The sequence below is a fragment of the Anomaloglossus baeobatrachus genome, chromosome 6 (genome assembly GCF_048569485.1).
Source record: "Anomaloglossus baeobatrachus isolate aAnoBae1 chromosome 6, aAnoBae1.hap1, whole genome shotgun sequence".
Classification (NCBI taxonomy): domain Eukaryota; kingdom Metazoa; phylum Chordata; class Amphibia; order Anura; family Aromobatidae; genus Anomaloglossus; species Anomaloglossus baeobatrachus.
This window is the reverse complement of record NC_134358.1, coordinates 200089319-200342459: the sequence shown is the minus strand read 5'-3', so window position 1 is coordinate 200342459 and position 253141 is coordinate 200089319. Positions and strand designations below refer to the sequence as shown.

The following is a 253141-nucleotide window of genomic DNA, read 5'->3' as shown; positions in this document are numbered from 1 at the left end:
ACACACATACTGTACATACTGAACACATTGTACACACATACACACACACATTGTACACACACACTGTACATACTGAACACAAAGGACACACATACATACACACATTGTACACACATACTGTACATACTGAACACATTGTACACACATACACACACACATTGTACACACACACTGTACATACTGAACACAAAGGACACACATACATACACACATTGTACACACATACTGCACGCACACCAAAATATGGAAGCATAGGATACTGAATAGCAAAATCAGTTTATTACAACACAACCTGGAACAGAAATGTTTAAATGCTAACATAGCATGGGTCCAACTTCTGCTGGTGGTGCACAGCACTACAAGTCCCAGCAAGTGGAACACAATATGGCAATGCAACACTAGTTACATACCAACTTTTTTAACAGTTAAGTGACAATAAATGTCATTGAGGTAGTATTGCACATAAAACAAATGTATAGAGGTTGTCCTGACTAAGGCTACTTTCACACATCAGTTTTCTGTATTCAGGCACAGTCCTTTTTTTTGCCGTATCCAACGTTTCCGTTTTTGTTGTGCAAACCGGAGCAAACCGGACCTACCGGATCCGTTTTTAAGCGGATCCGTTTAGGACGGATCCGTTAAAAAACGGATCCGGTAGGTCCGGTTTGCATCCGTTTTGCATCCGTTATGTCCGTTTTTTGACGGATCCGTTTTTTAAACACTAAACAAACAATTAACGAGTTCCGTATTCTGATTGGCTATTGGGAACATATAGTATATATACAGTATTTTGAAGCATATATGACAGAATGAAGACAGAGGCAAGCAGAAACCATGGATGCTATTCTTGCAAATTACACAAAGATCGCTGCAGATTTTATATTTGAGGCAAATCGCTTGGCTATCATCGTCAGAGAAAAGGAGCGACAGCGACTGAGGCGTCAGCGACATCGACGCTTTTGGATCCATCCCCTGACTGCACAGAGACTGACACGTGGGGTGTTTTCAACCCTATACCTGGAGCTCCGTGGAAACCATGAAAAATTCACAAGCTATGTCCGGATGTCAGTGATTCATTTTGACGTCCTCCTTGGCCTTGTTGCGGACAACATCCGTAAAACGGACACCTACAGCCGGTTCTCTATAACACCCGAGGAGCGTTTGCTGGTTACGCTTAGGTAAGTTTTTTTTTTTTAAATTGTATCCTCCTGTAAATTGACTTTTAACTGTAATGTGTTTGCTATTATTTTTTTATAATTATTGTCTTTCCTTTACAGATTCCTTGCAACTGGAGAGTCGCTTTCATCCCTCCACTACCAGTTTCGACTAGGAATTTCCACCATCTCGGGAATCATTAGAGACACTTGCCAAGCCTTGTGGGATTGCCTCCATGAGGATTTCATCCCCCAGCCCACCAGGGACAGATGGCTTGCAATTGCTGAACAATACTATAACATTTGTCAGTTTCCAAATTGCCTTGGCTCAGTGGACGGCAAACATATAAGAATTGTGAAACCAGCTGCTTCGGGGTCAGAATACTACAATTATAAAAAGTATTTCTCAATTGTCCTAATGGCAATAACGGATGCGGACTACAAATTCATCTCAGTGGACATTGGCGCATATGGGAGATCCAATGACTCTCAGGTCTTTAAAATGTCCCCAATGGGGCGGCGAATCTATGGGAATACTTTTGATTTCCCTCCTGCAAGACCTCTTCCTGGCACATGTGAGCCCCCAATGCCCTTTGTTTTTGTGGCCGACGAAGCCTTTCAACTCTCCCAACATCTATTGAAGCCATATGCAAGCCGTGGATTGACGCAAACCCAAAAAATATACAATTACAGATTATCCAGAGCCAGAAGAATGGTGGAATGCTCCTTTGGGATACTAACCAGCAAATGGCGAGTGTTGTTAACAGCCATTAATTTAAACATTGAAACTGTGGATGAAATTGTGAAAGCATGTGTGGTACTGCACAATTTTGTTTTAACAAAGGAACCTTTGTCCTTGGATGACCAGAGTTTGGAATCCACCGCTTTGTCTGACTACACCAGTCCTGGATTTAGGAGTAGTGTTGCCTGTTCCACAATCCGTGACAAATATGCTGACTATTTTGTGTCCCCAGAAGGTAGAGTAGATTGGCAAGATCAAATGGTGTAAGATCTTTGTTTAGTTTTATAACAAATAAAAATAGTTAAAAATAAATTAAAAAATATCTTGTTAACTTTGTTAATTTTAATCTTTCACTCGCTTTAAAAATTTGTAATTTTTTCACCGTCAAATTACAACATGTTATGTTTTTGTATTACCTTATTATTAACTTAACTTGCAAAATAATATTCACCCCCAAAAAAAACAAGAACAAATAAATACTTTTCAACAAAAAACTTTTATTTTTATTACAAACATAAATTATAAATTGGTATATCTTGGGCTTGGGGTGGAGATAGTACTGGAGGGGCTGACAGGTGGGAACACACGCACAGTTGGAGTATTGAGGGTGGAAAGTGGTGTTGGTGGTGGTGGTGGGGAAGTAACAGAAGGTGAAGGTGTGGTTGAGAAACCAAGAGGGAAACCAGGAGATGGGATGGGATTTGGTAAGGATTGAGGGGTGGAGTGGAGGGATTGGGAGACAGAAGAGGTGGCGGGTGAATTAGTGGCTTGAGTTGGGGTCATGACGGGTGTGGAAGGCGAGATGTGGTAGTGGGTAGGAAGTGTAGGGGCAGATGTGGTTGGGAGCTGGTACTGGGCCGCAGGCTGGTACTGGGCAGCAGGCTGGTACTGGGCAGCAGGCTGGTACTGGGCAGCAGGCTGGTACTGGGCAGCAGAGGGAGTAGGGACAATGGCTGGAGGGGGGGCAGGTGCTGGAGGAGGGGTGGGTGGAGGTGGTTGGGAGTCAACCTGCGCCAGAGCCTGCCGTGTGGCTTGCATTACATGCATCTGCTGGTCAAGAGATAGCTTTTCCATGCGCTCTAGTACGGCTTGAAAAAAACAATGATTGGGTGATTTACTTGCATCTAAATGCAGCCTGTCCAGACGCGTGCACAATTCGTGTGTATTTTTTTCCATATTGGCATTTATGAAGCTAAAAGATGCACGATTTTGTTCTGATAATAATTGAATGGCGTTCTGGAAGGCTGCATTTAGATGCAAGAACTCGGGCGCATAGCTCTTTTCCTGACCCCTATGACGCTGACGCCCAGAACCCAAAGGTGTTCTACTGAGGGCAGCAGTGTCAGAGGGGTGGGGTAGGGGAAAAGCTATCTCATCACCAGCAGCTTCAGGTAATGAAGTCTCACGGGAAGCTCCAGCGCAGGTGGATGGGACAGATGTAGATGGAAGGGAAGGTTCAGATGGGTGGGGTCTGTGCGTGTGTTCACCAGTGGCGGACTGTTCAGGGATCGCTCCTGTCGGGTTCGATGCAGGCTCCTGAGTGCTGCAGACGGTGCTGGTAAAAAGAGGAAAAACAAAATAATAATTAATTTAATTGCTATACAGTGCCACAGAAAAAAAAAAAAAAGTCAAAAAAAATCAGACATAAAATATTATACTTTGTACATATTTTGGGGAATATTTACCTTCTGCACACCATAGTTGTCCGGAGGAACGACAACGCTCTAAAGTAACGGTACTTCGATCTGCGTCCTCCGGATCCACTCGGGGCCTGCATCTCTTGATTTAACTCCTTTTTGAAGCGATCCCTGATAGACCGCCACCGCTTTTGTAGTTTGTCACCTGAAAGTGGAAAACACAAAGTGGTTAGTATACAACACATTACATCCTGCAGCATAACCTACTGAACTGTGAATACTTACGCTGTTTCTTCTGGCCACGAGAATTGAGCTCCCCCCAACCTTCTACCGCTGCGTGGCATACCTCGTCCCAGAGTCGACGGGTTACGATAGTATCAGCGTGGCGGCGGTCAGCCATGTTCCACAGCGGCTCCCTCTCTCTAACTTCATCGATGAGGAGGTCGATGTTGATAAATCCGGCCTCCTCACCGTCAGAATCGGGAGCACGCTGTGATGCCTGTTCAAAGAAAGAAAAAAGAAATTAAAAAAAAAAATAGACAAAAAATCACACTGACATGAAAAAAAAAACAAAAAAAAAAAACTTACAGTATGACCACCGCCACCTCGACGACGACCATGGGACGGTCTTGGGGGAGCTCTATCGTGAGCCCTAGAAGTTGAAGCCTTTAGTGAATAAAAAAAAAAAACATTATTTACTTATGTGTTTGGTGTGCTGTGGTAAACAATTCCTGTATGAAACTTACACTCTGACCGCCCGCTCCGTGTATTTCTCCACCCCTTCCGTCCTCTTCTGGCAGCATCTCCTGTGATGTTTCGGCCACCTGTGTAAATGTCGTTTATTTAAAAAATTTTTTTGTTTTTTTTTAAAAAAAAAAAAAAAAAAAAAAAAAAAAAAATACCTCAGTTTGTGAACCGAAGGGCGGGCTACCAGAAGACGACATATTTTATTACAGGCCACGCACACCAACTTGATGGGCCAAACTTTTCCGTCAACACTGCACCTGCAAAAAAAGAAAAAAAAATGTCTAAGTACATGTACGCAGCTCACAGCAGTGATCTGTGGACAGTACTGTGGACATTACCTCTGGAACACTGTCCTCCAAATTCGCACTGACTGCAAACGGACACAGGAACTGGCTGTCCTCAAATTTTCCGTCAACACTGCACCTGCAAAAAAAGAAAAAAAAATGTCTAAGTACATGTACGCAGCTCACAGCAGTGATCTGTGGACAGTACTGTGGACATTACCTCTGGAACACTGTCCTCCAAATTCGCACTGACTGCAAACGGACACAGGAACTGGCTGTCCTCAAATTTTCCGTCAACACTGCACCTGCAAAAAAAGAAAAAAAAATGTCTAAGTACATGTACGCAGCTCACAGCAGTGATCTGTGGACAGTACTGTGGACATTACCTCTGGAACACTGTCCTCCAAATTCGCACTGACTGCAAACGGACACAGGAACTGGCTGTCCTCAAATTTTCCGTCAACACTGCACCTGCAAAAAAAGAAAAAAAAATGTCTAAGTACATGTACGCAGCTCACAGCAGTGATCTGTGGACAGTACTGTGGACATTACCTCTGGAACACTGTCCTCCAAATTCGCACTGACTGCAAACGGACACAGGAACTGGCTGTCCTCAAATTTTCCGTCAACACTGCACCTGCAAAAAAAGAAAAAAAAATGTCTAAGTACATGTACGCAGCTCACAGCAGTGATCTGTGGACAGTACTGTGGACATTACCTCTGGAACACTGTCCTCCAAATTCGCACTGACTGCAAACGGACACAGGAACTGGCTGTCCTCAAATTTTCCGTCAACACTGCACCTGCAAAAAAAGAAAAAAAAATGTCTAAGTACATGTACGCAGCTCACAGCAGTGATCTGTGGACAGTACTGTGGACATTACCTCTGGAACACTGTCCTCCAAATTCGCACTGACTGCAAACGGACACAGGAACTGGCTGTCCTCAAATTTTCCGTCAACACTGCACCTGCAAAAAAAGAAAAAAAAATGTCTAAGTACATGTACGCAGCTCACAGCAGTGATCTGTGGACAGTACTGTGGACATTACCTCTGGAACACTGTCCTCCAAATTCGCACTGACTGCAAACGGACACAGGAACTGGCTGTCCTCAAATTTTCCGTCAACACTGCACCTGCAAAAAAAGAAAAAAAAATGTCTAAGTACATGTACGCAGCTCACAGCAGTGATCTGTGGACAGTACTGTGGACATACCTCTTCCCTGGAGCACTGGACTGGAGGACAGCAGAAGTTGAAGTCAGGAACCAACGGCAGGAGGTGTGTAGAATGTGCTGGATCCTTTTATAAGTTTTGTGATGATGAAAAAAAATTTGCGCATGCTCTGTTTACCAAACCGGATGCGGTCACCGCATCCGGTTTAAACCGCATTGCGCCGGATCCGGCATGCATAGACACCCATTGTATACAATGCCGTATTGCGCCGGATCCGGCAGAATGCGGTTATTTTAAGGGGACAAAAAACGTTACATGATACGTTCTATCCGGCCGCCGCATTCAATTATTTTGCCGCATCCGGAAAAAAACGGATGCAACGCAAAGCCATCCGGTACAATCCGGCAACAATGCAAGTCTATGGGGAAAAAACGGATGCGGTACCGGATCCGTTTTACCCGTTTTTTTCCGGATTGAACCTGATGGCAAAAAACTGATGTGTGAAAGTAGCCTAACATTGATGGCCTGGCCTTACTATAGGTAATCGATGTGTGATGGCTGGAGGGCGGATGTGCGGTATCTAGCCACTGTCACTACATACAAGATGGAGCACCTTCATAACAGCATATCTGGCCAACATTAAGAAGAGCTGATCATCCGAGGTGTCGGGTGCGGCCCTACAGCAATCACACATTGATCAACTAAAGCAGAGGTGAGGAACTCCAGGTCTGGAGGGTTGCAGGTCATGTGTTCAGGATTTCCTTATGGTACTGTCACACTGGTGGAGGATCGCCTCTGAACATGCCTGTAGTCCAGGCGAGGCAGGGAGCTATACTTTGTATGGCTCCCGTCATGTGTCAGAACACTATTGCTGCGTCACACGCGGCAATGTGTTCAGATCGCCTGCTCCTCATCGCCAGGTTTCCCAGCAGTGCTAGGCAACCTCCGAATTCAGGAGATGAGCGGTGGCAGCGGGAAATTTCCCTGTCACACGAGGCGACACACTGGCGATGTCATTGTAACTTGACCATGCCTACTAAGTTGCAGCAACATCGCCAGTGATACCTCCCTGTCTGACGGGGTCTTTAGTATTGCACAGTTGATAATTGAATCATCTACACTGTGTGTGGCACTCAAGACCTGAAGTTTCCCATCTCTGAATTAAAGTAAGGGCCCTGTCACACATGTCAATGTGGTGGGCAACGTCGCTGATGACCGTGTGACCCCGCCCACCGCATCAACGTCACAGGTGAGATGTCATATGTGACGATCTCACCTGCGACTTCTCCTGCAATGTCGCTGTGTGATGCCATAGCATCACACCAGTGTCTCCAGTAGCTATAGTGCAGCTCCTGAAGTCGCTGGTGTGAAGGTGTCACATGCAGCGATGTCGCTAGATTGCAGTTGCGTGGTTTTCGGTCCGGACCGAAAACTTCGCGACTGCGACCAGCGATAAATTGTGGGGCGATTTTGCCGGGTCACACGTGGCGATGCACTCACGATATCGCCGCAGTGACATCGCTGTGGCGATATCGTGAGTCACATTAGGCTGCGGGGAAACCAGGAGAGGTAAGTACAGATTTATTTTTTAATGAGTACACGCTCGCCAGAGGATTATGGGGGAGGAGGGGGGTGCATTATAGTCTATGGCGAGTTGTGAGGCTGCATTATGCTATGTGGAAGGCTGTGAGGCTGCATTATACTATATGGAGGGCTGTGAGGCAGTATTATACTATATGGAGGATAATGGGGGTGCATTATTATAATTGGATGACTATGGGGGACTATGGGATGCATTATAATATATAAATGACTATGAGGGTACATTGTGATATATGGAGGAATATGGGGATGCGTTATAATAATTGGATGACTATGGTGGTGGGAGGGGAACACCATATATACCAGGATAAGGGACATATATACACGGGGCCCATACATATGATCTGACCAACATGTGTGCGCACGGAGTGTGACAGGTGGGGGAGTGCCCAGGTCTACATTTCACACTGTGGCTCACCAGACTCTAGTTACGCCACTGATAATTAGGAAGCGATACAAAAAAAAGTGTTTTATAGATGTGTGCAGATGTCAGATCTATTTACATCTAAAAATACCAGGATTTGTAACAGAAATAGAAAAAAAGTCTTAACTGCGAGAATTGTGACACCACAACGCCACAGACACATGCATATAGAGGCTAATGAATATGTTGTATGTAGTCACCAAACTAGGAAAAAAATATCAATTGTGGTCACAAAAAAAAATACACACACATGCACAGACACTCACACACACACACACACACACACACACACACACACATATACACACATGCACAGACACTCACACACACACACAGACACTCTCACACACACACACACACACACTCACACACACACACACACACACATACACACACATGCACAGACACTCACACACACACACACACACAGACACTCTCACACACACACACACACACACACACACACACACACCAGCTTCCACTAAACATTGAAGGAATGGAGACATGGCTATTATCAATGATTTTCTCTTTTTTATGCCAGAAAGAAAACCTTACAGGGTTAAATGAACATGTCAGGGGTCCATTGTTATCAGCAAACAAGCTGAGCCCCTCTCCTCCTACACATTACCATATGTGCCAGTCGAGGTCAGAAAACTTAACCCTAGCACATCATTCCCTGGTACTCAATTGTGCCCACTGAACTAAGGAAGAACCACTATGTGTGTATAGCTTTAAGTGTCAGCTCCTGCCCAGAGCTTGTGTTTACTTTACTCTTCTCCTTATCTCCTGCTTCCCCCTGAAGCAGAGGAAAAAAAAAAAAAGCGGCTCTTTATGGCTCGTTCACTTTGATGATTCGGCTCATATCGTTCACTTCAAAGAGCCGGCTCAAAGAATCGGCTCGTTCGCGAACGACACATCACTACTGCGCAGTGTGTAATCACACAAGTGCATGTATGTGGCGGATACAGGACGGTACCGTCCGTGCAGAAGTATCCGGAAAATGGGGCCTGGTTCTTCCGTTTTTCCTGTTTAGGGCTGGGGTTGGGTTGTTAGGGGTTAAACATAAGCCTTCAAGATTTAAAGGGGGTGTCTCAAGTTTTTAAATAAGGAAAAGTTATTATAAATTGCTTGTAAAAACAGCCATGTTTATAATATTCCTCCTGTTGAAAATCCTCTGCTCAAGAGTGGAGGGCTTTTAATGTTCTAGTGTACAGCTTGTTGCCTAGGTTACCAGCTCCCTGCAGTCACAGAGTGGCCCTAATTGGCTGCTTCTACTATGACGCCTGGGACGTGCACAGTTTGGACCAGCGGCCAAGTGACCAGTGACCATGCTGCTGGCCTAAACTGTCAGAAGTGCGCCCCCAGCTACCGGGGAGATACCGGAGTACTGTTACTGGACATATTGTGCTGGTTAAGAGGACTGACCCACCATAATAACTTATAGTATGTCCACATACGCTCCCAAACTCCAAGAACATCTGTAAGGTCCCTAAAAAAAAGGAGCGAGACCTCATGAAGTCCGGTGGAGGTGGAAGTACAGAGAAAACAACCTATAGAAAAGAAAGCACAGGCTGGGCTAATACATGAGCCAATGAGGAGAGTAGCACCCTGGATACCCACAGAGCTCACATCCAGCCTGTATTACTGGGAGGGACACTCACAAGACAAAAAAGGCTGAAACGTGGATCAGGCTGCAAACTGCATATCAGAAATAGGGGTTGAGGAGGAATGAAAATTGTAGCCTGAAACGTAATGATCACCTTTAGGGGTGTAACTAGAGTACTATGGATACAGGGCAAATTTTAAACCTGCCCCCCTCCTCTCCATTCTCTACCAGCAGGATGCATGGCGCACCATGGATGAGTCTAAGGTGCCGCTAGGGTCTTTTGACATATACAGTATATGTATACCAGACTCTTCACCAAGGAAAAGAGACACCCTCAAAAGTGTCGTACTCATTTGTCTCAAAACAATAGGGTTTGTGTGTAAGAGCTCCGCACTTGCCAATGATTATTGCTTTGAGTCCGGTGGGGTCTTTTCAGTGCTATTCTTTTTGGGGGTTCAGCTTTCCTTTAGGCCTCTTTCACACGTTCATGAAAATCATGGATGTGTCAAAGGTGCGTATTGCCCTGCGTGAGCCGTGTTTATGGCACACGTGTGTTCTCCGTGTGTTATCCGTGATAATACACGGAGAACAGGAACTTTCTACTCACCTGTCCCTGGCTTTGCTGTCCGTGGTGCTGATCTTCGGTCTCCGGTCCTGCCGACTCCCTGCTGCTGCTGCTTCCGGCCGCAGTGAAGTGAATATTCAATGAGCATAATGAGTGGCGGTCGGAAGCAAGTGACAGCAGCAGCAGAGACAGAAGGACTGGAGAAGGTGAGGAAAGTTGTTTTTTTTTTTCTCAAACACGTGTGTTTTCTCCGGCGAGTGTCACACGGAACACCTCCGTGTGGTCAGTTTGCGTTCCGTGTGACACCCGTGATGCCGGAGAAAAACGGACATGTTGACGTGTGGAGCACAGGGACACGCGTATGCTCCACACGTACACACGGTCCATGGCAGAACACGCACTTGAGCGCAGACCCATTGATTTTAATGGGTCTACATGTGCCCATGTCTTCGGTACGTGAGGAAAAGGACCAAACATGTACCGGAGACACGGACGTGTGAAAGAGGCCTAAGGGTCTGTTGTAACGGGTGTGTCACGGTTGACGGACAACCCTGTGCAGAAGGTAGTGTTTGTTTGCACAAACTGCTCTTTGGTATTCCATTCTTTCTTCCTTGGTGTGGATGGCGCTCTATGTATTTTCCCTGTTAGGGTTAACTCCTTCCCTTTTGGACCCTACAGATATCTTGGCAATTCAGCTGCAAATCCTTATCCACACGCTCTGTGTCTATATATACCTTCATTTCCCCTTGGTTTGTTGCCGGTGATAGAGTTTATTCCTATGCTGCCAGATTGCAAGCAGTCATCTTGAAATCTGTTGAAATACATTGCTGTATGTTGCTCTCATTCTCCCAAAGTCATCTTTCTGATAAGTGGTCCATTTGCATTCGCTTGTTTGTTTTCCCTGTGTGTTCTTTAGGTCTCATTCCGTCCGGTTACTACCTAGGGCCTATTTCAGAGTCAGCCAGGGCCTAGGTATCCTGATCAGCACATAGGTGCAGAACCTATCTAGGGACGTCAGGGGAGCCAGGGACCAGCAGTAGGTTTTACCAGGGGTCACTATCTTTCCTCCTCCTTAGAGACAGGGTTTCTGACGACCCCCCATCCCCCACCCTCCACCCTGTCGCCATTCGCCTGGTATTCTCCCATACCAAGCATGACATCTGTTTCCTGCTGCATTCTATTGCCAATTGATTTCACTTTTGTACATGTATAGCTGCCTGGATACTATTTCAGCTAACTTTTTTATGAACTGTAACTAGGGCTTATTATTGAAGTAGGGCTTATATTTTGTACTAATACTATGGACATGACTGCCTGCATGTACAGCTGCATGTGATGTGTGCAGGGGCTGCCTCTTACCAGCATGCACTAGTCTGGACAATAGCAGGCAGATCCTGCAATTTTTTTCACACCAAAAAGCCATACGAGGGGCTGCTGATAAGTTTTTGGCTTTGTGATCTTTTTTTGTTTCTATGGTAACGAATGTTATATCACATGAAAGCCTTATGTGTCTGTGGCGCCCTGGGCAAGCCAGGGGTCACAGGTAATGACATCACAACACCCTACACCCTGGTTAGGTACACCTAAGCTAAACCAGAAATCCTTGTTGCCTTCCCCAGGGGCTGATGTCCACACCAGGGGGTGGAGCCAGGCGGTTGGTCTCCACCCACCAAGGAGTTCACAGTCCTGGAGGAGGGAAAACGGCAGATAAGGTTTGGAGTTTGAAGTGAAAGGAGGTAGAGTGAAGCTAGGAAAGTGGTAAAAGAGCAGCCTGAAGTGAGTCCGGGTGTGTGCCACGGACAGAGACAGCAAGGTTAGCAGATGGCAGTGACCGTCTGCAGGAGTGGCCTATCGGAGTTGCCGTGAGGACCGTGGACAGGTGGTGGCCCGGCGGTACCGGACCGGTATACAAGGAGAAGCCAGCACCATTGGCAGGGGCCTTTCGGATCCCGGCAAGGCTTGCAGTCGCCGTAAAATTGCCAAATCCGTCAGTGAAGGGGACCTCCGGGTCTCCAAACAACCAAGTCCCGATTGAAGGCAACAGTCCAACCGTATGAGAGAGACACCGCCACCGCCAAGGCACCAGTTTCTCAGGGCCAGCGCCTGCGGGCAAAGAGGGGCTCAGGCCCATATCCAAGTCGGGGAGCGGGTTACCGGTGGGAATCCATCGCTACCAACATTGAACATAGGTGCAGGGAAAGAGACAGTCACCGTTAACTACCAGGGAAAAGCAACAGCAGCCGTCCGTGGGAACCGTCTTTCCAGCCGTGTGTTTTACCGAGAACTGTGTCAACGTCTCAGGCTGAGTGAGTACCACCGTGCCGTACGGCACAGCGCTGCCCCCGCGACCCTGCACCTCACCAGGCCCCGCACTGGGCCTGCCATCCATCCCTACCCCATCCCCGGGCCCCGGGACAACCAACCCCCTACCCACGGAGGGGAGAAATAACAACAAAGCTGCTCCCTGTCACCGCTCCCGGGATCCCCATACAGAACAGCGGTGGTGTCCACACAATCACCACAACCGTGGGTGGCGTCACGGACAATAAATCCCCAAAACCAATCCCCCCCTTTTCACTCACGGGCGAGGAGCGCCGCTCGAGTCCCCGGGATCCGGCACATCGCTCGAGCCACCGAGCAGCAGAGGCCGCAGCAGCAGCGGCAGCCGGACCCGAGCAGTGGGAGAGCGCAGCGCCCCCTCCTCCGCCCGCGACATGTCTAATATATGTTTTAAAAATTTCGTATTTGTTGCTTATGGCAACAGTGTTCTACGCATGCGGGAAAACAAAATGGCGGAGTCTAATGTGACATTCACAGCAACTGAGAGCAGAGGAGTGATAAAATTCTTGTCTCTGGATGGAAAGCCCGAGAAGGATATTAATGGTGATATGTCGCAGACATTGGGGTATCAATGCCCTTCATATTCCACAGTTAAGAACTGGATTACCAAATTTAAAACGGACCACCTCAGCACCAATGATGAGGAACGTTCTGGACGACTGAGAGTGGTTATTATTCCGGAGATCATCGATGCTGTGAGCAACCTCATACTGGAAAATCGACAATTTTCAGCTAAAGTAATAGCAGACATCATGGGGATTTCCCGTGAATGTGTTTGTGTTGTGATGACATGGACTCTGAGTGCCTTGCATGGGTTAACTTTCTTAACATTCAGCCAGACATGAAGACAGTTTGTTTATAGATGGGGGATAATCCCTCATTGTTCTACAAGACTCTTGGGAGTTTAGTATTGAAGTTTTTGTTGACTCAACTAATTGTTTTGGCCAATGAAGGCCAGACACCCAGATAACTCAATTATGCGAACTTCCCATTGTATTACTAAGTGAATTGCTAGATGTGATGTAACTTACCTGTCTCACCCTTGTCTCTGGATATTTGAATATAGCTTGAAATTCATCCGATAAGAGAAGCAACCTTGTACAACCAATCCGATAAGGGCACAGTATATCCTAAGGGAAGGCTATGGCTATAAAAGGAGACTTCTTGGAGTCACCAGGGTGGATGGATGTTGCATGATGCAGTCTAAGCTCTTAGGAGCTGGCTAGGGGATCAGAACCAGGATGCCTTGTGGACTCGGTCTAGGGACTTTGGCTCCAACTAGAGACTCTTGCTACATGCTACCAATCTAGGACCTGCGGATCCGATTGGCAAGCCATAACCAAACCTGGATTATAATACTATATGGACTTCAGCATCGAATGCAAGGATTCGGCTTTGATATCAAGGACTACATAAGGAAGGAATCCAGCTTGGGACAGTCATCTGACTACAGACTTTGCAGACCTCAGTCATCTTCCTAAATCTGGCGTTATTCCATTCTCGGTGGGTGCCCGCCGAAAGCAGGGTGCTGCTGGATTGGAGTAAGTAGCCCTAGAAACTCTGAGGCATGAACATTCTAAATCCCTGGTGAGCCAGCAGAAGGGTGAGACTCTGTTGCCTGTTACATTCGTATGTTTTGCTGGTTATGTGCTATGTACCGTTAATTTTTTGGGGATGCAATAAAGTCTTACTATTGTGATTCCCTCACCCTCTGTTGTCTGAGTAGTGTTCCGCCCATGGTTAAGGAGGTTGGGCATTCAGTTGGGATGAGCCCTAGGCTATGCTGTCTTTCTAAAGGTGGCTGGGCCAGCGGACGAGAGCACCCACTGACCCCCGTGTCTCCACATGTGTCATTATCCATGAACATTTGGACATGAGAAAGCTATCTGCAAAGTGGGTCCCCAAATGTTTGACAACAGATCAGTAAAGCATGCGAGTGAAAACTTCCCGGTCCATATGTCATCATTTCCAGACTGATAAGAACTTCCTTGATCGACTGGGCAGCATGGATGAGACCTGGATTTATTTGTATGACCCTGAATACAAGGGGCAGTCAAAAGAGTGGAGGCACAGTGGTTCTCCTCGTCCAAAGAAGTGCAGGGTGCAAAAATCAGCCTCTAAGGTATTGTCTTTGTTCTGGGATAAGGGGGGGCGTGCTGCTAGTGGACTATCTTCAGAAGGGTTCCATCATCAATGCAAGGTCTTAAATTTAAATTTTGGACCATTTGAGGACAGCCGTGAAGGCCAAGAAGCACAGCAAGCTGTCCAAAGGAATCTTGTTCCTTCAAGACAACACCTCCGGTCACACTGTACAAGCGACCACTACAAAACTGGCAGAGCTGGGTTTCCAGTTGGTTGACACACATGTTTTTCACTGACGTGTTAAAGATGCATATGGCCCGTCGTGTGCCGTGATTTTGGCACACGTGTGTTCCCCGAATGCTGTCCGTGATAGCACACAGAGATCAGTTACTTCTATACTCACCTGACCAAGCCTCTGCTGTCCATGGTGCTGACGACTGACAAGTTGCTATCTCCAGCAGCTGCTGTCTCACCTCTGCTGTCACTTCCAGGTCGCTGTGCAGTGAATAGTCATAAGCATAATTAGCCGGCATGGAAACCGGAGACAGCATCGCTGGAGACAGGCGACTATTAAAATCATTTTATTTCACAGACACGTTTTTCATGGTATGTGTTACACGGATCACACCACAGGTGGTCTGTGTGACATCAGTGATGCCAGAGAAAACTGGACATTTCTCCATGCGGAGCACACGGACACGTGTGTGCGCAGTACGGAAACACGGGCAGTGAGAAATCACTGATGTGTGCACACAAATCCATTGATTTAATCGGTCTGCGTACGTCCGTGGTTCTGGTACTTATAAAAACAGTAACATACGTACCAGAATCACTGACATGTGAAGGGGTCCTAAGATAGCAGTTTGCTACAAACGTCTACAGAATGTACTCAAGCAATTGGCTTTCATTGTATAGATGCGTTTTTGGCATAAGATTGGCAGGTTTACGTCTGGATCTAATGGATGGGAGTAATGGATTGTTTTGGTAATTGATTTGTGCATGAACAATCTAAAGTTAGAACTAAACTGAAAAATACAAAGATTGTTCTCCGTAAGACTCTGGGCACCACTGAGACGTGTGCCACCCACATGAGCCAACTCCCCGCCCCTGGTGGCCCATCTGAGATGTACAGTATAATGGAGTCTTCAGTTTTGCTGATATAATTTTGTTAAGATTTTGTCATATTTAACTATTGAGACATTAAAGGTATAAATGATTACTAAAGATTGTCTATCCGTCAATTTTATGATGAAAAGGACTATGAATAATATCTTGGTTGATACATTTAAATGACAAATGCTCTAGTTTCTTGAAAGGGAAGAATGATGAGCTCAGCTATTTATGGGTGAATTATGCTGAGTTTTCTGTATGAGTGAAGCAAGTTCTTTTAACCTTTGGACTTCTTTACCACATATCATATGCAACAGTGATTATTTCAACTTTGGCTGAGTACTCCTTTGTGTGATACATATTGACTCAGTTATTATTTTAGTTTAGCTGTTTTATTTGTCCTTTCTTATTTTTTGTTTGTGTCTGCAAATGGAATTTTATGATAAATGACCGACATCATGGAGAGGCTTTTTAGGTTGCGTTGTGGACTAGTACTTGGTGGCCATGTTGCATTTCTTGCTGCAATTGATAGTATATAAAAGCGAAACTTTGATATACAGACACACCATCTCAAACAATGGAGCCCAAGCAACTTTAACTAATTATTCTATAGGAAGTCAGCAGTATGTGAGTTAATAAAACTTAACTTTTAATCACAAGTTTAAATCTGAAGTATTACAATATTAAGCATTGCTCTGATCTGCAGAAAAGCAGCTCTCCTCTCACACACGGCCCTCTGGCGGCTGGAAGAGGAACTGACTCATGATAGCTACAGGAGTCATCACATGGCTCTGTGCTACCATGACAACCATCGGCTCCACATGATCACGTCACTTGACTTCCGATAGCGCCGGGTAAGTGAATGTTTACCTCTCGTTCAGCTGTGATCAGCAGAAATACTCAACTCTTGTTACAGGCAGCACTCGGCCTGGTGAAACAGGAAGTGAGTCATGTGAGCTATAGGAGTCATCACATGACCCTGTGCTACCATGGTAATCATCGGCTCACAGTGATCACGTCACAGCACCGCTGATGGAGGCGGGTGAGTGAAGATTTACCGTGGCGGGTATTTAAATCGCTCTGTCACATTTTGACAGTGCGATTAAGGGGTTAACAGGCGCGAGTGGATTGCGGATCTACCTGTGTCTGTGAGGCACACATGTCAGCTGTTCAAATCAACTGACATGTGCAGGAATTGCTGCCAGCTGCTTGCAGCAGCCGCTGCTGATTACAACTATATGGGTTAAGATGTACTGTTATGGCCCCCAGTTGTTAAGGGTTTAAATGTGATCTATGCTGGCTGAATGAATCTATGGAAATATATATAGTGCTTTGAAAAATTATTCATAACCGAGAATGTTTCCACATTTTTGCATGTTACACCCAAAAACTTAAATGTATTTTATTGGGATTTTATGTGATATACCAACAATAAAGTAGCAAGTATTTGTGAAGTGTGAAAGAAAAGAAGCAAGTCATAAAAAGAACTGCTTAACAATTTTAAAAAGGCATATAGGGGACACAGCATGTGGAAGAAGGTGCTCTGTTCAGGTGAGATCAAAGTAGACCTTTTTGGGCTAAATGCAAAAAGACATACGTAGTGGAAAACTTAAACTGCACATCACCCTGAAAACACCATACCTACCATCAAACACGGTGGTGACATCATCATGCTTTTACAAAAATATGTACAGCAGCACTCTAAAAAGCTAAAACATGCAAACATTGAATACAGGAATTTGGCATTGTATTACTGTTATTGGAAAAAATGAGATACTTTGACTCAAATTGGCCAATTTGTGTAAGCCCGACAGCTAACGACAAGGCATACCTCTGTTTATCGGGACCCTATCCCATGTAATATACCTCTATCAGAGTTAAAAAAAAAAAAGGAAACTTCAAGTAGTGGGCAGGTAAGATCCAGTTAAATGAAAACGCCCCAGCTGAAGGGCAGAGTGCTTAGTAAAGGTTAAACTCGCTCTCTGTACAAAGGTGGGTGCTCAGAAACAATAGAGTACGTCAATATCAGAAAAATTCTGGCACACTAAAAGAAGAAAAACTTTCTTGCAAACTAGTCTGTTTATTGATATCTTTTCATGACTGTACTTTCGACTCCTTTCGATAATTGTCGGCTCAGTTCGGCCGATCACATGATTATACCATTGAGATCACATGACCGCTTGGTCAGGTGACGGCGTGTCACTACCTCACATGACCGCACCAGCCGGAACTTAAGCAGTGTATCTGTGATACCCGGAAGCACATTATGGTGCGGCACGTTCCTTTACTCACCAGACACACAGGGCACAGGTAATAGTACGTTGGTACAGTTTTTTCTGTATGTACTTGTGGTATACTGCGGGGCACTACTTATACACTGTTTTTCTATGTCAGGCATTCTAATATTTGCTACAATGGCATCTTTACTCCAGCCAGCATAGTCCATTTCAGGTATTGGTCTTCCAGCTTGCTTTTGCATAAGGTGTATGTTGTGACTTGTAGCTCTACATATACTTCTATTTATTCATAATGGTGCTTACCCTAGTCTATATAAAAATACAAAATACAACATACTATAAATGTATAAAATACATATAATAACCTTTTGGTATAAAGTATAGGTTTTCTGGGGGTACTATTTTATATTTATTGACCTTTGGTTTTCTTCACATTTCAGTATAATTTGGGATTTTTTTTCCTCATATAGTGCTCACGCCCACATGACTCGGCTTCCCTAGGTATAATACTCGGACTTGAAGCTATTGTTTACTTTTTACATTTGTAATTTTCTTGATATGATTATGTATTATGTATACACGTGATAATGAATTTATGTCATATGTATTTTGGATGACTCTATATTATTGTGAAATTTTATATATTTTTTTTATTTTACATTAATTGATGTTCATCCTTTGTTTAGACATACCTTGAAAAAGGCACAAAAGTGGCGAAAAATTGGTGTAACTCACTATATAAAAAGACTTTAATTTGCAAAAACGTTTTTCTTCTTTTGTTGTGCCAGAATTTATGTACACCAGTGACTATGTAAGGGGAATATATGAAAAGCAGAAACTGCTGTGTGAATACTGACATGAAAAATCCAATAGCTATATGTAAGAGTAAAAATGTGAAAAATTTGGCGTAGTGTTGGGGCTCTGTTGCATTGATCAATTCAATAGCTACATTTCTCTTTATTCATATGTTCATGGCAGTAATGCAGATTCCATTTTTCATATTTTCCTTCTTACATATAGCTATTGGATTTTTCATGTCAGTATTCACACAGCAGTTTCTGCTTTTCATATATTCCCCTTACGTAGTCACTGGTGTGCATACCTTCTCTCCATATATTACTACAAGAAGAGCAGCTGCAAGGGCAAATTGCTGCAGGATGGGCACAAGGATGGACATATTAGCACAGGATGGGCACAAGGATGGACATATTACCACAGGATGGGCACAAGGATGGACATATTACCTCAGGATGAGCACAAGGATGGACGTATTACCACAGGATGGGCACAAGGATGGACATATTACCTCAGGATAAGCACAAGGATCGACATATAACCATCCTGTGCACATTACTACAGAATGGGAACAAAGATGGGCCACATTACTACAGGATGGGGTCAAGGATGGGCACATTATTACAGGATGAGCATCAGGATGGGTTCATTGCTACAGGATTGGGACAAGGATAGGGACAATGGTGGGCACATTACTACAGAATTACAGGATGGGGACAAGGATGGGCACATTGCTACAGGATGATGATGAGGATGGGCTCCTTAATACAGGATGGGGAAAAGGATGGGCACATTACTAAAAGATGGGCACAAGGATGGGCACATTACTATAGGATGGAAATAAAGATGAGCACATTACTACAACGGGACAAGAATGGGCACATTACTACAGAATGGGGAGCAGGATGGTGCGCATTGCTACAAGAAGGGTAACAGGATTGGAGACATTACTACAGGATGAGGTTGGGGCACCTTACTACAGGATTGGGACAAGGATGGGGCACCTTACTACAGGATGGGGACAAGGATGGGGCATATTACTACAGGACAAGGATGGGCATATTACTATAGGATGGAAATAAAGAATAGCACATTATTACAAGGGGACAAGGATGCACACATTACTACAGAATAGGGAGCAGGATGGTGCACATTGCTATAAGAAGGAGAACAGGATGGGGGACATTAATAAAAGAGGTTGGCCAAAATTATGGCGCTAATTATAAAACTGTATCACTTACAAAAAGGGGATAGCATGTAAAAAAAAATCAAAATAAAGCATGTTTTTTTTTTTACCAGCAAAAATGTGTGTGTGACTTCTTTCATTTTCAATAAAATATAACTGGTAATATGGCTACTTTAAGCGTTAGCCACAATAAACATTGTCAGAAAGCAGTAACACATATAGCGATTAGTAACAACGTATTTCAGTGCACAATGCGCCTTCATCATAAATGTTTAACAACAGTGATCCAAAGATGTGTAGAAAAAAATATGGTACAAATAAAAATGTCTGTTTGTCCTGAAAAGAATGCTGCCCCCAAATTATTTTTTCTCTATGCGCAGCCCTCATATCCAGCCGAATTTGAGACCCCTGCTATAGTGTGACTCAAGCCTAATAACAACTACTCCGATGGTCCTGACGAACGCATGTCTTGATGAATATTGTGCTGCTCATCTACAAAATACATTTACTTCATATACGAATTATTCGTGTCATGGACTTCTCAGGTTTCGAAATATTTCCTTTTTTGTTTTTAGAAAGAATTGGCTTTCTAAGTGTGGTTGGTACCTTTTAGGTATGGTATCTCTTAAAGGGACCTTTCATGGACCAGTTTGGCAATAAACAAGCACAAGCACTTCTCCACTGGAACATTGTTGTAACATACAGTTAGGTCCAGAAATATTTGGACAGTGACACAATTTTCGCGAGTTGGGCTCTGCATGCCACCACATTGGATTTGAAATTAAACCTCTACAACAGAATTCAAGTGCAGATTGTAACGTTTAATTTGAAGGTTTGAACAAAAATATCTGATAGAAATTGTAGGAATTGTACACATTTCTTTACAAACACTCCACATTTAAGGAGGTCAAAAGTAATTGGACAAATAAACCAAACCCAAACAAAATATTTTTATTTTCAATATTTTGTTGCGATTCCTTTGGAGGCAATCACTGCCTTAAGTCTGGAACCCATGGACATCACCAAACGCTGGGTTTCCTCCTTCTTAATGCTTTGCCAGGCCTTTACAGCCACAGCCTTCAGGTCTTGCTTGTTTGTGGGTCTTTCCGTCTTAAGTCTGCATTTGAGCAAGTGAAATGCATGCTCAATTGGGTTAAGATCTGGTGATTGACTTGGCCATTGCAGAATGTTCCACTTTTTTGCACTCATGAACTCCTGGGTATGCTTGGGGTCATTGTCCATCTGTACTATGAAGCGCCGTCCGATCAACTTTGCGGCATTTGGCTGAATCTGGGCTGAAAATATATCCCGGTACACTTCAGAATTCATCCGGCTACTCTTGTCTGCTGTTATGTCATCAATAAACACAAGTGACCCAGTGCCATTGAAAGCCATGCATGCCCATGCCATCACGTTGCCTCCACCATGTTTTACAGAGGATGTGGTGTGCCTTGGATCATGTGCCATTCCCTTTCTTCTCCAAACTTTTTTCTTCCCATCATTCTGGTACAGGTTGATCTTTGTCTCATCTGTCCATAGAATACTTTTCCAGAACTGAGCTGGCTTCATGAGGTGTTTTTCAGCAAATTTAACTCTGGCCTGTCTATTTTTGGAATTGATGAATGGTTTGCATCTAGATGTGAACCCTTTGTATTTACTTTCATGGAGTCTTCTCTTTACTGTTGACTTAGAGACAGATACACCTACTTCACTGAGAGTGTTCTGGACTTCAGTTGATGTTGTGAATGGGTTCTTCTTCACCAAAGAAAGTATGCGGCGATCATCCACCACTGTTGTCATCCGTGGACGCCCAGGCCTTTTTGAGTTCCCAAGCTCACCAGTCAATTCCTTTTTTCTCAGAATGTACCCGACTGTTGATTTTGCTACTCCAAGCATGTCTGCTATCTCTCTGATGGATTTTTTCTTTTTTTTTCAGCCTCAGGATGTTCTGCTTCACCTCAATTGAGAGTTCCTTAGACCGCATGTTGTCTGGTCACAGCAACAGCTTCCAAATGCAAAACCACACACCTGTAATCAACCCCAGACCTTTTAACTACTTCATTGATTACAGGTTAACGAGGGAGACGCCTTCAGAGTTAATTGCAGCCCTTAGAGTCCCTTGTCCAATTACTTTTGGTCCCTTGAAAAAGAGGAGGCTATGCATTACAGCGCTATGATTCCTAAACCCTTTCTCCGATTTGGATGTGAAAACTCTCATATTGCAGCTGGGAGTGTGCACTTTCAGCCCATATTATATATATAATTGTATTTCTGAACATGTTTTTGTAAACAGCTAAAATAACAAAACTTGTGTCACTGTCCAAATATTTCTGGCCCTGACTGTATGTCTTTTACCTAAATGGCTTGAATCTCGTCAAACTTGTCATGTAACCTGCCAAGACTATTTTTCATAACTTCTTGTGCTGTTTCGTTCTTTCACTGAGCCCTGCTTTTCTGGCCAGTCATAGGTCATGTGCCATTACTGTGGGAAAATGGGGGGTTGAACTGCTAAAGAGCACCTAGTGAACCTGAGCACATGTGCCAAATACCTGAAGCAATGATGTATTTCCAAAGGGGCTGGCCTGATAGGTAGGCAGATTAGGAGATGTGTGTTTGGCAACATGTGCGCTTGTTTAGTTGCCTCTGCAATGAATTTTGGGCATTGTAGTCTGACGTGTTATACATTTCCATGGTTGAAAGCGGTACATGTAAACAAACCAGACGTGTGACAGTGGATTAGGGAGATACATGGAGTTCCAAAATAGAAAAGGATTATTAACACTGACCCAGATAATGGTTTGACAGTCTACTATATCTATATATTCACAAAGAAGATAAAAGATTGCAATACTAAAAATTGTAAAGATAATAGGTATACTAAAAATAAAGTTCTGTGTTAATCATTTATGTTCCTTTGTCATCCATGGTTTACCGTATATAGTCATGGCCATAAGTGTTGGCACCATTGGCATTGTTTGCACAAAAAAACAAAATAAGTTTGACAAAATTGTTTCCACTCTGAACTTAAGGGTGCATTACACGCTACGACATCGCTAACAATCTCATTAGCGATGTAACACGCCAGATCGCACATGCGATCTTCTGAGATCGCACATGAGACCGAGGCTTTAAAATTGACCTATGTGCGATCTAGGCAAATCGCATGTGCGATCTGGTGTGTTACATCGCTAACGAGATCGCTAGCAATGTCGAAGCGTGTAAAGCACCCTTTAATATTTAGTTGCACACACTTTTGAGTAAATAACTGCAATCAATCACTTCTTAGTACCATCAATAAGCTTCTTACACCTGGAATTTTGGACCATTCTTCTATTGCAAACTGCTCCAGGTCTTTCATATATGAAGAGTGCCTTCTCCCAACAGCCACTGATGATACATCGGGCTGGGGGGAAAGCCCACACCTTCTAAACTGCCCAGGGCACTGGCTACTCGTAATCCACCCCTTAGGCGGGCTTTGCACGTTGCAACATCGGTAACAATGTGTTACCGATGCTGCAGCGATAGTCCCGCCCCCGTCGCACGTTCGATATATAGTGAAAGCTGCCGTAGCGATTATTATCGCTACGGCAGCTTTACACGCACATACCTGCCGTGCGACGTCCCTCTGGCCGGCGACCCGCCTCCTTCCTTAGGGGGCGGGTCGTGCGGCGTCACAGTGACGTCACACGGCAGGCGGCCAATTGAAGTGGAGGGGCGGAGATGAGCAGGATGTAAACATCCCGCCCACCTCCGTCCTTCTCATTGCAGCCGGGAGGCAGGTAAGGTGAAGTTCCTCGCTCCTGCGGCTTCACACACAGCGATGTGTGCTGCCGCAGGAGCGAGGAACTACATCGTACCTGTCGCTCCCCCGGCATTATGGAAATGTCGGAGGCTGCAGCGATGATACGATGACGACGATTTTGCGCTCGTTCATCGTATCATCTAGGATTTACACACTACGACATCGCAAGTGACGCCGGATGTGCGTCACTTTCGATTTGACCCCACCGACATCGCACCTGCGATGTCGTAGTGTGCAAAGCCCGCCTTACTGTAGATACTGTGTTTTTTTCTTCATAGGCCTCATTCCTTTTTCGGTAAACAGTAGAGTGATGTGTTTTACCAAAAAGCTCTTTCTCAGTCGCATCTGTTCACAATGTGGGTTCACAAATGTGTTGCTGGGGTGTCCTGTTTGCCCTTACTACATTCCATGTACTTGGGAAATGCCATATGTATGATTACACCTGTCCCATGGACCAATCTACAGTTGTGAATTGTAAAGATTGTTCTGCCCTTGCATATTGTCTGTAAAGAACTGCAAAAATCCTATTCAATAGTAGATACTTTCATTTTATTCATTGATAATAGTGTATTTTTTTTTTTTTCTGCTCTCTGTAAAATATACACATTTTTTCTAAATGCTGATTGCTCTCCAAGTCTATAGGGTCATTTTAAACTTAAGCGCTAGCATATATTCACTCTTGATTTCGGCACCGTTAGCTGTATGGGCGCCTGCGCTTTATTATATCGCCTGTTTACATGGTATTTCTTCGCTCATGCGCATTTGTGGATTTTCGGCGCAATAGGGGAAGAAATTTCCTCTTACACGCCGATGTATTTCCGGTCCATTGGCCACTTCCGCCCGGCGTGTCAGCTGAACACACAGTTTGATTTGAGCACGGGAACACCGGTATTTGATTGTCTCATTAACTTTCCTGTATTTATATGTGTGCTTTCTCTTGTTTGTCCATTACCTTCCCCTGATGAAGCCCTTGTATTAGGGCGACACGCGTAGGGTCGGTGCTTATCTGTCTGGCACCTTACCATGGCTGAATTTTTGCCTCTACTTTTGTAAGTGTTCCCCTCTGGACCTCTTGTTTGGTGGCTTATTATGGTCCTTTGCATGTTTTAGGGCAATGCTCCTTTAGGAGATCTATATTAGGTTATTCCAGGTCTTGTTACCTTCATTTGCCCTTTAGATTTCTGTAACATCTTGTATTATCATGTATGGATGTACATTTTGTATGTATTAGTGCCGTATTGTTGGGTCCATGGGACAGGTGTCCATGTGTTTTTAAGTGGTTTTAACGGTGTTTTGCACTTTCATGTTCCTAATAAATATTTGTATATATATTTTGACTATATTTGATGAGTTGAGTGCTTTTTTGCCTACTCTTTTCTCTCTCTTACATTACCCTTGTAGGCTTTGCACCCTCATTGTTGTGTTAATCTGTTGTTACCATTAGCAGTGCAGCCTTGTCTTTCCATTTATTGCATCTGTTCACAAGACATTTTCCCATAAGGATTTTGGTTTACATTTTGGGAAACGGCAGTCTAGCTTTTTATATCTCTGTGTCAGCAGTGAAGTCCTCTTAGGTCTCCTGCCATAGAGTTTCATTTCATTCAAATGTTGATGGATATTTCCAGCTGACACTGATGCACCCTGAGCCTGCAGGGCAGGTTGAATTTTTATAAAAAATGATCGGGGCTGCTTATTCTCCATCCAGACTATCCAACATTGCAATCTTTAATCAATTTTTCTCTGATGTCCACTACTTGGGATATTAGCTACAGTGCCATGGGTTGTAACTTCTTGACTATGTAGTACATGGTGGAGAAAGGAACATCAGATCTCTTGAGATGTACTTGTAAGCTTGAGATTTTTGAGATTGTTCATTTTTTGAACAATTTTGATTCTCATGTTCTCAGACAGATCTCTTTTTGTTCTCCATTCTTGGTGTGGCATATGTAGACTCACAATGCAAAGATTAAGTCACCTCCCTATTTAATCTGGTTTCAGGTGTGATTTTCATATTGCCCACCTGGAACAATTACAAGGGTGCAAACACTTTCGGTCATGACTATATGAGAAACAAAAGAGTCATGGAGATCATAGGCGACAATTGAAAAGACATTTCATTCTTAAAATGTAATTTTGTAAAAACTACAGTGTGCTGCAATATCTTTGTCAAGTGTAAAAAGTTTAACAGAGGCAACTCATGTGGCATTTGTTTTCTGCATCTTACAGATATGGTCCATTTCAGGTTGGTGTTAAACCCCAACACACCTCCGTTAAAAACACGCACGTGCCGCGAGACACGTATTTACCCTGTGTGTTGCGTGTGGTAAGTACGTGTCTCGGGTACGTGCGGTCCACGTGTGTTCTACGTGTGCTCTCCGCGATAGCACACGTAGAACCGGTAATTTGCATACTCACGTGGTCCGCGCTGCTGATCTTCGGTCTCCAGCCCTGCCGTCTCCCCGCTGCTGCCGGCCGCAGAGAAGTGAATATTAAATGAGCATAATGAGCGGTAATCGGCAGCAGCGGCAGAGACAGGAGGGCTGGAGAAGGTGAGTAAATGTTTTGGGGTTTTTTTCACTGACATGTGTGTTTTCTCTGGCGCGTGTCACACGAGACCGCATCCACACTACATCCGTGTGGTACGGATGCGGGCCGTGTGACACCCGTGCTGCCGGAGAAAATGTGGACATGTCAGCGTGTAGAAAAACGCACACACGTACAAACGCACACGGACACACGTTCCGTGTGGTTTTACGTGTGTGTGCCTGCTACAATAGGGTAGCATTGCTGAACGTGTCTCCGTGCCGCCGCTACGTGCAAAAAATGGCAAACACGTACCGGCGGCACGGATGTGTGTCGGAGGCCATAAAGAAATGTCTGACCCTTTAATAAACCTGGCAACATGGAAAGGGATAAATGCAAAGTCAGCCAGCTGCTTTTCTGGTGATCACCTTCAACAAATCAGACTGCTCTACACAGGTGAGGGGAAAGCCATAAAAATCCCATAAGCAAAGGGTTGAAAAAGAAATTCCTGCTAAATCTGCAGCAACATTCCATTGTGTGAATACAGTCTTACTGAAAAGTTCAAGGAATGGTGTTTCATAAAGGAGCATCTGCTCCATGTTTCACCCTTGATATCATAGTTAAACATGGATTTTCATAGAAAGTACACCAATTTTATCAGGTGCCATGAATGTGTGGCGCCCCTGACCTGGTCAGGCGCCACTGAGTACTGCACCCATGCTGTGACAGTGCTTCCAGGTAATTCCAAAGGCCAGAATGAGGTGTGTATGCACAGACACATAGCAACCAGGTATTCCACACCATTAGATGGGACCCTTGGGTAGCCTCTGGAAGAGACTAGCCTTCAATTCTTGTCAAGGGGTGTAGTGGAGGGGCTGGAAGCTAAGCTGCAGCGGCTGTCAAGAAAGTAGGAGGAGAGCCAGTCTGATAGCAGAGAGCGCGGTTGCTAGGAGACGCAGACACGCGGACACGCTAGTCAGACCCTGCACGTGAAGTAGCCGTTAGCGGGGGAGAACGGTTACCAATGAGTCAGTCAGAAAGACACCTGAAGAGAGGCAGTCGAATACGGGAACTGCTGGTGACTAGGCACGCACGGGGATCAGGGGATCCCTAAAGTAGACGTCCATTTATTGATCTGCTAAACCTGCCGGTGAGGAGACTAGAGGTACCTCACCAACCATACAGAGTCCGAGCCTCAGCAGCAACACGGGGACCCATAAGGAGACAGAGCCAGAAGCCATCTCACCTGGTCCACGCTGCCGGCAAACGGGCCAAAAAGGGGAGAAAAGGCGGTAACGACTTCCCTGGATAGACCCCAAGGTACTTTCAGTCAGGGGTTATCCGAAACAAGAAATGCTAGGAAGGCGAGTTAATGGTTACCCTCAGATCGGCCTGAGGGAGTTCCTAGTTCCACCTGGTTTGTCTCAGCATCGCCCGAGTTACCTCACGAAAACATCTAAAAGTGAGTAAAGATCAGTTGCAAAACATTTTGGACTGAGACTAAGTTATTCTGGGACCTGTTGTTCTACACATCCGAGCCCTTGGGGCCAGCCTCGCTTACGGGAGGCCACACCATCCGACTGCAGACTCCATCAGCCCCAGATGCTCGTTAAATCTGCAGTGGCGGTCACCCATATCCCTGACCGCAAACCGTGAGTGGCGTCACGACTCATATATATACAAAACCGACATACCTGTTGCCAGAAATAACCAACTGAAGACCCTGTGGCGTCCCTGAAGGTGGAGTGATGTCCCTGAGGCGACCGCTGCAGGTGGGCTTCACATCTGGTGTCACGAACAGGATTAAGGACTAGACCTGTTTAGACAGGCGACAGTGTGCCTCAGCGGTCCGATTGAAAAATTTGAACCGCCGCCATTTTGTCACCGTTAAAAGCGCGTAATTTTAAAAGTTGCAGGCTGCGCAGAAGAAAAGGTAACCGCCCACGAAGAGGGGTGACTGTCCCAGAATCCCGGGAGCGCTCTGACCCCGCGAGAGGGAGAGGTGACCTGTAAAGGAACATTGAGGGAATATGTACGCCGTGAGTACTACTGCCCTCGGCCAGGGCGACGCAGCCCAAGCAATGCCTGGCCCCAGCGCAGTGAGCGCAGCAGCGCCTAGCTCCGGTGCGGCGGCCGCAGCCGCGCCGGCCGAAATCTCCCCAATCATGCTGATCTCCTTACCGTACGTCCCAGGGGCGACCTGGCTGCCCCAATATGCTGGTAAGGCAGACACCCTGACCGGATTTAAAAAGAAAATCAGCACCTTGCTGGACATGTGCGCAATGACCGGCAAGCAGAGGGCTGCAGTGGTGCTGGGGCAACTGACTGGAGCAGCAGAACTAGAGGCTGAGGCCTGGACCAGTGATGACCGGGGCCTTTGTGGACACCATTTTTGCAAAATTGAAAGCTGCCTTTGAAAACCACACAGAGGCAGAGCTGAGAATGGGCTTCTATAACTGCCGCCAGAAGCCCCAAGATAGCATAAGAGACTATGCCCTCAGGCTGCAAGCCGCACTGCGGGCTCTCAAGCTCGTGGACCCTGTCAGTGATCAGGAGGGAAACAGGATGATGCAGGGCCTGCACTCCTCTGAGGATAGAAAACAGATGAGGCTGTGGTCCCTGGAACACAGTGATGTGGACTCTGCCATTCTGATAGACAGGGCCGTGAAAGCACTTCAACCCCCATTGACACGGACCCCATCCAACCAGCATGGTCTACCAGCACCCCGACTGTCAGAGCAGAATCCTCTTGGCAGGCCCTAGTAGCTGCAAAAGGACTCATCACCTCAGCCGAAATCACAGATACCTTGTACTCCCAAGTACAACTCAGCAAAGACGTCGCCCGGATCTTGAAAGCGATGCAACTTCCACCAGAATCCAAAACCCCTCATAGGATCCTGCTAGCTGACAGCCCAGAGGACGTCCCCTGGATGCGAGGGAGAAGGGGTCCCTCATCCCGAGGCAGGAGCAGCGATCGGTATGACTCGTCCGGACAACCCATCTGCCGCCGTTGCCAGGAAGCAGGCCATTATGCAAGGGTCTGTCCTTTAAACGGGCCAAACCTGGGGCGGAGGGCCAGTCCCCAGGATTACGAAAACCTGGCCCAGCTGACTGCCGTGATCAGTATGTGGGTGGACGACCGATCCTGTCCATCACCCTGGACGGGATCCCAACCTTGGCATTATTGGACACCGACTCTCAGGTAACGACAATCCCGTATGTCCTTTATCGTAGGTTTTGGTCGGATGAAGATCTCCGGTGACCGGACCCTGACCTTACCATCTACACAGCTAATGGACAACCTATAGACCAGATTGGGGTCAAAGAGGTAACCATAAAGGTGGGAAGGTAGGAAATGACGGGACAAGGACTGATTGTTGTAGATAATGATGCAAGGGAAAGGAATCCACAAATTATTTTAGGCACTAATGTCATTGAGAATTGGCCTAGGAGAAGTGTTGTTGCTTCACCAGATTGCTGAAGTTGTTGAGGGCGGACAACGGAGATCCCTTCAAAAAGAGATCCGTGTCATCTTGAGGAAGCAATAAGTAAACATATTAGCGGTGAAATTGGTAATGTACGGGTGATAGATGCTAACCCCATTGTGATACCGCCAGGGAGCGAGATGATGATGTGGTGCAGAGCAGTGGTAGGTCTCAGAGGACAGGATTACCAGGCTGTAGTAGAACCCACTCAATCAGAACACTGGCCCACAATCCTGACAGCCAGAGGGGTAGTTGACATACACAAGGGAAGGGTACCTGTATGAGTGCTGAACTGTTGGGAGTAGGAAGCTAGACTACCAAGATACGCTACCATTGTCAAACTGTTTACTTGCCCAAATAACGCTATACAAACTGTAGGTCCCCTGACGCAAGCTGACTCAAAAGAGGACGAGACCTCCCAAAAACAGTTAGAGGACTGGTGCTAAAAACTCCATGTGGGAACTGACTCTTCCCCCACCTACCAGAAACAAGGGGTTCACCGGGTCGTGCAGGAATATGAGCAGGTTTTTAGTAAGAACCCACTAGACTATGGAAGGATCAAAGGGGTGTAACATCACACACCCACAGGCAGTCATCCTCCCATTAAGGAAAGACATAGGCCTATTCCACCAGCCCATTACCAGCACGCTAAAAACATGCTGAAGGACATGAAAGAGGCAGGAGTAATTAGGGACAGTTGCAGCCCTTGGGCAGCTCCCCTTTCACCATTTTATTAAAATCCCCAAATACCACTCCAGGTCCGACGTAATCCACAGAGGTCCCGCGACGATTTCAGCTCTGCTACATGAAGCTGACAGGAGCGACAGTAAAACACCGCTGCTCCTCGGAGCTCCACGCAGAAACTGAAGGGAGTCGCGCTGTCAGCGGTGACGTCACTGAGGTAATGCCGGGGTGTGTGCGGAGATGATGAGTGCGGGAGTGTTGGGGTGTGTGTGGTGATGATGATGAGTGCGGGAGTGCCGGGGTGTGTGCAGTGATGATGATGAGTGATGAGTGATGATGATGAGTGCGGGAGTGCCGGGGTGTGTGCGGTGATGATGCGTGCGGGAGTGCCGGGGTGTGTGCGGCGATGATGCGTGCGGGAGTGCCTGCATGTGCGATGATGATGGGATCTCTCCCTCTCTCTCAGCTTTTTTTTAAAAAAAAAGAGCCGTTTTTTTCCGGATCCGTCCCATCAGTTTTTACACACTCTGAGACGGATCCGTTGCATCAGGCACAAACCGGATTGTGCCTGATTGCAAAAATCTGATGTGTGAAAGCAGCCTAAGGCAGCCGGCCACTGGCAACTTGGATTACTAATGGACTTGTGTGAAATTACTGAACTGTGAGTACACCATTGTCCCCCGGTCCAGCCCGGTGCGCCGCCTCCAGCAGCCATCACTCCCGTGTTCAATCCGCGGACCCCGGGACTACACCTCCCCTACCCGTGGAGGGGATCCCATCCTGCTGCCCCGCTCCCTCAGCCCCGGGCGCCCCATCAACAGGCAGCGGCGGTCCGAACATCCCTCACCGCAACCCACGGGTGGCATCACAGACACAACAACCTCCCTTGTAAATATCCCCTTTCCGATGGTTGTGAGGACGGGCGGTCGTGAGAGCCCAGGTCCGGTCACCACTCGAGCCGTAGCAGTAACCCAGATCCGAGCAGGCCCCCAAAAGAGAAGCGGCAGCGGCCCCAGCCCGCAACAGTGCTGTCCTCATCAGTGCTGTACCCGGCGCTATCCCCAGCGCTGCTCCAGCTTCCAGATCCTGAGTGCGGTGAATAATCGATGAATATAATGAGCGGCAGTCAGGAGCGTTAGGCAGCAGAGCCAGAGACAGCAGGTAAATATGGAAAATCTTTTTATTTCACAGACACGTGTTTTCTCCGGTACCTCTCACATGTACGCAAACACGGATGTCACACGTGTGCCACACGTATGACACACGTGTGACCATAACCATGCGTCTGACTGGTACCTGATTAACACTAGAAGTCCCAGAGAGGGGTCATTTAACATTTCTATCATTGGAACCCTATGGAGCTCAAAATTTCTGGGACTTCTAGTGTTAAACACGGACGTCTGAAACCGTCCTAACCAATAGACTCCCAAAGGTTAAAAACAACAAGCAGAGGTTAACTCACCGGCCCCTGCTCCAGCAATGGATGCTCCTGGTGACTGTTTATGGGCTGCAGCTTTGATATCATGACTAGAGTTGCTCGGTACATTCACAAAAAACTCCTTTAGGTTCTGTGCGCACTAGAAAATGGAATTTTCTTAAGAAACTTCCAGACCCTCTAAAAGAATTCTGCACCCGCGGCAAAAAAACGCAAGAAACCACACCCGAAATCTGCATGCGGTTTTGCCGCGGTTTGTTGCGGTTTGTGTGCGGAATTGCCACGATTTTGCCGCGGTTTTTCTGCAGGTTCGTCCCTGCGGTTTTTTACCATTATCTATGGAAAAACTGCAGGTACCTGCGGAAATTAAGTGACATGCACCTAATTCCGCAGCAAAACCCGCAGGGACAAAAAAACGCAGTGTACGCACAGCTTTTTTTAATCCCCATAGGTTAACATTTTCTGCAGCATTCCTTCAGCGAAATCCGCGGCAATTCCACGGTAAAATCCGCAGCGTGCGCACAGGGTCTTAATGTGCTGACAGATTCACATTAAGTCTTGAGATATTTCAAGTTTTGCTCTTCATCTTCTCTTGTTTTTAAAGATCCATAGAATAGCTATCATGTACATAAACGGGCATATTTTGAAGCTAAATGCTCCAGAATTATGACATAATTTGCTCTCAGAAAGTTACTTGCATTATACTTTTCATGTGTTCTTGACACTTTCTATGCCTCGTCCTACAAGGTTGTGGGTCGTACTCTGGAAAGGAGTGTGTCATGAGGTATAAGGGAATAACCGGGGACTGGTGCTCCTAGACTGACCCTCAGTGTAGGTGTCCTAGCTGGCCCTTATCCTAGAGGTACTTCTTATGGTGAAGAGGTCTGGACCACCAACCTATCCCTGCTCCTGGTCAGCCCTGCTCTAATATCCCCTCCCCCTGACCCTAGGGGGGGCAAGGACAGGAGTGGTTAAACCCACAAAATAGACAAACGGGGAAACGAAAACACAAGCTCACAGGAATCACACAAGGAGGTATTAGACAATATGTGATCAGGAGCATATGAAGAACAGGGAGGTAATAAACAGATGACAAGAGAAGTCCCACAAGACATCAAACAGCACTCAGTAGTTCACCAGCAACTGGATCACAACAGAACAAGGCCCGTTATCACTTAAAGTTATAATCAGCAAAGGAAATCAGTTCCCACCATCTTAAAAGGTGGTGAGAAGCTGTGATAGGTTTCTCATAATGTGATTGTCGCGCCCCAGGGCAGCCGAGCTGCTCGGATCCGGGCGGTCCATGGCTCAAGTAGTCCTGGACCCGGGAGCACCGTCGAACAGTTTTTAAATGAAAAATAAAAAAAAAAGAAAAATAAAATAAAAGTCTGACTATGCCACTCGCAGTTTGCGACCAGGGATGATAGGGCCGCCGCTGCAGGTTCCCACTGGGGATTTTGGATGGGGCAGCGTGGATGGTGGAGCCCTCCGTGAGCAGGGTTTTTCCCCAGGGGTAGGTGAAGGGTTAGAGGCGCGCGGCAATAAAGCAGTCCAGGCAAGCAGAGCCGTTTGATGGTGTTTACTCACTGGTTCAACGCCCTGAGACATACTGGATTTCAGGTGCGCCCGTGTCCTGATGACTGTGCCTGCCAACCTGGTGCCACTCTCCACCTTTGCACTCCTGTGTAAGTGGGTCCTCCCTGTCGTGGAGCACTTGGAGGTCCTCCTGGTGTCTGGGTTCTGCCGCAGGCAGCTTGGACTATTTAAGGGAATATGTCCCGGTCCCCACTTTGCTGCTGATGCCTCGGACATTAAAAGGAGGCAGATGAGTCCTGGATATCCACCCGCCTCGCAGAGTTAACAGAGGGATTGAAGTCCGTGTCTGTTCTGGGATCTGCAACCTGTGCGTGGAAAGTACTGTGAGCCCTGGATGTCCACCCCACAGGGTCCCTCTGTCCTTGGAGCTTGCTCTCTTACTCTGCAGCTACTTTCCTCCTCTGAGTGGCTGTTGTTACTACTCATGTCTTTGCAGTCTCTTTTACTACCACTCCACCAACTTTCTTGCTCCTCACTTTCCTTTCTGTGTGCCAAGAGTCTCTGGTCTGTCTTGACACCCTTCCTCTTTCACTGTCTATGTACCGCCCCGTGCTTGGCTGCAGCCGAGCTGCTCGGATCCGGGCTTGGTGGTGGGTGGCTCGAGCGTCTCCGGACCCGGGGGCCCTGTGGTCACTCCGATCTGAAAGGGGCTGGCGGTTTAGGGGACGTAGATGTACGGCCGGAGCCGTGTTACGTTCGTGACGCCACCCACAGGATGTGGTGAAGGTGGGCACCACCGCTGCGGTTTACGGGGCACCCGGGGGAGATGTTGCGCAGTAAGCTGTTAACCCCTCCGTGAGTAGGGATGGTGGCCCCGGGAACCGTTGAGAGACTAGTTGGGCGGTGCAGGGAGATGGGCGGCTGGAGGGCACTGATGTACTCATGATTAGTAACACACTCAAGTCTCTGATAAACCAAGTTGATGGTGGTCGGTGCCCGCAGCCGGCTGCGTCTGGTCCCCCACCCGGTTGGTGGTCTCTGCCTTTCTCCTGCACCGTGTTGTGTATTTGTGAGCTACATGCGCTTCAGCGTTGGAAGTCCGCTCCCCGGATTTGTGGCTGTCGAGAGAGCCCTTTTGCCCGCAGACGTTGGCCCATGGGATCTCTATGCCTGCGCAGTTACTTTCTATTCCCCTCGTTAAGCTGTTGTCTTCAGTCGGGACTTTGGGTGGGAAAGGACCTATAGTCCAGACCGCAATCAGTTAATTAACTCAGTCCAGTGGCTTCTGGACCTCGTTTCAGGGTCTGAGTACCCCCCCTTTGTGCTCCGGTTTCCGAGTTGGTTCCCCGGGTCGGTATCGGCGGGCCACTACTCTGTCCCAGTCCACCACGGTTCCACCGAGCCGTCTTCTCGGCTCCTGCAGGCTGAGGCCACCTTATGCCTCCTAGCCAAAGGTGCCCGGGCTCCAACCCTGGCACCTGTCAGACTGCTGCAGACCTGGGCACAGGCCTGCTTCCACTCTCCTTCACTCCTGTCAACTAATCTGTACTGTTTTCCTGCCTCAGGCTCTCTGAACCCCTCGGTGGGCGTGTCCAACTGCCTGGCTCCGCCCGCTGGTGTGTCCATCAAGCTCTGAGGGAGGTGACTAGGTTTTAATGGTTGGCTGCTGATACCTTCTTAGGGGACAGGTGTTGTGTGGGGCTCTAACTGTGACTACCTGGCTAGTCCAGGGCATCACATCTACTTCAGACTGACTGCTCACTAACACTTCCCAGGTCACTGTCTCCTCCCCCAGGTCTGGTCTCTTCCTCCCAGTTGGCTGCTGTTATCTCACAGTGCCCAGCCCTGTCATCTGGCTAGGTGAGGCTCCCAGCCGGGTACAGCGAGTGTAAATGTCCTGGTGTGCTAGTGTGTGTGTAGTGGCTGGCACAGTTATGTTGGACTTGGGCTGTTACCTTAATTGTTACCTTATTTTTGTGATACCTGGTTACCGCGGGGGCATCACATGATCCTACAATGTGTGCAGAATTATTAGGCAAATTAGTAGTTTGATCACATGATACTTTTTATACATGTTGTCCTACTCCAAGCTGTATAGGCTTGAGAGCCAACTACCAATTAAGTAAATCAGGTGATGTGCATCTCTGTAATGAGGAAGGGTGTGGTGTAATGACATCAACACCCTATATAAGATGTGTTTAATTAGTAAGCAACTCCCTTTCCTTTGGCAAAATGTGTCAGAAGAGAGGTTTGATGGGCTCTGAAAAGTCCAAAATTGTGAGATGTCTTGCAGAGGGATGCAGAAGTCTTAAAATTGCCAAACTTTTGAAGCGTAATCACCGAACAATCAAGCGTTTCATGGCAAATAGTCAACAGAGTCGCAAGAAGCATGTTGGACAAAAAAGGCGCAAAATAACTACCCACGAATTAAGGAAAGTCAAGCGTGAAGCTGCCCAAGATGCCATTTGCCACCGGTTTGACCATATTTCAGAGCTGCAATGTTACTGGAGTATCAAAAATCACAAGGTGTGCAATACTCAGGGACATGGCCGAGGTAAGGAAGGCTGAAAAACGACCACTTTTGAACAAGAAACATAAGATAAAATGTCAAGACTGGGCCAAGAAATATCTTAAGACTGATTTTTCAAAGGTTTTATGGAATGATGAAATGAGAGTGACTCTTGATGTGCCAGATGGATGGGCCAGAGGCTGGATCAGTAAAGGGCAGAGAGCTCTACTCCGACTCAGACACCAACAAGGTGGAGGTGGGGTATTGTTATGGGCTGGTATCATCAAAGATGAACTTGTGGGACCTTTTCGGGTTGAGGATGGAGTGAAGCTCAACTCCCAAACCTACTGCCAGTTTCTGGAAGACAGCCTCTTCAAGCAGTGGTGCAGGAAGAAGTCAGTAAAGTTCAAGAAAAACATGATTTTTATGCAGGACAATGCTCCATCACATGCATCCAACTACTCCACAGCGTGACTGGCCAGTAAAAGTCTAAAAGATGAAAAAATAATGACATGGCCCCCTTGTTCTCCTGATCTGAACCCCATAGAGAACCTGTAGTCCCTCATAAAATGTGAGATCTACATGGAGGGAAAATAGTACACCTCTCGGAACAGTGTCTGGGAGGCTGTGGTGGCTGCTGCACGCAATGTTGATTGGAAACAGATCAGCAACTTACATAATCTATGGATGGTAGGCTGTTGAGTGTCATCATAAAGAAAGGTGGCTATATTGGTCACTAATTTTTTGGGGTTTGTTTTTGCATGTCAGAAATGTTTATTTCTAAATTTTGTGCAGTTATATTGGTTTACCTGGTGAAAATAAATAAGTGAGATGGGAATATATTTGGTTTTTATTAAGTTGCCTAATAATTCTGCACAGTAATAGTTACCTGCACAAACAGATATCCTCCTAAGATAGCCAAATCTAAAAAAAAACCCCACTCCAACTTCCAAAAATATTAAGCTTTGATATTTATGAGTCTTTTGGGTTGATTGAGAAGATAGTTGTTGATTAATAATGAAAAAATCCTCTAAAATACAACTTACCTAATAATTCTGCACACAGTGTAGAAGTAGCCAGCAGGCAAGGAGAGATAAGACCTTGCCAGCCCGATGACTAATGAACACACAGCTGCTTGAAGCCCGAGCCTGCCTGTGCAACTCAGAAGCCTCAGAGAAACCACAGTGTGGAGTGTCAGAGTCTGTGGTGTGAACAGCACCAGATACTGCCATGACACTCGACGTGTTTTGAGCTGTGTGAGAGAGTGGTTTAGCTGAATGGGAGCATGGCCTAATGTTTTTGTGTTACTTTCTGTCACAAAGTTAATAAATAAATCAAGATTGGAAATTGTTTCTCACATTAGTAAAGGTTGTTGGAGGCAAACAATATATTTTGGAAAACAGGCATGAGTCAGTGCTGGTAGCGATGAAATAGTACACCCAGAGCAATCTGACCTTCAGAAACAGCACAGGAATAAAACATCACCGGATCAGAGCCGGAGTCAAGGTAAGAGGCTGATGACCTGTTAAGGGTGTATATAGTCAAACATAGCTGCATTTCCTATACTACGCAAATTATTATACATGTTGTTCCAGAAGTATCCTCTAGGTGGAGCAGTGCATCTGATTTTCTAATTACTGCAGTACGTGACTGCAGTTTAATCTCTTTCAACTGGAATTTTTGGTCCTAATGACCAAACTGAGTTTATTGATTTTTAATGGCTATACATTTTTATTAATTCCCAATCCCTAGACTATTTTGTGAATTTTTTTACTTACATTTTTTTATCTCGGTATGACTGCTCTTTTTTTTGCAAAGTTCTCTATTTGAAGTCTTAGCATTTTTAATGATAGTTCTCTTTCTAAATATAGACTTCCCTAGATTTTAGCTGTTGTAATCTTGAGACAATCATTTGTTCTCTGCCCGGCGCTAGTATTATGAATGAGAACCTTAAATGGTTATTCCCAAAAAGAAAACTTATTGCCTATCCACAGATCAGCGCACTGGAACCATATTGGAGGTGGGTAAGTGTCGCGGGCGGGGAGGAGGGTGTCGGCACACCGCGCTCACCCCTTCTGCTCGGGTCCGGCAGCTGCTCAGTGGTGGCTCGAGCTGTGGGCCGGATCCCGGGGTTTCTCGAGCGACACTCCTCGCCCGTGAGTGAAAGGGGGGTTGTTTGTGGTTGGGTGTGGGGGAATTGTTATAGTTCGTGACGCCACCCACGGTTGTGGTGATTTCACCACCGCTGCTCGATTCGGGGATCCCGGGGATGGTGATGCGGAGCAGCCAGGTGTTGTGTTGCCCCTCCGTGGGTAGGGGTTGGTGATCCCGGGGCCCGGTGGTGGATTGGGAGGTGCGGGGCCTGTGGGCGCAGGGACGCGGGGGCAGCGCTGTGCCTTGCGGCACTGTGGTACTCACTCAGCCTGAGACGTGGACACAGTTTGTACGGTAGACCAAACGGCTGGTAGGACGGTCCCACAGACGGCTGCACCTGCACTCCCGGTAGGTGACGGTGATGTCCCTCTTCCTTGCACCTATGTTGACTGATGGTAGCGGTGGATTCCCTCCGGTTACCCGCTCCCCGACTGCAATCTGGGCCGGAGGAGCTCTACACTTTGCCCGCAGGCGCTGGCCCTGGGGAAACTGGTGCCCTGGCGGTGGCGGTGTCTCCCCCGTACTGGTTGGGCTGTTGCCGTCAATCGGGACTTGGTTGTTGGGGGATCTACGTCCCCTTCACTGACGGATTCGGCAAATTTGGCGACTCCTAGCCTTGCCGGGGTCCGAGAGGCCCCTGCCCTGGTGCTGACTGTCCTTCGGAACACTGCTCCAGACCACCGGGCACACAGCCAACGGGGTCCTTCCAGGAACTTCCAAACGGTCCCCCTCCAGACAGTCACCGCCGTCGCTGACCTTGCTGTTCTGGCCCTACACAGAGCTGGACCCTTCAGGCTTTCTTTCCTTCTGTCACTTTCTTACTTTCACTCCTTTCACTTAGTTGTTTACTCTTGCCCTGTCTAGGCTTCTCCTCCACTCCTTCTACTTCCTCCTCCCTGACTGAACTACTTGGTTTTCCCGCCTCCAGAGTTGTGAGCTCCTCGGTGGGCGGAGACAACAGCCTGGCCCACCCCCTGGTGTGCATCAACAGACTCCTGGAGGAAGGCAACAAGGATTTCTGGTTAGCATGGATGTGCCTACCTAGAGTGTGGGGTGTGGTGGTGTTGTGACCTGTGTCCCCTGGCTTGCCCAGGGCGACACATTCCCCCTTAGCAAAATGCAGACCGTCCGCGGGCTGCCGTCCTACACCGGTTTTATTTTTCTGTAAAAAGGGGATAACAGGGTTAAGCAAAACATAAATCCATTTTTAATCAAAACTCTTCCCAAGACGGGAGGCACATTTTCTTAAACGTTGCAACGGTTTACGGCTACGGTTTCCGCTCTCTCCCACCCAAGCAACCTGGCCCTGATGCTGCCCCTAAAGCCCAGGCAGCACCCCTTGACCCACAGTCCAGCACAAGTCACCCGAGCGGGATCTGTCCTTCCCCTCCAGAGGGTAGCCACCGGTTCCTTTGGTGGCTGGGCCCCAGCCTGCTCTGCTCAGGGCCCTCCCTCCAACCTGCCTCTCCGGAGGCGGCATTGCGGAAACAGTAACGGTAACCAACATATTTACAAGCCACTTAACGTTTGTGGTGCCCTGCAAGTTCACGGGCTTGTCCATGGATAGTTCCCATGCATTTTAAACGGTCCCCACAGGGACAACGGTGCCGGCTCCAGCCGGTTGCAAATCAACAAACAAATCAGGTGACTTCTTCGGTAATTTCACTTATCATTTCAAACTTTTCAAACTTTTAAACAGACACACAAACTTTTGGTGGTCCCTACGGGGACGGTGCAACGGGCATCCGCTGCCCTACTCCGGTCCTTTTGCTGCTTCATCTGAGGGAGGGGATGCAGAGCTCACCTTGCTCTCCGGGCTGCCCTTCAGCTTTACATCCAGGGCAAACCACCCCCTCTCTCCGCAGTGCCGGGTGTAACGCACCATGTCTCCCGGTATGAGATTGCGGCCAGGATGCTCCTCGGGCAGATGGGCATTCACGTCCCGCCGGGCCACAAACACCTCGGCCTCCAGGCCCGGTTCGTATATGAATCCGTAGCCCCGGCGGACATCAAACCGCCTCACCTGCCCCTCGTAGAACGGGCCCCGGACACGGAAGGTCGCTTGCCGCAGGTTTTCCTTTTCCCGAATGGCTCGGGCCACCAGCTCGGCTTTCCTTCTCTCCCTCTCCGCGATCTCCAGGCCCAGCTTTGTCGGCTCCCTGTCCCAGTATGGCGCTGCTGCCAGCTCCGGCGCACGGGTTGAGCCCCGCGGGACATCCAGCACGTTACCCACTGTCAGGAAGGTGGGCAGCGTATCCCGCGGTGTCATGGCCTTGGGCGCTGCCTTGCAGCAACAACCCGGCGCCACCTCAGCCGAGGTGTGGGGGATGGGCACAGGGGCTTTCCGCAGTTGGGCCTTCGGCTCGGAGCGGGTCATTGGCTCCGGCTCGGGAAACTGCTCGGGGACTGTCTCTGGCACACTCTTCGGGGCCTTCCAAGGCAATGCCTCCGGTTTGTTACGGGCTCCGGCTACAGGTCGGTCCGCTGGGGCGGACGGGCTGGGTATCGCTACCAGTTGCGGTGGTAGCGGGCCTAGTGGCGGGGTCACGGCCCCCGAGACGGGTGGCGAGGGAGGCAACGGGGGGAGAGGGCTTGGACCGGGTCCCTCAGCCGCAGCGACCGGTCCCTCCCGGACATAGGGGCGTGGGTCACTCACCCTCCCTTCCTCCGCTTCCTCCTCGCGTCTCCGCACGGTGGCTATAACGTCCGCCATGTCGGTCTCCCACTCCTCCAAGAGGAGCTGCATCTTGACCTGCAGCCTTAGGTGGAGCTGCGCGGTCCGGATCTCCACCCACGCTGCGGTTCCTGGTGCGGGGGCCACGGTGTTTCGGGACGGCATCCACATGGTGTCTTTTCTGTTTGCTTCCAGGAACGGTTTTCTGGCAAGGTCCTGGCGTCCCTGCTTTTATAGCGGCGACTACATGCCGCCAGCCGCCATCGCGTCCCCCTTAGCTCTTTCCGGCCCCTCCTCTCTCGGGGCGGGGTTTTGTCCTTCGCGCCTCTACTGCTCGAGAAGACGCTCGAGCGGGAACTTTTCGCGCCAAAGATGGCGGCTTCTGAAATTTTTCTGCCGGATACCTCCGGCGGTAACAAGGCGCACCTCTACCAGACGGCAGAGCGGTAAGATCCTGTTCGTGACGCCAAGTTGTCGCGGGCGGGGAGGAGGGTGTCGGCACACCGCGCTCACCCCTTCTGCTCGGGTCCGGCAGCTGCTCAGTGGTGGCTCGAGCTGTGGGCCGGATCCCGGGGTTTCTCGAGCGACACTCCTCGCCCGTGAGTGAAAGGGGGGTTGTTTGTGGTTGGGTGTGGGGGAATTGTTATAGTTCGTGACGCCACCCACGGTTGTGGTGATTTCACCACCGCTGCTCGATTCGGGGATCCCGGGGATGGTGATGCGGAGCAGCCAGGTGTTGTGTTGCCCCTCCGTGGGTAGGGGTTGGTGATCCCGGGGCCCGGTGGTGGATTGGGAGGTGCGGGGCCTGTGGGCGCAGGGACGCGGGGGCAGCGTTGTGCCTTGCGGCACTGTGGTACTCACTCAGCCTGAGACGTGGACACAGTTTGTACGGTAGACCAAACGGCTGGTAGGACGGTCCCACAGACGGCTGCACCTGCACTCCCGGTAGGTGACGGTGATGTCCCTCTTCCTTGCACCTATGTTGACTGATGGTAGCGGTGGATTCCCTCCGGTTACCCGCTCCCCGACTGCAATCTGGGCCGGAGGAGCTCTACACTTTGCCCGCAGGCGCTGGCACTGGGGAAACTGGTGCCCTGGTGGTGGCGGTGTCTCCCCCGTACTGGTTGGGCTGTTGCCGTCAATCGGGACTTGGTTGTTGGGGGATCTACGTCCCCTTCACTGACGGATTCGGCAAATTTGGCGACTCCTAGCCTTGCCGGGGTCCGAGAGGCCCCTGCCCTGGTGCTGACTGTCCTTCGGAATACTGCTCCAGACCACCGGGCACACAGCCAACGGGGTCCTTCCAGGAACTTCCAAACGGTCCCCCTCCAGACAGTCACCGCCGTCGCTGACCTTGCTGATCTGGCCCTACACAGAGCTGGACCCTTCAGGCTTTCTTTCCTTCTGTCACTTTCTTACTTTCACTCCTTTCACTTAGTTGTTTACTCTTGCCCTGTCTAGGCTTCTCCTCCACTCCTTCTACTTCCTCCTCCCTGACTGAACTACTTGGTTTTCCCGCCTCCAGAGTTGTGAGCTCCTCGGTGGGCGGAGCCAACCGCCTGGCCCACCCCCTGGTGTGCATCAACAGACTCCTGGAGGAAGGCAACAAGGATTTCTGGTTAGCATGGATGTGGCTACCTAGAGTGTGGGGTGTGGTGGTGTTGTGACCTGTGTCCCCTGGCTTGCCCAGGGCGACACATAAGCTTGAGCACCGCTTCAATTACTGTACTCAGCTTTCTCTCATTGACAATGAATGGAGCAGAGACCAAGCTTGCACAGCTGTCTATTCAGGACGGGACTGAGCCCACATCTTCAGATTACTGGGGGTCTAAGCCATTTGACCCCCATTCGGCAGCATGGCATGGGTTGGATGTTTTGCCTGTGCTGGCTTAGCTCATATTGCCAGGTACTGCAAATTGTCAAGTACCAAAGAAGAGAGGAGATTATGTATGCTCTGTTAAATGTTTTACATATGGTCACTTTGGACAAAATATTGTCATTACACAAGTAATGGTAGGAGTCTAGTAGTATTGTGATGGAGAATAGACATTTACACTGACAGAATAGCCATAAAATCTTTTTCTCTTAGTCTCATGTGCCTCACGATGTGCAGAAAAGTCAAAATGACCAATTACAATCAGGGATGATGTAACAATGGTGTTTCTACACTAACTGGCAGGGATGCTGATGTACGAACTGCCCCTGCCACCCAGGTTTTCCTCTGGCTTTTGTGCCTGCCTCCTGGCTCCCAGGGCCTGTGCATGCTGCGTGGGTCTCCTGGCTGCACGCTTAGGGCGCGCTTCTTAAAAAGGTAGCACATCTACACCTGAATTGTCTCCAGCATATCTCTGGGAGGCACCAGGTTTTTAAGGCACCCTATCCCATTGAGAGGTGCTTGTGGAACATTTGTCTCCTTTAATGAGTGTTCCTTGTGGCTATGAGCTCATTATCTGGATCCTGGAGCCTGTTCCAGAATCAGTACTTGCCCATATCGCTGAACCAGTCCTGATCCTGAACTAGAACCTGCCCAAGTGCCTGAATCTGTTCCTGTGTCCTGGTACCTGCCTGTGTTCCTGTGTCCTTTCCTGTATCCAGCTACCAGTCTAAGTTCCTGAATCCATTCCTGTGTCCCGGAACCAGCCTGAGCTCCTGAATTCGTTTCAGTATCCCGGTGCCATCCTGAGTTCTTGTGTCCGTTTCTGTGTCCCGGTACCAGCCTGCATTCCTGAATCTGTTTCGCCCGGGGACCAGGGGTTACTCAGATCCGGGCCACAGAGTCACTTCTGTGGGTATCACGGTGGCGTGACCCGGTCTGTGATCCCAGGCTCCACAGTAAAAGGGGATTTGGGTAAGGGAAATTGTCCGTGACACCACCCACGGTTGTGGTGAGGTTGGAACACCACCGCTGCTTTGGATGGGGATCCCGGGAGCGATGGTACGGAGCAGCTAGATGTTATTTCTCCCCTCCGTGGGTAGGGGGTTGGTTGTCCCGGGGCCCGGTGATGGGGTAAGCAGGGAGCAGGGCGCAGTGCTGCAGTGCGATGCCCGAGGGCACGGGTGTACTCACAAGAAAGTCACACGGAGTCACTGGTGAACTAAGAATTGCCGGTGTCCACGGCCTCCGGTACGGGGGTGTAAGTGTCCCACACACGGTGCAGCAGCCCTTGTTGTTCCTTTCCCTGCAGCAAAGTGCCTTTTTCTCCTCTCTCTTCCTCTTTCTCCTCAGCCGGGAACGGGGAATCCTCTCCCCTGTAGTGATCCGGGTACCCAGGTACCGAGGGGCCACCGCCCGGCTCCGGCTACCTGTTCTGGCCCCTTCCTCACTACGGCCTGCCCCGGCCCTTTTGGAGAACGCTTCATTCCCAGCCGGGAGCTCAACTCCAGACCTCTGTGCTGTCTGCCCTCCACACACTCTCTGCTCCAGCCCCTCCCCTCTCCTCTGCTTTTCTCTTACACTGGGGCTGTGGCTTGTCTGGCTGCACCGGTGTGAGATCATATTACCAAGGAGGATTAACTCTTTCTGTGACAACCTGGCTGTGCCAGGGCGTCACACACCCCCTTGGTAAAACACGGCCCGTCCTCGGGCCGGCTAGGCACCGACATTTTATTAAACTGGAAAAAAGAATAAAACATTTTAAACATTTTCACACATGCATTTTCAATAATGGCAACGTAACGGGTCCTTTAGTCACCCACCCAAACAACCTAGCCTTGGTGCTGCCCCTAAAACCCAGGCAGCACCCCTTGACCCCAGTCCAGGAACAGCCCCAAATTGGTCAACGGGACCGGTACTTCGCTGCCGTTGCGGCCGGGCGGACTGCCGGAGCCGTCGTCATCTCCGTCGCGGCCGGGCGGACTGCCGGGGCCGGTAGCAGGGTGGTGACAAAGGTGAGGCCTGGGGACCCCAGGTCTGGGTCCTCCCCAACAGGCGCTGCGGGCTCCGCTACCGGTAACAGGGGTAACGGGTCGGTGCATCGCTGCGGCGGCCTCTCCAGGAACCAAATGTTGGCAGAGTCCTGGCGTCCCTGCCTTTACAGTCCTTGTTACATAAGCTGCGGTTCCTTCTTTCTGCTCCCCCTTGGTACTCAGGAGCAGTCCTTCCAGCAGCTTTTAAAGTTTCTCTTTCGTTTCCGGTCCTCCGGAGCTTCACTTCCGCCCGCGTTCTCAGGGGGCGGAGCCTTTTTTTTTTTTCGCGCCCACCGCTTGGGGAAGAAGGCGTTGGGCGGGAGATTTTCGCGCCCAAAATGGCGGCAAAGATGGCGACTTTAAGATTTTTGCAGCGGATCACCGCTGACAGTCCAGAATAAGGCGCACTTCCTCCAGGTAACTGGATGGGTTCGATCCTGTTCGTGACGCCAAATGTTTCGCCCGGGGACCAGGGGTTACTCAGATCCGGGCCACAGAGTCACTTCTGTGGGTATCACGGTGGCGTGACCCGGTCTGTGATCCCAGGCTCCACAGTAAAAGGGGATTTGGGTAAGGGAAATTGTCCGTGACGCCACCCACGGTTGTGGTGAGGTTGGAACACCACCGCTGCTTTGGATGGGGATCCCGGGAGCGATGGTACGGAGCAGCTAGATGTTATTTCTCCCCTCCGTGGGTAGGGGGTTGGTTGTCCCGGGGCCCGGTGATGGGGTAAGCAGGGAGCAGGGCGCAGTGCTGCAGTGCGATGCCCGAGGGCACGGGTGTACTCACAAGAAAGTCACACGGAGTCACTGGTGAACTAAGAATTGCCGGTGTCCACGGCCTCCGGTACGGGGGTGTTAGTGTCCCACACACGGTGCAGCAGCCCTTGTTGTTCCTTTCCCTGCAGCAAAGTGCCTTTTTCTCCTCTCTCTTCCTCTTTCTCCTCAGCCGGGAACGGGGAATCCTCTCCCCTGTAGTGATCCGGGTACCCAGGTACCGAGGGGCCACCGCCCGGCTCCGGCTACCTGTTCTGGCCCCTTCCTCACTACGGCCTGCCCCGGCCCTTTTGGAGAACGCTTCACTCCCAGCCGGGAGCTCAACTCCAGACCTCTGTGCTGTCTGCCCTCCACACACTCTCTGCTCCAGCCCCTCCCCTCTCCTCTGCTTTTCTCTTACACTGGGGCTGTGGCTTGTCTGGCTGCACCAGTGTGAGATCATATTACCAAGGAGGATTAACTCTTTCTGTGACAACCTGGCTGTGCCAGGGCGTCACAAATCCGTTCTTGTGTCTTGGTACCAGTCTGATTTCAGAGTCTGTTCCTGTGTGCTGGTACCAGCCTGAGTTCAAGAATTTGTTCCTGTGTCCCAGTACCAACCTGAATTCCTGAATCCGTTTCTGTGTCCCAGTAACAAACTGAGTTCCTGAATCTGTTTCTGTGTCCTGGTACCAGCCAGAGTTCCTGAATCTGTTCCTGTGTCCTAGTACTAGCCTGAGTTCCTGAATCCGTTCATTTGTACCTGTAGCAGCCTGAGTTGCTAAATCTGTTCCTGTGCTCAGTACCAGCCTGAATTCATGAATCTGTTCCTGTGTCCCGGGACCAGCCTGGATTCCTGAATCCGTTTCTGTGTCCCAGTAACAGCTTGAGCTCCTGATTCCGTTCCTGGGTCCGAGGTACCAGCCTGAGTTCCTGAATCTGTTCCTGTGTTCCAGTACCAGCCTAAGTTCCTAAATCCATTTCTGTGTCCCGATACCATCCTGAGTTCCTCAATCTGTTCCTGAATCCATTCCTGTGTCTGAGTACCTGCCTGTGTTCCTAAATCTGTATTCTTCTCTGAATTAGAATCTGTCCTTTCTGTATCTGTTGTCCTGTCTGTGTCAGCTGTCCTGTTTATACATGTCCCATCATCCACCCTACCAGTAATCCTATTCCTTTCCGGCTGTGCCTCAGAATCCATCTCACCTGTTGCTGTTTGGTTCAGCTACTGTGGATCCGGGGACTGCCTTGGAGTGATACTTGGCAGCTACCTGCAGCACAAACCTATATTCACCGCCAGAGACTCTAGAGAAGAAAAGGTGACCACTTAGTCACGCCCCTCAGCATAAGCTCGGATCCAGTAAATTCACACACCTGTCTTGGCCATAATGGTCACTGCCGCTCTTTAACAGAAGAAAGAGTAGGTTTGAACCTTTTGTAATTCCTTGAATTAAACTCTGTATATCTAGGTACTACAGAATTTCCCGAAGGCATGTATGGCATGTACGGTTGTTTTGTCTTATTAGTTTATTTTACTTTTATTTTGATTACTAGGTGACACACACAGACTTGGGGAAGGTCCGGCACATGGCGAGGCACACAACAAACAAGGGGTCACTGGGGACACTTAAACCAAGGTGGTCCCTGGTGCTAGTGAAGGGGAAGATAAGGAACCTCCTGCACTCAACTGAAGCTGCACCCTTCACTGCAAGCAAGTCCCTATGCAGGTTCCGCACCTGTTGCCGAACATGATACCTGAATCCCTGAGAGACCCTGTAGTAACCCTGATTAGTGAGCTGGCAGCTAAGGATCAATAGTCCCATCGCTGCACTAATACAACATGAAGGGAAGGTACAACAGACGGGAAACAACAAAAGATAAAGCTTAGCTTTATGGCTACAATCAGACACTAGGACTGCAGCCTACACCGCTTCATACAACAAGGGCTCCAGCGCCTCCTTCCACCTCAAGGCCTAGCTTGGGAATGAATGAGAATAACCAATGCCCTCTACTGGAAGATGTGACCAGATAGAGTGGAAGGGAGTGGTCACCAACCAAAAATACCTGAGGCCAAGAGTCAGAAGCTGCTGGAAAGCAAAACTGACATTAACCCTTTCAGCACCAAAAGAAAGGGACTTGCGTTTAATGTTGGGAGTCTCAGCTGGTAAAGAGAGACTCTGGCCCAGATCCTGTCACAAGTCTCTAATAGCAGAGAGATGACCGTGACACTAGGTTTGTTTGCTCTATTGCAACGTAATATATTGTTAGACCTGGGAGGCTCAGACAGGTGTCAGAAAATTTTAATCCGAGGTTTAATATGAGTGTAATTTAAAACAGGAGTTAAGTTCTTAGTATGCTGGTTATTATCTGTGTTTTCTATCAGACCTCTGTGACAAGTTAGTAGGCTGTACAGGAAACTGAAGCAATGGGCTAGGAATGGACTAAAAGAACATTGCATTTATTTTGTGGGGTCCAGGAGAGTTAAGGCATTAGTTATGTAATAGGAATGTACTGGGCATCTCAGGAGAGGTTACCAGGGGAGGTCACCCTGAAGTAACAGCTACAGGTGCAACAGAGAAGTATAAAATAAGAAGGATGTTATCCAGTGCCAGGATAGTAAGTATTTGGTACTCAGACATCAGTGTTGGTTTTATAATTTAACTATTGAGACAGATAAACTCAACAGATGGGTTGTGTTATAGACTGCCTACTGGGTTTCATGAGTTTATAGAGTGTAAAGCTGCTTGTCCCGGACCTATACACTAGGTAAACGTGTTAGCACTGATACAAGTATTCAGGGTGTAAAGAGCCTAGAGCCAGAGCCAAATCTGGGAGCTTGGGGAGCAAGCATTGGAAACTTGCTAAACAGTACAGTCATGGCCAAAAGTTTTGAGAATGACACCAAAATTATATTTTCACATGATCTGTTGCCCTCTGGTTTTTATTTGTGTTTGTCTGATGTTTACATCACATACAGAAATATAATTGCAATCATATTATGAGTACCAAAAGGTTATATTGACAGTTAGAATGAGTTAATGCAGCAAGTCAATATTTGCAGTGTTTACCCTTCTTCTTCAGGACCTCTGCAATTCTCCCTGGCATGCTCTCAATCAACTTCTGGACCAAATCCTGACTGATAGCTGTCCATTCTTGCATAAGCAATGCTTGCATTTTGCCAGAATTTGTTGGTTTTTGTTTGTCCACCCGTCTTTTGATGATTGCCCACAAGTTCTCAATGGGATTTAGATCTGGGGAGTTTCCAGGCCATGGACCCAAAATCTCAATGTTTTGTTCCATGAGCCATTTAGTGATCACCTTTGCTTTATGGCAAGGTGCTCCATCATGCTGGAAAAGGCATTGTTGGGCGCCAAACTGCTCTTGGACAGTTGGGAGAAGTTGCTCTTGGAGGACATTCTGGTACTATTCTTTATTCATGGCTGTGTTTTTAGGCAAGACTGTGAGTGAGCCGATTCCCTTGTCTGAGAAGCAACCCCACACATGAATCGTTTCAGGATTCTTAACAGTTGGCATGAGACAAGACTGGTGGTAGCGCTCACCTCTTCTTCTCCTAATAAGCTGTTTTCCAGATGTCCCAAACAATCGAAAAGGGGATTCATCTGAGAAAATGACTTTACCCCAGTCCTCAACAGTCCACTCCCTGTACCTTTTGCAGAATATCAGTTGGTCCCTGATGTTTTTTCTGGAGAGAAGTGGCTTCTTTGCTGCCCTCCTTGAAAACAGGCCTTGCTCAAAGAGTCTCCGCCTCACAGTGCGTGCAGAAGCACTCACACCAGCCTGCTGCCATTGCTGAGCTAGCTCGGCACTGCTGGTAGTCCGATCCCGCAGCTGAAAAAGTTTTAAGATACGGTCCTGGCGTTTGCTGGTCCTTCTTGGGCGCCCTGGAGCCTTTTTGGCAATAATTGAAGCTTTCTCCTTGAAGTTCTTGATGATGCGATAGATTGTTGACTGAGGTGCAATCTTTGTAGCTGCGATACTCTTCCCTGTTAGGCCATTTTTGTGCAGAGCAATGATGGCTGCACGTGTTTCTTTAGGGATAACCATGGTTAACTGAAGAGAAACAATGATACCAAGCACCAGCCTCCTTTTAAAGTGTCCAGTGGCGTCATTCTTACTTAATCATGACTGATTGATCGCCAGCCCTGTCCTCATCAACACCCACACCTGTGTTAATAGAACAATCACTAAAATAATGTTAGCTGCTCCTTTTAAGGCAGGAATGCAATGATGTTGAAATGTGTTTTGGGGGTTAAAGTTCATTTTCTTAGCCAATATTGACTTTGCAAGTAATTGCTGTTAAGCTGATCACTCTTTATGACATTCTGGAGTATATGCAAATTGCCATTAGAAAAACTGAAGCAGTAGACTTTGTAAAAATTAATATTTGTAGCATTCTCAAAACGTTTGGCCATGACTGTAGATGGAGAAAAAATACATCTCAAGGAAAGAGAGCAAAAAGACCAAGGGGCCTGTGAGTTGAAGATCAGCCTAATGTTGTTATAAAACATAGTATGTATTATGCTCCAACTGCACAGGGAGAACTTCCAGGAGTGTATTGTACCCTTAATCCAATTTTAGGTCACCCAGGCACTCCTGTGAGATTCCAGAAGATCTCTCTTGGGCTTGGCACAAAACTGAAATATCTCCTGTCAGATTTTAGCCATGAGGAGGAGACTGTGAGAAAACTTATAGTTCCACCATCCAGCTGAAGCATGATACGAAGGTTATGAGAATTATTTATACTCTAAAGAAAGACTTCACAGTGTCATGGTGGGAGAGTATGGACACAGCCCCAAAGCTACCTCTTTCTTTAACTCACTTATTCATCCTGTTAATGTCCTCCTTGTAATCATATGACCAATAATGTGCCAAGCAAGGGGTAATAAAGGTACACTCTTAATATTAAAGTTTAGTACTACACGCCGGCATGGTGATCAAAAAGAGTTTAAAATATACCTCAGGCTAGATAATTATTACTAATTGAACACCCAATGAAGATCAAAAATTATATAGTAAAATATGTAATTTTTATTTGAAAAATATTAAAAAACAACAAGGCACTGTGCCGCCCCTGCAGCGGTCGAACCGCTCAGATCCGGAGGGGAGGGGTGATTACTTGTGGCTCGAGGGCATCCGGACCCGGGGGCTAGGGGCCACAGTCGAATGAAGAAGGGGACTATTTACAGGGGAGATATAGTTCATGATGCCACCCGTGGTGTACGGTAATTGGGAGTACCGCCGCTGCCGTTGGGAGTACCCAGGGTGATCGAGCGGGGCAGCCAGGTGACGTTGCCCTCCACGGGTAGGGACAGGCCCCGGGACTCGTGGGAAGCCGTGGGATGCAGGGGTCACTCAGGTACTCACTCAGTCAATAAGCAGATGCTGACAACTGGGTAAACCAAATCTCGGGGTATAGCTGCCGCTTGAAGGGAGCTCGTCCGGGTCCCGTCCCCTATGGTGTTGCCTGGTGATCCATGACCTACCTCCTGGCACTTAGTTTAACTTCAACATGGTAGCACAGTAGTCTGAAACTTGCCGGGCCCCGCTCCCCACTGTGGCTAAGTGTCGGAGCTTGCTCTCAGGACTCACGCTTGGGATTTTCTGGACCGTTTGTTTGGAAGGCCCTATCCCCCTCGTGGCGCTAATGCCCCGATTCTGGAGGGGGTGGGAACAGATCATAAAGGCTCCGTTCTCCTCAAGTTACTTGCCGGGTTGCCTGAAACTTCTCCCCGACCCAGGGTCCGTGTACCCCGCCGTGCCTTTGGTCCTGGACCGGTGATAGTGCCAGGCTGCTGACCGTCCTCCTTGACAGGTCCAGGCACCTAGCTGCAATCCCCTGCATCCGGGGGTCCGATCCCTCTAGGTCCAGACTACCATCTACAACCTAGATAGCTTCTCCTGGGAGCCACCACTCCCAACCTCCTCTCACTCTCACTCTTCACTACAGACTGCCCACTACACTACTCACCTCCCCTTATTGGTCCCCCAGGTGGGCGACTCTATTCCACTCAAGCCGTCCACTGGTGTACCTGGTGGGTGTGGCGCAGTGTGTATCTAGGATTTGATTTTCTGTTGTAGGCAACACCAATAAGATAGGAACCCAGAACCATGAGGGACTTGGAATACTGCACGGAAGGGCAGTTTGTGCAGTACCCTGTGACGACCTGATAGTCCAGGGGCATCACAGTACAAACAGGATTTAGAAGAAAGCGCAGCATGGCAGGGGGAGATGAAACAACAGAGAGATAATGAACATATATTATCTCACGGTAAAGTGACCCAGTGACTAAGTGCTTGAATATAGAATACATATGAAAGAAAGGGGTTTTGAATAGTACACTATATCAAGTAGTAAGGCACTTAGTATGTAAAAAGATAATCAACATATGGTAATTACTATAGCCTCTTGTAACATTATATACAGCATAGTGTCAATACATATAAAGTGCAAATAGTGCATATGGTCACAAGAACATGGCTGAATGGTAGCGAATAATAGATGACATCTCCTCCTGCTGCTGGCGCCAGGTCCCGACGTGCGTTTTGGCATGTTGCCTTCATCAGCTGATTCTTTCTGTGATGTAAAACAAGTTTTTAAACAGGCAATGAAATGTTTTTCATTACAGAAAGAATCAGCTGCCATCCCTGGATGTAATGTCTGTATACTATCTTTTATTTCCTCGCCTGCCCAGGAGACGTGGTAAATCCAACCTGTTCTTGCACATACACTACACGGGCAAATTGATCTGCTGGCGTACCGTCCACAGGCTGTACACTACAGGTGTGCTTATTTTTAATTGTGTTATTATGACAAAGCCATCAAATATAGAGATTTTCTTATTGTAAATTGCTGTTTTGTGCTTTTCATTAAGTTACAGGAGACCTCTTCACCCAGTATCTCCATGTTTCGCTGCAGTTACCTGTGCTGAATTAATTAGCTAATGTTTTAAATACATCATTGTAATCCATTAATGGATGCAGCGCGGGCACCTGCCAGAATAAATTAAGTGGGAAGGTTGCAGACAACATTTTGCACTGGGAGGAAGGGGTCATTTTGCTGGGTCCTATTTCATTAACTTGATATCAATGAATCTTTATGTAATCATCTTGATAAAGTCTTTATAGTTTCCCTTGTGTACAGTAAGCAATTACAAATGTCTCAGTAGTCAAATACCCAGCAATGCATGTGTGAGGATTAAAGCTTTTACTTCTAATAATTGGGAATGGATTTATATATAGAATTATACATCTTTCCTCTATTTCTCCCATCAATTTATGACATACATATGGCATTATCTAAAAAAAATAGGCAAATCAATGGGAGCTTCCAGATAATATATTAGTGGGTGTTAAAACCACCACTTCATCCCCTTTCACCCATTCCTTCTAATATAGTTGTGTGGCGCCCTGGACAAGCCAGGTCGTCACAGAACAACACCAACACACCCCACACCCCGGTTAGGCACACCAAAGCCAAACACAAAATCCTTGTTGCCTTCCTCCAGAGGCTGATGTCCACACCAGGGGGTGGGCCAGGCGGTTGGTCCCGCCCACCGAGGAGTACACAGTCCTGGAGGCGGGAAAAGGAGTCAGTTCAGTTTTGAGAGGAGAGGAGTGAAGTGGCAAGAGAGCAACTGTCTGACGGCGTCCGGGTGTGTGGCCCGGACGGTACATCAAGGTTGGAAGACGGTGGTGACCGTCTGCAGGAGAGGCCGATTAGAGTGAGCCGTAAGGACCATGGACGAGCGGTGGCCCGGCGGTACCGGACCGGTGAACAAAGAGAAGCCAGCACCATCCGGCAGGGCTTACGGACCCCGACAAGGCTAGGAGTCGCCGTTGAATTTGTCAAATCCGTTAGTGAAGGGAACTTCCTGGGTTTCCCAGCAGTCAAGTCCCGATAGAAGGCGAAAGCTCAAACCGTGAAGGGAAACACAGTCACCACCAAGGCTAAAGTTCCCAGGGCCAGAGCCTGCGGGCAAAAGGGGCTCCTCCAGTACCCATCCAAGCTGGGGAGCGGGTTATCGGTGGGAACCCATTGGAACCGTACACACTACACAGGTGCAGGGAAAGGCAGTCACCATCAACCTACCGGGAACAGAAACCACCGCAGCCGTCAGTGGGCCCCGTCCATCCAGCCGTGTGTTTTACCAAGGACTGTGTCTTCGTGATTGGCTGAGTGAGAACTACCGTGCCGTGCGGCACAGCGCTGCCCCCGCGACCCTGCACCTCTCCAGGCCCCGTAACCCGCCTGCCATCCATCCTACCCCTCACCGGGCCCCGGGACAACCAACCCCCTACCCACGGAGGAGAGAACCAACATCCAAGCTGCTCCCTGTCATCGCTCCCGGGATCCCCGTCCAGAGCAGCGGTGGTGTCACCAATCTCCCCACAACCGTGGGTGGCATCACGGACAATATCCCTAAACCCAAACCACCCCCCCTTTCACTCACGGGCGAGGAACGCCGCTCGAGTCCCCGGGATCCGGCCCACCGCTCGAGCCACCACCGAGCAGCAGTAGCAGCAGCAGCTGGACCCGAGCAGTGGGTGAGTGCAGCGTCCCCTCCTCCGTCCGAAACAGTTGGATATGTGGTAGTGTATAAGAATGCGTGCAAATTATTATAAGGCTAGTGGAACATCCATGTTGGTAACTGTCCTCTTTGTTTCCACATCTCTTGCTGGGTAATGTCGCACCTTCATTACAGATGACACAGGATGGTCCTTTATAACTCTCTGGGATTTGTGGTGCTGTCCAGTTTGGGAGCTCGATGCTTGATGATTAATTCCTGGCTTTGGTTTAGTATTAAAGGGGTTTTCCCATGAACACAGTTAATTTTAGTCAATAGATCTTGGATTAATAATAAGTTCCACAATTGGATATATTTTAAAAAAATGTTCCTGTGCTGAGATAATCTTATATGTGTCCCTGCTATGTACTGTGTAATGGCCGTGTCTGACCGTACAGGGACATGGTCTGATCATACCACAGCTCCTGGGAAGGGGAGGTCGCAAAAGAGTATACAGACATTACAGTACGGGATCACACCTGATTTTTTTGTGAGATAAAAATTTTCCATGCCTGATTTTAAAAAATGATTCCCCTCAAAGAAAGAATCATTTGCGCTCCTGTGCTGTAATGTCTGTATACTTTTTTACTTCCTCGCCATCCCAGGAGATGTGGTATGATCAGACCATGTCCCTGTACAGTCAGACACGGCCATTACACAGTGCGCAGCAGGGGCACATATATAACATTATCTCAGCACAGGAACATTTTTTTAGTCACTGCAATTGTGGAAATTATTATTGTTTAAATCAAATTTGCTTGTAGGACAAACCCTTTAACACCTTGCTGTGAGCCCTGGGCAGGGTTGTAGACTATTTAAACTCCCAAATCACTGTCTTCTATTGCCTTTTACAAGTTCTCCTTAGGCTAGGGTCAGATGACTATAGTTTTTCTCATGCAGGAAAATCTGTCCAATTATGGTAATCCCTGTCTGATCAGACTTTGATCAGAGTTTTATCAGTGTGGGATTGGAGTATGATCCAATTTTCTCAGATGTGAAGAAGATAGAAAAAACAATTCTACATTTTCTCTATTTTGTCAGTCTGTGAAAATCATACTGCACTTGGATGCCATCTGCGTGAGCTCCAATTTTTTCCACAGACCCACTGACTTGTACGGCCAAGTGCTATCCGATTTATGGAGGCAACTCAGACATCCTGTGATTTTTTTTTTTCCCTGTGCACAGCCCCTTAGAATAACATTGGTCCGAGTGTGATCTGCAGGGTTGGATTTCCTATAAAGCAAACCTAGGCCATGGCCTAGGTTGCAGCAGTCAGTGGACCATGTATACAGAAGAAATAGAAACCAAATATTTACAAATTTTTCTATATTTTAAACAGGCCCAAATAATTCTGTTTTTTAAATTTATATCCATATACATTAAATAAGTGACACAACTTCTTAATAGAGGATATTAGCATCCGCCTCATAGATTATCAACCCCAGAGTGCATCAAAACAATACAAAAATGCAGCGACTTACAGGGAAAATAAAAATTCACTGTGTGAAAACTTGGCACCCAAAGCAACCAATCAGATCACAGCCTCCCGGCCCCTCACATGCAGTAGGTTGTAACCTGACTGGTCTCTAATTTCCGGCGACCCGCCTCCTTCCTAAGGGGGCGGGTCGTGCGGCGTCACAGCGACGTCACACGGCAGGCGGCCAATTGAAGTGGAGGGGCGGAGATGAGCAGGATGTAAACATCCCGCCCACCTCCGTCCTTCTCATTGCAGCCGGGAGGCAGGTAAGGTGAGGTTCCTCGCTCCTGCGGCTTTACACACAGCGATGTGTGCTGCCGCAGGAGCGAGGAACAACATCGCACCTGTCGCTGCATCGGCATTATGGAAATGTCGGAGGCTGCAGCGATGATACGATAACGACGCTTTTGCGCTCGTTCATCGTATCAAAAAGGATTTACACGTTGCGATATCGACTGCGACGCCGGATGTGCGTCACTTTCGATTTGACCCCATCGACATCGCACGTGCAATGTCGCAACGTGCAAAGCCGCCCTTAGTCGGAAGTCTCTTTTGCAATGAAAGGCTATGGAGCCTTGTAAAAGCCACTTCGGAGTCATGCAGAGAACAGTGTAACCCAGAGAGTCTGCAAAGGAGCAGTGGTAAGTGAGTATATAATACACCACTCACACTAGATTACATGTACTGTATATATACACAGATTTAATAAAAAAAATTAATGGGAATGTTCTTTAAGGGGGATGTCCACTACTCGGAAAACCCCTACGTATTCCCCTTGTTCGCCCTTGTAAAATTAAATAGGACTGTACTTGTGGAGCCCCATTACCTTCAGGTCGCCTCAGGGTCTTCAGGGACTTCACGTGCTGGGATTCTTCTGACAACAGACAGGTCAGGTTAACTTCAATGGGAATCGTGATGCCACTCTCGGTAATTGCAGTCAGGGGCGACCGCCACTGCAGTTTAGGGAGCTTCTGGGGCTGATGGTAAATGCAGTCTAGTGTTATGGCCTCCTGAGAGTGAAGCTGGCTTCAGGAGGCTCAGTGGAAGTGTGTAGTACCACAGTGCGCAGAAGAACTCACACACAGGCAGCAGTGTCTTTCAGGGTTTTTACTCACTTTTCCGATGGTAACGTGAGACAACCCGGGCGATGCTATGATAAACCCACACCAGGTATCCCTCCGGCTGATATAGGGGTGACTGCTAACTCGCCTTCCTAGCCTTTCTTGTTTGGGGTGACTCCTTAGTTGTAGTAGTGCGGGGATCACCCAGGAAAGTCACAACTGCCGTTCTCCCCTTTCTGGCCTGTTTGCTGACAGCGTGGACCAAGGATAAGATGGCTCCAGGCTCGATCCTCCTTATGGGCCCCCCTCATTGCCGTTGATGCTGTGGACTCTGTGTGGTTCGGTGAGGTGCATCCAGCACCTTGACCAGCAGGTTTAGCAGGCCAAGTAAATGGGTTCCTGCTTTAGGGACCTGTTTCCCCGTGCGGGCTTGGTCTACCGGCAGTCCCCTTACTCAGCCACTTCTTCACTAGGTGGTTTTCAGGCGGCACCACTGGGTAGCCTCTCTCCCCCACCAGCAGCCACTACAGGTGCTGGGTCTGACTGTGTCCTTCTCCTCTGCTCTACACTCCAGATGCGGCTGCTCCACTCCTTCTCCTCTGACTGCCACTGCACAACACAACTGTAGCTTACAGTCCCACTACCCACCACTAGCTGGGATGTGAGGGCTACGCCCCCTTACTGGGTCTGCCCAGGGGTCCCCTCTAAGCTGTGTGTGTGTCCTGGTTACTAAGTGTCTGTGTGTCCACACCCTAATCAGCCATCAGGATTACCTGTTTTGTACCGACCCAGGCGTGGGTGCAGTACTCAGTGGTGCCTGACCAGGTCAGGGGCGCGACATTCCCCCTTAGTTACCAACAGCACGTCCTTGGGCTGTAAAGATAAGAACATTCATTTAAACTGCAAACTTTTAAAACATTTAAAACAGTATAAAACATCATAAAACTTCAAACCAGGTACCATACATCACCACCCTCCACCCACAAGTCCTTAACCCACCCAAAACCCTCTGATCTTCTTCTTGGGATGGTGGTTAAAGGTAAATTCTTCAACCACTCCACAGTGGATAGGACCTCGGGTCTGGAACCCGGTCTGCCGCAGGGACTTCTTTCCTTCTAGGTCCCGGGCTGTCATCAGCTCCTTTTCAGGGGGGGGTGGTGCTGGCGGTTGCCTTGCCCTGATGCGGCGCTGTCCTCTGCGGGCCGGTCTTCTCATCACCGCCACCTCGCTGTCTGCGGGCTCCCAGGTGACACTCATACTGGGCATGAAGATATCCCATGTTTCCTCTTCAGCAGGAGGTGTCGTAACCTCTTCCCAGCGGGGGTGGGGCAACAGCGCGACCTACGGGACTCCCTTACTTCCTAAGGGTGCTGCGTCCTCCTCCGGCTGCTCGGGGATTGTTACTTCAGCCTCCATGCTTCCCCTCCTCCCCCTTAGTGATGTTGAGCACTCCTCCAGTTGCTCCGGCAGTAGCGCTGGGGACTGGTGTTCATCAGAAGGCCAGGGTGGTGGGTTCTTCTTAGCCACAGAAGGTGTCGGGACCATTTCGAGTCCAGATGACCGCCTGGGGACCAGGTACTGGTCCACCAGGTCCTTAGGGAAGCATGCTCTCAACTCCTCCTTGAGCCGCAGAAATACTGGGTCTTCTCCCGGCGGGGACGCAGGACCCAGTTCTTCAGTCGGCGGGTGGGGTGCGGTGGCTGCTTCTGCCCTGCAGGCTGGGGTAGAGGGCGTTGTGGCCTGGTCTGGTCTGGCCGGACGGGACGCTGCTGCGGCCTGGTCTGGTCTGGCTGGACGGGGCGTTGCTGTGGCCCGGTCTGGTCTGGCCGGACGGGACGCTGTTGCGGCCTGGTCTGGTCTGGCTGGGCGCGGCGTTTCTGCACCGGACGTCGCAGCAGGGACTTCAGTCGGGATCGCCTCCGGTATCAGCGCCGGCGGGGTCAGCGTACCCGAGAGGGCGGGGGCAGCGTGGGACTCACCTAAAGGCATCAGCATAGGAGTCTGGGTGGTCACCTCCCGGTGCGGCACTTGTTGCACGGTCCACTTCTTGTAGGCCCAAACCGCTACAGCCAGCTCCCGTAGCTCTGAGCGCCCTTCCATCACCTGTTGGAGGATACTCGCTTGCAGCCGGTCACAGAACTGGGCGAGCTCCCAGTCCCACCAGTCAGCGGAGCCTGGTTCTGGATCACTGCGTGCGGACGCCTTTCTCTCTGCGTCGCCGCTCACCAGGTTCTCTCTGCACTCTCCTAGTTTTGCTTCCTGCAGCAGACTCGTGACTTTTCCTTCTTTTTCCATCAGCCTGGAACATCTCCGCCGGGTAAGGTCAGATCCGCCCTCATCACTCGCGAGGTCAGAGCGCACCCGGGGTTCTCTGGGTAGCCACACCTCTTCATGGGCGGTTACTTCTTCTTGCGCGGGCTGCTGCTGTTTCTTGGTGCGCTTTCTGTGGTGGCAATATGGCGGCGCTTCAAATTTTTCAAACGGACCGCCAAGGCACATGGTCACCTGTCTTAACAGGTCTAGTCCTGATCCTGTTTGTGACGCCAGATGTGGAGCCCCATTACCTTCAGGTCGCCTCAGGGTCTTTAGGGACTTCACATGCTGGGATTCTTCTGACAACAGACAGGTCAGGTTAACTTCAATGGGAATCGTGACGCCACTCTCGGTAATTGCGGTCAGGGGCCACCGCCACTGCAGTTTAGGGAGCTTCTGGGGCTGATGGTAAATGCAGTCTGCTGTTATGGCCTCCCGAGAGTGAGGCTGGCCCCAGGGGCTCAGTGGAAGTGTGTAGTACCACAGGGTGCAGAAGAACTCACACACAGGTAGCAGTGTCTTTCAGGGTTTTTACTCACTTTTCCGATGGTAACGTGAGACAACCCCCCACATCTCATTGTAGATTGTAAGCTCTCATGAGCAGGGTTGCCTTTTTTCCCTTTAAATATTGTATCTTCTATAACTGTTACTTCTTTGTACATGATCCTCCTGAATTGTAAAGCGTTGCGGAATATGTTGGCGCTATAGAAATAAAGATTATTATTATTATTACAACCCGGGCGATGCTATGATAAACCAGGTGGAACCAGGTATCCCTCCGGCTGATATAGGGGTGACTGCTGACTCGCCTTCCTAGCCCTTTTTGTTTGGGGTGACTCCTTACTTTTAGTAGTATGGGGATCACCCAGGGAAGTCGCAACTGCCGTTTTCCCCTTTCTGGCCCGTTTGCTGACAGCGTGGACCAAGGATAAGATGGCTCCAGGCTCGATCCTCCTTATGGGCCCCCCTCGTTGCTGTTGATGCTGCGGACTCTGTGTAGTTCGGTGAGGTGCATCCAACACCTTCACCAGCAGGTTTAGCAGGCCAAGTAAATGGGTTCCTGCTCTAGGGACCTGTTTCCCCATGTGGGCTTGGTCTACCTGCAGTCCCCTTACTCAGCCAACTCTCCGCTAGGTGGTTTTCAGGCGGCACCACTGGGTAGCCTCTCTCCTCTGCCAGCAGCCACTACAGGTGCTGGGTCTGACTGTGTCCTGCTCTTCTGCTCTACAATCCAGACGCAGCTGCTCCACTCCTTCTCCTCTGACTGCCACTGCACAACTCTGTAGCTTCCAGCTCCACTATCCACCACTAGCTGGGATGCGAGGGCTATGCCCCCTTCCTGGGTCTGCCCAGGGGTCCCCTCTAAGCTGTGTGTGTGTCCTGGTTACTAAGTGTCTGTGTGTCCACACCCTAATCAGCCATCAGGATTACCTGTATTGTACCGACCCAGGCGTGGGTGCAGTACTCAGTGGAACCTGACCAGGTCAGGAGCGCCACATACTCACCTCCGGTCCAGCCTCTGTTCCAGCGACGTCTGAAGTTGCTTTCTCGGGGCCTATGTGACATATGACACTTTGGATCTGTGACCAATCAGCGCCCGGCTGTCTGCCCACCTTTGGACATTTGAATAAGAAGTTGTCGCAGTGCTCACATCCCATTTAAGTATGTTGCTAGCTTAAAGAGGTTGTCCACTACTGTACAACCCATAATTAATTGGCCCAGGGAGGTGATAAAAATAAAACTGATATCCACCTCTCTGATCAGTGTCGCTGAGGCGTTATCAGCATTGCATCTTCTGCAGGTCTGGAAGCAAAATCAAGCGATGGATACATATGAGCGCTGCAATCAATCAATGGCGCTGATTAGCTGCAGTGTTCATATTTAATTATAGATTTTTTAGGTTTTTTTCCCACACGTCACCATTAAGGCCACATGCATGCTTTGGGTGTTTGGTGAGTTTATTACCTCAGTATATATAATCTAAAACCAGGAGTGGGTGAATAATACCGAAGTAGTGCACATGTTTCTAATATACTTTTCCTCCCATTCTTCTGCTCCTGGCTTTGGCTTACAAATACTCAACATGTGCACGTGGCCTAAAGGTACCGTCACACTAAGCAACTTACCAGCGATCCCAACAACGATAGGGATCGCTGGTAAGTTGCTAGGAGGTTGCTGGTGAGATGTCACACTGCGACGCTCCAGCGATCCCACCAGCAACCTGACCTGGCAGGGATCGCTGGAGCGTCGCTACACGAGTTGCTGGTGAGCTCACCAGCAACCAGTGACAAGCCCCCAGCGCCGCGTGGAAGATGCTGCGCTTGGTAACTAAGGTAAATATCGGGTAACCAACCCGATATTTACCTTGTTTACCACCGCACGGAGCTACACGTGCAGAGAGCAGGGAGCAGCGCACACTGAGCGCTGGCTCCCTGCTCTCCTAGTTACAGCACACATCGGGTTAATTAACCCGATGTGTGCTGCAGCTAAATGTGCACAGAGCAGGGAGCAGCGCACAATGCTTAGCGCTGGCTCCTTGCTCTCCTAGCTACAGCACACATCGGGTTAATTAACCCGATGTGTGCTGCAGCTACATGTGCACAGAGCAGGAGCCGGCACTGACAGTGAGAGCGGCGGAGGCTGGTAACAAAGGTAAATATCGGGTAACCAAGGACAGGGCTTCTTGGTTACCCGATGTTTACATTGGTTACCAGCCTCCGCAGAAGCCGGCTCCTGCTGCCTGCACATTTAGTTGTTGCTGTCTCGCTGTCACACACAGCGATCTGTGCTTCACAGCAGGACAGCAACAACTAAAAAATGGCCCAGGACATTCAGCAACAACCAACGACCTCACAGCAGGGGCCAGGTTGTTGCTGGATGTCACACACAGCAACATCGCTAGCAACGTCACAAAAGTTGTTCGTTAGCAGCGATGTTGCTAGCGATGTTGCTTAGTGTGACGGGGCCTTAACAAGGACTTGTCCAGTAGAGAGCAACATCTTTGGGCCACATATCCACATAAACAACATAATCACATTTTTTGCAAAAAAAACAAAACAAAACAAAAAAACAATTGCTGGAAAATGTATGAGTGAAAGAATAATTATATTTTTACATTACAGCACCAATATTTAACCTTATATCACCAGTATAATCCTATTTCACTAAAGACTGTCAAAGTCCTTTGGTATTCTAATTATAAAGGGAATATGGAAAACTCAACTCCTACGTAAAGTATAACATATGCACGTTAGTCAGATAAGTATGAACTGGTAAGTAAAGAACATCCAAAAAGATTGTTTTGGCCTCAAAAACTTTCTTCAGGGAATAGAAAGGAAACAGGTTTCTTCCACTAACTTAAATTCTTCCAACATTCACAAAGACATTGGAACCAATCAAATCCTCCAGTAACATCATCCCTCCGGATATGTCAGAGTTTCCCAAATTATAGAAATCCATCTGTTCTATAGATGATCATTGCATATATTTATTCTCATGGTCTTCGCTCCTTCTTCACCTATATATCTATCTGTCTAGCTCCTATCTATTTGAAGGATCTGTCATTTACATTAATGCAGACTCGATTGCTAATTCCTAGAATGCATTTTCTTTGAGAATCAATGGATATATCATTATCAAATAACTAAGAGAACATATTTCAAGATAATTGTGAAAAACATCTGCTTCCTAAAGATGTCCTGCTGAGGCCAAGGAATATGTGTATGTGCAGTATTTTTAATGTGTATAGAATTGGCTGTACCATCATTTTTCATAATTAATACCGCTATTAGTGATTTTTTTAATGTTATATTCAGTAAACCACATCATTAAGTTTTCATAGATCTTCCTGACGGTGCATGAGTGGTGGACACCATCTTTCCTCTAGGATCTAGAGTAGGATTATGTTCATAGCATAGAGTTTGTGACAGTAAAGCATCAATAATGTTCGCTACTTTTCCCATATGCAATCTAATCTTCACATGACGTTTGGCATACACCGGGGTGGGCAATTAATTTTCCTGAGGGGCCACGTGAGAAACCGTGAGGAAGGCCGGACAAACATAATGAACTTAATTCTGATCAATATTAATATTGACATATTATAATTAGTATTTTATATAAATATTTATTGAATAACAATATTGAGCAGAATTAAATATACTGACATACCCCTACATACAGCATGAGCCCCAACATTGCTCCCCTTTATACAGTAGGAACCACCACATAGCCTCCCTATATACATTATAAGTCTACATATCATCTACATACAACATGAGACCCCCACATAGCCACTCTATATACAGTATGAACCATCACATAGCCTCCCTATATACATTATAAGCCCACATATCCTCTACATATTGCATGAGTCCCCCACATAGCCACTCTATATACAGTATGAACCATCATATAGCCTCTCTATATACATTATAAGCCCACATATCCTCTACATATTGCATGAGCCCCCCACATAGCCTCTCTATATACAGTATGAGTTCCCATATAGTCTCCCTGTATACAGTATAAGCCTCCTCCACAGCCCCCTACATAATGTATGAGCCAAGACATATCCTCTACATACAGCATGAGCCCCCCACATAGTCTATATACAGTATGAGCCCCAACATAGCCTCCCTATATACAGTATAAGACTCCCCCACAGCCTCCTATATACAGCATGAGCCACTACATGGGGCCTATGTATAGTATAAGCCCACACACAGCCCACTACATACAGTATGTGCTTCCACATATCCTCTGTATACTGTATAAGACCCCACATAACCTTCATATATACAGTATAAGCCCCAAGATAGCTTCTCAATAAGCAGTATGAGCCCCCACAATCTCCTAAATACAGCATGATCCCCTACATAGCCTCCCTGTATACAGTATAAGCCACCCCCACAGCCCCCTAAATACAGTAAGAGCCAACACATGGCCCTTATATACAGTATGATCCTGCCACACATTTTACAACATACATTATGTGCTGCCACATATCCAATATATAAAGTATGAGCCCTCACATCGCCTCTCTTTGTGGAATATTAGTGCCCACATAGCTTCCATATATACAGTATAAGCCCCAAGATAGCCTCACTATATACAGTATGAGACCTCATAGTCTCCTAAATACAGTGTGAGCTCTTACATAATTCCTAATTATGAGCCCACTATATACAAAAAAAAAATGTGGCCCATGTGCAACGGAGTGGAAGGACTTGGCCGCAGATCGGGGACTGGTCCCTAGGCTAGAGGAGAAGAATCAACGTGCTCTGCTAGTAAAACCAGAGGCTAAGGTGACTGCAAGCACCGAGGCCACATTTGCATATGAATTAGCTGGAAGGTGACCCCAAAGGGCCAAGGGATAGAGCTTCATGCCACACAAAAGGGTCCACGGGCACCTGCTCAGGGCTCTGTGTGCGAGGGCGCAAAGCAGGAGGGCGAAACAAGCGCAGGAAGATGACCAGGAAAGGTAAACATAAGAAAGGTGCACTGGACTCGACCTTCAAACTACCCGGGATCAGCTGGTGCCCTTCACAGTGGAACCCAGCACTCAAAAGGCGGTCACTGACATTGTGTTACCTTGGAACCTGCTACAGTGAGTAAAACCCTTGAGACTGCATCTCTGTGTTGCTCCGTTATTCACCTGCGCCACCGGCCCTGCAACCCACAACATCGCCTGCAACTACTCCCCCCCCATCCGCCCTGGGGCTCAGCTCTGCCTGTGGAGAGCTGCACCATCCAAGCTGGGTCACTATCTCCCCCAGAGGTCCCCATCCCGCAGCGGCGGTACCTAACTTGCCACATACCACAGGTGGCATCACGAATAAACTGTCATCATCCCCTTCCTATTTACTAAACAACACTGCCAGGGTCACTGAACTGGGCCTCGCCACCGCGGCGTCCCAGGAGCAGAACCGCGGCCCGGTAACGAGTCACCCCAGGCCGCTTTGTGGGCGTGTCCCATTCACTAACCACCATGTTCCGAGTAGCACTTGAGGCTGTCAAGAATTATTATTATTTTAATTCATTCAGCTCAATCTCGAGCCATATAGATTTAATGGATGATCGATCTTGTGCAACCCTAGTCCACCAGGGTCTTCTATGGCGTTTTCTTGATATTATCAAGCCATTGGGTTGCTGATCTTCCTCTTCGCCTTGTTCCTTCTATTCTTCCAACCATGATGTCCTTCTCCAGTGATTGCTCTCTTTCTATGATGTGTCCAAAGTAGTAAAAGTCATAACTTGGTAATCCTCCTTCGAGTGACGCCTGGCTTGATTTGTTCCAAAATTGATTTGCTTGCCATCCATGGTATTGATAACATCCTTCTCTAGCACCACATTTTAAAGGAGTTGATTCTTCTGTCTTGTTCCTTTATTGTCCAGGTTTCATATCCATATGTTACCACAGAAAACACCAGACTACGTAGAAACTGTGTCTTCGTCACCAGTGAAATGTTCCTTAATTTGAAGACCTTGTCCAGTGACTTCATTGTTAATTTTCCCATACCTATATTTCCACTTGACTTCTGGTGTTGTGCCTGCATCTTGAGTGAATATTGATCCGAGTAGCATGAAGTCTTTTACAACTTCAAGTTTGTCCCCATGCATCCATCTCAAATGTGTTCTGGTCATACGTGGCAGTAGTGAATATGTTTGTCTTCTTTGTATTGAGTAGGAGTCATGTATACCACAACTCAATTAGCTCAGGTAGATATCAGCTGCCAAAACCAAAGATTACAACTACCTACTAAAAAAATAATTAAATTTTATTAACAATTATGCCACAATACATTACATACATCCGTAAATATGTTAAAAAATGGGAAAAATAGGGGGGAAAAAATAGATACTATCCCTCACCTTTCCCTTCCTCACAAACGGAGGTCGGCTCCCTAATTCATAATGACGCCCCTGTTCCACGATGGCTAGTGCCTGTCTGCTCCCTGCCTCTTCTCTAGATTCCAGTGCTCCTAGCATACAGTGTGTAAAAGTGCTACACCAAAGAGACCCCACAAGTATATACATGCACAGTCCAAAGGAGATATGTCTCTGTAAGTCTATCTCATATGCTAATCTAGGGAGTAGGGGCAAACTCCTTAATATATGTTGGTTCGTTTGTCCGTGTGATAGAAATTTTCAAGATAAGCAATTAAAATAAACTTTCAAGAATCGCTCTTATCCAACAATATCAGGGCTCATCAGGGGCATCTCAACTGGATTCTTGAAGACTACTTAATAATCCCTATATAGGGGTTAGCTCCAGGTTAGCTTCTCCTGGGGAGTCTGGTGTACGGCCCAGTGGGTTCACTCCCGGACGCTCGCTGCAATTGAAGAAGCAAAAATAGAGCTCCTTGTTATATTCTTTGACCTTTTCCATTATCCATCTAATGTTTAGTGTCTAGTGTCCTTTTCTGAATCTTGCTTGTTCCTCTGGCAAGTTTGTCAAAGTAAGGCTATAGAAGTCTTTGTAGGATCTTGTGAAGTATTATGCTGTCATGAGGTATGAATGCAATAGTCCGATAGTATCCACAGTCGGTAGCATCTCCATTCTTCAGAATAGGAATAAAAAGTTGATCTTGTCCAGTCCTTGAGCCATTTACCAGTTGTTCATATCTGTTGACACAGGCATGTAGTGACATCAACTGCTGCTTCAGAAGTCTTCGTTAGCTCTATTGGAATATTGTCACATCCAGGTACTTTGTTTTTTGACAGAAACTTTATCGCAGCAACGACTTCATCTTTCAAGCTGTTTGGTTTTCTATCATTTCCAGTTTCCATTTTATTCCATATCACTGAATCGTTCTTGTAGTGGTGCTCTGTGTATTCTTTCCATCTCTCCTTGATCTCTTGTGGCTCAGTTAGTTTGTTCCCATTGCTGTCTTTCAACATTCCCACTCTAGGTTGAAACTTTCGTTGTATCTTTTTGATCTTTTGGTATGCCTTCCTGGTCTTGCCCTTCAGGTGTTCATTTTCTATCTCTTTTGGTAATAAGGTTCTTTGCCTGCTGTTTTGTCTTTTACTGATGTTGTCTGTGTCCTGCTTGTTACCTTTTTCCATTTGTCTTTCTTTAATTATCTATATATTAATTAACTATTTAAGTGATTCAGTTGATCCTTGGAGGACGTAATTGGCAGTGGCAATTTTGAATAATTCAAAAATTGTTTCAGAAAGCAACAGGACTGGAGGAAGGCAAAGAAAATTATCAAAGATTTTTACCATTGGTAGGCAGAATATTTTCTGATTCAGATTTGGATATCCAGATTTTCACACTCCTTTAGGCTTTATTCACACATCATCATTTTTTGTCAGTATTTCATCAGTATTTGCCATAACCAGAAGTGTCTCTAAAACATAGAACAGGTGTCAATCTTTTAATTATAGTTTTTCTTTATAAGTTCTACTCCTGGTTTTGAAATACAAACACTGATGCAAAAATACTAACGTGTGAATGAGGCTTTACACTGATTTTAGCCAGTATGCAACATCAGTATTTACTGATATAAATGAAAATCAGGAGTGGTTCAAACCAAATAAAATTAGCAAATCTCTTTTAATCTACTTTTTCTCTATTTAATTTCCATTCCCAATTGGGACTTAAAATATTAATGCATAGTACTGCCCGAAATATGGCTGAAATACTAATGAAAGTGGTATTAAAGGTTTTAAGTTTTTTGTTTTTTTTTAAACTAGCAAAATCTGTTGTATTTTGCAAGAAAGCACCATTTCAGGAATGGTGTGGTATTTTCTATATGGATTTTAATTCTGACACTTTTTTTTATAGTTTTGAAGTGTTTTGTTTTTGACACATTTTTGCAGCCTTTTTACTGCAATGTATAAATTTGTGTGATATGACACTTTGTCTGCAGCATGGTTTTTAAAACATGTATGAACAGTAATGTGATGTTCCCTTTGAAATTAATTGGAAGCTTGTTCGAAGAATATTTGTTTTTGAGGGTGATTTTGAAGCAGAATCCATTCTAAACAACAACAAAAAACTATATTAACATAACCTAAGAGAGTAAGAACTAGAGATGAGAGAACCCAAACAATAAAGTTCGGGGTTTGGACCAAAACATACGATTTACAAAAAGTCAGCAATCGAGTTCGGAGTTCAGGTGCTTTACGTATGATTGGTAACCACTAGCGTGAGCATCACTGTGCTAGGGTGCACTCGGTGCTCAGCCTACTGCAAGCCACTTGCAGGGTTTGAACGTTGCACACTGGGGGTAACAACAGCGTAATAGGATGTAGTGTGCCTAAACAAAAAGAATGGAAAAGTCCTGCCCTACCTTCCCTTGGAAGTACTTTGTTTATAGCGGGCTGCATGAGGGTGAAGAGCCAAACTGCCCAATCAGTGACTACCAATAGGGTTCAGGTCAAGTCCGGGTCCAGAACAGAACTGTATATAACGGCCAGCTGAACTCGCCGAACCGAACTTCTACTGGTCCGCTCATCTCTAGTTAGGACATTTGAGATGTTTTTGTGCAGAAGCTAAATAAATGAGCCCATACACAGTGAGATGTATCTCCATCAAGTCATTACTGAAAATCAGAAGCAATAAAGGCTCTTCTTGACAATGTCTTTTATGGCCAGTAGGCTAAACAATTTTCATGCATGGAGAATGATTTTTATTCAGTTTATTATCCTCCCATAGTAGAGAAGGAAGAATCCATTAATAAATGTCAGAGGTGTATTAATGACACTCACTTTGATGGTTGAAAGTCATATGACAGATGGATTTCGAGCATTTGTGTCTTTGGCTTTTGGGTTATACTGCAAGTTATCATTTCACAACAGCTGGAGAGCCACAGGTTACAGACTATGTTCCTGAATAAAATAAAAATACAGTAGTTAGAAAAAGAAGTTCTATTTGTGTCAAGACTCGTAATATTCCATTCCGCTGTGCCCACGGTGGTGGCATCATGCTTCTCCGGGAGCCCAAATGGTGCAGATTTTTGCATTAGAATGCACATAGTTCTCAGTGTAGTGCTAGCAGAAAACGTAACGCTCCTTCACATTAGCCGATAAATGGTGAAGGAGCATTTGTACAAATCTTCATTCCTGATCACTGGCCCCTGTAAACCTGTTGGCAATCAGGAAAATGCTCATTTTTCTGCTGACTGGATCCCTTATAGAGAATCTGTGACTAGATTTTTAGATTTTGCTGCCCATTAAAAGTAGCATAAATTAGGCAAATACCCTGATACTTACATTGGATTTTGGCTTCTTAGTGTGGTTTTATCTGCTGCAGCTCTGCTAGTCTTCTCAATGATGAGCTTCTACTATGCAGTCTTTAATATTGATCTGATCTATCTATGCACACCCCCTACCATTCCGAAGTAACTTTTTGCTTTTGCGCTCTGTAGTTAAAAACTGTCAATAAATGGTGCAGGCGAAGGTACACACAGCCCTTCACTGAGAGCAGGACAGAGATGCAGCAAATAACACAGTGCTTTATCCAAACTACAGCAAGAAGCCCAGTAAGTGAAACATAGCTGAAATCAGGGTCTCAGTCCTTCTTTCATGCTTCTCTAAGATTAGGAGGCAACAACCAGGTCCCAGATTTCCCTAGAAGGGTTGTCCGATAATAAAAAATAATTTTTTCATGCATGGATTGATTAAAAATAATAAGAAAGCACCTAGCACAGGCTGCTCTGCAGGTCTCTGCTGGCTTTGAAAGCAGCAGTATTTGGCCCATTTGGAAGTCGCTGCAGAGGTGTACCAATTACATGAGACAGCGGAACTGTGCCCTCCAAAAGGGCAGACCGCCTCTGGAGCCACTGGAGACCTTCAGAGTTGCCAGCGCTAAATCCACAGGGACGCTTGAATGTGATTATGCGTTCGTATAATATATTTATTCAGTCTATACCTAAAAAGATATTTTATAGTCAGAGAACCCTTTGAAGTGGGCCAGTTTATCATCTTTGTCGGCTGCAAATTCCTAATTGTAAACAGTGTACATGCTATCAATAATATATATGCAGTATGGAGTCACAAAAATCTGCTCATGTTAATCTGCCTTTAGCGTGTTAATCGTAATTGTTTGGTACTAATTATTACCAAAGTTCTGCCCAATGCAAACAGATCCTTAAAAGATTATTCCCATCTCCAACATCCTATCCCAATATGTAGCAAATGTAGTAATAATAATAATAATAATAATAATAATAATGTGGCGCCCTGGACAAGCCAGGGGCCACAGAGAACAACACCACCACACCCCACACTCCCGGTCAGGCACACCGAAGTCAGACACAAAACCCTTGTTGCCTTCCTCCAGGGACTGATGTCCACACCAGGGGGTGGGCCAGGCGGTTGGCCCCGCCCACCGAGGAGTTCACAGTCCTGGAGGCGGGAAAAGTAAACAGTTTAATTTTGGAGGTGAAAGTGGAAGGGAGGAAAGTAGTAGTGGAGCAACTAACTGACAGCGTCCGGGTGTGTGGCCCGGGCGGTACAGCAAGGTTGGCAGACAGTGGTGACCGTCTGCAGGAGTGGCCTATCGGAGTCTACCGTAAGGACCGTGGACGGGCGGTGGCCCGGCCGTACCGGACCGGTACACAAAGAGAAGTCAGCACCATCTGGCAGGGGCTTACGGACCCCGGCAAGGCTAGGAGTCGCCGTGAATTTGCCGAATTCGTTAGTGAAGGGAACCTCCTGGGTTTCCCAGCAGCCAAGTCCCGACAGAAGGCAACAGTCCAACCAAGAGAGGGAGACACCGCCACCGCCAAGGCAACCGTTTCCCAGGGCCAGAGCCTGCGGGCAAAAGGGGCTCCTCCAGCCCATATCCAAGCTGGGGAGTGGGTTACCGGTGGGAACCCATTGGAACCATCTACCGTACATAGGTGCAGGGAAAGGCAGTCACCATCAACCTGCCGGGAGAAACAACACCGCAGCCGTCTGTGGGACCCGTCCATCCAGCCGTGTGTTTTACCGAGAACTGTGTCTTCATCATTGGCTGAGTGAGTACCACCGTGCCGTGCGGCACAGCGCTGCCCCCGTGACCCTGCACCTCACCAGGCCCTGTAACCTGCCTGCCATCCACCCCTACCCCCATCACCGGGCCCCGGGACAACTAACCCCCTACCCACAGAGGGGAGAACTAACAACAAGGCTGCTCCCTGTCACTGCTCCCGGGATCCCCGTCTAGAGCAGCGGTGGTGTCACCAATATCACCACAACCGTGGGTGGCATCACGGACAATCACCAAATCCCCACCACCCAATCAAACCCCCTTTCACTCACGGGCGAGGAACGCCGCTCGAGTCCCCGGGATCCGGCCCACCGCTCGAGCCACCACAGAGCAGCCGCAGCAGTGGCCGGACCCGAGCAGTGGGAGAGCGCAGCGTCCCCTCCTCCGCCCCCGACAATAATATATTAGCTAATCCTGTACCTCCAATTGTAAATGCAGTATAATTCTTCTGATTCACTATGTCACTTACCTCATGTTCAGGGCATTGCAGGACCTTAGGTATCCATGGACATGACTACGAGTAACTAATTAAATGAGACTATATGCGTGCTTATAAACATGGATACCTAAAGGTGGTGTCACACATAGTGACGCAGCAGCGATCACGACCAGCAATCTGACCTTATCAGGATCGCTGCTGCGTCGTTACATGGTCACTGGTGAGCTGTCAAACAGGCAGATCTCACCAGCGACCAGTGACCAGCCCCCAGCCAGCAGCAACGCGTGGAAGCGTAACTAAGGTAAATATCGCAAAAAGGAGGGGAGCCAGCACTGCTTATGAGTGGCATGCAACAATGAGAAGGTAAAAAGTGTAATATTCACAAATTCATTCCTACTATGACAATTCAATGAGATTTTTGGCAAATAATAGATCAATGATTTGAGCCCCCCTGCCCCGTCACGGCAAATCTCCATAAGGGGGGTCCCTACACTATATTTATAATTTATATACGTACCATAAGGTCTCGTGTAATGCGCAGGACCGTATAAGAACATCACCTACCTGAGAAGTGTCAGAACCGCTCCCATGCTGCAAGGGCTGACAACTGCGAGTAAAAGGGCAGTCCAGGTGCCAGTGTGTGTGGCAGAACCACACACACCAGCACAATGTCAGAACTGGCCCCCACAGTGTCAGACCAGCAAACATGGATGAAGGGCGGAACAGCCCCAGGCAGGTGGTGCTTAAGTAATAATGCCTATGGAACAGGAGGCGGTGGCTGTGTGTGAACAGGCTCCAACATAAATTTTGATGGCAACAGAAGGAATTTGCAAACCACACTGGGCGTGCACGGCAAGGTGGCGATCAACCACCGACCAGCTAAATGGAAAAAGGAGGGGAGCCAGCACTGCTTATGAATGGCATGCAACAATGAGAAGGTAAAAAGTGTAATATTCACAAATTCATTCCTACTGTAACAATTCAATGAGATTTTTGGCAAATAATTGATCAATGATTTGAGCCCCCCTGCCCCGTCACGGCAAATCTCTATAAGGGGGGTCCCTACACTATATTTATAATTTATATACGTACCATAAGGTCTCGTGTAATGCGCAGGACCGTATAAGAACATCACCTACCTGAGAAGTGTCAGAACCGCTCCCATGCTGCAAGGGCTGACAACTGCGAGTAAAAGTCATTGATCAATTATTTGCCAAAAATCTCATTGAATTGTTACAGTAGGAATGAATTTGTGAATATTACACTTTTCACCTTCTCATTGTTGCATGCCACTCATAAGCAGTGCTGGCTCCCCTCCTTTTTGTGTTTAGCTGGTCGGTGGTTGACCGCCACCTTGCCGTGCATGCCCAGTGTGGTTTGCAAATTCCTTCTGTTGCCATCAAAATTTATATTGGTGCCTGTTCACACACAGCCACCGCCTCCTGTTCCATAGGCATTATTACTTAAGCACCACCTGCCTGGGGCTGTTCCGCCCTTCATCCATGTCTGCTGGTCTGGCACTGTGGGGGCCAGTTCTGACATTGTGCTGGTGTGTGTGGTTCTGCCGCACGCACCGGCACCTGGACTGCCCTTTTACTCGCAGTTGTCAGCCCTTGCAGTATGGGAGCGGTTCTGACACTTCTCAGGTAGGTGATGTTCTTATACGGTCCTGTGCATTACACGAGACCTTATGGTACGTATATAAATTATAAATATAGTGTAGGGACCCCCCTTATAGAGATTTGCCGTGACGGGGCAGGGGGGCTCAAATCATTGATCAATTATTTGCCAAAAATCTCATTGAATTGTCACAGTAGGAATGAATTTGTGAATATTACACTTTTTACCTTCTCATTGTTGCATGCCACTCATAAGCAGTGCTGGCTCCCCTCCTTTTTGCGTAAGGTAAATATCGGGTAACCAAGGAAAGCGCTTCTCTTGGTTACCCGATATTTACCTTAGTTACTAGCGTGCGCCGCTCTCACGCTGCAAGTGTCGGCTCCCTGCTCCCTGCACTCCTACCCAGAGTACACATCGGGTTAATTACCCGATGTGTACTCCAGCTACGTATGCAGGGAGCAGGGAGCCAGCACTGGCAGCGTGAGAGCGGCGCACGCTAGTAACTAAGGTAAATATCGGGTAACCAAGGAAAGGGCTTCTTGGTTACCCGATGTTTACCGTGGTTACAGCTTACCACAGGCTGCCAGACGCCAGCTGCCTGCTCCCTGCTCGCTTCATTTCGTCGCTCTCTCGCTGTCACACACAGCGATGTGTGCTTCACAGCGGGAGAGCAACGTCCAAAAAATGAAGCTGGACATTCAGCAACAACCGGCGACCTCACAGCAGGGACCAGGCCGTTGCTGGATATCACACACAGCGACCGCGACAAGACGTCGCTGCTACGTCACAGAAAATGGTGACTTAGCAGCGACGTTGTTGTCGTCGTCGCTGTGTGTGACATCCACCTTTAGGTACAGACATAGTGAATTAGTGAATCACAATAACTATACTACATCTCTAATTGGAATTATTTGCTAATATTATTATTATTATTATTATTACACCTATTACATATGATCTTGGAGATGGGAATACTGCTTTAAGTGTGAACAGTGCAGCAGATTCCTTCCAGATAGAAGAGGTCAGATATTAACAACAAATCTGCAATTAATTTGCAGATGGAATCGATATATTACTTGTGGATTTCATTGCAGATTTGGATGTGGATCTCATCCCACTCCATTACAAAGCACGGACGGTGAAATTTGCAATCAGAATGAGCACGCTGTAGATTTGAATCCGCACCATGCTTTCATTTTATGTCTCAAGATGTGAATGGGAATATGAAATTATTTACTTGTATTTTTCTGTAAATTGCTGCACCACCAAATCCTGAACATGTGAACTTATCCCAAGGCAACATGTCGTCATCACATGTGAGACAGTTCTCTTACCTATAACACACTATGGCCTATACCTATAACACAACAGCAGCTGCAGGTTTACTAATAAAGAGGATAAAAAGTAAATCACATAATGATTACCTGCGTAAAAAGTAACTTCCTATTCTGAAACTACATGTGAATATACATAAAGGAAAACAGAGCAACACTTTATAGGAGTAGTAAAGAAAAAAGCAAAGAATGAAACAACAGGCGCTCAAGTCAGGAAACAATAAAATGAAAATTGCCTATAAACAGAAAATGGAGGCAGTACATTAACTGATCGGCGGACTTTAAAGAACATAACTGAAAATAAAATCTAAAATGTTACTCACCATAATGACACAATAACACAACAGGGGTCTCCATACCAGACCCCCTAACGTGTCAGCGCGCACAGCCTGGAGCGTGTCTGGATAATGGGGGCCAATAAGAGCCTGGAGCTGCTGATGAGTCTGGAGACTGCCGGCGCTTACTAACACGCACACTTATGGGAGTATCACACATAAATGACTTGTATTTTATATTCTCCTCATTTTGCAGGTGGCCACAAACAACTTCATCCAAATATGCAGTAATAAAGTCTTGTATAGTAATTATATAGTAATGTAAATGTAAATTATTCAGCTACTATGTGTTTGTTACCAGCAGGGCGCTGCGTATATATTTGATTGTTTTTTTTCATTAGAGTCCTAGAGTTTTCTATCAGGCAAATTGAATGAGGCAAATATTATGTGGCTGAAGCTTGGGGTCACAGTGGTTGACTCTTGTGGACACTGTGGCTGATACTGCAAGGAACGAGGAAGACTCTGCTCTGATGGGCATTATGGCTGCTTTAAATTGTCAGCTCCAATGGGGGCAGTGATGATAATGTATATAGCGTTCTGTGGGATATGATGGTGCTGTATAAGTAAATATGGGAATAAATATACACTGATAGTACTATAGGTAACTCAGGCACTGTGGCTGATACTGATTGTACTTTGGCTAACAATTATGGGCACTGTGACTGATACTGGTTGTACTATAGCTGAGACTTATGGGCACTGCAGGTAATATTGGTTGTATTATGGTTCACTCTGATGGTTGATACTGGTTCTACTATGGCTGACAATTATGGGCACTGTGTCTGATATTGCTTGTACTATGGCTGACAATTATGGGCACTGTGGCTGCTACTGATTGTACTATGGATGATACTGATAGGCACTGTGGTTGATGCTGGTTGCACTGTGGCTGATAATGAGGGACCCTGTGGTTGTTACTGGTTGTATAGTGGCTGATGAGGGGCACTGTGGTTGATACTGACTGTAGAGTGGCTGATGAGGGGCACTGTGGTTGATACTGGCTGTACTGTGGCTGATAATGAAGGGCACTGTGGTTGATACTGGTTGTACTGTGGCTGATAATGAAGGCACTGAGGTTGCTACTGATTGTACTGTAGCTTCCTCTAATTTATGGTTGATAGTAGCTGTACTATGGCTGACTCTGATAGGCACTATGGCTGATACTGGTTGTGTGGCGCCCTGGACAAGCAAGGACGTCACAGGTACTACAACAACACACCCCACACCCCGGCTAGGCACACCGAAGTCAAACAAAAATCCTTGTTGCCTCCCTCCAGGGGCTGATGTCAACACCAGGGGGTGGGCCAGGCGGTTGGCTCCGCCCACCGAGGAGTTCACAGTCCTGGAGGCGGGAAAAGGAAGGGAGAACAGTTGAGTTTTGGAGAGTGAAGTGGTAGTAGAGGAGACTGACTGTGTCCGGGTGCGTGGCCCGAGCACATACAGCAAGGTTGGCAGACGGTGGTGACCGTCTGCAGGAGAGGCTGATTGAAATGAACCGTAAGGACCGGGGACGGGCGGTGGCCCGCCGGTACCGGATCGGGGAGCGAAGAAAAGCCAACACCATTCGGCAGGGCTTACGGACCCCGACCAGGCTAGGAGTCGCCGTAAAACCGGTCAAATCCGTTAGCGAATGGAACCTCCGGGGTTTCCCAGCAGTCAAGACCCGATTGAAGGCAACCGCTCAAACCGTGAAGGGAAATACAGTCACCGCCAAGGCTACAGTTCCCAGGGCCAGAGCCTGCGGGCAAAAGGGGCTCCCTCAGCATCCATCCAAGCTGGGGAGCGGGTTACCGGTTGGAAGCCATTAGAACCGTGAACACAACACAGGTGCAGGGAAAGGCAGTCACCACCAACCTACCGACCGAGCAGCAGCCGGACCCGAGCAGTGGGTGAGCGCAGCGTCCCCTCCCCGCCCGCGACAACTTGGCGTCACGAACAGGATCTTACCGCTCTGCCGTCTGGTAGAGGTGCGCCTTGTGACCGCCGGAGGTGTCCGGCCGAAAATCTTGAGAAGCCGCCATTTTGGGCGCGAAAAGTCCCCGCTCGAGCGTCTCCTCGAGCAGTGGAGGCGCGAAAACCGAAACCCCGCCCCTGTAGAGGAGGAGCCGGAAAAAAGACTAAGGGGGACGGATGGCGTCTGGCCGCATGTAGCTCGCGGCTATAAAAGCAGGGACGCCAGGACTCTGCGGCCATCTTGTGGTTCCTGGAAGAGGCTGCCGCAGCGATGTACCAACCGTCCCGCAGTACCGTAGCCCTCGCGCCTGGAACCGCGGCGCGGGTGGAGGTCCGGACCGCTCAGCTACAACAACGGCTGCAGATCAGAGTGCAACTCCTCTTGAAGGAGTGGGAGGCCGACATGGCGGAGGTGGTGGCGGCCATACGGAGACGCGAGGTGGATGGAGTCTTGGAAGAGAGGGTAAGTGACCCACGCCCCTGTACCCCTAATGGGTCGGTCATCGTGGCCGAGGGGCCCGGTCTACACCCGCTCGCCCTGCTACCTCCCCCGCTACCCATGTTGGCTGCTGCTGCCCCGTCACTAGGCCCACTACCACCACAACCGGTAGCGGTACCCCGCCAATCCGCCCAGGCAGACCGACCTGCAGCCGGGGCCTGTGACCGCCCGGAGCCGCTCCCTTGGAAGATGCCGAAATCCGAGACCGTCAGCGGAGAGATACCGGAGGCACCAGTAGTGATCGTGCCTGAGCCCGAATCGGTTCCGACAGGCCGCTCCATGCAGGAAGTTAAGCGGGAGACTGTCCCTGTGCCCATTCCCCACGCCTCGGCTGATGCCGCGCCGGGTTGCCGCTGTAAGGCAGCATCCCAGGCCATGACACCGCGGGACCTTCCCCCCAGAATGCCAGTACTGGGCAGTGTGAAGGAGGTCTCGCGGGCCCCGACCCGTGCGCTGGGGCCCGCAGTAGCCCCTTACTGGGACAGGGAACAGACCCCGCTGGGCCAGGAAATCGCGGAGAGGAAAAGGAGGAAGGCGGAGCTGGTAGCCTGCACGATTAAGGAGAAAGAAAGCCTCCGCCAAGCCACCTTCCGTGTACGAGGCCCGTTCTATGAAGGACAAATGAGGAGGTTTGACATCCGTCGGGGGTACGGGTTTATATATGAGCCAGGCCTGGAGGCCGAAATCTTTGTGGCCCGACGGGACGTCAATGCCCACCTGCCGGAGGACCACCCGGGCCGCAACCTGATGCCGGGGGACTTGGTCCAATACACTCGGCATTGCGGGGAGAGGGGTTGGTTTGCTCTGGACGCTAAACTGAGGGGCAGTCAGGAGGCCCGAGTACCAGTCCGACCCCCTCCCCCGGCCGACACCGTGGATTTGGAGTGAGTCAGCGGTCCACCGTTGTCAGCAGTTGTCCCCGTTGGGACCACCAGTTTAAAAGTTGTGAATGAAAAGTAATCAACAGAAGAAGTAACCTGATTAGCACTTTGATTAAACCGGCCGTTGCCGGCAACCAGTCCCCGTAGGGACTTTCTGCAACCGTTGCGTAAGGGACTTCTTATGGACAAGCCCGAGAACTGGCAGGGCAACCACAAACTTAGTGGGATGTAAATAAAAATGTTTTGGCTTGATGCCATTACCGCCTCCGGAGAGGCTGATTTGGGAGGATGGGCCTGGAGGAAAGGGATGGCTCAGGCCCGCCACTACCGTAACCGGTGGCGATCCTCCAGGGGTTCAGGGGTCCCCATGGACACGGGTCCCCTGAAAGAGACCGTACCCGCTCGGGCAGCCTGGTGATGGACTGGGGCCAGGGGTGCTGCCCACTTCTTAGGGGCAGCATCAGGGCCAGGTTGTTTGGGTGGGAGAAGAGCGGAAGCCGTTACCATTTGCAACGTTTAAGTACTGTACCTCCCGTTAAGGGAAGTTATACAAAAATGCTTGTTTTTACTGTTTTATATGTTTTACCCCTTTTCTACAGTTAAACAAAAATAAAACCGATGATGGACGGGCAGCCCGCGGACGGTCTGCATTTTACTAAGGGGGAATGTGGCGCCCTGGACAAGCCAGGACGTCACAGGTACTACAACAACACACCCCACACCCCAGCTAGGCACACTGAAGTCAAACAAAAATCCTTGTTGCCTCCCTCCAGGGGCTGATGTTCACACCAGGGGGTGGGCCAGGCGGTTGGCTCCGCCCACAACACAGGTGCAGGGAAAGGCAGTCACCACCAACCTACCGGGAGAGCTACCGCAGCTGTCTGTGGGACCCGTCCATCCAGCCGTTTGTTTTACCGGAGACTTTGCATTCATCATTGGCTGAGTGAGTATCACCGTGCCGTGCGGCACAGTGCTGCCCCCGCGACGCTGCACCTCACCAGGCCCCGTAGCCCACCTGCCATCCCTCCCTCACCGGGCCCCGGGACAACCAACCCCCCTACCCACGGAGGGGAGAAACAACATCCAAGCTGCTCCCTGTCATCGCTCCCGTCCAGAGCAGCGGTGGTGTCACAACCTCACCACAACCGTGGGTGGCGTCACGGACAATACCCCTAAACCAAACCACCCCCTTTCACTCACGGGCGAGGAGCGCCGCTTGAGTCCCCGGGATCCGGCCCACCGCTCGAGCCACCGACCGAGCAGCAGCCGGACCCGAGCAGTGGGTGAGCGCAGCGTCCCCTCCCCGCCCGCGACAGTTGTACTTTGGCTGACAATTATGGGCACTGTGTCTGATATTGCTTGTACTGTGGCTGATAAAGAGGGCACTGTGGTTGATTCTGATTGTACTGTAGCATTCTGTAATGGGCACTGTGGTTGATACTGGTTGTACTGTGTCTGATAATGAGGGGCACTGTGGTCTATACTGATTGAATGTAGTTTCTGCTAATTGGCACTGTGGTTGATACTGATTGTACTATGGCTTACTCTGATGGGCACTGTGTCTTATATTCTTAGCACTGAAATGAGAACACATCTGCATTTAAGGGGATGTGCACATGATGAATATTTGGTTGCTGAAATTTCTGCACCATATCTACGTCTCTTGGCAGGAAAACCGTAGTGATAAAATGTGCATTTTTGCAGCATTTTTATGCTTTTCTTATATGCTTATTTGTCATTGCTTTTATGGTGAAAAATGCAAGTATAAACTCTGAAAGAAGTCACATGCAGAAGATTGTTTTCTGTACCAAATCGGCAAGAAAAAAATACCTGAACATGTGCACTACACTTCAGGATTCTCATTGATTTTCTGGCATAAGGATTTGCTTGAGTACCGCCCTGGTGTTAGTCGGGCTGCTCGGATCCGGGATCGTGGCTCGAGGGGGTCGTCCGGACCCGGCTTGGCGGACACTATGATCCGTATAAAGCGGATATTTACAGGGAGATAAGTTCGTGACGCCACCTGTGGGATGCAATAATGGGAGTAACGCCGCTGCTGTAAGGTGTACCGGGGCAGATGGAGTTAAGCAGCCTGATGTTAGTCCCTCCACAGGTAGGGATGGCCCTGGGCTCAGGGGTGTTGCTGGTTATTTGGGAGAGCAGGGTGCAGGGGACCAAGCTACTCACTGTGGATAGTCGTGGTGCTGAATGAGGATTATAAAGGAGACACACGCTGCAAGTAAACCAAATTCTTTGTGTGCCGCTGCCGCTACGTGAAGCCCGTCCAAGTACCCGGTCCCACCGGTGTCACATAGTAATTCGGAGCCTGCCTCCGTGCACAGTTTCATGTCCGTGTGGGTCCCTCTAGCTTGATACAATCAGGTCCCGTTCTTCAGTTTTTAAGTGAAGACTTGCTCCCAAGGGCCGGCACTTGGGACTTTAATGGGTTGCTTTTTGTGGAAAACCCTGTCCCCCGCGGTGTGCTGATGCCCTCAGTCTCTGAGCTCTCTGGGAAGGTCCCTGAAGGTCCCCTTCCTCTGCAGGTCAGTTGTCAGGACGTTAAATCAGCTCCTGACCTAGGGTCCTGTACCCCGTTATGCTCGTTACCGGTCAGTTCTTCTGGGCTTTCTGGTGCCGACAGTCCTCCAAGACTATATCTGTCGCAACCTTATCCAATGGCACTGCTACCTGTCCCTGACTCCTCTGGTCCCAGACCACTGTCTGCGACCCAACCTCGGTCCTCCTAGCTCCCCGGGAGCTTACACTCCCCAGCTCCTCTCACTTTGAGGGCACTCACATGACTCTCCTACTTCCCTCCCACCAGTCTGCCTGACCGCTAGGTGGGTGGCCCTCTTCCAGCTGGACCAACCCACTGGTGTGTCTGACAGGTCATGATGTGAGGTGTTGATTGGGATTTGTGGTGCTGATGGAGGTGACACCGGTTTCTGGGAACTTGGAACCATGGAGGTAGGTCCTGCATCCTGAGGGAACAGGATGCAGTTCCCTGTAGCACCCTGATGTATTCAGGGGCGCTACACTTGCAGCTTTGTAACAAAACTGCACTAAAAAAGTGCATCAAAAAACCCAATAAAAGCACACTGTGTGCACACTGCCTTAGACACATAGGCCATAATATTTGCTATGCACCACTCAGTAATGGAGCTACAGAAATTATATATTTATGAATTACTCCCATCTCCCGAAGCCTTTTTGGCATTATTACTTCTAGGAAGAAATATGTCTGTAATTTCATCTCTGTACAAATATCATTTTACACATTTTGGGTTGTCCACAATTTAGTATAATTACTCTGCAGTTAGCACTGATGAAGCTAAATACTGGAGGAAAGCATCTTATTAGCTAATATAGGGGCAGAGATCAGGCTGCTCAGAGCCTATAAACTGGGATCTGTGGCACTGGCTCCGAGGAATCCCTGCCAGATCCATCATCCCCCTGACATCTCTATACAGCTCCTGCCTTTCTTCTCCTCTGTGAACCCTACAGCTGCCTGTTAACTTGGATTTCTCCTTGACAGCATACAAAGGAAGGCGGAACTCTGTGGCTTCAGTTCAATAGCACATCTCAGTTTTCCTGCAAAAATGCACCAGCACAGAGAGGTAGTCAGAGGAGTCCAGTAGTCCATGCAGGCAGCACAGTGGGGGCTCGGGGAGCTGAGGGGGCTTCACTTTCTACTTCTATTCCCTCATCCCCCTTATTGATCTCCAGTATACAGCAGCTTACCCTCTGAAGATGGCACACTCTCACTGATCTTACCATGAGAATATTCCCTGGCAAATGGCTGAGAATAAAGATCTGCAAGAAGAATACTTTCCTTCTCCTCTTCTTCTGGGCTTCTTGCTGGATTTTCGTCAGCACTTTTCTATTTGTTCACAGGAGCATGTTTTCAGATCGGTGCACTGATGAGGAGAGTAAGAAGATCCTGGCAGCACTGGTATGTGACACCCCATGCCCATCACTGGTGGGCATCACCTCTACTCTGTCTATCTATCTATCTATCTATCCATTATCTATCTATCCATTATCCATTATCTATCTATCTATCTATCTATCTATCCATTATCTATTTATTTATCTATCTATCTATCCCTCTATCTATCCATTATCTATCTATCCATTATCTATCTATCTATCCATTATCTATCTATCCATCCATCCATCTATCTGTCTATCCATCCATCCATCTATCTATCTATAAAATGTACACTCAGATGGCAGCTTCTGTCTGACATAGGGTCCGTTCTCATAAGTAACTTGCTTGGAGTTTCTAGGATTAGTCCAGGATCCCACCAAATCCCTAATCCTATCCTGTAGGTATGTGAATGATCACTCCATAGTCTTATCAATACTCATAGTGGCTTGTTTGATTGACTAATTAATTGAGTAATAGATTGATGTCCCCCAGGAGGAGTGAGTGATATTACTATGGGGGTATGTGGTCTAATGCTGAACCAAAAAATTAAAGGATAAATGCAAAATTGTATAATAATAAACACTTTCCTATACTAAGTAATTCTAATATTTACTAATAGATGCATAGAGAGAGACATACATAGCTAGATCTATTAGTAAATATTAGAATTACTAAGTATAAACTTATTAATTCTAATATTTACTAATAGATGCATAGAGAGAGATACAAAGCTAGATCTATTAGAAAATATTAGAATTATTAAGTATAAACTTAATTTTAATATTTACTAATAGATGCATAGAGAGAGATACAAAGCTACATCTATTAGTAAATATTAGAATACTTAGTAAATCCAATATTTACTAATAGATCATTCTCTCTATGCATTCTTTCTATTCATCTATCTATTAGTAAATATTACCATTACTAAGTATAGGAAAGTGTTTATTATTATATAATGTTGCAGCACTGGATATCCCTTCACTGTGTTCATATCAGATGTGAGATTTATTAAATATTTAGATTAGACATTAGATTTCTTTATTTTTATTTCTTTCCTATGAAAAGTGTTGGGAAGTTTTATCAGTGGAAGTAGAAGAGTAGCACCTACTAGACACTAGGTGGCGCTGCATAGCCCCTACAGCGCAGCGCTGATCCTTGTAGAAATTGGGAAAGAAAGAAAATCGTTGATGTAAATGAAAGGCATAGAGCCCCCCAAGCATTTGGCTGATATAACATTTTATAGGCTATTATTGGGTTTCAAACATAACTTTATGTAGTTCTTGTTTCTTTGTGATTTTGTTTGAATATATTCACCAGAAAACAATTCTTCTGTTGGCCGTTTCCACTTCATTATGCCCTGGATTCATAGGTTAGGGGATATTCACACTGCTGTGTACGTTTAAGCCTTCATTAAAAAGGACGTATTAAAAATGGATGTCTTCTGTCTGCCATCTGTTTTCAGGAGAGATGAGCGAATACATTTGCAGGACTCAGATTTCCACAGGCACAAGACGGCAGTCCTGCGATCCACCATTTACCTGCTGGAATCGCTGCTGCTTTGTGGTGTTGTGACGCTCCGATTCGATGCACTGTTCTCGGTGTTAGTGGAGACTCATAGGGGTACTTTGCACACTACGACATCGCAGGCCGATGCTTGCAATGCCGAGCACGATAGTCCCCGCCCCCGTCGCAGCTGCGATATCATGGTGATAGCTGCTGTAGCGAACATTATCGCTACGGCAGCTTCACATGCACTCACCTGCCCTGCGACGTCGCTCTGGCCGGCGAACCGCCTCCTTATTAAGGGGGTGGGTCGTGCAGCGTCATAGCGACATCACACGGCAGGCGGCCAATAGAAGCGGAGGGGCGGAGATGAGTGGGACGTAAACATCCCGCCCACCTCCTTCCTTCCGCATAGCTGGAGTGAGCCACAGGACGCAGGTAGGAGATGTTCTTCGCTCCTGCAGCTTCACACACAGCGATGTGTGCTGCCGCAGGAACGAGGAACAACATCATAACATCGGTCATTTCCAAATTATGAAAATGACCGACCCTACACCGATGATACGATTACGACGATTTTGCGCTCGTTAATTGTATCAAAAAGGCTTTACTCACTACGATATCGCCTGCGACGCCGGATGTGCATCACTTTCAATTTGACCCCACCGACATCGCACCTGCAATGTCATAGTGTGCAAAGTACCCCATAGACTTACATGACCGAGTTTGTGATCCGATCATAATAAACATAAACTGAATTTATTGCAACAGATAAAAGGAATTAGGAAAAGTTATTACCAGGAATGGATAGGTATACAGCAATTGGTAATAAAGTTTAAAATTTAACTTTTAATTCTATTTATTAAAATTGACTCAAGGTCTAAAAATTTCACCCGTGATTAGTGACCACACAAATAGACGGACACAAGCAAATTGAGTATTCAGATCCAATAGGCATACAGAACCATATTAGAAAGAGAAAAATCAGATATCAAATACCCTCACAAAACCAAAGGGTAGTGTAATTACACAAAAACATCCGTTTTGTGACGTCACAAGAAGCGTGGTCCCCGGACCCGGTGTGTTATGGAAGCACACACCTAGGATGATATAGATCCCATGCTCCTTTGATAAGCCTCCAAATGGTAATTTCCCCTGATGAATCGATAAGAGGAAACGCGTTGGGAAGAAAACAAGGAGGGCTTTGAGCATATCCTAGATATTATCATTGGGCTGAATAGATAATGTGTATCATGCCCTACTAAGGTAATATCTGTTTCTTTTTCCTGTCAGAGAGGATGGGTGAAATATGAGTCCCTGCTTCTGTCAGATGTTAAAAAGCAATTTGAGGTAAAAAAACTGATGTTTTTGTGTAATTACACTACCCTTTGGTTTTGTGAGGGTATTTGATATCTGATTTTTCTCTTTCTAATATGGTTCTGTATGCCTATTGGATCTGAATACTCAATTTGCTTGTGTCCGTCTATTTGTGTGGTCACTAATCACGGGTGAAATTTTTAGACCTTGAGTCAATTTTAATAAATAGAATTAAAAGTTAAATTTTAAACTTTATTACCAATTGCTGTATACCTAACAGATAAAAGGAGAATAAATTCAGTAATGGGAAGCCTGTGCAAAACTTGTTTCAGTTGTGTTTTAATTTTTCAGAAACACACTTTTGCAGTTGAGCTTTATTAAAAATTTTGCCCAGTTTGACTTTTACAGGCTCCTTGTTTCTATGTGTATTGCTGGCTGCAGAATGAGTTAACTGTACATCTGTCAGTAAGCGCCTTCTAATAGTCTTTTTTTTTTAAATATATCTCTTCATCTGAACTCCTCTATAGTGATTTATGATCACAGATGAGCTGAGCATAAATTTCTGCAGCCTTCCAGCTTCCAGCTCTGCTGCATGAAGGTGACCGGAGCTGCAGAAGACACCGCCGCTCCTGTCAGCTCCATGCAGCAACTGAGGTGAGTAGTGCGATCAGCTGAGCTGTCACTGAGGTTCACTGGATCCAGCGGTGGCCGCGATTAACCTCAGTGACAGCTCAGCTGATCGCGCTACTCACCTCAGTTGCTGCATGGAGCTGACAGGAGCGACGGTGTCTTCTGCAGCTCCGGTCACCTTCATGCAGCAGAGCTGGAAGCGACGCTGGACCATCCTGGATTACGCCGGACATGGAGGGCTTTTTGGGGCTTATTAAATTGGTGAACCAGGGAATTTGTTAGTGTTTTTTATTTCTAATAAATGATTTTTTCAGGTGTGTGTGTGTTTATTTACTGTAACTTACAGATTAATCATGGAAGGTATCTCATCGAGACGCCTGACATGATTAATCTAGGATTTAGTGGCAGCTATGGGCTGCCATTAACTCCTTATTACCCCGATTTGCCAACGCACCAGGGCAAATCGGGAAGAGCCGGGTACAGTCCCAGAACTGTCGTATCTAATGTATGCGGCAATTCTGGGCGGCTGCTGACTGATATTGTTAGGCTGGGGGGCTCCCCATAACGTGGAGCTCCCCATCCTTAGAATACCAGCCTTCAGCCGTATGGCTTAATCTGGCTGGTATTAAAATTGGGGGGACCGCACTCCGTTTTTTTAAATTATTTAATTATTTATTTCACTGCACAGTATAGACACGCCCACCGGCTGCTGTGATTGGGTGCAGTGAGACACCTGTCACTCAGCGTGGGGGCGTGTCTCACTGCAACCAATCATAGGCGCCTGTGGGCGGGGAAAGCAGGAAATACGAGATTGTTTAATGAGCGGCCGGCTTTTTCAAAATAGTAAAAGCCGCCGGAGCAGTGTGAATGCCGTGCAGCGCCACGCTGGTGATCGGGGAATGGTGAGTATGAGAGAAGAGGGGAAAATGACCGACAGACTGTGAGAGAGGGACAGAGATAGTGACGGACCGACAGAGAGAGAATAGAGAGCGAGAGGGAGAGACCGACTGACAGAGAATAGTGATTGACAGACATTGTGAGACATCACTCGTTTCCAGTGTCCATGCAAGAAATGTATTTAGAAAATCGCATGTCACTAGGATGGTGTGAGTGCCGTCCCGTGACATCCGATTGTTTACACGCTCCCATAGACTTGCATTGGAGAGACTCGCAGTAGAAACTCGCAAAAAAGCAGCATGCTGCGATTTTTTTCTCAGTTCGATTTGGGCCCGTTTCACACATCAGTGAAAAACACTGACGTTTTTCACTGACGTGTAAAACACGCACATGTCCCTCCGTGTGCCGTGAATAACGGCACACGTGGTTTATCTAAGTGCAATCCGGGCTCCGTTCTCCGTGGCCCGTGATTGCACTTAGAGATTAACTCACCTGTGTGCGCTCCCGCTCTCCATGGTGCTGATCACTCCCGCGGTGGACCCCCGCAGCAGCTGCTTCCGAGTCGGCTGTGTTGTGCATCATGAATATGCGCAACAGTAATGAGCCGGCTCAGAAGCAGCAGGCTGCACGGGCTGCAGAGGACATCGCTGGAGCCGGGTGAGAAAAAATTATTTTTATTTTAAAAGCACGTTTTTTTCTGGCACGTGTCTCACGGATCACACCACTGCGTGGTCCGTGGGACATCAGTGATGCCAGAAAAAAATGGACATGTCTCTGTGCGGCAATCACGGACACGCGTGAACGCTGCACGGAGACATGGTCAGTGAAAAATCACTGATGTGTGAGCAGACCCATTGATTATAATGGGTCTGCGTATGTCAGTGATTCTGGTACGTTTAAAAAAAAGCACAAATGTACCAGAATCACTGACGTGTGAAACAGGCCTTGGACTGAGAAAAAAATCGCAAATGCGAGCTGAATCATTCACTAACGTGTCCGATTCCAATGCGAGTTTTTCTCGCATTGCTCTACTGCGAGAAACTCGCAAGTGAGAAGCAGCCCTTAAATCATTCCATCGCTTGCAATGTGCAGGGAAACACAGAGCCTCTAAAAGCCAAATAGTGTAACATTTGTAACGGAACCAAATTGTAAAAACTATTCTTACATGTATTTTTGGAAAAAAATACAGTACTATAGAAGATGTTCAGAATTTTTAGGCCCCAGTCAGACGTCAGTAATTTTTCATGTTCTCAAAAAATAGCTGGAGTTTTATAAGTGTTTGGTCCGTGTACTGGCTTCAGATGGCCATAGATTCTCTCAGGCAAGAGAAGCAGGCCCATTATGCTAATAAGGCTGGAGTCACATTGTGACTCTCATCACATCACCCGACACGGCCGCACACTCTCCTGACAGGAGCGAGTTAGCTGCATGTATTTCTAAGCAGCTGAGATGCTCCTGTCTGGAGGGCGTGCGGCCGTGTCGGGTGATGTGATGAGAGTCACTCACAAGTGTGACCTTAGGGCTAACGTTCAGATCAGAGTCAGCTTAGTAGGATCTAATTATCTCGAATGTGAGAATTGGAGCATACTGTCAGGAGAAGAAGAACGAAATTTCTCCATCGTCTCCATTCTTTGAGTTCTCAGAAATCGGACTACACTCAGACGTCATTAGAGTGCAGCCCGATGATTTCCACACACCCATAGACTTGCATGGGTGCCCATCATCTGATATACACTGCCATTCGCAACATGCTGCACTTTTTCTATCATGCCAAATCAGCATGAGAAATAAACAGTGATCAGCACTGCCCCATAGAATAACTTTGGTCCGTCCGGGTGCGATCTGATAAAACATCGGAAAGCCCCTGTGTGTGTTATACGCTGGTGTGAGCGAGTCCTTACCATCAGTGATTTTTACGGATGGAGAAAAAAATGACAAAGCTTCATAATTTCATTGCAATGTTAATCACGAATATCACAGATTACATATTGATGCCATCCATGTGCTATCTGTCATCTTCAGGGACCCATAGACGTAATGTAATTTTGATCTGTGTAGTGGATATCTCTCCATGCTTTTTGAGGACACGCGGTCAGCAAAAATCAAGGACATGTGAATAGCCTCATAGACTACAAAGGAGACGTGCTCTGACGGTCTGGTAGAACACATGCAGGGAAACATAGACGTCTGAATGAGGCCGTAACATTTTCATTTGCTCTATTTAGAGGAAAAGAAAAATACTGGGAGAATATAACATCTGAGCTTTTTTTAGAAGTTGATTGCAGCTCATGAATATTACCTGAAGTTAGGAGCAGATGTTCTTGGATTATCTGCGCCTCGTACAAGGTCGGGCACTGTTCTGTATGTAGCTTTACTATCATTAAGGTATATCGTGGATGTGCAGATCTGAGCTTAACTTTCATAGAAATCACTACTTTCTATGCCATGGATAAAACTATTTATAATATTTAATACCGCCTGCTTGGTAGATGGTTTTTTATCTCTTCTACATTCGAGAACAGAAATGATGAGTGATTGCAGCTTAGGGAATTGTTTTTGGTACAAAATGGAAAATTTCCAAAAACGTCAGAAACCAAATACATAAGAGCTCATTCACACGTCTGTGGCGCCCCTGCAGCTTCAGGAGCCAGTATTCATCTCAGATACGGAGGATGTCGTCACCGGTAATCACCACTAAAGCGGGCTTTACACACTACAACATATCTAACGATGTGTAAGCGGGGTCACGTCGTAAGTGACGCACATCCAGCATCGTTAGTGACGTAGTTGCGTGTGACAGCTACGTGCGATTGCGATTGAACGTAAAACCGTTCATCGCATACACGTCGTTCATTTGCTAAAGATTGCACGTCGGGTTGTTCAATGTTCCCGAGGCAGCACACATCACAGTGTGTGACACCCCGGGAACGATGAACAAATCTTACCTGCATCCCGCCTGGAATGCGGAAGGAAGAAGGTAGGCGGGATGTTTACATCCCACTCATCTCCGCCCCTTCATTTCTATTGGCCGGCTGCCGTGTGACGTCGCTGTGATGCCGAACGTCCCTCCTACTCCAGGAAGTGGATGTTCGCCGCCCACATCGAGGTCGTATGGAAGGGTAAGTACGTGTGACGGCAAATAATCGTTTGTGCAACACGTTCAACAAATTGAACGTGTCGCACATTCAATGGAGGCGTGTGACATCGCATACGATATCGTATGCTTAATTGTAAGGTGTAAAGCAGGCTTAACACATTCATCCAACACATAAACACGGGAGCTATTCCACTGGGACTGGGCTAGGGTAGGTGCTGGGGTGGCCATCATGAAGTATATGACCTCTTCCACGACCCAGGAGATGGGGTGGAGGGAAACCGTCGAAAAGTGATACACAGAATACCGGCCTCGACCTCCAAAGTATCCGGGATCAGCTGAATCCCATCACAGTGTAGCCCAGCACTCCAACTGTAGTGAGTGTTCAGTGAGTAAAAGAACTTGAACTGCACCCATCACTGCCAGCGTTCGCAAACCCGCGCCCCTCCGCCATTGGCAACTACCACCTCCATCATCCTCCCTGTGGCCTAGCTCTACCTGTGGAGAGCTGTATCATCTGAGCTGCGTTATCATCCGCCCTAGAGAATAAGTTCCACAGCGGTGGCTAATACTGGCCGCACACCACAGGTGGCATCACAAACTACTCCCATTATCCCCATCCTCAGCTTTATTGACACCGCCAGGGTCACAGAACCGGGCAAGGCGACTGAGGCGACCCAGGAGAAGAACCACGGTCCAATAGCGAGTAGCTGCTGACCCCGTGGGCGCGTCATGTCCATTTTTCAATTACGTGTTCTGTCCTTGTGTTTCATTAGTAGAACTTGTATCTAGTAGTCTGTGGGGCTTTTCACATGTCCAACTTTTTGTGCGGAAAGAGAGGTACATGTAAAATTTGGATACATATCCAATATTGATCCAAGAGCGTCAGATCAAAATCAGTAAAGCAAGTCTTTCCATCTGTGAAAAAATGAGACAGCGTTCATATACCATGCTATATACTATGTAATGGCTGTGTCTGAAGAGGCTCTTTCAATACTTAAATTCCCAAAGAAGCATTGCGAGTCCTATAAGTCTCCTCACGCCGATATTCTGCCTTAGGCTAAGACCGCACTTTGCATTTCCACCTACGTTTCAGCTACTTTTTAGGTCCGTTTTGAACTGCACCTTTTTCATACCAAAATGCATGCGTTTTGATTTTACATCAAATTCAATGGTAAATGGTGATTTTCAGACCGCACTTTGCGTTTCTAAACGCTGCGTTTAATTTGCATATTTTCTGGCAAAAAACATGCGTTTAAAGAAGCAGCATGTCAATTGTTTTTGCCATTTTGGCTGCGTTCTACACCCATTGAAATCAATGAGTTGGAGAAAATCGCTGCCAAAATGTGAAGCAGTGCGCTTGCATTGCATTATTATTTCGATCCACATGTTTTTTTAACATAACAAAGGCAGTTCTTTCGTCTTTCTCTCTCTGTCGGTAGGTCTGTCGGTCGGTCTCTCTCTCTCTATGTCTCTATCTCTCTCTCTGTCCATGTCTGTCTCTCCCTCCCCCCCCTCTCTCATACGCACCGATCCACGATCATCGGCGCGGCGCTGCACGGCGTTCACACTGTGGCGGCTTTTTCTCTTTTGAAAATGCCGGCCGCTCATTAATCCATCACGTATTCCGTGCTTTCCCCGCCCACCGACGCCTATGATTGGTTGCAGTCAGACACGCCCCCACGCTGGGTGACAGCTGTCTCACTGCAACCAATCACAGCCGCCGGTGGGCGGGTCTATATCGAGCAGTAAAATAAATAAATAAATAAATGAAAAAAACGACGTGCGGTCCCCCCCATTTGGATACCAGCCGGAGTAAAGCCACACGACTGAAGGCTGGTATTCTCAGGATGGGAAGCTCCACATTATGGGGAGCTCCCCAGCCTAACAATATCAGCCAGCAGCCGCCCGGAATTGCCGCATGCATTAGATGCGACAGTCCCAAGACTTTACCTGCTCATAACGAATTGCCCTGGTGCGGTGGCAAACGGGGTAATAAGGAGTTATTGGCAGCAGCCCATAGCTGCCACTAAGTCCTAGATTAATCATGGCAGGCGTCTCCCCGAGATACCTTCCATGATGAACCTGTAAGTTAAAGTAAATAAACACACACATCCAAAAAATCATTTATTTGTAATGAAAGAGAAAAAAAACACCCTCTTTCACCACTTTATTAACCCCTCAAAAACACCTCCAGGTCCGATGTAATCCACGCAAGGTCCCCCGACACTTCCAGCTCTGCTACATCGGAAGCTTACAGGAGCGGCAGTAGAACACTGCTGCTCCTGTGAGCTCCATGCAGCAACTGAAGTGAGTCGCGCGATCAGCTGTGCTGTCACTGAGGTTACTCGCGGCCACCGCTCTCCGGGGGAGGACTGCAGCTGTGGCCGCGGGTAACCTGAGTGAAAGCACAGCTAATCGCGTGACTTACTGAAATCACTCAGGGAATTTGTGATCACGTGTGACCGCAAATCAAGCAGCGGCACACGCACAGAGCCGCGTGATCACAATGAAGTCGGGTGAAGTTCATCCGAGTTCATTCTGATTGCGCGGCACTGTCCGCAGCCAGCCATGACAGTGACAGTGCGGTCCCACTCGGCTCTGCTGCAAGTCTATGGGGATGCTGCAGAGCAGAGTGGGTGCGTTCTGTGAAAAATGTGCATTCTGGATGCTTTTCTCACTCTGTCTATGGCAGAGAAAGCATCCAGAACGCATGAATTCTCACCAGTAATGTCTGCACTTTGTATTCTGCCGATTGCGTCTCAGAACGCAGCTTTTTCGGCTGCGTTCTGAGACGCAAACGCAGTGTCTTACACGCTGCAGAATTGAACTACAAAGTGCGGTCTTAAGCCTGCTTTACACATTGCAATTTCGCATACGCTATCGTATGCGATTTGCAACGCCCCCATCGTATGTGTAGCACGTTCAATTTGTTGAATGTGCCGCACAAACGAGTAACCCCTGTCACACGTACTTACCCGTCCATACGACCTCGATGTGGGCGGCGAACGTCCACTTCCTGGAGTGGGAAAGACGTTCGGCGTCACATCGACGTCACGCGGCAGCCGGTCAATAGAAGTGGAGGGGAGGAGCTGAGCGGGACGTAAACATCCCGCCCACCTCCTTCCTTCCGCATTGTGGGCCGGGAGCCGCAGGACGTAGGTAAGATCTGTTTATCGTTCCCGGGGTGTCACACCCTGCTACCCCGGGTACGATGAACAATCTGACGTGCAATTCTAGAGAAAGGTACGATGTGTATGCGATGAACGTTTTAACGTTCAATCACAATCGCATGTACCTGTCACACACTGCAATGTACTTACGATGCCGGATGTGCGTCACTTACGACGTGACCCCGCCGACACATTGTAAGATACATTGCAGCGTGTAAAGCGGGCTTTAGCCTTAAACTCTCAGTCAGAGGCCTCTCACCAAGCCAAATCAGATATCCTGTTTTGCACTGAGGAGAGGCAATACCTCTAAAATCCTGAAACAAGTGCCTGTAAATGGTGTTTCTGGTTTGGCTTCTTATCCTAAGTGATGTGGCAAGGCTTATTAAAGTGTCGATATTGACTTTTAGGATTTCTACATCCAATAGGTGGTGCCAGAGATTCTGAAGAGACTCTTTATGTGGTATCCCAGTACCCGCTCTACTGCTGCTTAGTTAAACAGTTTTCATGCAGCAGTAGATCTGTTCCAGTGTGAGGAATTACTTTGTGCACTGTGAGTCAGGCATTGCATTGTGTCATGATATTCGTACACTGAGGACTGTGAAATGTACTTTGCTGCCATCTACTGGTCAATGCATGCATAAGAAAGTTAGGTGTTCATTCTCCTCACAACAAGCTGCCATGGAAACGGCTGGGAGAAGTCTCCCACCTCAGTGCTGAACTGGATAAGGCGTTGCGTTGAACGGTATCCGTTGCATTGCGTTGTGTGACGGATTCAACGGATGCGTTGCATATAATGGCACAACGGATGCAACGGATCGTACAAAACAACGTAAAGCTTTTTTTTTTTTTTTTATTTACTTATTTTTCTTTCTTCTTTACAGTTTTACCGGCAGCAGACTATTGTGAACGATCAGCTGATCAGCCGGTGGCCGGGCGCTCAGCTGAGCGCTCTCACATGCCGGCGGCCGGGTGCACAGCTGAGCGCTCTCACATTCCGGTGGCCGGGCGCTCAGGTGAGACTGTCACATGCCGGCGGCCGGGCGCTCAGCTGAGCGCTCTCACATGCCGGCGGCCGAGCGCTCAGCTGAACATTATATGCTGCGTTCCCTCCGCCCGACGCAGCATCAAAATAACGACGCTGCGTTGTCCAGCGGATGCAACGCTGACACTTGCGTTACAGTGCGTCGTCCATACAAGTCTATGGAGAATAGCGCAGTGCGTTAACGAACTGCGCTATTCTCCATAGTGACGAACTGCGCTGAACGCAAGTGTGAAAGTACCCTAAATCAAGTCTAGTCAGGGAGAGGGAGGAAGCTTCCAGAGTCTCCATCTCAGCCCATGCTGAGTGGACATCTTTTTCTTCATATAATCACCTCCACAGAGGAGTGAAGCTTCCTACAGCCAGGAGAGATAAGGCTGAAGATGAACTCTCCTGCATACTAGTGTCCTATGTGCTTCCAGCCAAAACCAGTGTAACATGATTTATATGCCACAGACTCTGTCTGCCCTACCCCCTGCAATAGGGATCGGTAGCACCAAAACCGTGAGTAGCTCCATACCACTAGTGTGTTGCCACAAGGAGACAACCCATGAAGGTTCCTCCATAAGCATAGCATTACCTGGACTAGGCAGAATATGACCTCCTACAGCAAGTGAGGAAAACTGTGCTCCAGCCGCCCTGAGAGGCCTAAGCTTGCTGTTTCATAAAGAGAAGGCACCTACTTTCATAGGCAAAATACTAAGTGTAGCCTATATAGTGAACTTTGCCTTTAAGAAACAGACTGTATGCCATTATTCACCTCAGTAAAGTGTTATGTTTTCAAGTTCACCCTTGTGTCTGGCTGCTTGTAATTGCACAACCATTACGAGCACTCCAACACCTGCATCCAGACACCATAGGCGCGCCCTTGGAGGGTCCTATACCATCTCCATAAGTGCCACCTCCCGCTATTGACAATTGTAGTGGACACGAGGGAAGCGTTTAGGGTTCCAGCGGCCCACTTCAGCTACCGTGAAAGTACCATCTGTTGCCAGTGGAACTAGATATCCCAGCTGGCCCCTCTGCAAAATCTGGCACCTCCCCATGGGTCACTGCATTTGCATATAACCGTGTAGGATCACAGACAGCAAATACCACAGCCCCTATGCAGGGGAGAAAGCAAGAGTATATAAACAGGGCAGCATGAGATCGCAGCTGATTCTTTCTGTGAGGTAAAACATTTCCCTGCCTGTTTTTAAAAATGATTTACCTCACAGAAAGCAGCATATGCAATCCCGTGTTGTCATGTCTGTATTCTCTCTTTTGTGTCCTCCCTGGCCCAGGAGCTGTGGTATGATCACACTATGTCCCTGTATGGTCAGACACGGCCAATACACAGTACATAGCAGCGGCACATTTATATCTCAGCAGCGGAAATTTTTTTTAACACATTCAATCCTGGAATGTATTTTTATTAGAATGTACTTTGTTTTTGGGACAACCCCATTAAAAAACATAGTCCTGCTCTACTCTCTTTCCCATTAAGGGAGGACAGGTAGAGGATACTTGCTGATTGCGCACTCCTGGCAGATAAGGGCACCTGCATGTGCCCACTTACCTCTTCATGCAGAAGGGAGTATAAGCACCATTTCGGATTAGGGTGGGCACAATGTGTCCAATCAGTCACATGCTGAAATGCATGTTCTTCAGTTCAAAAGACTATATTAAACTGGCAGATTATTGTTAAAAAGATGGAATACAAACCATTAATGCTTTATGCAAACATGAAAGGTTTTAACATATTTACAAAACTAAACCTCAGCTGCAAATCTGGTTTATTGCCCCCAAACTACTGACATGTTCCCTTTACACCACCGATTTGATTTATCATTGTGCATCTGTTATTGCAGTTCTGTTGCCCATAGCAAACAATTAGTACTTATTTCCCCTTATACCTTCCATTGGAAGCATTGGCTATAATTCCTCATTTTCTGTCCAGTAGTAGTCCCATACAGGAAGGTCATTATGGTTCAGTGTGCCTTTTGGCGTTATATGTTTCATTAGCAGCTTGTAAAGCAATAAGTAGATGATATAGAAGTTTATTTATATTTTGGGTGTTTATGTAGTAAATTAGAGCTACGTCTTCACTGACCCTATTCCTATCAGAAATTACTGGATACATTGTGACATGCATGTTAGCACTTGGGGACTGAGTTCACTAAAACTCCATGGCTGGAATAACTATACTGTGTGTTTTCATGTAAAACCTCATTGCTATTCACTTGCTGCCAAAAGGGATCAAGAAAGAACGACTTCTATAAATTAGAATGAACCATGATGTCACGTTCCCAGGAATGAATGCTCAGGGGCAGCTGAGGGGCTACCATTGCTCCTAACGCAAACAGGGCTTTGTTTTATAGCCCTCCTACACTTGTCAGTGAGGTGTATTACTTTCCCCTTACCTAACTATATTTAAAGGGACTCAATCAGCAGGGCTTGCCACCTAATTTAACACCTCAATAATGTAGGGTCAGAGACCTTGATTCCAGTGATGTGTCACTAACTGGCTGCTTGCTGTAGATGTGAAAAAATGACTGTTTTGATGGCTAAAGGACTAATAAACCTACTGCCATATAGTCCTCCTAGTATAACCCCACCCCCATCACTGATTGGCAGTTTTCTGTCTATGCACAGTGTAAGACAAAAACCAGGATAATTGTGGTATACTGCGCGCTGCTGTACAAAGAAACACTCCAAAAAATAAAAGCAATGGTGATGGTTTATTCTACGCATTTCGAAGAGATATCGCCTCTTCTTCCTCAGGAAAATCCACCGATAAACATAACAGAGATAGTGATACATTGATATAGGGGAAAAAGGGAACCCGCCCAACAAGCACATGATAAGGTCAAAGTTCAAGGGATCACATGTGTTACCTACGTAGCATTGCAGAGAAACCAACCTACACATTGCAAAAACAACAAAAATTTATTGATGAGTATTAAAAACAAAAAAACGAAAACCATTGAGCAAATCGCTTTTTTTTAATTATATTAAAATAAGATGAAAAATACTAGAAAAACTAAGAGAGTGGAATAGAACACACTCCCATTTGTAAAAAAGAAAAACAAAAAACAGCACTATCTGTTATGTTTATCGGTGGATTTTCCTGAGGAAGAAGAGGGGATATCTCTTCGAAACGAAACGCGTAGAATAAACCATCACCATTGCTTTTATTATTTGGAGTGATTCTTTGTACAGCAGCGCGGAGTATACCACAATTATCCTGGTTTTTGTTTTGCTTCTGCCTTTGGCACGTGGGATCGGCTGCAGCTGTTATATGCCTCTATATTGGATGTGAGTCTCACAGCCTTTCCAGGTGAGCAGTTTTCCTATTAAAAAGTCACCATCTTTTACACTGGTAAGACCCTATTGCGCTCCCTATATCCACAGCTTGTTTCCTATGCACAGTGTACACATAAAACAGTTAATTAGCTTTCTGTCTATGCACAGTGTACTGTCAGTCAGTGGTGTGGCTGGGGTTATACAGAGCTCAGCACTCAGAGAACTGGTAGATCTGCGGAAAAAAAATGGTGATTTTATCCAATCTGCATCAAACAGCCCAGTATGTAATACATCGCTGGAGTCAGAGTCTCTACCTCTACAACATGCTGCTTTCAGATAGGAGACAGATTCCCTTTAATGCTTAGCTGACCAGGCTACATGATGTCTACGTTACATATGTAGCGCCCCTGAGACCCTCAGGGCACTACAAGGAACTGCATCCTCTTGGGCAGGGGTGGGCAATTAATTTTTCCATGGGGCCGCATAAGAAATTGGGATGGTTTTAGAGGGCCGGACTAATATAATTACCTCGGTTCTACATCATTTTATATATATATATATATATATATATATATATATATATATATATATATATATAAAAGATGTAGAACCGAGTTAGTTATAGTAGTCCGGCATCATATATATATATATGTATATGTGTATGTATATGAGTATGTGTATATATATATATATATATATATATATATATATGTATATGTGTATGTATATATGTATATATATATATATATATATATATATATATATGTATATATCTATATGTATATATGGATATATATGTGTATATATGTATATATGTGTGTGTATATGTGTATGTATGTGTGTATGTGTATGTATGTGTGTGTATGTATGTATGTGTGTGTGTATGTATGTATGTGTGTGTGTGTGTGTGTGTATGTGTGTGTGTGTGTATATACACACACACGCACACAGCCAGGCCTCCTATACACATGCATACATACATACACACACACACACAGCCAGGCCCCCTATACACATGCATACATACATATATACACACATACACAAGCCTCCTACATACACACACACACAGCCAGGCCTCCTATACACATACATACATACATACACACACACACATGCACACACATATACACACACACACACATCAACAAAGCACAAACACAGAACCACGTATATATATATTTACCTTAAAAAAAGTGTCTGTACATGCAGTGGAGCCGGCCTCAGCGGAGAGCAGAAACAGTGCAGGAAGTCAGGAATCCGGCCCCGCCCCCAGGTCTGCTCCGTGTGTGAGGCTAAATGCAGCTTCTGTAGAGCAGTGTGTGTGCAGCTGCCGGCCTCCTGTCACTGCAGACAGGGAGCTTCAGGGCCGGAGCGGCCGCACACACCAATAAGACAGATAGTCGGGCGGCCTCCCTCCCCCCATTGTCCCCACAGGTTACTAGTAACCACTCACCTCTCCCTTCTTACTGTCCCTCCTCAGGCACCTCCGTACGTGTTCCCCGCTGAGCTGCTTCTCTTTTGCATGCCCAGGCTGCGCCGATGCTGTATTCCTAGGAGCCCCTGCCGCTGCTTCTCTCCGTGTGGCCCCGGCTGCTGCAGCTTCTCCTGCCCGGCGGGAACTTTTCAAATGACACACGCGCGCCGTACTGACGACATCAGGGCGCGCGTGTGTCACACAGAGCATCTGCCGGGCAGGGAACAAAGGACAGATTCCTGCGTTCCGCTGCCTGCACTGTGCGGCGCTGCAGGATCTGTTCCCTGCACGGCACGCAGCGTGTGATGAAAGCGATCTGACCAGGGACCTCCCCGGAGCCTGGAGCTTCGTCAACAGGTCAGATTGCTCTCATCACTGACCGGCCAGCAAGGACGCCCTGAACCAGGCGGGCCGGTCACAGAGAGTAGGCGGGCTGGATGTGGCCCGCGGGCCGCCCCTTGCCCAGGTCTGGACTAGTAGAAGTCAGACGACAAGTTTGGGAAGTAATACCGTAGTGGTTTATATTATGTGATGTTGCTATTGATGGCAAAGAAAGGAATTGAATAGTTATAAGCATGCAGGCTAACTGGGAAGAAATAATTTGTGTTATCAATGTCCTGCATTTGGCCTGAAGCAGTAATAGTGTGAACGTAGTACATTTACATGATTTAGCACACACTGTCAGGTTAATATATACACATTATTCTTGTTAACTGTGGCCAGGCTGATTTCACTTCAGGACCTGCACGCTGGTACAAATCTAAACCACTGAAGTCTGGAAATTATTTATTATAAGGGCTTACCAGACTGGGGATCATACAATGCAGAAATCCACTTAGACACTGAGTTATTTTCTGCTAATGGTGCAAATTTTCTTGCCTTATGACCAGTGGCGTAATTAGAGTTCGATGTGCCCCGGTGCAAAATTTGGACCTGTGCCCCCTCCTGCCCCGCCCCTGCCCCTACCCCTTGGGGTACAGGATACAGGAGTACAAGATAATTATGCTGACACTTGGCTGGGCTGAATTTCAGTCCCAGTCCGGCCCTGTGAGTTAGTTTTTTTTGATTGGTTACCAAAAAATGATAGAATTTTGAAGGCTCAATAGACTAAATAAATGATGTAATAGACTAGCTACTAACAATGCAATAATAATGATGAAATAATAAAGACACACATTTTCTATAAGACTGCATAAAGAGTGTCCTAATTAATTACAATCTCCTTTGGATCTTGAAAATTGATTTTCATATTTGTTTTCAGCACCACAAAATTAGTTAAGTTCAACTGCGTTCGTCTCTGCACAAATTTGGCTGATATCTGCTACCTTTTGTATATAGTTTCCAGTAAAGGCTGCTTTACATGCTTCAATTTCTCGTGCGATCGCATTTGCGATCGCACCCGCCCCCATCGTTTGTGCGATATGGGCAATTTGTTGCCCGTATCGCACAAAGTCATAACCCCCCGTCACATGTACTTACCTTCCAAACGACCTCGGTGTGGGCGGCGAACATCCTCTTCCTGAAGGGGGAGGGATGTTCGGTGTCACCGCGACGTCACACAGGGGCTGGCCAATAGTAGCAGAGGGGCGGAGATGAGCGGGACGTAAACATGCCGCCCACCTCCTTTCTTCCGCATTGCCGGCGGGACACATGTAAGCTGCAGTTCATCATTCCCGGGGTGTCACATGGAGTGATGTGTGCTGCCCCGGGAACGATGAACAACCGGCGCAGAGAAGGACGTGCAATTTTTAGAAAATGAGCGACGTGTCAACGAGCAACGATAAGGTAAGTATTTTTGCTCGTTAACAGATGCTCGTAGCTGTCACACGCTACAATATGTCAAACGGTGCCGTATGTGCGTCACTTACGATGTGACCCCGACGACATATCGTTTGATATATCGTAGCGTGTAAAGCCCGCTTAAGCTTACCAGTAAAATATGTTTTATTTTCATAAAGTGGGCCGAGATCTTCCTTGTGAGCTGCAAAATTCTGGGGTATACTATCCTACACTATGTGATCTGAGTAAGAATCACCCAACAACACATACAGCCTAGGGAAACCCTAGATTTGGTGATAAGAACATCATCATGACATCTCCGGCAATACGCTTTGTTTAAAGGGCTAGCTCACCAATTCAGAAAGTCATTCTGAGCAGAGAAAGGCAGAAGAAAATGTAACAAGCACCGAGGTTGTTTTATTATTATTGGACTTGTAGTGGCGTTGCAATCTTTACTTTAATATATACCATGAACTTTACTCCTATTTCTCCCCCTTAAATTATACATGCAAATATAATTCAGAACCATAATAAGGCTTTCACATTAAAAAAATCATTAAAATTCTTATACATGCACAGTATCACTGACATTTTTATTACAAAAGAATTAATTTGGCATGATATACAAGGAGACATGAAAAGAATTATAGAACATGGGCATTAAAGTTTAACATGTTGGTTCACCTTGAAGCTACTTATCAGACTGTATAAGGGAGTATATTAGGAAATACATAATGTAAATGCATCATAATTGTTCTCTTTGACTTGATTTTATATCAAGCAGGGCCAATGAATCTACAATGTACTAACAGACTGAATGTTAGGGCTCACGCTCATGGCTGTGTAAAGGCTTCATCTTGTACATTGCGTTTTATTGCACTTCTTTTTGTCTTGAATCTCATATAATTTAATAATTCCATATGATTCCAACAAGAAAAAAAAGTGGCATTCTCTTGTTACATAAATACCTTGCCACACTTTAATGATAGGAAAAAGCTGTGGATATAAGGAGCGCAATAGGGTCTTACCAGTGTAAAAAAAAACGCTCACCTGGAAAGGTTGTGAGACTCACACAACCAGTATAGAGACATATAACAGCTGCAGCCGAACCCACGTGCCAAAGGCAGATGCAAAATAAAAACCAGGATAATTGTGGTATACTCCGCGCTGCTGTACAAAGAATCACTCCAAATAATAAAAGCAATGGTGATGGTTTATTCTACACGTTTCGAAGAGATATCCCCTCTTCTTCCTCAGGAAAATCCACCGATTGGTGGATTTTTCTGAGGAAGAAGAGGGGATATCTCTTCGAAATATTTGGAGTTATTCTTTGTACAGCAGCATGGAGTATACCACAATTATCCTGGTTTTTGTTACACTTTAATGATGTCAGCCTTCACTGGTGAATAAATACCCTGCCCCACTTTAATGATGTTGACCTTCACTGGTGAATAAATACCCTGCCCCACTTTAATGATGTCAGTCTTCACTGGTGAATAAATACCCTGACACACTTTAATGATGTCAGCCTTCACAGGTGATTAAATACCCTGCCCCACTTTAATGATGTCGGTCTTCACTGGTGAATAAATACCCTGCCACACTTTAATGATGTCGGCCTTCATTGATGAACTCTTGTCCTGTGGCACCTACTAGCTTTGGCAGCAGAAGACGTGGAACTGATATCACTTGGCAGATCATTCTCTTCTCAGTTTCTTTTCCCCAAACTGGAGTGTCCTTTGGATGCTGCATTTGCTTCCCAACAAAGTTCCTGCATATTGTTCTTCCTGCTGGATGTCATGATTGCTGCCCAGCTAGTTCGTAATGTTTTTATGTATTTATGTGGCGCTCCTGAGTAAATGAGGGTACCACAGGGTACTGCATCCTTACCCAGGGTGCAGGGCCTACCCCCCCTGGTTCCAGGTTCGTAAGAAGCCGGTGTCACTACCAACAGCACCACAAATCCCAATCAACACCTCCCATCATGACCTGCCAGACACACCAGTGGGTCGGTCTAGCTGGAATAGGGCCACCCACCTAGGGGTCAGGCATACTGGTGGGAGGGAAGTGAGTCAGTCGAGTAGTAGACAGGAGAGGAGTAAGAGCCCTCAAGGGGAGAGAGGGGCTGGGGAGAGTGAGCTCCCGGGGAGCTAGACCGTGGTCGGGTCGCAGATTGTGGTCCGGGATCGGAGGAGTCGGGGAACGGTGACAGTGACATTGGAAAGGCTGCGACAGACATACTCTAGGAGGACTGTCGGCACCGGATAACCCAAAAGAAACTGACCGGTACCGAGCACGATGGGGTACAGGACCCTAGGTCAGGCGCCTATTCAACGTCCTGGCAATTAACCTGCAGAGAAAGGAGACTTTCAGGGACCTTTCCACAGAGCTCAAAGATTGGGGGCATCAGCACAATGTGGGGACAGGGTTTTCCAGCCAAAAGTGTCCCACTGAAGTCCTAAGTGCCAGCTTCCAAGAGCACAGCTACACTTTACAAGGGTAGCAGGGCCCTAACCTCTTCAAGCCGAGGGGCCACAGACAGACACTAAAATTGTGCACGGAGGTGGGACCATTAAGTGACACCGGTGGGAGCAGACACCTTGCCGGGGCTCCCCTTGTAGCAACTGTGACATACAGAGAACTTGGTTTATCTGCCGTGTATGTGTCTACTTTATAATCTTCATCCTGCACCACGACTACCCAGAGTGAGTACCTCGCTTCCCCTGCACCCTGCGCTCCCAACTAATCACCACCAACATCCCTGAGCCCGGGGCCATCCCTACCTGTGGAGGGACTAACATCAGGCTGCTTCACTGCATCTGCCCCAGTACTCCCTACAGCGGTAGCGGTACTCCTATTACCGCAACCCACAGGTGGCAACACGAACGTATTCCCTGTAAATACCCCCCTTTTCACGGATCCAAATGTCCGCCGAGCCGGGTCCGGGCCCCTCGAGCCACCACGATCCCGGATCCGAGCAACCCGACCAACACCGGGGCGGTACATTTACATAGATCTTGCTGGCCAAACAGTACGCAACACTTATTAGTGAACAGGCTACTGTGGCCAATGGGAGCGCATGAGTCAGTGTTTAGATATCATTAGCAAGTCATATCCTTGAAGATTAATTACTGACTTCTGTGTAATATTAAGCCACATCCACACTTTGAGTATTTGGTGAGTTTTACCTCATTATTAGCAAGCTAAAACCTGTTATGGGCAAAAAATGCAGAAGTGGTGCACATGTATCTAGTATACTTTTCCTCTGACTGTTCTGTTCTTGGTTGTCGCATCCATTAGCTGACCTCCTCCATTACTAATCCTGTAAGTAAAAAGAAATAAACACAAAACACAAAGAAAAGTCCTTTATTTAATAAAACAAACAAAAAAACCCTCTTTCTCCAATTTATGAACCTCAAAACACCCCTGCAGATCTGACATAATTCACACGAGGTCCCTTGATGATCCTGGCTCTGCTACATCTGAGGTCACAGTGTGCGATCACATTAAAAAACGTAACTGATCACTGCAGCGTCAGGGACACACTGATGAAGCCGCAGCTGTGAGTGATGACGTTACTGAGTTCACCTGAGGTCAGAGCTGTCAGTTCCCATGGTACACCAGCTGTGACCTCATGTAAACTGACCTCTGGTGTATTCATTGGACTCAGTGACCTCACCCCAGGTGTAGTCATTGAACTCAATGCCTGATCAGGCAATGTGTGCACAGGGAGTATTTGGTTGGAGACGTTTCTGCACCAAATCTGCATTTCCTGGCAAAAAAGGCCATGAAAACGCATGCAGTATCAGTGTGTTTTTTTGCCAGGAGAAGCAGACTTAGTGCAGAAATGTCTGCATCCAAATACTCAATGTATACACATTTCCTAATCGGGTAATCCAGCATTGAGTTCAGTGACTTCATCTGAGATGAGGTCACAGAGTTTACTGAGTTTACCAGAGGTCACAGTTGGGATACCATGGGAACTGCCAGCTGTGACTTCAGGTGAAGTCATTGAACGCAATACCGGATAACTTGATTAGGCAATGTGTACACATTGAGTATTTTGGTGCAGACATTTCTGCACCAATCTGCTTTTCCTGGCAAGAAAAGGACCTAAACCTCATGCATTTTGATGTGGTATTGATGCGTTTTTTTTGCGATGAGATACAAATTATGGGCAGAAATGTCTGCACCCAAGACCTCAATATATACATATTGCTTTATCCAGTAATCTGTCATTGAATTCAATTACTTCACATGAGGTGAGGTCACTGAGTTCAATGAGTTCACCAGAGGTCACTTCACCTGAAGTCACAGCTGGGGTACTGTGAGAACTTCCAGCTGTGACCTTAGGTAAACTCAGTGATGTCACCGCTCACAGCTGCAGCTCAGTCAGTGTGTCCGTGACATTATAGTGATCGGTCACGTTTTCTTATGTGACAATGTAGCAGAGCCTGGAAAATCGTACACCCTCATGTAGATTATGTTGGACTTGCAGGTTGTTTTGGGGTTAACAAATCACAGCTGTCATTAACCCCTTATATTACCCAAATTGCCACCACACCAGGGCAATTGGGATGAGCCAGTTAAAGCGCCGAAATTTGCGCATCTAATGAATGCAACAATTCCAGGGAAGCTGCAGGCTGCTATTTTTAGGCCGGGGGGCTAAATAACCATAGGCTTTCACAGCCTGAGAATACCAACTCCCAGCTGTCTGCTTTATCTTAGCTGGGTATCAAAATTAGGGGGGGACTGCACGTCATTTTTAAAAATTATTTCTTTAAATAATTTAAAACAGCCACATGGGGTTCGTAGTATTTTGATACAACGCCAAGATAATGAGCACTTCCTGGTGGCTGCAACCTGTAGCTGTCTGCTTTTTCTGCACTGGGTATGAAAATACAGGGGACCCTGTGCCATTTTTTCCAATTATTTTTTACACTGCACAACCAATCACAGATGCCAGCATTAGTGATGAGCGAGTACGCTTGTCACTACTCGGTACTCGCACGAGTATCACTGTACTCGGGCTACTCGGCGGGTACCGAGTAATCTCGCGATGCTCGTGCTGTACTTGTGGTCTTCATCCCTGCATGTTGGCGCTCTTTTGAGAGCCAGCCCTCATGCAGGGATTGGCTGGCAGACCACTGCAATGCCACAGGCCTGTTAGTTGTGGAATTGCAGTGATTGGCCGGCCTGCACAGCGTGACCGAGCCTTTATACCGGTGGGCGCGGTGTGCTCTGCACACAGCCATCCAGACAGTCAATGCATGGAGAGTGTTGCTGCTTCAGGGAAAGGTTTGCGGCCCTTTATAGTTATTTCCGTAGCAGGGCTGCAAACAGTGTGACCAGAAGTCCTTCTCAGGACTATTGTAGTTGTATACAGGCAGGCAGGGTATAGCCAGGTCGGAGTACAGGAGCAGAGTCCTTCTCTGGACTATTGTTGCTGTATACAGGCAGGGCAGGCAGGGTATAGCCAAGTCGGAATACAGGCTAGTGACCAGAAGAGTCCTTCTCAGGACTATTGTTGCTGTATACAGGCAGGCAGGCAGGCAGGGTAATGAATAATACACGTCAGTCAGCAGTGTCTGATAGTGTCAAACTTCTCAGTAATTGTCGCTCCTAAAAACCTGTTAGGTTCTTAGTGCGTCCGTGCTTGCATTTAAAAACCGCACGTGTGTGGCAGTCGGTGGCAGCGTACAGGTGCACTTGTGTGCGTTTTTCACAAACTTTTATATAAAGCACAAGTCTGATGAATAATACACGTCAGTCAGCGGTGTCTGATAGTGTCAAACTTCTCAGTAATTGTCGCTCCTAAAAACCTGTTAGGTTCTTATTGCAACCGTGCTTGCATTTAAAAAACGCACGTGTGTGCCTGTCGGTGGCAGCGTACAGGTGCACTTGTGTGCGTTTTTCACAAACTAGTATATAACGCACAAGTCTAGCGAATAATACACGTCAGCAGTGTCTGATAGTGTCAAACTTCTCAGTAATTGTCGCTCCTAAAAACCTGTTAGGCTTTTAGTGCGTCCGTGCTTGCATTTAAAAACCGCACGTGTGTGGCAGTTGGTGGCAGCGTGCAGGTGCACTTGTGTGCGTTTTGAACAAACTAGGATATAACGCACAAGTCTAGTGAATAATACACGTCAGCACAGCATTGCAAAATGCGCAAGGGCGTTGGCAACGAACAAGGAAGTGGACGTGATGGTGGTGCAGGCAGAGGCTGAGGTCGTGTGCAAGCTCTAATTTCGCCACAACAAAGGGCCACATCTACTCGCTCGTACGTCCTGTCCAAAATTCTTGGGGACTGCAGCAGTACACCGCTCTTGAACCAAGACCAGTGTCAACAGGTTGTTAGTTGGATGGCCGATAATGCTTCCAGTCAGATTGGCACCACCACTAACACTCTGTCTTCCACACGGTCAAGTGTCAGTAGCCGTGATATTTCAGAACCTGATCCTCCTTCCTACCACCAGGCCGAGTACACGTCCACGGACATTACTGATCCCACACTTGGACACTCGGAAGGGCTGTTCACGTTTCCATTCGCACATTCTGGCCTCTCGCCAGCTCCTGTTGAAGTGGGTGGACGATGATGAGACACAATTGTCAGGAAGTCAGGAGGAGGAGCAGGGTGCGGAAGAGGAAGATGACATGGTGGATGATCCAGTAACTGACCCAACCTGGCAGGAGGATATGCAGAGCGAGGACAGCAGTGCACAGGGGGAAGGAGGCGTAGCATCCCAACAGGCAGTAAGAGGCAGGGTGGTGGCCCCAGGCAGAAGTCACGCAACCGTTCCCCGGAACAACAACACGACACAAGGTGCCTGTACAAATGTTAGGTCTTCCCAAGTCTGGCAGTTTTTTAAGTTGGCTCCAGATGAATCTAAAAAGGCCATTTACAACACCTGCCATGCCAGCATCAGCAGGGGTACCAAAACTAGCAGCCTGACCACCACCAGCATGATCAGGCACATGTCAGCCAAGCACCTGACTTTGTGGGATGTACAACAGAGTCGAGGAGCAGTGCTTGCTGATGTCACTGCTACGTCTTCGCTTGTTGTGCATGCGAGCCAATCCCCTGTCCATGATGCCCGCGAACAAGCCTCCTCCGGCCCTGCACCTGCAGTTGCCCACACAGAAATAACACCATCATCAAGCACGTCCTTGTCCCAGCGCAGCGTTCAGTTATCCATTCAGCAAACCTTTGAACGCAGGCGCAAATACACTGCCAACGCCCCACATGCCACACTTCTAAATGCTAACATTTCGCGACTGCTTGCGCTGGAAATGTTGCCTTTTAAAAAAAACACTATTAAATCTACTCTTATAAAATCGTTTATTATAATTAATTAAAACAGAACAAATATATTGTTCTTCTCATAAATATTTCGAAAACATAGAAACATATATCAGGTGCAGGTGTCAGACAAACAGTGCCCTCGCCTGGGGACAGCCCCAGACAGTGTTAATGAACAAGTGAAGTGGGGGCGTTGATTCGTCACTGTCAGAGTGATACTGCTTGATATATGCTGTGACTACCCCTCATAGGTTAGATTTTTTCACTAAGTAGAGCCTGAAATAACGAAATAACGCTGTAGATGTATGTCAGTCTCACCGTCCTTGCTCATCTCCAGCGGGGGCTACCACCACCAAAATATCGTGATTATAAGTGTAGTACAAATATACAGAACCATAGACAACAGAGACAATAGGCGTTAGATGTCCAGGGTTCTTCTATTACATAAGTTTCCCTAGTTTGGAAGTACTGGAAGGTTAGGTTAGAGCTTAGAGTACCACTTAGCTTGTGGATCTCCTAGCACTAACGACGCGTTTCACCCCCCTAACGCAGTATGGGGGATCATCAGGGGATATAGAGGAATCACTTCTTGGAAAGAATGACACCTGAAATAGATGATGCGTAAATAAACAAAAGTATGAGTATGTATAATTTTTAGACTGCATTCATTATGAGGCCAGAGCCCTCGGAACAACTTACAAGATAGTTGATCCCTGTGATTAAGTACTTGTGTTCTTGTAAGGTGACTATCTCCAATCTAGATAGTGATCACAGTTTCCCATCAAATTAGTACCTGTATGTCAAAAGGACAATGAATACCCATTGTGTAATGCATTATAGATCATATCTCATACGACTTATAGCGTTAGAGAGAGTCTCATTGGTATGAGGCTATCCATCTGTTACCTTGACTCTCCGTAGTTGAATGTTCAAGCATAACGGGCATGTCTTTTGTAGCCGGGAAGTTGAATCCATTGTTCGGGTTTTGCACTATGTGTCTGGGTCCAAGACAGGTCCTATGAACAATATATGGTAGGTATGAGCCTATATCCCATCTACCAGATTATACTATATTATGGGTAACAGTTACCTTCTGATAACCAGACAGATCCACCTATACGGTTTGGAAAGATATAGTTCCTCAGGGTATGGCTGACTACTGGTGTTTTGCCTATAGGAGAAGTATAATCTTATGCTAGATGTCCTCATAATTCTCAAGACAAACATCTCAGTACACAACCAAATTTGATGGGGCTTTTTACCTGTAGGTAGCAAATCATATATAGATGTATGGCAAGCAGGTGCAGGGGTCCCTAGTTGCCTGCCTTCAGTGACGTGTGCAGGGTTTAATCCTTTCTCCTGTAACCAATTATTATACCATACAGTTAGGTTCACTGAGTAATGCTCAGTACATGCATAGGTTTTAATATACAGTGATATATGTGGGGTAATTGATCTACCTGTGAGGAGGCGGAGAGGGCAGGTCTGTCATGGGACTTATGGCTATATGTAGACTTCAGGTGTATATTCCCTGTAACAGAAAAAGGTGACCTGTATTCATGTATCGTATTTTTTCATTTTTTAGATTCCATATATACAGCCACAGGGGGCTCAATGTATGATCCTGTAACCATTAGTATATCATGTAGTTAGGCTCATATAATAATTAATATATGCATTAGAGTCGATATAGGTCTTCTATAGTGATACATATGGAATAATTATTATACCTGTACGGGAGCGACAGACGGAGGCCTATGAAGGAACTGTGATGCCTTGCAGACTCCAGGTATATACTCCCTAGAAACACAAACGGGTGTCCTGTATTGATACACTATATTTTTCACAAAATCCCATGCGCACTGCCAAAGAAGGGGGGGCATGATATAGATATTACGTTAAGGGCATAAGGTAGGTTTGGAACAGGTATGTAATCATCCTGCCCCCTACACTCTAAGGACAGGTGTAGTGTCTGTACTAAGGATGATCCCTGATGGTTGGCAGGGTGGTTGGCATTATATATGCTTCTATCTAGGCGGTCAAATCACTTACCCTGCTGTGAGCTCAACCAGCAAGGACTGTCAGTCCCGAGTGGTACCACTCTATACACGCTAGGAGCCCACGGTCCACGGACGTCAGGGGAGGATGCCAGGGGAGGATGCCAGGGGAGCCACCTCGTCTGCTTGTTCCTGTGCTATCCGTACCTCTGGATGAGGTATTTAAGCCTTCTCCGGGCAGGATTGAAAATCCCGCCCGTAAACCGGAAGTGCCCCGTTGGCCGGATGTGACGTATCGCTATGTGTCACATGCATCGTCGGCCGGATGTGACACTGTGCGTCACATGCTTAGCAGGTCAGGTGACTGACCATGGGCGGTACTAAGGGATGGGATTGATCGCATACTTGGAGTGCATAGCGATAGGTATATCGCTGCACGTCACATACTACATAGGTCAGGTGACTAGCCGTGGGCAGGTACTATGGAAAGTGAGCGCATAGTGATAGGTATATCGCTATGCGTCACATACTAAGCAGGTCAGATGACTTGCCAGGGACGGTACTAGGGGTGTACTAGATCGCACACTGGAGCACATAGCATTCCCAGTGTAGGCGGGGTCAAATATGGAGCGCAAGCTTGCGTTCCATACAGACACATGATCATTGATGTCACAGAATGGCTAAAGCAGCGCTGTATCAGCCAGGCGCACCTTATTGGCACGTCAGTGTCATATTGTGTGTATCATAGTGAGGTGCACAGGGGGACCTATGGTTTTCGATTTGGTAACCATCCAGGTTATTAGATCTTAAATGTGAGATAATGAACAATTACTTGCTATCATTATATCCACAAGGATATCTCCATTAAGGATGGGAATGTAGTAGTAAGTCGTATAAGTGGGATGTCCCGTGAGTACTGCAGTCTCATGTTTAATGTTGAATAGTACATGGTATACAATGACCATACGCGGGGTACATAACGTAAAAACAAAACCTATCCTGTCAGTTTAAGAAATTTGTGGTCAGAATCGCTATATGAAGCTATGAAAGCTGATCATCTCATTAAGGCCATTTGGGGAGACTGTATCCAGCAGAAAAGTCCATCTGGCTTCCCGCTGCAGGATTTTTCTATCCCAGTCTCCCTTGCGTGGGGGTTTTGGGGATAGCCTCTATAACCTGAAAGGATATACTCCTTAGGTCTCCCCCGTGAAAGAGGTTAACATGTCTGGCTATAGCTGTGTCTCTTTTATGTGTGATGTCCCCTATGTGTTCCCCAATTCTTGACCGTAATTGTCTCTTGGTTTTGCCCACGTATCCACGTGAGCAGGAGCAGGTGCACAGGTATACCACGCCTTCCTTTCTACAGTTCGCAAAGTCCCTGATTTTAAATGTTCTCTTAGTTTTTTGATTACAGAAGGTCTTATTTTGACTGATATAGGGACAGTAGGTGCATCTGCCGCACCTAAAAGTCCCTATCGGTTTCCTATCCAGCCATGTACCTGTCCCTTTCTGTGGTGTGAAGTGGCTGTGAGTAATATAGTCCCTAATGGACTTCCCTCTTCTAAAGGTGACATTGGCGTTGGAGGAAATAGAGTCGCATATATCTGGGTCAGCTTTCAAGATAGGCCAATGTCTTCTCAGGATTTCCATCATCCTCATGTTCTGGTCGTCGTATGTCGCAATAAGCCTAATGATGTCATTCTTGTTCTCGTTTTTTATAGACATTAGTAGGTCTTTTCTATTCCTGTCTTTGGCATGTCGATATGATTGTTCCACAATAGGGTCAGGATAGCCCCTACTGTGGAACCTACCCTTCATATCCACCGCCTGTAGCTCGAATTCTCTCAAGGATGAGCAGTTGCGCCTGAGGCGCAAGAATTGTCCTTTAGGGATGCCTCTTTTCAGGGGTGTGGGATGATGACTCTCCCATCTTAGAAGACTGTTAGTGGCTGTAGGTTTCCTAAAAATAGAGGTGGATAGTGTTCCATCCCTATTCTTAAATATTTTAACATCCAGAAATGCCAATGATTCACCTCTTATCTCGTGGGTGAATTTTAGCCCTAGGTCATTAGTGTTCAGTTTTTCCATGAACTGGAGGAACAAGGAAGTCCCCCCTGTCCACAAGACGAGGATGTCGTCGATGTACCGACCCCACATATGAATATGAGGACAGAACGTAGTATCCTCTTCCCTAAAAACAAGCGTGTCCTCCCACCAGCCGAGGAATATGTTAGCGTAAGTGGGGGCACACGGGCTCCTCATTGCCGTGCCCCTCAGCTGGTGGTAGAACTTCCCCCCAAAGAGGAAATAGTTGTGTGTCAATACAAATGTAAGCATCTCGATCACAAAGTCATTATGTGCGACATATTGATTCCCTCTTGTGGATAGGTAATATCGTACCGCCTCCAACCCTTTTTCATGTGGGATGCTGCTATACAGCTGTTCCACATCTATCGAGACTAATATGGTTTCAGAGTCCAAGACGATTCCATCTAGTTTGGATATTAAATCGTTCGTGTCTCTGACATAGGACGGTAAACTGATGACAAATGGGCTCCCAGCATGTATAGAGTGGTACCACTCGGGACTGACAGTCCTTGCTGGTTGAGCTCACAGCAGGGTAAGTGATTTGACCGCCTAGATAGAAGTATATATAATGCCAACCACCCTGCCAACCATCAGGGATCATCCTTAGTACAGACACTACACCTGTCCTTAGAGTGTAGGGGGCAGGATGATTACATACCTGTTCCAAACCTACCTTAGGCCCTTAACGTAATATCTATATCATGCCCCCCCTTCTTTGGCAGTGCGCATGGGATTTTGTGAAAAATATAGTGTATCAATACAGGACACCCGTTTGTGTTTCTAGGGAGTATATACCTGGAGTCTGCAAGGCATCACAGTTCCTTCATAGGCCTCCGTCTGTCGCTCCCGTACAGGTATAATAATTATTCCATATGTATCACTATAGAAGACCTATATCGACTCTAATGCATATATTAATTATTATATGAGCCTAACTACATGATATACTAATGGTTACAGGATCATACATTGAGCCCCCTGTGGCTGTATATATGGAATCTAAAAAATGAAAAAATACGATACATGAATACAGGTCACCTTTTTCTGTTACAGGGAATATACACCTGAAGTCTACATATAGCCATAAGTCCCATGACAGACCTGCCCTCTCCGCCTCCTCACAGGTAGATCAATTACCCCACATATATCACTGTATATTAAAACCTATGCATGTACTGAGCATTACTCAGTGAACCTAACTGTATGGTATAATAATTGGTTACAGGAGAAAGGATTAAACCCTGCACACGTCACTGAAGGCAGGCAACTAGGGACCCCTGCACCTGCTTGCCATACATCTATATATGATTTGCTACCTACAGGTAAAAAGCCCCGTCAAATTTGGTTGTGTACTGAGATGTTTGTCTTGAGAATTATGAGGACATCTAGCATAAGATTATACTTCTCCTATAGGCAAAAAAACAGTAGTCAGCCATACCCTGAGGAACTATATCTTTCCAAACCGTATAGGTGGATCTGTCTGGTTATCAGAAGGTAACTGTTACCCATAATATAGTATAATCTGGTAGATGGGATATAGGCTCATACCTACCATATATTGTTCATAGGACCTGTCTTTGACCCAGACACATAGTGCAAAACCCGAACAATGGATTCAACTTCCCGGCTACAATAGACATGCCCGTTATGCTTGAACATTCAACTACGGAGAGTCAAGGTAACAGATGGATAGCCTCATACCAATGAGACTCTCTCTAACGCTAAAAGTCGTATGAGATATGATCTATAATGCATTACACAATGGGTATTCATTGTCCTTTTGACATACAGGTACTAATTTGATGGGAAACTGTGATCACTATCTAGATTGGAGATAGTCACCTTACAAGAACACAAGTACTTACTCACAGGGATCAACTATCTTGTAAGTTGTTCCGAGGGCTCTGGCCTCATAATGAATGCAGTCTAAAAATTATAAATACTCATACTTTTGTTTATTTGCGCATAATCTATTTCAGGTGTCATTCTTTCCAAGAAGTGATTCCTCTATATCCCCTGATGATCCCCCATAATGCGTTAGGGGGGTGAAACGTGTCGGGAGTTCTAGGAGATCCACAAGCTAAGTGGTACTCTAAGCTCTAACCTAACCTTCCAGTACTTCCAAACTAGGGAAACCTATGTAATAGAAGAACCCTGGACATCTAACGCCTATTGTCTCTGTTGTCTATGGTTCTGTATATTTGTACTACACTTTTAATCACGATATTTTGGTGGTGGTAGCCCCCGCTGGAGATGAGCAAGGACGGTGAGACTGACATACATCTACAGCGTTATTTCAGGCTCTACTTAGTGAAAAAATCTAACCTATGAGGGGTAGTCACAGCATATATCAAGCAGTATCACTCTGACAGTGACGAATCAACGCCCCCACTTCACTTGTTCATTAACACTGTCTGGGGCTGTCCCCAGGCGAGGGCACTGTTTGTCTGACACCTGCACCTGATATATGTTTCTATGTTTTTGAAATATTTATGAGAAGAACAATATATTTGTTCTGCTTTAATTAATTATAATAAACGATTTTATAAGAGTAGATTTAATAGTGGTTTTTTTGGTAACTACTACTCTATACAATATTTGTTAGTGGTTCATACAATGTTGCCTTTTAGGCTGGTGGAGACAGAAGCATTCCGCGACCTGATGGCGGCAGCTGTCCCACGTTACTTGGTCCCCAGCCGCCACTATTTCTCCCGGTGTGCCGTCCCCGCGTTGCATAACCACGTATCACAAAACATCACATGTGCCCTGAACAATGCTGTTTCAGCCAAAGTCCACCTAACCACAGACACGTGGACAAGTGCTTGTGAGCAAGGCCGCTATATCTCGTTGACGGCACACTGGGTTAATATTGTGGAAGCTGGGACCCAGTCTGAGCGAGGGACGGAACACGTCCTTCCCACACCAAGGTTTGCAGGCCCTACCTCAGTCAGGGTTTCACCCACACTCTACAGCTCCGGAATGTCATGCTCCTCAGCCTCCTCCCCCTCCTGCGCATCCTCATCCACTTTACCCTCCACCCCAGTCCCAAGCTGGAAGCACTGCAGCACTGCCTCGGCGAACCGACAACAGGTTGTGCTGAAGCTAATCTGCAGAGGTGACAAACCCCACAATGCAGAAGAGGTGTGGACAGCTGTGAAACAGCAGGCAGATCACTGGCTCACACCTCTGAACCTAAAGCCAGGAAAGGTCGTGGGTGACAATGGCCGGAACCTGGTGGCGGCTTTGAGGCGAGGCCAGCTGGCACATGTTCCATGCGTGACCCATGTGCTCAACCTCGTGGTTCAGCGGTTTCTAAAGTCATACCCAGAGCTGTCTGATCTGCTGGTAAAAGTTCGCCGCCTGTCTGCACATTTTCGAAAGTCACCTACTACTTCAGCCGGCCTTGCCGGCTTTCAGCGTCATTTGCATCTTCCGGCTCACAGACTGGTGTGTGATGTCCCCACGCATTGGAATTCAACTCTGCACATGTTGGTCAGGATATGTGAGCAGAAGAGGGCAGTTGTTGAGTACCTGCATCACCTAAGCCGTCGGGAAATGGGTCAAACTCCACACATAACACCTGAGGAGTGGAGATGGATGTCCGACCTATGTACCATCCTCCAAAACTTTGAGGATTCCACCAAGATGGTGAGCGGCGATGACACCATTATCAGCATCACCATACCGCTTCTCTGCCTTCTAAAACGGTCTCTGCTCAAAAACAAACATGATGCATTGCAGGCGGAGCGCGATGAGTTGGAGCAAGAAACAGTAGTGGATGTGGGTGATAACACACAGCCCAGCCTCGTCTCATCACAACGTGCAGTGGAGGACTATGATAAGGAGGAGGATGAAGACATGGAGCAACTCTCCGGCCAAATTGAGGATATGACATGCACACCAGTCATATCCTCGGTTCAGCGTGGCTGGCCAGAGGACAGGGTAGATGAGGAGGAGGAGGACAGCATGTTCAGTCATCGTGTTGGTCAGGATACTGAAGTGACTGTTAAGAGTCATGGCTGACTTTATGGTAAGCTGCCTGTCTCGTGACCCTCGCGTTAAGAACATCTTGGCCGACAATCATTACTGGTTGGTAACACTGTTAGACCCACGCTACAAGGAGAACTTTATGTCTCTTATTCCCAAGGCGGAGAGGTCAGCCAAAATGCAGCAGTTCCGGAAGGCCATAGTCACGGAAGTAGGCAAAGCATTCCCCTCACAAAACGCTAGCGTCATAGGTCAGGAATCAGTGGACAACCAAGGCGTACAGCCGAGAGGGGCACACGTTCAATCCGCCAGAGGTAGGGGAACAGTCTTTAAGATGTGGGACAGTTTTCTCAGCCCCTCATGTACCACAGCCCCTGAGGTGCGGGGTAGTGCCACAAGAAATCCTAAGTTTTCCCAGATGCTCTAGGAGTACCTTGCAGATCGAACAACTGTACTCCGACATTCCTCTGTGCCTTACAATTATTGGGTATCCAAGCTGGACACGTGGCATGAATTGGCTCTCTACGCCTTGGAAGTCCTGGCCTGCCCTGCCGCTAGCGTTTTGTCAGAGCGTGTTTTTAGTGCCGCAGGTGGAATCATTACAGATAAACGCACCCGCCTGTCAACTGAAAATGCTGACAGGCTGACTCTGATCAAGATGAACAAGGGTTGGATTGGGCCAGACTTCACCACACCACCAGCAAATGAGCGGAATTTAAATTTTGTAACGGGAATTTGCCATGTACCTCCACTCACCCATGGGTACACACTTCTGGACTGCTCCTCCTTCTCCTCATGCGCCACCATGATGACCGTTACAATAGTTAGGCCGTTGTTTCAGGTATACCCCCAGTGGTAAATTTTTTCGCCCATTCTTTCAGAATGGACATTACAACGACAGGAGACCCGCTCCTTTGCAATGGGAACATTGTTTTGAGGCCATCATGCACGTCTCTATCCAGGGACAATGTGGAGCCTCACAATTTTTGGCTGCCCTGCCAAAGGGCTATACTACAATAGACCCACTTCCTTATAATGGGCACTTCAGGTTTACAGGCCATCATGCACGTCTCTATCCAGGGACAATGTGGAGCCTACCAAATTTTGGCTGCCCTGCCAAAGGGCTATACTAAAATAGACCCACTTCCTTACAATGGGCACTTCTGGTTTACAGGCCATCATGCACGTCTCTATCCAGGGACAATGTGGAGCCTCCCAATTTTTGGCTGCCCTGCCTAAGGGCTATACTAAAATAGAGCCACTTCCTTACAATGGGCACTTCAGGTTTACAGGCCCTCATGCACGTCTGTATGCAGGGGCATTGGTGAACCTCACAATTTTGGAGTGCCCTGGCAAAGGAAAATACTACAAAGACTCACTTCCTCAAAATGGGCGCATTAGACTCAAGAGGCCTTCATGTACGTCTCTTCTCAGGGACATCGGAGTGCCACACAATGTTTTCACGTAAAATCTTTCATGTAATCTCAAAAAGTAACATACACCAACTCTATCCCACTATTGGGTATGTGCCCTTAACATTTCCGCCATGAAAATTAATTTTGGTGTCATTTTGGAAGTTTTCTGGCGAGTCCGTAAAAGTGGCGTAAAACTCGGATAAAATTGTTCACAGCTGTGACTTTTGAGTGATAAATGCTTCAAGGGGTCTTCCCCATGCTGTTGCCATGTCATTTGAGCACTCTTCTGAGACTTTTGTGACATTTTTAGGGTTTCTACATGCTGCCGGGGGGTCATTTCATAAAAATACTCGGGTCTCCCATAGGATAACATTGGGCTCGGTGCTCGGGCCGAGTACACGAGTATCTTGGGATGCTCGGCCCGAGCCTCGAGCACCCGAGCTTTTTGGTACTCGCTCATCACTAGCCAGCATGGCGGCAGTCTGACTGCAACCAATCACAGAGGGTGAGTGGGGAAGCAGTGAATATGCATGAGACCTAATGAGTAGAGATGAGCGATGTTCGAATTGAACCCTTTGCCAATTTCAAATTCGAGTGATTTTGGGTGGTGTTCGAGTCATTCGACGAACTCGAACGATTTGCTTCAAGTTCGGCAGTTCGAGTTACCGTTCAATAATGGTTAGATCACCAAAAGCGTGGCTTTTCACAGTAAAGCCATGTGCGCACGTTGCGTATCTGCATGCATTCTGTATCCCCAGCACAATCCCTCTCTCTTTCCTACTCACCGTTCACAGGCGCGGCTCTGTACGGCTGTCACAAAGCTACGGCGGCTTTTCCTCTTTTGAAAATGGCTGCCACCCATTATTCAATCTGGTATTCCCTGCTTTCCCCACCCACTGGTGCCCATCATTGGTTGCAATCAGACACGCCCCCACGATGAGTGACAGCTGTCTCACTGCAACCAATCCCAGCCGTTGGGTCTATATCATGCAGTAAAAATAAATAAATAATAAAAAAAAAACCTGCGGTTCCCCCCAAATTTTGATACCAGCCAAGATAAAACCACACGGCTGGAGGGTGGTATTGTCAGGATTGGGAGCGCCACGTTATGGGTAGCCCACCTCCCTAACAATATCAGCCAGCAGCCGCCCGGAATTTCCGCATCCATTAGATGCGACAGTCCCGGGACACTACCCGGCTCATCTCAAATTGCCCTGGTGCGGTGGCAATCGGGGTAATAAGGTTAGGTTAATCATGACAGGCATCTCCCCGAGATACCTTCCATGATTAACGTGTAAGTGAAAGTAAATAAACACACACAACGAAAAATCCTTTATTTGGAATAAAAGACAAAAAAACCCTCAATTACCTTTTTATTAATCCCCAAACAACAATCCAGGTCCAAAGTAATCCACACGACGCTTTCAGCTCTGCTACATGAAGCTGACAGGGAGCGCTGTAGAACACGAGTGCTCTGTGTCTCTCTTTTTCTCTCTTTTTTTCTCTCTCTTTTTCTCTCTCTTTTACTCTATCCTTTTTCTCTCTCTTTTTCTCTCTCTCTCTTTTTCTCTCTCTCTCTCTTTTTCTCTCTCTCTTTTTCTCTCTCTCTTTCTCTCTCTCCCTTTCTCTCACTTTTTTTCTCTCTCTTTTTCTCTCTTTTTCTCTCGCTCTTTTTCTCTCGCTCTCTCTTTTTCTCTCGCTCCCTCTTTTTCTCCCTCTCTATCTCCTCTTTGTAGCTGAATAATCCACTTCTGGATTCTCTACTGCAATTCATAGGTCAAGATTACCAAATCTTCCTATTCTTTCCATTACAGGCAGTGGCTCAATGGGTAGAGCTGTCGCCTAAGGAGAATTAGTTCACGAGTTCGAGTCCCGATAGTCCCAGTAAAGAATTTATTTATAATTTAAAATTATAATTATTATTTATTTATAATTATAATTTAATTTAATTATGCACTGAGGGGAGGAGCCGGACATCAGCTGTGAGCCGCAAGACACACCTCTAAAATCGGAGCAGTTAACGGAATGAGGCTGCTTTCTACCTTTTTCTCTCGTTTTCTCTTTTTCTCTCTCTTTCTCTTTTTCTCTCTTTCTCTCTCTTTCTCTCTTTTTCCCTTTTTCTCTCTTTCAATCTCTTTCTCTTTCTTTCTCTCTTTTTCACTCTCTTTCTTTCTCTCTCGTTTCTCTCTCTTTCTCTCTTTCTCTCTTTCTCTCTCTTTCTCTTTTTCTCTCTTTTTCTCTCTTTTTCTCTCCTCTCTCTCTTCTCTCTGTCTTTTCTCCCTCTTTTCTTTCTCTTTTGTCTCTCTCAGACCTGGCGATGATCAGCTGATGCAGTCACCTGACGGCATCAGCTGACACTATAAGTCGAGTGGTGAGGCCGGCCTTTTACCACCCGGCCGGCTAAACTATCAGCTGCTGCTGTCAGACAGGAGTCTGCACAGAAGTGTGTAGTTTTTTTTTGCACTGATGCATCAGCTGATTGTATAAAAGCCGTTTATACAATCAGCTGCTGTGTCATGTGATTCAGGCCCTTGAACCTGGCACATCATCTGATCGCTTTGCCTTCCAGCAAACCGATGAGATGATATTGGATCCGGATTGGACGGCGTGGGACCCTTGACCCAGGATTACTGCGGAGAGGGGTTCTTTATTTCAATAAAGATAGAGTCACTAATTGTGTTGTGTTTTATTTCTAATAAAAATATTTTTCTGTGTCTTGTGGTTTTTTTTATCTGTACTAGAAATTCATGGTGGCCATGTCTAATATTGGCGTGACCCCATGAATTTCGGGCTTAGGGCCAGTTGATAATATACAGCTAGCCCTAACCCCATTATTACCCAGCGAGCCACCCATCACCAGGGCAGCTGGAAGAGTTGGATACAGTGCCAGAAGACAGCAGCTGCAGAACTACAAGGCTCCGCATACTCCATCCAGGACTGTATGTAGGAGTTTTTTGCCCACCAAAACAATGATGCAGCAGGTACAGTACAGCAGGCAGGTACGGCTGCCCCCAACCCCCAGCTGCCTATTTGTACCCGGCTGGGAACTAAAAATATAGGGAAGACCTTTTTTTAATTATTTCATGAATTTCATGAAATAATTAAAAAAAAAAACGACATGGGCTTCGCCCCATTTTTACCGGGGACATGCACTGACAGGACCTAGCATGACGTCTAGCCATGTGACCAGTCTGTAGCCAATGAGATTATACACACGTGACTCATCACATGCTATGACGACGTCACGGAAGGTCCTATAATCAGTGCTGGTTACCGGGAGGGCGCAGCGATGATCGGAAGGAAAAGCAGTGGGAGACAGAGTCTGCTGGACGCATCGTGGGGACCTGTAAGTATAATGGCAATGTTTATTAACTGTATGTGTACATGAATCACCAATAAATAGACAAGATTCATATAAAAATTAACTTTTATTCATAAAAATATTAAAATTAGAAACAGGATGTCTTCAAGGAAGAAAACCGCTTAAAGGGTAAATACATATTAAATATTGTTATAAATGTTATTATATTGGGAACACCACAAAGAATAATAAGGATCACAAAAATAATTCACAAAAACACATCACCCCGTATACTAAAAGTTATGATGGGCTCTATAAAAAAAATTAATAATAAATAACAACACAAGTGTGTGTATGGAGCAATTACAATGGCTCAAAAGATCAAGGAGGCTAAAATTACAAAAAGATACCTACAGGGGGTTAATGAATGTGATTAGTGGCGTCCCGCACCCTCTCTGACGCACGTTTCGCACTGTGTAGCGCTTTTTCCAAGACTCCATTATAAAACTTGGTTCACATGTAAAACTTTCTTACTATGACATGATACAAGGATGTTCAACGGCAGAGTCCTTTTTTTGCCACCCGTTGGTGCACTGCTCCCGGTTAGCAGTCATCCTCTGTAGAATCACGAGTCACCCTAATTCTGGTAGGGCGCACAACAGGTGCAACTATTTACAATTTAGTTCCGACCACTCACAGTCCCGTGGCCCTGTTGTCCATCAAACGTAAAAATCAACTGATCAAAAACTAAAACACAATTACTGGGGGTATGGGAACTCCTGACCGGATGGTCTCAAGAAGTTGTCCCCCACGGTTTGGGTGCATTTATCCTGCTTTCCCGGTGGACAAGATGCTTGGTGGGAAGCGGGGACTGGCTCAGGACGTACGTTTGGAGTGGGTTCTGGTGCTGCTGCAGCTGCCTCCAGGTGACAAAGTCCCACGTCTAGGTCATACCAGCCCCGCTCCCCCTTGTGCCGGGTGTATGTCACCTTGTCCCCAAGATGTAAGTTCTGTCTAGAGTTAACCTTACGGAGGCGGGACTCCACATCTCAGTGGGACACGAAAACCTCCTTGGCCAGTCCCGCCTCCGAAATGAAGCCCCATCCCCGCTCCAAATCAAATCGGGTGACGATTCTCAACCGTAGCAGTCCCCGGTCTGATGGGTCGGCCTTCCGGAGTCACTGTTTAGCTGCCAGGTTGTGGGTCTCCATTTCCGCCATCCGATTTTGGTGCTGCCGGTCCTCGGTAGAAAGATGGTTAATAGTGGCCTGGCACACAGTCCATTGGCTGTCCCCCGCACGACTTGGCATGGCAAGGAGAACTCAGGGACGGCATGGCACTCCCCCCAGGTTATCTCCAGGAGGGTGCCTTCCAGCTCCCCAGTCTGAGTCCCAGTCCCTGGCTCCAAGTCAGAGGCAGCCAGGTTAATGGCAGCTGGTTCTTCCTCTGCCGGAGTACAGTCGGCTGTGTGGGTGGTGGCGGTTGGGTCTTCGGCTGCCTGGGGTCAGTAGCCGGGTCTTCGGCTGCCTGGGGGTCGGTAGCCGGGTCCCTATCTAGCACTGTGCTCCAGGAACTGTGGTGGCCGGAGGGACATACAATCCCCTGGTCTGTAGATTTTGGTAGACAACCTGAAGTCTAATCCACCCTAGGATCCTGCACCCTGCTCCATGCCGGTCCCGAGGGAGCAATGAAGCTCTCCCCTTGGCAACCGTATTGACTCCTGCATCCCACCAGAGCCACTGGTAAAACCCGACTGCTCTCTTCCTCTCCTGCTGGAGAACTCCTGACTGTTGTGTTGCTCTTAGCTCCCCCTGGTGGCTGCTCCTCCCCCGGTTCCCTGTTGCTAATGGGTGGTAGCCCTCCATGTTTGGTGACTGCCTTAAGACCCAACCCTAGCCAGTCCCCAGTGGGGAGGCCAACCTGGTTGTGTGTATGAGTTGGTGCGTTGTGGAACAGGTACCGACCTCCTCTGGATCTAGGATGAGTACCGCACCTTAAGTGAGGTGCAGTACCCTGTGACGACTGAAGCCTCAGGGGCGCCACAGATCCTCCAGTGCAAATTCCTTTCTTTACAGTCATTTTCCACTTTATCATGGGATTCCCCTCTTATTTCCTCCATATGCAGTAATATGCAGTAATATAACATAAAAAAGGGTTATATAAAGAGGAGCGCCTCTTTATTGTATTCTCTAAAGAAGATTTAAAGTGAACTTACACTATTAATGAACATCAAACAAATGAGTACAAGAAATTTTGCATATTTTGCTAAAAATTAAAGTTCTCATCTTAGTGTTTTTTCTGTTCTAAACTTTAATATAGGTTCATTTTCTTCAACTTTTCATTTGTACAAGAAGAAGGAAAAGGCATACCCTGCGGCTACTGAGTTGATGCCTAAGTAATGGATACTAAAGTCAGAGAGGCAGCAGGCTTCAAGTGCAAGCTTTTTGTTTTATGGCTTTGTCATTTTGAGTTAAATTACAGGTCTGAGAAACAGAAATTGCACCTTTTTACTGAAGTATTACAAAAGTATAATGAATGAGTTTGGCCATATGTCATACTATACCTATAAAGAGGACTAATAATAGAAATCTCTCACAGTCAATATATTGTGTCCCGTGTCTGTTCTAACAGATGTTACGTGGGTGCCGTATACACAAGGATCATTACTCGTTGGTGAATTATTTCTTCTGCAATATATTCTTTAGTGTAGCATTTAGCTTACAATATTTGAGAGCTTATGTACTTGGATGTTCAATACTAGGCTAAAAATCTCACCAGTTGACTCAACCATCTAATTTGTAGACGGTTAACCCCTTCCCAACACTGGACGTACCAATACGTCCTATTTTCCACTGCATTCTCGCAAATGTATGTACCAGTGTGTGGAGCTGGAGCAGTGCATGTGCGATTATCGCCATTAGCTTGGCTTACATGATAGCCGAGCTCCTGTGGTAACAACCAGGGAAGGTCCCCACACCACACCTGGCTGCTTAACTCTCTAAATGCCAAGATCAATAGCAATTGCATCATTTAGAAGTTTGAAAGATGGAGGGTGCTCCCTCTCACCTGATCAGGACCTCCACAATGCAATCACAGGGGCCCGAAGGTTGCCGTAACAGTAGGAAGTCAAATACTAACCTCCTGATCAGTCTATGTTGGCCTTTTAGATTATGCTAGGAGCATGGTTTAAAAGGCATTCTGCCAGAGTTAAAACTGATAGGTTTAATGTATTGCAATGTGTGTGCATTGCAATGCATTACACCAGCGATCAGACTTATAAAACTTATAAGTCCAAAGAGGGACTATGTAAAAAAGTTTAAAAAAAAATGTAAAAATACTTAAAAAAACAAAAAAATAAATAAGAAAAAAAATACCCCCAATATATACAAATATTTATGCAATAAAAAAATTAAACCAAAAACATTCACATATTCACTGCATCCAGAATGATCTGATAAATAAATCTTATACACTAGTTAACCAATTCAGTGATCAGCTTAAAATATAATAATTAAAAATTTTGTAAAAATTAAGTTTTTTAATCAAACGTTCTGAAAAAAAGTGGATTAAAACAGAATCAAAACGTCAAATGTAAATAAGTATAGTCGGGTGAAAGACGCAAAACATAAAAACACATATAAATGTGGTATTGCTGTAAGGCTAGGGTCCCACTTTGCATTTCCACCTGCGTTTCAGGTGCTTTTTTGGTCCGTTTTGAGAAGCACCTTTTTCCTGCCAAAATGCTTGCGTTTCCATTTCCCATTAAAATCAATCGCAAATGTGATTTTTCCGACCCCACTTTGGGTTTGTAAACGCATCTGCGAATTTGCATATTTTGTAGCAAAAAACATGCGTTCAAAGAAGCAACATGTCAATTGTTTTTGCCATTTTCGGTCAGTTTTGCTAACATTGAAGTCAATGAGAAATGGCAAAAACCAAGAATCCTCCAAATTCGGTGCAGAAAACATGCTTTTTGGACTTCATAAACGCATGTTTTTTGGACATCAAAATAATGATTTCCCTTTACACACACACATAGTCCGACCAATAAAATTAAAAAAATTATTAATTTATTGCTAATTTTTCGTTAAATATCGAATTAACGCAAAAATTAATGATATAAATATATTTCCATTATTTTACTTTAAATTATAGATTTGTTTAACTTTTTTCCTTTTTTTCATTCTGTTTGACTGCTTAACCTTTATTTAGCTGTGTCTTGATGTTCAAAACGCAACTTTCAAAACACAAGTGGAAAAGCATGTAAAAAGCGCTGAAAACGCAGCTAAAACGTGGGAAATACGCATGCGTTTTCAGCGCTAAATTTCAGAAAAAGGCAACTTTGGATAAATCAATTAAGGAAAAACCGTGCGTTCTATACTGCAAGTAGAAGAATGCAAAGTGGGGCCCTAGCCTAATTGTACTGACCCAAGGAATAAAGCCGTCTTATCATAATAAACCCCCCAAAAAGTTCCTGAATTACTGATTTAAATTCATTCATTGCTTTAATTCGTAAGGCACCTGAAGGGTTAATAAACTTCTTGAATGTGGTTTTAAACACTTTGAGGGGTACAGTTTTTAAAATGGTTTCACTTTTGGGAATTTTCTGTTATATAGACCCCAAAACGTCATTTCAAATGTGATGAAGTCATTAAAAAAAATTGGCTTTGTAGGAAAAATGAGACGTTTCTGATAATTTTTTAACCCTTCTAACTTCCTAACAAAACCAAAAAATTATGTTTCAAAAATGATGCTGTAAAGTAGACATGTGAAATGTTATTTAATAACTATTTTGTGTGATATAACTCTGTTTTAAGGCCAACAAAATTAAAAGTTTGAAAATTTTCACCAAAAGTTTGATATTTTCCCAAATAGACATAAAAGTTTTTAACATTTATTTACCACCAGCACGAAGTACAATGTGTCATGAAAAACTCTCTCTCAGAATCACTGGGATCTGATGAAGTGTTCAAGAGTTTTTACCATCACGGGCGGACTCGCAGATAACCGGGACCGGCGGATCAAACTGAATTAAAAAAAAATATATCCGGTTCTGGCCAAGATTTGATCTCGGATATCTGGCCAGACGCTGGTCCCCATATATGTCTAAGGGGACCAGAATGCGACGCATAACAATGGTGGTAGAAGGGATAGAGGGATTGGAGCAAGCACTTCATACTTACCGAGTTTCTGGTGTGGCTGTAACTGCTTCCAGGCCACTCATTCTTCCTCCAAGGCCACTTATTATCGGTCATGCATATTCACTGCTTCCCTCATCCACCAGTCCTGGCGTCTGTGATTGGTTACAGTGAGATGCGCCCCAGCCTATGTGATAGAGTGTCGGGCAGCTTGCAATTACAGACCCCGTCTGCGGGTCACTATAGATTAGAGTAAAAATAAATAAATAAATTAGCCTAGGGTCTCCCCATATTATAATACCCAGCACACATAAAGAATATGGCTACAGGCTGCAGTTCCCAGCTGTGTTCTTATCTTGGCTGTGTATCAAAATAAGAGGAACCGCATGCAGCTTTTTTTATGTTAAAAAAAATATTTAAACAATAATTTAAAAAACCTGTGTGTGGTTCCCTCCAATTTTGATACCCAGCCATGATAAAGGCCAACAGCTGGGGGTTTAGTGTTCTCAGGCTGGGGGGACCCATGGTTATTGGGGGCCCCCAGCCTAAAAATAGCAGTGTGCAGCACTTCACCCAGCTCTGGTGCTCTTATTACCCTAATGTTATGGCAATCGGGGTATTAAGGGGTTAATAACAGCTTACAGCTGACACTAAGCCCTAGATTAGTAATGGGAGGTATCTATGAGACCCCCCATGACTAATCTGTAAGTGAAAAGAAATAAACACAAACACCCAAAAACCCTTTATTTGAAATAAAAAAAAAAAAACACCCTCTTTCACCACTTTATTAATCTTTAAAACACCCAGGTCAGACACAATCCACACAAAGTCCCACAATGATTGTGGAAAGCCTAACCTGACCTCAGGTGACTTCAGTAAACTCAGGTTGATAGACCTGCATCTCCTGGCAGAAAACCGCTGTTTTTTTTGCCAAGAGATGCAGTTTTGCTGCTGAAATTTCTGTGCCACATTTCTGCACCCAATCTACACCTCCTGGCAAAAAACACATCACTACCGCATCATACCGCATGCAGTTTTGAGAATAATTAAATTTTTGTGATAATAATTAAAAATAAAGCTGCATGTAGCTCCTCTTAATTTGATCCACGCCCAAGATAAGTGCACGGCTGGGGGCTGCAGGCTGTAGTCTGTATCTGTGCTGGTTATCATAATATCAGGGGACCCTAAGCCAATTTTTTTTTTAACTAATTTTTTTTTACACAACGATAGTGACCCATAGACCGGGTCTATAATTGGTTGCAGTCAGACTCTGTCACACAGGCTAGGGAAGCGTTTGCTTCATTTTTATCTTCTTTATTTTTACTTTATTTTTTTTTATAATTTTCCAAGTTGTCGGACCCAGATCATTAGCCGGAATTCCCTGAAAATTGCGTAACCAGGTCCGGCACTCGGCTATGTTAGAAACCGCGCGGATCTGGAATTTTACAGTCCGGATCCGCCCATCACTAATTACCACATAAAGTGACACTTGTCAGAACTGAAAAATGTGGCCTTGTTATGAAGATGAAAACAGCCTTCAGCGGTAAGGGGTTAAAATCCTTCTGTATTATATCTTGTAAAACAGCAGAAGACGTACTATATGACAAGTGATACATGTTCTGTACAAAAAGCAGTTATTGGATTAGAATCTTTTTATAACTGGGATTTAATCATTGGTTTATAATGGTTAATATCCACAGACTTACATACGATGATGGTACACAAGCAGTCACACATGTCTGACTATTCACTGTCATGTTCTCAGGCTTTTAGCTTACTCTGTTGCTTATCTTAATACCGCAGGATTTTGCCTCTGGCTCATTGTGTTAAAGGTGCAGAAAACGATATTCTATACTCTTGATTAGTGAAGCGAATCATTCAAAAGCAGACTGCAAGAAAAGCGTTTTCCTGCTTGAGGCCTTCATCTCTGCATAAATAGTACAAATCACTAGAAGTCATGCCTATGACATATTCTTCACAGAACATCTGTAATTCCAGGCTTTTTATTACTCTGAGGAGCAAAAATTATTTTTATATTTGGTATCTCTTATAATGGGTGCAAACCGATTCTCAGGACCTGGTCCATCACCACTTTCAATGTCAATGGCCACAGATACTTGGCAGGTAATGGCTGTGTTTTACAGACAGGACCTCTAACAATCGTGGTGGAACAAAGCGCCACCCACGATTGTTAACCTGTTAATAGCGCACTGTCATGGGGGTATGTGACTCTAAGCACCCATCTGTGACCCATCCGTGACGTAATCATGGGTCGCCAATGGGTTGCTATGATAGCTGGGGTCTGTTGAACCAGGAATTTACAGGAACTGGAGGTTTTTTGCCAAGAAGAATGGGCAGCTTTACCATCAGAGAAAAAAAAGAGCCTCATCCTCAACCATCACAAAATACTTCAAGCTATCATTGAAGGGAGGAATTAGAGGGGGAAATACACGGTATTAAGAACTGGGGTATGTGAACTTTTGATCAGGGTCATTTGGATGATTTTCGTTTTCATTATGATTTAAAAAGAGAAAATACAGTAGTTTAACAATAAATGGCTTCACCCAACCACTAACCATGAGTGGAAAAAAAGATTTTGTGTTTTAATTCATATTCTCTGAAAAAACGCAGAGAAAACAAAAAATCTGCTGGGGTATGTAAACTTTTGAGCAGAACTGTATACTGAATATGGCACAGTTTATATACTGCGAGTGAAATAAGTATTGAACCAATTTTTTAAATAAATATATTTAAAAAAGTGATATTGACATGAAATTCTCTCCAGATGTCAGTAACAACCCATCCAATCCACACAGGCAAACCATAGATGTCCATAAATTTATTGTTGTGTAATAATGAGACATTACACAGGGAAAAAGTACCTTCATATACAGAAGATGATCTTTATTATATTTACCTAGAAAACACAGACCTAGAAATATTGTCAATAAATGACTCTTAATGAACATTTCCCTTTTTAAATTAACCTGAACTTAAAGGACCTCTTCATCAATTTAGGATTTTTAGTGGAACAATGTAACTAAAGCCGTCTGTTATTGATCCCATTCATAAGTGTTCTGTTTCTGATTCACTATTTCTGCCACTAATTACCAGAGTATATCATATTTTATTGCATTTATTATGATTATATATTGTTAAAGCAATGACCTTTATTGACAACTGTTAAACTGAATTTCAAAGTTACAATTAGCTTTTAGTTTGATTGCTTAAGTGACTATTGCACTGCCAGGAATCATCTGCTGAAATAACTGCTGTACTATGTAGAGCAAATAAACCCATAGAAGAGCGCTAAGCCAGAAATCTCACCCAGTCAGGTACTGGAGAGAGATTTCTGGTGTATGGAACACCACAGCTCACCATGAATTAGGCAAGCTGTGACATCCCACCCCCATCATGCCCCCATCCCATCCCAGCACCACCAATTTTGTTGGAACTGATAAAAACTGTCGTGAAAATTCTAAGTTGCACCTAAATTTTGTGGCTTTTCTAAGCTTTTATGCCAGAATTCTGGTGTGATTGCTTTGATTAATTGGGCCCTCCATCCTTCATTTGGAAACAATGGGCCTAATTCACCAAGACCAGCATTGTTCATGCCGTCTTCATGAGGGGTGTGTTGGAGTCAGATGGTTCTGATTGATGGTGTGAAAGCTTTGATGAATCCGGCCCAATATCATACATTTCTTTTACTGAATTCTGTACTTTTGTGTCCTGGCAAATATAATTTAGAAATATTTACCATTTTTCGGACCATAAAACACACTTTTTTCCTCCAAATCTTGGGGGAAAGCAGGGGTGCGGCTTATGGTCTGAATATAGGGCTGCGGCCGGGAATGAGGGTGCTGTGGTGGAGCGGGTCATCGGCGGCACGAGCAGGCTGTAGCAGCGCCTGCCGTGACCACGTGGGCCCGCTCATTACATATGCACGACCATCATCTCTCTGCGCTGAAGCCAGCACTGACAGGTGGGCGGAATGATGGGCGGGGGGTGCGTGCTTAATAAACAGCCGGCTGTGATCACCCCTGGCAACTACAGCCTGGAGTGATCATGTGCGGCTGTATTCACTGCCCCCCGTGCATCATAATCAGCGCAGGAGGCAGTGAATAAGTACGGTACACTCACCCGTCACCGTTACCCTGCAGCCCCGTGATCTCCTTCTGTCTGCTGGCCAGCTGATCTGTGTAGCGAGTGGTGAGCACAGAGATGACGTCATCGCTGTGCGAGCTCTCCACACACATCAGCCGGCAGACAGGAGGACATCGCGATGCTGCAGGGGAACGGCTCCACACAGGTCAGCGCCGGGGGCAGTGAATCAGTACACTCATCCATCACCGTTCCCCTGCAGCACGGCGATCTCCTCCTGTCTGCCGGCCAGCTGATCTGTGTAGCAAGCGGTGAGCACAGAGATGACGTCATCGCTGTGCGTGCCGCTAGTCACGCAGGTCAGCTGAGCGGCAGAAAGCAGGACGAGCGATGCTGCAGGGAACAGTGATGGCTCCACACAGGTCAGCAGTGCTGCTGCCGCCACAGACAGGGGGAGGAGCGATGCTGCATGGAGCGAGGAGAGGTGAATATAAACGTTTATATTTTTGTGTGATACAGGATACATGCCGTATAGCAGGATGGGGTCATATAGCAGGATGGGGCCATATAGCAGGATGGATGGGGGTATATAGCAGGATAAGGGCATATAGCAGGATGGCAGTATATAGCAGGATTGCAGTATATAGCAGGATAAGGGCATATACCAGGATGGGGTACATATACAAGGCAGGTGGATCATTACCAGGATGGGGTACCTTAGTAGAGAATTTGGGGACATTACCCCCATAACAGTGTCAGCAGCAGATCCCTATAACAGTGTTTCATGACCACATTTTTTGCTTAAAATTTTATCTTCCTATTTTCCTCCTCTAATACCAGGGTGCGTCTTATGGTCCGGTGCATCTTATAGTCCGAAAAATATGGTAGTCAAAACTTGTGTAAGACAGATAAAGGCTGGTTTCACATGTCTGATATTCACGGTCAGAATGTGGACCTCAATGTATGCATCAGCCACTGTGTCACCTGACCCACCATAACAGCCTTATAGGCATATCTGAGCCTGTTAAAATCAGGTTAGGAGACCTGTGGTTGGTTCAAACATTGTGACGTCCAATTACAGTGGTACAAATATTTTACAGCTGTGGCTATTTTGGGAAGGCTGAGAACTTCAGTTGGTTACTATACTCAAATGATACACAAAGCGTAATGGTTAAAGATACACACAGGAAGGCCAAGATTACAAGAGAATAATATAACCTATCCCTGACACCTGTTAACTTCACAAATGTCTCACCTAATAGCTGTGTTATTTCACACAGAGCCAGATGTTTCCTCAACTCAGCCTGTTGTACACCCTAAGGCCCTGATTCTTAAGATCTCCACTTTTTTCATTATCACCTAAGTTCATGTTTTCTCAGGGTGTCCAATCAATTGAATTAATTATTTTGCTGTATTGTAGCACACTGCAGAAGTTAATTATTTAAACTGCTCCTCAGGTCTCCAGACAACCAGACCTATGCTGAGCTTCCTAGTGCCCTCAGAGTTGGTACATTTCACAGCCCTGACTGCACCAATGAATAGATTTGCATCTTGGATTCCCACCATGACAGTCACAGTGGACCCTCCTGCACTAACTTCACCTAGGCCAGCGATATCTTGGTCTACATAACTTCACCAGTGGTCTGCATGTTCATCTGCATATCTCTTTTCTCACCAGTTAGCATAATGATAGACCCCACAATCTCTTAAGTGGTTTCTGAGCTAGCTTATTATATGCTCCTGTGATGGCAAAGCTATGCATGGCTTTTTGAAAACTGCAATCACATCTAGTTCATGTCAGTTTAGGCTGTTCAGGTTCTAATTGATGGGATGCTTCTTACAAGCGAAATAGGCCCTGGAATGATTGTAGCTCCAATAAGTTCTGCACAAGTATCAAGCCTAATCTCTCCCCATAAATGCCAATCCTCAATTTATTCTGCATCTTCAAACTCTTTCCAAGTGCCGCCTTTGTAGCATCTTGGGAGTGAATGGCATCCGTGCCACCACCATCTTCTAATACGAACCAAGCTCTTCTTGGACCTTTCAAATCTTCCATGTTACTGGCTGATATCCCAAAAGACTGGTGTGCTTGAATGACAGTCTAATGTGTATGGAGGAAGCCCGACTCTCCCTCAACAGATGATGTTGTGGGTGATAAGGATCTGGCTAGTGATGGGCGAACCCGAACTGTAAAGTTCGGGGTCCGTACTGAACACATAGTGTTCATGCACACGATCCCAAACACAAGCTTTCCTGGGAAGCTCGTGTTATAGTTCAGGGCCAATTCAGGTCCAGGGGCTGTAAAAACAAGCACATTATTAAAAAAAAATTATGATTATACTTACAGGTCTCGCGACACGTCCTGCAGACCCGATCTGCCGCTGTCTCCTGGGCGCTTCTGCTTCCAGGACCGATCATTAACTTCCAGGGGTATGCACTGCACTGCTGTCACTCGGCAGTCTTCGGCTGTTTTTGGACGTGTTTACGGTGACGTCGTGGTTCACCCGAATCCATGGCTCATGGACTCAATTTAACTTTGTCACTGTGCGAGTCTCGCATCAGTATCAACCGGCACAGTGCACACTCTCCTTACAGGAGGGGGTTGGCTGCATGTATTTCCATTCAGCTGAGGCTCTCCTGTCAGGAGAGTGTCTGGCTGTGCAGGTTGATGCAATGCGAGACTCGCACAAGTCATATGCAAATGGAATCACACCCTCACCATCAGCCTGCTTCTTGCTCTATACAGAGTGATGAAGCAGAGCTGACATGGCTCTCCCTGCTTCTCGCTCTGTATATGTCTGTACAGAGTGATGAAGCAGAGCTGACATGGCTCTCCCTGCTGCTCACACTGTATAGATTCTTGTCTGTACAGAAGGATGAAGCAGAGCTGACATTGCACTACCTGTGGACTACGTCAGACAAAGGATTTTTTTTATAAGAAAGATGGAGTCTCTAAATTTTTTTTTGTTTTATTTCTAATAAAAAAAATCTATGTGTTGTTTTTCTTTTTACTGTTTACTAGAAAATTCATGGTGGCCATGTCTAATTTGGCATCATACCATGAATTTCGGGCTTTGTACCAGCTGAGAATACAAAGCTGGTATTAACCCCTTTATTACCCAGTGTGCCACCGCCATCAGGGCTGCTGGCCGAGCCGGGTAAAGCGCCTGTAAATGGCGTTAAGAAACAATGCGCCATTTCCAGGGGTGACTTCGGGCTGCAGTTTTTTGTGTGGGGGACCAGAACTCTTGGATCTTACCACACTGAGAATCCCAGCCCCTAGCTGCCTGATGTTACCTGAATGGCGATCAAAATAAGGCAGGAGCCCACCCACTTTTTTTTATTATTTTTTTAAATAATTAAAAAAAAAATTAATGGGCTTCCCTGTTTTTTGATTGCCAGCCAAGGTAAAGCCAGGCAGATGGGGGTGGCGCTGAGAATCAAAAATTCAGAGGAGCGCTACGTTATTTTTTGTAATTATTTATTTATTTTTACACTACTATATGTGTGAGGGACCCAACAGCGAATCTCAGATGCTGTCACGCAGAATGGGTGTCTGGGATTCGCTGCTGGAGTAACGTTGAATCTGCCCATATATTCTAGATGCTAGAATGTATAGGCTGGTTTCATGTTACTCCAGTATCCAATCACAGATGCCCACTCTGTGACAGTGTCTGTGATCGCCTGTTATTTTAACAGTAAAATAAAATAACAACACAGAGAAAAAAATATTTTATTACAAATAAAACAGAATACATTTAGGTCTGCATATTTATTACCCAAAAAACCTCTCCAATATAGTCCAAAGGCAGGAGAGCATTTTCAGCTCTGCTACATCTGTGTGAGGAGACAAACACAGGTCTGCTCACAGACTCAGCTAAGAGCAGTCAGAGACTTTACCCAAGTGCATAGCTGAGGCCAGTCAGCTGTGCCCCCAGGTAACCACCACTGACTACAGGACCTTCCATGATGTCATAACCATGTGACCAATATGTAACCCATGAGGTAATACAACATTCACACCAGACTGGTCACATGGCTATGGCATCATGGAAGATCCGGTAGTCAGTGGTGGTTACCCAGGGCACAGCAATAATCGGACCCAGAAGCAGAAGCGGCCAAGAGACAGAGTCTGCAGAACGCGTCGCGGGACCTGTAAGTATGACAATGTTTATTATTAACTATATTCTTTATTTTATAGCCCAGCCCCATCACATAACTGTAAAGTCAAAGTTCGGGGTTCGGACGCAAGTTCGCGTTATCTCAGAACCCGAACATAAACTTTACAAAATGTTCAGATGAGGCTCCCGATCCTGAACATCGGGGGGGTTCGCCCATCACTAGATCTGGCATGTCTGATTTCGGTTTGCCAATTCTTTTGATCTAACTTTGTGAGATAAGTGACCTCCAGAGGAATCTGAAAGTGGCTTTCTCATACAGAACATAGGAGCACAAAACTCAACAAGTGCTCCTGTACATGTAAGCGTAGGTAGAACTAGCTACTGGTTAAATATTTGCCCTTACCATCATTTCACCAACAGCTATCTAATGGGTATACAGCCCCTTAGGAAATTGGTAAGTTCATTCAAAGAAAGAGGTAAGCAACAATAAAGTATAAAGATGCAGACAATATGCTGTAAAATAGAGTGTCCACCATCCATGTAGGTATATAAATGTCTCATCAGACTACACAAGGTTTGTTTGTAGTCTGTAGCTATAATTACCTATTGATATAATTATTTAGACTGTTTGAAAAGTTGGTTCATTCTTTATATTAAAAAAATGGTTGCAGCAATCCTTTAAGAGATAGTGGCATATACCTGAAAGTCACAAACTTGAAACATCTAGTAAAGTAGCATCGTTCAAGCAAGACCTAGCTGACTTATCCATAGTATGGCAGCACTTTTCATAAAGCAAATAAATAGCTTTTTATTAAAATATCACTCATTTTATGTTTTAACATCTACCTCAGCTGCTTCATTTGGTTAATTGTGGATTTTCATGAGATTGATTGCAGTGGTGTTCCCTTTGTTTGCCATGCACATATCCAAAATGTTCTGTTCAGTTAATCATATTTCTATACAAATAATCCTAGCATGTATGTGTGTATGTTATCGTAATTACTAACCTGGTATGTCAATTGACAGTACATAATAGATAATTAACTATACATAATGTATATCTATAAATTATAGATATCAATACTTAATATTCATGTTTCCTAATTTTTCATCTTTAACTTCCCATTTGTAGTGCTATGACTACAACACCAGAACTGTGACCGGAGATCTGTGTGAAGATCTATGTGTGACTGAAAAACTGATGTATAAGCACTGTCTTTATTACCAACGGGGGAAGAAAGTTCTACAAGCTGACTGGCAAGGCACATCAGTAATCCTGAAATCCAAAAATGACGCCTTTTTCAAATTTCAAGCTCCGACCTTTTTGGATGAATCTGATGCTCCATCTCTTACAGACACAGATCTTCTTGTAATGGTAGCTGTGGAAATTAAAAATACTCTGGGTTTGGACTTACCTAACAGTACCTTACTGCCTCTGTGGCCTGAAAGGCAACTCAGTCAGAACTGGAGAGTGGAACTTGCAAGTATGTGGTCTTTATACCAGCAAGAAGAATATCTACTCTTTAGTTTGCTCCAGGACTTTAGTAGACATGTCCTCCGTGTGGTCGGAACCTGTGGACACTTCTATGGAGTAGAGTTTCTCAGTGCTGGACAATCCTGGAAACAAAATCTATTTTCCTTGGAAGAAGTTGTTGGTCAATGCAAAACAGGTGAGGAAAAGATGAACGCTCTCCTTGATATTGCCATCAGTTTCTTAGATATGGTCCATCAGTTTGACAACGAGTTTTCTCATCGGCTCCACCTTTGTGATGTCAAACCGGAGAACTTTGCTATTAGAGGCGACCTTACTGTAAGTTTATTTTCTTGAAATTACAGATCTTCCTCTCCCTTGCTGAGAAATCTGCACTGCATACCCACATTTTAAAATAATAACTTACAGAGAAAACAAGATGTCTTAAAGTGGTTGCGTGGGACAAAGCTCCTGATCACATAGGATAGGTTATCAAGATCAGATGGATGGGGTCCAAACTTGGCACCCCCACCACACATCTCTTACCAGGCCCTTTGGCTCCGGCTGTTCAGGGTACAGAACTGAAATATTAGGTTTCTGTACACTGTGCTTCGTTCATTACTGTGTACCACAGCTCAGATCACATTTTCTTCAATGGTACCCGGGCAACAGTACCCAAGAACGGGCACATAATATCTCAAAGATTTTGGTGGGTGTGACACCAAGTATATGCTGAGCCGAGGGGGTGCTGAGTGTTGGACCACCACCAGCCTGATATTGATAGATTATTTAAAGATAGGTCATTAATATTTTAGTCCCAGAAATTGTTTAATACCTGTCACAGTTACATATTCAGTATGTGGAATTATTGCCACAGCTTATGGGCTTGTGCGGTGATTTTGGTATCAATATCTTGGCTTTAAAATTATACCAGTATTATGGCTCTAGATGCAATATTTCAGGAGCAGGATGAAAAGTTTTATTTTATTGGTCTGTATAGTGAAGAGTTAGAAGGCGGAAGCTACAAGTATTTATTTTACTCACTTATATAGCATTATTAATTCCATAGTGCTTTACAAATGTGATCATCACTGTCCCCATTGGGGCTCAACACAATCTACTCCCTATCACTATGTCTGGGAGTGTGGGAGGAAACCTGAGAACCCAGAGGAGACCCACGGAAACACAGGGAGAACATACAAACCCCTTGCAGATGTCCTTAGTGCGATAAGGGCAGAATGAAAGATTACAGTGTATTTCTATCAACCCTATCCAGCCTCCCAGTGTACAGAGTCTATAATATATGAGCTTCTATTTATTTATCTATTATGCAGAAAGTCTGTGCTTCTGTCACTTTCTTTCAGTAAATTATTCTTTAGAACTAGTGTAAAGATGGTGATTTTATGTAAATCATGTTCCCCATGATTGGAAAATCCACTGGAATTTGAATAACAAAGATTTTGCTCTGTGTCAGTGGCATGTGTGATCTCTGCACTTCTTGAACTTTTAATTTTCAGAGGAGTTGTTTGTCCAATGCTCTGTTTGAATTAGATTTTTAGCTACACGCACACGTGATCATGGACAATAGGGGAAACAATTGTGTTGCATTTAAAATTGGAAAAAGAATTCTCCCTCTTAACTGCAGTATTTTAAGAATGTGTACAGTATTCAGATCTTATGGTATCAGCAATATTGAGTAATATATTTGCAGTTATTGCCAAGCAAATTAACAGGGGAAAACACTTACTTTCTGGCTTAGAAAATCTATTATATAATTATATTGAATATTTCACTTTGAATGATATATGGATATATTTCTTTTAGTTTGAAGAATCTGAAAAGGAGAAGAAACTACCTATTGGGAAATAGTGTTGAAAACAATAAAGTCATTGCACTTTCAAATTTGACTTAAAGGGAACCTGTCACCAGGTTTTTCCCTTATGAGCTGTGGCTACCACCTGTATGCCCTTATATATAATATTCTAGCATTCTGTATATAAGTGCCAAGGCCGGTCTGTAGAACATAAACACCTTTATAATACTCACCATGAGTGTCGCTGCTCTTGGTCAAGCGCCTCCTCCATTTTGTGCGATTGCCGTCTTCCTGCCCAGCCCCATGTGCATGACACATCCTGCATCATCAAAACAGAGGCCTCCATTGCGCTTCTGCGCATGCTCACTTTCATCTGCTCTACTTAGGGCGAAGCAATGTACTATAATGTGCAGGCAAGAGGACAGGTCAAAGACCGCCCGTGCATTCGCACTACAGTACTTTGATTTGCCCTTAGCAGAGCAGATGAAAGTGAGCATGCGCAGGAGCACAATGGAGGCCTCTGCGTGGATGATGCAGGATGCATCATGCACATGGGGCTGGCCAGGAAGATGGCAATCGCACAAGTTGGAGGATGCGCTGGCCTGAGAGCAGCGACACCCATTGGACTGGACTGCCCCCTAGGTGAGTATAATAAAGGTGTTTTTACATTATACAGAGCGGCCTGGGCAATTATATACAGTATACTAGAATGGTGGTGGTGGCCGCAGCTCATAAGGGAAAAACCTGTTGACGGGTTCCCTTTAAAGGGTTAGGCATAATATTTGTTTTTTTACTATGTGCGTAAAAACTAACAGGCAAGTAGTTACTATTAGAAGAAACTGTGATACCTGGTGGTGGTTCAGAACGGTCACTGACTACTCCTGCCGGGGATTCAACTGCTTCATGTCAACAGAGCAGCTCTTCTTCTGGGCTGGTCTGTCGATGGGTTGTGACTGATGACGTCATGTTGATTGACAGCTGGCTTCTCTAAATTAGGCAACAGGGAACCAGTTATCAATTAGCATGACATTGGCAGTCACTCCCCATCATCACAGCAGAGCAGAAAAAGAGTCTTCCACTCTGTCGACTTGACATTGGCAGAAAACACTGAAGTGCCAGTAGGAGCAGTCTGTGACCGCTCTATGCAAGCAGAGATCGTTGCTGGGCACAACAGTCAGGTAGTTAGCAACTACCTACTTGTTAAGGCTGCTTTACATGCTTCAATTTCTCGTGCGATCGCATGTACGATCGCACCCGCCCCCATCGTTTGTGTGGCACGGGCAATTTCTTGCCCGTGTCGCACAAAGTCGTAAACCCCCGTCACACGTACTTACCTTCCAAACAACCTCGCTGTGGGCAGTGAACATCCACTTCCTGAAGGGGGAGGGACGTTCGGCGTCGCAGCGACGTCACACAGCAGCCGGCCATCCCGCCCATCTCCTCCCTTCCGCATTGCCGGCGGGACGCAGGTAAGATGTGTTCATCGTTCCTGAGGTGTCACACGGAGCAAGGTCTGCTGCCTCGGGAACGATGAACAACTGGAGCACAGAAGGACGTTCGATTTTTTGAAAATGAGCAACGTGTCAACGAGCAACGATAAGGTGAGTATTTTTGCTCATTCACAGTCGCTCATTTGTGTTACACGCTACGATATGTCAAACGATTCCGGATGTGCGTCATTAACGATGTTACCCCGACGACATATCGTTTGATAAATCGTAGCGTGTAACATGCCCTTTAGTGTATAGGCACATTGTGAAAAAAAAGTCTCAGATAACACAATTAAGATTTGTTTGAAGCTTCTTTGATGGTTGAAAGTAAGCAGTGTAAGGAGCCAGAACAGCACATTTCCCACTGCAATTAGATCTCAGCTACAGTGTGGGAGAACAGCCGATTACAATAATCTAATAATTGCTGATTGGTTGGGGCTTTGGGTATCAGACACCTACAAATCTGATGACAGTACCTTGGTGATGTACAATCCCTTTAAAAAAGAAAGCATGAGTCTGAGTTAGGCTATGTGTAAACAGAGTTTACTCGAGTCTGTCAAAATAACAAGTTTTTAATGCAGAAATACTTCAGGAAACGCTCCTTCTATGTGGTAATTTCTCAGCGTTTTTCATCCTGAAGTTGTTTTTGCTACTATTTTGCTAGCAATTCGTAAATTATTTTGTTGATGTTTTTTCTGAAACATTTTATGTTCAAAAGTTGAATTTTTGTTCCAAGCATTTTTTGAACGTTTTTCCTACAATTTTGCGAATCATGTATATAAAAATATGTGTGTACATACATCCACACATTTAGCTACGGTAATATATGTAACCATAGTATATAGACTTATTTTCTGCATATAACATGAGGTAGCTTAACATTAAGGAGAATATGAATGGACGTGGTGCTAATGGTGAGCTTAGTATTCTACCCAATGTTTTCCGGTAATCATCTGGAAGACTGTCAATGGCTCTTCCATACTTACACCAATGCTAGTGTTGACCAGTGTTCTTTTTAGGCTCACTGTACAGTTTCCCTTTAGATTTGCAATTCCTTTTCCTGTGTTCAGTGAGTCTAGACTCAGGCTCACTTGGTATTTATTACACCTTTCTTCTGTGTTCTGTTGCCAGATCATCTACCTCTATTTTTATGGTTCAGATTTTTTTATTTAAAGTTTTACATTTTTATGTTTTATGTGTAATCCAACTACAGAAGTTAATCTGATTACTTATCTGTCTAACCAACCGGTGGATGCAGCGGTGGCCGCGGGTAACCTCAGTGACAGCAGCTGATCGCGCGGCTGTGTTCATTTGCTGTGTGGAGGTGACCGGAGCGGCTGTGTCTGCTGCGGCTCCGGTCACCTCCATGCAGCAGCGCTGGATGCGACGCTGGATCATCCTGGATTACGCCGGACAAGGAGGGCTTTTTGGGGCTGATTAAAGTGGTGAACCAGGGTATATGTGTGTGTTTTTATTTCTAATAAAGGATTTTTTCTGGTGTGTGTGTTAATTTACTGTAACTTACAGATTAATCATGGAGGGTGTCTCATAGACGCCTGACATGATTAATCTAGGACTTATTGGCAGCTATGGGCTGCCAATAACTCCTTATTACCCCGATTTGCCAACGCACCAGGGCAAATCGGGAAGAGCCGGGTACAGTCCCAGAACTGTCGCATATAATGTATGCGGCAATTCTGGGCGGCTGTTGGCTGATATTGTTAGGGTGGGGGGCTCCCCATAACGTGGAGCTCCCCATCCTGAGAATACCAGCCTTCAGCCGTATGGCTTTATCTGGCTGGTTTTAAAAATGGGGGGAACCGCACGCCGTTTTTTTTAATTATTTAATTATTTATTTCACTACACAGTATAGACACGCCCACCGGCTGCTGTGATTGGGTGCAGTGTGACACCTGTCACTCAGAGTGGGGGCGTGTCTCACTGTAACCAATCATAGGCGCTGGTGGGCAGGGAAAGCAGGGAATACGAAATTGTTTAATGGGCGGCCGGCTTTTTCAAAACAGTAAAAGCCGCTGGAGCAGTGTGAATGCTGTGCAGCGCCGGGGATCGGGGATTGGTGAGTATATGAGAGAGGGGGATAGACTGACATGGACAGAGAGTGAGGGACAGAGATAGTGACGGACTGACAGAGATTAGTGCATGACAGACATTGTGAGGCGCTTCAGAACGCAGCTTTTCAGCTGCGCTCTGAAGCAGACCTTTTTTAAGCTGCGGTGCAGAGCGCACACCTGCGCACATAGCATCAGACAACAAAATCGTATGAGGGATGTCACACGTTACAATTGACTAGGTTCGTGCAACAAAACGCTCAATTCTAGAGAATGATACGATGTGTTTGCGATCAACGGTTTTGCGTTCAATCCTGATCGCATGTAGCTGTCACACGCAGATACCTCACAAACGATGCCGGATGTGCGTCACTTACAACTTGACCCCAACGACGGATTGTGAGATATATTGAAGCGTGTGTAGCGGGCTTAAGTCCATCTAGTTCAACCCGTAGCCTAACATGTTGATCCAGAGGAAGGCAAAAAAACCCCAATGTGGCAAACAAGTTCCAATGGGGAAAAAATGTCCTTCCTGACTCCACATCCGGCAATCAGACTAGTTCCCTGGATCAATACCCTGTCATAAAATCTAATATACATAACTGGTAATATTAAATTTTTCAAGAAAGGCATCCAGGCTCTGCTTAAATGTTAGTAGTGAATCACTCATTACAACATCATGCGGCAGAGAGTTCCACAGTCTCACTGCTCGTACAGTAAAGAATCCTCGTCTGTGATTATGATTAAACCTTCTTTCCTCAAGACGTAGCGGATGCCCCCGTGTTCCAGTCGCAGGCCTAGGTGTAAAAAGATCTTTGGAAAGGTCTCTGTACTGTCCCCTCATATATTTATACATTGTGATTAGATCCCCCCTAAGCCTTTGTTTTTCCAAACTAAATAACCCCAAGTTTAATAACCTGTCTTGGTATTGCAGCCCACCCATTCCTCTAATAATCTTGGTCGCTGTCCTCTGCACCCTCTCCACTTCAGCTATGTCCTTCTTATATATCGGGGACCAGAATTGTACACAGTATTCTAAGTGCGGTCGCACTAGTGACTTGTACAGAGGTAGAACTATATTTTTTATTAATTTAATTTTTTTTAATTTTTTTTTTATTTTTTTTTTTTTTTTTTATTTTTTTTTTTTTAATTTTACTAGTCCCCCTAGGGGGCTATAGCGATCAGTAATCCGATCGCTCTTATCTATCTGCTGATCACAGCTATACAGCTGTAAACAGCAGATTCAGTCACTTCCTGTCTCTCTCTGCTCTCGGCCGAGGGAAAATGAAAGTGAAACTTCATAGCTGCAGGTGTCATCACATGACCCTGTGCTACGATGGCAACCACCGAAAGTCACGTGATCACGCACGTGACTTCCGGTGGGGGCGGCGGTAAGTAAAAATCATGGCCGCGCGCATATAGATCTCGCTGCCAGACTTTGGCAGCGAGATTTAAGGGGTTAAATGTTGAGAGTGGAAGCGATTCCACTCGCAACATGCAGGTGTCGTGGGCAGAGGGGACGTGCTCGCCACGCTCGGGTTCGGGGCTTCTGCTACTGCTGCTCGGTGGCTCGAGCGGTGTACTGGACCCAGGGACTCGAGCAGCGCTCCTCACCCGTGAGTGAAAAGGGATGGTTTGGTTAGGGAGATTGTTCGTGACGCCACCCACGGGTCGTGGTGATAATGGCACCACCGCTGCTGGTAACGGGGATCCCGGGAGAGATGGTAGGGTGCAGCTGAGATGTTGTCCCCTCCGTGGGTAGGGGGTTGGTGATCCCGGGGTCCGATGGTGTAACGGGGAGGCTGGATGGCTGGGGTGCAGGGACTGCGCGGCGTGGTGCCACACGGCACTGGTGTACTCATTCAGACAATCACTGACAGAGTCATAGGTAAACCAAAACGGCCGGATGGACGGGTCCCGCAGCCGGCTGCAGTGTTGTTGTTGTGCTCTCCCTGGATGGCTGATGGTGACTGTCTTTCCCTGCACCTTTGAGAATGTTCTTGACTCCTGTGGTTGCCCACCAGTAGTCCGCTCCTCGGCGTATAGGTGCCGTAGGAGCCCGTTTTGCCCGCATGCGCTGGCCCTTGGATCTCTAGCCTGTGGCGGTGGCTGTATATCCTCTCTGGGTGGACGGTTGCCTTCAATCGGGACTTGGTTGTTAGGAAACCCCTGGGGTTCCTGTCACACTCGGATTTGACTATTGACAGCGGCTCCAAGCCTGGTCGGGGTCCGATGGCTCTGCCTGTGTGCTTAGCTTCACTCCGTTCCCCGGTCCGGTACCGGCGGGCCGACGCCTGACCCCGGTCCTTACAGCTCTGCGGATTTCCACCAACTCCTGCAGACGGCCACCACCGTCTGCCAACCTTGCTGTCAGTGTCCGGGCTCCAACCCAGACAATTGCAGTTCATGACCTCTCACTTTCACCTCCAAGACTGAACTGACTCTTTTCCCGCCTCCAGGCCTGTGAACTCCTCGGTGGGTGGGGCTAACCGCCTGGCTCCGCTCCACCTGGTGTGGACATCAGACCCTGGAGGGAGGCAACAAGGATTTTTGATTGACTATTGTAACTGCCTAGGGTGGGGGTGTGTGTCTTGGTATGTATGTGACTGCCTGACTAGTCCAGGGCATCACAGTCCCCCTTGGTAAAATGCAGACCGTCCGTGGGCTGCCCGTCCATCACTGGTTTTATTTATTTTATTTTTGTTTCAAACTGTAAAAAGATAAATAACATATTAAACATTCAACATAAGCATACTTTCAAGTCTTCCCTTATCGGAGGTGCATTACTTTTAACGTTTCAAAATATTTTTATTAAACGGACGAGTTCACGGTCATCCGGTCTCCCACCCAAGCAACCTAGCCCTGATGCTGCCCCTAAGAAGTGGGCAGCACCCCCTTACCCCAGTCCAGGTCCAGGCTGCCCAAGCGGGAACGGGTACGGTGTCTCGCACCTGGCTGTCACTTCAGGGGACCCCACATCCAGGGGGCCCCCTGACCCCCGGAGGATGGCCTCCGGTCCTGGTGGTGGCCGGGCCCCAGCCTGCTCTGCTGCTTACCCTTCCTCCAATCTGCCTCTCCGGAGGCGGCATGGATGGGAACCAGCCCACCAAACTATTTAAGAGCCCACTAGTTCGTGGGAGGCCTGCAAGTGCTCGGCCATGTCCATGAGCAGTTTCTCATGTGGGCAGTAAACACATAGGGTCCCTCCGGGGACAATTTGCTGGCAACGGCCGGGTAATCACTGTCGACAATCAGGTGAAAACTTCAGTTGATTCAGATTTATTCATTCATTCAAAGTGCTGAAGGTCCCAACGGGGACAACTTGGTTGCAACGGAGGACCGCTGCTTTTACTGGAGGTCACCATCGCCACTTACTTCCTCCGGATCCACCTTGGGACTGTACGGCGGAGGAGCTGACCGGGGCTGCTAAAGGTCATCATGGCTCACCCTTCTCTGGACATCCAGGGCGAACCAGCCCCTCTCTCCCAGGTGGCAGGTATAGGTGACCAACTCGCCCGCACAGAGGTCACACTTCGGATGACCCAGGGGCAGCTGGCTGTGCACATCTCGCCTGGAGAAGAACACCTCGACCCCCAGGCTTGGCTCGTGAATAAACCCCCATCCACGCCGGGGGTAGAACTGCCAGACTTGACCTTCAAAGATCGGGCCCCGAGCTTCAGGAGAGGCTCTCCGGAGAGCGTCCTTTGCCTCTGCAGTGCGGGCCAGGATAGCAGCCTTCTCTTTCTCCCGGGCCTCTATCTCTCGGCCCATCAGGTTTGGCTGCCGCTCCCAACATGGCAGCTCCTCTAGCGCGGGGGTTGGGCCCAGCAGGTACCCCCCCGATGCGGGCCACGACCGGCACCTTCTGGGTAGGGGGGCACTGCTGTGTTGCGGCCTGTTTTGCTGCCTTGCAGCGGCAACCCTCCGCAGCCTCAGCCGAGGCCTGGAGCTTGGGAGCGTTCAGCGTCACTTTCCGGGCTTGAGGCGGGCTATCTTCCACCTCTGTACTGGCCAGGGGGGACTGCTGGGGTCTCTTCGGGTGCGGCCGATTCCGGGCTGGATGGCTCCCTTTGGGGAGCGGGCACCCTCCAGGGGAGCGGGGTCGGTGCTGGCCGAGCAAGCTGTCGTCCGCGGGCAGCGCCTGCAGGTGGATCTTCGCGGGCGGGAGCGATGTCATCTGTTGCCGGGTTCGGGAGCAGCGGGCCGACTGGCGGGGTGGCATCAACCAACATGGGCAGTGGGGAACGCAGCAGGCTGAGCGGGGCAGACCGGGCCCCTCGGCCCCAGCGACCGGTCCCTCCGGGACACAGGGGCGTGGGTCACTCACCCGCTCCTCTGACTCTGCTTTCGCCTCAAGGGCCTGCACGGTCATCACCACTTCCACCATTCCAGCCTCCCATTCTTGCACAAGGAGCTGGAGCCGGGTCTGCAGCCTGCGGCTTAACTGTGCTACCCGAGCTTCCACCCACGCCGCTGTTCCGGGCGTGGACCTGCTGTACGGAAAGAACATCCTGCTTGCTCGGCCTCCAGGAACGGGATATGTTTCAGGGTCCTAGCGTCCCCGCTTCCTATGCCCTCGGCTACATGAGGCAGGCTTTCACCCGCCCCCCTTGGTTCTTTCTAGCACTTCCGCTTGTTGGGGCGGGGCTTCGCTTTCGCGCCTTCCCTGCTCGGGGAAGACGCTCGAGCGGGAAATCTTCGCTCCAAAGATTGCGGCGCTTTCAATTTTTCGGCTGGACGCCGCCGGCGGAGACTGCAAGGTGCACTTCTACTGGTAAGTAGATCGGCTTGATCCTGTTCGTGATGCCAAGTTGTCGCGGGCGGAGGGGACGCGCTCGCCACGCTCGTGTCCGGGGCTTCTGCTGCTGCTGCTCGGTGGCTCGAGCGGTGGACCGGACCCGGGGACTCGAGCAGCGCTCCTCACCCGAGAGTGGAAAGGGTTGGTTTGGTTAGGGAGATTGTTCATGACACCACCCACGGGTCGTGGTGATAATGGCACCACCGCTGCTGGCAACGGGGATCCCGGGAGAGATGGTAGGGTGCAGCTGAGATGTTGTTCCCTCCGTGGGTTGGTGATCCCGGGGCCCGATGGTGTAACGGGGAGGCTGGATGGCTGGGGTGCAGGGACTGCGTGGCGCGGTGCCGGGCGGCATTGGTGTACTCACTCAGACAATCACTGACAGAGTCATAGGTAAACCAAAACGGCCGGATGGACGGGTCCCGCAGCCGGATGCAGTGTTGTTGTTGTGCTCTCCCCGGACGGCTGATGGTGGCTGTCTTTCCCTGCACCTTTGAGAATGTTCTTGACTCCTGTGGTTGCCCACCGGTAGTCCGCTCCCCGGCGTATAGGTGCCGTAGGAGCCCGTTTTGCCCGCAGGCGCTGGCCCTTGGATCTCTAGCCTGTGGCGGTGGCTGTATATCCTCTCTGGGTGGACGGTTGCCTTCAATTGGGACTTGGTTGTTAGGAAACCCCTGGGGTTCCTGTCACACTCGGATTTGACTATTGACGGCGGCTCCAAGCCTGGTCTGGGTCCGATGGCCCTGCCTGTGTGCTTAGCTTCACTCTGTTCCCCGGTCCGGTACCGGCGGGTCGACGCCCGACCCCGGTCCTTACGGCTCTGCGGAGTTCCACCAACTCCTGCAGACGGCCACCACCGTGTGCCAACCTTGCTGTCAGTGTCCGGGCTCCAACCCAGACACTTGCAGTTTGTGACCTCTCACTTTCACCTCCAAGACTGAACTGACTCTTTTGGGGTGTGTGTGTTGGTATGTATGTGACTGCCTGGCTAGTCCAGGGCGTCACACAGGCACACATGTCAGCTGTTGAAAACAGCTGATATGTGTGCCGACCACCGCCGCCTGCCCTCGGCAGGGGGCGGGGCTTAACGGGACACTCTCCATAATGGATATATCCGTCCATGGTCGTGAAGGGGTTAAAGGGAATCTGTCAGTAGGTTTTTGCTATGTGTTCTGAGAGCAGCATGATGTAGGAGCTGAGAACCTTCTTCCAGGGTGTGTATTTCTGTTTCAATAAATTTAGTGTTTAATCAGCAAGAGATTATCACTTTCTGACTAGCTGTCCCATGCTTCCTTGTCTAATCCCACTTCAGCATTGACTAGCAGCTTTCTGTCAATGTACACTGTACACATAAACGTGATTCTCAGTGGTGTGGGTGGATTTGCACAGGGCTCAACAGTCCAAGCTCTCCTAAATCTGCAGCAGAAAAAAATTTTGATTCTGTCACAAATGTCGCACCTAGTGAATTATACATTGTTGGAATCAGGGTCTCAGCCCCTACCTCATGGTGCTGTCAGATTGTATAGCAAAAACCTGCTGACAGATTCTGTTTAAGTTGGGTTGGCAGCAGGAAAAATGGGCAATTTTAAGGATCTTAGTGACTATGAAATTGTGTTGGCTAAACCGGTAATCTGGTGAGAGAATCATCGATGCACATGGGTGGTGAAGGTTAGTCTGTCTGTCAGAAAAGCCTTCTTGAGCATTTTTCATATATTTACGCTTTTCGTTACAGATACGCATTGGCGTGAAGATGACTCTCTCTACAACATATTTACCTCATTTTCAACTTGTATATATGCAGGGTCATACATAGAAATCATGGGGCCCCATAGCAGAAGTTCTAATTGGGACCCCCTCCGCAAAAAAACCCAAACAATAATCAGAAAAATCAAAGAGGAGCATATCACACAACTTTGCAGCCCTTTATAGAGTAATTTTCATCCTATTGTCATGGTCTTTTCTCTGTTGCAGAGTTTAGTGACAGGTTCTGGGTCAGAGTCTCACTTTAACTTCCGAGACTCTGCTGATTAAATGGATTCCCTTTCTTTTGGGGAGGAGAGGGTTAATGTCAGTTTGCTTTCCAGCAGCTGCTAACTCCTGTCAGGTGTTTCCGGTTTGGACCACTCCCAGGTCCTACATATACCCTCTACTTCCACCAGAGGGTGCTGGTTATTTTTATTTATTTGGAAGCTTGGCCAGGAGAAGTAAGGAGCTGAAGAAACCCGCTCTCTGTTTTGTTGGCAGCAGCATAGGTGTAGGCTGCATCAATTTGAGGTATCTGGTTGTACGGTATGAAAGTTACTCTATAGTCTGTTTACTCCACCCTCCCTTTTATGTTGTTTCCCCTTGTGCTCTTTTAGTTTCTCCTTTGTGTGTAGTTGCCATGTGTATGAGTTGTCATTGTTATCCCTGTCAGTCTTTGTCAGTAGGTTGGTTACTTCTGTTCTTGCCCAGTAACCTTGGATATTGGATTATGGAGGGGGGTCTTAACATCAGGGATAAGGACAGGTGATAGGGCCAGGTTGGGGGCCTGGACCTCACTACCATCAAGGGTACCTCCAGGTGTGAGGGTGAGCGCAGGGGCCCAAGCCTTACAGCCAGTATAGGTTTCCCTGTGTTTCCACAGTCACCCATGACACCTATTTAAACCCCTAGATTCCCCTTTCATTGAACCCATAAACTATGATGCCAACAACCGTGCCATCTCCCTGCAATACAGAGTGTGATAGTCCCACAGTGAATTCCTCCCCATGCACAGTATGATGACCCTATTGTACCCCCTTTCAACGTCCCTGGCAAAATGTGGTAATCCCTACACAGTATGATCTTCGAACTGTGAACCTCATACAGTCCTCCATACAATATAATGGTCCCCATACCTCTCCACACTGTATGATGACCCAAACACAACCATCTACACTGTATAATGCCCCCTCCTGCACTCCAAGCAGTATAAAAGGTCCCACATTGCCTTACCCTCCATATAGTAAAATACACCCCCCATAGCCTTCCATATGCTCTAGTATAATAGGCCTCAGATAGTTCTCCAAGTAGTACAACAGACCCCACACAGTCCTCCAAACAGTATAATGGGCCACACATAGTCCTCCATGTAGTATAACGGGCCCCACATTGACTTCCATACAGTATAACGTGCCCCACATAGTCTGCCATATAGTATAATGGCCCGCACATTGCCTTCCATGTAGTATAATAGGCACCACACTGCCTTCCATAAAGTATAATAGGCCCCACATTGCTTTCCATGTAGTATAATGTCCGCACATTGCCTTGCATATGGTATAATGATCCCACATTGCCTTCCATACTATATAATGCCCCCAAATTGCTTTCCATATAATATAATGGACCCTGCATTGCCTTCCAGATCATATAAAGGGCCCCACATTGTCTTCCATATAGTCTAAGGGACCACATATTGCCTTCCATGTTATGTTGGACCCTACAGTGCCTTCCATATAGTATAATTAGCCCCACATCACCTTCCATGTATTCTAATGTGCCCCTCATTGTCCTCTATAGAGTATAATGTGCACCTCATTGACTTCTATGTAGTATAATGGGGTCCTCAATTTACTCATTGATTTAAAAAAATATAAAAAATACTCACCTCTTCTCATTCCCCACTGCTGCGATCTCCTCAGTGTATGTTCTGCAGCATTTCATTGCTCGGCACATCACATGCGCTAAGCTGCGCTGTCAGAGCTCAGGTGCAGTGGGAGAATGATGGAGGAGAGAACTGAGCTCTCCCTCTTTTATCCCTGCTTCCAACTGTATCGGCATCCATAATACTGATACAGATGATCGTGTGATGCAGGGCAGAGGAGCCCTACCGAATCATGGGCAACATAGCGGCCATGTTGTCTGCCACCATTGGCGGAACGCTGCTGCTTATATACTGCGTTTTTTTACTTTCTTCTATAAGAATATCAAGCCTTCAGAAGATTATATTTTCCCATTGTTTCAATAGGAAATGACACAAATCTAATGCAAAGATCTGGGTATCAGAGCATCAAGTAAGAACACTATGTTATTCAAGAGTACTATATATTACCAGGGAAAAAGTGTTCCCAGTATTGTGTTTCTTTTAGGATTTATACAACTAAAGATTGAAGTGTGCTATTTCACTCAGTACTAAATGAAATGAAATATATGCCTGTTACTGTAACTGAACCAATTTAATAGTCACAATGAACTATTCAGTAGATGTGCCAATACTATATTCTTGTTGGCTTTCAAAGTCATAGTATCATAGTATCATAGTATCATAGTATCATAGTTTTTAAGGTTGAAGGGAGACTCTAAGTCCATCTAGTTCAACCTGTAGCCTAACATGTTGATCCAGAGGAAGGCAAAAAAAAACCCAATGTGGCAAACAAGTTCCAATGGGGAAAAAATTTCCTTCCTGACTCCACATCCGGCAATCAGACTAGTTCCCTGGATCAATACCCTGTCATAAAATCTAATATACATAACTGGTAATATTACATTTTTCAAGAAAGGCGTCCAGGCTCTGCTTAAATGTTAGTAGTGAATCACTCATTACAACATCATGTGGCAGAGAGTTCCATAGTCTCACTGCTCGTACAGTAAAGAATCCTCGTCTGTGATTATGATTAAACCTTCTTTCCTCAAGACGTAGTGGATGCCCCCGTGTTCCAGTCGCAGGCCTTGGTGTAAAAAGATCTTTGGAAAGGTCTCTGTACTGTCCCCTCATATATTTATACATTGTGATTAGATCCCCCCTAAGCCTTCGTTTTTCCAAACTAAATAACCCCAAGTTTAATAACCTGTCTTGGTATTGCAGCCCACCCATTCCTCTAATAATCTTGGTGGCTCTTCTCTGCACCCTCTCCAGTTCAGCTATGTCCTTCTTATATATCGGTGACCAGAATTGTACACAGTATTCTAAGTGTGGTCGCACTAGTGACTTGTACAGAGGTAGAACTATATTTTTTTCATGAACACTTATACCTCTTTTAATACATCCCATTATTTTATTAGCCCTGGCAGCAGCTGCCTGACACTGTCCACTAAAGTGAAGTTTACCATCCACCAATACACCCAAGTCTTTTTCTGTGTCTGTTTTACCCAGTGTTCTACGATTAAGTACATAATCATAAATGTTATTTCCTCTACCCAAGTGCATGACCTTACATTTATCTACATTAAACTTCAATTGCCACTTCTCAGCCCAATCCTCCAATTTACATAAATCTCCCTGTAATATAAAATTATCCTCCTCTGTATTGATTACCCTGCAGAGTTTAGTATCATCTGCAAATATTGAAATTCTACTCCGCATGCCCCCAACAAGGTCATTTATAAATATGTTGAAAAGAAGTGGGCCCAATACTGACCCCTGTGGTACCCCACTATGAACTGAGACCCAGTCCGAGTACGTACCATTAATAACCACCCTTTGTTTCCTATCACTTAGCCAGTTTTTAACCCAGTTACACATATTTTCCCCTATCCCCATTATTCTCATTTTATGTACCAACCTTTTGTGTGGCACCGTATCAAAAGCTTTTGAAAAGTCCATATACACAACATCCACTGCATTTCCCTGGTCCAGACTTGAACTTACCTCTTCATAGAAGCTGATCAAATTAGTTTGACAGGATCGATCCCTCATAAACCCATGTTGATACTCTGTCATAAGGTTATTTTTCTTGAGATACTCCAATATAGCATCTCTCAAGAAACCCTCAAGGATTTTACCAACCGTAGAGGTTAAACTTACCGGCCTATAATTTCCCGGCTCAGTTTTTGTCCCCTTTTTGAATATTGGCACCACATTTGCTATGCGCCAGTCCTGCGGTACCGACCCTGTTATTAAGGAATCTGAGAAGATTAAAAATAATGGTCTATCTATCACAGAACTCAATTCCTGTAGTACTCTGGGGTGTATGCCATCCGGGCCCGGAGATTTGTCAACCTTAGTGATTTCGAGGCAGCGGCGTACTTCCTTACATGACTATGTAAGATTGAAAATCTATCACTTCATTCCTTCAGCCTTGATCCGCACCCTTCACTTGGATTTCTCCTGTGTTTTGTTGAATAAAATGACCGTGTTTGCACTGCTAATCTTAAGAATCATCCCCAAAGTATGCGCTCATTTTTATTTCATTGCCATAAAGGAGGAGAAAGGATTTGTCAGTGAGTACAGGCGAAAATCTTCAACTGTCATCAAGAAGAATATACATTTATACAGCTTTCATGTGTTTAGGCGGGATCTGTTTGTTCTGCTTAATAATTTCATTGAAACTTCAAAGTTTCATTACTGTAGAATAGTGTTTATGTATATGATAGCAAAAATAACTTGACAAATGATAATCCCATAATGAGGAATGCCATTATCACTGTTCCCCTCTTGCTACGCATACTTTATGCAGCCATATCAAGAAAGGATAATAGTTGTTTAGGTATAATTTAGTTATCATGACTTGTCTATACAAGTCTATGAGAATTTAAGACTACACATGGTAACTGTATGATTGTTCTGTATTCAGTGTATACCCATAGTATCACATTATTTTGAATTATTTCATATACAGTTAGGTCCAGAAATATTTGGACAGTGACACAATTTTCGCGAGTTGGGCTCTGCATGCCACCACATTGGATTTGAAATGAAACCTCTATAACAGAATTCAAGTGCAGATTGTAACGTTTAATTTGAAGGTTTGAACAAAAATATCTGATAGAAATTGTAGGAATTGTACACATTTCTTTACAAACACTCCACATTTTTGGAGGTCAAAAGTAATTGGACAAATAAACCAAACCCAAACAAAATATTTTTATTTTCAATATTTTGTTGCGAATCCTTTGGAGGCAATAACTGCCTTAAGTCTGGAACCCATGGAAATCACCAAACGCTGGGTTTCCTCCTTCTTAATGCTTTGCCAGGCCTTTACAGCCGCAGCCTTCAGGTCTTGCTTGTTTGTGGGTCTTTCCGTCTTAAGTCTGGATTTGAGCAAGTGAAATGCATGCTCAATTGGGTTAAGATCTGGTGATTGACTTGGCCATTGCAGAATGTTCCACTTTTTTGCACTCATGAACTCCTGGGTAGCTTTGGCTGTATGCTTGGGGTCATTGTCCATCTGTACTATGAAGCGCCGTCCGATCAACTTTGCGGCATTTGGCTGAATCTGGGCTGAAAGTATATCCCGGTACACTTCACAATTCATCCGGCTACTCTTGTCTGCTGTTATGTCATCAATAAACACAAGTGACCCAGTGCCATTGAAAGCCATGCATGCCCATGCCATCACGTTGCTTCCACCATGTTTTACAGAGGATGTGGTGTGCCTTGGATCATGTGCCGTTCCCTTTCTTCTCCAAACTTTTTTCTTCCCATCATTCTGGTACAGGTTGATCTTGGTCTCATCTGTCCATAGAATACTTTTCCAGAACTGAGCTGGCTTCATGAGGTGTTTTTCAGCAAATTTAACTCTGGCCTGTCTATTTTTGGAATTGATGAATGGTTTGCATCTAGATGTGAACCCTTTGTATTTACTTTCATGGAGTCTTCTCTTTACTGTTGACTTAGAGACAGATACACCTACTTCACTGAGAGTGTTCTGGACTTCAGTTGATGTTGTGAACGGGTTCTTCTTCACCAAAGAAAGTATGCGGCGATCATCCACCACTGTTGTCATCCGTGGACGCCCAGGCCTTTTTGAGTTCCCAAGCTCACCAGTCAATTCCTTTTTTCTCAGAATGTACCTGACTGTTGATTTTGCTACTCCAAGCATGTCTGCTATCTCTCTGATGGATTTTTTCTTTTTTTTCAGCCTCAGGATGTTCTGCTTCACCTCAATTGAGAGTTCCTTAGACCGCATGTTGTCTGGTCACAGCAACAGCTTCCAAATGCAAAACCACACACCTGTAATCAACCCCAGACCTTTTAACTACTTCATTGATTATAGGTTAACGAGGGAGATGCCTTCAGAGTTAATTGCAGCCCTTAGAGTCCCTTGTCCAATTACTTTTGGTCCCTTGAAAAAGAGGAGGCTATGCATTACAGAGCTATGATTCTTAAACTCTTTCTTCGATTTGGATGTGAAAACTCTCATATTGCAGCTGGGAGTGTGCACTTTCAGCCCATATTATATATATAATTGTATTTCTGAACATGTTTTTGTAAACAGCTAAAATAACAAAACTTGTGTCACTGTCCAAATATTTCTGGACCTAACTGTAATGTTAGTAGTAGGGATGAGCGAACTCAGACCCTCAATCCATATAAGTCAATAGGAAGCTGAACTTAAGTGCTGTAAAATGGTCTTAGTAATGTCTAGGGGGCTGCAAAAGTAAACAAATGGAGGTAAGAGTAGGACAATTATACGTACTGTGTTTTCCCAAAGATAAGATTGCCGTCAGACTGCGGTACTGACCTGCTGTTTAAAGAAAATGAATATTTACTTATTTTCCCGCCCATCCTCTGTGCTGGCGTATGTGATTGGTTGCAGTCATTATGCTGTATTCCTACTTACTGGATCTCTGCTTTACTAACCCGAGCATGACAGCTGCAACAGCAATGTAAAAATTATTTTGAAAAAATGGCGTGAGGTCCCCCTCTTTTGCTAACCAGGCAAATCTAAAGCAGCAGCTGCAGGCTGATATCAGGCTGGGAGGGGGCAAATATCCATGGAACTTCCCTAGCTGATAATATCATCTCCTAGCTGTCAGCTAAACTTTAGCTGGTTAGCAAAAATAGAGGTGGTACCACACCTTATAATAAATAATTGAAAAACATGGTGTGGGGCCCCCCTATTTCTTATAACCAGCCAAGGTAAAACAGACAGCTGGGAGTTGGGATTATCAGAGTGGGAAGGGCCATGGATATTTGGCCCTTCCCAGCCTAAAAAGAGCAGCCCGCTGCTGCCCCAAGGGTTACTAATGGATAGGCATCTATCAGACACCCCCATTAATAACCAGGCAAGTAAAGTGTTAAAAAGGACAGACACAGGAAAAAATATTTTATTTTAAAAAACACTCCCCAACTCCCTTGTTCACTGGTTTATGTAAAAACAACAAAAAAACCTATGAAGATCTGATGTAGTACACAAAATCAAATGTAATCCAATAATGGGAACTTGAAAGACATAAAAAGAGAGAGGTTAAATAAATAAAAACAAGAAATACCACTTTATTAGCTACCCCCAAAAATCCCACAGAACCGATGTGATTACATGACGTCCGGCGATTCTCTAATAAAAGCTATGGAGCCAGGTTCAATTTAATGAGGCTCCATAGTTCACTGGCAGTCATGTCTCACAAGTGATGTCAGTAACCTTAAATGACCTTACCGCTCATGAGATATTGCGGGTATTTTGATGTCCTTTGCGATACTTGGAGAAAACGTGAGGCCATTGAGGTCATGTAAAGATACTATCGTCATCACTAGTGATGGGCGAATGTGCTTGCACTGCTCAGTACTTGCTTGAGCAAAATGGCATTTGATATGCTTGATACTTGATTGAGTATTCTGCTGCTAGGACGTTATGTTCGAGTCCCCACCCTGCATGTTCACTGGCTCTTTATCAGCTAGAAAACATGCAGGGATTGTCTGACAATCTTGGTAATGTTGTAGCCATCTTTGCAACCAGCATTACTGTGACTGGTTGGCTGCATAGCATCACTGGGTGTTTTATAAGAACGAGAGAAGCCAAGTTTGCCACACTCTATCTTGAAATGGTGTAAGGAATAGGGTGAGATTCTTCTGGAGAAGGGACAGTGTGTTATAGCGTGACAGTACCTGCTGCTACAACAGTGAACAAACAGTCCTTTTCAGGGCTAATTAAAAGTTATTCTATTCTCGAATAATACCATTCTTATTCTGCATTTACTGTAGGGCAAGCGTCTGGAGTAGAGGTAGTGTGTTAGAAGCATGAAGGCAGGGAGCCCAGCCTTACAGACCGTGCTGGTGATACCTCAAAAATTGCATTTATTCTCTAAATACTACTCTTAACTACAGTTAGTATAGGGCAAGATTCTGGTAGTGTAAGAGAGACATGTTGGCAGGGATTTTAGCCTTACAATCCGTGCTGCTGACACATCATGAACTGTGATGTCTTTTGCACCCCTGTACTTTATGTTCTCTCTCCCTCAAAACTGCAGTCTCTTTGGTGAAACTTTTTTATCTATATGAAATAAAGGATTTTTTTTTACCAGTGAGTGCCATGGATTCCTTTCCCCTTGAAGACACATATCAACTTGACCTAGCTTCCTGTCTCACTTTGCAGGAGGACGAGAGACACCACTGTTGAGGTCAGAACAGTGTGAGCAGGTTGTGGGCTGGTTCCAGTCTATTTACCAGCACCACCCTGTCTTCCACATGGTCCAGTCTGACTCATCAAAAGTCAGGACCACATAACCCTCACCCTGATCTTCCTTCCTCCCACTATGGCAAGTCTAAGGAGACAAATTACCCTACACTTGGACACTTCAAGGAGCTTTTTACCTTTCCATTTATCGCTTCTTCTGGCCTCTCAACGTGCATGTTTCAAAAGGTACATGAGGAGATTGTGTGCAGTGATGCCCAAATATTTGACCAGCCATCGTAAGAATATGATAGTGGGAAATGGCAATTACTGTCTCAAGAGGTGGATGATGATGAGACACAGTTGCCAACAAGTCAGATGAAGTCTAGGAGTCAGGAGTGTGAAGAGAGTGCAGAAGTGGAAGATGAGTTGGCAAATGGTTAAGTCACTGACCCTTCATGGTGAGGTCACATGCAGAGTTAGAACAGCAGCTCAGAGGGGAAAAGATCCGCACCACCACAACAGGCAGCAAGAGGAAAATTGGGGCTAGAGGGAGAAGGTGGACAAATGTTCCACAGAGTACCCACAAGAGTTCATTCCATCCGTTCCGTACCGACGGCCCAGATCAGGGTTAGCCTAGTGCCAAGGATCCTGCTCAGCGCATAGATGGGGAACCTATCTAGGGTAGTGAGGGAAACCAGTGAGGGAAGCCAGAGGCCATGGTAGGCTTGGACAGGGGTCACCATCTCCCCCTTCCCTAGACATAGGGTCTTCCTTCCTTTCCCTTTCGCCATAGTGCATAAACTGTACCAGGGTAGGAGGCTGAATCTTTTCTACAATTGACACAAAATGTAGTCACAGGCCCTCCTATTCGTCTCTTGCTGTGTGTAATACAATCTGTCCTTGGAATTCTAGCTAGGCCTTGAACTGAAGGCACCACACACAGCCATACTGCCAGACTGGAAGCCACTAATGGCCCCAGCCACACTCACCTCAGTGGGTGGAGAGTGCCTGCCCATATTTTTTGCACCACCGCCCACATGGTGAATGGGGCAGGTGTTTGGTTATAGAAGAAGACAGAAGTTGCATAATGACATTCACTGTAAAAATGTCAGATTAGCTGTTTTAATGCTCACCAACTCTTCTTTTTTTCTCTACTGAATAATATTTTAAGTTAATTTATGATGAAATCAAGGTGTTTTTTTATCCATTAATCAGCTTAAAGGTTGGTTCAAGTAAGGAATTAGAGACTAGAGATGAGCGAACCCGAAGCTTGGTGTTTGGTGTTGGAACCAAACACAGACTACAAAAAACAGAATTTGTGTTCGGGATTCGGGTGCGTGTGCAAACCACTGGCGTGAGCATCGCTGTGCTCAGGTACGCTCGATGCTCAGCCCAGTGTGAGCCGCTTGCAATGTCTGGGAGTAACAGCGTAATTGGATGTAGTGTGTACCAAAGAAAAAAACTGGAAAAACTTCGCCCACCCTCTCCCAGAAGTGCTCTGTTTATGGCTGGCTGCATGTGGACGAGTCCCAAACTGAACTTTATCTAAAGTCCGGATGAACCCACCGATCCAAACTTCCTTGGGTCTCCTCATCTCTACTAGAGACCAAAGATATCAGTTAGCCTGACATATTCTCTATGAATGACATTCTGCAGCTGAAGTTTAAAAAACCCAAACAATTAAAACAATGTAAAGTAAAGACATTGCCATAATGTTATACTGATTATATTGATAATCCACTTTATTATTGTTTAAACAGTATTTGAAGGGTTTTTTTTAAGTGCATTTTGGTGTACAAAGACGGAACTGTGGGTTGGGTCTCCTCATCTTGCCATGTCACCACTGCCTGTCTCTGGTATTTCAGTGACAGATCACTGATTTTTCAATCAGCTTTTTGAACTTTCATGCTGCCACCATTATTGGCAAGGCATATGTACTGGTGTTTAATTCTTCAATAAAATGATGCCAAAGGCAGTGCATGTGCAGCTTGAGATCTCGGCTCAATGACGTCTTCACTAAGCTGAGATCTCAATCTGCTCACATACCACCTCAAATGTCATATTCTTGATGACCAGAAGACCAGCCATGAAATTAAACTGCACATACGCTGCTAATGACGTTGGCAGCGCAAAATTTTAAAAAGGAGGTATATCACATTGCTAAAAATGTTTTTTAGTAAAAACAATTCCACAAAGATGTCCATAACTTAAAAAAATTGTTCCCATGGTCAATCCTTTGAGTCTCACATCTTTACCTGGACCTGCTTCTTTCTCCATTTGCTACCCCATCCATTCTGTGGGCGGCACTGCTGATGGAGGAGATGTTTGGACCAGAAACTCTGAGCAGTGCAAGCACTGTCTAGCCACAGATGCTAGTGTGGCTGGGACTAGTAATGCTGTCCAGTATGGCTTTTTGTGGTGTCCACCAGGAATACCTAGCTCCCTGGTATGGCCAATAGAACTGTTCCACACCCTACTAAAACATTCAGCTTATTGATATGAGTTGCCAGTTACTTATGTACAAGCTCTGGTTCACCTCAGTTGTTCAGCTTCTGTTTAGCCTGTTTTATTCCCATTCTGACCTTGAACCATATACTAACAACTCTTCTGATTTATAATTTTGTCCCTTTTCTTCCCTCCTGGTTCTGAACCAACAACCCGAACATTCTTGCCACATCCGCTCTAGCAACCAACTTCGAAGACTCAACCCAGTACTTTTTTGTAAAACCAAATATACAGGGTTTGAAGAGTGAAGAACAGTCTGCTCTGGGACCTGATAGTTAGAGTACCTAGTGTAAAGCCTCTCCATGGAACCCCTATGAAGTGTTACCAGGTCACAACAGACAAAACTTCATTAAACAAAGCCTCCACTTAGATAAGCATTAATTTTTCCATTGTAGACTGTGGGTGGCTTAGATTTTTATTTATCCGAACATTTGGTAATAGAAAATTCGGACAATGTCTTGACTGCTGAGATTTTATGTTTGGCCTGAAGACCAGTACATTACAAACTAGTTCATACAGATTTTTCAAAGTTTCAAGTATGGAAAAAAAAGTAAGATGTTTAGGAAAGGAAAGCATTTCCTTCTCCCTACTTCTAGGAACTAATGCCAAAACAAAATACTGAAAGGATTACAAATCTGAAATGTGTTTGTGTCATTTAGTCCAAACATATTAAACAAATACATGCTTTTTCTGAATCAACTTAAAAACATGGAAACTTGGCGGAACAATAGGGCACATTAAGGCAGCAAAAAGCCACTTTTAGACTCCTAGAATGTGCGCTTAACTGCAAAGTAAAAGATTTACGCTCTTGTGGGCACAATGAGACTTTGTGTTTAATAACCACCATCTGTAGACAGAAATTCTCCTACAATGGAGACTGGATGACCTCTATGCCCGCAACGTGTTTTGTCTTATTCATCTTTGTTTGCGATGAATGCACATTATTCATACAATATACTGTATTTTACAATGCCGCCTCCAAACTAAATAGCCAACACTGTAACTTTTGGCAGAGATAAATGTCTTTATTTCCTTAGTCAGATTACATTTTCTTGTAAGGTGCCTTATAGCTCAGCCAAACTCAACCTTACACACAAGCAACTGCTTCTGGAGAAGGCTTCTTATATGTCAAGGCAATATTGCTACAGATATTAGAATAAGTAATTACAGGGCAGATCAATTCTTGTAAAAAGCTTTCCTCATTAATAAACAGATTGAAAGAAAAATGTTGTGTGGCACATTATCTAGATTGCTGCATGTAATTGGATGCTGCTCTCATCTGCTTTGGTCTAGAGTCAGAAGCAGATGACCCTGCGTCACTAGTTTATTAGAAACATACTAATGATCCTGTGTAGAAAACTGCAAAGACATAAATCTACAGCAGTCCAATTCACAGGCTACTTCCCTTAAGATAAAAAATGACTTGTAAATAAAAGTCCATGACTTGTGTCCTTCCATCAAGACAGGGTTGACTTAACTTTCCAAGACTCCCATTCACTTATAGCCCTGGAGATAAGAATTTAGGTACAATCCATTATTTAATATGGCCAAACATCTTTGTTCTAATTCTAAAGCCAGCAGAATGCTTACATTATCAGTATAGATAAATAAGATTTACATAACTTATTTTATGCTAATTTTAAGTTAAGTCCTCAACATGCTTTAAATACAGAGACAACCACTGAAAGTCTCATGGAAAAGTGGTCATCTTGGGGGAAAAAGAAGACGATTAATATCTATTGTATATGGTGAAACTGAAAATCTGTCAGATTACATCTTGTCTGGAAAAAAACATACAGTAGTTGTTCTAACGAGATGGTTGGTGGGATCGGTTTTACTGTATATCTGTATATTACTAATTCTAAAGGGAATTATGACGTTATTTATGAAGTATCTTCTGTAGGTAGCATAGTGCAGTAATAGCTAAACAGAATGATGTATAGTTCAAGTGTGGAGCCGTAGAAGCGCCACACTAGCGCAAAACGGTCACTGTTGTCCGAGGCTTCGACTCCCCCGCCCTGCGCTACATGTTACCTGTGTTTGCACAATAAAGAAGACTTGATCTCATCCCACAGAGTAGCTGCTTTTTTCCTTTTTCCTGTGTTCGATCAGAATGATGTATAGATTTGTGGGAAAAGATTGAACACAGCAGGTGAAATAAGTATTGAACGCATCAACAATTTTAAAGTAAATGTATTTCTAAAGGTGCTATTGACATGAATTTATCACCAGATGTCGGTAACAACCTATCCAATCCACACAGCGAAAAAATCTATAGATGTCCAAAAACTAAGTTATATGTGTAATAATGAGAAATGATTCACGGAAAAGGAAGGAAGGTGTAAAAAGTCATGGAAAGTCTTGACACCAGCTGAAATCTATCAGTAATTAGAAAGCAATCCTGCCACTCAGTGAAACATCATAGCACCTGCTTTCATTGATGGCCTGTACAAAGGTGTCTCATTTCCAAAGTGCAACACAAAAAACATCTCAAGATGGGTAAAACCAGTGAGCTGTCTCAACACCTTTGCAACCTTTTTGTTGCAAAATATACTGACGGCATTGGATACAGAAGAATTTCTAAACTACTGAAGCTTCCAGTGAGCAATATTGAGGCCATATTCTGAAGTAGAAAGAACATGATTTCACCATAAAACAGCCACAACCAGGTACTCCCCACAAGATTTCAGACAGAGAAGTGAAAAGAATCAAAAGAGTTGTCAAAGACCTAAGAACCACGTGTGAAGAGCTACAGTAAAACCTGGAATCAGCAAATACAATTTTTTCAAAGAAAAGAATGAGTATTGCACACTTGATCTCCGTAGGCTGTATGCACCACGCAAATCACCCCAAAACATGATACCAACAGTGAAGTTGGTGGAGGGAATATGATGGTGTGGGGCTATTTTTCAGCATATGCCATAGGCATATAATTGAAGGAAGGATGAATGGACAAATGTACCAAGACATTCTTGATAAAAATCTGCTGTAATCTATCAGGGTGATGAAGATAAAACTATTGTGGACATTTTTCAGCAACACAATCATCCCAAACACACAGCCAAGGAAACTCTCTAAATTGGTTTAAGAGAAAAATAAAGCTGATGGAAAGGCCCAAACAATCACCTGACCTACAGTATATGACAGAAGTGAGTACACCCCTACATTTTTTTAAAATATTTCATATCTTTTCATGGGACAACACCAAAGATATGACACTTTGATACAATGTAAAGTAGTCAATGTACAGATTGTATTACAGTGTCAATTTGGTGTGCCCTCTAAATAACTCAACACACAGACATTAATTTATCTGTAGACATGCTTGGCCAGTACAGCACTTTTACCCTCAATTTCTTTATCAAGGGAGTGATCGTCTTGGAGAATGTGTTTGGGGTCATTATCATGTTGTTATAATCCCCTGTGGCCCAGTTTCCAAAGGGAGAGGATCATGCACTGCTTCAGTATGTCACGGGACCTGTTGGCATTCATTGTTTCCTCACTGAACTGTAGCTCCTCACAGCTAGAAGCACTCATGGACACCAAACCATGACACTCCCATTACCATGCAAAAAACCTCAAATCTCATTTGGGATTTGATGTTTTTTGACTATTGTCCTGATGAAGGGAGCTGAGTACTCCTGAAACGCGTTGACCTGTGCATAAAAATAGAGAAACATTAATTCTATCATCGGTTCGATCTGGTCAATCGCGCGGCTTTGAAAACCCGTCTTCTACTGTTCTCTGTTTTTGAATTCCTAAAATGATGTATATTAACAGAACAGCACAGCACCACAAATGTTACAACTAAAATGGTTTTATCCTACTTACAGGCTCGATAATATAATTTATTTTAAGAGCAGCATACGAGAGGAAGCCAAATCCTTTAACTCTCACTCAGTCAGTCACTCAGCAACTATTGTCAGGAACTGTAGAAAATATGGAGAATTATCTCATCAGCATCTGTCACCCACCTGACCTGATACCTACCAGTAGCTGCATGGGAAGTGGTGTAACCAAAGTCCAAAGGTCCCATGCAAAATTTGTACCTGAGCCTCCACCTGCATGTTGGTCAGATGTATGGCCCTTTGTAGCATACTAAATTCTATAAAGATGTGTGTCCGCCCCCATGTAATAATGTCCTCTGATCCTGGTCCTTTCTAGTAATCATGTCCCCCACCATGGGCCCCTTCCTCAAATTATGTCCCCTATCATGGGTCACTTCCTGTAATAATGTACCTCATCATAGACCCTCTCCTGTAATAATGTCCCCCGTTCTGGGCCCCTTCCTATAATAATGTCCCATCCTCTGCTGTATCCTGTAAGTAATATTCAACAATCCTTAGCAACTTCCTATAAGACCAGTCCCCCCCACTCATCCTGATGTTTAGGCTCATCTGGTGAGGTGGATGCTCCAAGCCGAAGGTCCAGGTGGGCACATGGGCAGCAAGGGGTGTCGGTGCAGCAGGCAGGTGAGGCACTCTGGAAATAGGCAGCAGAAGTACTGGAAGCCAGAGGCAGACAGGAGTCCTAATCCCAAGACACTGGTGTGTTTTGGTGAGCCTTACATAAGCCCAAGCTAGCATGCCGGGCCACCTGCAAAGCCTGAATTTGAACACAACAGAATTCTGCAGACCACGGTGAAGGGGAGCAAAACCCGGATCCAGGACAGGTGCTTTTCCTATAGTGGCATAGGATGTGGTATTCTGGGCCACATCCTATAAGAAATATCCCCAATCATGGACCACAATGTTCCCACCCCGGGAAGAAATGTCCACTATCCTTGGCCCCTTCCTGTCCTAATGTCCAACCTTCTGCTGCTCTTTTAAAACAAATCAAAAACAACAATGATACTTCTTAGCTTCCCTGCTCCCACAACTTGGGCTCCAGCCACTGATCATGCATGATGTCACTGCCTTGGTTGCACCATCTGAAATAGGCACCAGTGTTGGTGGGTCCCCTTCCCATACTCGTCTTATTGCATCCTCTATGGCCACAATAATAAAGCCCCTGTGCATGGAAGTTAAATTTAATGTATCCAACTTTGTACTTCTTCAAGTACTCTGGCCCCAATCAGTATTATCACCATTTGTGTTCCCACTTAAGGTACAGTATGAGCCTAAGATGCTGCATCCGGATTATTTTTTGGTCATCATTCACTCTTTGTCATTCATTCTTTCTACAAACCTGCTAGCTAACGCTACAGCACACTTGCTATTCCTCCTTCATCCCAGGGGCGTAACTACCGCGGTCGCAGAGGTCGCGACTGCGACTGGGCCCGGCAGCTTAGGGGCCCACGGCCGGCCGGCAGATCAGCAGCCAGCTCCTTTCTGTGAGAGGAGCTGCGCTAATCTAGGGCAGACCACGCGGCCGCTATATGACCCGGTGCCACCGCTGCTGACATCGGGCCCCCCTGCGGCACCGTCATTGCGCACAGGAACAATGAAGCGTGGAACGGCCAGTGCAGCTTCATGCTCCATTATTCTCCCCCTGTGCAGGGTGGGAGGACGCCAACAGCAGCAGCAGGGGAACAGAGGAGAGCTGGGAACGGAGGAGAGCTGAGGACAGAGCAGCGCTGGAACGAGGAGAGAGGTAAGAAGAACTTTTTTTTTTTTTATTAAATCAGTGTGTATACGGTGGCCAGAGGCCATCGGGGACTGCATTATACGTGGAGCATGGGGGCAGCTTGCATTATACATGGAGCATGGGGGCAGCTTGCATTATACATGGAGCATGGGGGGGTCTTGCATTACACATGGAGCATGGGGGGCAGCCTGCATTATACATGGAGCATGGGGGGGCAGCCAGCATTATACATGGAGCATGGGGAGGCAGCCTGCATTATACATGGAGCATGGGGGCAGCTTGCATTATACATGGAGCATGGGGGGCAGCCTGCATTATACATGGAGCATGTGGGGCAGCCTCCATTATACATGGAGAATGGGGGGGCAGCCTGCATTATACATGGAGCATGGGGGCAGCTTGCATTATACATGGAGCATGGGGGGCAGCCTGCATTATACATGGAGCATGTGGGGCAGCTGGCAATATACATGGAGCATGGGGGGGGGCAGCCTGCATTATACATGGAGCATGGGAGGGCTGCCAGTATTATACATGGAGCATGGGGGGGCTGCCAGTATTATACATGGAGCATGGGGGGGCAGCCTGCATTATACATGGAGCATGGGGACAGCCTGCATTATACATGGAGCATGGGGGGGGGGCAACCTGCATTATACATGGAGCATGGGGCCAGCCTGCATTATACGTGGAGCGTGGGGGGGCAGCCTGCATTATACATGGAGCATGGGGGCAGCTTGCATTATACATGGAGCATGGGGGGGCAGCCTGCATTATACATGGAGCATGTGGGGCAGCCTCCATTATACATGGAGAATGGGGGGGCAGCCTGCATTATACATGGAGCATGGGGGCAGCTTGCATTATACATGGAGCATGGGGGGCAGCCTGCATTATACATGGAGCATGTGGGGCAGCTGGCAATATACATGGAGCATGGGGGGGGGCAGCCTGCATTATACGTGGAGCATGGGGGCAGCTTGCATTATACATGGAGCATGGGGGCAGCTTGCATTATACATGGAGCATGGGGGGGTCTTGCATTACACATGGAGCATGGGGGGCAGCCTGCATTATACATGGAGCATGGGGGGGCAGCCAGCATTATACATGGAGCATGGGGAGGCAGCCTGCATTATACATGGAGCATGGGGGCAGCTTGCATTATACATGGAGCATGGGGGGGGCAGCCTGCATTATACATGGAGCATGTGGGGCAGCCTCCATTATACATGGAGAATGGGGGGGCAGCCTGCATTATACATGGAGCATGGGGGCAGCTTGCATTATACATGGAGCATGGGGGGCAGCCTGCATTATACATGGAGCATGTGGGGCAGCTGGCAATATACATGGAGCATGGGGGGGGGCAGCCTGCATTATACATGGAGCATGGGAGGGCTGCTAGCATTACACATGGAGCATGGGGGGGCTGCCAGTATTGTACATGGAGCATGGGGGGGCAGCCTGCATTATACATGGAGCATGGGGACAGCCTGCATTATACATGGAGCATTGGGGGGGGGCAACCTGCATTATACATGGAGCATGGGGCCAGCCTGCATTATACGTGGAGCATGGGGGGGCAGCCTGCATTATACATGGAGCATGGGGGGGCAGCCTGCATTATACATGGAGCATGGGGGCAGCTTGCATTATACATGGAGCATGGGGGGGCAGCCTGCATTATACGTGGAGCATGGGGGGGCAGCCTGCATTATACATGGAGCATGGGGGCAGCTTGCATTATACATGGAGCATGGGGGGGTCTTGCATTACACATGGAGCATGGGGGGGCAGCCTGCATTATACATGGAGCATGGGGAGGCAGCCTGCATTATACATGGAGCATGGGGGCAGCTTGCATTATACATGGAGCATGGGGGGGCAGCCTGCATTATACATGGAGCATGGGGGGGCAGCTGGCAATATACATGGAGCATGGGGGGGGGCAGCCTGCATTATACATGGAGCATGGGGGGGCTGCTAGCATTACACATGGAGCACATGGAGCATGGGGGGGCTGCCAGTATTATACATGGAGCATGGGGGGGGCAGCCTGCATTATACATGGAGCATTGGGGGGGGGGCAACCTGCATTATACATGGAGCATGGGGACAGTCTGCATTATACATGGAGCATTGGGGGGGGGGGCAACCTGCATTATACATGGAGCATGGGGCCAGCCTGCATTATACGTGGAGCATGGGGGGGGCAGCCTGCATTATACATGGAGCATGGGGGCAGAATGCATTATACATGGAGCATGGGGGGGCATCCTGCATTATACATGGAGCATGGTGGGGCAGCCTGCATTATACATGGAGCATGGGGGGGCAGCCTGCATTATACATGGAGCATGGGGGGGGGGAAGCCTGCATTATACATGGAGCATGGGGGGGCAGCCTGCATTATACATGGAGCATGGGGGGGCAGCCTGCATTATACATGGAGCATGGGGGGGGAAGCCTGCATTATACATGGAGCATGGGGGGGGCAGCATGCATTATACATGGAGCATAGGGGGGCAGCCTGCATTATACATAGAGCATGGGGGGGCTGCCTGCATTATACATGGAGCATGGGGGGGCAGCCTGCATTACACATGGAGCATGGGGGGGCAGCCTGCATTATACATAGAGCATGGGGGGGGCTGCCTGCATTATACATGGAGCATGGGGGGGCAGCCTGCAATATATATTGAGCATGGATTGGCTGCATTATACATGGAGCATGGGGCTGGCTGCATTATACATGGAGCATGGGGGGCTGGCTGCATTATACATAGAGGTCTATGGGGCTGCATTATATGGAGGTAACCGCAGCCAAGCCTGGTATTACTGGCAGTTTCTCCAGTAGCCAGTATGACGCTGTGCATATGTATTCACCCCTTTTGAAATTCCTAAAAATTTCTGGTGCAAGAAATTACTTTCATATGTCACATGCTTAGTGAAAAGTCCACCTGTGCGCAAACTAAGTGTCACATGATATGTCAGTATATACATACCAAAGACCACAGAGGCTCCAACAATATTAAATAAGAGACACCGCTAAACAAACAACACCATGAAGATCAAGGAGATCTCCAAACAAATCAGAGACAAAATTGTTGAGAAATACAAGTCAGGGTTGGGTTCTTAAAAAACATCTCAATCTCTGATGATCCTCCGGAGAACCATGAAATGCATTATCATCAAATGGAAAGAGCAGCGTACCACAACAAAACCTGCCAAGAGGGGGTACCAATCAAAACTCAAGGAGGCCATTAATCAGAGAAGTACCACAGAGATCAAAGGTAACGCTGAAGGAGCTGCAGTGTTCCCAAATTGAAAAGAAAAGGTTAATTTACATTTTTTCAAAAGACATCTAGGAGACTCCCCAACTGTGTGTGGTCAGGTGAGACCAAGAACAGGGAAAATGGTCCGCATCATGGGGAAGATGGTTGATGTGAAATTTAGAGATATTCTTGAGCAAAACCTGTTTTTGTTTCTCAATGATTTGAGACTGGGACGAAGGTTTACCTTCCAAAGCATACTGCTAAAGCAACACTCGAGTGGTTTAACGGGAAACATGTAAATGTATTGGAGTGGCCTAATCAAAACCCGGACTTTTATCCAATTGAGAATCTGTGATCAGACTTGAAGATTGCTGTTCACTTGAGAAAACCATCTAAGTTGAAGGAGCTGGAGCAGTTTTGCTTTAGGAATGGGCAAAAATCCCATTGGCAAGGTGTGGAAAGCTTATAGAAACGTATTCAAAGCGACTTGCAGCTGTAATTGTCGCATAAGGAAGCTCTGCAAAGTACTGACATTAGGGGGGTGGATAGTTATGCACACTCAAGTTTTCAGTTATTTTGTCGTATTTGTCGTTTGCTTTACAATAAAAAGAAAACCAAATATTCACCATTGTAGGCATGTTCTTTACATGAACTGATGCAAACCCAGAAAAAAAATCCAAAAACCGTGAAATTCCAGGTTGTGATCTAGCAAAGCAAGAAAAATGCCATGGGGGTGGGTGGAGGGGGTGAATACTTTCGCAAGGCACTGTACACAGATGACAAAATACTACATGAATGGGAAAAATGGACCGCGTTACACGTATGTGTTTTATACAACGTGTGAAGGGGGCCTAATAGCCATAACCTCTTGATTATCCATTAATGAACCTGACTCATAGATAAAGTTGTATTCACTATTTTGAAGTACATATTGATTAATTTATGAATTATTTGTTATTAATTCATTCTGTTGTCATAGAATGAAAACAAAGAAAACAGAAATTATACTATTTTTTTTCTGAATTATACATTTTATTCCATTTACTATGCAGCATAGATATATTGTGTTATCTTTATTTTGTGGGGCAAGATAATTACAGCTATGTCTAATATCAATGACATAAAATCCAGGAGCTATTTCTTTGACCATCAATGTTGCAGTATGTGACACTGATAACATTGCACCATCACCACATATGTATGAAACTAACAGGCAATCTTTTAGGTTGTAACTTTGGTATATCATAATAATCATATAGCCATATCAGGGATGATTGCATTTGCTAGGTCCTTGGCTGCCATGGCAACCCACCGGCTTCTATCTTGGTCATTGCAGCTGGAGCTTGGCTGTCAGTCACAGCAAGGCCTCCATTGTTATTGCATGGACACAGCTGCTATACCTATGCAATCACATAGAGAAAAGCATATTATGGGGGTTAATGGAACAGTACTTTTATTTTTAGCAGATTGAGTGCACAATCTTCGGTGAAATCCATTCCATACTTCTGAATGAGGTTGTCTTTGGAGTATATTCATTGATTTCTTACAAACCTAATTTACATATATGTGACATTTTTATAAATTTCTGTATCAAAATCTATTTGTATTGTCTACTGGGTGCCCAGGCATATTGTGGATCAGAAAGACAGATAAGATGAAGGCCCTTCCATCTCCCTCTAATTTTGTCATTGGTAACTACTGTATATGTGCCATGATCTCTGGGTTTTGTTCAGGGTGTGACTAAAGAAAACCCAAAGGTCTTGGCACATATAGTTACCAATGACAAAATTAGAGGGAGTTGGAAGGTCCTTAATATATATTTCAGGGAGCTAGGAAAGAATCCAAAGTCCAGGACCTCCAAGGTGGTGTTTTCAGAAAGACGGCCCAAATACCTCCAATTAGAAATGTAGTATAGTTATCCTGATATATCATGTCTCTTACCTCATGTGCAGGGCATTGCAGCTTAGGTATCTATGGCTACGACCACGAGCAACTGACTAACTGTCATTATATGAGTGGACGTAACCATGGTTGGATATGTAGTGCCCATGAAGCCATCAGGGAGCTACAAGGTGCTGCATCCCCACCAGGATGCAGGGCCTTCCCACAAGGGACCCAGAAGACCAGTGCTGGTAACACACAAACACTACAGTTAATCCCTGGTTTCCCCAACATCTTCCATAGAATGGTACCAGACTAAGGTTGGACCAATGGATGGCCACCTAGAGGTGGAGCCAATCCAGTCCACTAGCCAACCAGGTGGGCGGGGCAGACAGTGGACAGTCAGACAGTGGACAACAGTCAGTGAGGAGAAACAGTCAAAGTGAGCAGACGTACTGACAGAAGTGAACAGTGACCTGAGGGACCAGGCGATTAGTTGCCGGTGGAGTACGGTGGAGTACTCCAGGAACTATGCACCAACGGGGTATGGAATCCTAGGTCAGGCAAAAGCTCCAGGCAGACCTGATAAAATCTGCACAGTGAGGGGACCATCAAGGACCTCAAGGACCTCACTGACCTTGAAGTCCGGGACTCAGTAGCAAAGGGAGAACCAGGGACAGGACCAGAGACTCCAACCCCACAGGGTTCAAGCTACTGTCATACAGACTGCTGAAGAAGACAACAAGGATGGGACCCCCAGCCGCTTTACGCCATGGGGACCCACCAACCAAAAGACAGGTGCAGGGGAAGAAGCCACCAGGTCACTAAACCAGCACTGAGACTACAGGGACCTGCAGGTGAAACCAGCCGGCCTCGAGTGACTAGTACCAGCTTGCAGTGAGTAAAAAGAACCAGTTACACTAAAACTCCCTTGTGGCCTACCTTCTTTCAACACCCGTTACATCACCTACCCTCTGGGGCCTGGCCCTGCTTGCGGAACGCCTAACATCCAGGCTGCCACTAACACCAGCCCCAGTAGAGAAAACTGTGCAGCGGCGGCTCCATCCCTATAGCCGCAAAACTGCAAGCGGCATCACGTGTGAACTTTATTCTAAAATCCCTTGTAAATATAATCCCTTTTAAAAAAATCACCCAGGGCAAGGGCCGGGCAACGGCCACTAAAGTGACATTCCCCAGTTATATACTGTCCGGGACCGAGTACCCCATAACCCTGGTCGACACAGATGCCTAAGCTGCAATGCCCTGCACATTAAGGAAGAGATATGGTTATATCTGATGAACTATACTACCAGAGGCGTAACTATTGCGGTCGCAGAGGTCGCGACTGCGACCGGGCCCGACAGGTTAGGGGCCCGCTCTGCAGATCAGCAGCCAGCTCCTTTCTGTTAGAGAGGAGCTGCGCTGTTATGGTGCAGACCACGTAGCCGCTATATGACCCGCTGCCGCCGCTGACATCGGGCCCCCCTGCCCAGTGTCAGCGGTGGAGGCACCAGGCCCCCGTCATCGCGCACAGCAACATTGAAGCATGGAGTGGCCTGTGCAGCTCCATGCATCATTATTCTCCCCCTGTGCCTGCTTGGTGACGTCACTCCTGTGCGACTGCTGTGCTGAGAGCACAGAGCACAGGATGGGAGGACACCGACTGGAGCAGTAGGGGAATGAGGACAGAGGTGAGGACAGAGCAGCGGGGGAACAGGAGAGAGGTAAGAACTTGTTTGTTTTTCTTTGTGTTTTGCTTTTTTTAAAAAAAATCAGTGCGTGCACTGTGATCAGGGGGGGGGGGCTGCATTATACATGGAGCATTGTGGGGCTGCCTGCATTATAAATGGATATTAAGAAATAACGTTTGGAACACCATGCTAAGTCTGAACTGGGTGCAAAAACCCTAAAAAAAACTTTACTATATAAAGAGAAGGGCTGCACACCAGCGACAGTGCAAGGGAAATAAATGTAAAGCAGAAACTGCAATGTGAATACTGACATGAAAAATATATTGTATTGATCAATTCAATAGCTAAATTTCTCTTTATTCTTAAAGTTCATAGCAGTTATGCAGATACCATTGTCATATTTTCATTTTTACATATAGCTATTGTATTTTTCATGTCAGTATTCACATAGCAGTTTCTGCTTTACATTTATTCCCCTTGCACTGTCGCTAGTGTGCATTATACATGGAGCATGGGTGGCTGCCTGTATTATACATGAGCATGGGGGGTTGCCTGCACTATACATGGAGGTTTAAGGGGCTGCATTATACAACATGACGGACACCTTATACTTGGACTATATGGGTGCATTATGCATGGAGGAGTAGGGAGCTGCATAATACAATATGAAGGTTTTATGGGGCTGCATTATAATACATATAGGACTATGGGGACTACATTATCATATATATGGAGGACTATGGAGGCTACCTTTTACATGGGCACTCCCATAGTCCAGGTCTGAACTTTGCACCGGGACGCATCAAACTCTAGTTATGCCATTGTATACTACATTTCTATTTGCAGGTATTTGCTAATTATTATTATTACATCTACTACATATTGGGATAGGATCTTGGAGATGGGAATATTCCTTTAAATAGGATTTATTACCAGGTCAAAAGTCTCTAGTTTTTGCTCTTCTTTTTTTCCCTACTGCTCACGTGAGCATTCCGGTTTTTATTCATTTTTTGTTAAATCCGCCATGCAGTTATACAGATATGGACTCTTCAAATGCATACCATTTTTTAAACTCTTTAGGAGGCATGGCTAACAGGGTGTTCCTGAGAGCAACCTAAGGACATGCCCCCAGAAAATCCTGTAAGTCATGCACGCTGGGTAAAGACCTGAGCAATTAGCACTAAATAATAAAGCCTATATCTCTGGAAGTGTATTGTGAATTTAGAAAGAACAAAAAAACTGAATACTCAGGGAAAAAATGGTAATAAAATAAGATGCCCCAATATACTCTAAGTCCGGGGCCACACGGGGATCTACTGCGATCCTCGCGTGACACTCGGCTCACGCTGGCAGCACAGTAGAGCCGAGTGTCATGGGAGTGTCACTGCAACTGAGGTCCGATCATGCGATCGGACCTCAGCTGCGGGGGGCGGGCTGACACAGAGGAGGGGCGGGCCGGCTCTGAGGAGGGGCAGAACAGCACTGCGGAGGGGAGGGAGAGATTTATCTCCCTATCTCCTCTGTTGCCGGCTATTGCCATTCTCACCCTGCACTCGCGAGTGCAGTGCGATTTTTCTCCAGCCCCCTAGACTTGAATGGGTGCGAGAGAAACAAGACTCACATAACAATTGAAGCATGCTGTGATTGTTTTCTCGGTCCGATTAGGGCTGAGAAAATAATCGCTCACGGTTGCTGGCACAGGTTAATATTGGTCCGAGTGGAATGCGATAAAACACCGCATTCCACTCGCTCCGATTTTCATGACGTGTGGCTTAGGCCTAACATACTGTATAAACAAGTGTCACTTTTGTTACTTTCAGTATCAGTGTGTAAATATATATCCATTGTAGAAATCTTTTTTTTCATTATCTGACTACGTTCAGTAGTTGACATTCATGATTTTGCTGTATTAGCGTTAGGTAACAATCCTCATTGGTTTTATGAGCTGAGCACAGAAGCTCTAATCTCTAAATACCACTATAATACAATAAACTATAGTGCACTTTAGATGGCAAGTGGGGTAAAGACTTTACAAAGATGTTTAGTCTTGATAACAGCCTGTTAAAACCTGTACAATGTGTAGATCACTCGGAACTTAATTTTATGTGATGAATCTACCATAAGACTAAGCAATTCCAGCTGGGGATCAGATGTTTGGTTTGGGTTCTGTCCAAGTTCTAACTTGTTCTTTATAACCAGCTGTAAAAAGCTTGATATGTAGAATAGGTCCTTTGCGAGTAAAAGTATGCCGTTTTCTAAGCTCATCTACTTTATAAACTAATTTTTTTCAATGTATGGAAGAACACAAGGACATGTTATTCACCCTCCATCTATTGCAGCTAATAAATACAGAAGCCATAAATTAAAGCTGCTACTCCAATACATATGTTTCTTGTATTTCTTCTGTCTTTAGACAAGTCAAGCCCATAGTGACCTTCTCGGTACCCCATGATTAATATATCAATTTCTGCAACTATAACAGTAGAAACTACAGGAGATTACTTAAGGCAAAAAGTATGTAGGAAACTAAGTTCTTCCAAAACTTCTTTATTTAATTAAAGAATCTTTAATCATGAATACAAATGAATACAATAGTCCTGATTTCTTATTTAATGGCATATGACAAAATTATTTTCCGCTAAAAGACAGGATTTTTTTAGCTACAGGATGACCTTAAAGGAGTATTCCCATCTCCAACAGCCTCCAACATCTCCAACAGCAATATGTAGTACAGTAGGTGTAATAATAATAGCAAGTACCTCCAATTAAAAATGTTCTCCTGATGTAGCCAGGCCTCTTACCTCATGTGCAGGACATTTTAGTTTTGTTATTCATGCTGACAAGTCTGTACTAATGTCCCCCATCATGGGCCCCTTCTAAGTATAGATGTCCCCCATCGTGATGTATATGTCCCTAATCCTGTTATTTAGGATCCCCATCATGGGCCTATTTTGTTATATATGTCCACATCTTGAAATATATGTCCCCCATTCTAGTATATATGTCCCCATCCTGGACCCATCCTGGTATCTATATCCCTAATGCTGTACTCCCGCTCAGGCTTGGATACCTCCAGTATCCAAGTGGACCTTCCACAGCCTCCACTCACTCACCTCCAGCCAGTTGAAGCCAACCCACACTTTCCTTAGCTGGGTTCCTTCCATAGGCTCTAACCGCTATGAGTTTAGCGGCCTCTTTCCTCTCTCAGTGGCTGCTTCTCATGCAGTGCTTCTCACACACAGTGTCTCACACTCTCTCCTGCCACGTGCCAAACAGCCTAGTTAAGACACATGTCAGACACACCCATAGGCCAGTGTCACACTTGCAAGTGCCTCGCGTGTATCTCGCGCAAGTCTCGAGGTGCATCACCCGGCACAGACTCACACTCTCCTGAAAGGAGTGCCTCAACTGCATAGAGATGCATGCAACCGACTCGCTCCTGTGAGGAGAGTGTGAGTCCATGCCAGGTGATGCATCGCGAGGCACTCGCAAGTGTGACACCAGCCTCAGGCGGCGTATGTGGATGGCCAATCCCACCCATCTCTCCAGCTATCCGTGATACTGGACCTGTGAATATTACAGCAAACCTTTATGGCACTACATGTTCCAGCACAAACTTCCTGGATCACACCACTTATGTTATACATACCGGCCATTAACAGTGTAGCCGTTCACCTTCTTATAGTGGGGACACATGAAGTCAATGCCTTGTACCCCAGTTACAAGCCTATGTCAGCTTCTGGTTAATCCAAAATTAATATTCACTGCACCCCATGCCTGAGATTATGGGTTTGGGGAGCAGTGAATATGAATTTTCTGTACAAGTAGACTTGATCACCTGAACCACCGGGGCAACCCTGCTCTTATGACATGGTCCACTTCCGCTCCCCCACATTGAATTGAGCACATCCGGACTACAAGACATAGCCTCTACTTTCCTCCCAAATTTCGGGAGGAAAAAGTGCGTCCTATCTTCTGAAAAAATATGTTAATCTGATCTCTCAATGAACAACTAATTGGTCCTATCAGGACAGGTTTTGAGAATCAGTGATCAGTTTAGAGGGTGAGTGTTAGTAGAGAAAGAGGTAAATTTCTTTAAAGAAGCGCTCCCATTAATATTTTTTTCATTAAATGTGTGTAGTTTATTGTGAGTGCAATAATGTACTCACCTACCGCTGCTCTCTTCAGAATCCAGCACCATTCTGATCCTCTTCTGAGTGACATGACCACAATTTTGACTAGCCGAATCACTCTATTCTCTATGCGTGAGTCTCCTTTACATTGTAAAAGCTGATTCCAGATGATGCATAGCACAGCGTGACCTAGAGAGCCTGGAGAGGGGTGACTTCAGTAAGAAGCAAAGGAGAACGTCTTTGGATCCCAGAGAGAGTGGTGGTTAGTAAGTAAATTATTACACACAATACATACCATACACATACACACATTTAGTAAAAAAAAATATATTAATGGGAATGCTTCTTAACAGGATATAGTACAAAATTTCTTATACTTGCTTGTACTGTCGATTTATGCAAAGTTTCCTGAATGGCTGTGATCATTTAAGCCAGAGATAAAAGTCGCCTTGAGTGTTCTTATATTCTATGCTTTACTATAGCTAGTTGGTAACAGTGAAGACACCGTGACTACCATAGTACCTGCTGCCCAAATGACTGTTATTGAACTGTTTTATGACTTCATCTTCCTACTAACAAAACCAATGTTTTCTGCAAATACTGATTTGTACAGGGATACATACTTACAAGCCTAATTACATCACGCAGGTGGTTCATTAACTACAACGGTTGCTATCAAGTACTGTACACAATTATTTTTTCTCTACGATAGAGTTATAAGTGGGCCATAACTTGAATAGACACAGAGCAGGAAGATGGAGTATCCCTGAAGGACACTATTCATTATTAACACTGGAAAATGAAAAGGCCTACTACACTAATGATAATTAAAACTCATTTATGTCTTGGAGGACATTGTGTAACATACTGGCTTTCTGGGTGTTTCTTTTTGCAATGCTAACAATATATTCTGCTTTTAATGTACTATTATTTAGCTGAAAGAAGATTGGGATATGTAAGCCCTGCTTCAATTAATGTAATTAACATTTTGCTTGTTACAATTTCCAGATCATTCTTGTCTTTGCTTCCCGCATTTGTCGCACACTGGCTATAATCAAAGCAACTTTGTATCAAAAAGAAAGAAACCAATTTGAATAGCCTACTAGAAACATTGTTCCCGTCCATATGAAATGCATAGTGAGGCAACTATTCTCATTTTGTATTTTAATTCTCAGTTACTTAATTGCATCTGCAGTGTATAAAAGTAATTGTAATATTAATTTAAAAAATCAGTAGTAGTCTGTTCTCAGGATACCTGGGCTGCACCCCCATAAATATACAATCTGTTCATTTGACAGGTCATAAACCATCTGTTATGAACATATATCACTCACACACATGGGTAAAGGAAAGGGGAAGGCGCCGCTGCAACCAACCAGTCCCTGTACAGACTATAAGGGGAGCTTTACACGTTGCGACATTGCTACCGATATATCGTCAGGGTCACGTCGTTAGTGACGCACATCCGGCGCCGGTAGCGACATCGCAATGTGTAAATCCTAGGTGCGACGATGAACGAGCACAGAAGCGTACAATATCGCTGATCTGTGTAACGTCGTTCATTTCCATAATGTTCGACCGCAGGTACGATGTTTGTCGTTCCTGCAGCTCCACACATCGCAGTGTGTAAACCCACAGGAGCGACAAACATCTCCTTACCTGCGTCCCGCCGGCAATGCAGAAGGAAGAAGGTGGGTGGGATATTATGTCCCGCTCATCTCCGCCCCTCCGCTTCTATTGGCCGGCCGATTAGTGACGTTGCTGTGATGCCGAACGCACCTTCCCCTTGAAGGAGGGATTGTTCGGCAGTCACAGCGACGTCGCCGAGCAGGTATGTGTGTATGAAGCTGCGTAGCGATAATATTCACTACAGCAGCAATCACCACATATCGCATGTGCGACGGGTGCGGTTGCTATCGCGCTGGACATCGCTAGCAATTGCTAGCAATGTCGCAATGTGTAAAGCCCGCCTAAGACCCTAGCCGCACAACCTTTAGTACCTCCTTGGACCTGGCTCCCTGAAAAGCTGATGAAGCATTTCTTGTGACTCCTGAGGGACCGGAAGGTGTGCAGGAAAAGCAGAAACCCAGTGTGTGGTAAACAGAAACAAGTTTAAATAACGTCCAAGGATAAGGGATTAGGAAGGAAAACACAGCAACAGCAGGAACTCAATTGGTGATTTCTTCAGAGGTAAACCTCTCAGAGGAAGGGCTAGAAATCCCATGAACAAGTCCACATTGAACAATAGCTAGAAAGGAAATGTAGTGAAGTAAGAATATATATTACAGTATATATCCACACCTAGAGTGTGATAGCGCGAACAAGACAATGGAATATACCTAAAGGAGGATAAAGCCCAGAATGGAAACACAAAGGTTATAATAACCATCAGCATTAGGACCAAGAAGAAAATGACCATAACTCAGCAGACAGAGGAACCAACCACAAAGCAAGAAGTCATGAGATCGAATCCCCAAATTGAGCCATGACACCATCCTTCAGTCAAAATTAAATCTTGCTATTTGTTTTATTATGTTTTTAAAGATCAGGACCTTTGATTATTTAAAGAAGCACTCCCATTAAAATTATTATCCTGTTACTATATTGCAATCATCATATTATGAAGCATTGTGTACTTACAATTGCTAATGTTGTCCTTCTACCCTGGGTCCTGGTGTCAGCACGGCAATAGTGGGACATGCCCTCAGGTAAACACTTGTTCAATTAAGGTGGTGTCACACACAGCGATGGCGACAACGACGTCGCTGCAATGTCACCATTTTCTGTGATGTAGCAGCGATGTCCCGTCGCTGTCGCTGTGTGTGACATCCAGCAGCGAGCTGGCCCCTGCTGTGAGGTCGCCGCTCGTTGCTGAATGTCCTGCTTCATTTTTTGCTCGTCGCTCTCCCGCTGTGAAGCACACATCGCTATGTGTGACAGCGAGAGAGCGACAAACTGAAGCGAGCAAGGAGCAGGAGCCGGCTTCTGGCAGCCTGCGGTAAGCTGTAATCAAGGTAAACATCGGGCAACCAAGGGAAGCCCTTCCCTTGGTTACCTGATATTTATGTTAGTTACTAGCATCCGCCTCTCTCACGCTGCCAGTACCGGCTCCCTGCTCTCCTAGCCAGAGTACACATCGGGTTAAGTACCCGATGTGTACTCCAGCTAGGTGAGCAGGGAGCCGGCACTGGCAGCGTGAGAGCACACCGCTTAGCGTTGGCTGCCAGCTCACGTAGCCGGAGTACACATCGGGTAATTAACCCGATGTGTACCCTGGCTAGAAGAGCAGGGAGCCAGCGCTAAGCGGTGTGTGCTGGTAACCAAGGTAAATATCGGGTAATGGTTACCCGATATTTACCTTAGTTACCAAGTGCAGCATGGCTTCCACAGCGACGCGTGTCGTTATGATTTGCTGCTGCGTCTGCTGTGTTTGACAGCTAAGCAGCAATCATAACAGCGACTTACTAGGTCGCTGTTGCGTCACAGAAAATGGTGACATAACAGCGACGCCGTTGTCGCTGTCGCTATGTGTGAACCCAGCTTTAGGTATATACCATCTTTACATATCATTGTGCTCTGCCTGTCTATTGTTCTGTTATCATCCTCTTGTTGATATATTATACAGCTACTAAGTTATACATTATTAGTTGTTTCTTTGATCAACCATCCTTAGTATTAAGGGTGCTTTACACGCTGCGACATCGCTAATGATATATCGTCGGGGTCACGTCGTTAGTGACGCACATCCGGCATTGTTAGCGACATTGCAGCATGTGACACCCAGGAGCGACGATCAACGATCGCAAAAATGTCAAAAATCGTTGATCGTTGACATGTCGCTCCTTTTCATAATATCGTTGCTGCTGCAGCTAGGATGTTGTTTGTCGTTCCTGCGGCACCACACATCGCTATGTGTGACACTGCAGGAACGACGAACATCTCCTTACTTGCATCCACCGGCAATGAGGAAGGAAGGAGATGCTTCGTGGCTCACAGCGACGCCGCAGGGAAGGTAAGTCCGTGTGACGGGTGTAAGCGATATTGTGCGCCACGGGCAGCGATTTGCCCGTGTTGCACAATCGACGAGGGCTGGTACGCTCACTAGCGATCTCGCTAGCGAGATCGCAGCGTGTAAAGTGCCCTTTACTGTGCACCTTGTTATACCATTTATATGGCATATTTAATCTTGGACTTAATGTAGCTTAAATACTTGCCCAATCTTGGGGTTACTTTGTTATATATTATATATTTATTATACCTTGTGGTCAATATTTTTGTATTAGGCTGTTTACCATCAAATATTTAGCTTTTTTTGTAGTTTGTGAATACGTCACTTTACTACATATTGTGATATACAGATATTTATAACTGGATGTGCCCACATACTTATATATATATATATATATATATATATATATATATATATATATATATATATATAATCTATATTTTTTTTTAATTTACTGCTATTAAGATATTTTTCAATTGTTCCTTGCTGTGCCATTTGTGGTGCTGTTTTGCACTACTTCCATTACCTTTTACCTTGCTTTTTATTCTATACATTAAAAAACTTTATTTATTTTATATTATGTATTGGCTATGTAGTCTGTAGGCTTTATACTTAGGGAAAAAACAAAAAGCGGCACCAAATGTGCACTTCAGCACTAAACATTCCAAACTGTACTTATTTTAAAAATTTTGAGATTTTTGGCAAAAAATTGCAATTTCTTGAGCTGCTTCGCCACGTCACGGCAAATCTCATTTGAAGCAGTCCTACACTAAAATATTTTTATAAAATGTGCCATACGGCCTCACACATGAATAGCAGAACTGCTCCCAGCAGCACTCACCTGGTCTATTTCAATCCCGTACCCATGACTGAGTCATGGCTGTGGGCGGGACAGGTCCAAGCAAATGCTGCATGAAGTAAATAGCCCGTGGACAAAGCCCGATGACTTAATGTGAACAGTCACCAACCGCCAAAATCTAGACAGATGGAATACATCCCAAATTGGGGTGCAAAGCAAGGTGGAGGTCAACCACCGACCAATTCAATGAAGAAAAAACAAAAAGCAGCACCAAATGTGCACTACAGCACTAAACATTCCAAACTGTACTTATTTTAAAAATTTTGAGATTTTTGGCAATTTGGGATGTATTCCATCTGTCTAGATTTTGGCGGTTGGTGACTGTTCACATTAAGTCATCAGGCTTTGTCCACAGGCTATTTACTTCATGCAGCATTTGCTTGGACCTGACCCACAGCCATGACTCAGTCATGGGTACGGGATTGAAATAGACCAGGTGAGTGCTGCTAAGAGCAGTTCTACTATTCATATGTGAGGCCGTATGGCACATTTTATAAAAATATTTTAGTGTAGGACTGCTTCAAATGAGATTTGCCGTGACGTGGCGAAGCAGCTCAAGAAATTGCAATTTTTTTGCCAAAAATCTCAAAATTTTTTTAAAATAAGTACAGTTTGGAATGTTTAGTGCTGTAGTGCACATTTGGTGCTGCTTTTTGTTTTTTCTTTATACTTAGGGGTACTTTACACGCTGCGACATTGCTAACGTTTTATCGTTGGGGTCACGGTGTTTGTGACGCACAACCGGCGTCGTTAGCGACACCGCAGTGTGTGACACGTATGAGCGACCTTCAACGATCGCAAAAGTGGTAAAAATCATTGGCTTTGGAGAGGTCGTTCAAAAACCAAATATCGTTCTTTGGGCAGTAGCGATGTTGTTCCTCGTTCCTGTGGCATCACACATCGCTATGTGTGACACCGCAGGAGCGACGAACATCTCCTTACCTCCGTCCACCGGCAATGACGAAGGAAGGAGGTAGGTGGCATGTTCCAGACGCTCATCTCCGCCCCTCCTCTGCTATTGGACAGCTGCCGTGTGATGTTGTTGTGACGCCGCACGAACCGCCCCCTTAGAAAGGAGGCAGTTCGCCGGCCAGAGTGACGTCGCAGGGAAGGCAAGTCCGTGTGACGGGTGTTAGCGATGTTGTGCGCCACGGGCAGCGATTTGCACATGACGCACAACCGACGGGGGCGGGTACGCTCGCTAGCGATATCGGTACCGATATCGCAGTGTGTAAAGTACGATTTACACTTCACCTGTTAAACCAGAGGTCTCAAACACGTGGCCCGTGGTTCGCATGCAGCCCCTCAGGCTGCTTTTTGCGGCCCGCAGGCACATGGACCCGGTTTTCTACAGGATTTCTACAGGATGGTGACAAGGATGGGGCACATTACTATATGATGGGGACAAGTATGGAGCATGTTACTATAGGATGGGGACAAGGATGGGCACATTATTACAGGATTGGGACAAGGATAGACACATGACTACAGGATGGGCACATTACTACAGGATGGGGACAAGGATCGGACACATTACTATAGAATGGGGACAAGGATGGGCACATTACTACAGGATGGGGACAAGGATGGGTACATTACTACAGGATGAGGACAAAGATGAGCACATTACTATAAGGGTACAAGGATTGGGACATTACTTCAGGATTGGAAAAAGGATGGGCACATTACTACAGGATGGGGACAAGGATAGTAATATTACTACAGGATGGGCACATGACTACAGGATGGGCGCATGACTACAGGATGGGGACAAGGATGGAACACATTACTTTAGGATAGGGACAAGGATGGGCACATTACTACAGGATGAGGACAATGATGGGCACATTACTACAAGGGGACAAGGATTGGGACATTACTACAGGATTGGAACAAGGATGGGCACATTACTACAGCATGGATACAAGGATGGGGACATTACTACAGAAAACCAAAACATATAATCAAAAAGAGGAATGAATTATATTAAGACCAAAGAAAAAATCCCCTATAACAGTACTTTTATTTCTATTAATTAAAACGGTATACCTTAGAACTATCAATATAATTCTATCAGACCGTAGTCAAGTGAAGGGGGTAAGGTTCAAGACGAAAGATAGGGTACAATGAAGTGGTAAAAGGGGTGACAGTGTTCACTGATACTTACAAAGATTATATTAGTATTCAGGGGCACTAGGTTTGTCAATTAACCCTCACTGTCACCTGCCTATCAGCGGAGTTGCACCATAATGTTTAGAGTGCCCCCAACTCCTCGTCGGCTGTTCCCTACCTTACCCTAGAATAATATTTACCAAAGGATGACCCCATCACCAAAATAATTGTGAAGATAATTTGTGCCAAAAATCTGTCAGAGGTCAGAAAATAAGGCAATAATTAAGTCCTCCTCAGTTATCGGGGACTCAAACTCAAACTGCCTGAATCTACAGATTAGACCAATGCTCATAGAGCACAAACATCAGATGTATATTGTAGTATAGACTGATAATAGAATGTAAATTCCCAGCAGGGACTTATCTGCCAGTATCCGCAAAATGTCTCAGTCCCAACGCGTTTCCCCCCGAATTTCTTGGTGTTCATCAGGGGACCTTCACAGGACAATAGTCCAGGAACAAAAAAGCCATCTAATAGTGTCCATTCCAGGGGCAGACAATACTGGTGCATGGGTAAAATCCCAAAATTGAGACTATTTCATGCCCTCTGTAAGATGATAGGGCATTCCAACCGTCAGGTAGATAATACAGTTTATTGTACCTTACCTTACATCTTGCACCTCACCCCCTTCACTTGACTACGGTCTTATAGAATCATATTGATGGTTCTAAGGTATACCGTTTTAATTAATAGAAATAAAGTACTGTTTTAGGGGACATTACTACAGGCAGGAGAACAGGATGGGGAACATTACTAAAATGTGAGGACCAGGATGGGAACATTACTGCAAGATGTTGGCCAAATTTACTACCGGTATATGGTGCTAATTGTAAAACTATATTACTCACAAAAAGGAGATTAAATATAAGAAAAAGTAAAACAAAATACAGCATACTTTTTTTTACCATCTAAAATGTTTGTTTTTTTATATTTAAACAAGAAAAGAGCACATTTGTTATGATAAACGTGCAAAAAATGTTCAAAAACAGTGATCCAAAGGTGTTTAGAAAAAAAAATGGTACGAATAAAAATGTTATTTTGTTCAGAAAAGAATGCGGTCCCCAAATTATTATTTTATTTTTTTTGATGTTCAGCCCATATATCCAGGCTAGTTTGAGACCCCAGGCTTAGATGGTTTAGTACATACAATCTATACCATATCCTGTGTAGCACCTAGTGGGCAGGGGGAGTCAGGCGCGGGTCTCGTAACTGTTTTACTCATCACCAGACCAGTGTGGTGGTCTGGGATGTCACGGTGGCCTACCCGGCTTCGTGCCCCGAGGTGTACAACAATAAGGAGGAAGGATGATGGGGGTTGTAATAGGATGATTGTTGTAACGCCAACCTGTGGTACGCGGCCAGAGATTAGCCACCGCTGCAGTCGCTGTCCTCCGGGGCAGATGGTAATAGCAGCCGAAGATGGTATCGCTCCCCACAGGTGGAGCGGGCCCCAGGAAGGATGATGAGGGGAGTAGAGATGGCGATGGCCTTTGGTGACAAGGCGCGGGGTGGCGGCGCTTGGTAATAAGAGTCCGAGTCAGATGCTGCGATTCCAGGTGTGTTTACTCACTCTTTGTGCCGCTCGCCCGGGTAGTACTGGTCACCCGCTGTGATGTGTCCTGTAGATCTTTGATAAGTTAGAAGCAGTCACCGATGTTTGCAAGAAGAAAGTCCTTTTTCAGAGTTGCCCTTCCAGCCGTGAGGAGCCTGGGCTGAGCGCTTCGCTCCAAGCCGCAGGACCCGTGAAGGGAAGAGAAGAAAATCGTGATAGTGTTGTGTCCCAGAACTCGTGTCCTGGGTCAACTGACTGAAGATTGTCTGAGTTTGCTCCTACTTCTACCCCAAGTGGAACCCATCCCCCAGGTGACTGGCTTCAGTGACCGGGGAAGTCCCATGCATCGTGATGGCCACCCCCCTATCTACCCTGAGCCATCCCCACCCCATGAAAAGGCTCCTAAGCTGTATGTAAAGTATGAATGAGGACCACCGGTGATTAACCCCCTCCTTACCAGAGGCGAATATCGCACCTTAAAAGAGGTGCAATACTCTGTGGTGACTGGAGCCTCAGGGGCACCACAATTGCACCTGGGTCCTTGGGTAAGAAACACTTCAAGAATGTAACTAAAATATGGGCAATGGAATGAAATTTCCCTCTAATACCAGTGTGTGACTTTTTAGTTGTGAGAAATACCCTTGTACAATGAAAGAAAAGCAAATCTTTTCCAACAGTGTTTTGGAGCAGAACACTTTGCATACTTCTGCTGCAAACATAAAACTGTTGTGGAAAAAAATACATCCAGGGACACTTTATGGCCAGAATAAAAAATGTACAAAAATAACACATAAAAATTGGAATGGAATCGTTGCGTACACACACCATAGATAAAGCTTAATGTAGCTTGCATAATGAGGAAAATCTTCCCACTAGAGATGCTGTCAGCATTCTGGAATTTCAGCTGCTCATCTTGGAAAGTGAAACTTGGCCCACTTTGTGACCTCAAGCTGCACATAACATCAGTTTACATACAAATAACTATTGAAATGTTGTCACAACCAAAAACACTTGAAAATAACAAATCAGTCTTCTAATGGCCAGTGCCAGATTACAAAGGTCTCACCATTGATATTTATCTGGCAACAGGTAACAGGTGTCTGCTTGGCTCTTATTTGTGTGACATCATTTATGTTATCTACATTTATCCCGTCTTTTTTTTCTTGTTTCTTTGGCACTTCCACCAGATCTGTGTTGTGTATAGTATGATTTTTTTTTTTGCTTGGAAGCAGATTTGTAAAAACTATTGTAGATAGCTTTCTAACCTGTTTTATACAAAATTTAAAGTACAAACACCTGCGTAGTCAAAATTTCAGACTTAAGGCCTTTATCTTTCATCATTTTGGGGTTGCATCAAAAATGTGCCCAACTAATCAACAAGAATCAGCATTAGGGATGAGCAATTTGATTTGCGCTGTCCTGCCATCCAGTTCAGTCCTCCATGGCAGCTGGCCTTCACTTCTGAATATGGCAACCTGAGCCTGTCATCTTGTGCACCTGTACCACCGACGGGGCAAGGGGTCAAACTTGTTACTCGTCGCCGGGCCTGGTGATGTCGGGTCTGGGGATGTCACGGGTGGCCCTGCCCAGCTTTGTGGTCCCGAGGCATACAATAAAAAGAAAAGGGGGGGTATGATGGTGAATGGAGGTTTGTCTTGTGACGCCACCTGCGGTACGCGGCCAGGGATTAGCCGCCGCTGCTGTCGTTGTCCTCCGGGGCGGATGGTTGTAGCAGCTAAGATGTTTCTGCTCCCCACAGGTGGAGTGGGCCCTGGGGAGGATGATGAGGCTTGTGGTGATGGCTGGCGCGAAAGCTGGAAAGGACAGGCGATAATCCAAGAGGTAGAGGAGAAAGCAGGTTTGAAATACCGTGCCAAGCCACAGGGAATCCAGATGCTTTTTAGTAAATCTCTTTATTTTTTACACAGGTCTACGCGTCATCAGGACAATGTACAGGGAAAGACTTTGATAGTCTTTCTCTGTACATTGTCCTGATGATGAGGACGGATGTGTCCTTGAAACGCGTAGACCTGTGTAAAAAATAAAGAAAGAGATTTACTAAAAAGCATCTGGATTCCCTGTTGCTTGGCGCGGTATTTCAAACCTGCTTTCTCCTCTACCTCTTGGATTATCTCTACACTGCGGGACCGCTGCCTTCCACATTTACTACGTGCCTTCATAAGGGTTGTGACTTGCACAACCCCATCAGGTGAGTGTTCTAACCCACACTTGCCCCCACGTGTCATACCGGGTAAAACCCTATTTGCGCCTTTTTTGTTTCCACAGTTATTCTCACATTGGAAAGGACAGGCGGACACAGTCTCTGCAGTTTCAAGGTTTCTTTACTCACAGTCCCGGTTGCCACTCCCAGAATACCAGTCACCACCGTGATGGGCCCCAGTCGATCCCGAGCAATTTGAGATCACCACCGGTGATCCCACTGTGAGTCCTTTCTGGTCGGGGTCCCTCCAATCCCAGTGTATGTGGAACGGGCTGCAGGTGTGTCCTGCACTCTCCGCAGACTCTGGAATCCTCTGTAGCTGTAGAGAATCCGGGCTGAGCTACTTGCTACAAACCGCGAGTCCTATGGCACTCCCAGAAGTGGGAGGTAAAAGAAGATTGGATCGAGGTCCCAAATGTGTCCCTCACTCCAAGCTGTGCCCGGGTTTGACTAAGTGTGAAGATGCTCCTTCCCTTTTCCCCAAGTGGTGCCCGCCCCCCAGGTGGTTGTCCTAGTGACAAGGAAAGTCCCATGCTTCATGATGGCCACCCCCCGTCTACCACAGGCCATCCCCTTGGTGGGAAAGCACCTAACTGTGTTTGGTGTGTGTGAATATGAGAAACTTTGAGTCCTTTGAGTCCAGCATCTCCTGTGTCACGGGTGCAGTGTCTGGAGTAAGCTGGTCTTCCTCTTTAATGGACATATCCTAGCAACACGGGGTTTCCTGCTGGTTTCCAGCAGTGGGGCTCTCTTTTGCGCTCTTTCTGGGCTCCACCCACGCTTTCGTGCTGTTTTTGGTTCCGCCCACGATGGCACGCCTCCTCTTTTCCCGTGCTGCACAAGTAATGGTGACTGTCCTTTTTAAGCAGTATGGTTCAACACAGTTCCGTAAGGCGCACATTACCCGATTAGCCTGGTCACATTATCCTGTTCATGACGCCAAGTTGTAGCACCCACAGGACAAGGGGTTAACTTTACTCGTCGCTGTGCTGGTGATGTTGGGTCTGGGGATGTCGCATGTGGCCCTGCCTGGCTTCGTGGCCCCGAGGCATACAATAAAAGAGGAGGGGGATATGATGGTGAATGGACCATTTCCCTTTTCCCCAAGTGGTGCCCACTCCCCAGGTGGTTGTCCTAGTGATCGGGAAAGTCCCATGCTTCATGATGGCCACCCTCCCGTCTACCCCAGGCCTTCCCCCCCTATAGGAAAACACCTGTGTTTGGTGTGTGAATGTGAGAAACACCAGCGATTAACCTCTGCTTACCTGGGATGAGTACCGCACCTTAAGGGAGGTGCAGTACCCTGTGGCGACTGAAGCATCAGGGGCGCCACACACCTCTGTTGCTTAGTAGAATCAATGACATTCTGACATTACATGAGGCCTAGTGACAAGGCTTCACACAACATCATGGGGCCTAGAAAGCAATAGTAGTGAATGCCACCTTCCAAGAGAACTGGACTACATGCAGTGTCATACCGTGGAAATCCTGGTGCCAGTGCTGCACATCTGACAGTCCCAGCGCATCTGACGTCTTAGCGCAGTGGGTATGATGATGTGATTATATTGCAACTACTGTGTTGAGCAGTGCAGACCACATGCTGCAGAGACTAGAGTAGCAAGGGAATTGGAAGAGGTGAGTATTTTTATTTATTTTTTAATCAACGGGGACAATTATACAGTTTGCAGGGCTATGTGGGGGCCCTAAACCAATTTACAGGGCTATGTGGGGGCCCTAAACTAGTTTATAGGGCTATGTAGGGGCCCTAAAATAGTTTGCAGGGCTATATGGGAGCCCTAAAACAGTATTTGGAGCGCTATCTGGGAGGCCATTTTACTATTTACAGGACTATGTGCTGGCCATTATACAGTTTGCAGAGCTATGTGGGGTGCCATTATACAGTTTGAAGGGCTATATGGGGGCACATTGGAGGGCTGGGTGGGGGCTAATTACACTGTTTGGAGGCCTATGTGCAGCTCATTATAATATTTGGCTATTTTTATGGCTATGTGGGGGCCATTATACTGCTTGAAGGGCTTTGTAGCAACCATTATGGTATTTGGAGGACAATGTAGGGGTCAATATAAGTTTGGAGGGCTATGTCGAGATCATTATGTGATGCCCTGGACTAGCCAGGTAGTCACATACATACCAACATACACACCCCCCACCCTAGACAGTTACAACAGTCAAACAAAAACCCTTCTTGCCTCCCTCCAGGGCCTGATGTCCACACCAGGTGGGGCGGAGCCAGGCAGTTGGCCCCACCCACTGTGGAGTTCACAGACCTGGAGGCGGGAAAAGTGAGAGATCCGTTTTGGAGGTGAAAGTGAGAGGAGTAAACACTTCAGGTGTCTGGGTAGGAGCCCAGGCACTGACAGCAAGGTTGGCAGACGGTGGTGGCCGTCTGCAGGGGTTGGTGGAACTCCGTAGAGCCGTAAGGACCGGGGTCGGGCGTCGGCCCGCCGGTACCGGACCGGGGGATGGAGTGAAGCTAAGCACACAGGCAGGGCCATCGGACCCCGACCAGGCTTGGAGCCGCCGTCAATAGTCAAATCCGAATGTGACAGGAACCCCAGGGGTTTCCTAACAACCAAGTCCCGATTGAAGGCAACAGTCCACATCGAGAGGATATACAGCCACTGCCACAGGCTAGAGATCCAAGGGCCAGCGCCTGCGGGCAAAACGGGCTCCTACGGCACCTATACGCCGGGGAGCGGACTACCGGTGGGCAACCACAGGAGTCAGAACATTCAAACAGGTGCAGGGAAAGACAGCCACCATCAGCCATCCGGGGAGAGCAAAACAACAACACTGCAGCCCACTGCGGGACCCGTCCATCCGGCCGTTTTGGTTTACCAGCGGCTCTGTCTGTGTGAGTACACCAGTGCCGTCTGGCACCGCGCCGCGCTATCCCTGCACCCCAGCCATCCAGCCTCCCCGCTACACCGCCGGGCCCCGGGATCACCAATCCCCTACCCACGGAGGGGACAACATCCTAGCTGCTCCCTACCATCTCTCCCGGGATCCCCGTCACCAGCAGCGGTGGTGCCATCATCACCACGTCCCGTGGGTGGCATCACAAACAATCTCCCTAACCAAACCACCCCCTTTTCACTCACGGGTGAGGAGCGCTGCTCGAGTCCCCGGGTCCGGTCCACCGCTCGAGCCACCGAGCAGCAGCAGCAGAAGCCCCGGACCCGAGTGTGGCGAGCGCGTCCCCTCCGCCCGCAACAATTATACTGTTTGAATGGTTATGTGTGGGTCATTATACTGTTTGGTCATTAGACGGTTTGGAGGGCTATGTGGGACCATTATACTCTTTGCAGGGTATATGGGGGTCATTATACTTTTTGGAGGGCTAGTGGGGTCCATTTTACTGTGTTTGAACCATTATAAAATGTGGAGGGTTGTGTCCATCATATTGTGTATAGTGTTGTGTAGGGGTTATCATACTATGTGGAGTGGGGTAATGGCCATTATAGCATATGAAGGGCCATTATACTGATTAGATGGCTGTGTCGGGGTCATGATACTGTGTTGGGTTAATGTGGTGGTGTCATACTTTGTGGGGTGAGGGGTAATGTAGGGTCAGCAAAATGTGCATCTTGAGAGTGCTGTGTAGGAACTCACTGTGGGGTTATCATACTGTATTTTGGGGTCACTTTTGTTGGCATAATTTATGGGGTTGAAATATGAGCAATTAGGAATAAAATACTGTATACCTTTTTATTAAGTCATTTAAAATTATGCAGGAACATAAATAACCAAACTAGTGCAAAAAGGTGCAATCAACACAAAACAAATTACAAATATATATAGATCTCACCCAGTGTGTAGCTGAGATTTTCCATCAGAGTCCTCCGGATGGAAGCTGCAGAACAGGTAATATAGAATCATGCTACCATGCTGTCATGCTAATGCAAAACTACCGACCTAACAAGAGCAGCCCCCAAGTGTAGGAATAGATTACCCCAAATAACATAAACTCTCCCAGGTTTATGCTCTAGTTTGGTTATTTATGCTCTTCCATAATTTTAAATGATTTAATAAAAGGTATATTTTATTTCTAATTGCTCATATTTCTATTGAATTGTAAGGAAAACTTGTTCTTCCATCTGGTTTTACACTAGTGGAGATTGTCTTTATATCACACTTTATGAGGTCCATGAAAAGGTTATCTTAGTGCGTGGGAATGTGCCGCCCTCGCGACAGCCTGATCCGGATCCGCAGTGGCTTGAGGGGTCTCCGGACCCGAGGCGGGGTCACGCGGCCACTCAAATGAAAAGGGGGTATTTACAAGGGGTGAAAAATAAAGTTCGTGACGCCACCCACGGATTGTGGTAATGTGGGATACCACGGCTGCTGCGTTTGGGGGAGCGCCTGGGAGCGATGGGATGGCAGCTTGTGAAGTTAACCCCTCCGTGGGCAGGGGGAAGATATCCCGGGGCTCGGTAGTGGAAGGATGGGGACCTGTCAGGAGGAAAGGGGCATAACGTACTCACACAGTCCAGGAATTCTGACACCGACAATGGGTAAACCAAAGTCCTGAATGCCCTGCAGATGTTGTTGGAGCACGCTGGGTCCGTGCCCTTTTTGCGTTGCTGGTTGGTCTGAAGCCTTGTCCCTTGGCACTGTGTTTACTCTTTGTGGATCCCTTTTGCCTGAAATTACTCGGGTCCCGTTCACTCGTGTGGCTAACAGAGTGAGCTTGCTCTCAGGGTTCACGCTTGGGATTTTCTGGACAGTTTTGGGAAGTCCTATCCCCCTCATTGCGCTAGTACCCCAATTTTGGAGCGGGTGGAGAATGGCTCGTGAAGACTCCGTTTACGTCGGGTAAATTACTGGGCTGCGTGAAGCTACTTCCAAGCCTAGGGTCCGCGTACCCCGTTGTGCCCTGGCCCGGTTGTAGCACAAGGCCGCCGAACTGCCCTCCGTGGCAGTACCGTGCCCCTTGCCACTACCCCCTGCAACCGGGGTTCCAGCTCCTTCCAGGCCAGGCCAACGTCTGGCACCTGGGACGGGTACAGGAGCCCAGCTCTGCAGTGTGACCTTTCACTGTCACTACTGCACTCAAACTGACTACTGACTGACACTTCTTGCCCTCCTTCTACCATCCCTCCATCTGGGTCGCCCTATTCCCCTCAGGCTGCCCAATGGATATCTGGTGGGTGTGGTGCAGAGTGTTCCTCAGGATTTGTGTATACCTGTAACAAGGAGGAGCGGGTAACATGCAGAAGGGCAGGTTGCACAGCACCCTTGTGACGACCTGATAGGCCAGGACGTCACAGGAACACTAAACTTCTTCAACAGGAGGAATTTTACTTTGTAAGGCTAAGGTCACACATCCCGTAGTCATCCGCTAGAAAGCATCCGTTGAGAAACTGATTTCTGCCGGATCCATTTTTTTTTAACATATGTGTCTATGGACAACGGATTTGGTAATGGATTGCTATTTAGCCATCCATTGTACTTGCAATTGTAATGAATCCATTGTTTTCTTAATGGATCTGTTACAAATGGACGATAAATAGCAATCTATTAACGGATCCATTATCCATAGACTCCACCTGTTAAAACGCATCTGGCTGACATCCATTATTTAACAACTTTTTTGCAAACAGATCTCTAGTGGATCCATGAAAACTGATGACTACAGGACGTATGAACCCAGCCTATGGGCTGCAAATTTGTGAGATATGCCCTTTGACGACCTTGCCAATTATTCTTTTTTATCTTTTTTGTGTGTGTGTGTATGTGTGTGTGTGTGTATGGTGGGGCCCAATTAGGACTTCTTCTATGGGACTCCATAATTTCTATGTACACCCTGACTATATACCAGTCCAGAGCAACACAAATTGAAATGTTCATCTCTAGTTGACATATTCTAATGATATACAGTCATGGCCAAAAGTGTTGGCAACCTTGAAGTTGTTCCAGAAAATGAAGTATTTCTTCAAGAAAATTATTGCAATTACACATGTTTTGTTATACACGTTTATTTCCATTGTGTGTATTGAATCAACACAAAGAAAACAGCAAAACAGGCAAATTGGACATAATTTCACACAAAACACTAAAAATTGGCCAGATAAATTGTTGGCACCCTCAACTTAATATTTGGTTGCACATCCTTTGGAATAAATAACTGAACTCAATCACTTTCTATAACCATCAACAAGCTTTCTACAGCTCTTATCTGGAATTTTGGAACACTCTTATTATGCAAATTGCTCCAGGTCTCTCCTGGGTTTTCTCCCAACACTCGATTTTAAGATCTCTCCACAGGTGTTCAATGGGATTTGTATCCGAATTATTACTGACCATGTCAGAACTCTCCAGACTTTTGTTTCCATTAATTTCTGGGGACTTCTTGAAGTATGTGTGGGATCATTGTCCCACTGGAAGACCGATGACCTAGGACGCAAACCCAGCTTACTGCAACTGGTAAGCTTTAGATTTTGTGAAGCCTTGCACATAGTCATGGTGCCCAGTACCAGAGGCAGCAAAACAACCCTAAAACATCTTTGAACCTCCACCTTATCTAACTGTACATACTGTGTTCTTTTCTTTTTAGGCCTCATTCCGTTTCCGGTAAACAGTAGCATGATATACTTTAACATACTTTATCTTGGTCTCATCTGTCCACAAGATGCTCTCCCAGAAGTATTTTGGCTTATTCACATACATTTTGGCAAATTACAGTCTAGTTTTGTTATATCTCTGTGCCAGGAGTGGGGTCCTCCTGGGGCTCCTGCCATAACGTTTCATTTAATTAAAATGTCAATGGATAGTTTTCGCTGGCACTGATGCACCCTGATCCTGCAGAACAGCTTGAATTTCCTTGAAACTTGATTGGTGCTGCTTTTCCACTGTCCAGACTATCCTTATTTGCAACCTTTCATTAACTTTTGTTGCTAACCATGTCCAGGAAGACTAGCTAGAGTGCCATGGGTTGTAAACTTCTTGATTATGTTTCGCACCATGGACAAAGGAACATCAAGATCTCTAGAGATGAACTTGTAACCTTGAGTTTGTTGATATTTTGCAACAATTTGCTTCTTAAGTCTTCAGACAGGTCTCTTCTCCTCTTTCTGTCTTCCATGCTTAGTGTTGCACACACAGACACACAATACAAACTTCTTCCCTTGCTGAGCCTTATATGGGCCCAGGCAGACAACCACATGTGAGCACACTAGGCCACCTGCAAAGCCCGATGTGGAGCACAACAGTGTTCAGTGAATTGGGATGAAGGGAGCAGAGCCTGGATCGAGGACATGTGTGTAACAAAAACTTGTTAAAGAACATGGAAAAAATTATTTGTCTAGTCAAAATTATGTAGCCACTGGGTAGTCGTTCTAAAGATATTTAAATATTGAATGAATGGGTCTGGGATTTTTGTCTAGAATGAGCACAACAGAGAATAGTGCTGTTAGGGTGAATACTTAACCAGGGTTCACTACTTGCCTACTGCATGATTCTAATTAATGATGATCAAGCGCATGCTTAAAAAAAATTCCACCGAACAAAGGATCAGATATGAACTCTCTTCTTGATCACAGCAAAATGGCACCAAGAAACAGAGAGCTTTATTAGTGAATCTTATATAGGCTAGGGGTGTAGACATGTTCGGATATGCCAATTTAGTGGGACAGTTCATGGGTTAGCCAATGGGAAGATCCGTGGTGATTCTGATGGGTGGGTCTATGACGTCATCTGGGGCCATCTTGATGATGCTGATGGGCGGGTCTATGATGTCATCGGGGACCATCTTGGATATCTCTGACGACTGGCTTTGGTATAGAGAAATCGATTTCATTATACACACTTCTCACAGTCCTCTATGTCCAGAGGTTAATTAAGTATTTGATCCAATGGCCCTCCTCAACAGTGCCATGAAAGTGAAGACTGGTTGTCATCTCTTTGTGATTTGTTTGTAAATGGTAAAGGATGATTTATATTCATAAAGAAAAAAAAGCCCAAAGCAACAAGCTAATAAATAAAAGAACTTATTCTTTGTTCTCACAAAACAGGATTGCGTAAAACAGTCACTGAGCAGAACCCATATATTTAAGTACAGTACATCATATAGATAGGTCCATCCATTGTGGACATTCTTGTGTCATCTGGAATTGAAGATTAGATCAAGCCTCCAGACATGAAACAGCTCCTACTGTCTGAAAATGGTTGGAATTTGCTGTATGCCATGTAAAATCTAATGAATGGGGCACTTTTGTAATTATATTTTTTATACTTAAAATAACTTTATAATACCTTCATTGTTATTGCACATTAAAACACTGAGAAATAAAGTTGTGATTCACCTCGTAAACTCTTAAGTTCAGAATCAATGAATCTTTCATATAAACCTGAGACATTCCTGTAGAAACTTGTGCCTGGAGCTTGTGTAAGGAATGTGACATGTAAAGGTTGTCATGATGAATAAAAATGACTCGGCCTTTCATTTATAATGTATGTTATTGGTTGCAGGTGGTGGCCATTGACATGGATATGGCATTTTTTGAGCCCAAAATGCAGAACATACTGGAGCAGAAATGTACATCTGATAAGGACTGCAATTTCTTTGACTGTTTTTCAACTTGTGATTTAAAGACTTACATGTGTGGAGCACAAAGAGAGAACAGTAATCTACAAGTAAGTGGCTCACAAGCAAAGTACAGATGTCTTTTGTGTTATTTGATTCTGCCCAATTTTCTAATACTGACTCAGAATATATATACTGTAAGTTTAGTTTTCATTGTGGTTGTCATTTGGTTAAAGGGGTTGTCTCATTATCATAAACAGGTAAAATTACTAAATGTTTTCAAAACAGAGCAAATTTTAACTCTGATCTCTTTAATTTTTCAGTGTAGTGCTCATTGTCTAGGTTAACAATCACCCCTTTAGTCTATCAGAGGTGGCTGGTTTCCTATGCAAGGAAAATGCACTTTTCAGAAGCTGGCCAGATTACTGTATTCATCCAGCTTCAGTACTCTTGAGCTCGTCTGATACTGCAGAATCACAGAATTCACAGTTCAGGCCAGCGATGCAACCATGCCAGCAGCCCGTACTGTCGATCTACGACAATGCTCCAACACCAGCAAGAAGAAAGCATGGTAACCGTCAGCCCCCTGATAATATCTGCTTCCCTGCGCTTGGACAGAACAGAAGAAGATATTATCAAGGGACTGTTTGTTACTAGGCAGCATGGAGCACACCCCCTGATGTGTGATGTAACATCCCAAAGGAGGTAGGGGGAGTACCAAGGAGCAGCTCCTGTCTCACTGAACTACAGGTAGCATGAGGCTATGTAACAGCACAATGGATCTCAGCTTAGAGCCAGTAGAATATTTATTTTATCTCTCCGGAGTACTCCTTTAAGACCTGAAGTTTTTTGTGCTCATGTCATCATGGTTAAAGTTGTAATAAATGCATTCTGGAGTCCTCAAAGGAGACCCAAATCCATTATTCACAAGCTAATAAAGTCTAGATAACATTGAATCCATGGTGTGAGACCTCTCCATGTGCCACAGATGCCCTTTTAGTTCTTAGAATGACAGTAGACATAAAATAGATCTGCCTTTGTTACTGAGAACACTTGCCAGCAAGAGTCTTGTGAAAGCAATACTCATAAATAACAGTAGAGTTCTTTTAACACTCAGTTTTTAAGGAAAGTCAAGGCAGTGAAATTCCACACATATATATAAAAAAATTCATACAGCACGAGACGACATAAAAAAAATGCCCAAACATAATAAATCTTTGTACAATTACAGTATATGAAGAAATACAACAAAACATCCCAATAAATATAATATATGCCCCTCACGTATACATTATATACTTGTATGACTGTTTCACAAAGCTTCATATTACAGCATCTCGGCCACTTGTGGAGAAGCAGAGCATCAGGTCGATACTCTGCCCACTCATCACTTCTATACAATACATGCTGTTTATGGATTATTTTAAGATTTCCTCAGCACACAGTCGCTGCACTTTTGGCCTCCAGTCTCTGTTTAATATCATATTAAAATCAGTTTTTCTCCAAAGAGTTCTGAAATTTTTTGGAAATCAGCCCAGATGGCTTCGCTATTAGCCACCATTAGCTGCCTGCAGTGATATTTCATATATGGCACTTTGTATTTAGCTGAAAATAAAACATCCTCAAGCATTACTCCACTGCGAGCTAAAATTTGAAAATGGATGACTAAAGCAACAAAAGAAATCCACTCTTTACTTCTGGATCAATAATATATCTAAAGGGAACACTTGGGGAAGTTAGTGGCAAAAACATTACTTGTAAAATGGCATTTAAATGGATTTTTGAGTATGCGATGTCCTGCAGTATGTACAGACACATCTGTACAGTAAAATATGTGTATGTTAATGTAACCACCCAGAGCAATAGTTATTTACTGGGACATGAGATTTCAGGTTTATGTGTAATATAGTCACATGATGACAATACTTGTGTATGCCCCGATTTATCATAGTGTTTGTAAGGAGGTGGACTGATTGCTGTCGCGTTCCATCTCCTGAAGACACCAATCGTGTTATTATATTATCCTGTGAATTGTGTCTTGCATCTTTGTAAATAATGTAATATGACAATTGTAATTGTAATGTACTGCAGTATATGTGGTCGCTAGACTATAGGGCAAGAAGTAGTTAAGTGTTGGTACTAGCCCACTATGGGAGGGATTTAGTTCATAGGGAAGGAAATTGTTTCCTTCTAGTAAGTTAGTGAATAGTGATTAGCGAGCGTGCTCAACACTGGTCGGTACTTGCTTGAGCATAGGGGTGCTCGGGCACACTTGGTGCTCGATCGAGTACCACAGATACTCAAGCTAAATGCTTGAGTTCCCATTAAGTTACATGTCCTGACACAGCCCCCAGTCACCACAGTCCCCATCATCTACATGCAGTAGGCAGCAGATATCGCCCGGCAACCTCCATTCCGTTTTCCCGGCACCACAGTCCCCTATCTTTTTCATGCAGATGGCATCACCTGGGAACTTCGATTCCATGTGCAGTGTCCAAATTTCCCCCCAGCCAAAGTGCCTGTGCGATTAGTTCCACCTGAGTCCCTTTTCCGAAAAATAAATCTGTCTCTTTTTTTGACTCAAGTGGAACTAAGTACACAGTTACTTTGGCCAGGAGTGAACAGTGCCCACGAAACAGAAATTGTTGGGTGATGATAACTGCACGAGGATGATGTGGACTGTGGTGGCTATACAGATAGAACAGAGGATGTCGAACCATGTCTGCTGCTTGCGCATTGTAGATGATGGGGGCTGTGGTGGTTGAGGGCTGTGTTAGGGCAGGTAACAGAATGCACCTTCGGGAGAAATATGCTTGAGTCACCAAATGACTTCTATTGTGTTTGATACTCAAATCGAGCATTTCCGAGCTTCCAACATGCTCTATTCAAGAACCGAGCACCCAAGCACTTTTGTGCTCACTCATCACTATTAGTAAAGACCCAGTGTGGGACAGGAACAGATGTATAGTCTGAAGATTGTCAAGGCTACAACCAGTGGGTGACCTGTGGCAGGAGAAAGTGTGAGCCAAGTTAACTTTCCTGGGCAGAGTCTCTCTAGCGTAAATATCACTAAGCAGACTAGCACTGGAGTGCGTTGTGTTGGGATTCACAGGACCAGTAAGAACAGAGAATCCAGAGAAAACTAAAAATGTGTCTGAGTATGCTTTCTACAGCTGAAACGTGCTGGAATTTATGTGCTCGATATCTCGTGTGTAGTTGATGAAGAGGAAATGTTGAGTAAAATCTTGTTGTTTAAATTGAACTGGTGGTCTCCCTATCGGTATAAGTCGTTAACTGATCCTGGCTAGCTGAAACCATTGGCACCATGTGGCCTACATGGGAAAGTCCAAACACCCAGCCAGGACCGCGTCTTCCATGTAGTATGCAGGGGTGTCAGGAATTAACACCTCGCCCAATCTACATGTTTACCCTAGAATTCAGAACCAGGCTTTAAGAGGCAGAATGGTCCCTATGCCACATAAAGTTACACCAGTGTTATGGTAGATAGATATATGGGAGTTTTGTATCTAGCCCTATTACAGATTTTCACTGGGCCCTTGGAGTTTAAATTTACATCTTTGCAAACTTCTTTTTATTATTTTCTTTTTTCCAGAAGATAGAACATAATCCAGATTTAATAGGTACGGGAAACATTTATAATGGCTTGCTTATATTTAATGATGTTGTTCTGTCCAATATTTAAATACAGCCTTTTCGCTTTGAAGCTCAGTGGTTAATGTTACCTTTGACAATCTCTGCAGGGAAAAATTGTGATTTTTAGCAGTTTCACGCCACTTTGGGCCAACTTGGCCAAAGTGGAAGGAGATAGGATGGAGCAGCATGGCAGCACATGCCTGACAATTCGTAAAAGGTGGTGGTACATGTTACACCAGAAGTATTATTACAGTCTCTGACTAGAGTTACATTTTTGGCAAAGCACACTGAGATGCATGTCATTGATAAGATGTGCCAAATTTATTAAGTGCGTACGCTTCTTCATGAATTTGGTGCATCTTATTCCTGCGCGCTCCTGATTAAGACAGGGGTGCAAAATGCAAGTATTGATGAATCGGGGCCATAGATGTAATACACAATTCAAGGTTGCCTAAAGGTCACAGCTAAAACTCATTCAAGAATACTAAGCTACTAGCTGTAGTACCCGGCATTGCCTGGGATAATAACTGTCTCTCTCCCACTCTCCCTGTCTCGCAGTCTCTGTCTGTCTCCCTCTCTGTCTGTCTCTATCTGTCTCTCTATATGTCTGTCTCTTCCTGTATCTGTCTCTCTGTCTGTCTCTTTATCTCTCTGTCTTTCTATGTCTCTGTATGTTTATCTGTCTATCTCTGTATGTCTGTCTCTTTCCCTGTCTATCTCTGTATGTCTGTTTCTGTCTCTATCTGTCTGTCTGTCTCTGTCTGTCTCTTTGTCTGTCTGTCTGTCTCTGTGTGTCTGTCTGTCTTTGTCTGTTTCTCTTTGTCTGTTTGTCTCTTTCCCTGTCTCTCTCTGTCTCTCTGTCTGTCTGTCTCTGCCTGTTTGTGTATCTCTCTATCTCTGTCTGTCTCTTTGTCTGTCTCTGTCCATGTCTGTCTGTGTGTCTGTCTCTCTTCCTGTCTGTCTCTGTCTCTCTATTTCTCTGTCTGTCTCTTTTACTGTCTGTCTGTCTGTCTCTTTGTCTGTCTGTTTCTTTGTCTGTATCTTTCACTATGTCTCTTTCCCTGTCTGTCTCTTTCCCTGTCTGTCTGTGTCTATCTGTGTCTGTCTCTTTGTATCTCTATCTGTGTCTGTCTGTCTCTTTCTTTGTCTGTCTGTTTCTTTCTCTGTATCTTTGTCTGTCTGTGTCTGTTTCTCTGTCTGTCTGTTTCTTTCCGTGTCTGTCTCTTTCCCTGTCTGTCTGTATCTTTACCTGTCTGTCTCTTTCCCTGTCTAGATCTGTGTGTCTGTCTGTCTGTCTCTTTCCCTGTCTTTCTTTTTCTCTGTCTCTTTCCCTTTCTGCCTCTCTCCCTGTCTGTCTGCCTCTTTCCCTGTGTCTCTGTCTGTCTGCCTCTGTCACTTTCCCTGTCATTCTCTGTCTGTTTGCCTCTTTCCTTTTCTGTCTCTGTCTGTTTGTCTTTGACCCTTTCCTTCTTTGCCTCTGTCTGTATATTCCCCTTTCTGCTTCTTTCTCTGTCTGTGTGTCTCTGTGTCTGTATGTCTCTGTCTGTCTGTACCTATGTCTGCCTGTGGCTGTCTGTCTCTGCCTGTCTGTCTCTTTCTCTCTATCCGTCTCTCCACCAACATAATATTACCTCACACATAAGCTTCTTATACTAAGCATGTCCTTCGTTGCCTATAGCAACCAATCACAGCTTCTATTAATGACCTGTAGGTCCCTGCTCCATTGACTTTAATGTAAGCAGATTTTTTGGCGAACAAGTGTATAGCATGGGGTTAAATTTTCCCCTCAAAAAATAGTCTATGACATTCCCTGAGTCAAATTAGGTGTCTGTGCAAAATTTTGTGATTGTAAATGTGACGGTGCGGATTCCTTTAGCGGACATACACACATACATACATACTCACATACATTCATACACACACTCAGCTTTATATATTAAATTATATGGACATCAGATTATGAGGCTGGTTTGCTAAATGTTGTTATAAATAGTGATGGGTGAACACAAACTGTAAAGTTTGGGGTCCATACTGGATACCTAATATCCCATGCATGGACCTCGAAGATTTCAGGGAACTCTGTATAACTCTTTGGATTCAATCACCTGGATAATTAAACAAATAAAAGAAAAAGAAAGAAAATAAGGAACAAAGCTGGCCCACTATACTTAGAGTCTCTGGGTCTCCTCATTAGCGCTCATACATATTCACTGCTTCCCCTGCCCACCATCCATCTTAGCATCTATGATTGGTTGCAGTCAGACCACGCCCCTACCCTGTGTGACAACGTCTGTGATTGGTTGGAATCACACACGCTGTCTGGGACGCTATAGTGGTGTAATAATAGATTGGCATAGGGTCACCCCATATTGTGATACCCAGCTCCAATAAAGAATATGGCTACAGGCTGCAGACCCCAAATGTGTGCTTATCTTGGCTGTGTATCAAAATAAGAGTGACCCTATGCGGATTTAAATAAATAATTTAAAATAACTGTGTTCGGTCTCCCAAAATTTTCATACCCAGCCATGATAAAGTCGACAGCTGAGGGCTAGTATTCTCAGGATGGGGAGCCCCATGGTTATTGCCCCCCCTAGCCTAAAAATAGCAGCCTGCAGCTGCCCAGAATTCTCGCATCCATTAGACAATTTTGGCTCATCCCGATCAGTCTGGTGTGGTGGCAATCTAGGTAATATAAGGGGTTAATGACAGCTCACAACTACCACTAAGCCCTAGATTAGTAATGGAAGGCATCTATGAGACCCCCCCCATTACTAATACTGTGAGTGAAAAGAAATCAACACAAACACTGAAAAAATCCTTTATTTTAAATAAAATATACACCTTTTATAGTGCTAACTGACACGCCTGGCCTAGTGTTGTGCGTCATTCATGGGCCACAATTCAGACACTGTGCATCTCGCTTATGCACTTATATAGTGCTGAATGGCCCTCCTGACCTAGGTTTCTGACGTCATCTATAGGTTACAGTTCAGACACTGTGCATCACACCTCTCTATATGACGGGCTCCCAGTGCAAGCCTTATTAGTGTGCAAGTTTTTTGCTGAGCATCTGCCCCTCCCCCCCAGCTTGGAGGAGTGAGTGGTAGTGGCTGTGACATCAGTATCTTGCACCTGGGCTGCAGCCGCCTTCAAGAGGGAGGTTTACTACATTCTGTTTGTGCATACATCATCTGGTTTGGCACCATTGGTACGTTTTTTCTTTTTTTTTACAGTTCTATGTGATTTTTTTCTTAATCTATGTGACCCCCCCCATTACTAATACTGTGAGGGAAAACAAATCAACACAAATACTGAAAAAATCCTTTATTTGAAATAAAATCCAAAAAAAACCCCACCCTCTTTCTCCAGTTTATTAAAGCCAAACATCAAGTTCTAATAGAATCCACATGAGGTCCCATGATGATTCCGGCTCTGCTACATACTGAAGTCACAGCATGTACGCACATTATAAAACATGACCACCAACTGTGACTTCAGGCAGAGACTGATTGAGCCACAGCTGTGAGTGGTGACTGAGTTTATCTGCGGTCACAGCTAGAAGTTCCCACAGTACCCTACCTGTGACTGTAGGTAAACTGACCTCAGGTGACCTCATTGAACTCAGTGACCTCACCTCAGATGAAATCATTCAGTTCAATGAAACTTGCGTCTCCTGGCAGAAAACTGTTTGGTTTTTTTTCCAAGAGATGCAGATATGGTACTGAAATGTATACACCAAATTCCTGCATCAATACTGCATCTCCTGGCAAAAACAACATCAAAACATGATGCAGTTTTGATGCGATATTTTGCCATGCGATGCAGATTTGCAGCTGAAATTTATACACCAAAGGCTGCTTTACAAGCAGTGACATCGCTAGTGATGTCGCTAGCGATAGCACCCGCCCCCGTCATTTGTGCGTCACGGGCAAATCGCTGCCCGTGGCGAACAATATTGCCGATACGATGCTGTGGCCGGCGAACAACCTCTTTTTTAAGGGGGCGGTTCGTGCGGCGTCACAGCAGGCCACCAATAGAAGCAGAGGGGCGGAGAGCAGCCGCATGAACGTCACTCCCACCTCATTGCCGGAGGACGCAAGAATGCTGTTGTTTGTCATTCCCGGGGTGTCACATGTAGCGATGTGTGCTGTCTCAGGAACGACGAACAACCTGCATCCCAAACGAGCAACGATATTTTGAAAATGAACGATATGTCAACAATCAACGATTTGATGAGTATTTGGGATCGTTAGCGGTCGTTCGGAAGTGTCACACGCAACGACGTCGCTAACGAGGCCGGATGTGCATCATGAATTCCGTGACCCCAGCGACATCTCGTTAGCGATATCGTTGCGTGTAACGGGGCCTTTAATTCCTGCACTAAATCTGCATTTTCTGGCAAAAAAACCCCTGGCAATTTGGTTTTGATGCAATATTGATGCGTTTTTTTTGCCAGGAGATGCAGGAATTTAGTGTATAACTTTCAGCACCAAATCTGCATCTCCTAGCAAAAAATCACATCAAAACTGATTCGCATTTAGTGCAGATTTGGTGCAGGAATAAGACATATATGAGGTTTGGCATCTGGTCGGATGTTTGGGTTCAAATCCTGAACCAGATATTTTTTTTTTTAAAATCTGGCTGGACCCGCCAAACCCCAACATCTGTGGGTTCGTCCTTCTCTAGTTATAAATACTTCTTCCCCTATAGTTATTGAAATGAACGGATAGACATGGTATGATAGAATTGGTTTACCTAGTAGAACAATATTCTTTTATTAAGAGTCCTTCAATTATATGTTGAATACAGTGTAAATGCCCCTTTACACACTGCAACAACGCTAGCGATATCGCTGTAACGTCACCGGTTTTGCGACATAATAGTGACCTCCCCAGCGACATTGCAGTGTGTGACACGCATCAGCGACCTGGCCCCCACTGTGATGTCGCTGATCGCTACAAGTCGTTCAGTCCCATTCTTTGGTCCTTTGTTTCCCGCTGCGCAGTATGTATTGGTGTGTTTGACACCATTACAACGACATTGTTAGCGACCCAGCCCATAGGCTTGCTAGCGTTCCCTTTCCAGCGAGGTCGTTCTGCAGGTCCGTATCGCTGCTGCGTCGTTGGCCAGATCTGCCTGTTTGACAGCTTACCAGCGACTGTTAGAAACTTTCCAGCGATCCCAGCCAGGTCGATATCGCTGGTGGGATCGCTAGAAAGTCTCAGTGTGTAAAGGGGCCTTAAGGCCCTCAGCAATCAGCTGTTCAGGCAACCTGCCAAGAAATATTAAAGACTTTGTCACATGTAATCCTAGTTCCTGGGCATAGGAAAAACTGATATACACAAGCCTTCCATCACATTTATTAAGTGTTTTAGATACTTTCTAATGTAAGAAGGAGGATTGCTAAAATTAGCATGGCTTAGTGGTAAGAGGGCATGGCTTAATTTTGACATTGTGTCCGGAAATTCTGCAAAAATTTTGTTAGAAATAATTATAAAATTAAACTAACCAGTAGGTGGCATAAAAATAGACAAAAGTGTCTCAGGATATATTAAATACATGAGCCATAGGGATATATTTTGCACATTAGACTAAGGCTATGTGCCCACGGGGACATTGTCCTGCGGATATATCCACAAGACATTCCGCAGGTGCTCCCAGAAATCCGCAACAAAACTTTCTCTGTTTCAATGCTGCGGATATACAGCGGAATGTCGTGCGGATATGGTGCGGGCATTCTGCATTGAGGATACAGTACCATGGCTTCGGCTCTGCATCCTCAATGCAGAACACGTGCTGCAGTGATCGGGGTGCTCATACTTACCTCCATCATGCAGCACCTTGCTTTCCGGCGGCCGGGTCACTGTCAGGTAGCGTCTGGTTCACTGTGCTGGAGGTGGGCGGGCCTGAACTAGCGCCGGCTGTCACATGACCGGAGCTCGTGCAGGCCCCGCCCACCTCTTCCTTCCTGTACCTGGCTGGATCCACCGCGCTGCTGTACACTAGACGGAGAAAGTGACTCGGGTCTCTATCAAGGCAGGTAAGTATATGGGACCCTGCGGAGAAATCCACAACAATAATTGTCATGCTGCAGATTTTTCCGCACGAAAATCCGCACGATTTCCGCTGCGGAAAAATCCGCAGCGTGGGCACAGCATTTACCAAATGCCATAGAAATGGCTGGGGAGTAGCTGTGCTGCAGATTTCTGGAAAATCCGCGGCTTTTCCGCGAGAAATCCGCGGCAAAATCCGCGCATTTTCCGCAGCGTGGGCACATAGCCTAAGGCTAAGTTTACTTTGTCTAAAAATTATGCAGGATCAGTATATCTGTCCTAATGTTTTGTTTCACAGATAGTTGTACTTTGCTGTACAGTTTCTTAAGAACTGAAGGTTAATCCTGACTTTTATGTAGAGGATTATTATTGATTTCCATGTCCCTTTAGGGCGGGAAGTGCTGGTACTTAAACATGTAGTTTTAATCAAGCACATTTTAACTAATGAGGGATAGAAGGAAAGGATAAGATCAAATAAAAGCAACATTTTGGGTGAATAAAAGAAAGTTAAAATGCAATGAAAGTAAGGAGCAATACAGACTAAATCAGGAAGATTAACTATGTACCTGCAAGATAAGAAACCTAAACTATCTTAGGCTATGTGCGCACGTTGCGTACTGTCCCTGCAGAAATTTCTGCAGCGATTTGAACAGCACACGTGCGCTTCAAAACGCTGCAGAAACTCTGCGTAATGAAAAAAAACAAAAACCGATTCCATGCGCTCTGAGTGCAGCCCCTCCCATAGACAGAGTAGGAGCTGCATGCAGAGCACAGGAAAGAAGTGACATGTCCCTTCTTAGAACGCGCGCTTTGGGCAGCAGCCGAAGCGCTGCGCTCTAATACGCCACGTGCGCACGTCTCCTGCACAATCTCCATAGATTGTGTAGGGGACGCAGGACGCATGCAGATACACTGCGGTGCAGATCGCAGCATAACTGCATGCAATTACGCAACATGCGCACATAGCCTAAAAGCGTAACTGTGAGCAATCTGACCAAAATGTAAGGAAGAGCTGAGCTGACTGATATATAGAATTGTGGAAAAAGATTCACTATAGCTTGCAATTTATTAATTTTAATTCTGCAACCTGTGACCTTAACAGTTCAGTGCAACTGGGTCTTTTGTATGAGGGGCCTGGATGATGTGGAGGAGCAGGAGGAGACAGAACAATGGGTGTGGAATAGAGCTGGAGTGACAGATGCTTCAGATCAGTAAATAGCTGTTCAGCCTCTTTAGCATATCAATTCGTACACTGATTTCTCAGTAAAGGGGGAGCGGATTAATCATGTAAAGGTATTACTGAATTTGTTTTTGAAATATTTATATAAGTATATAAATATATTTTGGGGGGAGTTGGGTGAAATCTTGCTGACCAATTCCTTTTAAAGGAGGCAATAAGTTTGATGGTTTTAACACTTTCACATTAGGTAACATGTTGACTTGAAGGGACAATTTGCTGACACTTGCAACAATATGCTGACACTCTTGACAATGTACTGACATTTCTTATCAGCTGCTTAAAAGAATTGAAGTCCTCAGTAGTTGATACCTTTTAATGGCTAACTGTAAAGATGGTAATAATAGCAAGCTTTCGAGACTACTCAGGTCTCTTCATCAGGCATGGTATAACACAAAATCCGTAACCAAGCAAAAAGCCTCATGGTCATAGCTTAGAGTCTCATATGGGCAGCACTGGACCGGGTATGATATTAACCCTCCAGTGTGACCCAGAGACAGCATACTCCAGGAGCATATCAATAATCAAGACCACTAGGAGTATTGGTGCAAAAATAGAAATTTATTATAGGTATCAATAAATAACAAGTAAGACAAAGGACATTTTTCAAGCAAGGTTGAGGGAATAAATACCTGGGTCCCATAGACCACACTGAAGGAACTTGTGTGGGATCGATATATTAGGACTTAATCAGGCTAATCTACAGGTAGTCTGAATAAATCTACAAATGTGAAAAATACTGAATCTCATAGATCCCAGTAACTAAAGGTAATAGATCCTGTAAATCAAGCCTAGTTTCACAGACTCCCCTATATTCGTTCATGTGATTACTGGATTAGGCAAGTACATATAGGGTATTCATAGAGTCCTATCACTAAAGTTGGTAGTAACACACCTATGTTGCAGATTATAGTTTGCAAGTTAGACGTTTCATAAAGTGAAGGAGTGCTTACCTAAATACAGTGGTGGTGCAGGGGAGCCAGGCCAAACCAGAGGGGACCTCCGATGGCCGTTTCGCGGTTATCACCACTTCTTCCGGGAGGAGTGAGTGCGGTGTAAGGGGAACGCGCCATCCTTTTGAATGTCCATCACCGGGTCACGTGATATAAATCACGTGACCGGATACCAAGGGAGTAAAGGACGCCAGCGCAGCTGCACAGCGAAATCCCGGACCGCGCACTAGTGCGCATGCGCAGGACTTGCTGGGGAGAGCGCGGCGTCACAGCTCCCAGGCAACAGGAGGGACGCAGAAAGCGCGAGACGCCAAACTGGACTGACAGGCACCCGTGTGGTACCCAAATTCCAGCGGACGTCACACACAGGCCGCGCCCCCCCTAGGTGGCGGAATAGGGAAGGCAAGAAGGAATATGTTCAGTAAAATTATTTTATATATATATATATAAACATATGTTCATAGGAAAACACATATAATCCAAGTAGACTCCCACAGGAGGCATACATCAAGTCCATCTGTCAACAAGCTCAGAGGGGGGACGCGTCACCACCAATAAGCGTGACAGTTACTCAAAATGGAAAATGGCACCTGTGGAGATATTAATTTGGATTAATGAAGATATTCCTTAAATTTGCCTTGCCAAATTCAAAAGGAGAGGCAGTATTAAAGTGCTAGAAACATATATTAATTAAGTTTAAACGGGGGGAGATAATAAATAGTATGATTAATAATATTGTTATTATTACTATAAGGTCAAGAATATAAATGACACTGTAGTGGGACGGGGAGCAACCACCGAAGTGTGTTAATAAATGACATATGAGTAGATTAGTACCTAAATAGGGGAAGGCAATTATTATAATCGCATGTATCATTTTTCAAAAGTATCAAAAACATACCCTAAACTCCTATTGAAGAAAAAAAGGGGGGGGAGAGAGGAGAGAGGGGAAAGGGAAGGGGGGGGAGGAGGAGAAAAGGGGGGGAAAGGTGCAAAAAGGGGTACATTTCAAGAACATAAATAGTCGTTTCGATGGTGGCAAATTCTCCATCCGGACAGGTTCACAATTCTCGGCCACTAGATTAGATGGTATCCTAAACACCGCATAAGTCGAAAAATGGGATGATGAGAAGAAACCTAATAAATAAGCAAAACTGGAGTGACAATATGTACAACAAATTAAAAGTTTGAAAAAACATATATACGAGAGATTGAGAGGATCATAAATCATTTCTTAATCATAAACTTCAACCTCCGCACTCCTGGTAATCAATTTGCTCAAATGCAGGAGAGTTCAAGAGTCAAAGAGAATGAAGCCCAAACAGGGCATTTTTGGGACCCGCATGTGGTTTACAGGAACGGGGCATAGCTAATGGATTCATTTAGACCCATCGGGGTGAGTGTACCCAGAGTCGAGATCCAACGGGTCTCGGTCTGCGCAAGGCATTTTTTCAGACTCCCTCCCCTGATGCCTCCATGTATCACATCTATTCCCAGAACCTTTTAAAGATCTAGGATTAGATTGGTGTACAGCTCTGAAATGTCTCGGTAGAGTTTTTAAAGTTGAGACATCAGTAACTGTCTTCGCGCCACATATGTCCCTCACATGTTCACGTGTACGGACACGGAGCTCACGCGTGGTCAAACCGAAGTCAAGCCGAAGCGCTGCGCTCTAATACGCCACGTACGCACGTCTCCTGCACAATCTCCATAGATTGTGCAGGGGACGCAGGATGCATGCAGTTACGCTGCGGTGCAGATCGCAGTGTATCTGCATGCAATTACGCAACATGCGCACATAGCCTAAAAGCGTAACTGTGAGCAAGCTGACCAAAATGTAAGGAAGAGCTATGCTGACTGATATATAGAATTGTGGAAAAAGATTCACTATAGCTTGCAATTTATTAATTTTAATTCTGCAACCTGTGACCTTAACAGTTCAGTGCAACTGGGTCTTTTGTATGAGGGGCCAGGATGATGTGGAGGAGCAGGAGGAGACAGAACAATGGGTGTGGAATAGAGCTGGAGTGACAGAAGCTTCAGATCAGTAAATAGCTGTTCAGCCTCTTTAGCATATCAATTCGTACACTGATTTCTCAGTAAAGGGGGAGCGGATTGGTCATGTAAAGGTACTACTAAATTTGTTTTTGAAATATTTATATAAGTATATAAATATATTTTGGGGGGAGTTGGGTGAAATCTTACTGACCAATTCCTTTTAAAGGAGGCAATAAGTTTGATGGTTTTAACACTTTCACATTATGTAACATGTTGACTTGAAGGGACAATTTGCTGACACTTGCAACAATATGCTGACACTCTTGACAATGTACTGACATTTCTTATCAGCTGCTTAAAAGAACTGAAGTCCTCAGTGGTTGATACCTTTTAATGGCTAACTGTAAAGATGGTAATAATAGCAAGCTTTTGAGACTACTCAGGTCTCTTCTTCGGGCTCAATATAACACAAAATCCGAAGTCACATATTTATACACAACAGGACATAGAATGGGGCAGTAAGTAAAACAAGTTACGTGAATCAGAACTATCACTATGGCAAGAGGACAAACTGTTGTAACCATAAATATTGCTGCAGTTCAGTGTGAACATTTTATTCTCCCCTGATTAGAGTCTGGTCCAGGGCTGTGATGCCCCTGGATGGTCTGAGGAGCACATCTCTTAATTGATGTAAAAAGACATGAATCCATGAGACACATTCATTCCTGCTCTGAATGTGTCAAAGGTCATCATAAGTTTGTACTCCCATAGTCTTCTATCTCTCTGGGACTTGAAGTTTCCTTTCAATACCAACAGTACAGATAGATTTTTCCAGACCCCCCACTTCTGTGTTTTAGACAGCCCCCAAATCTAAGAAGCATCATTGTCAGAAGCTCCCTGTCCTCTCCAACAACAACAGGAACACTTCCTTGCCACCAGAAAAAATGTAAGACTTGTCCATTTATATTGACAACGCACAAGATAAAGATTCTCAGATCACATCAGGACTACAAGATCCCAGGTACCTTCAGCTGCACCACAACTAGTGTGGTGTACTTAATTATATGTACCAAATGTCCAACTGGGGGTCTGTATGTAGGGGAGACAGAACAGCTCAGGACAAGGATGAATTCTCACCGCCACACAATTAAGGAAAAAAGAATAGCTCTACCTGTGGCCAAACATTTTTTAACTCAAACCACAGCATCATGGACATGAAATTGCTGGTATTTAAAGGAAATTTCAAGTCCCAGAGAGACAGGAGAGTCTGGGAGAACAAACTTATGATGACCTTTGACACATTCAGAGCAGGAATGAATGTGTCTCAAGGATTCATGTCTTTTTACATCAAGATACAGGTAAAATATATCTTTGTACCGTGTTAGCCAGCAGAGATAAAAAATTGTTTAAAAGAACTGAAGTCCTCAGTGGTTGATACCTTTTAATGGCTAACTGAAAAGATGGTAATAATAGCAAGCTTTCGAGACCTGAGTAGTCTGGAAAGCTTGCTATTATTACCATCTTTTCAGTTAGCCATTAAAAGGTATCAACCACTGAGGACTTCAGTTCCTTTAAACAATTTTTAACATCAGTTAAGAGATGTGCTCCTCAGACCATCCGGTGGGGCATCACAGCCCTGGACAAGACTCTAATCAGAGAACAATAAAACTTTCACACTGAACTGCAGCAATATTTATGACCACAACAGTTTGTCCTCTTGCCATAGTGATAATTCTGCTTCACATAACTTGTTTTATTTACTGCCCGATTCTATGTCCTGTTGTATATAAATATGTGACTCTTCAGATTTTGTGTTATATTGAGCCAGAAGAAGAGACCTGAGTAGTCTCGAAAGCTTGCTATTATTACCATCTTTTCAGTTAGCCATTACAAAGTATCAACCACTGAGGACTTCAGTTCTTTTAAACAATTTTTTATCTCTACTGGCTAACACGGTGCAAAGATATATTTTACCGTTATCATCTGCTGTCACTTTCCTCAGCAGCACCTACACCACTCTGCAACAGCCTGTGTCACTATCTATGTGAAGGAACGTCTCTTAGCATTTTAGTTCCCTCAGCTAAGTCTGTCACTTTCTATGTCACTCTTTATTTGTGTTGGTCACAAATCACTTTCATGGTCACCTCTTGATAGTGAAAAGATGGACCGAGGGCCCACTGCTCTGCAGAGCAAGTCACGGGATCAGACAGACTTAACGGGTAAACCAGGAAGGAAGTTTATTTATTAGGGTAACAAATGTAAGCTGAAGGGCAGCGGCGGGATAGGGACAAAAAGGAACAAATGGTAAAAGAGACAACTCCAGATACAATTGTGTATAGTTAAGCTGAGGCAGACAGGCCAGGTTGTCACAACTAGTACAGTAATCAATACAAGTTCAAATAGCAATACAATAATGTGTGCATATATAACATTAGGCAATCCTACTCTAACCACTAACCTGGCTGGTGTCCACTTAAGGGACCATGTGGATACCGCAGTCTCACTATGGAGGCCTATACTGGTTCCCTCACCGCCATACCCGGGTACTACTCACAGCTCCATCCGCAGGATCGGTCCACTCTGGGGCTTGTTGGTACAGTGGCGCGCAGTTCATTCCAGGAGGGCGATGCAGGACTCCTTTCCCCAATTCCCCTGGACAGCTGGGCTCATCTGGCAGGGACTTCTGGCAGGCCAGAATCCGACTCTACTATCTCTGCATCCCTCAGCACGTCCTGGAATCCACACTGAGTCACTTTCTGCTTCTTTTTCCACCACTCTCCAATCAGACCAAGTCAGCTCCAGCAGCAGGGGAGATCTGGGCCATACTATTATGCTCTGCTTATGAGCCAGTCTCTTAAAGCCACAGCACAACATAACACAAAGTACAGTGAAGCAACATTTGTAGTAGGTTCTGCACTCCCCTACAATGGCAGCAATATCCAGCAGTATTTGGCTTAGTCACTTTGCACACTCCTGCAGTCCACTCTCCAGTGACCTCATTACAGTCCACAGCTGTCTCTGGCATGACACTCCTCTTCACCCTCAGGCATAAGTTTCCAGACTCTTCTGGTGAGTTTCAGGTTGCAAACCCTTGCTCTCACTGGTGCGTATGTGACGCTCCTGAATCTATCAGGGTGTCACAGGGAACTGCACTCCTTTCTCTTCTGGTGCAGAGCTCAACCCCCCATGGTTCTGGGATCCTAATGGTTGGTATTGCTTCCATCAGCATCCAAATCCTAGCCACACCTTACACCACACCCTGTCAGGCACACCAGTGAGTGGTCTAGCTGGAAAAGGGCCACCCGCCTAAGGTTCAGGCAGACTGGTGGGAGGGACACAGTCAGAACAGAAGTAGCCCTCAGAGAGTGAGGAGCTGAAGGGAGTTGGAGCTCCCTTGGAGATTTTGGCTAGGTCACAGACGGTGGTCTGGGACCGGAGGAGTTGGAGACCCGGTCGCAGGGTATTAGAGAAGGGTGCCCAGACTTAGTTTTAGAGAACGGTCGGCACCGGAAAATCTAGTAACCTGGTACCGAGCACAGCAGGGTACTGGACCCTAGATCAGTAGCTTCACGTAACCTGATAATTTAACCTGTGGAGGATAGTCTCTTTATGAACTTTCCCCAAGAGCTCAGAGATTGAAGGCATCAACACAGCGAGGGGGATAGGGCTTTCCAGCTTATGCGGCCCATTGAAATCCCAAGTGTCAGCCTTCGAGAGCACAGCAACTGTAACTAATCATAGGGAGCAGAACCCCGAAAGCTTCAGGCTGAGGGGTCACTCAGAAAAGTCTAAACATAGTGCATGGAGGCAGGTCCAGAACCATCAGCAATACCAACAGGGATGGATTCCCAGTCGAGTTCCCCCGAGTGGCAGCGGCACCCAGAGACTTGGTTTACTCCTGTGTCAGAGTCTGCTTAATGGTCGCACCAACATCCATACGGCCTGAGTGAATACGCTGCGCTCCCCTCAGTTTGCCGCCTGGCCTGCACCACGCTCCCCTACACCTCCATCATCCAGAGTCCCAGGGCCTACCCTACCCATGGAGGGGACGTGATCTGGCTGCCCTGCTCAATCTCCCCGGGTACTCCCATTGCAGCGGCGGTACTCCCCTTACCGTGAACGATGGATGGCGTCACGAACACTAAACCCCCTGTAAATAGTCCCCCTTTTATTTTCGAGTGGCCGTAAGCCCCCGGGTCTGGAGACCCTCGAGCCAAAGTAACCCTGGATCTGAGCAGTCCGACTGCTGCAGGGGCGGTACACGTAAAACAGTGGGTACTTTTCACAAATAGGCCTCCACAGTCACCCTCCACCGTAGTTTCTCAAGTGACCAGTTTGGATGTGTTCCTCCAAAAGGCAAACAACCTTACTCAACTGCTACTAAAGCTGAATATTTCTTGCTTGAGTTTTCTGTAGTGATTCATTTTATGTAGTAGTTGTCTGTATTACTATGATTTTTCTGGATTTCTTTTTTAATCAAATGCTTGTTATTAAATGCTGGTTATGTCTCACCAGTTGTAGTGATTTCTCATTATAAATGCATGTCAGATATTTAAGCTTTAACATTGTGAGCCCAATCTGTAGCTTAGGAAACATATTACTTTTAGGCCACCTGTATATGGCTTCTCAGCTGTTGACAGCTGTAGATGCTGTGGTGAACCAATGACAGCAGGGATGTCATAGCTTAATAGAGATTTGGCAACAGGGTGAGAACCACATCACTGGCAGCTGACAACAGGCTAATAGCCATATCACTGGTGCTTGGCTCTGGGATCTGGATTATATGACTGGTTCTTGGCACTATGGTCTGCATTGTTTCCTGACACTAGCACAATGTCACTTCATATTTGCACTTATCAAACTAAAATTCTGAAATCAGTTTTTCTATGTGCTTTTATTGCATTTCTTAAAAACCAATATGGAGTAACACCACTTATAATCAAATTTGTTTATAAAATGATTGATAACTAGTTTGCAAAAATTGTAACCACATATGCCACCTACACTCCACGGTTATGTTTTGGCTGTCCAGAACTGAGATATTCTTTACTATTTCTACAGACTGGTCACATGACTAGATGTCATGCTAGGTCCTGTCAGTGCATCTCTCCGGTACGCGGTGCTCGTTTGAGCATCTCCGTGTACTGGCGAGATGCTAGGGCACATGCTTGGATCCCCGTTTCTGCATGTCGACGCTCTTTACAGAGTCAGCCCACATGCAGGAACTGGATGCCACAGCCGGTAAATAGCGGCACCGGGAATCAGGTGATCGGAGATCACTGTTGCTATAGTAACCCGCCTCAGATTACTATTGCAATGGTGACAGCGGTGATGTCACCGCTTACAACCCGCAGCGTCTGCTCACTCAGAGTGATTAGACTGCACGGGAGCAGCAGCGTCTTCCTCCCATGCAGTGCCGTCTGATGTAGCAGAGCTCCATGGGTTGAAGAAGAAAGAAGACAGAAGACCAGGATCGTGGAGGGGTGAGAGGGAGTAATAAACATCGAGTCTCTAAGTATGTCTGTGTATTTATTTCTATTAAAGTATTTTTTCTCTGTGTGGTCTTTTTTTTTATCCCTTTATCAGAGATTCTTAATGGCCGGGTCAAACTTGCTTGACATTAAGAATCTCTGGCTTAATACTAGCTAGCCCCCAACCCCCAGCTGCCTATTTGTCCCGGCTGGGAACCGAAAATATAGGAAAGCCCTTTTTTTTTTTTTTTTTTTTTTTTAAATTATTTCATGAATTTCATGAAATAATTAAAAAAAAAAATGACGTGGGCTTTGCCCAATTTTTGTGTCCAGCCAGGTACAGCTAGGCAGCTGGGGATTGGAATCCTCAGCGCAGTGTGCCCAAGCGTTCTGGGTACCCCTGCTGCGAATTGCAATCCGCAGCCACCTTAGAAAATAGCACTTTCATAGAAGCACCATCTTTTGGCGCTGTATCCAACTCCTCCAGCTGCCCTGGTGACGGGTGGCTCGCTGGGTAATAATGGGGTTAGGGCTAGCTGTATATTATCAACTGGCCCTAAGCCCGAAATTCATGGTGTCACGCCAATATTAGACATGGCCACCATGAATTTCTAGTACAGATAAAAAAAACACGACACACAGAAAATATTTTTATTAAAAATAAAACAGAACACAATTAGTGACTCCATCTTTATTGAAATAAAGAACCCCCCTCCACAGTAATCCTGGGTCAAGGGTCCCGCGCTGTCCAATCCGGATCCAATATCATCTGATCGGTTTGCTTGGAAGGCAAAGCGATCAGATGTTGTGTCAGGTTCAAGGGCTTGAATTACATGACACAGTAGATGATTGTATAAATGGCTTTTATACAATCAGCTGATGCATCAGTGCAAAAAAAAACCAAACTACACACTTCTGTGCAGACTCCTGTCCGACAGCATCAGCTGATAGTTGGCAGTAAAAAGTCGGCCTCACCGCTCGACTTATAGTGTCAGCTAATCCCGTCAGGTGACCGCATAAGCTGATCATCACCAGGAAAAGAGAGGGAAAAAAAGAGAGAGAAAAAAGAGAGAAAAAAAGAGAAAAAAGAAAAGAGAGAAAGAGAGAGGGGAGAGAGAGAGAGAGAGAGAGAGGAGAGGGAGAGGGAGAAGAGAGAGGAGAGAGCAATGCAGCCTCATTCCGTAAAGTGCTCCGATTTTAGAGGTGTGTCCTGCGGCTCACAGCTGATGTCCGGCTCCTCCCCTCAGTGCATAATTCAATTAAACTATAACTATAAATAAATAATAATTATAACTTAAAATTATAAATAAATTAAATTCTTTACCAGGACTCAAACTTGTAAACTAATTCTCCTTAGGCAGCAGCTCTACTCATTGAGCCACTGCCTGTAATGAAAAGCATTGGAAGATTTGGTAATCTTGACCTCTGTATTGCAGTAGAGAAACCATGAAAAAGATGAGAGAAGAGAGAGAAAGAAAGAAAGAATAAGAGAGAGAGAGAGAGAGAGACACGTAGGCACTACCTGTGTGAAGTCTCCGGTGACAGCGTGGCTTACTTCAGTTGCTGCGTGGAGCTGACACAGAGCGCTCGTGTTCTACGCTGCTCCCTGTCAGATTCATGTAGCAGAGCTGAAAGAGTCATGTGGATAACTTCGGACATGGATGTCTGTTTGGGGATTAATAAAGTGGTAAAAGAGGTTTTTTTTTTTTTGTCTTTTATTCCAAATAAAGAATTTTTCGTTGTGTGTGTTTATTTACTTTCACTTACAGGATAATCATGGAAGGTATCTCAGGGAGACGCCTGTCATGATTAACCTAACCTTATTACCCCGATTGCCACTGTACCAGGGAAATTCGGGATGAGCCGGGTAGTGTCCCGGGACTGTCGCATCTAATGGATGCGGCAATTAAGGGCTGCTGCTGGCTGATATTTTTAGGGTGGGGGGCTCCCCATAACGTGGCGTTCCCCATCCTGACAATACCAGCCTCCAGCCGTGTAGCTTTATCTTGGCTGGTATCAAAATTGGGGGGAACCGCAGTTTTTTTTTGTTTTTTTTTTAATTTATTTATTTATTTTACTGCACGATATAGACCCGCACGCCGGCGGCTGTGATTGGTTGCAGTCAGACACGCCCCCACGCTGAGTGACAGCTGTCTCACTGCAACCAATCATGGGCGCCGGTGGGCGGGGAAAGCAGGGAATACCAGATTGAATAATGAGCGGCAGCCATTTTCAAAAGAGGAAAAGACGCCGAAGCTTTGTGACAGCCGTGCAGCGCCACACCCGTGATTGGTGAGTAGGTAAGAGAGAGGGATTGTGCTGGGGATGCAGGATGCATGCGAATACACAACGTGCGCAAATAGCCTTACTGTGAAAAGCCACGCTTTTGGTGATTGAACCGTTATCGAACGGTAACTCAAACGGTCGAACATGAAGCAAATAATTTGAGTTCGTTGAATGACTTGAACACCGCCCAAAACCACTCAAATTTGAAATTGGCGAACTGTTCGATTCGAACATCGCTCATCTCTATTTATGACTACTCCTTGTTTCCTATTTTTTAGCCAATTCCTTACCCAGTTGCATATAGTTTCACCTAGTCCTTGCTTCTGGTGTTTTAGTATAAGGCTATTATGTGGTACAGTATCAAATGCCTTTGCAAAGTCCAAATAAATCACATCAGCTGCATTACCAATATCCAGGTTTGCACTTACCCCCTCATAGAACCCCAACAGGTTGGTTAGACACGACTTATCTTTCATGAATCCATGCTGTCTGTCAGTTATTTTATTATTTTCTGCAATATATTTTTACATATCATCCCTTAAAATGCCCTCAAAACTTTGCATACTACTGATGTCAGGCTTACTGGATGGTAGTTGCCTGGATCTACCCTCTTACCTTTCTTAACCCCTTCACCCCCGGCCACTAAAACACCCTAATGACCGGGCCATTTTTTGCAATTCTGACCAGTGTCACTTTGACAGGTTATAACTCTGGAACGCTTCAACGGATCCTGGCGATTCTGAGATTGTTTTTTCGTGACATATTGTGCTTCATGTCAGTGGTAAATTTAGGCCGATATTTTTTGCGTTTATTTGTGAAAATTTAGGAAATTTGGCGAAAATTTTGAAAATTTCGCAATTTTCAAACTTTGAAAATTTATGCCCATAAATCTGTGAGATATGTCACACAAAATAGTTACTAAATAACATTTCCCACTTGTGTACTTTACATCAGCGCAATTTTCGAAACAAATTTTTTTTCCGTTAGGAAGTTAGAAGGGGTCAAAGGTCATCAGCAAATTCTCATTTTTCCAACAAAATTTACAAAATAATTTTTTTAGGGACCACATCACATTTGAAGTGACTTTGAGAGGCCGAGGTGACAGAAAATACCCAAAAGTGACCCCATTCTAAAAACTACACCCCTCACACTGCTCAAAACCACATCCAATAAGTTTATTAACCCTTTAGGTGCTTCACAGGAACCAAAGCAATGTGGAAGGAAAAAATGAAAATTTTACTTTTTAACACAAAAATGTTACTTTAGCCATAAAATTTTCATTTTTACAAGGGAGAAAAGAGAAAGTGCACCCTACAATTTATTGTGCATTTTCTCCTGAGTACGCTGATACCCCATATGGGGTAAAAATCAATTGTTTGGGCGCACGGCAGAGCTCGGAAGGGAAGGAGCGCCATTTGAATTTTTGAACGCAAAATTAGCTGCACTCATTAGCAGACGCCATGTCGGGTTTGAAGACCCCCTGAGGTGCCTAACCAATGGAGCTCCCCCACAAGTGACCCCATTTTGGAAACTAGAGCCCTCAAATAATTTTTCTAGATGTTTGGTGAGCACTTTGAACCCCTGGGGGCTTCACATAAGTTTATAGCGTTGAGCCGTGAAAAGAAAAAAAATTTTTTTTACCACAAAACGGTTGCTTCAACCAGGTAGCTTTTTTTTTCACAAGGGTAACAGGAAAAAATGCACCATAAAATGTATTGTGCATTTTCTCCTGAGTACGCAGATACCTCATATGTGGTGGAAATCAAATGTTTGGACACACAGCAGTGCTCGGAAGGCAAGGAGCGCCATTTGAATTTTTGAGTGCAAAATTAGCTGCACCTGTTAGCGGACGCCATGTCGGGTTTGAAGACCCCCTGAGGTGCCTAAACAATGGAGCTCCCCCACAAGTGACCCCATTTTGGAAACTAGAGCCCTCAAATAATTGTTCTAGATGTTTGATGAGCACTTTGAACACCTGGGGGCTTCACAGAAGTTTATAGCGTTGAGCCGTGAAAAGAAAAAAAATTTTTTTTACAACAAAACGGTTGCTTCAACTAGGTAGCTTTTTTTTTCACAAGGGTAACAGGAAAAAATGCACCATAAAATGTATTGTGCATTTTCTCCTGAATACGCAGATACCTCATATGTGGTGGAAATCAAATGTTTGGACACACGGCAGTGCTCGGAAGGCAAGGAGCGCCATTTGAATTTTTGAATGCAAAATTAGCTGCACTCATTAGCGGACGCCATGTGGGGTATGAAGACCCCCTGAGGTGCCTAAACAATGGAGCTCCCCCACAAGTCACCCCATTTTGGAAACTAGAGCCCTCAAATAATTTTTCTAGATGTTTGGTGAGCACTTTGAACACTTGGGGGCTTCACAGAAGTTTATAGCGTTGAGCCGTGAAAAGAAAAAAAATTTTTTTTACCACAAAACGGTTGCTTCAACTAGGTAGCTTTTTTTTTCACAAGGCTATCAGGAAAAAATGCACCATAAAATGTATTGTGCATTTTCTCCTGAGTACGCAGATACCTCATATGTGGTGGAAAGTAATTGTTTGGGCGCATGGCGGGGCTCAGAAGAGAAGGAGCGCCATTTGACAGCAAAATTGGTTGGAATCATTAGCGGACGCCATGTCACGTTTGGAGACCCCCTATGGTGCCTAAACAGTGGAGCTCCCCCACAAGTGACACCATTTTGGAAACTAGAGCCCTCAAATAATTTTTCTAGATGTTTGATGTGCACTTTGAACACCTGGGGGCTTCACAGAAGTTTATAGCGTTGAGCCGTGAAAAGAAAAATTTTTTTTTTTACCACAAAACAGTTGCTTCAACTAGGTAGCTTTTTTTTTCACAAGGGTAACAGGAAAAAATGCACCATAAAATGTATTGTGCAATTTCTCCTGAGTACGCAGATATCTCATATGTGGTGGAAAGTAATTGTTTGGGCGCATGGCGGGGCTCAGAAGAGAAGGAGCGCCATTTGACAGCAAAATTGGTTTGAATCATTAGCGGACGCCATGTCACGTTTGGAGACCCCCTATGGTGCCTAAACAGTGGAGCTCCCCCACAAGTGACACCATTTTGGAAACTAGAGCCCTCAAATAATTTTTCTAGATGTTTGGTGAGCACTTTGAACACCTGGGGGCTTCACAGAAGTTTATAGCGTTGAGCCGTGAAAAGAAATTTTTTTTTTTTTACCACAAAACGGTTGCTTCAACTAGGTAGCTTTTTTTTTCACAAGGGTAACAGGAAAAAATGCACCATAAAATGTATTGTGCATTTTCTCCTGAGTACGCAGATACCTCATATGTGGTGGAAATAAATTGTTTGGGCGCATGGCGGGGCTCAGAAGAGAAGGAGCGCCATTTGACTTTTCAAACGCACAGACGCAGTGCACTGATCGGCCGCTGCAGGACGCACGGTCGGATGCGATAAAAAAAAGCGTCGGGGATACGTAAAAAAAAAAAAAGTCACGCCAAAAATTGACCATGGATGCCGATCCGTTATGTGCATCCCTGATCAGCGCTTGGTGGGACGCACGGACGGATGCGATACAAAAAGCGTCGCAAATATGGAAAAAAGTCACGCCAAAAATTGACCATGGATGCCGATCCGTTATGTGCATCCCTGATCAGCGCTTGGCGGGACGCACGGATGGATGTGATACAAAAAGCGTCGGGGATACGGAAAAAAAAAAGTCACGCCAAAAATTGAGCAGGGATGCCGATCCGTTATCTGCATCCCTGATCAGCGCTTGGCGGGACGCACAGACGGATGCGATACAAAAAGCGTCGGGGATACGGAAAAAAAAGTCACGCCAAAAATTGAGCAGGGATGCCGATCCGTTATCTGCATCCCTGTTCAGCGCTTGGCGGGACGCACGGACGGATGCGATACAAAAAGCGTCGGGGATACGGAAAAAAAAAAAAAAGTCACGCCAAAAATTGAGCAGGGATGCCGATCCGTTATCTGCATCCCTGTTCAGCGCTTGGCGGGACGCACGGACGGATGCGATACAAAAAGCGTCGGGGATACGGAAAAAAAAGTCACGCCAAAAATTGAGCAGGGATGCCGATCCGTTATCTGCATCCCTGTTCAGCGCTTGGCGGGACGCACGGACGGATGCGATACAAAAAGCGTCGGGGATACGGAAAAAAAAAAAAAAGTCACGCCAAAAATTGAGCAGGGATGCCGATCCGTTATCTGCATCCCTGTTCAGCGCTTGGCGGGACGCACGGACGGATGCGATACAAAAAGCGTCGGGGATACGGAAAAAAAAAAAAAAGTCACGCCAAAAATTGAGCAGGGATGCCGATCCGTTATCTGCATCCCTGATCAGCGCTTGGCGGGACGCACGGACAGATGAGGTGTAAAAATGGACAGGGGATACGGAAAAAAAAAAAAAGGTTATACTCACAGTACCCAGAGGACTAGCAGGAGGATCACTGACCAGAAGAGCTGCAGAGGAACAGATGGCAGAGAGATGGACAGCTTTACAGGAGCAGCAGGCAGATCAGCAGAATGCCCAGGAAGGACCCAGCGATGGACGCAGATGTGATCAGGCCGGTGAAGACAGGTAAGAGGACGTCGGGGGAGAGCAGAGGGGGAGAGGGGGGGGGGAGTGAGAGCAGAGAGGGGGGGGGGGAAGCAGAGGGGGAGGGGGTAGAGCAGAGGGGGAGACCGGAGAGGGAGCTGCAGAACAGAGATAATGGGGGAGGCAGTCAGATCGCGGGGGGAGCAGATCGGGATGTCGGGGGGGGGGGGGGGGGTTGGGGGGAGCAGATCGCGGGGGGGCACGGCAGGGGCTACCATGGCAGCGCGCAGGGGCACCACGGGAGCGCGCAGGGGCACCACGGGAGCGCGCACGGGCTGGCTGCAAAGTGAGCACAGTACTCACGTGCAGCAGCGGTGACAGCTAGGGCGGCGGCGGCGGCAGCAGCGGCGGTGGCGTGGTACCACAAGTACCAGCCACTGCACGCTGCAGACATGTTGGGGGAGGGCTCGCAGGCCAGCACAGGCCTGGGGAGGGCGGCCACCGGCAAATCACACCGCCCCACTGCACACTGATTGGAGCGATTGCGCGTCATAGCACGATCGCTCCAATCAGTGCTGCAGGGGCTGGGGGAGACATGTTTGAGGTCCACCTATGATATGCTGCAGCAGCTGCGGCATCTCATAGCTGGATCTCACAGGATCGCACTAATTCGGGCATTATTTTTGCCGAAATTAGTGCGATCGATGTGGTTGGCGGTTCAGATTTGAACAGCCAATCACATCGATCGTCGATAGGGGGTGGCGATGCCGCCCCCCCTAGGGTCAAGCAAAGGTCCCCTGCTGTAAGAAACAGCAGGGGACATCATTTGAAAGCCGTTGCTATGGCCACGGCAATCAAATGAAGTTTAGGCAGTAAAATTACGTCCCTGGTCGTTAAGTCACGTTAAAATAGGACGTAATTTTACTGCCCGCGGTCGTGAAGGGGTTAAATATCGGTACCACATCATCAATCCCCCAATCCTGAGGCACCAACCCTGTTACAAGCGAGTCTAAAAAGATGAGATACAGCGGTCTGTCGATTCTGGAGCTCAATTCCCACAATATTCGTGGATGAATGCCTTCTGGCCCGGGGGATTTGTCAATGTTTAATTCACTCAGACACAGGCGTACTTCTTCTTGTGTTAAATTAATTATATCAAGTGGTGAACTTTGATTTTTCACTTGTTGAATGTTGCCGTTTTAGATGCGTTTTTGAGTGCAGATGTGACAAAACATGAAGGGAATCCTGATGCCAATAATGTCAATGAGAATCCTGAAGTGTCATGCATATCTAGCTTCTTTCCAACTTGCAGATTTGGTGCAGAAATAATCTGCAGCATGTACATTTTTTGAGCAGTTTTTCAGCGTAATTTCACCCATTGATTTTAATAAAGTTAGTCAAATCGCTAAAAAAACGCATTAAAAAAAGGAATGAAAAATCGCAAATGAGGCAAGAAAGCATGTTTTTGCTGCTGTTTTTTTCCTACCAAGAGATGCAGAAATGGTGCAGAATTTACTTCTACCAAATACACAGGGAATGCACATGCCCTTAAAGTCCTTTTATAGGTATACTCCTGCTGCAACCTAAAAAGAAAAGTTCTTTTTAGGGATACATATTTTCTTTCCCGGAAAGTTTTCAGGGATATATTATATACCTAATTTAAAATGCACAAGGCATGCAGTAAGAGACAGGGAAGTAGATGTACTGCTGATGGTGTATGGTGCATGGTGCATGCAGAGGCCAAAGCCAGGTGAAACTGTGCCTGCCGAGGGAGCAACAAACATGTTCATCCACGCGACTAAGGGGCACTTTGCACACTACGACATCGCAGGTGCGATGTCTGTGGGGTCAAATTGAAAGTGACGCACATCCGGCGTCGCAGGCGATATCGTAGTGTGTAAAGCCTTTTTGATACGATTAACGAGCGCAAAATCGTCGTAATCGTATCATCGGTGTAGCGTCGGTCATTTCCATAATTGGAAATGACTGATGTTACGATGTTGTTCCTTGTTCCAGCGGCATCACACATCGCTGTGTGTGAAGCCGCAGGAGCGAGGAACATCTCCTACCTGCGTCCTGCGGCTCACGCCAGCTATGCGTAAGGAAGGAAGTGGGCGGGATGTTTACGTTCCGCTCATCTCCGCCCCTCCACTTCTATTGGCCGCCTGCCGTGTGACATCGCTATGACACTGCACGACCCACCCCCTTAATAAGGAGGCGGGTCGCTGGCCAGAGCGACGTCTTAGGGCAGGTGAGTGCATGTGAAGCTGGCGTAGCAATAATGTTCGCTACGGCAGCTATCACCATGATATCGCAGCTGCGATGGGGGCGGGGACTATCGCGTTCGGCATCGCAAGCATCGGCTTGCAATGTCGTAGTGTGCAAAGTGCCCCTTAGGTTCCTGTTCCACTTTGCAGTGGGGAACAGAACAATACTCCTAAAGCCATAACAGTACGAACATGGACAAATTACTAATCCCCATAAATAATCTGATCGCTGTGTTTTGCGGTTTGTTACAATTTCAGGGACACCAAATATTTCCAAGTTATTTGGTGTTTTGTGATGTTTGTTTTATTATTTTTTTTTTTTAAAAAAACATTAAAAATGACATTATTGTAATTTTTTATTATCGTTTAGTAATTTTATAAGAAGAAAAAAAATCTTTTATTCTCTCTCTAGAATAAAGGATATAGATATACACTGCTACGTACAATGTAATTTTATGTACCAGTATAATCTGCCTCTGGAGTCAGAGGCTGTAGTGGAGCTTCAAGTATACTAAATTCTCACTCTGACATTACCAGAGTCTGTGACTTACAGCTCCTGCTAAAACATTTGAATGATATTAGTTTGAGTCCTGTGGAGCGTGGAGGGTAGGGATAAAAAAAATTGCAATTTTGAACCTATTTAATAGTAGTATTATAGGAACAAAAAAGGACTTTTTCTTCATCTCTAGAATACTGAGACATAGAGACACATTTCTGTGTACAGATGTATCTGTATGCAGCTGAATAATCTACTTCTGGGTTCCCTGCCTGCACTACTGTTCAAGATTGCCAAATCCTCCTACATTTCTCAGTCTAGGCAGTTGCTTAGTGGTAGAGCTACTAGCTACCAAAAAGAAGTTCATCAAGAATAATTGCATATAAGGAGAAGGAAAAAAGCTCTGAATGTAAACATGTGCACACCAGGAATTAGATATACCAATAAGCCTTAAAATATGAAACTTTATATAAAAATTTTTTAAGTGGCAAACACAAACATTTAAAAACATTTAAAATAGTTTTTTAAAAAAAAGTGTTTGGCACTTAATAAAGTTTCATATTTTAAGGCTTATTGGTATATCTAATTCCTGGTGTGCACATGTTTACATGCAGAGCTTTTTTTCCTTCTCCTTATATGCATTTACTTGTCTGCATGATGTGGTGATTATTATTGATAGTACTTTGGTGCACCTCTTTTCAAATTCATTCATCAAGAAGAATTGTTAATTTAATTTATGCACTGCAAACATGCTGACCTATCACTCAAGGAGGAGAAGCTACTAAGCAGTGAGGAAAGGCGAGAGTAAGTCAGGGCAAAAGCTGTCACTGCTGGGACAGCAGGAGTGAGCCCTCAAATTGGGACAGTCCCTCTGAATCCAGGATGGTTGAGAGCTATGCAAGCGTAAATACCCAGCCACCCTCTTACAGGTCCAAACAGTAATTGTGCATATTTCCCCATTGCATAACCTGGAAATGTTATCATTAACCCCTTCACCCCAGGCGATTTCCCGGTTTTCATTTTTGTTTTTTTCCACCCTTCTGAGAGCAATAACTTTTATATTTTTTTTTCGTCAATATTGCCATATGAGAGCTTATTTTTTGTGGGATGAGTTGTACTTTTGAATGAAATCATTAGTTTTACCATATAGTGTACTGGAAAATGATAATAACATTTCCAAGTGCAGTGAAATTGTAAAAAAAAGTGCATTTGCACGATTGTTTTATGGGTCTTTTATTCAGTGTTTACTATGTGGTAAAACCTGACATGTCAGTATGATGCCTCACGTTGGTATGAGTTTGTACATACCAAACATATATACCTTTTAATTTTATCTAAGGGGTGAAAAAAATTTCAGAAGTTTGTCCAAAAAAAGAGTAGCATATTTGCCGCCATTTTCTGAGACTCGTAGTATTTTCATTTTTCAGGATGTGGGCCTCAGTGTTGGCTTATATTTTGTATCTCGAGCTGGCATTTTTAATTTTACAATTTTTGTGCAGATGCTAAGTTTTGATATCCTGTTATTGATTTTTCAATAATACAATACAACCAATTCAAGTAATACTTTCCCCTATCCAGGGATTTATTGCATTTTTAAAAAAATTTATGGTGATTAAAAAGCGTAATTTTGGCATTTACATTTTTTTTGTTGCCATGACGTGTACCAATCAGTTTAATTGACTGAATATTTTGCAGGCATTTCTGAAAGAGGCAATACCAAATATGTGTATATATATCATTTTTTTAACAGTTTTATTTTTAATGTGGCGACATGTGGGTGGTTTGAACTTTTAGGGTTTTTTCACATTTTTAAAAACTTTCTTTTTAAATGTTTTATTTATTTTACTAGCTCCTTTATGCCTGCACAGTCAGATTTCCTGAGCATTTCTGGTGATCAAAGCAGCACCGTTCTGATCAGCAGAAATGCTGCCTTCCTGTGAGTGCTGGCGCTCTGTCAGCTCTCAGAGGAAATGAGTCATGGTAGCGTAAGAGGTCATCAGCTGAGCCCGTGCTATCATGGCAACACCAAGGTGCCACGTGATCATGTCACCGGGCCGCTGATGATGGCGGGGAATGGCACAATCCCCGCCATAGCTATTTAAATTGCGCTGTCAGTATTTGGCAGCATGATCTAAGGGGCTAATAGGCGCAGGTGGATCAGATCAGCAAAGATGTGCGGGAATTACTGCGGGCTCACCGCAGGAGCCCGCGGTATCTGTAGGGAGGCGACCAAGGACGTACAGTTACGTCCTTGGTCATAAAAGGGTTATAAAAAAACAGAGTTTGGGTTCGGATTTTGGATGCATTATGTATGTAAACCACTCACGTAAGCATTGCTGTGCTCAGGTACGCTTAATGCTCAGCCCAGTGCGAGACGCTTGCAGTTTTTGAATTGCTCGCACTGGGTGTAACAACAGAGTGATCAGATGTAGTGTGCACCAAACAAAAAAAAGGAAAAACTGTGCCCACACTTCCTCGGAAGTGTTCTGTTTATGGCTGGCTGCATGCAGACACCCGAAGTGCCCAATTAGTGACATCCATTGGGGTTCAAGTCATGTCCAGGTCCCAAGCCGAACTTTATCTAAAGTCGAGCTGAACCCGCCAAACTGATCTTCCACGGGTCCGCTCATCTTTACTTGTGGACACTAAGGCTTTCCGCAATCTCATGGCAGCAGCCGTTATTCATTACTCGTTACCAGCCGCCACTCTTTTTTCCCGATATGCCATGCCAGCTTTACACCAGCACGTATTCCATAACATTACCTATGCCCTGACCAACGCAGCTACTGGGAAGTTCCACGTAATGATCGATATGTGGAAAAGTGTTTGTAGTCAAGGACACTACGTTTCCCTGATAGCACACTGGGTGAACCTTGTGGCGCCAGTACCATGTTGCACTCTAGGACGGCACACGAGCTACCGACACCAAGGATTACAGGCCCTATTTCCATCAGGGTTTCCTCCACGTCCTACACCAGTTCCTGCATGCCTCCTACTCCATCTCTGAATTTTCATCTCAGAGCATTTCGTCCATATTAGTCGTAAGCTGGAAGCACTGTAGCACTACTGCAGTGAAGTGGCAATAGGCTCTGCTGAAACAGATTTGTGGAAAGCTATAACTGACCAGAGAGATGTTTGGCTCTCACCGCGAAGCTGCAACTAGGCATGGTTGTGTGTGTGATGATGGCCATAACCTGGTGGTGGTTCTGAAGTTTGGCAAGCTCACACACATACTATGTCTGGCCCATGTGCTCAACTTATTGTTTTAGCATTTTTTGAAAACCTACCCAGATTTGCCTGAGCTACTTGTGAAAGTAAGAGGATTGTGCGTCAATTTCCGCAAGTCAGCTACTGCTGTCGCTGGTCTGGCAGTGCTGCAGCATTGCTTTCAAATACCAGCTCACCAACTGGCTTGCAATGTGACTCCGCATTAGAACTCCACATTACACATGTTGCCAAGGCTTTACACATGTTGCAGTGAGAACATTGACGCCACAGTCACAGAGGATACGTGGGGCTGTTCAGGAACACCGGTGTTACAATATCAACAGGGTCATCTTGCGGCCCTCGCTTAACATTTTAAGAGGTTCATTAGGCCTTCCTTCCTATATTGTAGGAGATGCGGTCTGATGTGATCTGACACTGTCTAAGAGCTGCTATATTTGTTTTGTGTGATTGTCATGTTCAGACATTCATACACCAGTACCAGTAAGTAAAAAATGACAGCCCCCAGCAGACTCAGAAAAAAATAAATAAAAAACTGTTAAAACAGGACATTTCATGTTAAATTAAAAATAATTCATTATGTAGTGCCCCACGGGACCTGTAGTGCTACTCGTCACCGAGCCAGTGGTATTTGGGGTTGCTGTGAATGGCCTGACCCAGCTCCGTGGCCCTGTGGGCTACATCAAAAGAGGGTGCAAGAGGGATGGGGTTTTGTTTTGCAGCGTCACCCATGGTGTGCGGCCAGGGATTAGCCGCGGCTGCGAGATGTTGCTCTTTTCCTGGGCTTATGACAACGCAGCTCAGATAGTCCAGCTCACCACAAGTGGAGATTGCCCCAGGGAGGACGGTGGTGATGGGGGAAGGGCCGTTGGCGCCGAAGCGCAGGGCGGCGGCATCGGCAAATTAGAGTCTCACACCGTTGCTGCGGTTCAAGGTGTTCTACTCACAGTTCATGTGCTGTGCCCTCAGAGTGCCAGTAATTGCCTTGATGGGCCCCAGCCGATCCCGGATGAATCAGAGGTCACCACTGGTGTTGTTAAGTGTGTGAGACCTTCCTCCTTGCACCTTGTAGTGTGGATCCCCGTAGCGTGGAGCTACTTGGGGTCCCCAGTGTCCTTGGCTTTAGTTGCCGTCCCGTACGCAGGCAGTGTGAAACTTGTTATGGATCCGAGCATGGCCTGGCTCCTTTCTCTATATGCTGGTGGTGCCCTGGGACTTTTGGTGGTGGGTAATGGGACGTAAACTCCCCATTCCTTTCAGATTCTGGTAGTTCAACGTGAAGTATATTCTACCATAGGGCTTCTGCACCCTGTGTGGCACCAGTCCCAAAGGGGCTGTTGGAGCTCACCCTGTGTTACTCCTCTGTCTCACAGCTCCATCTGGTAGTCTCCTGCTTTTCGCTGTCTGCCCGGTACCTGGTCGGCCCCTCTAGGGGGAGCCGTTCGACATCCCGCCAGAAGCCTTGCTCTTCTCTGTCTGAAGCTGTTCTCTCTCCTGTGTCTGTTCTGATGTTTTGCAGTGTTCTCAGGTAAAACTGTTCTGAAGTGAAACTAAGTGTGTTCGCTCACTTCCCAGGCAGTCCCCACCTTTTTGATGACTCACCAGTGCTGGGGAAATACCCGTTTCTATGGTGCCCACCTGCAGCCCAGTTCTGGAGGGAAACCACCTAAGTGTATTGTATAACTGCTGACTCACTGGCTGGAGGTTGTGTAAGCTAGAAAACACCAGTGGTTAACCTGTTCTTACCTGAATGAGTATTGCAGCTTAAATCAGATGCAATACCCTGTGGCGACAATTATATAATCAATAATAATAATACAAAATAAAAATTCACTTTATGGTACTGGTATCTTGTGATGTTGTAGAGAAGCTTAAAGGCTGTGGCATGACTGTTACCTTTGCTGCTAATATAATGTCAGCATATTCTGCAGTACTTAACAGATACACAAAAGTTCATGTCCCAAATGGGTAAACAATATTAAACATTGAACAGGGACAAAACAATTCAGCTCTGTAAGCGCTCTGTAAGCACTAAGATATATGCAAACATAGAATATATGAAATATACTTAGAAAAATGAAGGTACTTAGCACATTAATTGGGCAATTAATGTGAGCCCATCAACCACGGCAGTGGTCACCTTGCCACAGTTGATGGGCTCACATAAATTGGAAAATTCATGCTCTAAGTACCTTCATTTTTTGAAGTATATTTGATGCATTTTAAATTTCATATATTCTATGTTTACATATGTGCTGCTGTATTCTTTTGTTGGTATTTTGTGTAGTTATAACACCTGGCACCTGTTCACACTTGCTATGTTCTATTTGGATATTCAGTTTTTTGCAATATTAAACATTACATACATTTTTGGTATTTTAAGCGAATATTAATAAAGTGATTTTATTGGGCTTTGAGTTGTTTTGGTTAACCACAATATTAAGCATTAGTCAAGCTCACAAGCATCCTAAATGTATGTTTTTGGATAACTCAGAGCATGTCCACACAAACACAAGGACAACATACATCCAATGCAATTCAAAGACAGGAGGACCCCACTGCTGTGTGACAACAATGCTACAGCTGGAGCACCTTACTACCCTACATTAATAAATCTGCCTCATTTTTCCAAATTTGTGAATCCAGGTAAAGATAAGGTATGAATACATTCTATCAATTTTACAGAAAAAGACAAATGTCCATAGAAGCTTTGAGATCCAGCATTGCCAAAATCCTTTATTCTTTAAAATAGGTAAATCCTCCTAGTTAAATATATTTAGAGATTTGCATATTATGTCTTGTCTTGATGAAAGACAACACTCAATAATACTCATAGGAGCCATCTTAGAATGAGAAAATGTCAGCAGACAAGGAGATCATTTTATTCTCTCTGAACACCGACATTAAAATATAAACTAAAACCTTACATTTGTGAACAATTCGGTTCATGGAATCTCATCCATCTCAAAGAGAGGAAGAACAAAAACTACAAAGGTTTCCTTATGGTGTGATCCTTATTATGGGGTGTATCCTAGATTTTCCATTTGTGAAGGAGAGGTTATTAAAACGAATAATTGTATGTGTTTGACATTTTGTCTTCAGATCATAATGTATTATATTTTTCTTCTTCTAGGTCATCTGTGACAAGATATTCCGACGGTGGTTTACTCCTAGCATTGTGGGGTCTATCCATCCCTTTCCTTTTAAAGCTGAACTACACAAGGCTGTGCAGAAATGTGCTGAATCTACAAATACGGACTCACTTTTTTCGGACATGTATTCATTACTACAATTGAGTCAAAAACAGTTACATAAAGGAAATGTGTGAACTCTAATGAAGTGACCAGAGAATGGCTTTGTGATGTTGACATTATTTTCTAAATGGGCTGGGTGATTTTTCATTTTTGCTTTTTCATTTTCTCCTCCTTTTGTTCCAAGAGCCATACATTTTTAAATTTTCCTTTGATATAGCCATGTGAGGCCGTGACACCATTCATTTTATCATATGATTATTAGTAAGGCTGCTCTCACATCAGCGTTATTTTGCCGGAAAGCCGAAAGCATGTGACCGCATGTGACCTTATCTTGCCGCGATTCCATTGAACTGTATTGAACTGTACCGCATTTGTGCCGGATCCGGCTTTCTGGCAAAATAATGCTGATGTGAGAGCAGCCTTAGTGGGAAAAACATTCCAAGAGTGTCGAAATAGAAAGAAAAGTGAAATTGTGCAGTTGTTTTTGGTGTTTTAAATTTACAGCATTCATTTTACCATAAAACTGACCTAGCAGTTTGATTCTCCAGATCAGCACAATTACGGTAGAAACCAAACATGTATTGTTTTTGTTTTATTTAACTGGTAAAAAATTGGTGAAAAAAGTGGTGAAATTTTGAAAAACAAATCTTGCCTGTGCCACGATATTATGAGAGCCGTAACGTTTTTAATTTATGAGATATGGAGCTGTTTTTGACACCTGGAGCTGATGTTTTTATTCATATTATTTTGGGATATATATAATGTTTTGATCATCTGTAATTACATTTTTCTTCTGTTGTTGTGGCGGATAAAAAAACTGCAATTCTGCAGTTCTTATTTTTTTTTCTCGTTGCGCTGTTTAGTGATTGGATTAATTTGTTTTATATTTTGAGTGGACATTCCTGAACTCAGCCATACCAAATATGTGTATTTTTAATTTTTTTCATTGTTTTATTTTTACTTTTTAATATTTACTAGTCTCCTTAGGGGACTGAAGTTGTGATCATCCGATCGCTTGTCCTATACAGAGTAATACATCAGCACTTCTCTGTATAGCACAAACCACGATCTCCTATGAATGCCGGCTCGCAACCTGTGCTCACAGGAGGATCTGCATGACAGACACAGGAGTCATCAGCTGACCACTGGCTGTCATGACAACTCAACGGCACCCCGCAAACACGTGACAGCAGCATCGATGGAAGCAGGGAATGACACACCCCCTGTTGGTGTGTGTTAAATGCCGCTTTTGGAGCTTGACATAGTCATTTAATTGGCTAACAGCCACGGCCAGATCTCCGATCCACACGTAGATGTTAGAGGCACTTGTCGATTGATTCCGACATGTACAGGGAAAGATGGGGGCTCGCAGGGAGATGACCCATGACGGACATAGTGTGTCATGGGTTGTTAAGGGGTTAAATGCACAAGACGTTCAAATATATCAGTGTTATTGTGTTATTGGAAAACTGTGAATCTTATTTTTAAATGCAAAGTTCATAGACATGTCAATTGTTATAAACTAGTCAACCATATGGACCATAGCACCAGTCAGACAGGATAGGTTTTTTTCAAATAGGGCTACATCATATTGAGGGCACATAATCATCTATTTTATGACTCTTTTACAAGACACTTATAACCCAGGGAGCTACAGGGAATAGAGAAGACTTGGGGGATCCCCAGTTTTTAGGAAAATGCCTAATATGAAGTCTTAAAAATTCACTGTCTTCTCTCTCTCCATAACTCCCAAAGATATTAGTAATTATCTCTATATCCATTTACAGTATATCTAAACTTTACATAAATTATACTTTTATTTTTCAGATTAAAAGTAGATATTTCATATTGTGTTTATTTTTGCTATAAAACGATGTTAAAAAAATATTTGCTTCAGGATGGCTGCTAATATTACAGGTACTGTATACTATGTATTACACAATTGTTCCAGATCTATCAAAAACAAAATGCCAGATAAAAACAACCTAATAAATAACAAATTGTTGTTTTGTTTTCTTTCTTCAATTATTATTGTATTTAAGTTGTTCAGTAACTACAGTGGATACAAAACATATACATACCCCTGTTAGAGCTGGGGCAGACAGGCATGTTGCAAGTGCAATCCAACAAAATATCGGATCGCACTCAGACCAATGTTAGTCTATGGTGGCGCTCATATATCAGAATTTGTCCTTGGACAGACACTTCATGTCACGTTTGATCCGATATTCGGCTCACACTCAGCCATACAAAGCAATGAGTGCGTGGAAATCATCAGACTGCACTTGGATGACATCTGATTGCAGTCTGAATTCTGCACACTGACACAATGAAGCAGATGAAGAAATTGTGTTTATCCATTTTCTCCTCTCCGTGTGCCCTGATTCTGTCATCCGATATATAAGACACAGTGGTCATAAGGCATTATACCCCACATCACCAGAAGTGGCATTGGAATTGCTCATGCCCATAGAAAAAGCATCAAAAAAGGTCACCAGAGCTATGCCCAACATATGTTTCGCATATAGTGTTATTGCTTCATCAGGGGGGTAAGTAACTATCTTCTCATGTCAGTGTCTTGATAGGTACCTGTTCACACTTGATCTTTTTTGATCATTTATGATAAATGGAACTTCAGTGTACCTTTTCTTATACTTACCTAGTGTTTTCCTTAGTCCTCAGAGTACTGGTGTCTGTGTTTTCAAGTGTTGTCTAGTATGTATTTTACATTTATATATTGATGTTTTTGATAAAATATTATTTACATTTTAGCCATTTATAGTGTCTGTTCTCTTGTGTTATATATATATATATATATATATATATATATATATATATATATATATATATATATATACACAGTTAGGTCCAGAAATATTTGGACAGTGACACAAGTTTTGTTATTTTAGCTGTTTACAAAAACATGTTCAGAAATACAATTATATATATAATATGGGCTGAAAGTGCACACTCCCAGCTGCAATATGACAGTTTTCACATCCAAATCGGAGAAAGGGTTTAGGAATCATAGCTCTGTAATGCATAGCCTCCTCTTTTTCAAGGGACCAAAAGTAATTGGACAAGTGACTCTAAGGGCTGCAATTAACTCTGAAGGCGTCTCCCTCGTTAACCTGTAATCAATGAAGTAGTTAAAAGGTCTGGGGTTGATTACAGGTGTGTGGTTTTGCATTTGGAAGCTTTTGCTGTGACCAGACAGCATGCGGTCTAAGGAACTCTCAATTGAGGTGAAGCAGAACATCCTGAGGCTGAAAAAAAAGAAAAAATCCATCAGCGAGATAGCAGACATGCTTGGAGTAGCAAGATCAACAGTCGGGTACATTCTGAGAAAAAAGGAATTGACTGGTGAGCTTGGGAACTCAAAAAGGCCTGGGCGTCCACGGATGACAACAGTGGTGGATGATCGCCGCATACTTTCTTTGGTGAAGAAGAACCCGTTCACAACATCAACTGAAGTCCAGAACACTCTCAGTGAAGTAGGTGTATCTGTCTCTAAGTCAACAGTAAAGAGAAGACTCCATGAAAGTAAATACAAAGGGTTCACATCTAGATGCAAACCATTCATCAATTCCAAAAATAGACAGGCCCGAGTTAAATTTGCTGAAAAACACCTCATGAAGCCAGTTCAGTTCTGGAAAAGTATTCTATGGACAGATGAGACAAAGATCAACCTGTACAAGAATGATGGGAAGAAAAAAGTTTCGAGAAGAAAGGGAACGGCACATGATCCAAGGCACACCACATCCTCTGTAAAACATGGTGGAGGCAACGTGATGGCATGGGCATGCATGGCTTTCAATGGCACTGGGTCACTTGTGTTTATTGATGACATAACAGCAGACAAGAGTAGCCGGATGAATTCTGAAGTGTACCGGGATATACTTTCAGCCCAGATTCAGCCAAATGCCGCAAAGTTGATCGGACGGCGCTTCATAGTACAGATGGACAATGACCCCAAGCATACAGCCAAAGCTACCCAGGAGTTCATGAGTGCAAAAAAGTGGAACATTCTGCAATGGCCAAGTCAATCACCAGATCTTAACCCAATTGAGCATGCATTTCACTTGCTCAAATCCAGACGTAAGACGGAAAGACCCACAAACAAGCAAGACCTGAAGGCTGCGGCTGTAAAGGCCTGGCAAAGCATTAAGAAGGAGGAAACCCAGCGTTTGGTGATGTCCATGGGTTCCAGACTTAAGGCAGTGATTGCCTCCAAGGATTCGCAACAAAATATTGAAAATAAAAATATTTTATTTGGGTTTGGTTTATTTGTCCAATTACTTTTGACCTCCTAAAATGTGGAGTGTTTGTAAAGAAATGTGTACAATTCCTACAATTTCCATCAGATATTTATGTTCAAACCTTCAAATTAAACGTTACAATCTGCACTTGAATTCTGTTGTAGAGGTTTCATTTCAAATCCAATGTGGTGGCATGCAGAGCCCAACTCGCGAAAATTGTGTCACTGTCCAAATATTTCTGGACCTAACCGTAATATATATATATATATATATATATATATATATAATCTAGCTGTACTACCCGGCTTCGCCCGGGTTAATAACTGCTGTTAACAAAATAGACTGTATTAACAAAAATGTATTCTGCACACAAAAAACACAAAACAAATAGATAGAAATGTAATTATTAAATTGTTGCCTATATTAACCAATCAGAGCTCAGATTAATTAGCTGTAGCAAAATAGAAGCTAAGCTGTGATGATTGGTTGCTATTGCCAGCCTGATAAATCTCCAGGCAACAGAAAGCCCTCCCCCTGACAGTATATATTAGCTCACACATACACATAATAGACAGGTAATGTGACTGACAGCTGCCGTACTTCGTATATGGTACATTTGTTGTTCTTGTAGTTTGGATGCTTATTAATCAGATTTTTATTTTTGAAGGATAATACCAGACTTGTGTGTGTTTAGGGCGATTATGTGGCGAGGTTGGTGTATGTGTGGTGAAATGTGTGCTGAGGATGGTATATGTGTTCAAGCACGTGGTAGTGTGTGGCGCATTTTGTGTGTGTGTTCATATCCCTGAGTGTGGTGAGTATCCCATGTCGGGGCCCCACCTTAGCAACTGTACGGTATATACTCTTTGGCGCCATCGCTCTCATTCTTTAAGTCCTCCTTGTTCACATCTGGCAGCTGGCAATTTGCCCCCAACACTTTTCGTTTCACTTTTTCCCCATTATGTAGATAGGGGCAAAATTGATTGGTAAATTGGAACGTGCTGGATTAAAATTTTGTCTCACAACATAGCACCCGGCGCTGCCGGGCATAGTAACTATCTCTCTGTTTCTCTCCCATTCTCTGTCTGTCTCCCCCTCTGTATATATCTTTCTGTCTCTCTATCTCTTTGTCTGTCTGTCTCTGTCCCTGTCTGTCTGTCTCTTTCTCCATCTGTCTCAATCTCTTTCCCTATCTGTCTATCTATCTCTTTCCCTGTCTGTCTATCTATCTCTGTCACTTTCTCTGTCTGTCTCTTTGCCTGTCTGTCTCTTTCCCTCTCTTTCCCTGTCTGTCTCTTTCCCTCTCTTTCCCTCTATCTCTTTCCCTCTGTCTCTTTCCCTGTGTCTGTCTATTTACCTGTCTTTGTCTGTCTCTTACCCTGTCTGTCTCTTTCCCTCTCTTTCCCTGTCTGTCTGTTTCCCTGTGTCTGTCTCTGTCTCTTTACCTGTCTGTGTCTGTCTCTTAACCTGTCTCTCTCTTTCCCTCTCTTTCCCTGTCTGTCTCTTTCCCTGACAGTCTGTCTCTTTGTCTGTGTCTGTCTCTTTGTGTCTGTCACTTACCCTGTCTATGTCTGTTTCTTACCCTGTCTGTGTCTGCCTCTTTCCCTGTCTGTGTCTGTCTCTTTCTCTGGCTGCATTGTGACACGCTAACATTCCATATAAGGGCGTGGCTGCACATTCTTCTAAAGTTCTGGCTGCACTGTGGCTCCCAGCTCCATTCGCTTTAATGGAGGCAGGTTTTTTGGTGAATAACTGTAAAGCGTGTGGTTAAAATTTCACCTCAAAACATAGCCTATGACGCTCTCGGGGTCCAGAAGTGTAAGTGTGCAAAATTTTGTGGCTGTAGCTGCGACGGTGCAGATGCCAATCCCGGACATACATACATACACACATGCACACATTCAGCTTTATATATTAGATTAGAGTTGCTAATACGGGTACTTATTATTCTAAAGGCTGCTTTACATGCAGCAACATCGCTAGCGATGTCGCTGGTGAAAGCACCCGCCCACGTCGGTTGTGAGTCACGGGCAAATTGTTGCCCGTGGCGCATAACATCACTAGGACCTGTCACAATTACTTACCTGCCTAGCGACGTCGCTGTGGCCGACAACGAACCGCCTCCTTTCTAAGGGGGCAGTTCGTGCGGCATCACAGCGACATCACATGGCAGCCATCCAATAAAAGCGGAGGGGCGAAGAGCAGCCGAAAGAAAGTGACGCCCAGCTCTTTGCCGGAGGATGCAGGTAAGGTGTTGTTCCTCGTTCCTGGGGTGTCACACGTAGCGATGTCTGAAGCCTCAGGAATGACGAACAACTTGTATCCTGCAACAGCAACGTGTCAACGATCAACGATTAGGTGAGTAATTTTGATCGTTAACGGTCGTTCGTACGTTTCACACGCAACGTCGCTAACGAGGCCGTATGTGCATCACGAATTCCGTGACCACAACGACAGAACCGTAATGGTTATGCTCACCTTAGAGCTCCAAGCACAAAACATAGCTAGGTAAAGGGAGTTTGTAAAATATAGCAGAGATCATTCCGCTCGGTATTAAGATCCGTAGGTCCTCTGTCTGCTGTTGTAGAGGTTTTAGGGCTGATAGCAGATTTACGTCTGTAAGATAATGTCTTTACATACAGGATCTGAATAGAAAAACCATCAAACGTTTTATGTTGGATTATCTTGGATTCCTTCTAAAGCCATTGGAAAAAAAACTCCATATGCCTCATTGTAATAGCGTAATAAGAATAAGGAAATTCAGTAGAGTACTTGTGCTTATCTCTGGAAAAATAGAGCTATGATATGGCCATGTGCATGAGCCTTAACAAGCATTCTGATTTTTTTTTTTGTTTCTTGGAAAACTTTAATAGTTTATATTCCAAATGAAATTAAAGTAATGGTGTTTTGTTTTATTATTTTGCCATCAACTAGTTATCATTAATGTACAGTTTCTTGTGAAAGTATTTGGGCCCCCTTGAATTTTCCAACCTTTTTCCACATTTCAGGCTCCAAACATAAAGATAAATATTTTAACCCCTTCAGCCCCCGGGCATTTTGTGTTTTTCCATTTTGTTTTTTTCCTCTTTCTTCCGAGAGCCGTAACTTTTTTTATTTTTCTGTCAATCTTGCCATATGAGGGCTTGTTTTTTGCGGGACGAGTTGTACTTTCAAATGAAACCATAAGTTTTACCATATAGTATACTGGAAAATTGCAAAAAAAATTCCAAGTGCGGAAAAATTGCAAAATAAATCGTTTTTGGGATATTTTATTCACCGTAATCACTATATGGTAAAACTGATGTGTCATTGTGATGCCTGAGGTCAGTGCAAGTTTGTAGACCTCAAACACGAATAGGTTTACTTGTATTTAAGGGGTTAAAAAAATTCACAGGTTTGTCCAAAAAAAGTGGCGCACGTTTTGCGCCATTTTCCAAAACTTATAGCGTTCTCATTTTTTGGGATCTGAGGCTTAGTGATGGCTTATGTTTTGCGTCTCGGGCTGACATTTCTAACGGTTCCATTTTTGCGCAGATGCTATGTGTTGATCGCCTGTTATTGCATTTTGCGCAAAATTTGCGGCAACCAACAAACGTAATTTTGGCGTTTGGAATTTTTTTTTGCTGCTACGCCGTTTACTGATCAGATTTATTGATTTTATATTTTGATAGATCGGCCATTTCTAAACGCGGCGATACCAAATATGTGTATATTTTTTATTTTTTTAACCCTTTAATTTTCAATGGGGTGAAAGAGGTGATTTGAACTTTTAGGTTTTTTAATTTTTTTTAAATTTTTTTAAAACTTTTTTTTAACTTTTTTTTTTATTTTACTAGTTCCCCTAGGGGGCTATAGCGATCAGCAATCCGATCGCTCTGCCCTATCTGCAGATCACAGCTACAGAGCTGAGAACTGCGGATTTGGTGCTTTACTTTCAATGCCGGCTGCATTCCGGCATTGAGAGGAAGCGACTCATGTTAGCTACAGGCGTCAGCACATGACCCTGTACTACCATGGCAACCACCAAAAGTCACGTGATCATGTCACGTGACTTCTGATGGGGGCGGGGTAAGTCACTGTCACTGTCATGGTGGCCCGCATATACATCTCTCTGCCATATTTTGACAGCGAGATGTAAGGGGTTAATGGTCGCAGTGGAAGCGATTCCACCCGAGACTAGCAGGCACACATGTCAGCTGTTGAAAACAGCTGATATGTGCGCGGATCGCCGCGACCTGCTCACGGAAGGAGTATTATACCGCTGCAAATCTACCAAGACCCGGTGGACCATCCAAACTTTCATCTCAAACAAGGAGAAGACTGATCAGCGATACAGCCAAGAGGCCCATGATCACTCTGGATGAACTGCAGAGATCTACAGCTGAGGTGGGAGAGTCTGTCCATAGGACAGCAATCAGTTGTACACTGCACAAATCTGGCCTTTATGGAAGAGTGGCAAGTAGAAAGCCATTTCTCAAAGATATCCATAAAAAGTGTTGTTTAAAGTTTGCCACAAGCCACCTGGGAGACACACTAAACATGTGGAAGAAGGTGCTCTGGTCAGATGAAACCAAAATCAAACTATTTGGGCACAATGCCAAACGATATGTTTGGCATAAAAGCAACACAGCTCATCACCCTGAACACACCATTCCCACTGTCAAACACAGTGGTGGCAGCATCATGGTTTGGGCCAGGGACAGGGTAGATGGTTAAAATTGATGGGAAGATGGATGGAACCAAATACAGGACCATTCTTGAAGAGACTGGGACAGAGATTTGTCTTCCAACAAGACAATGATCCAAAACTTAAAGAAAAATCTACAATGGAATGGTTCACAAATAAACGTATCCAGGTGTTAGAATGGCCAAGTCAAAGTCCAGACCTGAATCCAATCGAGAATCTGTGAAAACAGTTGGTTTTGAAATGGTTGGAAAATTCAAGGGGGCCGAATACTTTCGCAAGGCACTGTATGTTCATTGTGAGGATTAAAATACTTACTAGTCACCGACTTTTGCCTTTTCCATTGCTGCTCCGGTACCTGGTCTGCATCTTGTGACTGCAGTTCTTTTTTACCGTCTCGCAATGCGGACTGTTACTTTCTTTTTTAATATAAGTCTGAGGGACTCAATCAGAATAGCATAGACTTGCATTGAGAAAGTTGATGAGTGCCAGAAAATGGCTGATATCATACTAGTGACATTCATTATGTTGCCTACATTATCACATGTACTGCATGTGGTCTGAAGTATATTTTATGTACAAAACATAAACTAAAGAACATTTAAGGAACATTTATGAGACATAGAAAGATAATTTGAAAAGTTCTCTGGTGCAACAAGAAAAACAGATCAAACTACTTGCTTCTTTTCTTTCTGTTTAAAACAGGTGGAGAAAATGTTAAGAGGAAGGTTTGGACTAAAAAATTTGTTTTGGTTTTGGTTACTGCACTTACAAACTAAAAGCCCTAATGGTGTAAATTATAGAAACAATTTGTTGTATCTATATTAGGGTTTCATTTATAAGAGGAAATCCTGCTAAGACTCAGAATGCAGGAGGTATTGGAGATATGTCAGCATTTCGATGTAAATTTCAAGAACTCCTAATGGATATCACAATATGCTGCTTTTAGTAACATATTGGAGAAGCTGAAGTTTGAAGTTTTGTTTGAATTCTATGTCACACATCCAGAGTGTGAATCAGTGCTGCAGAATCTGGGACACCTGCAGAGGATAACAGGAGAACCTAAGTGTAGCTTTCAAGGGAGTCTGTCAGCCCCAAAATACATTTTAAATTAGCTATAAAGTGATGTAGGGGACATAGCCCCTGTACAAATCAGACCAGTACTGAACCTGTTCATTTGTACAGTACTTTAGAAAATAACTTTTAATCCATATGCAAATGAGATAGCTTAAGCCACAGGGCACACTTGTCATGGCAAAGAGTTAGGTGCACTATTACGCCTCTTCATTTGCATATTGGCGGCTTTCCCCCACTTCTGATTAACAGTGCTTACTTTCCAAAGCAAGCACTACATTAATTCTGCTGGAAATTGTATGCATGCACACTGAAACTGCTTGCTACCGGTGTCACAGTACATCCTTCTATCTGTCTTCTCTCTGAATTTACTCACTACACTGGAGCGTGCCGATGACGTCACTGCCTTAAAAAGGGAGGAGCAGCGGCAATACTCGAAAACGACTAATTCCGCAAAATTTAAATTGTGACACCTTATAAACCTAAGACTCATCATTGGGAAGGTCTCTGGAACATTTTGAGACCGTCCTCGAAGAAATCTGTGGTGGTACAATTGAGATATCAAAGAAAATATTCGGCAGGTGGGTAACTGTAAGCCTGTTACCTCAGACTGTTCCTCAGTCTGTCTCATTATATCTCGGCTTCGGCTGGAGCCCATTCAGCCTATTAATGATGTACCCTAATCTCCTCTCATAACATAGACTGTTGAATACAGCTTAAATGTATCAAAATATTACAAACTTGTGCATTATAAAGCTGACAATAATCCTCTCATGGTGTGAGCACGCGCCACGGCCATTTTAGCTGCCATAGCAACGCTGCCTACATTAAAACTAATAGCCGCTCCTCCGTGACTCTGTCTGTGCCTCTGCTAGTTATTTTTCTTTTATTATCTCCAATTTGTCTACCTTGATCAAATTCATCCTACCATCTCTAAATAAAGCTGATAGGAGCCTTTATCTTTACTCCTTATAAAGGTCCCGGGAATGGTGTTGTCAGCTCTATAGTAATCAATGTCGGCATAACAAACATATACAGAGTCCCTTTGAAAATGTGATATGGATCTATAAAATCTTCTCAACCACACTAGTCAAATCTGCTCATTAAAATTTATAATTAAACCAAAGGAAACCTTTTGGTATTACTATAAGCTTTGGATTTGGTCTTGTGCTGCATCCATTTTAGTTGTTCTTGAATGGAGATTCTGTCTGCATGAAGTTCAGCAGCGGTTCATAAGAAATATACTGAGATCTTCCCTGTTCTTACGCCTTTGATTCAAAGTGCCTTGTTACATAAGGATACAGTTCTTCAATTAATTTTCAGAGAAATAATTAAAAGTCAGATTGTCCCCTTATTAAATATTCTAATCTACTGGTATAAGTCTCTCATTCAGTCAAAAATGGAAAAAGGAACCACTCCAAAGACTAATGGTCAACATACTAAGCCTTCTAGGTCTAACCTTAAATCTAATGCTAAAAATGTTACCTCCACAATGATTCCTAAACACTTGAAAGACTATGACACTAACAAGCAATCTAGACTAAACACAAAGTAGGGACCAGAATCAACTATACAGACTGGAAATAACAAACCCTTGACAATGAAAGTCTACTTCCTTCTAGCTGGTACCACAGTGACTGCCTAAACAAAGAAGATAATATCGAGAGAAACCCTGAAGAAGAGAAATTACTTCCCTCAGAAACTTATATCAAACCCTCGACTCTTCATCCCTACCATTGCAACAAAGATACTATACCTGATAACGATGATATGAACACTTCTAAATCTGCAACCAACAATAGGAAAGGCATGGACCAAAAATTTACTTCCTACAGAAATGATCCTAATATTTCGCAATCAGGATCAAGTGATGAGTCTATTTTGTCACCTCAAGATAAACAGAGACCAAGGTTGGATCAGGCTTCATATTCCCAACCCCTTATATTGTCTGAGGACTTATCAAAATTAGTAGCTGTTCAAAGCTTAGGCAGGTTCAATTTAAAATCCCTTATGGTCTCCTTGATCTCCACGCTCAACAAAAATTTAAATGTAGCCCTAGAAACCGAAACAAAGTCATTGAAAGAGGACCTTTCGGCAATAAACAATAGGCTGGATAAATATGTAGACAAAATCATTAGAGTTGAAGAGAAAATGGAGGAACTATCTAGAGATCACATTGACCTTCAAAAACAGGTCAAAAAACTTAAAAGCAAAGTGGCAGATATTGAAGACAGGTCTTGGTGCAATAATATTATACTGAGAGGAGTGCCAGAGTCTGTCCTAAACAAGGATCTGGACAGTTATGCTAAACGCCTATTCTAGGAAGTGATCCTGACATTATCGGATTTGGACTCAAAGATTGACTGAATACATCGCCTTCCAAAGCCCAAATTATTAGCTGCTGACGTACCCAGAGACGTAATCCTAATATTACATTTTTTTTCTACTAAAGAACGAGTTGTCTTACATTAGGAACAATGGACCATTACCAGAACCCTTTCGGCACATCAAAGTGTTTATTGATTTATCCAAATACACAATGGACATGAGAAGATCCTTCAGTGACATCACCAGAAAACTCAGAGAATGGGGAATAAATTACCGATGGGGCTTTCTAACCAAACTTTTACTTTGGATTAACGGTAAAACTATACCAATATTAACTCCTGAGGATGGTCAACGGTTTCTGATCTCACTGTACAAGGATAAAAACAATCATTCCAAGAGCCAATATTCCCAAACCTGAGGCTCAGCACGTTTCTTTAGTCAACATTCACCTGCTAAAATATGGAATATAATTTTCTATTCTGGAGAAATATTTCTTGTACTCAACTAGAGTATGAGCCTTTAAGGCTCCTTTCACCATATGGTAGATTATTTTCCGTTACCGGATATAGAAGAGGATATAAGATTATCCACCCTTCAATTTCTAAGAACTCTGCCTCACAAGGGATTCACCTTCTTTGAACAGTTTGAATCACTAGGTAGAACTTTGTTTTCTCATCTTTTTTCTTTTTTTTGTACCTTAGTAGATACTTTATTGTTCTATTTTATCTAGTTGATATATTATTTATAGGCTAGTAAGTATATAATAGTAATTTTAAGGTAAAATAATTTCATTTTCTAAGGTATATTTATAAAATACTAAGAAACCTATAGATGACTTCTAAATTTATCAGTTATAACGTTAGAGGCTTGAATTGTCCCAGATGACGATACCTTGCATGGCGTAATATTGTTAAATCAGGAACAGACATTTTCTGTCTCCAAGATACAAAATTTTCAAAATAAAACCTTCAAAATTTGATCATAGAGATTTTCCCCATACATTTTGTTCCATGAATGAAAGGAAAAACGCTGGGGTGACAACTCTCATTAAAAATACAGTTACTTTTCAGATGATAGATGAAATAAAAGAAGATTTAGGAAGATACCATATCCTCTCAAGTGACATAAATAGTTGTACATGCACGATTGTTAACATGTATGCGCCAAACTTTGGTCAAATTGGATTTTTAGATAATTTACTGATCACCTTAGAGAAGATTCAAGTTGGTGATCTCATCATATTGGGAGACTTCAATATGGTTCCTGATTGGAACTTCGACTCAACAGCTCATTCTAGATACAGAAAACAAACTCTGAAAGCTGGTTAATCAGACATGGTTTATTAGATTCATTTAGATGCCTAAACTCTACATCCAGAGAATTTTCTTACTATTCCCCAATCTACAAAACATTTTCCTGAATAGATCTTGCCCTTACAACGTCCTTTTCTATCTCAAAAATTAAAAAATATCAATCCTTAATAAAACCTTTTCTGACCATTCCCCTTTATATGTTGAAATCTTACTAAACCATTATGTCCCTAAAAATTTCCTTTGGAAATGCAGTCCTTCTTTAATTAACGACCGTAAATACAAAACTCAAATCGATAATACAATTAAATTATATTTTCAGGAAAACGCTGTGACGAGATGTACCCCATTGTAATTTGGACTGCTCACAAAGTTGTGTTAAGAGGAGAGCTTATCAAATTATCAGCTCATAACAAAAAAGTTAGGAAGATGAGAATAGAAACTATCCAAAAAGAAATATATAAGGAAATAATACAACAACAACCCACTGACAACATCCACAGAATTCTTCTAGATCCTAGAATCAAATTTAAAAATCTCCTATTTGATGAATATGAAAAACATCTACACTATTCAAAACTACATTATTATAATAATTTTAATAAACCATCTGAATTGATGGCAAGAAAAGGTAAAATAACTAGAGTCAAAAAGAGGATCACATCAATTAAAAATACTAATGGAATATCAGTTCATCACCCAGAAGACATTTCAGATGTGTTCACAAGTTACTACTCCAGGTTGTACAATCTTAAAAATGATTCCTTATCTCAGCCAACCCCTGAATTAATTAATAACTTCCTTTCCAAAATACATCTCCAACAAAATGACCCAGATAAATTAAAAACCCTTAACGCTCCCTTCACTGAAACTGAAACCCTTAAATATAATAAATTCTTTAAAATCAAGAAACTCCCCATGACCTGATGGATTTAGAAATGACTATTATAAATCTTTTTCCACCATCCTTACACCCCACCAGACTAACACCGTCTCACTGCTGGGTTCTTTTCCATTTAAGATGTTAGAAGCTACCATTTCATTGATTTCTAAACCCGGGGGAGACTCTGAGACTGTCGGTAGTTATAGACCAATTTGTTTGATTAAAATCTATGCCAAGCTGATTGCCGATATGCTAAAGAGGAGCCTTCCAGGTATTATAAACAATGACCAACTTGGTTTTGTCGAAGGGAGGCGAACCTCTGATGGTACAAGGAGAATCATCAACCTTGTACATCAGATGGAGAAAAACAAAACACCATATGTACTGCTAGCACTAGACGCTAAAAAAGGCGTTCAACCGCATTAATTGGCTGTACCTGAGGACGACTCTATCATCTTTTGGCCTTAATGATAGTTTTACCACAAAGTTATGGCATTATACTCTGGGCCTTCAGCGAGAGTATATGCAAATAACCAGTTGTCAGCATTCTTCGACATCACCAATGGAACTCGGCAGGGATGCCCTCTCTCCCCTCTATTTTCATTCTAGGAATAGAACCTGTGGCTGAAACAATTAGAAATAATAACAACATCAAGAGTATTTCAACCAAGACAAAAATCCATGATTTTTTGATAACTGTTCAATTGTCTTTGCTATATGCCTTTTGATGGCAGCACTTAAGAAAAAAAATTGATTTGCTATGCATGGTCCGATCGCTAAGTCCAGGCACTTTATAGAAGAGACTGAAAAAAGCTTGTCGCTGGTCACGTGACCACTGGAATGACCCTCTCAAAATGACCATAGTAACTTTGTGACAATGAACAAAGTTTTGTTGTCTCCCCTTCCCATTACTCTGCTGTCTCTCTATAGCAAAATGATTTATGATTTCATAAGTATTCAGACCCTTTGCTCAGTATTGAGTAGAAGCACCCTTTTGTGCTAGTACAGCCATGAGTCTTATTGGGAACGAGGAAGCAAATTCTTCACACCTGGATTTGGGGATCCTCTGCCATTCTTCCTGGCAGATCCTCTCCAGTTCCGTCAGATTGGATGGTGAACGTTGGTGGACAGCCATTTTCAGGTCTCTCCAGAGATGCTCAATTGTGTTTAGGTCATGGCTCTGGCTGGGACAGTCAAGAATGGTCACAGAGTTGTTCTGAAGCCACTCCTTTGTTATTTTAGCTGTGTGGTTAGGGTCATTGCCTTGTTGGAAGGTGAACCTTTGGCCAAGTCTGAGGTCAAAAGCACTCTGGAATAGGTTTTCTTCCAGGATATCTCTGTACGTTGCTGCATTAATCTTTCCTTCAATTGCAACCAGTCATCCTGTCCCTGCAGCTGAAAAACACCCCTATAGCATGATGTTGCCACCACCATTTTTCATTTTTGGGATTATATTGGGCAGGTGATGAGCAGTGCCTGGTTCTCCACACATACCACTTAGAATTATCACCAAAAAGTTCTATCTTCATCTCATCAGACCAGATAATCTTATTTCTTATAGTCTGGGAATCCTTCATGTGTTTTTTGCAGACTCTATGCAGGCTTTTACATGTTTTGCACTGAGGAGAGGCTTCCGTCGGGCCACTCTGCCATAAAGGCCGGACTGGTTGAGGGCTGCAGTGATAGTTGACTTTGTGCAACTTTCTCCCATCTCCATACTGTATCTCTGAAGCTAAGCCACAGTGATCTTGTGGTTTTTCTTTACCTCGCTCACCAAGGCTTATCTCCCATGATTGCTCAGTTTGGCTGGACGGCCAGGTCTAGGAAGAGTTCTGGTGGTCTCAAACTTCTTCCATTTAAGGATTATGGAGGCCACTGTGCTTTTAGGAACCTTGAGTACTGCAGAAATCATTTTGTAACCTTGATCAGATTTGTGCCTTGACACAATTCTGTCTCTGAGCTCCTTGGGCAGTTCCTTTGACCTCATAATTCTCATTTGGTCTGACATAGACTGTGAGCTGTGAGGTCTTAGGCTATGTGCGCACGTGTGCGTAATTCATGCAGTTATGCTGCGCTTTGTAGCGCAGCGTAACTGCATGCGTCCTGCGTCCCCTGCACAGTCTATGGAGATTGTGCAGGGGCCGTGCGCACGTGGCGTTTTAGAGCGCAGCGCTTCGGCTGCTGCCGAAGCGCTGCGTTCAAAGAAGTGACATGTCACTTCTTCCGTGCGCTTTGCCGGCAGCCCCTGCTCTGTCTATGGCAGGAGCTGCAGGCAGAGCACATAGAATCGGCTTTTTTTTTTCACTACGGAGATTTCTGCAGCGATTTAAAGCGCACATGTGCTCTTCAGATCGCTGCAGAAATTTTTGCAGTGACTATATGCAACGTGCGCACATAGCCTTATGTAGACAGCTGTGTGCCTTTCCAAATCAAGTCCTATCAGTTTAATTAAATACAGCTGGACTCCAATGAAAGAGGAGAACGATCTCAAGGACGATTGCAAGTAAATGGACAGCATGTGACTTAAATATGAGTGTGTGAGCAAAGGATCTGAATACTTATGACCATGTAATATTTCAGTTTTTCTTGTTTAAAAAATTTGCAAACATTTCTACATTTCTATTTTTTCTAAGATGGGGTACAGAGTGTACATTAATGAAAAAAAAAAAGAACTTCTTTGAATTTATCAAAATGGCTGCAATGAAACATAGAGCAAAAAATAGTCAATGCTTGTACTGCGCCTGCATGGGAAGAGCAGTGATGTCACCACTACTTGCGTATGCCCAGTTCGTGCCCGAAAGCTGCGGTGACATGTAAGCGTACGAATAGCGGTGCTATAGCAACAATAGCAACAATACAAACAAACATGTGGCAACAAAGATAGTTTGGCCGTGTAGGGTACAGTATCAAGAGTACACAAATAAATCAGGGATGACATACAACAGATATGTTTCAAAGCGCAAAATGTGTGACACATGTCCACTGCTCCTGTCTGCACCACTAAGCATACACAGATGTCCATTTCCCCGCACTTGCGATGCAATAGCATCGGGCCTATTTCTAGTACACTATATATTTGGCACTGTATATAAACAATATATACACTACATATTTAGCACTGACACAATTATATTGACCCATAGAGAAAACAATGGTGGAATTGCTTTACTTTTTGCATATATACATAAAAGCAAATAATGAAATTAGATGTAGCCCAAAATGGTTCCAAGGTAAACTATGACTATATTGATATTATGGCTCTTAGGAGATGATAAAACAAAAATTTCTTTTTTTTTCTATGGAATGTTTGTATAAAAAAAAATACAATTTATAGACTATATCTGTAAAGTTCCTTTGTTCCCTTGTTATTTGTACCTAATGGTTTAGGCTCTGTGTGCACTAGAAAATGGAATTTTCTTAGGAAAATTCCGGACCCCCTGAAAGATTTCCGAACCTGCGGTAAAAAAACGCACCAAAATCCGCATGCGGAATTGCCGCGGTTTGGTGCGGTTTTGGTGTGGATTTGGTGCGGATTTGCCATGGTTTTTCCACAGGTTGGTCCCTATGGGATTTTACCATTATCTATGGCAAAAACCGCAGGTACCTGCGGAAATTAAGGGACATGCACGTTAATTCTGCAGCGGAAATTCCGTGGCAAAATCCGCAGGTATAAAAAAACGCATTGTGCGCACAGCATTTTTTTAATCCCCATAGATTTTGCTGGAGAATGACTGGAGAGATGTTATAAACATTTTCTGCAGCATTCCTTTAGTGAATTCCGTGACAAATCCACAGGTAAATCTGCAGAGTGCGTACAGGGCCTTAGAGCAAAAAAATGACTTGTAGAATTGCTTTGTTTTTGCATACTCCAAAATCGTGCCCATTTTAACTGTTCCTGCAAAAAACAGCTGTCGTAGTTATAGTAATAAAAAAAATGATGTCTCTGGAAACATAAATGGAAAAACAAAACAAAAACAAAGAAATTCCTTGGTCTTTAAGCACAAAAATAGGCTGGGGTTTAAGACATTAAAAAGTAGGCCTACATCTGCTGATGATACAAGTGACAGACCAAGAGTCATACCTATGTACTGCCTCCAATATTTGCAAATGTTCTCAAGTACACCTAATGTGTATATTTATTTAATCCTTTGCATCTAGAGGAAATGTTCTGCTCTAAGAGATTTATAAAGACTATATTGTATAATGCTGCTGCGTCCTTATTCAGAATGATAAAAGATCAACATTCTGTACTTTTTGCTGAGCTGGCATAAAATACAGACACAAGAGGAAATTCAACAGCCCCCAAAAGTTAAATTGTCAGTCAATTACATTTAGCTTCTTTAACATATCAGTGCCATCGATTTATCCAGTTGAGTGAATGGATTGCACTTACGATGTAATTAAGAGTGCCTTATGATGGTTCACAATGTGCTTTGGCATTAAAAATTAAGTAATCCACAAAGCATTTAAGAAGGTTCCATTGATTCAGTCATTTACCATTTTGGAGTTGATAGGAAATTGCACATAATGAATTTATTAAAACGATAATGTTACTGATTCATGGAAAATAAATATTTAACTTTATTGTAAATAAACATAATTAGACATTTGTGTGTGCTTAGAACTTCCTTCTCATCTTTCTTTATAATGATGAGTTGTTTGTATTTTGTTATATCAATAAAGCACAATTCTGATGTGAATATCATCTGTAATTTCATAATAACGTTACCATGCAGAATCGATCTGATGCCAGAACAAACTAGCTACGGGGAAAATGGAAACTTTATTTTAACCTTGGAGTCTGGCAAAAAAACTGTAGACCACTGCAGCCTGCCCTGATTGCCAAGGATTGCAGTTAATGGAACCATAGAGATCACTGATGGGACAACAACAAAACCTGTAATATTTTGCACAGACAAGGCCAGTGTTATGCACCTATCTTGGCTGGGTCAGGCAATGCTCCCTTTTTCTATGCCCCCCACACTTTGCTGCACTCCACGTCAGGTTTTTAAGTTAACTGTTGTCTCAGTGACATCATCTCACTTTTAAGACCCAGTTGCACACACCGCTGTGTCTGATTATTAACCCCCTAAAGACCAGTGACAGACATAGCATGTCATGAGCAGATGTCAGTTCCCACATCATGACGTGCTATTGTAGAGTAGCGCAGGGGGTAGATGACTCCAGATGCCCCGAAATGCTACATGAAACACCGGTCTTGGCTGGGTATGTGGACTTTGGCCTTGTGGGCTGGGAACCCCTGCAGGTTGCATACTGCCATTTGTATTAGCTGACCAGGACCAGATGATGTCTCACACTCAAAAGGAGACATTTCACTAAACCACAGGAGGTATGAATAGGCTTGCACTAGTAGGTAGCTGCCAGGGGCACCGCCAGGGGATCTTGGTACCTCGGCAGCTGGTGCAGAGGCACGGATACTGACAGTCTCTGTACTGGCAGATGCAGCTAGGATGGCTGATACGGCAGGCTCGGCCAGTACGGAGGAATACAGCAGTGAGTTCAGCAGATACACCTGGTACAGATAGTTGCAGCAGCAGTTCAGCAGATACACCTGGTATTGATAGCTCTAGCAGCAGTTCAGCAGATACAGCTGGCATGGATTGTTGCAGCAGTGGTTATGTCAGGTACTGTAGCACATACGGGTATTATTAATGCGGCACACAGCAATACAGCAGCAGTGGAACCACAAGTTACCTCACAACTAGCAATGTATAGACATAGGAGAGGTTCCAGGAGGCCTGTGGGGTGTGCGCAGGCTCCAGGAGTTAGCGTCTAGAGCAGGCACATGCTCGGGAGGAGCTGGACGGGAGACAAGCACGAGAGGTGAGTGAGGCTTGTTGCCGACTTGCCCAATTTAAAAATATCTCTTATGTGTTTGTGTGTGTGCATGTATGATGTTTATCTATGTATGTCAGTATATAAGACTGTATATATATATTTGTTTGTTTCTATGTATTTATGTGAATTTTTCTTCAAATATGTATATATGCCTGTATGTGTACGTATCTGTGTATGTGCGTCTCTGTGTGTGCAGGGGCCCCATTGAGACTCTTTCTCTGGGGGCCGTCAAAAACCTGGAGCTGGCCATGCATTGTGGTACTAGTAACGTGAAATCCCCTTATATTTCTGTTAACAGATGATGAGCCTGAGAAGGTACTTGGTTTTTGCAGGTTAAATAGAAGCTTTTATTGGTGGCATTTTGGGGTACAGAACCTATTGGATCAGTTCACATTTACAGAGGGGAAAAAATGTACATACATAATCGGAGGGGCTGCGGGGTACAGTACATACATCAAAGGGTAGGCTGGGGGCTACAGTATATACTGTAGGTCATAGGAGGGGCTGGTGAATACAGTACATGCATCATAGGAGGGGCAAGGGGCTACAGCATATACATCATGAGAAGGGCTGGGGCTACAGTATATATATATATATATATATATATATATATATATACAGTACATACTAAATGTTTGGATACACCTTCTCATTCAAAGAGTTTTCTTTATTTTCATGCCTCTGAAAATTGTAGATTCACATTGAAGGCATCAAAACTATTAATTAACACATGTAGAATGAAATACTTAACAAAAAAGTGTGAAACAACTGAAAATAAGTCTTATATTCTAGGTTCTTCAAAGTAGCCACCTTTTGCTTTGATCACTGCTTTGCACACTCTTGGCATTCTCTTGATGAGCTTCAAGAGGTAGTCACCGGAAATGGTCTTCCAACAGTCTTGAAGGCGTTCCCAGAGATGCTTAGCACTTGTTGGCCCTTTTGCCTTCACTCTGCGGTCCAGCTCACCCTAAACCATCTCGATTGGGTTCACGTCTGGTAACTGTGGAGGCCAGGTCATCTGGAGTAGCACCCCATCACTCTCCTTTTTAGTCATATAGCCCTTACACAGCCTGGAGGTGTGTTTGGGGTCATTGTCCTGTTGAAAAATAAATGATGGTCCAACTAAACACAAACCGGATGGAATAGCATGCCACTGCAAGATGCTGTGGTAGCCATGCTTTTTCAGTATGTCTTCAATTTTGAATAAATCCCCAAAAGTGTCACCAGCAAAGCACCCCCACACCATCACACCTCTTTCTCCATGCTTCACGGTGGGAACCAGGCATGTAGAGTCCATCCATTCACCTTTTCTGCGTCGCACAAAGACATGGTGGTTGGATCCAAAGATCTCAAATTTGGACTCATCAGACCAAAGCACAGATTTCCACTAGTATAATGTTCATTCCTTGTGTTCTTTAGCCCAAACAAGTCTCTTCTGCTTGTTGTCTGTCCTTAGCAGTGGTTTCCTAGCAGCTATTTTACCATGAAGGCCTGCTGCACAAAGTCTCTTCTTAACAGTTGTTCTAGAGAAGTGTCTGCTGCTAGAATTCTGTGTGGCATTCACCTGGTCTCTAATCTGAGCTGCTGTTAACCTGCGATTTCTGAGGCTGGTGACTCAGATAAACTTATCTTCTGCAGCAGAGGTGATTCTTGGTCTTCCTTTCCTGGGGTGGTCCTCATGTGAGCGAGTTTCTTTGTAGTGTTTGATGGTTTTTGCCACTGCACTTGGGGACACTTTCAAAGTTTTCCCAATTTTTTGGACTGACTGACCTTCATTTCTTAAAGTAATGATTTCAATCGTTTTTCTTTACTTAGCTGTTTTTTTCTTGCCATAATACAAATTCTAACAGTCTATTCAGTAGGACTATCAGCTGTGTATCCACCAGACTCCTGCACAACACAACTGATGGTCCCAACCCCATTTATAAGGCAAGAAATCCCACTTATTAAACCTGACAGGGCACACCTGTGAAGTGAAAACCATTTCCGGTTACTACCTCTTGAAGCTCATCAAGAGAATGCCAAGAGTGTGCAAAGCAGTAATCAAAAGAAAAGGTGGCTACTTTGAAGAACCTAGAATATAAGACATATTCTCAGTTGTTTCACACTTTTGTTTTAAGTATTTCATTCCACATGTGTTAATTCATCGTTTGATGCCTTCAATGTGAATGTACAATTTTCAGAGTCATGAAAATAAAGAAAACTCTTTGAATGAGAAGGTGTTTCCAAACTTTTGGTCTGTACTGTATATTTCACAGGAGAGGCTGAGGCATATACATTACTGAGGGGCATACACATTACTGAGGTGCATGCATGTTACTGGGTGCACGAACATTATTAGGGGAATACACGTTACTGTGGCATAGACCTTATGGAAGGCATAGACTTTACTGGGAGACATTGACGTTACTAGGGGGCATAGATGTTACTGTGGGAGCCTACACATTACTGGGGTGAGAGGCATACAGCTCAGGGGGGCCATACAGTTCTGGGGGGCACATACACCTCTGGGTGGCACATACAGCTTTGGGGGGGGGGGGCAAACAGCTCTGGGGTGAGGCAGGTAGGCCTGGGTGATGCAGCCTGGCCCTGTGCTGTGGCTCCTCTCTCTCATCATCTGTGGAACAGGAGCACAGCACATCATGTGCTAATTCCACTCACAGGTGAACTTCTGTACAGGTGCACGTTGCGTTTATCAGTAAATGCTTAGTGCAAGTGCCAGGGTTAAAGGGCCGACAGCCAGTAAAGTGCGACTGCTGGCCTGAGAACTATGGTCCCCGGAACTCGGCCCGGGGGCCGCAGATTTGATCACTGCCCCTGAAAACGGCAAATGGTCCCCCCCGGCTGCCAAAGTCTCTGGAAACGTGCTATGGCTCCTACAAAAAGAAATGCAACAAAAATCTGTGCTCCAAAATCCAAATTCGCTTACTTCTGAGCCCACAGTGTACCTAAATCACACTTAGCAGCTAAATGTTTGCATTTCTCAGCTAGCTCAAAGAATTTACAGGGTGCAGCACAGATTCATCTCAACTAAAAGCCTGATTCTCTGATCTGGAATAGAACAGACATTTACAGGACATTTAATTAATTTCCCAAAATCTTATGAAAAAATATTCATCACATACTGCATTGAACAGCTGTACCCAATTTATTTCATGAGTCGGAGTCGGTCCATTTTATACAACCTCCGACTCCACCAAAATGGACACCAACTCCGAATCCGTGACTCTGACTCCGACTCCACAGCCCTGCATGAAGCCCTTTCCATTAAACAATTTTTGTAAAAGAAACAGTGGCAAAGAAAATTCGAAAAATATATTTTTGCAGCGGTGTTTTTATGCCAACTTCACCCACTTTTGAAAAGTAGATAGACCTTAGCTGGAGTGGATGTAGTCTAGTGCTATACAACAGATTCACTATAAGGCTGGATCACATTAGAATATAGCATCTGATGCAAGAGAATCAGATGCAATATGCTAATGACACTCGGCTCAAACTCTGCTGTGAGTGTGAGCCAAGTGTCATTGCATAATAATCTGATTCTCTTATCTGCAAGAATTGGAGCACATGTGAGGTGAAGAAGGAAAAAATAATTTTTCCATTGTCTGTCTGTGTATAACGGACTGTACTCAGATGTCATCAGTGCAGTCCGATGTTTCACATCTTTACAGTTAGAGCAGTCAGACTGTGGAATACACTACCACAAGAGGTAGTAATGGCAGATACTATAACAGCT

General features: G+C 45.3%; 1 protein-coding gene across 1 annotated transcript; it reads left to right on the top strand.

The window, feature by feature from the left end:
* Positions 1-81057: 81057 nt before the first annotated feature.
* On the top strand, positions 81058-231008 carry DIPK1C (divergent protein kinase domain 1C). Its single transcript, XM_075316419.1, has 4 exons — positions 81058-81579; positions 134336-135013; positions 193520-193684; positions 228888-231008. The coding sequence occupies exons 1-4, from the start codon at positions 81403-81405 to the stop codon at positions 229080-229082; spliced, it is 1215 nt and encodes a 404-aa protein (XP_075172534.1). The 5' UTR covers positions 81058-81402; the 3' UTR covers positions 229083-231008.
* Positions 231009-253141: the final 22133 nt, after the last annotated feature.

Excerpts from the sequence above, each read along its gene's own strand:
- DIPK1C (XM_075316419.1), top strand. The coding sequence starts at position 81,403 with ATGAGAATATTCCCTGGCAAATGGCTGAGAATAAAGATCTGCAAGAAG. Across the intron at positions 81,580-134,335 it reads AGAAGATCCTGGCAGCACTG|TGCTATGACTACAACACCAG; the intron begins GTATGTGACACC and ends TCCCATTTGTAG. Across the intron at positions 193,685-228,887 it reads GAGAGAACAGTAATCTACAA|GTCATCTGTGACAAGATATT; the intron begins GTAAGTGGCTCA and ends TTCTTCTTCTAG.